The sequence below is a fragment of the Ictidomys tridecemlineatus genome, unplaced genomic scaffold, assembly GCF_052094955.1.
Source record: "Ictidomys tridecemlineatus isolate mIctTri1 unplaced genomic scaffold, mIctTri1.hap1 Scaffold_80, whole genome shotgun sequence".
NCBI classification, from domain to species: Eukaryota; Metazoa; Chordata; class Mammalia; order Rodentia; family Sciuridae; genus Ictidomys; species Ictidomys tridecemlineatus.
Genome location: NW_027525947.1, coordinates 125,128 through 413,485, shown reverse-complemented (window position 1 = coordinate 413,485; position 288,358 = coordinate 125,128). Strand labels below are relative to the sequence as shown.

General features: G+C 39.9%; 2 protein-coding genes, 2 long non-coding RNA genes, 1 other non-coding gene and 2 pseudogenes across 7 annotated transcripts; 3 read left to right on the top strand and 4 right to left on the bottom strand.

The window, feature by feature from the left end:
- Positions 1-108,489: 108,489 nt before the first annotated feature.
- Positions 108,490-157,389, bottom strand: LOC144374644 (coagulation factor XIII A chain-like; annotated as a pseudogene).
- Positions 157,390-165,083: 7,694 nt separating this feature from the next.
- Positions 165,084-190,055, top strand: LOC144374640 (transport and Golgi organization protein 1 homolog). 2 transcript variants are annotated; one of them, XM_078037405.1, is made up of 11 exons: positions 165,084-165,231; positions 166,378-166,514; positions 182,707-182,838; positions 185,107-185,128; positions 186,049-186,137; positions 186,374-186,451; positions 186,539-186,649; positions 187,878-187,949; positions 188,129-188,233; positions 188,877-188,999; positions 189,097-190,055. In XM_078037405.1, the coding sequence occupies exons 1-11, from the start codon at positions 165,099-165,101 to the stop codon at positions 189,334-189,336; spliced, it is 1,242 nt and encodes a 413-aa protein (XP_077893531.1). In that variant the 5' UTR covers positions 165,084-165,098; the 3' UTR covers positions 189,337-190,055. The 2 variants fall into 2 exon arrangements, with proteins under 2 accessions (XP_077893531.1, XP_077893532.1); XM_078037406.1 differs by lacking the exons at positions 165,084-165,231; positions 166,378-166,514 and adding an exon at positions 181,421-181,614.
- On the bottom strand, positions 169,540-169,646 carry LOC144374650 (U6 spliceosomal RNA). Its single transcript, XR_013433994.1, has one exon. It is a non-coding gene; the product is annotated as a U6 spliceosomal RNA (small nuclear RNA).
- Positions 190,056-190,226: 171 nt separating the features above from the next.
- Positions 190,227-202,009, top strand: LOC144374639 (transport and Golgi organization protein 1 homolog). The gene is made up of 12 exons (XM_078037404.1): positions 190,227-190,278; positions 190,367-190,457; positions 190,629-190,767; positions 195,512-195,613; positions 196,462-196,522; positions 196,638-196,673; positions 196,751-196,818; positions 196,938-197,038; positions 197,220-197,357; positions 198,327-198,403; positions 200,002-200,164; positions 201,182-202,009. The coding sequence occupies exons 1-12, from the start codon at positions 190,261-190,263 to the stop codon at positions 201,463-201,465; spliced, it is 1,278 nt and encodes a 425-aa protein (XP_077893530.1). The 5' UTR covers positions 190,227-190,260; the 3' UTR covers positions 201,466-202,009.
- Positions 202,010-206,898: 4,889 nt separating this feature from the next.
- Positions 206,899-223,670, bottom strand: LOC144374641 (uncharacterized). Its single transcript, XR_013433987.1, has 3 exons — positions 223,580-223,670; positions 208,862-208,984; positions 206,899-207,115 (listed from the first exon to the last, which is right to left on the bottom strand). It is a non-coding gene; the product is annotated as an uncharacterized LOC144374641 (long non-coding RNA).
- Positions 223,671-255,046: 31,376 nt separating this feature from the next.
- LOC144374643 (heterogeneous nuclear ribonucleoprotein A1-like) lies at positions 255,047-256,082 on the top strand (annotated as a pseudogene).
- A 3,073-nt stretch (positions 256,083-259,155) lies between these two features.
- On the bottom strand, positions 259,156-264,365 carry LOC144374649 (uncharacterized). 2 transcript variants are annotated; one of them, XR_013433993.1, is made up of 3 exons: positions 261,394-263,568; positions 260,733-260,860; positions 259,156-259,427 (listed from the first exon to the last, which is right to left on the bottom strand). It is a non-coding gene; the product is annotated as an uncharacterized LOC144374649 (long non-coding RNA). The 2 variants fall into 2 exon arrangements; XR_013433992.1 differs by having other exon boundaries at positions 260,733-264,365.
- Positions 264,366-288,358: the final 23,993 nt, after the last annotated feature.

Here is a 288,358-nt window from a genome sequence, read left to right as displayed (position 1 = left end):
TGATGTTTTTCACTCTTTAGTCGCGAGACTCCAAAATTAGTTGAAACATCTAGGCTTGATATCTATGGTTGATTGAAGAAACCTGATTTTAACATAGAAATTTGAATTCTTGAAGCAAATGCTGTGTTTCAAATGTATGTGAGGAATTAGCTTTCTTCTTAAAAATAAAATTTTTTTAATGGAACATACACACAGAATAATGTACAAGGTTAGGATGTACAGCCTGTGGATTTATCACAAAGTGAACATTTCTGTAGTCCCTACTTACACTGAAACAATCGGAAGAGAATTTAGCAACTATATATGACCTGTATTCCCACACAGGTCCAGGAGCAGAATGGGCAGAGAGATTGTTGTGACAGTTGGAAAACTTTGGATGAGGTCTGTGAATTAGGCAGTAGTTTTGTACCAGTATCTGTATCCGAGTGGAGGGCTGCATGCTAATTATACAGGACTGTGTCTTTGTTTGGGAGTGATACATATTGGAATATTTAGGGATGATGAAACATCTGTTGCTTGCTTTAAAGGATTCAGAAAAGGAATAGTTATACTGGTGATAAATAAATAGACCACAATGGAACAAACAGTCAAAGGTTAATAGCTGGGGAATCTCTAAGGGAAGGGGCACTTGAATTCTTTGTATTGTTTTGGAATTTTTTTAAGTTCCAAGTCATTTCATAATTAATTGTTTTAAAAAAATCAGCTCCAGGTGGATTTAAGACTTTGCTATGGTTTGTATATGGTTTGCTGTGTCCCTCAATGGGTTCATGTATCTAAACTGAATCCCCATTGTGAGATATTGAGAAAGTGGTAGCTCCCTCTGATTGTGATGTTCAGATGAGAGGCCCTTGGGAAGTGATAGGATTAGACGAGGTCATTAGGGTGGAGCTTCTGTGACTGAATATTGGTGGCTATACCAGAAGACACATACTCTCTGTGTCTTTTTGTGTGATGCCCTTTGCTACACCAGGACTCTGCCAGCATAAAGGCCACCCTCCCCCATATAGCCCCTCAACATTGGACATCAAGAACCATGATCCAAAAGAAACCCTTTACTAATGAAGTTATACTCAGACATTTTGTTATAGCAATGCAAAACAGTCTAATACAAAGACCAAACTGATCAAAACAAAGCTTTCAAATACTAAGTGAAACATATAAAGATTTTAAAACCTTAAACAAGCATAAAACTGTGAACTGAAAAAGACTGATAAACTTTATTATATTGAATAAAAAATCGTCAATTTACATCTTAAAGAAAATAAAAAATAAAATTACCAACTGTCACAAAAATTGGCATAAGAACTTAAGCACTTTGTAAATCAATATTTAAAAAGCATGTGTACACACATAGGCACATTCACATACACACACACACACACACACACACACAAATAAATTTCTCAGAAAAGAAAGCCTATGTAGTTTATTTTAGGGATGCAGCTAAAATGTTTTAACATTTAAAAAAATCTTAATTTCTGTGTCCTTTAGGTCCTGATTTTTTTTAATATTTATTTTTTAGTTTTAGTTGGACACAATACCTTTATTTTATTTTTTTATTTTTATGTGGTGCTGAGGATTGAACCCTGAGCCTCACATATGCTAGGAGAGTGCTCTACTGCTGAGCCACAACCCCAACCCCAGGTCCTGGATGGTTTTCAGGATGACTGGACTTATATAGGATGACCTCCCTGTGGTCTGTCTGAAGTTTTAAGGTTTAGGCATTGACCACTCATGTGTGGTGGGATCACCTCTGAGAGGAAGCTGTGTTCTCTGCCCATCTTATTGGGATGAATAATGTCACCCACTGGTGATGTTAACTTATTGTGATGTCTGCCAGGTTTCTCTTAAATTCACTGTTTCCCCCTTTGTAACTGATGAGTCCTTTGTGGGGAAGTATTCTGTCTTCCTCCCAACAGCATTTTCACCTCTATTCACTGCTCCTGTCTGAAATCATCACATCTGGAGTGGTTAAGAAAAGGTGATTTTCTATTTTTATTATTTCTTCTAAACTTATTACTTGGCATTCTACTACAGGAAATAGGCTTCCTTTCTTATTCCTTCGTTCATTTGCCTGGACTCATATATTCCTATTGTATTAATGTGCTGTAATCCATTTTTATCTTTATTTGGATGCTCATGTTCCTCTATTCAGTGAGGGAAGTCCCTTCAAGCTGATCTCTGTGTCCTTTTCAGTGGAATGAATGTTTTTAATCATTACATAGCAATCTTTTTCATATCTAATAATGCTTTTGCTAAAGTGTATTTTATGTAATATTAAATTAATTAGGCCAGATATTTTGGGGTTTTCCCTGATGTTTATATACCTAATATGTCTTTTTTTTTTCTTTATGGTTTTAATCTTGGCCTTATCCTTATACTTTAGATGCATCTCTTGTAAGTAACATATAAAGATTTTTAAAAGCTCAATTTAACAATATTTGTATTTCAATTGGTGCGTTTAATCCATTTACATTTGTTGTAATTATTGATAGACTTGGTTCTACTGACTTATTTATATTTTGGCTTATCATACTTTTAAGTTATACATTTTCAAATATTTAAAAATATTTTGAATAGATACAGACACATTCCACCAATAAAATACGACATCTAGTACATTCTCCCCTCCCTGGGTTTCTACTGCCAATATTGCCATATTTATCTTATGTAGGTTTTTAAAATTTTTTTTTATTTTTGAAGTAATTTCAGGCTCACAAGAAGTGGCAAAAATTAATACAAAGAAGTCACGTGTACCTCGTGGTGATATCTTACATAATCAGAGCACATTAAAAAAACAGAAAATGTGATATAATCAACTAGACTACAGAAATCACTGAGATTTCACCAGCCTTTTTTTTTCTTTTTTCCACACATGAAATTTGTATGTATATGTGTATTTAATTGTATAACATTTGGTCACATGTATCAATTAAATAACCACATCCAATCCAGGTACACAATTTTCTGTCACCCTGAAGGAATTCCCCTTTTATAGTCACACTCTGCCGAACTCCACCTCTCTTTACCTAACCTTTGGCAATCACACATTTATTTTCCATAAATAAATATAGTTTTCTCATTTTGAGAATGTTATGTTGATGCAATCATACAGAGTATCACCTTTAAGATTGACTTTTCCATTCTGCCATCCACGTTGTTGAAAACATCAATAGCTCATTGTTTTACTGTTGTATAGTATTTCGTGGTATGGATGTACCAAAATTAGTTTAAGTATTTATTGAAGGAGATGTGGGGTGTTCCCAGTTTTGGCTTTTGTAAATAAATCTGTTATGAACCTTGTCTATATAGGTTTTCAGGTAAACACAATTTTCATTTCTCTAGACCTAGAAAAATATGATTGCTGGGTTATATACCATATACAAGAGAGCCAGTTCCTTTGCATTTGGTGTTATCACCATTTTTAGATTTTAGTTGTTCTAACAGATATGTAATGATATCTCACCAGGTTTCCAGTTGCTTTTTCCTAATGTCTAGTAATGTTGAACATGTTTTTGTGTACTTATTGGCTATTCTTCTATTTTCTTTAGTGAAATATCTGATTAAAATTTTTCCTATTTTTGTTAAGGTGAGATTGCAATAAATCACCGAGTTGATCTTAAAGCAGGGAACTTTATTCACCAGTTGGGCATCTGGATCCACCAGCTGGTGGGCCAAGGGGCAGGCTGCAAGCCCACACACTTTGACCTCCCTCCAGGGTTTGAGTTCACCTTTTATAGCCCAAAACCATAACAAAGCATAAATGGCTATTGCTATGGTTCAAAACCATAAACAAACGTGATGAGATCTAAAATCAAAAGCAGAAAAGAGAGTGGGCCAAAACATCCCTTGTTGTGTACAAGTTAAAGAATGGTTACAACATCTAGACAATCAATCTCTGACAGGGTTCATTGTCCAAGAAAAATGGGAATCAAAGAGAGAACACTTTTACATTGTCTAAGAATTGCCATTTTGTGTTGCCAGGCATGCTCTGCTAAGTAATTGTTGATGGGTACAGAGGCCAGGCTTTCCCTGGGAGAAGCATTTCTTACATGATGTGGAGTCTCAGGGCAAGATGGACTCCATGTAGCCTGTCCCATAACATTTTCTGATTTAATTGTTTTCTTACTACTGAGCTTAGAAAGTTGTTTGTAGATTTCAGGTGTGAATCCCTTGTTGAATATATGATTGGCAAATATTTTCTTTTAATTGGTGACTTCTTTTTTTCTTTTTTCTTTCTCTGCATAGAGTCTTTTGTAGAACAAAAGTTTTAATTTTCATGAGAGGCAATTTGTCTGTTTTCTCCTTTTATGTCTCATGCTTTTGATATTATGTCTAAGAAGTCTTCACCTCATCCTGGGACACAAAGAATTTATCCTGCATTCTCTTCTAAAAATTTTATAGTATTACATTCACATATTATATAACCTTTTAAGATTTAGAATTTTAGTTTGGGCTATCATGGATGTTATTGTTCTCTTACTTTGATCTTAGCTCTATTTTTATTAATCTATTTTAAAATAAAACACTTCAGTAAGGTATTTAATTACCTTTAATTTTTCTATATTTTCAGCATTTCTTGAATGATTATTAGAGATAAGAAAAACCAAATTGTTGTTCCTAGTCTCTAACAGAGTTACTCAGTGTAACACTTCTGGGAGCAGATATATAAGGTCCCCCCTCACCCCAACCCATCAAGCAATTCTCTCCTGGACCCCAACTCAATGTCCTGTAATTTAATTCAGTTCTGATGCTATCTGCCAGAGATAATATCAAATCCATAAGTTAAGGGCTCAGTTCCACAAGACTGCCCCCACTTCAAATATCAGTAGTAAGAGGTATGCTGGCACCTATATGCCTGACCAACTTGCTATAAATTAATCAAACACCTTCTGGGATTTGTTAATTTGCAAGAATGGCTCATAGAACTCAGGAGAACACTTACTTGTGTTTATCTGTTATAAATGATATAGGAAAGAGATGCACAGAGCTCATTGTATGGGAAGGGATGAGAAGCTTCTGTGCTTTCTATCTGCCACCCTCCAGTCACTTCCATGGGTTGAGCAATCAAAAGTGTCAAGCCTTTAATTATTCCTGGATCTTTTGGGTGGCTGACCTCTGTCCTGAAGCCATCTAGAGTCTTCCAGCCACCAGTCAGTTACTGGCATGCAAGAGACAGTCTCATCTTTCTGGAGAGTCCAAGGGTCTCAGTGCTCTGTACTAAGAACCAAGAATCACGATGATACTTCCTTCAAATTATTCATCTAAGACTATTTCCATTATGTGTTTAAATGGCAAAAGCTTGTGACGCTTTGTCAGTGTATTTTTTATTGTATTAAAATGATAGCTTGGCCTTTACTTCCACACTTGGAAAATGTGAGTCCATTGTCCTCTTGAATTTAGTGTTACTGTTGGAAAATCTGGTATCCATCCACCTTCTGTTCCTTTGTAGACAGCCTTCTGTAATCTGCATGCATTCTTGAAATATTTTTCTTTATCTTTCTTAAATTTCACTAAAATGAGTCTAGTTGGCGACTGTTTTAATGTTTCTTGTTGGAATCCTTGGAATTTTCAATCCAAGTCTTTATTTTGGGGGCTTTTATTTCTGGGAAGTTTATCTCCATTTTCTTCTCTCCATTAAAATAGCTCTTTCGTTTAGAACTCCTATAACTGGATGTGGAGGAGATTATTTTTAGAGTTTTAGTTGAACACCTTTGGAGATTTGTAGGCAGGGGATGGGAAAATGAATATCCTAGACAAATAAGTCCCCACATGTTTTTCTCAGTTCCTGACTAGCATCACTTTCATTGATGCCCTTATTTTACTCCAGTGGACACTTGAACCAGAATTCTGAATCACAGCAGGTGAGGGGGAAGCTATGTTTGTACAAGGAAAGGGCAAGAGAGAAGCAAGAGCAAAACTTTTCGGTTTCTTTGTACCAGACTTTTCAGGGTTTCTTGTTCACTGGCCCCAAACACCACCCAGTTGTCACACATCTAAACAACTTTTCTAATCTCAAGAATTTGCATAGTTTTCTCTCTAATTTCTTCAGGGTTGGCCTTGGGTTTGGGAGCCAGAAGCTTTGCTTATTCGGGATCAGCATATTTTGGTTTTCTTTTTGGCATTTATTTACAGCCAAACTGAAAATATATTTAGAGACCATATGTTGCAAGCTTTCAACTTTTTTTTTTGCAAAATTTTCTGTGTGTGCTTTAAAAGAATGTGTATTTTATAATTTCTGTTTTTAGTGTTTTATGAATATCCATCTACAAGATAAATTTTTCTGATTGTGTTGATCAAATATTCCCTCTTTAAACTGTAACATTTTGTATGTTAACTTGACCAGTTACTGAGAGATTTGTTGTTAATATATTATGATGACTTTGTTTTTTGGTTTTCTCTATCTTTTCCTATTATTTTTTTCATCTTTTACTTTGAATGAGACTATATTATTAATTCTTATGTGTGAAGTGTGAGGCTCCTCGTTATGGTTTTGATTGCATTTTCCTGGGGGCTACTGATATTGAACATATTTTGCATATACTTATGGCAGTCATTTATTTTCTTTTGATACATACCTACTTAGGGTTTCATGTTTTGTTTTTGGTACTGTTGAACCCAGGGGCACTTTTCCACTGAGCCACATACCCAGCCTAGTTTATTTTATTTTATTTTTTAAATTTTGAGACAGCATCTCATCTTTTTCAATTACTGATTCTGGCTTTGAACTTGTGATAGTCCTGCCTCAGCCTCCTGAGCCTCTGGGATTACAGGTGTGCGCCCCCAAGCCCAACAGAACTGTGACCATTTTTAAATAGGATTGTTTCTTTTCTTGCTGTTGAGTTTTTTATATTAACCCCTTATCAGATGTATGGCTTGTACATATTTTTCTCCCATTCTGTAGGCCGTTTCAATACTCAGCTTGTTAACTTTATGCAACACTCTTTGTCTCATTTTTGCTTTCATTTTTTTGTGTTTTTAAGGTCATATCTAAAATGTCAAAAAGCTATGTCTGACCAGGTGCATGCCTGTCATCCCAGCAGCTTAGGAGGCTGAAACAGGAGGATTACAAGCTCAAAGGCAGTTCCAGCAACTTAGTGAGGCCCTAAGCAACTCAGTGAGACCCTATCTCTAAATAAAATACAAATGATTAAGTGCCTCCGAGTTTAAACCCTGGTACAAAAACAAAACAAAACAAAACAACCAACCTAAAAGCTTTTTCTTTATTTATTTTGCTAGATTTCCAGTTTCAGGTTTTATATTTACATCTTTAGTCCATTTTATGATGATTTTTATGGATGGTGTGAGATAAAGTTCTAATTTTATTCTTCTGCATGTGTATAGGCAATTTTCCTAATAATGTTTATAAAAGAGACTAATTTTTTCCTCCTTCATGGCACCTTGGTCAAAGATCAGTTGACAGTAAATTCACGGACTTATTTTGGGCAGTGTTTGGTTATGTATCTTTTTATGCAGTATTGCTCTGTTTTTGGTATGTTTTTTAATCAGATCATGTGATATGTCCAGTTCTTCTCTTCTTGTTCAAGTTTGCTTTGGCTATTCTGGCCATTTTGTGATTCTTGCTCAGTGTATATTCTATATATCCCCCCACTTTCATATTTCCCATCCCTCTGTTTTACTATGTCTTATTCTGTGTATTTTTTTTATCAGTTTTCCATTTTATAAATTCTCTTTATCTGTGCCTTCATTGTTGTTCAATGAATCTACTAAGTTTTTATTTCACCCATTATTCTGGATGATAATTTTGTAAGAATTTTTATTTATCTCTTTAAAAAAATAAACCTTTTATTTTAGAACAGTTTCAGTTTTGGAAAAGTTTATAGGAAATTTGTGAATTGAGTGCAAAGAATCAACAGATATTCCTCACTCAGTTTATCCTTTAGTTAATACATCATATTCATATGGTGTATTTGTCATAATTACTAAAGTTCGTTCTTTATCTGGATTGCCTTTGCTTTGACCTCATGTCCTTTTTCTGTGTAGGATCATCCAGGATAGCACATAACATTTTGTAGTCGTGTCCCCTTAGGTCCTCTTGGCTCTGGATAAGTCTCAGGTTTTCATTGTTTATCATCATCTTGGAGTTTTGAGGAGCACTGCTCAGCTCTCTCCGTTGGGGCCTTTCAGTTGAGATTCATCATATGTTATTCTCATGATTAGACTGACGCTCTGAGTTTGGGGAAGTAGACTGTGGAGGCAAAGAGCCATTCTCATCACATCACACCAAGGGAATACTATCAATAGTGACCATAATGTACCAAATATTTGTGACCTCCTGAAATTTATATTTTGACCCCAAACCCCAACATGGTCATATTTGGAGATGGTGCCTTTGTGACCTGGCACTTGACACTCATCTAACCATTAAAATTAGATGTGGTCATGAAGGAGGTCCCTCCCTAATTTGTAAACATTAAAGCTCATTCTTTGTGCTATAGCATCCATGCATTTAGACAAACGCAGATTGGAATTGATTGACTTCTGTGAGTTCTCCTGCTCTCTCTTCCTGTCACACACAAAGAAAGGGTAAGGGAAGGGGCCAGTAAGACAAGAGGAGAAGCCCCAGAATGAATCCTACCTTGCAGGCACCTTGATCTTGAGCTTACCACCTGGAAGACTGTGAGAATATTGTTCCAACCACCCAGTCTATGTGGTGTTTTGTTATTGCAGCCTGAGCTAAGGAATGAGTTATCACTGCTTATGTTAACTTTGATCGCCTGGACAGGTAAGTGTTCATTCCATTTCTGCACTGCACAGTTACATATTTTGGTCTCTCCTTCCATCCTGTATTCTTTGGAGAGAAGATGCTATGCATGGCCCACACATGGAGTGGGGAGTTAGGCTTCCCATCCTTGAAAGTAACTTGGGGGGAATTTCTTTTATGCAGGATGTTTGTCTCTTCTCACTCATTTATTTATTTATTCAGTCATTTATTTATATCAATATGGACTTACTGGAATTTACTTTATGGTTTGGGTTATAACCCAACACTATTCTACTTTATTGCTCAAATTGCTCCAGCTTTGATCACTGGGAGAGTTTTCATCTGACTGTGCCTCCCATGGACATACTCCATAATTGTGGACCTTTTTTCTCTTTACTGGATGGAACATTTCCTTGCCTCAATGCCTATGAATTTTTCCAGGGTCATCTTTTTTTTTCTCATATTTTGAAACTTTAATAAAACTTTACAGTCTTCTAATTCCTCCACAGCTTGCCAACTGTCACTTTGCAGTGATAATTAGAAATCAGATACACAAAGGTAAATGAGATTCACAGTACCTCCATCCCAGTTATAGAACCAGAAATTTCTCCAAGGATCTATGGTTCCTATTACTAGACAATGTTATTAGAAACCAAACTCTTGGAAGTAGGTGTGCATGTTGCTACTGAGGTGTGTCATTGTTTCTAGCACTCTCAGATGAGTGAGAAATGTATTTTAAAATGCTTGTTTATACCTGTTAATATATATTTTGCTGGGTGACCATGTATATCTATGTTAAGTTAAACATGAGTTTGTATGCTGTCTCCAACTTTAAACTACTACTATATAGATTTTTCTAGCCTCCTCCCCTTGGATTTCTGTCACCTCCTATTCCAACAGTGAGACATTTGACCCCAACTGCCTGTCACCCATTTACCTAATTGTCCAGTTCTAGTGAGCATATGGAGTGGTTTGAGAATGGTTGACCTGAACCTCCCTGAGAAACAACTTTCCACCAGAGGATAGTGCTTATGTACAGTTCTTCTTGCTGTTCATCTTAGAGATTCCACTCAGGTCAAAGTTACTTGGGTCAGCATCTCTTCCCGTCACCCCTTTTGATGATATTGTTTCATACATCAGTCATATAATTAGGCTCTTTTGACCTATTCTTCTTTCCACCCTGGGTTTCCTTGACCTCTGTAATGATTTAAAACAATTTTTGTACACATTAAAGTTCATTCTTTGTGCTGTAGAATCCGTTTAGACAAACGCAGACCGGAATTGACTGACTTTTGTACAGCTTCAGAACCCTTGAGAAAAGAGAACAACCACCTCAGACAACTCTCAACTTGAGGCCCACGGTGAAAACCAGAAATCCTTTATGCAAGCAATAAAAACAGTGCTGTTTCATGCAAAAATACTGCAAAGCACGTATGTAATTTTTTATGTTCTATACAAATTAAAATGTAGATTAAAATGTAAAAAAGAATCAGGTGAAATTAGTGTCAATAATATATTTTACTTAACCCAATAAAGAAAAGTATTATTTAATATACTTAATGTATAAAAACTGATTAGTAAGCTAGTTACTTTATTTGTAATAAATTTTCAAAATCAGTTTGTATTGCACACTTCTAACAAAGCTCAGCTCAGGATAGCCACAATTCAAGTTCTCCTTAGACAGACACATTGTCTGGGGGCCACCTTATTGGGACAGTTAGTTTTAAAGATTTAAAGAGACCCTTATGTTCCGGAGTCTTATTTTATACTATGATGAAAATGAGAACCGGGATTTAATTTTAAGGTATTAGAGCTAACAGAATGAATTTATTGGCTTGCTCGGTTTCAGGTTAGGGCTTTGTTAAGGAAAGAGTAATTTTCTCATGTCAGGATGGAGACACTGGGGTGGATGAGCCGGATAGTATTTGCTTGAGAGGACAGAACTCTCCAAGCCTACTGAAGCATCTCCATGCAGGGAGGAAAAAACCTTCAAAAATTTTGGAATCCCTCCAAAGACCTCGCCCAGTACAGGTGTATTGTGAGACTGTTCTCATTCTCAGATTTGGATCACTGTGGCTCACTCAGCTCAATGGTTTCCCACCGTCTCGTTGCAGGTGGCTGAGCCCACAGCTTGCAGGAGGCCGTCTCATTTGTAGAGATGAGAGCCTGGAGGTGTCAACGTTCCTCTTTCTTTGTTATTTTACCTGCTGAATGACCTTATTAGCTGTTTTCAGGGAATTTATTAAAAGTAGCAAAGTAGTAGTTTCCTGGAAAGATGAAATCCAACTAGAGGAAGGTTGAAGAATGTCACGGGTCGTGTGGCTGTTTGTCACCACGCACTGTAAGCATCACCTGCTCATCCAGATCAGCCAAAGGAAAGAGTAAGGTCTCCTAACAGAGCCGGCTTGGCGTCAGATGCCTTTCCTGCTCTTCAAGAATTTCATGATTTTTTAAAATTAAATCCAATAGATCCATTTGTCTGAAATGTGCTTTTATCATATGATTATTTCCAGGAGCTGTAATTCTAAGAAATGCAATTCTGTCTTCTAGAACCTGTGCTGCTCAGACAGCAAGACAAGGACATTCACAAATGCCAACGATTATTCTGTGAAGAGGAGGGAAGAGAGCCCAGCTGGCAGCCACATAGCCACCACAGGGGCATCCTGGCTTCCTGCTCTGTCCCCGATGTGAGGCTGGGCTCCCGGACAACCCTGATGGAAACATTTTTGGACAAGCTCCCTCTCTGTCTGTGGGTAGGAAGAAGCTCCTGGTAATAAACTTTTGGAAATCAATCTGTCTAACCCTGTGGAGACACTCCATCGAACCCCACCCGTCATCACCAAGACCTTCCTGATCATCATGAATCATTGATCAATACCAAATGGAAAATGGCACCTCACAGGTCACAGCCTGGAGTCAGACCGACCCACGTGGGATGGAGTTCTGGCTTCCTCCCTCCATGTTTTCATCATGCACGGCCCTGGGCTTCAGTCTCCTTACTATGGGGGGGGTGTGGAGAAGGGAGGTGTGAGAGTGGATCAGAAGAGGTCACTGGAGGGGGTGGAACCGAGGAGAGAGGGACCCTCCTTTGCCTGCTCAGGCGTCTGTTTTCCGACCACCATGAGTTCTCCTCACTCCGGGGAGCCACGGTGCAACACTGTGGTCTCTCTGCCACTCAACTCCCTGCTGGTTCCCGAGATCCTGGTACTTTCTCCCAAGTGAGTCAGGTCACTGTGCTGTCAGTCAAATCTCATGATGGCAAATGGTCCTTTTGTGTTTCTGGGAAGCTCCTGAGGTTGGCCTGTGTCCATCTGTGGATGGCTTGCTGTGCACCTGAACGTGGAGTCTACCCTACAGTTGGCTTCCCTCTCTCTTTCTAGAGATAGGGAGTATCTAGGTTAACCCCAAGATTTAAATTTGGAATGAGAAGTGAGAAACCCACTCCTATGGCTTTGATGGGATTTACTCCCAAAGGGTCACCTGCTGGAAGCTTGGTCACCAGTGTGGCAGTGATGACGTGGTTGGAACCTTTAAGAGGTGGGCCTGGTGAAAGGGAGGTGATTTCTGTTGGGGGCATCACCTTCGTCAATAGATTAATGCTCATCTCATCAACTGAGTTTGATCTCATAGAAGTAGATTGATTCATGTAAGAATGGATTGTCACAGGAGAGTGAGCCTGACCCCTCCCTACTCTCTTGCTTCTTGCCTTCCCACGTGACCTTTCTCTTTGCATGCACTGTTGCCACATGGTGCCATCTGCCATGAGGTTCTCACCAGAAACCAGTGCTGATCCCATACTTTTAAACCTCTTGTAAAGAACTCAGCCTCAAGTATTTGGTTATAGCAACTAAAAATGGACAAAGCATTCCCTTAGGCCTGAAGCTTATGCCTTCTCTCTCTCCAGTCTTTATTAAGTTGTTTTCTGTGAGGTGAGAGTGTTTTTCCTTGAACAATGAAATTCTTCTTTGTTTCCCATTCAGTTTTGTGCTTCAGCATATGCTCTGATGTTCAGACCTTGAATAATGGAAGGTATAAGAACAGCTCAAAGCTCCTAATACATAAAACATACTGCTGAAATAATATGTGTGTGTGTGTGTGTGTGTGTGTGTGTGTGTGTGTGTGTGTGTGTGTAAAACATGTAATCCTGGGTGAAACCAAACCCCAAGGCTTATTGAGGGAGAATTGAATGAGGAATTTGAATGAGTTTGAAATAATGAGCTAGAATTCGGTTATTGATGAGACACTATTTCAAAATGAATAACTCAAACTTTGAGAAATAGATTGATGCTAGATTGTGGTCTGATTTTTTTGTTTTGCTGGGATTATAGGTAGTAGGTGTTCAGTTATATCTCCATTGAAAAGATAGGTTGAAGTCCTAACCCCCAGGACTTCACAGTGTGACCTTGTTTAGAAATAGCGTTTTTACAGAGGTGGCCAAGTTAAAATGAAGACATCACAGTGGACCCTGATACAGTCTGACTCACTGGTTTCCTTATAAGAAGAGGAAATTTGGAAATGCAGACAGACATGTACAAAATAAATATGATTAAAGACATCTGTGTGTCAATGGAGTAAAATTTGGTGTAATGCATTCACAAGTCAAGGAACACCAAAGACTGCTGGAACCCACCAGCATCTAGGATATTGGCAAGGACAAGGCTGTCTCTCATGGCTCTCAGAAAGACCCAACCTTACAAGTAAGTACCTCGGTCTTGTACTTTTAGCCTTGTACATGAGGCAACACAATTCTGTTTTTTAAACCACACGTTTCTTGTCACTTTATTATGGCAGCCCTCACAGATGATTACAGAGGATAGTGATGGCAGAGGGTGTGGGACTTCCTTAAAAGGAATGGAATTCCTAGGGAACTTTAGTCTTGGACCAGAAAGTGAGGTGAGCTTTTAGACTGAGCTATAAGAAGTTTCCTGCCTTCTCTGTGGCCCAGGGAAACCTGAAGTGCTCCTACTTGGGGTGTTGCCCTGCAAAATTATGCAACCACAGAAAGGCTGGGCAGAGCCTTAGATATTTTGTGGGTGAGGGCAATAGTCATTTAGAGGCCCACTTTTACTTATGATGGGGTTACATCTAGTAAACTCATCTCAAGTTGAAAACATCCTTAAGTCAAGAATGTGTCTAACAGACCTAACCTCCTGAACATCCCAGCTTAGCCTAGCCTGTATTATACGTGCTCAAAAGACCGGCATTAGCCTACTCTTGAGCTTTGGGAGAGAGTATAAAAATCCATATATTGCTAGTCTGAGAAAAGATCAAAATTTAGAATTCTAAGTATTGTTTCTGCTGAATGCATATAACTTATGCACCATGGAAGAGCTAAAAAATCCTAGGTTGAACCATTGTAAGTGGAAGACCATCTGTATTGTTTTCTGTGCTGTGTCTCCCTTCCTGAACCTTCAAGAAGGTCTCAATAAAAGTTTGTATCTCTGTATCTGCTGTATTGTGAGGAATGATGCTCTTCCTCTGGGTTGAAGTACACGAGAAGTCAATAGAAGGCACCAGAAGGGGCATAAGGGCAGGGCTGTGCTAGGGCCATCGAAAGCTCAGCCAGACCCACAGGGTTCAGATTCACCCAGGATTGCATGTTTTGCATGTGTGTGTGTGTGCGCGTGCACACACACACACACACACACACACACTGTGAACAGAAGAGTCTAGGGTCAGATTCTGGATCTCTGGAGGTGGACCTTAGGGACATGCTCAGAAATATATTTGAGGAATTCCTTGGAAGTGGTTAATTGGGTGATTTCCAACAATCCATCTTGCTACACTTAAAGTGTATGTGACTCATGACTTCTAACTCAATTAAATGAAGAGATGGGATCTCTCAGATGATGTCTGAGGACATTTGCAGGGTTAAAATTCTATCATTACAATTAATAAGAATGACACTGAGCCGTGAATAACTGTCAAAGTCATGTGCTTTCATCTGCAGGGGAAGGAAAGCTGACTCTGGACCCTCAGGCTAGGCAACCACACCGACATAGGGCTATTGTTCAGAAGGAAGCAATACTGACAGCTGTAAGAAGTGACAGTGGGTAGCATATGGAGAAGGCTCAATTTTCTCATCTGAAAAGCCACTGGGAGCTAGTTGTAGGGAACTGGGAGATTTCTAAGATTCTCTCCAGCACTGTAATTCCATGACTCTGGGAAGGCAAAAGTACTGGTTAAGTATCAGGCCAGCAACCTGAGACTATTTAGCTTTAGGATCCACCACTCAACACATCTCAAGATCCCAAATTAAGGCACAATTGATAGAATGGAACCCGCCTTTTCTGAGCATTTTCTGTAAGACAGGTGCTTCCTAGGCATATGGAGGTGAAGAGAATGGATAGGGTTTCTGGTCTAATGTCTCTAATGGTCTAGTAGGAGAGACATATCGACCCAGGTAAACTCACCAATGAATAACTACACACTGTGGAAGGTGCTCACACTCTATCAAAGCAAGTCAGCAGGAGGAACCTACTTTTGCTTGGGTGATTGTGTATGATTCTAAGGCTTGCCTTAACAAATTATCAACAACTGTGTGGCTCAGAACAGTGGAAATGTATTACTTCTCAATTTCTGGAGTCCAGAAGCCTGAAATTAATGCAGTGGCAGGACCTTGCTCCCTCTGAAGGTCTTGAGAATAACCCTTCCTTGTCTATCTCCTAGGTGTGGATGGTTGCTGACAATCCTGTGTCACTCCAATTTCTACCTCTGTTTTTATGTGGTCGTCTGTAGGTGTCTATGGGTCTCCAGATCTTCCTTTTCTTTAAGGACATGAGTCATTGCAGTTAGGCCATACCCTGTTCCAACATGACTTCTTAACCTGAGAAGACCCCTTAACTCTATTTCCCAATAAAGTGACATTCCCAGCTATCTGGGGTTAGAACTTTCACATGTCCTTTAGGAGACTCAACTCAACCCAATACAGAGGTCAGGAATGTTTTCCTTGAGGAGATGAAATTTAGTTTGAGATCTGTTAGGAGAATAGGGACAACTGGCTGAAGACCAAGGGGAAGAAGATTCCAGAAAAAAATAAAATGTGTAGCAGAGATGATGGTCGAAAGGAGCTTTGCTTGTGTGAGCTCTGAAAGAGCCCAGCCAGCAAAGGTGGAGGGAAGTAAGGGAGAGAGTGGGACTGGGGCAGGGTCTTGCACACCACCTAAAGAGTTTGGAGTTTATTCTAAGAGGAAGAAAAACCATTGGAGGGATTCAAAAGAAGGTAGGGTCACCTGAGAGCAGAGATGGAGAAATTAAAAGCTCCTTGGAGCAAAGACTGGGTGGGGCCATGGGACTGGGGATGCAGAAGCAGGATGTCCCTGCAGGAAGCTATTGAGATGGCAGGTACCTATATATAATATTGGTGGCCACAGATATGGAGAGAAATGGATGATTTCTGAGATATTAGGAGACTCAATCAAAAGAACTGCTTTGAGCTAATTTATTTCTAATACAGTTCTGGAAGCCCAAATGGAAGTTCTAGAGCTCACATGTGGTTTGAGTCCACTGAATAGTTTCACCTACAGGAATCAGTAATAGCTATATCAGTGTTGGAGTCCAAAGTCTTTGACTAGATATGGACCAAAGATTGCCCTCAGTTGACCTTTGACTCAAAGGATACAGATTTAGTTCATTCTGTGTTGTATTTTAATAACAGGGACAGGTCACATAAACAACAACAACAACAACAAAACCCCACGCTTCCTAGCCACTTTTACAAAGTTGGAAAAGCTGGCAATAGCAAGGACTGCAATCTTGCTTGGCTCCAATTAGCAGTAGTCAAGTGGCACTTTCCTCCCTTCTATATAGAACACACTCCCCTGTTGGTAGCAGTCTGCACCCCTCCCTCTTGCCCTGCACTCAAAAGCTTACCTGATTTATTTTATCTTGACTACTTGGGTTTGCTCCTCTGCCTATTATGATGACCTGAGTTGGTTTCCTTTTGTGTGAATCCTCTGCTGATTCCTTTGTGAGCCCTTGTGGCTGTGGATGGATCCTTGAGAATTTGAGACTCAGAGTCAATGTCTTTCTCTCCAGAGGCTTTCTAAACTGGAATTGGAAGGAATACAACAGCACATCCCGAAGGTAGTCTATGTGATCCCCATGGAAGAGGTCAAATATTGAATTCAATATGTCTCTTGCTTCTTTTCAGTCCTTCCCCCTCAAACTTCTACAGGCCACCTTTCTAATAACTGAGGATAGTATTATGTGCACCTTCTAGTCGGTTTAAGAAAGTAGGCAAATGTAGGATGCATTTTTGGAGGATTCTCAAAAACATGATGACATCCCCCCAAATAAAGCTGTATTAAACTCCAGTGCTCAGGGAGTTTGAATCTTTGTAAAAAAAAACTAGGTATGTCCTAGTATTATGGAAAGGCAAGGCCTTTCAGTAATTGAAAGTGCCTTAAAAATTGATTTGGATCTTTTCTCTATGAACTGATCCCTAAATTAGGAAACCATGAACAATGCAAATTGCAAAACCAACCACTTCCCAAAAACTAACCCAAAAACAAAAAAACAAAAACAAAAAAAAATCTGCTCAGCTATGGGAATAAAAGTCTCCTAGGTAAAGACTGACTGAAGTCTAATCCTTATTTCTTTATATATATGACAAAGTGAAATAACAAAGTGAAATAATCTCCAACCTGGCTTTATACAACCACACTGTTGCATATCTAAGCAAGTTTTTATTTACTGACCTGCAGCTAAAAGAAAACTCTGTTTTTGCTCCTGGAAAAGTACTCAGGCTAGTCACAGGAAGGAAATTGCTATTTTCACTTATGCATCTTCTAAACAAAAATAAAATATTTAGTGTAGCAAAATAAAAAGACAGATTACTTCTGGACTCCCAGAACCTCATTGGGTTTACTCCCTGTACCCTTGAACCTAATCATTTGGTGTTAAGCCACAAAACAGGATAAAATGTACTGCAAACTTGTGGCAGGTTGTTCCTAGTTGTAATTTGTGTCCTCAAATTAAGCCCAACGTTGGGGTGATATTTATGGTTCCCTTCTATGGTGGTGACAATGGCACTCGGATGGAAAAGCAGGAAGGTAGCTTTATTTGTGTATAAGATTCACTTTTCTTTTGAAGTAGAACTCAATACTCTTGGTGCTGGGGAGGATGTGGAGATGATATAATTTGACTGCTGGTTTATCAAAGCTTCTGTCATTCTGTGGAATCCAATAAACTGTTGCCAACCATCTTTCAGCCTGACCTTGGTCACAATGAAACATCTTTCCTTTCTTCCTTTCTTTAATGTAATGCTCAAGTCTTTTTATACTAAGTAAATATAATGGGCTGGGGATATAACTCAGTTGGTAGAGTGCTTGCATCACGTGTACAAGGCCCTAGATTCAGTCCCCAGCACCATCAAAAAAAAATCTTAATTATACTAAGTAAATATATATACATAAATAAATAAACATATCAGCCATCAGAAAAAATGGTTACAACCCAGAAATATGTCTTGAACAATGTCTTATTCTGCTTTCTGTGACTATAACTGAACACCGCACACTAGGTGATTTATCAAGAATAAAGGTTTATTTAGCTCAAGGTTTTGGAGGCTGGGAAATCCAAGGTCAAAGAGCCACATCTGGGGAGGGACATTATTGCTGGTGGAGACTCTGCACAGTCCTGAGGCAGCCCAGGGCACCACTTGGCTAAAGAGGTGCATACCGGAGACAGAGCCAGACTGGCTTTTGCAGCAAACCCACTCTCAAGATAATCCATTAACCATGAGTGGATCTCTCCATTCATAAGTCAGAGCCCTCATAACTCAAATGTCCCAGGAAGCTCCCATCCAATCCTACTTCTCTAGACTTCTCCATGGGAATAAAATGTCAACAGGAGTTTGGGTGGGGTCATTCATCTGTCATAACATTGAGTGCTCAAGGATCGATTGTATCATGGGGCAACTACAGGGAAGGTTGCACCTCAGATTTATCAGGGTGCAAGGACATCTTCATCGGCAAGGAGCCAGGGTCAACCTGACATCTAAATCAAGAGACCCACTTGGGATCATCATGGCAGGTTCACTTCCCTGCTGGTGGTATTCCTGTCTGAAGTTTAGACTTTTTCTCAGCACATTTTGTTGGTATTTCCCAATTTGCACCACTTCCTTTGTGCTTGCCCCACAGGGCCCAAGGAACTGATTTGCAGCAAAATTCTCCTCCCCACCAAAAATATCTCTGCCCAAGTGAGCTGCTAAGTCCTGGATAAAAGGATAGATTTTCTTCTGTCTGGGATTCTGCATCACCATGAACTTAACTGAACAAGGAATATCATTGATTTTCTCTGGGACCCTCCCCGCTGGTTAGAGAATAGAGTTGGAAATTCTTTACTCACACCAACTAGGTAACGTCGGAACAGTGGATTGGGGAGGAGGGAGGAAAGTGATGGAGAGTGAAATGAGCAATTTTCTTTTTCACAGCTGAAGACAAATAGCATTTACCTCCACTTGGCAACGTAGGTGTGTGAATGTGTTGGATTGTTAACTGATGTTTGGGGATGTTGGGAAAGCCTGGCAAATGAGTCTCTAGTTCATTTTCCTCTCCATTAATCAAAAATAAAAATGCTTTGCCTGCTTCCCCGAAAGTATTCACATCGTACCATTGCCCCACTATTGAGCATGGCTCAAAGGCCATTATGAAATAATTGGAAAATGGGTGCTCCTGGTCTAGGGAACAAGATTGCTCAAACAATGTGTATCTATTGTGCTTTTTTTCTTCTTTTTCTTTTTTTCTTTTTTGTATCTCCCACACAGTCCAGTATTGAGAGACTATAAAAGACTGATGCTCTTTTCCTTTGATGATATAAAGTATTGATATTTTCCACTGTTTTGATTTTTGTCAACACTCTGAAAAAAATTAGCAAATAAATGGGCCAGGATATAGGTTACATCTTGATATAACAAGGAATGAACCCAGTGTGTTCAACCAATGACCTACATCCCCAACACTTTTTATTTTTATTTTTTATTCTGAAACAGGGTCTTACTACATTGCCCAGGCTGGCCCTGAACTTGCAATCCTCCTACCTCAGCCACCCGGTAATTTATTTTTTTAAAAAAGGGGATATACTTTGTTTAATCTGGAAAAGAGAAAGTTCACCGTAGGCCCACGTGGTTGGAAAGAATTTTTTCCCCCTCTCTCTTTTTCCACCTGCTTATTCTCTGGGCTGTAGTGATATTCTGGGCACAGCTCATTTCTTTACTTGCTGCATTTTATTGTGATTATAACTCAGGTGACCAGGCATCTTGGTTCACCTATCACAGGTCTGGTTTATAATTGTTATCCCAGGATCATTATGAATGGCTTCCCCCTTGACTCTCAAAAATGTCCCAGCAGAAATGATACATATAAAACAAGCATAAACTGAGGACCAGAGAGCCCAGGTTTCCTATGTTGTTGCACGTAAATAAGTGCAATCTAGTGACCAAAAGTAATTAGGTGTGATTTTCACGGCTCAGCAAGAACATTAAAGGTGATCTAATGTATAATCTACAATGATGCTTTTCTGAAGTCTATTCTTCTTTTTTCCCAAGTGTCTCTGAGAACTATGGCTGTTGGAAAGACTTTCAAACATGACACCCCTCTTTCCCGACTCCCAACCCACATCTTTTGTCTCATTTGCTTCTCTTAAGTCCTCTGTGTCTATGTGACTCCTCTTTCCTCTAGACATTCTCTTAACTCTGCTTTACAAACCAGCCTGGATCGAGAGGGTGAGGGAAGAAAATCATCTTAATTGGCCAGACAAAACGGTTCCAAGTGGCTGGGGAACTCTCTGTCACCTGGGGACTCAGCTGAGTGTCTGTATCTCAGTGTGCAGCATGGTGCTTGGCAGACTAGAAAAGGTGAATAAATGGAAGTGAAGTAAGGAGGACTTTGACTTGGCTTTCAAGGAGGGGCAAGATGTGAATGTGTAGGGGTGGTCAGAGGGCACTCCTCGGAAAGAAGGATCAAGGTGTGTGTAGTTGAAGGCTTGTTTCTCTGTGATGGTGTTTAAGTCAGCTTTTCTTTGCTGTGACCGAAAGACCTCACAAGAACAGTTAGAGGAAGAAAAGTTTATTTTGGCTCATGGTTTCAGAGAGAGCCCACTCCATAGCTCTGGCCCCAAGATGCGGCAGAATATCAAGGCAGGAAGGAATGGTCGAGGGGAGCAGCTGGACATGGCCACCAGGAAGCAGAAAGAGCACCATTCACCAGGGACAAAGTATAAACCTCAAAGGCATGCCCCCTGTGACCCATGTCCTCTAGCCATACCCTCCCTGTGTACCATTACCACACAGGTATCCCTATGAGGGGATTGATGCATAGATTAGGTCAAGACTCTCATAAACCAATCATTTCCCCTCTAAACTTTCTTGCATTGTCTTACATGTACTTTTGGGGGACACCATGGTTTGGATATGAATCCAAACCATTACAAGTAGAAGGGGGATGAGGGTGGAAGATTATGATGGATGAGAACTTCTCACAACTCCATAAATGGCTAACATCACCACCTCTGCTACCACCACCACTACCACCATTATCATCACCATCATTACCACCATCACCTTCACCATCACCATCATCGCCACCATCATCACCACCCTCCACCATCACTATCACCATTACCATCAGCAGCACCACCATCACCACTCTCCACCATTACTATCACAATTACCATCATCACTATCATCATCACCATCACCATCACCATCATCAGCACCACTGTCAGCACCACCATTACCACTCTTCACCATTACCATCAGCAGTACCACCATCACCACCCTCCACCATCACCACCCTCCACCATCACCATCACCATCATCAGCACCACCATCAGCACCACTATCACCACCCTCCACCATCACCAGTATCATTTTCATCCTGGGGAAGTCCTGAGACAGAAAGATAAACCGTAGCTTATTTAAGGAAAATATTATGGAAAGACAGAGAGAAGCTCTGTCGGGAAGAAAGGAGACTGCAAATGTTAGAAGGGGTGTATGGTCGGAGAGGGAGGAGACACCTACTAAAAGCTCCCCTGGGAAGTTAGGATGAGAGAGGGGATCACAGGGAAGCTGACTGCAGCTCAGCATTAACAAACCTTCTCATATTCAAAATGAGAAGCAGATTCTCTCATGAAAATGCGCTCCCTTGTGTTGGGAGAACCCAACAGAATCTGGATGATCTCCTTCTAGGGATGTTACAGACGCTTTAATAAATACATAGAAGAGAGAATTCATGTCTTCTGAGATAGCCTTCTAATTGAAAGATGGCAGGATTGGAAAACTTCAGGCCATGTGTTTGGGTAGTGGATAGTGATTGGAATGCCAAAAGAGAATCATGGTATATTCCAGACTCTCAACTGAGGGTATTTTTGCTCCTCAGGGAATACTTGACAATGTCTGGGGACATTTTTTGGTTGTTACAACTTGGGAGAAAGTGCTGTTGGCATCTGGTGAGTAGAAGTCAAGGATCTGCTAAGTGTCCTACACTGCAAGGACAGCCCCACCCCCGCCCCCAGCAAAGGGTTAGCCAGCCCCATACGTTGATAGTGGCGAGGTTAAGAAATGCTGGTCTATTCTTAAGTTCATTGTCGTCTTCCATGGGGGAGTGAAAAGAGCCACTGGATGGATAAATGTCGACTCACATTCACCTCGTAGTGTTTTCCAAAGCTAAAAGCCAGAAATTCTACTGAATCTGCCTTTACATTGTGATTTTCACACACCTTAAAGATCCTTCTTTTTTCTTCAAAGCTTCTTTGAAGTTAGTAAAACTGGTGAAGAAATGCAGTAGGCAATCCAGACACACTCACCCTCTCCATGAGGTTTAAAAACTCATTCTGGCTGCTAGCCAGGAGCCTCTGTGGAGTGCAGTCTGGTACTCATCCTACTCATCCTTGAAGGCTGAGGATGCATCAGGAGGATTCAGGTTTCACACATTGTTCTCCCCGTAACCTGGCAGACTTCCTCATTTTGTTTGCAACACATGAATAATTAGGGTGGCCCCATGTCCAGGTTTGCCTGTGACTGTCATGGTTGGCCTATATTGTGTTGGGATGACTAATAGTAGTGCCCCCTTTTACCACTAAAAGTGTCCTTGTATAGACAGATTATATGGCTACCCTACTGTTGGTCAGCCCAGAGGTATATTGATGATACATTTACACAGGTTTAAAGAATAGCTGTAATGTAAGTGATACCAGCTAAAAACAGCTTCTCAGGGATGGGAATGTAGCTCATTCCAATGTGCAAGGCCCTGGGTTCGATCTCTAGCACCACAAAAACCCAAACTAAAACAAAAAACAAAACACCTACCTCACCAGTGGTACCCACTTGACCATCATCACAAAAGCACATTTGCATAACTTGTATCAAACAGAGATAATTTCTTTCATTCAAGCTGCATGTTGGGCCACGTCTTGTGATCCACAAGCAACATTTCTGACTTGCTTATGTAGGCCACGGAGATGGAATCTATGGCTACTGTTAAGAGTAAAGATCTTGTTGACCATCTCAGGTCCACTATATTGACTATTAACATTTCTCTAAGGTAAACAGCTCTTTAAGATTAGAATCCCTAAAGATTAAAACTTTTCATGCAAAAATCTTTTGAAACCATGACCAGATCTATATTCATTTCTGTCTCCCATTTTGTCTTTTCCAAACACTTCTCAGTGCATTTTCTAAACTGCTGCCCTTTCTTCAACTTGGATTCCAAAGAGATGATTTTGAAACACCATTTCATTGGTTTCCTGAAGACATAAAAATGATAGATCAGATTAGATGAGTCTGTATTTTTTGAATACAGTGTATAAAGTCTCAGCTTTGAATATTTTAAAGAGAGAATGATGTCTATAGTATGAAACTTTCCGGCCATAAAGACCACAAACTACCTTCTATTTGCCTAAATTATGTTTTTCCCCCTGTATTATATTGTTCTATATTCTGTTCTTCTCAGATCTTTGGGGGAGTTGTTTGTTCCACAGGGTAAATTGCCAAGTGCATTTATGTTCCTGTATAAATAACGAACCATTCTATACTCATGGACACATTGATACCCACATTGATAAAATATAGTCCTTATTTTAGAGAAAAAAACTGTATATAAGGGCTTTACCTTGCATTAACAGATAACACATAGCAGTTTGGCACATGACCTTATTTTTCTTCCTTTTTTAAAAAACTAGAGTATAGCAGTTCATAAGACCACTCACCAAATCTGCTGGTTGTTTAGGGTGCATGCACACGTGCGCGCGCACACACACATAGACACAGGCAAAATGTAATGTTTGCTGCCCTGGATCCCCGTAAAAATCCTATTTTCTTTTTCCAGTTAACCCCATACTTGGGATTTACAGGTTCAATAATTAACATGTTCTTTTTCTATTCTTTTTTCCACTAATCAGCTTACTATGCAATAGTAGGGGTAGTAAAAAACATCTGCTTGGGAGTCAGTCATGAGGAGGAAAATAGGACCTGTCCCTTACCATCTCTGTGACCTCAGACAAGTTACATAATCTTTCTGGGCCTCATTTTTCTACTATGCTTTGTAGGGATAATAGACCTTACCCGAATAAGTCTTTGTGGCACTAAAATGAGATTTTGTTTATCCTTCACATTTACTTGTCTGTCTATCAATCTATTTATCTATCTGGCACCCAGAGTAGAGTAACTCAAATTAAGGCAGCAATTCTCCTTTGTAGATATTTCCATATTTCTACCATCAGACAACCCACAGCACAGCCATCTTCACCTGTTCAAGTGCCTGTCCTCATCTCTAGATGAGCAACTTAAAGGCAGGGTCAAGGTTTATCTCCCTTAGCTTCAAAGCTGAACTTAGCAAAGATGAGGCACCCAATACCTATTTTCTGACTCAATAAATCAATAGGTAAATTTGGCAGTTTCCAAGGGTGATGATTTATAGTTATTTTCTCTTCCTACACTCAAAAAGTACTCTCTAAACATTCTAGATTATGAAATGTTCAGGGTCTCCCGTTGACCTGAGTAATAATGCTTGATTTGGATTTGGGGACAGCTGTCTCTCTACCCTGGCACCAGAGGTGGTCCATAGCTGTGGAGGAGAGGCTATTGGCTCCTGGCCCACTTCACCTTTCCTGCATGGTACGTCCTGCTGAGTGTTGATTAGCTAGAAGGTCATTGCTGCTGAGTTTTGGAAATGTCCCCTCTGCTAACAGGAGCCTCTTGTCCACAGGCATTGGGAGATTATACCCACCCTCTCTGCCAGGGAACCCCTCAGTGACAGGCGGCCAATTGCTGACTGATACAAGAGTACGAAAGCCCAGCTATCCTGGGCCCATACTAACACTAAAACCAGATCAGACTGATAGTATTGTGGACCTGGTTCATCAAGAGGTGTCAGCAATGGGATTATGTGGCTCAGTCTCTAGTCACCATACACATAGGGCACAAAATTGAGGCTTTTCTATCGGCTATATGAAGGCTCCATTTGACCTGAGTCTTCAAACCCATTGTAAATTTGGCAGTTTTCCTCCTGTTTTTGTACTTTGTTCACATTTGGAAAGAATAGGTCCTATTTTAGTATTTCAGATTTGAAGGTTATTGGACTTATGTAGACTTAACACTTTATAGCAAAGGATCAAAATCAGTTTCTTATGAATATTTGATAATTCTTTACATTTAACTGAGGAAAAGAATATTAACAAAATGTAGTCTTAAAAAACATAAGGCCAGAGTGCCAGAATGTTCTAATTTGTGTCAAGGACAGAGCCCAGGTTAACTTATTTGTGGTAATCTGTTCTTCAGAATGGTTAGAATATAAGAAGAGAGAGAGGTAACATAACCCATCTTCCAAAGACTCCATTAAAGTCTGTCAAAACTAAACTGAATGTGTTATTTTGCTCCCATCATATCGACATTTTGCAGTGCTTTAAGTAGGAAATAACGAACATCTGTAAACACTAGAACTATGTAACAAAGGTTTTTCTAATATTAGAGGTTGTTCACTTGTGACAGAGAGTTGTAACAAAGACAGTGGAAGTTAGTGCATAAATTCAGTTGAGCAGGTCAATTTGCACAACGGCTGGTGGGTTTCCAGAAGTGGATCCTGTCACCACCCAGAACATCACACCCAGATCCATCACCCAGGTCCCATCTGTGTGGCCCGTGATTGAAATGAAAAGAGAGACCATTTTCTCTACTTCTTCTGTTTAAATTCCCAGGTGGGGAAACTGAGGACTGGGAGACAGAGTGAATCAAGCTATAATTTTTTAAAAAATGTGTAATAGCTCCTTTCACTGTGGCCTTGAGATGGAGAGGCTCGCACTGGCTCTTGTCAGGTTCTCCTGCTTTGGTAAGGGCAGGAATAAGCCAGTGTCATAGCACAGGTGGGAGGTGTGGGAAGGATGCGTGTTCTCTGCTCTCCATAGTTGAAGGGAGCAATTGTTCTGTAATGTCATGGCCCCAGGGAGGAGCCGGAAGCACCTGGTGACTTGATCTTCTGTACCTTGGGCTGTTTCTAGAAATCCTAGGATCATCTACACCAACCCTGGTGCTGATAGGAGTCCATGTGGCTGATCAACACTAAACATAGTTGGAAAGTGGTGCGTGTTTTGGGATCTGCCACCAACACCTGTGAGGTGGTGGTTGCCGGGGGGGGGGTACTGTGTTGCTGTTAGATTTTTCTCCTTTCCAATCCTGGGGGAGCCTGATGTATTTTAGACATAAGGGCTCACGAAAGCACTTCAGAGTCTGGCTTGTGACGGGTCCATCCACAAGAATGGATATCTTAAAGTGACTCTGGGTGGATGCCCAGACAGACTGGCTGAAGGACATGGGGACTGAAGTTGGCTGGGATTCATATGACCTGGGTGGGTCCAGAGCATGCAGGAGGCTGGAGCACGTAGTGTAGCTCATTCTGTGGCCACCTGGGGCCTGTTTACTCTCAATCCATATCTATGACTAAGGTATTTTGGAGTGTTTAGAGACCAATAATAGAGAGTAGGCAGAGCCAGGCAGGAGACTGGCGTAAGGGCGAGGAGAATGAGTTCCCAGGGGGTCAGTGTGAAGGCAGACTCCTAAATCTGGAGGTCTCCTGTTTGTACTTGTGGTGAGGGTTCTACTGACCAAGCCCAGAGAACAGTAGAGCTGAGCTAACCACAGAGGTGAGCTGTTCAGTACCAGCAAAACTTGGGTGAGGAAAGGGATCCTAGAGAAGGGGTCAAAGGAACATATAAATAGATGTGTTCATGAAGATGTGGGAGTTGCCATAAATTCATGGATTAAACTTGAAGAGAGATGACTTAGTCTAATGTTGGCTTTCCATTTGGAGCATAAACTGTCTCTTTGTTGATTAAGTTCTTCTATGTCTTCCAGTCAAATTTTGTAATTTAATTTTCCTCCCATAGGCTTTTGCATTGATTAAGTTAATTTCTAGTTATATCTTATGCATTTTTGTTTTCATTAATGATGTATCTTTCTTTCTTCATTATGTCACCTTGCTGGTTATTTGTGGAATAGTTTATTATAAGTAGTTTTTATAAAATCAACTGCTTTTGTTTGCTTTAGCTTTTATTGTAGGAATTTCAAAATGTCAACAGAACTAAAACAAATATAATTCTCTATTCTCTTGATCAGCCAAACAGACATCACCTCATATCAAATCCCACACTTCTATACCCTGTGCATATTCTCTGCCAACCCTGTGTTATTTTGAAACCATTTCCAGATACCATATTTTGTTATGCATTTCTAAAAGATCCAATGGACTCTTTCTCAAAAAAGCATAACTACCATGCCATTATCATGTCTAACAGTAAAAACAATCTCTAATGACACTAAATACATCCCGGGTTCATAGTTTAAAGCATTTAAAAAAGTTCTTTTGAATCTCAATATAAAAAATTCCATACATGGTAATTATTTGATGCCTTATAAATATCTTCTATAGATTCCTTCCTTCCCTGATTTTTACTTGTTATTGTTGAAGAATTCAGTTCTTTCACTCTATTGTTCCCTACCTTCTGATTTTTTTTTCCTGCTTGAAGCCCCGTGGTGTCATTTAACACATTCCTCTGTTGCATGTTTGCCTTCCAATCTTTCCAAGTCCTCTCTCGTCAGCTTGGGTGACGGTAGTTCATGCTCCTGTGGATTTCCAGGAAGGACCCGTGCCATATTCCCTGAGTTCTTGCATGTCGATGATGGCGTCTCTGCAGACGATATGTTTACAGGTCAGTTTGGCTGAAGGTGGAGACCTTGGTGATTATGGGGCTGTTCTAGTTTCAAGGCCAACAACTATGGCCCTACTATCTTCCTTTATTTCCGCCTGCAGGTTCCTAATTCAATGGATCTTGTGATGTTTGTATTTATACTCACCTTTTCCTGTTTGATGACCTTAGAAATATCATCTCATCTCATTCTGTTGTAGATGATGTTATCTTTATTTTTTATATAGATTCCACTTTCTGTCTTTTCAGGAGAATTCATAAAGATTAAAAAACTCTTAAATTAAAAACACTCTTAAATTTAAAAAATTGTATAAAATGTGTAAAGTTGTATAGCAACTTACCAAATGTTTAAAAAAAATTTTCAATTAATCTTTTTGGAGTTTTCTAAGTGGAAAGATTATATCGTCTGTCTCTTATTTTATTTTTTATTCCCAAGCATTCTCTCCTGTTCTCATAGTGTTCCTTTGCTGGTCTTGTTCATTCTCCAACCTCATTGAGGATTCCAACTGGAATATATTTTAGAAGCTCTGTCCTTTTATATTTTAATTTAGTTTTGCTGGAAGCCAATTATTTAGATTACTCAGATATTTTATTTTGTGTTCATATCCATAAAATTAAATTGGAGGTTGTTTGGTTTTTGGAAGACAGCATAGTCTCTGACAATAATTTCATGGACCGCTGTCTGGCTTCCTGGTGGGCTTCTCACCCTTCCATCTGCTCAGCTGTGACATAGGTTCCCAACGCCATGGTCTGTCCTTCTCTGAGATGTAGTGGGCTGTAAGAACAGCTCTGCAGCTGGCTTTCCTTAGAGGCAAACCAGCTGGGAACACCGTGGAGACCCCCTGGGGAATGGAATGGGAAATCAAAAGATTTCATTGAATTACAATTATTGAGGCATTTACAATAATTATTAATCATTGCTATGTTTGACTCAATAGTTATTTCTCCACTATCACCTCTCACTTCTCTCTTTCTCTCTCAAGAAAGCAATTCAAAATGTGAGAGTAATGGTATATTAAGGATAACCTTCAATCATCTTGAACCTGCCCCCCATACATGGCAATTTATGTGACCAGTATATTAAAAACAAATTATTTATAACTCAAGTACTTTAAAAATTAGTTGTGACAAATTGTTGGTGATGCCCCTCAGAATTGGTATTGACAAACCAGGTATCTCAAAAATTGTAGCACCTTGGTTGAAAATCAATAATTTCATATTGCACATTATATATTTTATATTAAGCATCATGGTGGGCTGGGGCTGTAGCTCAGTGTTAGAGTGCTTGCCTTGCAAGTATGAGGCACTGGGTTTGATCCTCAACATCACATAAAAATAAATATAGATAAAGATAAATAAAAATAAATAAAGATACTGTGTCCATCTACAACTGAAAAAACATTTTTAAAGTGCATCATGGTGACAGAAATGCTATCAACTAAAACACTTTTTGAGATTCTTCTGTTGGAACTGGGTCTAGTGAACATTAAGTAAAAGTTACGAGTTGGGATGTGTTTGTTGGCTTATTTAACAAAGCAATAACTTCAGCAATTAGTTGATTTACTTTGAGCATATCATCATATTCTCTACATTTGTACAATGCACATGAAGCTGAGCTATAAGGAAACATTTCGCACACCTCATTCCTTGACCTTTCTGTTGAGGACACTTTCCAGGAAGAGCTCATTTATGTTGTCACACTTGATGATAATCAAATTTGGCCACTGTTGAATTAGGAAGGTCCCAGATAAAAGCTCTTGAATAGAAATTTTCTTTTAGTTTGGACTTAGTGTTATAGCCTCAAATTATGATCCATATTATTTTGCATATTTAGATACCAGGACAGGAATGAGATATCTAAAAATATCTCGGTAGATGTTCTCAAAGCAAAGTGGGAAACTATTTCCTAAGCAGAGATGGAAGAGAGCAGTGTACTTGTGTAACTCCCAGATGATAGGCAGATACTCGAGTGGTGCCTAAAACGGACATATTTTTACCATTATCTTTCTTCCCAGTTTTTTAAAAAATTCTCCTTGTCTGGAAAGGACATTTTATTTGCTTTTAAGCCAGACAGCACACCAAGTGTCGCTGAAGATGGCTCTGCTCCTGAATCATTAAAGGCCAGTGAGGAGCTGCGAAGAAATATGCCATTTTTTTTTGACATTCCATACACCGCCTTCACGGCTGCTGCCAAAAGTGAGCAGTTGCTTCACACGGTCCCCTGCCATTTTCTAGCTTTGCTGAAAGAGGTCAGCTCTGTTTTCTCATTACCAGTCTTTCTAAAGGCTGGGCATCTGGATTCTTCGTTCTCTTGTATCCTAATTCAACATTTTCTTTACAGCATAAATGACATGATGGACAGATTGTGTTACCTATGGATGCAAGTGCTTTTTAGTGTGGACCCTGTGGCTCAGCCCCAGTGGTTTAACCCAGAAATCTAGTCCACAAAATGCAAAAATCATTGTATTTTTCCATTGACTTAAGACATACAAAGACTCTTAGGGACACAGAGAGGGGAGTGGAGGGTGAGACGGGGGTGTCCCATTTGTTCCTGCTTCTGCCAACTCACTGATATTGGGCAGAATTAATGCACCCACAGATGAGGAATAAACAGGTTTTATTCCTGCCCTTGGCAATAGCAAAATCTGATGCTCTGGATTGGTTAAAAGATTTCACTTAGGCGATCTTTCTATCACCAACCCTTACCTATGTACATGTAAGTAGATACATTTGAGATTAGAAATTCCAATTTAGATCATTTGAGTTAAAAAAAAAACAGGACTATAACACCCAACAGGATTTCAGATGCCTTCATAAGACCAAGTCTGAGGTATTGGCTGGGCGCCTGTTTGGGGTCTGGTGGCTTTAGATCAGGTTCTAGGACCACTCTGGCTATAGATGCTTCTTCTAGGGTAGATCTGAGATCTCCAAGGCCACAGGAGGCTCTAGAAGTAGACTAAAGCACACTGGGATATATCCAGAACATTTCTGGAAAGATCTTCAAATTCCCTAATGTTGTTTTCTTGCCCTGGCTGGTGTTGGGGACAGTCATCCCACTAGTGTAAGCTGACACTTCACTGGGCCATGGCTATTCATGGCCCTTCTGAAAGGATGCATCTATGTGTAGGGAGATGGGGGAACTAAGAAGCACTTGATTTGGATGGAAGCAGGAAATGGGGTTGAGTAGATGGGATGACAGGGAGAAAGGAGGAAGAGCACCCTGCTTTGGAGAAAATGTACAGACTATGAGCAAGTACATCACTAGAGACCAACCACCTTTTTTTTTTTTACCAGGGGGCTTATGAGTAGCCTTGATGAGGAGCCAAAATAAAGTGCACCTAAATGATCCTATGAGAAATTGTGGTATCTAGTAAACTTCATGTGGTTCTAAAAGACACAAAGTTCTGAAAGAGTACAAAGAGCGAGAACCACATGTCTCAAATATTCCAAACTGATTCAACATCTTAAGTTCTCTGGCTTGAGGTCTCTGTTACATTGAAATATCTCAGAAACACAGATGTTTTACTTTCTGGATATATTCTAGACCTTTGAGACTCCAAATGTGGTCTGTGATTTTGCAGCATTAGCATCACCTGGAAACATGTCAGAAATATAGAATTTCAGGTCCCACCCAAGACCTGATAGATGCAAATTAACAAGGTCTCCCGTTTGTGAATTATAGTTCTAGACTACCTCTTATAATTGGCTGTACAAAAATGATGTGTCAGAGCAGGACAAAGTGACCTTGTAGAGAAATCCTGAGGAGGGCTGCATTTTCTCATCACTGGAGCTGAACTCTTCCTTGACTGGCCCTGAGTGGGATCCCGCTAATGTTCATTTAGTGTACATCTGGCCTCACTGGTAAAAAGGATTAAGAGCTTCGAAAGAGAAACAACATCACAATATGTGTGCTACTGAGACTCTTTAGTCCTTGGATAAAGATATTTTATTCTAAACCCTGGAGCAATACCAAACACTTGTTTAATTTGTGATTTTTTTTTTCATGAGCAGAAAAGTAATTGAGCCCATGTGGCAGCTGGAAGGTCATATGCACTCTTCCAGTCCCAAAATGATGTACTCAGCTCCTCAGCCTCACCAGCCAAGAGAAACAGATCTAGGGATTGACCCGTTCCTGTCTCGGGCTCCTAAAAATAATCAGATATCCAAGATAATATATTTTGCTAAGCTTTGGTAGATAATGTACAAAAATATTCAAGACATTCTTTGTAATTAGGAAGCCACATACCTTGTGTCTATAAGATCAGAAAGGAGCTCAATCCTCCTTATTGTTTATTATTGAAGAATTAAAAATAATAGGATGAATTAAATCAGTGGCATTGAGGTCAATTATCGTTGTGTATTTGCAAGATGCTGTCCTTCCTTTTACAAAGTACTATTTTTTTAAATCAAAGAAATGCTTAAAGCTTGAAACCAAACCATAAAACAGTAACTTTCCTGTGCTTAAAAAATGGTCTCGTTGTTTTTCAGGGTTCAGGTGCAGAACCCTAGTACATGATCTAAATTGACCTTGAGAGCCTGGTGGAAACAAAAGTTTTTGATGAATCAGTTGAACCTGGGGAATTAGAACAGGGACTTGCAGATTTAGATGAGAAGACAGATGCCATCAGTAGCTGCAGGACAGACCAGAATGAATGAGTGTCTGAAAACACCCCAATAAAGTAGCCACAAGTTGCACCTAGATGGAAGTGTCCAGTACACACGATTGCACCAAGACTCCTGGTTATAACCACCACTCCTCCATTTTTCCTTACCCTGGCTGCCTACATTCTTGGATACCCAGCAGTAGGAAACACAGATTTGAAGGTGCCTCCTGTCTTCTACTTGTTAAACCTACAATAAAGCTCTTTTTTCTTCTTCTGTAAAAGTTGGTGCCATCATTTTCATTTCTACATGCTTGGGCAGGGAGTCCTTCCTCGGTATCAAGCTTTTCTTTGAGAGGGAAAAAAGAACCTAAAGACGGTACAGTATCTGAGTTTTGTCCTGAAGTATGTCTATAAACAGGGTTGAGTCATTAAAGTAGGTGGGGGGTGGGAACGATGAAGACTATCTCATCAAGAGGAAGACAACTTGGGCCAGGGACTTCGTCACCTCAGTCTGTACACCCTACGGTAGAGTAGTCATTGGGTGGCTCCAGCCAGCTCCTATCCTGGTACAATTATTGTTAGCTCTTTCTCTCACTGCCTCTCCCCACTTTAATTATTAATTTTACAAAATTGCCCACTTTGTAGTTTATAAAATGCCATTACAGGGGCTGGGGTGTGGCTCTGTTGTACAGTGCTCGCCTAGCATGTGAGAGACCCTGAGTTCCATCTCCAGTACTGCAAAAATTAAAAAAAATCTCAATCCAGTCAGAATGGCAGCTATTATGAAGACAAACAACAATAAGTGTTGGTGAGGATGTGGGGAAAAAGGGACATTCATACACTGCTGGTGGGACTGCAAATTGGTGCAACCAATATGGAAAGCAGCATGGAGATTCCTTGGAAAACTGGGAATGGAACCACCATTTGACCCAGCTATTCTCCTCAGACTATACCCAAAGGACTTATAAACAGCATACTACAGGGACACGGCCACATCAATGTTTATAGCAGCACAATTCACAATAGCTAAACTGGACGCAACTTAGATGCCCTTCGTAGATGAATGGATTAAAAAAAATGTGGCATAAAAACACAATGGAATGTTACTCAGCATTAAAAGAATTATGGCATTTGCAGGTAAATGGATGGAGTTAGAGAATATAATGTTAAGTGAAGTTAGCCAATCCTCAAAACCAAATGCCGAATGTTTTCTCTGATATAAGGAGGCTGATTCATAGTGGGGATGGGAGGGGGAGCATGGGAGGAATAGATGAACTTTAGAAAGGGCAAAGGGGAGGGTGGGGAAGGGAAGGGGCATGGGGGTAGGAAAGGTAGTGGAATGAGATGGACATCATTATTCTAAGTACATGTATGAAGATACAAATGGTGTGACTCTACATTGTATACAGAGATATAAAAAATTGTGCTCTATATGTGTAATATGAATTGAAATTCATTCTGCTGTCATGTATAACAGAACAGAATAAATCTTTAAAAAACTTTGAATAATAAAAAATTAAACAAAAACAAAAATAAAAATAGAATAAATTTTAAATCATTGTATGCAACTACTGCTGTGGTCCATGAGGCCCTTAATGAGTTGAGCCTGTCTACCATTCCAATCTAATTTCCAACATTCTCCAGTGTCTTCTGGGTTCCAACTCTACTGAACTACAGGGTTCCCAGATTATGAGATATTGTTTGATTTCTCTGTGGCTTTGGATGGGGGCTGTTAATGTATTTATTTTTGAGACAGGTTGTTCTAGTCAGTTTTTTTTCACTGCTGTGACCAAAAGACCTGACAAGAACAATTTCAGAGGAGGAAAAGTTTATCTGGATCTCATGGTTTCAGAGGTGTCAGACCATAGATGGCGACTCCATTGCTCGGTGCATGAGGTGAGGCAGATCATCAAGGCAGAAGGGCTCCCTAGAGGAAAACAGTTGGGGACATGACCATCAGGAAGCAGAGAGCAAGCTCTGCTCACCAGCTGCAAAAGGTGAACCCCAAAGCACACCCACTGTGACCCCCCTCCTCCAGCCACACCCTACCTGCTCTCAGTTACCACCAAGCTAATCCATCCATTCGAGTGAGTTAATACACTGGTTAGGTTAAAGCTCTCACAACCCGATCATTTCACTTCTGAACCTTCTTGCATTGTCTCACACATAAGCTTTTGGAGGATACCATGTATCTAAGCCATAACATGGGTCTTTCTGGGTTACTCAGGCTGGCCTCCAACTCCTGGGCTCAAGTGGTCCTCCCACCTCAGCCTCCTAAGTAGCCGAAACTTCAAGTCATCACTGACATACAGAAGAAAACTCATTTCTTCCATAACCTGCCCAGTCAGCTCTTTTCCCTGAGTGAAGCTCCAGGTAACAACCTCTGTTCTTTGGTGCTTCATAGCTCATACAGGTACTTTTGAGTGTGTATGGCTCCTACTGTCAAGCCTGAGACCATAACCCAGAATCAAAACATTATTTAGAGTTACAGAGGAAGGAAGAAAAAAGAAAGGGGGAAGAGAAGGGAGGAAAGAAATAAGGAGGGAAGAAATAAAATAGATCCACTGGATTTGGGGAGTAACTTTTATATGAGACGATGAGATTTCTTTTTAGTTCTGTGTCCATATTTGTTTTCCTCTTGTCTTTTCTTCATTGCTTGCAATAAAGCCTCAAGGAAAAACCTAAAATGTCTTGTGCACTTTGGGAGACAGAAGAGGTGGGCAAGAGTAATGAGATTGTTTATTCTGCAGTGCTGCAGGGAGAAGACTGGTCAGAAAAAAGAGGTGAAGACCATTTTAAGAAAGAAACAGAAAATCCTGTCCTGGAGCTGATAAATAAAATTTTTAAAAATATGGCAGGGGGCCTGCCTGGGACCATAAGATGTCCTGGGAGTGTCTATCTTGGCAGGAAGTCCTGCATCCCACCATCTGGTTGAATTTCAAAGACATAGCTACATTTATTATAATACGATTTATGTGAGGACAGAAATCAGTACAAAGGAGTTTTTATTCCATGAGGATCTCATTAAAACATGGCTGCTCCTAAAGAGAAGGTTTTTAAGATGTCAGGGAATTTGGCTAAATAGATGGATCTTCACTTACTCAGGCAGTTTTTCTGATGAATGGTCCAGAGACCACCTGGACCCAAGTCACCTGGTTGGCTTTTTTTTTTTAACAGATTCTTTGGCCTTTCCCCAGACCCACTGAACTCTGGATTCTGCACAGCCACAGGGGTTTTCTGTTTTCACTCAGTGTGAGAGCGATTGGTTAGGCAGCACCTCACCACAGCCTTTCCCTACTGTCTTCTACCTTGCACAGGAGTGAGCTTTGTAAAGCCAAAATATCACAGACTGTGGCCTGAGCCTCTGGAGGAAACCTGGGCAGGAAAGTGAGCCTCCCTTCCTGCCTTGATTCTTCTGTCAGGAATGGACCAGGAGGCTTCTTGTTACCGACAAGAAAGGTTGACAGACTCTAATAAGTTCATCTCTTTAGAGTTTCTTTGCAGCAGAGGTTGGGATGGGATTGCAATCAGCCCAACACTTTCTCTTTGAAATGAAATTCAAAGATGCATGAAAGCATCAAGGAGACAAGCATCAATTTCCTCGTTGGCTTTATTTTGGCTGCACTGTGAAATTCCATAGCAAGTTCTGCCCAGCTTTTGAAAATTTGTGGAAGGTTAACTTAGCAGGTCTTTGCGCTCAGTGGCCTGGAGATGAAATGCAAGTCAGGACAAAGGAAAGACAGAGTCTCTTCAGGTACAGGAAATGCTGACATTTTCAGGGCCACTGCAGAGAAGGCGCTTACCATGTAATGGAAGACCCAATATTTTCCAGGAGTCCAGCTCTCCTTTAATGCCAGACGCACATTATATTGTAGTGTGTGGAGTCTGGGAAACTATTCTTATGTGAAAATTTGACTTTTCTCTCATTGTAAATAATTTTCTATATCACAGGACATTTGAGATAATTTCTATTCCAAAATAGTAAGAACCTACATAAGAACTTTTATTGCTAGCTCATTTGGAAGTAAATGTGTATTTCTATGGAGTTGTTGCAGTACTTAGAACAAATTATTCAGGGTGATGACTTATGCATTGTGTATAGAGATGATTTCATCTCTATATTGTTGCCTTTGAACCAATGCTTTGCAACTTTCACAATGTGTTGAATCGTCCAACTTTTTGAATATGAATATTGTCTGTTTTTAAAAATTACATCTGATTAGTCCAAATAGCACACAATAAAGGAAATTGGTGTTTAGTTTGAGAACTGCAAAATCTGGACTATGGCTTATAGGGAACAAATAAATTAGTCAATTTTCCCTTTACTTTATGTTGTGCAGTGTTCTCTAAGTATCACAGATAGCAATACTAGGGCACCTATGGAGTAAATTTTAATATTCTCTTGGAACATGAATGATCAGAAAACAAGTCCAGTGAACAGGCAGCATGAAGACAAATTATGTGTGAAAGGATGTTTTGCTTGCTGCTAGTATAAGCCTGAGAAGAATCACCCAATGTGAAGAATCACCTGACATTAAGGCTTGTATTTTAGCCTTGTAGGCCCCTTTGAAGGAAAGATAAATTAACTATTTCAAGGAAGAGGTTAATTACATTCAATTTGATCCAGTAGAGGGCACTGTATCTCTGTCCTTATGTATATATTTATCAGTATATTATATATTATTAAATATGTCCTATATAACAACATTATTATATAAGGAAATTATTATATAAGGAAATATAGTGATTTGCATATTTAATAATCCTCTGAAAGTTTACCTTTTCTTCTTCCCAAAGAATGAGAGATAAGTTTATGTGTGAAAACATGGCTTGCCTAGGCAACACACGTGGTAGAGCATTTGCATATGAAACAATGGCACAGTGCTGAATATTTGCCCACCCATATAAAAACACGTGTCAAGTAAGAACCAGAGGGATTTGTTTTTTAAAAGCAACATTCTTTTTCCTAATTCTGGCTTTTAAGGATATGCATTACTGCATTTATGCACCCCCCCCCCAACCCGGGAGAGTATAAAATTTCTTGGAAATTACTTTGATACCTCAAACACCAGAATAAAGGATTCTGATTTTAGTCTGCTTTTCTGCTGTGCCTGCCCTCAAAGCCCCCAGCTGGAGTAGCCTGGGAAGGAGAGCAGGCGGCGCCTGGGCGGGAAGTTCTCTGTGTTCCAAGCTGAGCGTTCGCCTCCCCAGGCGCCTGGCGGTGCTCAGTGCTGAAAACCTGCCCTGCTCGCCCAGGTTCTGCAGAGCTTCCCCACGCATGGCGTTTATTTCAAGCGGCCGGCCCCCTGGAAAACATCCTCCTAAGACTAAGCAAAGGGAGGAACCCTTCCTGCCTTTGCTCGAGCTCTATGTCTTGCAGACGGTTGCTCCGTGTCCCTCCTTTCTAATCCTTCACGTCCAAGTGCACCAAGCAAGGTGGAACAACCCGAATATTAAACACAGCAAAGCAGTTCATTAGAGCTGATAAATGCGCCTCTTCTAGCTAACCATGAGCAAGGAGGCTTTGCAGTGCAGGGGTAATTGAGCTGCAGCGAGTGCGGAGGGGGAACGCCTCTCTCTCCAATTAACCTGGAACAGGCGTAGCCCTCGTGGTAAACCCTGGGACTTAAGGAGCATGGAATTGTAACTATTGAAATCTTTGGAATTTCAGCCCACCTTCAAGTGAATGTGGCTTGCTCTGTCTTTACTAAAGGGGAGCTTGCTTTAAAAAAAAAATTCTTCTGGAAGGGCTTATTAATTCCCATTAGAGGATACTGCTGGAAGAGAGGGATTTAAACGGTGACACTTTCTGAAAGCGTAACGGGATAAAGGAAAATGTTGGAGGTCATTGCTCTTGATATCATTAAAATTTCATTGGTCAGAGTGTAGTGGGAAAGTCTAGGAGGAGGGAAAAATGAAGACTGACCTCTAAGAGATTCCGGAAGGTTCACAGAAGGATAATTTTCACACTACTGAAAGTCCTTTTTGTTTTTGTTTTTTAAAGTGGCTCCACTTCATTTCTTCTTACTTTATAAGAAAGAAAGGCTAAATTTGCTAGTAATATCCATAGCTATTAACACCATTGACATCCATTTAAAGATAGAGGCGCTGGGCAAATACATATTTGCTAAGTGAACGAATTCTGATAATGAAAGTAAAGAAACTAGCTGTTTTTCCCACGTCTGCACCTCTGGTAAGGCTATTTCTACTGCATTCAACCTGGTTTTCCCATGACCTAATCAAGTTATGTTCTATCTTTCTTGCTTTGTACTTACACAAGTTTTTAAACAAATGGCCGCCCCATGTGCTGAAAGGGCAACTTACACTGGTTAGAATAGACCTGGTTTTACCTTTCTGAAAAGCAATCTGTACAACTCAGGAATTAGTCTCCAGTAAACGTTTATGGTAAGAAAGCAAGCCAGTGTTTAGGTAGCAGTGTGCTTATCAAAGTCCTATGTTTGTAATGGGTTTCACTGGGCTAGATCTAGGTTAGAAATGAATGGAACTTAGACCAGGTAAGCCAGCCCCATCCCAATCCAGCACCTGTTTGACTGTGATAAAATGGAAACTGAAATGCTTCCTGAAGGATCAGTGGGACTGGAAGCAGAGAAAATTACTATGAAAAGTTTCAAACACACAAAAATAGAGTAATAGAATAAGACTTTGTATACCTGTTATCCAGGCTTAACTTACATCAGAATTTTCCAACATTTGCTTCCTTCCGTTCCTTCATTTGCTTTGCTGAAATATTTTGCTTCCATCTCATGTATCATCCACCTGATCCTTAACATTGATGTGAATCTCTAAAAGCTTTAAAGATTTCTATGTCCACAATGCTGTTATTCACACTTAACAGAATTATATTTTCTTGGCATTATTTATGTCCATTTTTTAATTAAAAGTTTAATCGGGGGGCAGGTAATCAGGATTTGAACAAGGTCCATCCATTACATTAGATCCTTAGGGACTTTCAGAATCAGTGTGGGATGCCCTCTTTCTCTCTCTGTGCTCAATTAAGCACAGGAGAGTCTGTCTTCTGGCTTTTTCAACTGGAGGCTGCATGGTTTTAGCACCTAGAAGACCTGGATGTCAGTGTCGGAAGCATGGCCCAGATTCCCGTGGGGCAGTCCAGGGAGCAGCGAGGCCAAGTCTGGGATGCTGGGGAGGCCACTGGGTTTGCTGGTCTGAGAAAGTCTTTATTTCTCTTTAATTTTTGAAGAATAATTTCGCTAGAGAGAGAACTATGCATTGTTGGTCTTTCTTTCAACACCCCACTCTTGCTTTTGGTTTCTGAAAAGAAGTCTGATATAATCGTTTCCCTTATCCAAAAGCTGTGATTTTTTCCAGTTTTCAGGACAGCAGTTTGCTGTGGGACCTCCATTCTCTGGTGGATCTAAGAACAGTTCTTGATTCTTTGGTTTGTTCAGGTTTTTTTTTTTTTTTTTTTTTTTTTGTCGTGAGGGTAGAAGTGATATCCAGGCTTTTTATATATTGGACTGGTGAGACGAGTGGATTTGATTTGACAGAGTTTGGGCCAGTAGGGATCAAGGAAAACAGGGTATACAATATTTTTATAAAGTAGCCATAGATGAGGAAGGAATTATTTTGGGTTTTGAGCAGGTTTGGTCAGAAAGAGTTGAAAATTATCATTATCTTCATTGCAACAAACATTCATTAAATACTAAGTGAAGATATAGAAGGCATTGTCTGGGTGAGGAGACAATGCATTGAAAGAAAATAACAAAAGAAAGATATATTTATGTATCTGATTGTCTGTGTCCATGTGTCTAATGCTGTAGAGATTCTTAGAAAGAATTTAGATTTCACAAGTTTCCTTGATGATAGAAGTTTTAATACCAGGTTGTCTTAGTCAGCTTCCCATTACTGTAAGAGATACCTGAGATAATCAGGTTATAAAAGGAAAAGATTTATTTTGGATCACAGTTTTGAAGGTTTCAGTCCATGATTGGTTGGCTGTGTTGATTCTGGACTGACTTGTGGTGGGACAGCACATCATAGCAGCAGCCCAAATCATTCACTTTAGGAGTGAGAGACAAAAGAGAAAGAGGAAGAGACTGGGGTCCCACTGTCCCCCTTTGATGGTACATTCCCAGTGTGACCTAAGACCAACCAATAGGTCTCATCTTTTAAAGGTTCCACTATCTACCAATAGCACCATGGGCTGGGCTGGGACCAACCTTTTAACACCTTGGCCTTTCAGGGATAAGAATCCAAATCAAAGCACAAATTTATGAGGTGAAACTATCAGAATAAAAACATAGTTTTGGAAGTATGATATGTCAAGAGCTTTGTAAGGTTTTGAACAACCAATAAAATAAAAAAAAAATAAAAAAAACATAGTTTTGGGGATAGCAAATAAAACCATCTTAGTCATATTGCATCTTTAAAAAAACCTTAGAATTTTTACTATATGGGACAAACAATATTTGTGAAATATTGAAAGTTATGCCCTAACTTAATGGGAATCATACACATTGAAAGTACTTCTAAATTAATGAGGTTTTGAATAACCCAACTATAAATTTGAATTTATAGCTTCAAAAGAGCCAAAAGCCAAAGTATAGTAAACATTTCTGAAATATTTTTGTTTTGGGGTTAAAATCTAAGGGTTTTCAAATTATCCATGCTAGACCTAAAATAATTTATTGTATGTAGTTTTTTAAGACAATATGATGCTATTTTTAAAAATATGGAGTTTTCCTCACAAATAATAGGCTTTCCCTTGGTGAAGATCTCTTGGTGGTAAACTATTTCAATTTTTTTTTTCTTTTTATATGGGGTCTCACTGTGTTGCTCAAGCTGGTCTCAAACTGATCTCAAGTAATCCTCCTACCTCTGTCTTCCTGGTACCCAGGACTATACAGGTACCTGCCACTATGCCCAACTTTATTTTAGAAAGATGTCTTTATAGAACTCTTATTCTCAAAAGAGAGTTTGACCTGGTATATAAATCTAAGGATTCATACTGAATTTCAGGTTGACTTAGAAGAGAGATTATTTCACTGTGTTCTGTTACCCATTATTCTAAACCTGACTTTCTTTTTAGGTACATGTCTTTTTTCTCTGTTTGCTTCTAAGATCTTATTTTTGTCTTTGATGTTCTATAGTTTCACAATAATGTACTTAGCTGTCCATTCCTTTTTATTTATCCTGCTTAAGATTCTTTCATCCTTCTGTTAATGAGACTGACAGTCTTTCAACAATTCTGGGAAATTCTGTCATAATCTCTGTGGAAACCGGTTTTCTAAGTAATATCAATTTGTTATCTCTTCTGGAATTTCAACTGAATGTAAGATAGGTCTTATTTTTATTCTCCACATCTATTTATCTCTATATTATATTTTTCATCTCATAGTTACTCTAAAGTATAGTCTAATTCCATTGCCCATTCAATAATTCAATTTAATTTTTTCTGTTTAAGTCATCCTTGAGTTTTGTATTTATAATGGTTTCTATTGCATTCTTTTTGAAACCTCACTTTCATTTATTACCATGTGTTAAGCATAAGAAATTTTTGCTGTTGTTGTTATCAGAGATTGAATTCAAGGGTCACTGAATCACATCCCCAGCCCTATTTTGTATTTTATTTAGAGACAGGATCTCACTGAGTTGCTTAGCACCTCGCTTTTGCTGAGGCTGGCTTTGAACTCGCGATGCTCCTGCCTCAGCCTCCTGAGCTGCTGGGATTACAGGCATGTGCCACCATGTCCCGCTCAAGCCTAAGAATTTTGTATGAAGATCCATTTGTGGTTCCAAGTATTTTCCTCAATGGCTTTCACTCATAGTGTTTATTCTCCATGTATGTTTTTGATGAGTGACTTTGAACCTATTTCCTTGGAATTCTATATTTGGAAGTGTATGGAGGCTTGCATTGAAGTTACATTCCTTTATACAGGATTTGCATTTATTCCTTTTAGTTCCCTGAGGATGCTCATTAACCTAGAATATAATAAATTAGATTATGCATTTGAGATTTTTTTTATTACAGAGGTAATGTGAACTTGGGCTCCAAAACTATGTGAAATCCAGTTTGTTGTTATAAATTCTCAGGGTAATTTATTTTGCTTTCTTATTTAAAAAAATACTTAATGTAATGCAACACAATTATACTTAATATTGGAGTTCATTTTGACATAATCATACATGCATGGAATGTGATTTTCTCCACTCTATATCAAGTATAAGAATCATGGGAAGAAAGTTTCCAGCTGAAGGTTTTAGCTCTTGTTCATATTTCCAGGAACCCGAAGACCTTTGAAGTCCCAGCATTATGTAGGTATTTTCTATTTTGATCCTACTTTGGTGTGACTTTGGATTTTACTGCCTGTTTTCCATGATCTGTGAAGCTTTAAAAACAGGGGTTAAGGTTACAAGAGACTGGGGGTCATTGTTAGAGCAAAAACCAGTTCAGATGTTTTTTTTAAAGTTTTCACTTTTACTTTTCTTCCCCTTCAAAAATCCTTATTTGGATTATTTGGAGGGATCTGGCTTAGCAATGAATTTAATATGATGTTTCTTGTATGCTACTGAATTTTCATATTATTTACCTGTAAGTGGTCTTATTCTAAATCATTTGTCAGTATCTAGCCAAACAAAAATTCACTTTATTTGAATTGGCAAGTCTACTTCTAGAATCTTCTTTGGTAAACAGTACTTCCATATGTGCAAAAATGTATGTGTATCTTTTTGTTCACTGCAGAGTTATTTGTCACAGTGAAAAATTAAGTGTGTTCATTAATTACCACTCCATGCTATGGAGTAATGCTGAGCAGTCGTTAAAAAGAATGAGTGTAGCTACACGTACTGGCATTAGGGTGAGCACCAAGATTTATAGGTCGGTGGAAAAAAGCAAAGAAGAAAGGGCTTCTTAGTTTTTCAGTGTACCTTCTTATTTTTAAATTTTAGTTTTGGTGTCTCAAAACATTCTGGCAGAAGTGGTAATGGCAGAATTATATGCAAAAAAGTAATAAGATATAATAATGAAATTTTGCTCTGTTGAATGCCTTTCATCTCTAGATTTCAAAGAGCATATATTATCATAACACTGAAGCATTAACAGACTAAGCATTTATTATATGTATAAAAGATAAGATTATTTTAGAATTTCAAGGTAAGACATTAATTTCATAAAGAGCTTTTGAAGTAAAATCAATTTAGTCTTTTAGGGCTTTTTGAGGGGCAGATAATTTTATCCATTGTGATATTTTCTCTTCTAAAACTCAGAGAAAAAGTACTTTTTAGAAAATACTTTAATTCTGCCTAGCATTGTGCATGACTTTTAAGGCAGTAGACTGGAGTTATTACTTATGATAGACATTTTAAGGTTATTAGTACAGTGAAGCTCTGAAGCCATGTTTCATCTACTAGGGGGAAATGACATTTGAGTTAGACAAATGACATCAGAGGAGGAGACAAACAATCTGTTCTCAAGCAACTGTCATTTAACTCAACATAATGCTGCAGAAATTTTATAAAACAATTTGATTTTAAAAAGAGTAATAAAAAAATCTCCATAATCATGATTAATCATCCTTGAATAGAATAAACTATTTTAACTTGATATCCAGAACTTCTCAAAAATAAGAAGGAAAAGAAAAAGTCACTGGATTTCTATAATCATGGGAGAGAGGTCATAGAAAATTTGGGGCATAAATGTAAATTTGTAACAAATTATCTTTCAATGAAAGCCACATTGGTAACAATACTTTCTCAGTGTGTTGGACAAATGACACCATTGTTTGAAAGACAAAGATATTTTGTTGGGTGGGTGCAGGGAATTGAAAACTAAGCACCTGCTACACTAAGCTACACATGCTCAGTCCTAGGGCAAGTTTATATCCAACTACTAGTCACACCTCAAGACTGAGGGTCATGCTATTAAAAAAGGGTTTTTTTTTATAAAAAAAAAACTTCTTAACTAAATAGAATAGAGTTTTGAGAGAACAAATCTATGGCATCTTTACTATATAGAATAATAGTGACATCACACAGGAGGGTAATAGTGGGACAGTCCACATTCCAACTTCACTCTGTTGCTTCTGAGTCTTCTGCTTCTAAAACCATTTGTCTTTTCTCATTCCTTTGCTGGCTTCTGAGACTATTTGTATAGGTTGGGAATTCTATTTCCTAAAGGTTTGAGGAGCTTACTTGTAAAACATTCTAAACCCAGAGTCCTTTGGAAGAGATACTTCTTTTTCTCATATTTTCCTAAATTTATTAATCTATGTCAGCTGCAATCTCATGAGCAACTTTGGAAGCTTTTATTTTTGCATAGATGGGGCAATCTTGTTGCAAATTTAATGTATTAAACATGATATTATACATTTGCTCTATCATAATTTTTAATGTCCTCCATACTTGGGCTTTACATTTACTTATTTATAATTTTGTGCATTTGTGTTTTTTAATAGAATGTCAGCATTTTTGTATAAATATAAGCAAGGGATAAAACATTCATCTGAAAGACAGAAACCCAAACATTAACAGCAGGTATACCTGGGTTGTTAAATTATAAATGATTTCATCTTTCAGTACTTTCAATGCATTCTGAATGCATTGATTTTTATGTAGGGAAAACATATTTTTTAAACATAAGTAATGTGTACTGGCTATCAAACTCTGTTTTCTCATGGCAGATTCTCTGTTGATATCAACATTCTGTCATCTGAATGCAATAGAACTAAAAATTTACATATAGCCAATAAAAAACACACCCTTAAATAATTCGAGTCAATAGAAGTCACCATGGAAACCAGAAAATGTTTAGAAATTAATGACAATACAATATCTAAATATCAAAACTTTGAGGTTATAAATTATATGTAGAGAAAAATCATATCCTAAAACGCGTATAGTTAAAAAAAAGGGCCAAAACACTACAAGTTAAACATACAATTCAAGGACTTAGAAAAATAAGAACAGTGTAAGTTCAAAGAATAAAATGACAAAGAGAGCAGAAAATTAAAGAAACAGAAAATTAACCCCAAAGAAGACCAACTCTCCCCAAAATTATTTTTTTGAAGAAAAAAAAATCTTAATATAAGAAGTTCAGCTGTAAAGTTAGTAAAGTCACCAAAAGTGGCTAAAACTAAAAAGCTCTAACTACAAAGATTTTTTAAAAAATCACAAGATAATCTATCCAATAAATTTGAAAACTTGGTGGAATAGATGGTTTTCTAGAAAATAGAAATCTCCAAACCTACTCAAAGAGATATAGAAAATCTTAAATCTTATCGGTCTATTACATGAAAAAAGTTGAATGGATAATAAAAAGATTATCCCTTAAAAACTCTGGCCTAAATTATTTCATTAGATATTCCCATAAAATGCTAAGGAACTAATAATTCTTGTCATATATAATGTGTTTCAGGGCATAAAATAGAAGGCAATCTCTCCAATTCCTTTTATGAGGCTGATATAATATTGTTACAAAAATTGGTCAAGAGCACTATGAACAAGGAAAATTATATGCAGTTCTTGCTGATCAATGTAGAGGGGAAAATTCTACATAAAATAATAGCACTCCAAATCAAGGATAGACCAATGAGCTAACATTAGTGGTCTAACATAACACATCTACTAATGCAATCAACCTTATGACCAGCTTAGAGATGAAATCATCTGATCATCTTTAAAGGGGTAGGAAAAGCATTGACTAAAATTCAGCTGTTGGACTCCATTAAAAAGATGCAGGTATCTGTGGTAACTGCTTCTACTGGACATCATACTGAAGCCCTTTGACAAAGCAATGAGACAGACACAGCATATCAGCAGAGAAGTGATGGAAAGGGAGAAGAGAATTATTATTATTATTTTTAGATGATATGAACGTCCATGTAGAAAATTCAAGAAGTTCTATATGTGACCCATTGGAACTGATTATATTGAACAATTGTTGGATATAGATCAACATACATAAATTGAGAATATTCTTAAATAGTAATACCACAATGGTTGACTATATTATACTAAAAAGGATAATATGTACTGATATTATCCCAAACTGTAAGTATATCAGGAATACAACTACAAAAGTGACACCATTATAGAGAAAATCAAATCTCTTTACTGTAAGACCTTTAAGGAGGATGCAAATAAATGTTGAATCATACCATATTCCCAAGATGAGAAGAGATGATTCTAATTTTCCTCCAATTTATAGGTTTTTTTTTTTTTGTACCAAGGATCAAACGCAGGGGCACTTAACCACTGAGCCACATCCCCAACCCTCTTTCCTTTGAGACAGGGTTTTGCCCAGTTGCTTAGGGTCTAGCTAAGTTGCTGAGGCTAACTTTGAAGTGGCCACTGGGATTACAGCTGTGGGCCACCATACCCAGCTGTCCTCCAACTTATAAAAATCAATAATTCCAATAAGAATCATACTTATCATCAAAAATATTCTAATAAAAATTTTCATGGAACTCTATATACTTATCAAAAAATTTATAGAAAACAGTAAAGGACCAAAAACAATTTAAAAAAAGGAAATGGGGGCTGGGGATGTGGCTCAAGCGGTAGCGTGCTCGCCTGGCATGCATGCGGCCTGGGTTCGATCCTCAGCACCACATACAAACAAAGATGTTGTGTCCGCCAAAAACCTAAAAAATAAATAAATAATTTCTCTCTCTCTCTCTCTCTCTCACTCTCTCTCTCTCTCTCTTTATCAAAAGAAAAAAGGAAATGGTAGTGTAGCAGTTAAAGCAGAAGCAGCAGAAACTGAAGAAGAGAAGTTTGAGAGATGAAGATGCTTCACAACAGCGATTGGATCAGTGACAGACCATGCATACCATGGTTGTCCCCTAAAATTATGAGTTAGCTGAAAATTCCCATCATCCTATGCTAAGATCATAGAGATGCAATGGATAATACATCCATTGCCAGTAATACAACAAATAACTCATAATTTGTGATGATGCTGGTGTCAACAGTCCTACTATGCTGCCTGCCATTTAAAAGTTTAGCATTTACACTTTGTACTTGGTCTTGTGTTTACTGCATCTCTTGATGGAATCCTTTTCTCTTGTGCTTGATTTAATCTTGTGCTTTTTGTTCACCGAGGCCTTAGAAGCCATAGACTGACCACATCCATATATATATATATATATATATATATATATATATATATATATATATATATATACATACACTGAGGTCATATGGTATACACATGACCTCAATGTGTAGTAGAACATACCATCTACCTTTGTGTCAGTACATTCTAAGGTGTTCATGCAAAGATAAAACTGGCCAACAACACATTTCTGGGAATAGATACCAGTGGTCACTAAGCAATGCGTGAATGTATGCTTCTAATGATGAAAATGAGCCATCTCGTAAAAATGACACAGACTTGGGCAAATCATGTGGGAGAGTAAAGAATTTATAAACTGGCCCAAATATCTGGGAAATTCCCAAATATCTGGGAATTTAAGAGCAACGAGGGCATTGCAAATTACTGAGGGAAAGCGGGATTATTTAACAAATGATGTAGCCACAATTGGCATTGTATATGGAAAAATGTGCATTTAGATTCCAACCTCTTATTACCCACAAAAACAATTCCCAGTGGGTTAAAAACCTGTCCCAAAAGACAAAGTATAAGCATTTTAGACATAAACCCAGGTTGTCTGCTTATGTTTCAGTACTTTTCTATATTTAAAAATATTTCATAGTTAAAAAATATTTTTTAAAAAAAGTCAGTGAACCAGATGCTTTGGGGCATCATATTATTTTTTTGGGGGGTAGCAGTTTCAGAAAAAAATCTAAGCAATGAAATATTTTAGGGAATCATGAAATTGATATTTTTCAACTTCCCATGCTAAAGATGACACCGAAGGCCAAAAAAGTAACTGATCACTAAAGACTCTTACTAAGCTTCACTCACTTGTTCCAAGGAGGAAAATGCAAGCTACGCCATATGGTTTTGTCTGGTCTTTGTGTCTCTTGCGAACTTCATGCTTTCAGTGCTCAGGCCTTTTATGGTAAGGAGACAGGAGCCCAGTTCCAATTTGCTTAAGCAAATTTATTGATGGGCCTGGAAGGTACAGGAGCAGACCATGGTAATAATAGTGTTCACAGCACCAGGCACCTCAAGTTCTTCATGTCCATCCATTTATCCATTGATTTCTCACAATGAGCGGAAGTGGATTTTCTTATTCTCATCTTATTGATCAGAGAGGTATCACACACAAACAGACATAAACCAAGTAGCAATAGCAACAATAAATAAGCAACAATAAGTAAACCTGGACAGCAAGTGGCTGAACTGGAATTTAAGTCCTTTCTAGTGGGTTCATGAGTTCACGTTCAGAACTACTCGCTGCTTCCACAGAGTGTGACGCATCAGGGAGGGGACACAGGCCTGGTGGATTGAGGGTTGGGTGGGGAAAGGGACAGGTAGCAGGGGGAGAAACCCAAACGTTGATGGATCCATGGCTAAAAGGACTCAGGAGCCAGCAATCTGGTATCGACTTCCAATAGGTGCAAAGTGAAACCCTGGTCCACATCTCCCACGGCGTTCTCAAGGTCTGAGTTGTTTGATACGTGGTAATGTTTGGTGTTTTGGGGGAAAACAAGGAGATATCAAGCTCTTTATCTGTACTGATACTGGGCAAACAGAGACAGCCTGAGGAAGGGAATATCCAGGAGAGAGGGTTGGTTGACCTCTGGGTGATCCTGAAGTACTTGGAGTTTACTCTGTATAATTAAGGAGCCCTAGTTAATATTTTGAGCAGGAGTTAATACAACAAAAAATAGTGCTATGGCATTTCAAGGCATGTGCACTTAAAATGAAAGGTGAATTATGGAGAGCAGATGCAAATTCCTCAACAAACTAAAAATAGGTCTACCTTGGGATCCAGTTATCCCACTGCTGGATATACATCCAAAGGACTTTATGTTTACTGCAGCACTATTCATAATAGCTAAGATATGGAATCAGCCTGAGCACCCATCAACAGATGAATGGATAAAGACAATTGGGTATACACCCAGTGGAGTATTATTCAGCCATAATGAATGAAATCGTTGTCATTAGCAGCAAAATGAATGGAACTCAAGGACACTATGTTAAGTGAAATATCAGACACAGAAAGACAGTATGGAGTGTTTCTCATATGTGGAAGCTAAATACACACACACACACACACACACACACACACACACACACATACACACACACACACAAGACACAGCCCACCCGGAATCCAAAAGTAGAACAATGATTGCTAGGAATTGGCAAGGGTTCAGGGGGTGAGGATGATGGGAAAAGGGTGTTTGGACTTAATTGATGAATGCTATATGAACATGTAGGAATATTATAAACCCCATTGGTATATTCAGTTAATACTTTCTAATAATAAAGTGTAAATATGTATATATACATATATATGCCTAACACTTTAATATATATATATAATATATTTAATATGCATAATATATATTTAATATATATAATAAAGTGACACAAAGGGAATGAATTTTATTTTAATCATTATAATTGTTCTATTATTATGCCTCTTTATCTCTTATTGTACTGAATTAATAAATGAACCTTATCATAGAAGTGAATGTATAGAAAAAACAGTGTCTACAGGGTTTATTACTATCAGTGGCTTCAGGCATCCCCTGGGGAGTTGGAATATATTCCTGGAGGATGGGTGGCAACTGTATCCGGCTTTTTAAGCTTACATTTACTAGTGTGCTGACTCTGTCTCCCACCAAGACTCATTAGATCTTGGAATTCTCCCCAAATAGAAAAGGAGTCCAATTCCAGGCACCCGGAAGAGCACCCAGGTATCTACTAGGGTTTGAGAAGGGTTGGATGGGAGCTCAGGCGAGGGGTGGGGGGTGGTGAGATGTCCTGGAAAGGGATGTTCCCTAAGTAGAGGGTTAGGAAGGGAGAAGAGGGGCTGAGAATGGAAAGTTGTGGAAAACGATGCTCATGTGGCTGAAGGACTCAATGAAGGAGCATCAGACAAGGTGTCAAGAGAAGAGTGGGCTTCCATGAAGAGGAGTGAGGCAAGGAATTCGGGGGAGCCTGGAAACCTGGGAAAACATCCAACTCTTTGGCATTAAGAGGTCAAGACTAACATTCAAAGAGTTACAGGCAGGGAGTGAGGGGGCGTTGAAGGAGGAGCTGCAGGAGGTACCGTCAACCCATTTATAAGCATAACAGAAAATATATGCTCTACAATTGGAGGCGATTTTATTTGTGCTGTAAAATTATTCACATGCTCCATTTACTGGCCCCTTAAGGAGAGTCCAGCTCTGGAGTGCTGTTTAGCAATTAGCTTTATACATTTTCCTGAATGCTTAATATTTTCTTGCCAGGGTCTGGGCAGCAAGGGGCAACCTTTATCAATATTTGAAATCTCTGGTTAAGTATAGAAGTTTGGCCTTCGTTTCTGCAGAGGTGTCCTGAATGGTAGATCACAGAATCCTGGCACGTTGGAGATGGGTTTGCCACCGAGACACCTGCAGTGCAGAAGGGCAGATCAATTTCTTCAGGGTCCACATCACCAGGGTCTTCTGGATTCTGGCAGAGTCATAAATTTCATCTGAACATAATTAATGAAGCAATTAGCAGTGCTCTCTGGATGGGTCAGAGAAGAGGTGAGGTCTTGAGAACAGATTTTACATCCCCAGGTGTCTTAGTTTATTAGTGCTGCTGTTACAAAAGACCACAGACTGGAAAATTTATAAAGAACTGGACCTTATTTCTCACAGTTCTAGAAGATGGGAAGTTCAAGATTAAGGCACCAGGAAGTTTGTTGTCTATTCTGGTCTCAAGATAGTGCCTTGAGCACTGTGTCCTCACATGACGGAAGGTGGAATGGCAAAGGGACAAAGACCCTTCATCAAGCCTTGAATAAGAGCATCTCATTCCATTCACAAGGTCACCACATCATGACTTAATATTTCCTGAAGGTCCCATCTTAATACTGTTACACTGGCCATTACATTTCAACATGAAGTTTGGAGAAGACACACGGATTCAAACCTTAGCACTAGTATTTTCTGTTCCGCTGGAGTGTGGACCTTACTGGGTCTGAGGTTTTTTCAGGGCCATGGAGGCCAGAGGTAATGGTGTGCCCACTGGCCATGTGTGGTCAGTTCCCAGTTGGGGACCGTGATATGGCTTCATTGCTTCTATATCTCTCTATTTTTTGAAGCAGGAACTCAAGACAGTACAGAGAGACCCCTATTTAACTCAGTATGGATTCCCCAAAGCTATGGTTTGGTAGCAGGTGTTTTAAGAGGGTTTCAAATAGGACCTTGGGTAAGTTCCAAATTTGGGGACCTATTAAAGGCAAGATTGAAGGAGGGGGCAGGAATATGGGAGAGAGAGAGTGAGAGAGAGAGGCTGGAGGAGGAGGAGGAGGAGCAGTGGTCAGAGTAGCTGAGCTGTCCTGGAAGATCATTTGTTGAAGTTTTGGGGAGAGGGTGTTTCCTGGTGAGTTTGAATAAAATCCTGTAGTGCTACAAATAGCTATTAGTGGCAACCCGATCCCCCCAGATGAAAGCGATCCTTCTCTCTTTAAAATTCTAAACTTGAAACATTTCTCTTTGTTTCCTATGGATCTTATCGATTTCCTCTAAAGCCATTACATATCTTATCACTTCAGGGGGTACTTTATTAAACTGGGAAGCACCAAATAAATATTAGTTATTTATGAGTATAATATACAAGGATGCTAAAATAGAACGGTCTCAATTTCTGAGATCCCACAGGCCTGGATGCCAACCAATTGCACATTTCAAAGTGAGGCATGAGAATGTCTGTAGTGGAATGAATGCTTGCATTCCTTCAAAATCCCCATGTTGAATTTCCCTAATGTGATGGCACTGGAAGGTAGACACTTTGGGAAGTATATTAGGATTCTCCAGAGAAACAAAATAAATAGAAAATATATATGAATGAGTATATCTGGCTTCAATGATCACTGCTATGATTTCAGTAAGTATCTTCCAAAGTTCTATATGTTAAAGACTTGGTCACCAGCTTGTGGTGCTATTGGCAGGTGGTGGAACCTTTAAGAGGTGGGACCTAGTGGGAGGAAGTTAGGTCATTGGGGGTGTGCCCTTGAAGGGGATTTTGGGATCACCCCCTCTTCCTCTCTCTTCCAGGCTTCCACGAGGTAAGCAGCATTACTCTATCGTATACTTCCACCATAATGTATCACTTTACCACAGTCCTACTTATCACAGGACCACTCAACCATGGACTAAAATTTCTGAGACTATAAGCCAAAATAAACCTTTTCCCCTTTCAAGTTGAGTATCTCAGGTATTTTGTTATAGTAACAGAGAGCTGACTAACATGACCACAGAGGCTGGACAATCCATGATGGTTTTCTGCAAGCTGGAGAGTCAGAATTGTCAGTAGTGTGGCTCCATCCAAGAAGCCAGAGGTCAATGGTGTAGCCCCCAGCTTGAGGTCAGAGGTCTGAGATCTATAAGTCGGTTGTTAGTGTAAGTCCAGAATCTGGAGGCTAAAGTCCAAGGGAAGCTTCTTACCTGCTTAAGAAGAAAGAGCCACAGAAAAGAGAGAGAGCATTCATTCCCCTTCTGTTTTCTGGTTCCATTCAGCCACCAGCTGATTAGACAGAGCCTGCCCACTTAGTTTACCAACTCACACATTTCTCTTTTGTGAAAACAACCCTGATAGATAACACCCAGAATAAATGCTTCACCAATTTTCTAAACAACTCCATCTATTCAAGTTGACACTTGAGATTAACCATCACAGGAAGTGATTAGAATGAGATAAGGTCATGAAGGTGGATTCCTCAGGAGTGTGATTAGGGGCCTGTTAAGAGTCCTTAGAGAGCTTGCTTCTTGTCTCAGCCAATGGAGGAGGCATCAAGAAGACAACTGTATCTGAACCAGGAAGTGAGTCCTTCAAACTCTGAATATGCTACCACCTGGATCTTGGATTTTCTGATCTCCGGACTATGAGAAATAAATTTGTGTTGTTTAAGCCACCCTGGTGATGGTGTTTCGTTATAGCAACCCCAGATTCTGAAAGTAAGTTTTGTCAGTATTCATCCACCACTCACCTTCCAGGCTGAACAGATGAAATCTAGGAATTTAGGGAAGGAGGTTAGAAACTAGCAAGAGGATTCCTTCAAAGAAAGTTGTTGAATAAAACAGGGGAGTTGATGTTTGTCTCCTGAGGTACATGGGACTCAGACAGAGGTTGGTATTTATTTCCACTTCCAGATGGTGAAAGACTGTGCTGAGTGCCACCTGCCAGGCTTTGGAATAAGGGAAGGTGGCTAGTTTGGATGTGAACTTCACTCTCAGAGATGGTAGCCCAAAGTGCATGCTTTCCCCAGGGACTCAGAGTGCATGGTACTAGTCTAAGGGTGATTCTTTGAGTAGAGTCAAGAGAATGACCTTCAGGGGTGAGATGGACCAAAAGGAAGGAAAAAAGACCCAAAGTGCTAAAAGTTACTAGGTGCTGAAGAAAACATAATGAATGGTCAAGCATAACCCATACAAAGGAGGCTGAACTTGGAGGATCCCATGGGGGTGCCCCTCATATGTACCCTAGTCAAGTAAGACCTCTCTAACTCTTCTCATACTCTTTCCTTCTCACTCCCTCTTTCCTGCCCACCTTCTTACCTTGGATAAACAAGATGGCGGGGATGAGATGGAGGGGAACAGAGGAGCTTGGCTGGCGACCAAGAACAAGGGGATTATGCCCACCCTTCCTCATTGACTTGTTTGAAGCAAGGCAGATCCAGTGGTAAGTAATTTTGATACACAGCTAGCTCTTTGAATTCCTGGATGGCAACTGTCCCTATAACGAAAATAGATCAAAATATTTTCATTACCATTGAGGGCCTGAGTCAGTGATGAGTCTTGAGGAGATTTCATCCAGGAGCTAGGGAGACCTTATCCCACAGATGGGTCTATCATTAAAGGGACTGTGTAGGGTAGAATGAAGTTTTCTGATTGTACCCTGTAGGGGCCACTAGTTCAGAGACGTGTTCACAAAAGGCTGAGAGCAGGGCATGTGTCACATCACATTTTTATCTCTGTAGTACTAAGAATGTGTGGTTGTTGGGTGGTAGGCTGCCTGCTAAAATTTAGGCTTGGCCTGACGCAGAAGTTCTCAAAATTTGTCATAAATCAGAATCAGAACAGAGATTTCTGGGTCCTACCCTGAGAGGTTTGGGGAAATTTTCCATATGAAGAAGTTTCTAGATGTTGTTGATGCTGCTGGTCAGGGGCTATATTTTGAAAGTCTTGGTTCAAAAAAATGGCATCAACAAATCATTCATTTATTCAATAACTCAATAAATAATTACTAAGGACCCATCCTATGCTCTGTGCCGGCTGGGCTTGGGATTGCTCAGCTAATATCATTTTCCCAGAGGCAAAACAACATTTTCAACAGGAAGAAGGGATGAATGAACTCAGAGAACACTCACCTCTCTTCCACCCGCATCTGTCTCACGCCATGATTTCGGTTTCCTTGTTTGGCCTTGCTGGGTTGGAGTGGAGGCCCTGCTTCATATTTAATAGAGGCTTTTGTTTCTCCCTTCACACAATATATTGATTCTTATAATTGGACCTTTTTGCTTTTTCCCAAACTACATTACCCACATTAACAGCTAGCTTAAAATGCCATTATGAAATCATACGGGTCTTAGTGGAAAAGAAAAGAGGAAATGGACCTCTCTGAACTCCTGTGTGTTCCAGTAAGGAGGCATTCAGCCGTGGGGAGGTCTGGCAGGGTTTGCCGTTCTGCCTGTCCTTCACACAGTCCCCTAGAGCTTTCTAGACAGCAGGCCAACTGCCTATTTAGCTCTGCCCAGCAGATCAGAAGTATCGGAATGTGGTGGGGGTGAGCTCCCTTCGCTCCTTGTTCCCTTCTCCTTGTGAGCCCTGCATCCTTGAGTCTGCTCATAGGTACTGCCCTGGCCTTAGGTCTGCGCCATGGGAAGTCAAGAGGGGTTACTCAGCCCTGGAGAAGTTCCCAGGTTGGGAAACCAGCTGCAGATTTGTGGTTCCCTGTTAGTCTTCGTGGTCTTGCATGAGCAAGAGCATATTTGCCCATTCTGATGCCTGTAAATTGTGGTTTGAGATTTTCCCTAATTTTAAGAAGATTATTATTATTGGTACTGGGGATTGAACCCAGGGGCACTTAACCACTGAGCCACATCCCCAGCCCTTTTTATTTATTTTATTTAGAGACAGAGTCTCCCTGAATTGCTTAGGGTCTCCCTAAGTTGCTGAAGCTGGCTTTGAACTCTCAATCCTCCTGCCTCAGCCTCCTGATCCTGAGGTATTACAGGTGTGCCCCCACTGCCCCTATCTGGAATACAGATGATTACTTTTATTTGACGTTTTGTTTTTTAATGTTTATTTTTTTTAGTTGTAGTTGGACTCAATATACTTTTATGTGGTGCTGAGGATCAAACCCAGGGCCTCTCATGTGCTAGGCAAGCACTCTACCGCTGAGCCACAACCTCAGCCCTTATTTGAAGTTTTTCTTTTTTTTTTTTTAAATACTACTTATAGGGAAACAGTGAGGACCCGGGGAGACCTCAAAGACAAGAGAAGCTCTGTAGGACACTGCAGCAGGAATCTAGCCTGGGGACAGTATTGCTCTATTGCTTTGCCAGTCCTGGCCTCTATGAATACTTCATTTGGACGGGACTCAGTCCCCATTCACTGAGGTCTTCCTTGGACAAGCCATCATGGCATCACATGTGTAGGATGCGGGAGGGGCCTGGAGTGATGATGAGTCACAGTGTTTAAATAGTGTCATCCTGACTGGGCCCTGGTTCCCAGATGTGTGCTCAAATATTAAGAATGTTCTGTGAAGACGTCTCTCCCAACCCCGTGGATGAGACTCACTCTAGAATCAGTAGACTTTGAGCAAAGCTGATTGCCCTCCATTCTGTAAATCTCATCCAATCAGCTGAAGGTCTCCAGAGGACAAAAGACTGGCTTCTCAGGAAGAAACGCAAATTCTGCCAGCAGACAGACTCCAGGCTTGAACTCCAACAGTGGCTCTTTGCTGAGTTTCCAGCTTCTTGTCTATTCTGTAGATTTTTTGACTTGCCAACCTCTGTAATTCTGTGAGCCAATTCCTTGAAATAAATCCCTAGCTATAGACAACTGGCCTTTCATAGCTCTGGGTTCTACATGTAAAAATTTAACCAACCTTCGATGGAAAATATTAGAAAAATATTGCACTTGTAATGAACATAAGAGACTTTTTCCCTTTGGTATTTTCCCCTAAACAATGCAGTATAAGAACTATTTACATAGCTATTACTTTGTATTAGATAAGTAATACAGAGATGATTTAAAGTTTATCAGGGGTATGTGCATATGAGGGTTATATGTAAATACAATGCTGTTTTACATAAGACACTTGAGAATTCTCAGATTTGGGGAATTGTAGGGGGTCCTAAAACAAGTCCCCTAATAGCAAGGTAATTGGTTCTTTTTTTTTTTTTTTTGAGAAACCTAACTAATACTGAGATCAACACACAGACAAAGATACCACACCTATCCTGTCCTCAGGGAAGACAGGGAGGATTATGGAACACTTTTGAGAAAAACCATGAAGTGTGGGTAGAATATCTACTTCTGGTGTGAAGGGGAGGAATTCAAGCTGAGCAGGGCACAGAGTCACATCAGGAAATAGTAGCCTCATTGTCCAAAGGACAGGACATAGCCATGGTTGTGGAAGGCAAGAAGATAGGAAAGGAAGGTACAAACTGTGGGACATAAGGAACATGTAATAAATGGGGGAGGAATTTTCTATTTGGAAAGAGCATCCTGGTAGCATCTGTTGAAATTTGTACTGAATGGGAAGAGAAGACAATTGACAGCGAGTCAGAGAGTGTGGAAAACAATCATAATAGTTACCTAAGAAAGTTGGAGAGCAGAAGGCAGGCATTGCAGGCCATAGAACACCATCTCCTAAGAAAGAGGGGAGACCCCGAAATACAGAGGAGAGCAAAGGAGAGGCAGAAAAGAAAGCAAAAAGAGATAAGAGAAAGTTTTCAGGCAGCTTCAAGGGAGTGTGATGTTTTGGGGTCAGGGGCCATTTTACCATTTGGATGCAGCTGCAGAGTCCCTGTTAAGGTTTTATAGTTTCTCTTTGAGTCCATCCTGAGTTGTTTTTCCAGGAATACAGTGGATTTGCCTGGATCTAACTCCAGGAATACTTCTGCTGTGTTGTCAAACTCGTGTGTGTGTGTGTGTGTGTGTGTGTGTGTGTGTGTGTGTGTGTATGCATGTGTGTGCAGTCTGGGTTCCCAGAAGAGTCAGGAGGCACCTTACTGAAAAATTTGACCTTATAATTCTTTCATAGCCGCTTCTCTCACCAACTATATGTAGAAGGTGCCTGGATGAAATGACATACTTCCTGGTACACAGCAGGCTTTCAGTGAATATCTGGTGAACAAATGAATACGCGTGAATGGTCTCAGAGCCAATCAGAGGTTTCATAAGTCAAATTGAGTGCTATGTTTTCAGATGCTGAAAGCTAAGTGCTTGCACATTTGTATGCACACACACACACACACACACACACACACACATGCACACTTGGTATTTAAATGTTTAAGTTAGCACAACCACTAATTCTAAATCTTTGACATCAGGGAAATAGCTCTGGTTCTTAAGGGGGTAATTTTTCAGTAGGATAGAGGAATAAGATTTATTCTTGCCCTACATCAGAGTTCTCAGTCTTGAGATTACACATTTGAATCATCTGAGGAGTTTTAAAGAAATCCTGATGCCTAGGCTCTGAGTTCTTTAGAATGCCATGTAGGCTAAAAATCAGGATTTAAAAATTCTCTCCAGAAGATTCCAAAGTGCATCCAAGTGGCAAACCCTTGCTTTAGACTTCTCTTCCAGTTTGGTAGCCACTAGCTACAATGGGGTTACTGAGCAGTTGAAAGGTGGCCAGTCAGAACTAAGATGTGCTCTAAGTGCAAACCACACACTGAATTTTGAAAATGTTGAAGTCAGTATGAAAAAAAATTGAACATCTCATCGATAATACTCACATTGACTGAATAATGCTTCCCCCATAAGTCCATCTTCTAGTCTCCAGAATTTGATAATTTCTTATAGCAGACATAAAAAAAAACCCTAAATGTTGATTTACCTATTAAAATAGTAATATTTGGATAAAGGTTAAATAAGATAATTTAGTGAAATGATCTCTACTGATTTCTTTTCACTTTTTTTTTCCAATATGATTACTAGGACATTCCAAATCATCCATATGACTTGAATTATCTTTCTCTTGGTCAGGGCTACTCTAGGTCATATGGTTACTTGAATTACTACCTCTAGTGCATTCTTCAGACCCTTGTCCAAGTGGGCAAGACAACAGTCTTTATGAAATTTCTAGGCTAACTGAAAAGAGTTTACATTCTCAGCCCCTTATCACTTGCTGATATCAAGGGAGAAATTGTATCTCATGTCTGACGGTTCATTGAATCAATGGCCGGAGATTGTGTTGAGTGACAGCTTTCCAAGTTTTAGAAACTATGAAAATAGCTCAATCAAATCAATTTTTACAGTTTCTGAGAGAAGTGATCATGGAGTAGTACATCTATTCATTAATGGAGTACAATTCTCCGAGTCCCTTCAACAGCAGTGCGACTATGACCATCATTGTTGATGACCATGGCCATCCATCAGAGAGACTTAACACCTTGGTACCCTTTCTTGGAAAGAGAGAGGTAAGGAGGGGTGTATATGGTCTTAAGGTCTTAAGGTCTCTCTTCTTTGTCCTGATGGGTTTAATCAAGGGGGTTGGAGTGCTTGTTTATGCTGACAGACAACCTAATTCCTAACTCTCTGACCATGACCAGGTGTCCTTGTCACAGGAAATCTTATGCTCGGAGATATCCTGGTGGCTGATTTTGACTTGTGTCTACTTTATTCCTACCAAGATAGCTACTCCCTGCCTAGGGAGTAGTTAGTACTAAGTACTAACAAAGGAAAAAGTCAGGTGCAGGTGTGCTGCTGGGGTCAGACACAAAGGAGGAAGCATAGCAGAACATGGGAAATACCAGAAGGAGTTTATTACTCACAGATCCCACAGAAGAGGACAGGTGCCTCGAGAGGCTGAGGGGAAAGGGGGAGCCATCCAGAACATGCCTGCTTAACCAGCAGGTAGGGATAGGAAGAAAGAGAGAGAAGGAGACAGACCCATGGCCAAAGGCGTTATTGGGGTCTAGTCCAGGGTATTATTGAGCAGATAGGCACAAGGTCCACCAAGTCACACTGTGATTGAGAGGTGGTCACCGTGGTGTATCTGAGCAGTCCACGTGGGGTGTTACAGTCAGTGGGGTAAGTCAAGTAGGTTGTATCATAGGAGGTATTCACCAGGAGGTGGTTGATCAAGGCAGCAGCTATCTGAATCAAACATTTCGAGGAACTGGGAGGAGGTGGAGACCTGGGAAGGTCCAGGCTGTGAACCCTGTTCCTAGTGTGAAAGTTAGCCCCCTACACAGAATGGATGTTGAGGCAGCATAAAATCATAGGAATTCACTATAGTGTGTGAGTGTGCAGGTGGGGAGAGGAGGAGTTAGCCACTTCTTGAGGGGCATGACAGATGAGACCATGAAAGATAGAAGCTGCCCGTCTTTTCTGCATTAGAATGTACAGGCCATTTGTTACCCTCAAACACATCAATGAATACTTTAAAGAGAAATGGGAGAAGTTAACAGACAGAGGGAGAGCTCTCAAAACGCAGCTGTCTTTCTTCTTTGCCATGAAATAATGTTCTTCCAAAGAAACAGACCTCAAGGGTTGCAAAGGCCCTGCAATCACTGTAGTAAGCATCTAACTTTGAAAATCAATATTAATGACTCTGGATTTGAAGTACTGGGAATATTTGGAGAGCCCCAGAGCAGCATTTGGAGGTGTTTTGTGAGTCAAAGGACTTTGGTTCTGCAAAACAATTCCCAACAACGTGTAATGTTCATGGCACCAAAGGACTGTCCCGCTATGATGGAGATACTCAGAAGGGGGCTTCAACTTTGCCAGGTTGAACTGCTGGGGGGGGGGGACTTAAAATGACAGCTGCACCCCTCCAGTTGGATGAAGTCCAGGAAAAGAAATACCTCTTTACTTCCAGTTTGAGCATTTCCCCCTAAAGTCCCCATTATCCTTGGTGAAACAATGAAGCAAGACAAAAATACCTGTAATGAAAAGGAACAAACTCCACACATGTGAGTGGTAACATGGACGAATCCCACAATCATTTCACTGAAACAAAGAAGCCAGGAACACTGTATAGTTCCATTTAAATTAAATTCGAGAATAGGCAAAATGAATCTGTGCTGATATAAATAATGAAATGTGATTCCTCTTGTGGGTCCAGATATGGGCAAGGGTTGACTTCAAAGGGGACAGCAGAGTTTTCAGGGATCATCGTTCTATATCTTGGGAGGGACCTGGGTCAGGCAGACCCAAGTGGCTCCTTCTCAGGCAGCAGGCACAAGCCAATTCTCTGCCAAGGGCCTAAGAATAAGACAAGTTTACATGGCTGATTTGACCATTCCATGTGCTGCCCTATCAAAAAATCCAACAAACAAGCCTCTCGGATTATACTTTTTATTTATTCCATACTTGCTGAAAGGAGAGAATGATGCTCTGTAATAATATACAAGTCTGGCCTGGGGTTGTGGCTCAGTGGTAGAGTGCTCACCTAGCATGTGTGAGGCCCTGGGTTCAATCCTCAGCACCACGTAAAAGTAAATACATAAAAACAAAGGTGTACAAGTAAAAGAAATATTTTTTTAAAAAATAGACAAGTCTGCTCTTAATTCAGTATTTCTCCCTAATCAGGTAAAATAATCTATAATCAGAATCAATTATGTACCAGGTGGGGATATTTAAAATACACCCAGAAAGACAACTTCTCAGTGATGGAGAATTTAACACAGGGTGTTCAGGCTCACGATCCTATGCTTTTATTTCCTATGAGCCAAGGAGTTACTTCCACAGTACTCCTGCTTAGTGACAGTTCTCAAGGTGCTTTGGTTGCCCTTCTCTCCTCTGTACCATTTTATTGCCCATCCAGGACTTTCAGTCCCTTTAGTGACAAAAAGTTTTATGCACAAGCCATCAAGGTCAACTTTCACCAATATCATCATTATAGCCACAGAGCATCTGTCAAAGCAGAGCACCGTTGAGGAAGCAGTTCATGTATTCCCATGTTTGGCTTGACTTGCCCCCTTCAGTGGGCGGATGTGATTCACCCACTCACTCAGCATGTGGCATCAGCACCTTCTATGTGCCAGAGTGCTGGGCACAGGGCAGCAATCAAATCACACAAAATTTCTGCCAACATGAAGCATATATTCTAATTGAGGGAGATGGGTAATAAACACAGTGGGTCCTCAGTCACACGAGTTCTGCATCCTGGGATTAAACCAACCAAGGATCAAAAATATTGGGGAAGCTGGGTATGGTGGTGCACACCTGTAAAACCAGGGGATCAGAAGGCTGAGGAAGAGAGGACTTCAAGTTCAAAGTCAGCTTCAGTAAAAGCAAGGAGGTACTAAGCAACTCAGGAAGAGTTTTTTGGTTTAGAGATAGGGATCCCTAAATAAAATACAAAAAAGGGCTGGGAATGTGGTCAGTGGTTGAGTGCCCCTGAGTTCAATCCCTGGTACCAAAAAAAAAAAAAAAAACACAAACAAACAAAAAACAAGACAAAACAAAAAAGGGAAAACTTTTTTTCATCTGAATATATACACCATTTTTTCTTGTTCTATTCCCTAAACCACAAAATGTAACAACAATTAACAAAGCATTTATACTATCTTAGGTATTATACATGATCTAGAGAGATTTAAAGTCTATTGGAGGATTGATATAGGTCCTATGCAAATACTATTTTCATTTTATGATACGAACTTGAGCGTTTGTGAATTTTGATATCTCTGGGGTATCCTGAAACCAATCCCCCATGAAAACTAACTGTAATTTAGTTAAATAAAATACACGTATGCTCTGACCTGAGTGCTAAGGAGAAAGTTTACCAAAGAAGCAGGAGAATGGAGTTGGGAGGCCATAGTGGGGTGGTGGTGTGGTTTAGATGTGATGTGTCCCCCAAAAGCTCACGTGTGAGACTATGCAAGAAGGTTCAGAGGAGAAATCATTGGGGGTTGTGAGAGTCTTAACCCAATCAGTGAATTAATCTCCTGATAGGGATTAACTGGTAGGAGGTGGTAAGTTGTGGCTGGAGGAGGTGGAAATTAGGGGTGTGTGGCTTTGGGGTATATATTTGTACCTCGCAAGTGGAGACCTCTCTCTCTCTCTGCTTCCTGACCATCATGTGAGCTGCTTCCCAGTGCCACAATTTTCCACCCTGATGTCCAGCCTCATCTCAAACCCTGAGGAATAGAGACAGCTTCTAAAGACTAAGAGCTCTGAAACTGTGAGCCTTCAAATCAACTTTTCTTTATTGTTCTGGTCAGACCTTTCAGTCACAGCAGTGAAAAAGCTGAGTGGAACAGGTGGTTTCTGTAGTTTAGGTGGACAAGACCAGGAAGGCTTCCATGAAGAGGTGACCTGAAGAGGGACAGTATGTGAACCATGGGCATCTCCCAGGTAAACTCTTTCCACACTGAGGGAACAGCAAGAGCAAGCCTCTAGGCAGGTGAGGGTCCAGCACACTCCAGCCAGGTGACTGAGGTCAAGAAACAAGTCTGGAAGCTGAGGTCAGAAAGGTAACTGGACACCTGATCACACGGGGCCTTCGAGCCATGCCAAGGTCTTGATTTTGCACTGAAGCAGGAAGCCACAGGAGAGCTTTTAAGTAGAGGAGTCACATGGCTTTATTGACAAAGACTGAAGAAGAAGGGGCAGAAGGAGGGAGAGTGTGAAGTCCACATTAAATGCAATGAAGTTTGCAAGATACGGTGTTGTCAGGGGGAAGGAAAGAGTAAAGCAACTCAAAATGAGTCTACCTCGTCTTTCAAATTCATTTTTTAATTGACAAATGATGCATGTTTTTTTTAAATCACATACAGCATAATGTTCTAAAGTTCATATACATTATGGAATGATTAAATCTGGTTAATTGACAAATGTGTTACCTACAGTTTCTTTTATTATTTTTTCCATATTTTTATTGGTGCATTACAGTTCCATGGAGCAGTGGGATTCCTTGATACATATTTGTATGTGCATACAATATAACAATATAACTTGGCCAATCTCATCCACCAGTATTTATTCTTTCATGTGGTGAGGGCACATAATATCCACTCTCTTTACATTTTCCAAGACTACAATGTTTTAATTATTAACTTTAGTCACATTGTTATATAATAGAGATCTTGAAATGTAGTCTTCTTATCAATCTGGCCCTTGTACCCACAGGTTTCGTATCCATGGATTAAACCAACCAAGGAACCTATTCTCTACTCAATAGAGTATATCAATTGACCTAGTATTTGCATAATGTTAGGTACTGTACATCATCTAGAGATAACCTTAAAGTACATGGCAGGTGTGTATAGTATCTGGGAGGCATGGAGGAAAGGATGAGTGAGTCTCCCTCTCTCTCTCCTCTCTAACCACCTCAATCCAACCCATGTGACTACCAAAACAAATGCCTCTCTCTTCTTGATAAACAAGACATAGAAAATCTTGAGGATACAATTTAGAGAAAGAAAATATCAGGAATCATTTTCTTATGCCATTCTTTCTCTGTCTTCAGGCTTCCTTGATGTTTGAGGTGAGGAAATGTTTTGGGGGACTTGGTGGGATTCCTGCTGGCCTTCTATGGGTGGATGGATGTAAAAGAAGAATTTCCTAAGAAGGACCAAAGGAAGTTTGGAAAGGTGAGTTATAAGGTGAGAGAGACAGTCCTCGAGGGAGGCAGAAGTTAGATGGAGACCCCATGACTTGATCTCACAAGAAGCTGACCTTGAAAGATGAGCTACAAGCATGGAAAGACATAAAAATGCTTGAAAGATGTGACGCAACATTGTTACTGTGAGAATCCCTTTATGATTGGGTCTTGAAGGAGGAAGAATAGAGCCCAAGAGGACATCCTCCTAGCTTCATCACTATGATTCTACACAATGAGGAGAAAAAGTCCATTTATTGCAGGCAATAAATACCTATAGAGAGGATAGTGTCTTTACAGCCAAGAAGCCATCATGAAATTCCCTACAACTGGCATGATGACTGCTCCTTACGGATCTGGTAAGGTGGTCCTGAGACCCTGTTTGCTTTTGTCACCTGTAGAATACATATCTATCCGGACTGGTGCTTGAGTTAGGGAATTTGCACCAATAGCAGAAACTCTATTGTAAATGGATTATAGGGTTTGGCCAGAAATAAAGAGTAGCTTTAAGTACATTAGAGAGAGGCATGAGGTGTCCAGTTACCTTTTTGACCTCAGATTCCAGATCTCCTACCTGAGAGTCTGAAATATTCCTTATACAAATGTAACCACAATTTGTTTATCATTTTTCTTGTTGGGAACATTCTCTCTCTCTCTCTCTCTCTCTCTCTCTCTCTCTCTCTCTCTCTTTCAAGTTGCTATTGAGATTCATGTATAACGTTTTTGTTTCGTTTTGGTACCAGGGATTGAACTCAAGGACACTGGCCCACTGAGCCACATTCCCAGCCCTATTTTGTATTTTATTTAGAGACAGGGTCTCACTGAGTTGCTTAGCACCTTGATGTTGCTGAGGCTGGCTTTCAACTCGCAATCCTCCTTACCTCAGCTTCCTGAGCCGCTGGAATTACAGGTGTGCATCACTGTGCCTGGCCATGTGTAACTTTTTTGTGTACATTTATTTTTCATTTCTCTTGTGTAAATATCCAGAAGTCAAATCACTTGTTCATAATTTATATGCATGCCAAATATGAAGAGAAATTTCTAAATACTGTTTTTTATTTGTTTGTTTTCCCTAGAAGCTTTACACTTTTAGGCTTTACATTTAAATCTGTTTTGGGGAAGCAGTGATGAAGATTGAAGACAGGTCTTCCTTTGCTAGACAAACACTCTGCCACTGAGTCACATTCCCAGCTCCATTTTACATTTAAATCTGAGTTATAAGGCAAGCTTATCTTAATCTCCTCTTTGATGTCTTATGGTTCCACCACCATTTGTTGAAAATGCTTTCTCCATTGAATTCCTTTGGTATCTTTGCAGAAATTCAATTTAACCCTGTAAGTCTGGGTCTCTATCTGGGTTGGATTTCATTCCTTGGATCTATAGAATTATCCTTACACCAATATCTTATCTACTGTATCTATGTAGTAAGTCTTAAAATCAAGTTACATGGGCATATATTCCAACTTTGTTCATTCTTTTCAACATTATTTTGAGTTCTTTTTACTGCCACAAAACTTTGGAGTCAGCTTGTTAACTTTTACAATGATTCCTTCTGGAATTTTTATTGGAATTGGATTGCACATCTAGATCATTTTGAGAAGAAGTGATATTTAACAATACTGAGACTTCTAAACAATGAACATTGTATATCTCTCCATCATTTATTTGCTTATTTATTTTTACTCAGTAATGTTTTATAGTTTTCAGCATGGAGGTTTTAAAAATATTTTGTTAGACTTTTTTATACTAGTAATATAATCTAGAGATAACTTACCACTGAACTACATGCCCAGCCTGTTCTGTTTTTTGTCTTGAGATAGGGTTTCACTAAGTTGATTAGGGCTTTGCCAAGTTGCTGAGGCTGGCCTCCAATTTGCAATCCTCCTGCCTCAGGCTCGGGAATCACTAGGATTATAGGTGTGCACCATGATGCCCAACTACATTTATCTTCAACTAACTTATGCTTTAGAAATGATTGTAAGTAGGATTTTAAGAGATTTTATTTTTTAAATTTGGTTAGTATATAGAAATATGTTTGATTTTCATATAATTATCTTGTAGCCTATAATCTTATTAAATTTGCTCATTAGATCTAGTTAGTTATTTATTTTTTTAAATTCCTTGGGATTTTGTAAGCAGAAGCCATGTCATCTCTCAATGAAGACATTTTTACTTCTTTTCTAACATATATGCCTTTATTATTATCATTACTTATTAAAACCTCTGTTTATAATATTGAATAGAAGCAGTGAGAGAACACACACCCTGTTCCAATTCTAATAGGAAAGAGTTCAGTCATTCTCCATAGACACTTCATTTAATGTGTGCTTTATAAGGTTGAAGAAGTTCCTTCTATTTTTTTTAAATCATTAATAGGTGTTTAGTTTTCTCAATTTCCTTTTCTGCCTCTATTGAGATTATAGTGTTTTTTTTTCTTAATTTGGTTGTGTATTAGGTTTCCACTTTGATTGGTTTTCAGATATTAAACCAACTTCTCATGCCTTGGATAATCCCCACTTGATTAGGATACATCATACTTTTTGTATATTCCTGTATTTGATTTACTAATATTTCCTCAAGAGGTTTTCCATCTGTATTTATGAGAGAGATTAATTTACAATTTTACTTCCCTAAAATGTCTTTGTCTGGTTTGGGTAGCAGCATATTTCTGGCCTCATAAAATAAGTCGACAAGCTTTCCCTTCTATTTTCTAAAAAGCTTATGTAGGATTTGTATTAAAATCTCCAAACATAATTGAGGATTTGTCTATTTCTCCTTTCAAGTTCTTTTCACTTTTGCTTCATATTTTTCAATCAACAAATTAAATGTACACGTATTTGAGATTATTGCTTCCTCGAAGGATTGACTATTTTATCATTTTAACTTGTTGATCTTTTAATCTCTGATAACACTGTTTGTCTTCTATTTGCTTTGTCTTATATTAGCATAGTTACTTGAACTTTCTGATGAGTATGGTTTCTGGGATTTATATTTTTGAATCTTTTTACTTTAATCGTACCTATCTTTATATTGAAGTATATCTCTTGTAAATGGCATGTAATTGAGACTTTTTTAAAAAATTCATCCTGAGAATGCCTTATAACTGGAGAGTTTAATCCATTTTTATTTTTATATTGTTGGATATGTGACTAGCCTGTCATAATTTATTCTCCACGTTTCAAATTAGGGCTTTACCAAATTAGAGCTTATTAGATGTAGCAATGGATTATGATATATTATCATTGTTTAGTTTGATAAAAATGCTGAAACTTGCTAGGTTTAGTTGGGAGTTATACCTTCAAGCAGACTTTGGGTCCTTTGGACATATCCTTATCATTCTTTAAGGACTTCCTCACTTTCTGCCATAAAACAATCTTGGCTCATCTTGTATTTTACCTGCCCCAGCCTTGGAATTTCCTCTTCTCCAAGGACCCTGGTTTCTTTCTTGGTGTTTAGAAACTACAATGTGAGTGTAGGTTTTGCTCATGGCTGCTGGGTTTCAATAACAGTGGACACAGAGAGTGGATATAGGTGTGTGTATACAGTACATAGATTCATGTATTTATGTTTATTTCTGCATTTATCTCCCTATGGAAAGCTATGAGTTCTCACTAATACTTCCAATTCCAATTCAATATCACAGAAGTCATGTTCCCCCTTTATTATTTTAAGTTACTATTTCTTCACCTGTCTCTTATCACCAGCACTGGTTCCCAATGTCCCTTTCTTATTTGTCTTTGGTTCTAGTACCTTGCCCTGGGTTTTCACCACCTCTGTGCCATGGAGACCCCTTTTTTACCTGTCCTACGGCTGCTTTCAAAGCCACAAGATGTCACCTTCTCTCCTGGCATGAGCTCCACTGGTCTGTGCCCATCCTGTTGATATCACTGTCTTTTCATTCCATTGACATCTTGTTCTGACTCCAACAATCTATTCTGGGCCATCGCTGCCCCCATGGAAAGACTCTTCTTCATCCTGCTTGGGCTCAGATACTCTTTCCAGAGCTGCTACAATTATCCCAGCCCGCCATCATCCTGTTCAGGCTCTGACAGCCCCCATTCTGTTACCTCCATCTCTTCATCCCTCCTGGGCTCAATGCCCCATGCAGCTGTCCCCGACTCCCTCCACCTCTCTACCCCTCTTAATAGTATCTTCCCTGAATTGTGCCAGAAGAAAAGACAATTTGAATTAAAAGGTAAATAGCAAGGCAGGATGAAGTACTCTACAGGTTTTACATTTTGAGACTTTGGTAATACAGTCTTTCAGATTCCATTTTGGCTCCTACTAAGATTCTTTCTTTTGGTTACATCTAAATTTTAGTATGATCTAGAATTTTGAAAATATAGCAGGCTTTTTCTTGTATTTAGGGGCAGGGTCAAGAGCAATTCAAATGCATTTTGAATTGAGATTCATGTATAATTCTTTTTTGTTTTATTTTGGTACCAGGGATTGAACTCAGGGACACTGGCCCACTGAGCCACACCCCCAGCCCTATTTTGTATTTTATTTAGAGTCAGGGTCTCACTGAGTTGCTTAGTGCCTTGCTGTTGCTGAGGCTGGCTTTGAACTCATGATCCTCCTGTCTCAGCCTGTCCCATGTGCTTCCAGTGCAGGGCTCCTACTATGTTACTTAATTGTATAATTGTGCAACCAAATGACCATTACTGGGTACATTGTACTTACTGATAAATACATACAGGAATTTATTGTTGATGTACTTGTTGTTTTAGTCCATTTCACTGCATCAATGGAAATTTTCATGACATTTCATCTGGAACCACTAGACTCTATTATGACGGGGTGCATCAAACTGCTAATTTGCCATCCAGTGCTTTGGGATGGATGCATAAAACACGTGAGTTCAAATGCTGAAATGATTACTCAAGAATTTTCATAACTGTGTTTTACATTATTCTCATTAAAACAGCCTCATGATGTGTTTTATAGTATACATGGTATCTTAGGATGCATCTGACAGAAAAAGTTCTTTCATTTTGACCCCGTATTGGTTAGAACTGAGTCCTTAGTTTACAAGTTCACACTGGCCAGCTTCCCACACTCTCTGGTTTAAGACTTGCTCTCCCATGTGTTTCCAGTGCAGGGCTCCTTTGGTCAGTCATACTGCGGTAGACCTTTGACCCTGCACCCTTGCAAGCAGAGATGGTGGTTTTCTTGGAAGTCATTCCTAGGCTTCTTTATACACACAAAGAACAATGAACCACATTCGTAGACTCCTCTCAATGCAAAGCAAATCCATTTTCAATTCATCTGTCCCTTGTGCATCCCTAAAATGCCTGTGGAGCGTCTAATGCCTTCTTACATGTGGGCAAGTGGGGAGGGGAACTGATCACTGACTGTGGTGAAAATATCTTCTTTTTGAAAATTTTATGAGCACTTAGGATCATGTGCAACAATGCCAGCCCCCCACCCAGGGTTTTCAGGGGGACTGTGTAGTGTGGGTCCTGGAGCATGAACTTGGCAGCTGCAGGGTTCACCTTCCCAGAAGGTGTCTGAGTGGGGTCTCTGTGGCTGCCTGCACCATGGGACCTTTGAGTGCCTTTGACATGCATCGTCTGTTTCCTTGGCTCTGTCCCTTTGTGGCCCCATGAGATATGACCTTAAATAAGTTTTAATTGTCAATAAATCCCCTGGGCACAATGCAGAGTTCGAGGACCATAAGATGGCCTTTGGGCATAGGGCAAAGAAATAGAACTAAAAAGGCATGCTATCAGTTTAGTGTAAAGAGCAAGAGTTCCAGCAGACATTTCCTCTGGATTGTGGGTCTGTCTCGTAAATGAAGTGTCACTCAATTCAACCTAGTTTTAATTGAGAACTCACTATATAGAAAGCATCATATAGGTGATGTGAAAAAATGCTGATTTTAGATCACATGGATTCACTGATGTTACCCAGATCACTTACAAAATAGTTAACTGAGCCCTCATTTTGGTTATTCAAGAAGAAAAATAATTCTCTTACCAATTGGGAAGTATAACTTTGAATTTGTAAGCCTTTGTATCTGCTGACTGTCTATCTTCTGGAGATGAATACTAACCAAAAAGTAGATTGTAAATTGGCATTTAAGATGAAATGATACTGCATTTCCACAACTAACATGTGATAAACTCATAATTCTTACTTTTTAGTTTATATTTTCAATTTTTAGTATTAAAATTTCTGTAAGAAAAATTACTTCAATAATTTGAAACAATTTTTAAGACTGTAGACCAATTATTTATTTATTTATTTATTTGTTTATTTTGTTCTTTTTAGATTTACATGACAATAAAGTATGGTTTGACACTGTGGTGTATATGTGTATGTATATACATATATATATATATACACACACACACACACACACACACACACACACACACATACACAATGGAATATTACTCAGCCATAAAAATGACTTTATGACATTTGCCAGTAAATGGATGGATCTGGAGACTATCATATTAAATTAAATAAGGCATATCCCACAGAACTAAGGTTGAATGTTTTTTCTGATATGTGGATGCTAACACACAACAAGAATGGGGGAGGGAATGAATAGATAATTGTGGGGTTATAGACTATGGAGATCATTAAAAGATCAGGGATTATCAAAAAGCAGAATATAGTTTGCATATTATTTTTATTGAACTTAGAAATGGATTTTCATTCATCTTTTCTCTTTCAATTCTCTTTATATAAAATAAACAGAATTAAATGTAACAGAATTAAAAGGGAGTCAGGTTGGGTGGCACACGCCTGTAATCCCAACAGCAGCTCAGGAGGCTTAGGCAGGAGGATAGCAAGTTCGAAGCCAGCCTCAGCAACTTAGTGAGGCCCTAAGCAATTTTGTGAGAGCCTGTCTCAAAATTTAAAAAAAAAAAGAAAGAAAGAGCTGGGGGTGTTGCTCAGTGGTTAAGTACCCCTGAGTTCAATCCCCAGCACTAACACCCCCCAAAACAAAGAAACAAAACAAAACAAAAACAACCAACCAACCAAAACAAAACAAAACAAAAAAGAATTAAAAGGGAATCATTATGAAAACCAGTAAAGTGAACTCTTGCTAAAAATAACTGCATCTTCAGTGGAAAGACTCTTGTCTTCGTCTTGGATTTTCTTAACATCCAGATCTAGAATTCTTTTTCTCCACATTTTTATGGGTGCATTATAGTTGTACATAATGATGAGTTTTGTTGTTACACACTCAATATTAAAATGTAACCAAATCTAGGATTCTTTTAATGACCTTCATAGTTGCTGTTGCTTTTGTGCTGAGAACTGCCCAGATTTTAATTTGGGTCCATTTAAGGATCAGCCATAGCCAGATGCACATGTGTTTTCATCGCACTTTCCTTGAATTCCAAAACCTAACAGTTTTTTTTTAAGTGAACATACAAATAAGCCAAGTAGAGAGGAGATGTACAGGGGACACAAGATGCTGAGCACTCCTCCAAGCAGGCGAAGGCTGTGGAGGGAGATGGATTCTAGGAAAAGAAACAGCACCCACAGGGCATGTCAGGGCCATCACTTCAGTTCCAGGCTGTTCTCCCGCTCTCAACACACAGCGCCAGTGCATCGAGTAGCAAGAGATGCAATGTCAGTTCTCATCCTTTGGGACCTACAGATTTTCTTTTTATCAGGGCATCGTGTCTTCTCATTCAGATTTCTCGGATACCATAGTTTATGGCCCCCTGAATTTGGAAATCATAGGCATTAATATTTCATGCGAAACGAGATATGTGTTTATCTGGAATTAAAGGCTTTCTCTTTCCCAGAAAGCTACTTCAGGAGGAGCAAAAGGACAGATGCAAAAATGAAATTTGAACTTGCACTTATTCAGTGCAGGGCTGGTATTTCCTGTGCTCTGTGAAGATGAAGGACACTCATGGACAGTGGTAATTATATCATCAGCCCTTCATGCCTTACTCTTTACAGGACAACAGTCTCGATTTTTCTATGACCTTCAATAGGCTTGTAGACTGGACGGAACCAGCTGGGTTCTGCACCACAGAAGACTCTCCACCTCCCCCTGGTGGATGAAGTGTGAGAAACATGTTCCACAGAGACCAAGGACACTGCGCATGTGCAAGGGTTCAGTAATTCTTCTGGCCGGGAGAAAAATGTGGAGTCATTGGAAGTGGGTCTTGAGCTGTAGAGGACAATTGGGTACCTCCCTTCTTCAGATGCTCTCTCCCTTTACAGTGTCTCTGGTTAGACCTAGGTACTTCATTGCTGTCCCATGCTGGCCCATCCTTTGTACCCAGGGCTTCTAATCATGTCCTATTTGAAGAAGGAGATCTTCGCTCAGCTCTGGTGTAGGAGGAGTGTCCATCTCCTTGGACGCTGGTCAGCTGTCTTCCCTAGTAGCGGTTCCCCTCAGCCCTGCCATCTTTTCATAGCTACCTCAAAGCTTGTCTGCATTCTGGGTGGTAGTGAGCCAGGAGTGGGTCTCTGGCAGAGTGCCACATGTCCTCCCATGGATTGATGCCTCTCAACATCAGCAGTGTTTCTTGAAAACTCAATGTCTTCCAACTGATATAATTAACCGTCATATTTGGAGACTGAATTCTTATTAGTTGTCTACTCTTCAATATCTTTTTGCTTCCAGATCTTTATTTTCTCTGATTTTACCAACATCCCATGGTGGGTGGTTAATTGGAAAGTGATTGTCATTAAAAATTAGGCCCCAGGTGCTGTGGGAAAAGTCTGAGAATCCAGCCAGTAAATTGGGAACTCTGTCTCTTTTTGCTATGCCTTCTATCCTTCACGTTTGGCACTCCAAGACATATTGCCTTTATCTGATAAAAACAGTAGGGTCTAAAAGGCTGCATGGATGAGGCTCAAGTTATGAATGAAGTTCTCACCTGGGTAAGGTAGGAAAATTATTATTTATGGGCAGGCATAGCAAACACAATCCATAATAGTCAACTTGGTCATAGGAAAGACTGAACGGCACAGAGGATGTTTCAGTTCAAAGTGTGGATGGGGAAGTATTAGGTGTCATATTGAATACAGAAATTTATAATAATAGGTTCATAGATTTGGAAGTGACTTCAGAAATCACATCTTCTATTCCTTCACCTAGTTTAAAAATCCCGTGAAGCCATTCCCAACAGACCAGCGGGCTGGGTACCCAGGCTCTGCTCTGGCATGTCTAGAGTTGGAAAACTCATTACTTTGGTAAATTGGAAATTTACCAAAATAAATTTACCAAAATAAGGCTGTAAATTGCATTTATGGCAAGTTTATTGCATGGTGCCTGGTTTTGAGGTGAGAGTCCGGCTTCTCCCTTCTTTATATCTTTATCTCTAAATTCCCTGAAATAATCTAACCTGAACCTAAATCCCAAAAGCCAGGAAGGAGCATGGAGTCACTGCATATTTTCTGTAGAGTTGTTTAAGGCTACTTTAACACTTACATGAGGAAAGTGATCATTTCTGATTTTCTGATGATTGTCTCATGCATGAGAAAATAGGTAAGATGTTGGGAAAACTTGGTTGGGATAACCCAGGTTAGAATGATTCAGAATATTTGCTCCACGGGGAGCAAATAGAAAATGGGATATGTTTGAACAGGTTATGTTAGCAGTGAAGTTCTTATTCTCACCTTGTCTTGATCCTGATTCTTTTTGATAGTATTTGGGATTTGATGTTTAGTCAACTTTGCAAGGTAGAATGGCCAAAAGAAAACTGTCTGGAGACAAAGAACCTTGGTATTTGGGTGACATGGAAAGTGATTGAATGAGAGTAACTAAGATGACGGCTTGAATTAAGGAATACCAGGGAGAATAACATTTCTTTTCCACTGCATTGGGTGGGTGTGAGAACAGTTCATTAATTCATCAAATGCACCAGATACATAGCAATATGGACTCCAAACACAGTGCTTCTCTTACATGTTGGAAAGTAGATGCTTGACTAAATGGGCTTTATTCAGTCAAGCATCTGGGGCTGCTGGTCATTTTTGGCAAAGGAAATCATTATGATGGGTCAGTCAGAAACCACAAGTTCTTTCCACATTTGGTAGAAATCAGGGAAGCCAAGGCGCAACGGAGATGGAAGAGATGATGACCCTAAAGCAGACAGGGCATTCTGTTCCTGTGTGTTAACACATGGTCCACTCCACAATCTCTGTGTCTTTACTTGCTTTTATGTACAATGATGTGAGTCCCCACTGAGGTGGTCCAAACATTAATAGTGAAGAGTGTTGGTTTTCCAGGTCTTTCTCTGGGCTGTGTCTGTAACGTGAGAATCTCAACCCTTCCCTTCTTGGCACTGTCTTCTTAGCTAGAGAATTTGAGCCTTTGACTCACAGGTGAAGAGGCTCATTTGGTTCCCTACCAAGAAGGTGAATTCTGCTGTTTGATGTCTTCGGGTTAGGAGAAAAGCCCCTCAAGAAATGGAATCAGAGCTCAGGAAGTTTTCCTGGATGACTTCTTAAGCCGAGGAAGGATGATATCATGACCAAACGACTCGTGTAGACAGACCTTGTGGCAAGTCTCACATTTTTTTTTCTTTTTGATTGGAACCCAAGGGTGCTTAACCACTGAGTCATATCCACAGCCCTTAAAATATATATATTTTAAAAACATTTGAGACAGGCTCTCATTAAGTTGCTAGGACCTTGCTAAGTTTCTGAGGCTGGCTTTGAGCTGGTGATCTTTCTGCCTCAACCTCCTGAGCTGCTGGGATTACAGGCGTGTGCCACCATGACTGGTGAGTATTTAATTAAAGTATAACCAAGATAGTCCCCAATAATCCCTGTCTTTTAATTCTCCTTCTCCTATATAATCCTCTCCCTTTGACTCTGAGATAGACCATGTGACTCACTTTTAAGAGTCTGAACATGACAAAAGTAATGGAATATCACTTTTGAGATTAGGTCACAAAAAGATGTTTGGCTTCTGTTTTGCTAGACTTATCTTGCTTTCTCGCTCTCTCCCTGCGATGGAAGCCAGCTGTCAAATTGTGAGCTGACCTATAGAGACACCTGCATGACAAGGAACTGAAAGAGGCCACTAAGGAATAGCGAGCAAGGAACTGAAGACCTGGGTCCACCAGTCGGTGAGGAACCCATGAATTAGCTTGAGAGCAGATCATCTCCCAGTCCAGTCTTCAGATGAGGCCACAGCCCTGGCTCACTCCCATGGCAGTCTTGTGAGAAACCTTGTGCCACAGGACTCAGCTAAGCCATCACTGGATTCCTGAAAGCAAAAGTTGTGAGATAGGGTTGGTTGTTGTTTACAGCATCTTAAGTTTTGGGAGTAATTTTTCACCAATGAATAATGAAAACAGCAATGAATAATGGAGACGACCACAAATGTATATTTCAATGAAGTTTTACAATACCCTTATCAAGAAACAGAATAATGCCAGTATTCTAGGAGCCCTTGTGTCCCTGTTTAGTCATTATCCCTCCTCTGGGTAACCTCCATCCTGACTTCTAACCCTATAGATTAGTTTTGCCTATTTTTGATCTTTAAAAGAATAGAATCATGTTACAGTGTACACTTTTTAGTTGTTTGGCTTCTTTTTCTCTATATTTAGGTGGCACTTCTTTCTTTTGTATTTTAATATTTTATATCATATTGCATTTTTTGGAGCTATTTATTATATATTTATTATCACTGCTACCTATGATTTAATTGTACAAATGTGTCAGCTTATTTGTTAGTTCTGCTATAGTATATTTTTAATAATATAGCTAGGATTGTGATTACTGGCTCACTGTGCATATTTAGATTTAATAGATAATGCCAAAGAGTTTTTTCAAAAGGGTTGTGCCAATTTCCACTTTACCAGCAGTGCCCAGGGCTAATCTTTTCTGTCACTATTTTAGCAGGATTCTTTGTTACTTCTCAATTCTGCAGAGGACCAAGTAACCAGGGGTAATTTAGTGGCATACTTTACAGGTAATAATGCTACTAATAAGAAGAAAGATAAGGTAATTGTTTGGATATCTAGTTATCTGAAGTATTAATTCTCAAAAAGCAAGATATAGTCAGTACTTCATTAAATGTTATTATTTTATGCGTGTTGAGCACTAACTGAGTGTAACATTAAGCACTAGTTAGAATGCATGGATACCAGGGTATCCTTAAATTAGATTCCAAGATTAAAGAAAAATATGGTTGAATTCTAATGGCTTTATATTATATTTCCAAATTGAGGTTATTTCAGTGAGCATGGGATTTTTTTAAAGCTTAAATTTCCTGCATAATGACCTTCATTTTCTGGCTAGCGTTGCCAACAAAGATATCACTGAAGCCTATTGCTTTTCATCATAGAGGGGATGTTTTATTGTATTATACCTGTTATTTAATTTCATGTCATCATAACATTTTGTTGATCTATATGGGTTTTTAACATTATGCAATCAATAAAGCTAATTGGGGTATTACTGAAGATGCCCAGCGTTTCTTTGTAAAGATCAGCATAAAGAGGCAGAATCTTTTATTGGAGACATAAGTTTTGTTTTCATGGTTATAGTCAAGACAAAATAATAACATGCATGAACTCAGCTTCATGTCTACAATAAAAGTCATGGACCAAGAGGCAAGTGTGGTGGTAGCAAATCACCACTCTGAGCCCTTCAGCCTCAGTGGGTTTGGTTTGGGTAGAAAATACCTGGTGGGGTTGTGTACTTGCTATCTGAATGTCCCTGGGAGATATAGTTATCACATGTAAAATGCAGGTAAATAGTAGCCAAAGGGTACTAGACCAGAAACAGCCAAAGATAAGTGAATGATAAAGGATCAGGAAAAGCAAGAGAATAAAGATGTCATTGTGATAAAGACAACATTCAAATCCACATTAAACCTGGGGTTCAGAACTTAAGGTCAGCCTCCATCTAACTTAAGACCCTCTCCTTTGAGGAAAGAGGTGTGGAATGGCAGGTCAGAAACGCAGGAAAGAACATGGAAGACAGGCCAGAGAGATGAACTTCCAGTGCTTTCTGTAGGGTCCTCGGGAGGAGGGCCGTCTGTGGGTCTTGGACAGTGCTCTAATGGAAGAGTCCTGCACAAACACGTTGGGCCTCTGAAGTGGCCCTGTGTCCCCAGTAGATAGAAGTTGTGTAGAAGAATGGCTGACTCGTTGTCACCACTAGTGGGTGCTGAGGACATCCCCCCAACCCCGACCACACCCACACACAATCAAAGCATCATTTATTTAACTTACTTCTGAAATCATAGCATGAAATTACATATTTTTAGGTTCAGGGCTAATTCTAGGGTCACTGACATCCATTGCAGCAAACTGTGACTGGCGTCCCTTCCCACATCCATGGGCAGTTTCTGAGTCGTCCTTACATGAAACTCCTGGTTTCAAGCCCTCATTGACCTTCCTTATTCTAAATGGCTGTAAATTTGGGGTTAAACATCTCTAAGCCCAAAAACACAAAATCTTAAGTGCTCCAAAATCTGAAGCAGTTTGCCAACATGGCACTACAAGTGGAAAATTCCACCTCATGAAACTTTGCTTCATGGGGCTGGGGATGTAGGTCAATAGAGTATGTGTTCTGCATGCACAAAGCCCTGGATTTGATTCCCAGCAGCACAAACAAAACCAAGCAAACAAAGCCACTCTGTTTTATGCACAAAATTGTTTAAAATATTGTCTAAAATTACCTCCAGACCATGTGTCTAAGGGGTACATGAAACATAAATGAATTTCATGTTTAGATTTGAGTCCTATTCCTAAGAGATCTCATTATGATTGTAGAAATAACCCAAAATCTGAAAAAAAAAAAGATCTGGAATTTGAAACACTTTTACAGAAGTTCCAAGCATTTTAGATAAGGGATAATCACCTTGTATAACTAAAATGCAAATAAATGATTTTCTTGGGATCAGGGGTGTACACCTATAATCCTAGAGGCTTGGGAGGCTGAGGCAGGAGGATTTCAAGTTCAAAGCCAGTCTCAGCAATTTAGTGAGGCTCTAAGCAACTAAGTGAGACCCTGTCTCTAAATAAGATATAGAAAGGGCTGAAGATGTGGCTCAGTGATTGAATGTCCCTGGGGTCAATCCCTGGTACCCACCTCCAAAAAAAAAAAAGATTTTATTCCTTTTGCTTTATATAGGTAGAGCTAAACTGGTATAACCTGTGTATATGTCAAGGTATTTTTGAATGTCCAAAGAGAAAAAAATATATATAAAATGGGCTCATGATCAGGACATTTGGCCATTCTTAAGAACTTCACCTCTCAGAGAATTTGTGTTTATGGGGATGATAGATGACCTGGCTTCTCTTTGAGGTTCTCCGTGGGAAGGCACATCTCCTAAGATTTTGTGAAAGAGGACTGTCTCCCTTCATCACTGTGCCCCTCCCTCATCTTCAAGTTGTCCCTGTAGCATCCAGATTCTGGTGGACATGAGGATAGTGAAAGGGCCAGAAAACCACAGTGCCACAGGAAAACTTAAAGGAACTGGCAATATTTCTACCACTTCAGTTGGGAGAACCAGTTAGGTCTCCTGAAATATGTGGAGACAACTGAGGAAAAACCAAAAATGTATATATAGTTTTTTTCTCTCTCTCTCTCTCTATCCAGAAAGAAAAGACAATGCTCAAAACCACCGTTGATTTAAAGCAAAGAATAGCATTAATCTGTAGAATTGCTCTTTTCCTTGAGCTTGTTAGGCAAAGTATCTTGGTGATATTGCACAACATTACAAATTGCCCCAAACCCAGTGACTAAGTTTTATTATTTTATAGAACTTGATGGGACAGGAACTTTGGCAGATCTTGACAGGATGATTTTTCTGGATCTCCATGTCATTGAATGAGGTCACTTGGTGGTTTGCAGCTGGTGGGTGGGCTGGCCCAAAATGCCCCCAAAGTCGTCACTTAGTCTTTTGCCTTGAGAGTAGTAGCTAGAAGGCTGAATTTGGATACAGCAAATTGGAGTGTCTATGTGTGGTATTTCCAGAAAGGCTGTCTCAGAGTAGCTAAGCTTTTGCACAGAAGCTCAGGACTTCTATGGAGAGGATTTCAAGAGACAAGAAGTAGAAGCTTCCCTTTTCCCTAGGTGAGAGCTTAGAATAGGTAGCATATTTTCCATTGGTCAAAGCAGTCACAGAGCTGCTTAGACTCAAGGAAGGAAAGACAATATGGACCTTACCTCTGGGTGGGAAGAGTATCTGTAATTTTATGGTCATTTATAATTTGCTTGTTGAGATAACAAATTGTAAGTCTGATTGTAGTTTTAATTTTCATGCTCTACTTTCCTACTGTTTAAACTTGCTCAAACCAGAGAGAAGAGTCCTGTTTCAGGCCCATGGGTTTCACTAACAGGAAATACTCATTAGGAAACCTTATGTTAGTTTTGGGGTTGAGGAAACCCCAGTTATCTAATTGCTTAGATAATTACTCAAGTTTTAGAACAATAATTAGTGTGAAGATTTATGGGAGCTCAAAAATTATATCAGCAGAAAATTTACTGGGTATTTTCTAAAAATGTCCACTGTCTGGAGAGACAGAAAATGCTTAGTGTAATTCTTGGCAAGTGAGGTGAACACCATTTCCTCGTTCCTTTTCCTGATGCAACTGAGGTGCCTTTTAAAAAATTTATTTGTTCTTATAAAGTGATTTCTAACAGATGCACCAAAAAGCTTCTTTTTTTTTTGGTTTGTTTTTGTTCTAAAAAGTAGATACTTAGGAAGGTAAAACTGTGAATGAGTTCGTGTGCTGAGAACAGAACAGACTTGTCTCCGGAGGCAGTACTGACTGGGAGTACTTGGGTACTGACTCAGAGACCTTTGCTTGGAGACAGAACTGACCATGACCCCAGAGGCAAGATTGTGGGTGTGCAATAGTCCTGTCCCTGGTGATTAATTGGCTGCCCAGATTTGAGCTTCTAGGACATTGTGCGTCACACCCTCTTATCAGTGTTTGGCATGGATGGATTTCCATGGGCTAACTCTCTCATTGCATTCCTCTGGGCCTTGGTTGGTCTCATTTCCCATTCCTGAACTCAACCATGGCCACACCTCCCATCTCATACCATTGTCACTGACCTGAGAGTTAGGTCTCCCACGCCATACTCTCTTGGCCTTGTTCCTCCTTGAGCTACCCACAATGTTTAGTTCTACATCCATTTAGTTGCTAGCAGCCTCTCTTAGCTCTGCTCCACAGTAGAATATGTTGTCATTCTAGGAGGCGCTCCAACTCTGACCGATGCCTTTGTTCCTGATCCTGCCTCTGCTCACCAGATACTTACCATCTTGTCACATCAAGCTGATTGGGGCCACGTGTACTCCTCCCACTAGCTTGTTATGTGACATCCTCTCTATCAGTCTCTAACTTATTTCCTACTCTTTGTTCCTGGTCCAATTTAACCCTTTCATTTTTTTGCTCCTGGAGACATGGGGGGTAATCTTCTCCAGGGACCTTTTTCTCTCTGTTCCTATGGCATTCTGGGCATACCTTATTATCCTACCTACTCTGTTGTACTTTATATGTTTCTCTATCTTGATTCTCTCCTGACTTCTGTACTCTTTCTGGCAGGAAGCATGGGTTTTTTATCTTGGAATTCCTTGGCTTTAGAACAATGCCTGATGGATACATAGACAGGTGATTGGAGAAAAGGATGGATAGAGGGTTGGAAGGCTGATGGTTGGCTAATGGTGGTAAATTAACATGGCTGTATGGTTGGGTTGATTGATGATTAACTTCATAATCACGTGGATGGATATTATTCATACATGGTGACCTTCCATGTGGAATTCTGTGATTTTTGATTGCCAATGAGTCTACCACAAACTCCATGTCTCCCCATATTTCTACTACAAATTTATAGATACTTTTATTTGTTATTCTGCAGCTCTGCAGAGACCCTTGAAGTTGGTCTTAAGTCAGCATTTTAGAAATTCTGAGATTAGAGTGTACAGAAAATGCTTATCTGAAAGCAGAGTTTGTTCTCAGTTCTCACCCTGCCCCCCTGCTTGATTCGCCATAATACAAATCAACGTTCTTCATTAGTAGATTGGAAATAGCTATATTTACTTCTTTTAAAAGATTGATGAGGTGAAGTTATTTGAAAAAATACACGCAACATCTGTCTATCTATCATCCATCTACTTTATCTATCTGCTTTGTGTGTGTTGTTGTTAAGGTTTGTGTGCTATAAATCCCAGAAGAACCTTGTGGAAACATAAATATTGTTACCCCTCTTTTGCCTTGAAGCTTAAAACACAAATAAAGAATTGTTCAAAATCATCAAGGACTAACACAAGTGGAAACTAAAACTCACAGTGTCTGTTTCTAACTGATGTGCATGGCTTGCTACCATAGCTAAAATGATTTTTTTTTAAAGAGAGAGAGAGAGAGAGAGAGAGAGAAGAGAAGAGAAAGAGACAGAATTTTTTTAATATTTATTTTTCAGTTTTCGGTGGACACAACTTCTTTATTTTATTTTTATGTGGTGCTGAGGATCGAACCCAGCACCCCGCACATACATGCTGGGCGAGCGCGTTACCACTTGAGCCACATCCCCAGCCCTAAAGTATGATTTTTAAACCCATGTTCATCAGCTTTTCATTTCTATGAAAAACACCTGACAAAACCAACTTATACAGAAAAGATTTAGCTTGGCTCACTTATTGGAGGTTTCAGGGCATGGTTGATTGGCACCATTGCTTTTGGGCCTGGGAAGAGGCAGCACATCAGGACAGGGTGGGTGGCAGAGCCAAGCTGTCAACCTTAAGGTCAGGAAGTGAAAGAAACAAAGAGGAAGGGGCTGGGGTCCTACTCTCTCCTTCAAGGGCACACCCCCATACATGAAGACCTGCCAGTAGGTTCCCCTTCTTGGAGACCACACCATTTCCTAGAGGTGTCATGATGGAGACCAAGGCTTTAACACATGGCTCTTTGAGGGACACCCAAGATTCGAACTATAGCAGCATTGTTACACAACGTGGAATCCCACAGGCCAATGGGGGTGCGCTGGTTGAAAGTAGTCATGACCAGCAGATTTCATCTTGAGTACTAAATTCAAATCAATTATTAGTTTCTGCCTTGAGTTGGGAAGAAGTATGAGGCTCCATCTGAGGTGCAATTCTTCAACCAGGTTTGGCATGAGTGTGGGATGTCTTATACACACTGGCCATGTGTCTTCCATTCTAAGACCATAGCAGGTGTTCTTTTTGATGGATCTCCATGCTGACCATATATTAATTCATCATCATTGTTCATGAGATCGTTCATGGGAAAATAGTTATGGAGCATTTTCAGCTTTTGGAAGCTAGTTTTTAAATTGAATATGCAAACGTCCTCCTTCAGTGAATGTGGCTAGTAAAGAGGGGAGAAAAGCTAACTTTGACGTCTGTATCTACTAGAGTCATTTTCTCCAAAGGATAAGTGTTTGTTGTCTTATCCAGGGGTGAGTTGTCCACTGCAAAGACAGAATGGTTTCTCAAGCAGTTGAGGCTAGTTATACATTGGAGTAAAAATTAGCAACATTCACTTCCGTGCAGACGCAAATATAATCAGGTTAACTTTATTTTAAGCATCTATCACATTTGCATTAATAACAGTATACTAATTTAAGCCCGTTTAACAGTCTAGCAAAATGCATTTCATTTAAAAAATTGGGTATTGGAAGGCTTGGCACATGCTGGGAGACGACTTGATGAAATTATTTGGGATATACTTATAGAGGGGACCCAGTAACCTTCGTGACTTAGCACTGAAGGTGCAAAATCAGTTTCAAAGGCTGAGAAATGTAGTTTTATAGAACATAGCATGCTATTCTGACTGTCTATGTATGTTTTTTTTTTTCTAAAAATGACAACCGACTCACCTAAATCATACCCGAAGCACTTCAATGGGAAATTCTGACCATAAATCTGCCTTGTAAATAAATACCAGTAACCTTGTCTGTTGGAGCCTTGGTGCAGAATATAAATGATGTTGGCATCCTGTCACTGGGCCAGAACTGGCACTGGGTGTTTGCAGGGCTGTGTTCCTGTTACCTTTCAGCACTTGGGTGTCGAGGTGAGATCTCAACATAGGCAATACGAAGGAAAGAGAGACTCAGTGGTTGCCTGTTCTTCTATGTGTCTAGTCACTCAATCTACCAGTTTCTCCAACTTGCTGGGCTCATTCTATCTCTGACAAAAGACCTGAACCTGTGTCATTGTGTGAAGGAGATGATCCCAGGGAGACAGATGAATTATAATCACTAATTAAGGAGAATTATCTTTATTCCTCCAGTCCCAAACCAGCCTCATTACTTTCTAGTAATATACCCCAAGAAAGGTTAAAGTAAGGGATATTGGTTCCCACTGATCAGGCCACAGTGTGACACCTATTAAAATGCACCATAAAACTACATTATTCAATAGATCAGAGCATTGCACCTGCTTTCTTATCTCCTGCTAGGTGATTAAGTTTTGCACAAATGCAATTTGTTAATGTGGTGCTACATATTCTTGAAAGGTAAATCTGTGAAATTTGGCAGGCATTCTCTTGGCTGCAGGTGCAAGACGAAAGACCTTTTCCTGGCTTTGCCAAGAAGAAAAATGATGCTGTGTTCAGATTCCTGGGAAAAGGATTCTAACACGGAGGGTAGAACCTGATTCCAGGAAAGGGGAAGAGAATTCTAAGAGCGGGGTCATGTGTTTCTCTTCCTTTGGGGGAGTACGTTGCCCCCAGAAGGCTGAGTGTGAAATCAGAAGTTTTAAATGAGGGCAGGTATTGAGCAAATCTCCCCATTAAGTGAAGCCCTCTGATATTTGGCGCTGAAGCCATTTGTGATGATAAATGATAACTTTTGCTCTTATGCACTATGAGAGCTTAATTAGAGCTTAATTAAAGCTAATGCTCAGAATCCTCTGGAAGGTAGATTGATTCAAAACTAACTTTCATGCTGGATAGCTTAGGTTTGGAAAAGAGTGTCTTTGCTGTAAATAGCGTCCCCACTCTCAGGCTCCCTCCAGTCTTGCCTGAGACTTCACACCTAAGTTAAAGCAAGAGCTCTTTTTGCATTAGAATATCCTTAGCCAACACTACAAGAAGCCAAGCCTGGGTCCATCTCAGCCTCCTGTGCGTTTACATGGAAGGTCGTCTTTGAATCTGCAGGTCCAGCTCGCCATACACGTGTCTCAGGGAGTCACTTTTTTTTTCTTTAGTTGTTGATAGACCTTTATTTTTTAAAAAATTTATTTACATGTAGTGCTGAGAATCGAGGCCAGTGCCTCACTCATGCTAGGCAAATAAGCACCACTGAGCCACAGCTCCAGCCCCTGGGCTGCATTTTTTTATCCACCCAACAACAAAGGCATTTTTATCCCCCAGTTGATAGGTAAGGAGGAGTCCACTTCAAAGACATCGAGTGGCTTCTCCACCATTGCCAATAGCTAAATGGCTGAGCCAGACAAGAATCTCAGCGTTCTCCTCTGCACTCAGGACCTGGGAGCTTGGAGAAGGGACTTGGGACTGTGGGAAGAACTGGGGTCAGAAAAGGACGATGGGGCATCTCTCAGGAACAGAGACCTGTCGGGGCACCTAAGAGAGTGCTTGTACTCAGAAAAGGAATTCTCTGGCTAGATCCACAGATCCCCCTGGGGAGGAGGCTGATAAGCAGGAGTAAGACCCTCCCTCCTGGAGGGACCTGCAGGGCAGGCAAAGGGGCTGGGGACAGTGCTCAGCTTTGCACTGGGAGGCTGCGGGTGGGGGTCAGTGCGAAAGAGAACTGTAAGGAAAGTCGGGTGTGGCCCAAGGACCTCAATCAGATGGGCCTCCATTTGCCCTCAGGGGCCTGGGACCATACACTGTCACTTGACAGAGAAAAAGGGAAGGGAGAAACAGAGGGCCACATACCTACAGACCTGACCTCTTCTGTGTGAAGTCAGAATGCCAAGATTTCCTCTAACATCAATAAAACAATGTGTATTTCAGCTGACTCTGGGTTCACCTCCTCTGGGGTCAAAAGGCTAAAGGCCTGACATCTCAGAAATCCAGGCACTATGTTAGAAATCCTGTTTTCTCTCACCTCTTTTTGTGTGAATTGGAGAAGGCATCTGAGCCCTCTGGAGCTCTCTCTACGGTGCAGCTCCAGGCATTGACTTTGACACTGATCATCTAAAATGCCTATATTAATTTAATATTTGTTAATGCTTTCCTTAAGTTTGTTCTTTATAAGTGTGGCTCTCTACATTATTTTAATCAGTGACTTAAAAAAACAAATGATGGGAATAATGCATATGTACATAACCTATTTAGTTTTTCAAACCCAGTAAGTTGATTTTATGTTTCAAGGTTTGAAAAACATTGTTTTCCTCCCCTATAAAAGGTGAACACCGTTGGACGCTGAACAGAGCGAGAGAGGGTAGGTGGGTTAATATTTGTACTGCACTTGGAATTGCCGCAAGACACGGTCAGCGTCAAGAAATGTCAGAAATGTATTACGGTTATTATTCCTATCACCTCTACCTTTGTGGTTATTGTTTGCTTTGCCTGAACTCTCTGCAGAACAATTTACAAAAGCTCTTTGAGTCTGTGTACAGAAAAGCAACTCTCTGTCCTTAATTACAGTGATCAATTCAATATGAATTAAAGATACGTATTTGTCAACAGAAGCTATTTTTACCCAGATCCATAGGTTCTCTTGACCCTGGTTTCTCACGTGATCAATCAGAAGCATCTTGTGAAACAACTGTCCTGCTTAAGGATCTGACCTGGGACTGTGCAATGTAGGTAACCACCTCAAATAGTCACCAGATCTTAAGCTTCACCTCATTATTTGCTCTTGGTCATATAACGATCTGCATAACGATGGGTGCATATGAAAATATTCCAATGTTAAGGTGCACATGCATGTCATTTTACCTACAGATAAATGCATAACAGAAAGTGAGAAAAAAATCATTTGCTCATTTTGGTAAGTAGAGTAATGTTGGAATAATCTCATTTCCAGTGGATGGATGTTGTGATAAATGATTCTCAGTAATGTGCTGAGCTATCAGGATACTCTGGCCATTTATCATCTTGAATGCACACAGGCAAATGGGATTATTATAACAACAAACTGCAGCTACCTATGGTTTGTCCTCTGTGTGTGGAGGCTTAGCTTTTATCCTACTTGGGAAACAAAGCTTAAACTCAAGTCACAAAATTGGGGAAGTTTTCCCTTGAAATAACTCACTGAACCTGATCATTTTTTAAAAGAGAAAAATGAATCTGGCAGATGAATTATTGGGTGGTCTGGAAGTGCAGAAACTTAAAAAAAGAAGAGAATCTATGGAAACGGAACCTCCCAGCATCTGAGATGGGAAGGAGGCCTGGGAAGCGTGGAACGTTAAACCATCTTGGGCCACATGTCTTCAAAGTCCCCAGAGTTTCCCAACACTGCCACCCGAGGGACCACACTTTTACATCTGCACCTTTGAGGAACACTCAGGTAAACCATAGCATAGCCGTGTTCACCTTGAGCAACGCAGGATTCTTGGGACAGCCAAGGTGTGAAGCTAGCAGAAGTTTCCAGTACCCTCAGATACAGATTGTGTGGCTATTGTTCGAGAAGGAAAAATTGGATTCAGCAGGGGGCTGTTTGGAAGAGGAAATGTGTTTCACTTTGCCTGAGCGATTCTCTCATCTGATTTTGAGTGGGAAGGTGCGAGAATGGGTGAGCAAGACTGTCGTTTCTGACAAAAGCAGGGCTATGGCAGCTGACCTCTCCCTTGCGCTGTGGTTGATTTCTAATTTAATTCTTTTTTCCCCCCTGTGACTGTCCTATTAATACAGGCAGGTTGTTATATCTTGTGCTTGCCATTTTTAAAAAAAGCACTCGAATTATTTTCTGCATTGGTAATAAGGCATCTCTTAAGATAGGATGCAGAAAACTGTGGGACCTGCAATTTGAAAAGAAATGCAGAGAATCTTTGGTGGGTAATGGTGGTGTCTCAGAAAGGATGAGTAAGGCCTTTCAGCTTACAGAGTGGGGTGGCTTCCGTAAGAGGTGTTGGGAAGATTCCTAACATAGATGGTCATGAGGTGGTTTCCAAACCTCTCACTTCCCTTTCTTTGCCTTAGAGGGTCACCCAGTAGGAAATGTGCTGGATTGATGGATGCTGACAGGGACTTATTTGTGGGAGAAATGAAAGTAATAAACTTCAAAGATTGGGACCCATTCTGAGTGTCACACTTTAAGAGGAGCAACAGACAAATTGCACAGTGCGGGAGAGGGAGGGAGCTAAAACCACATTAGTGGCTAGAAAGATGAAGTCGGGGTGGGTATTTGGTCCCAAGTAGAGAAGACTCAAGGAAGATGAGACACCTGCTTGCCAACATTTGCAAGTCATCCGATGGAAGAGTCGTGGAGCTTATTTTGTGTCAGGCCAGATAACAAAATTGTCATTGGTAGGATCTCAAGGTAGAAAAGGTGTGTTTTCTGAGCTACCTGACTGTGGAATGGGCTGTCTTGTTGGGGGACAGTCACAGTCAATAGGTGCCACAGAAGCAAACCAGCAGGGCTCAGTCTGATGGTGCTGGGTGTGGAAGAGGCTGAGTTCCATTTATATTGTTACAGAGCCTGGGGCAGCCTTTTGGCCCCAATGGAACCACAGTGATTGAGTTGCTAAATCTAAGAGGTGGAGTTAGAAAGAAATGACCCATAGAAAGGGCATCTTTCAACGTCCTACTTGGCATATGCAGGTGCTCAGTGAAGATTAGTGGGTGACACATGAGGAGTCATGTGTCAAAATGATGGGAATGAGTTCTGCAATCAGCCACCTTGAATTTGAAATTCTGCTCTCTGCTTATGAGCTGTGTGTCATGGAGGCAGCCCACTGACCTGTTGAAGCTCCAAATTCCCCAACAAAAGAAGAGACTTGGTAATTGTATCTCCCTTCTGGGTGGCTTTAAGGATTCAATGATGGACGTGATGGTCAAACCAAACTTGTTTTTACCCCATGCCCCACAGACCGGATCCATCAAGGAGTTGCATCTTCGACACTTTCACTAGAGAGTAGATGTCATCAGAAAAGACACAGAGGGACAGAGACAGCGTCCCACGGCCCCACGCTGCCTTCCCGCTTTCTCCCAGCACGTACCGGAACATCTTCCTTTTGGGTCTTATGACTCCAGGACCTTCCAGGTACATCCAGACATTTTGAAGCATCTCTTTTAAAGGGTTGGTGAACTCAACAGTGACAACCATGTCCAAACCGACGACCGCAGCGCCTTGGACCTGAGTCAAGGGAGAACACAGCTCATCAGTAGCTTGTAAGACCTCTCTCCTGCTTCTCTGTTTCCTTCCCCATTTTCACTTTTGCTGAAATTTTTATAGTATGTGCAACCAGCCCGAGGAGGACAGCCTATTGCTCTGACTTGTGGATACCTATGGAGAAAAAGATGGAAAATTACTAATTAGAATCACACTCTTTCCCTCATTATAAAAACCATCCTAATTAGAGTTCGGGTTAATAGTCGTGGCTACTGGCTGCTTCGTGACCGCAGGTGGCGTGGGAGTGCATTTGGTGTAGCAGCAGCCTCCTCCAACAGGGCAGCTGAGTGAACTGGCTTCTGGAAAGGACTCAAACCTCCTACCAGGACGTGAAGGATTCCTGAGCTTGAGAGAGAGAGAGAATGCTCCGTGGGGCTCGTGCCTTCTTGCTTTAAATGTCTAAGGAGAGAGTCCTTGTTGTTGAACTTGAAGAGGAAGACTCTCGACACTGAAACAGGGGAAAGAATTTTTCAGCTACAGCTGCAACAGCGGATCCCAGGAGGGTAGAAGTCTAGGATGAGATACAGCTATTTGTGGGTGAATTTGTCCATAACAACTCCCCCAAGTATCAGGTATTTGTCAAGCAGAGACAACCAGAGTTCAATGCCAGCTTTGACCCTTGCTGACAGTGGGGACCCAGGTGACTCACTAATACTCTCCAAGACTCTCTTTTCTGTAAAACTGGCCTGGTGTTCATATGCGGTGATGTTTGTAGAAGGCTATTATTATTATTATTATTATCCATTACACCGTGTTTACTATGCACGAGGCACTTGTAACTGCATACTTTCCCAGCACAAACTTAATGTGCTGGAAAATGGCCAGGGGACTATAGAATTTCTTTTGCTTAGGGCATGTGTATGCCAAATGGGCAGATCTGTACAAGACCTAAATCACTTGAGAACAAGATAAAAAAATAATATAACAATTCCTCCCTCATAAGAAAGGGGTGGGATGAGATAATGCACAGAAAGCTGTTTGCAAGGTTCATGGCAAAGGTGCAATACATTATAGCTCGTGCTTTTTTGGAGTAGCGATGCTCTAGGTAGCTCTATTTACCTTTTATTTTAGTACACTTTTAACTCCAATAGCAACCCAGTGTCCAGTAAATATTTGTTAAGTTAGATAAACTGTTTAGAAATGGAATGTGCTGGTTGCTTGAGTTTTCTAGGTAACAACCTAGTCATTGTTAGACCTTATTTCATTTGCAAGTGTATAACCTAGAGAAGTTTCTTTTGTGTGGAGGTAAAAAGGAAGGATGTTACACAGAGAAAAGGATCCTTGCTTACTGACTCTGTAGCTAAGAATAAAAATCTTATGGCTTTACTTTTTAAGTCTTGGTTTAAGATTCAGTTTATGACTATAGAATTTTTTTGTTTTTAAAATCTGTAAGAAAACAAAACCTTCAGCAACTTCCTCATGTTTGTTACATTCGTAACCCCCTGTCTTGGGCAGCAGGTTGGTGGAGAGATGGGTTCAGGAGTGGAGCAGACATGGTCAAGATGGTAACAGCAGCAGGTACACTTGGTTTGTGTGCCTTATCTACTAGTAGTTAGTGCTTTACAACTATGGAGATCTTAACCTACGCCAAACGATTAAGTTAGAATCTCAAGTAGTGGAGGTTTTAATTCATTTATTTTCAGCATCTTTGTTGACTACCAAGGACCAACCCCAGTTGAGAATTTATGGTTCTCACATAAGCTCCACAACACGAGAGCTGAATTTGTATCAGCTCCAAGGAACCAGAAAGGAGATTATAACATAATAATAGTTGTTTCTCTAAGAAGAATAAGGTTATCTAGGAAGGATCATTGGTGCTGGAGTTCCATTTTATGAAAGAGGAAACTGTGGTTCCGAGAAATAAGTATCTTGCATGAGAATTTGAAGCTATAGCCTGGAAAGGGACTCAAGGTCAAGTCTTTCTAACTAGAGAGGCTGCACTTAGAGCCTAGGACTCCATGACCAGAGGCGGCCAGCAAAGGCAACAACTAGGCCTTCACAAGACAACCCAAACCGTTTTGTCCTGAGGTCCAGACACCAGCCAGGAGCAAGGGAGTTTTCCAAATTGGGTGGGGAGCAATGTTGGATTTGGAGCCACGGTGACAAGACTGTGTATAAATCAGGCTCAATGGGAGAGGGGTCAATAAAATAAGGAACACACTGGAATGTGAACCAGACATTAATTTTGTGGCTGCTGGGGACAGACTGCGAGTGGATTAACTTGGTTTGAAGGCTGTGGAATAGCCAAGAGTCAAGGTCTAGCCCAGAGTCCACCTCAACATGATTGACATCGTTTTGTCTGGGCTGTAGGACATTTTGCAGCATCTCTGGGTCTATCTACTGGATGCCAATTGCGCCCCTACACCTCTCATGACCATCAAAAGCAGCTCTGGAAACTGTCAAATATTTCCTGGGTAGCAAAATCCCGAACCCCACCCCCCACCCAGTTAAAAACCATTGGTACAGACAAAACATGTGGAAGTCATTCTGAATTTGTTACTTTCTTCCCAGATGTAGTCAATGTAAACACTGAAGTACATTGAAATATGTTAGTTACATGGTCCCCTTGGTTTAATCCTCTGGTGTGTCCAGGACATTTTTTTTCCCCACGTTTAAGGAATTTAAAAATCCTCTAGATTTTTAAAAATACAAAATAAAGATTAATATTAATATTTTTAAAAATCCTCTCTAAATTAGAGAATGTGGGGATGCTTCAGAGACATTACTGGTCAAAGTGTTTGCTTATGATGATTTTAACTGTCTCTGAGAAAAACATTTGGGGGCCATCTCCCTTCTCCATGGCACGCTGTTACAGGTATGGGCCTGAGCCCTCAAAAATCAATCAGCATTTGCTTGTGAATAAATGGAATTGAGAACATCATGCTGAGTGAAATAAGCCAGGCTCAGAAAGTCAAGGGTTGAATGTTTTCTCTCACATGCTGAAGCCAGAACAAAATAAGGGCAGGGGGGAAGTGGAGTCGGGGGGGGGTGATCCCAGGAGAATTCAAGGGAGATCAGTGAAGTAGAGGAAAGGGTTTGAGGGAGAGAGAAGGAGGGGCGGGAAAAGGAAGGAACTGTGGAATGAAGTTGACCAAATTATGTGTTAAGTCCATCTATGAGCAATTATGCATTATGCACAAACATGGACACACCACAGCGAATTTCACCTTTATGTCTATTTATGAAGCACCCATTAAAAACTAATAAATACATAGAAGGGAGACCAGCAGAGTTGAGGAGGGACAATGGGGGAGGGAGGAGGGAGGAAAAGAGGTAAGTACTGGGGATTGAAAGGGAGCAACTTCTGTCCCATACAGGTATGATTATTTCAAAATAAACCCCACAATTATATATAATTATAATGTCCTAATAAAAACATTAAAAGATAAATCTGATGGCTGCTCCTAACCCTTCCTCCCCATAGACGTACGCATCAACAAGTGCAAGATACATACACTGTGGATTAAATATCTTAGGGGATTCACTATGGACTCATAAAGTCTTTCCCAGGTTCTCGAGGAGCCCATGAACCCCAACTAAGAATCTTTCCCATGTGGTGGGCTGGCTCTACAAGAAGATTCCTGAGCTGTGGAAAACAAAGTATACCCTTACAAATGTGATAGTGCAGGTCAAATGTCCCTTCTCTGAAATCCCTTATCTTGAAGTGCCTTTACCTGAAAAACTTTGGTGTTTTTCAGATTTTAGGATATTGGCATGGACTTTCTGGTTAAACATCCTCAATATGAAATACTCCAGAATCCAAAATGTTTTGAACATCATGATTTCATTGAGAAAGTTTCAGCTTTTTTTGGATTAGGAATGCCCAACCCGAAATTTGGAAGACTGTTACCCAAAACAAAAACAAACAAACAAACAAAACCCCCAGTATGTCAGTATTGGTAAGTGGCATTTAACTTGGGAATGCCTCATATGTGATTGGGCCTTGTGGGTAAACTTCAGATTGGAATATGATCAGAAGATTGGGCTTTCTGGATAATTTCAGGAGCCAGGCCTCATCAATTATCTCTGTGATTAGCTGCTGACACATGTATATCAAAAATGCCTGAATGTCCCTGATGGAGAAAGACTTGAGGGAGATGGTGAGGTGGAAGGAGGGACTGCTCTCTGATTGGAGTGTGTTTCTTTTGCAGTTAACAAAGACTTGATGTCCCCTTTCTGTTGTTTGTCTCTTGTTCTCAGAATTTAAATTTCCTGGCCCTGACTACTGAGATGATACTGAATCTTAAAAACTCAGATCAACCCCAATATAAAAATCTGCCCAGTGGTCCATATCACCCTTCCTTGTCTGGGAAATGGAGGTGGAGGTATTCCCTCCCATTTCCTCTGGGGAAAATGGAGCCTACACATAGTATTTTCATGTTATGTGTTGATCAGGTGCTGTGTCATGCTATGGTGTCTATGAAATGCTGAGATCAATGACTATTTTGGGAGACAAGGTCTGTTCTTATTGAATTTTTCCATGAATTTTCACAACTCTCTTTTCTTTAATGCTATAAAAAACAATTCCTTATCGGTATAGCTGCATTTCTGATGTTCTTGCTCTTAAAAAACCTTAAGTAAAGAGACACTTTAGGCAACCCAGAGAAGGTTAGATCAAGCAGGAACTTTCATGTGTATCAACTTTACAGAAGCATATCTAATACATGGACTTGAGAAAAAAAATGTGTAAGTCTTACTTGGTGATATCAATTGCTTTTCCAACTATTTGATGGCTATGATTTATCTTTCAATATACTATTTTAAAATATCTCTGTTCTTTAAAAACCAATCTGTTAATATGATGCATTCCCAAGTTACATGCCACTCACCAATATTGACATACTGGGTTTTTTTTGTTTTTTTTTTTTGGTACCAGGATTTAAACTCAGGGGTACTTGACCACTAAACCACATCCCCAGCCCTATTTTGTATTTTATTTAGAGACATGGGCTCACTGAGTTGCTTAGCACCTCGCTTTTGCTGAGGCTGGCTTTGAACTCTGATCTTCCTGCCTCAGCCTCGCAAACCACTGGGATAACAGGTATTCGCCATCACATCTGGCCTGAGTTCTTGTTCTTTATACTACTTCATGATTATGAGCATCTACTCCCATTCTTTTAAACAGAAAAGTCACACACACACACACACACACACACACACACACACACACACACACACCAAAGGAGGGGCGATGGAGTGATTTTTATGTAAACTTTTTAGGAAGGAATTACTTTTTAGGACACCACAAGTAATCTTTCATGGCTCTACAAAATGTATAACCGTTTTCAAAATTGAAACTGAAATGAAGAAAAAGAGTTTGAAAACGAGTGAGAATGAATTAAGTTGGCAATTTGATTCACACAATTTATGAGATTCACCTAACAGTTCTTATTTCAAGTGCTTTCAATCACGACTTCCATGTATTATTGAAATTGAGTTCTTTTCTTCTTCCTCATCTTATGGTCACTGCTGGTAAGAAGCAAATGCTTGTTTGAAAACTCTGCTCACTGGCTCCAGCAACTGCCTTGCTCCCAGCTAAGACCTGGGCTGGCATTTAGTGAATAATACTAAAGATTAGCATGGTCAGGTTGTGAGGTCAGTCTATGCTAGTCAATATGGTAGCCACTAGTCACATGCAGCTGATTCACTTAATTAAAGCTAACTGAAATTTAAAAATTCATCTCCTTAGGGGCACTAGCCATACCTCAAGGGCTCAAGACCCTCATGTGGCTAATGAATACCATATTGGACAGTATAGATTTAGAATATTCCTATCATCATTGAAAGCTTTATCAACTTCTTTTAATCCTCACATGAGGATTATTTAATCCCCTACCCATGCAGTAGATTCTGTGAGTCTTCATTTTACAATGAAGAAATTGAGACACAGAACCATTAAGCAACTGTTTTAAGTTCACAGAGTAAGTGATGAGACTTGAATAGAGATAGACTAGCACCTCATCCTCCTTTAATGACACCCTATAGTGACTGCTTCATAACAACAACAATGAGGACAATAACTTACCTTTATTTAGTGTTCATAATACAGTTATGATTTTCATCATTTTACTTACATGATTATTTACTTGCATTATTTAATCCCTATAGGTCTGATTTAGAGGTAGACCTTATTATTAGTACCTCTATTCTATTAGTAGAAAAGTAAAACTTAGAAGATAAATAAAAATGCTTGCTGAGACAGTAAGTTGGCAGAACCAACCCGGATATAAATCTAGGTCTTTCTGATTCTAAAACATTCATCTTTAAATACTACCTACACTGTGATCTCTGACAGATGAGAGATAAAAATAGTAACTTTTTTGGTGAGAATAGCTTCTTTATTTTCTGAAATCCACTGAAGAATCATTTGCAGTGTTAGCTTTTTATGTTATCACTAAAACCTCTGTTGAGGACAATGAATATAAGTTGACCCTGAACTAAATTTGAAAACACATCTACCACCTACCTTTCTTTTTGACTTCGTGGGGAAAGAATTAGATTCCTACGCCCGAGTGAAATGTGACAAGGTGGCCTTGAGATCTTGATATACATTACCTGATGATAACAGGATTTTCTATTTAGGGTAAAGGTAGAGATATCATTTTTAAAAGACTATCCAGTAGCCCCAATATAGTGGAATTACAAGACAGGTAGGTGGGACTGATTTTACTCTGGAATATTTTCTTTGTGTGTGTGTCTTTTTTTATTTGTTCTTTTTAGATATATATGACAATAGAGAATATCTTGACATATTTATACAAACATAGAATATGGAGAAATGCATAGACTGCAATATGATTTAGGTGTTGTGGCAGACAGTAATGTCTCATTTTCTATCTCAAATGCAGAGCAGTGCTGGGGGGTGGGATGGCAATCACACTTGGGAGTGGCAGGACTCACCCAGGATGGAGCCAGCACGTGCCCAGCTCACATCTGTCTGATTCTGTGGCCATCATTCTCCATGACCAACAGCCAGGAATGGGTAGTCAGCTTCCTAAGCTTGTTAAAGGTGTGGCTGGAGGTGTCTCATCTGGGGTGCCCTGGGGTAAATAGGCTTCATCTGCTCAGAGTCCCCGAGGGCAGGAACTCACAGAGAAATGTGTTTTGTTTCCTCCACAGATGGCCTGGGGCAGTGTGTCTGGGAAGAGCGTAGGTGTGTATGTGTGTGTGTGTGAGTGTGTGTGTGTGTGTATGATGATCTTCCAAGGGAGGCTAAGGAGAAAGTTAGTTGAACTCAAGGTCTTCAGGGGTTGCCACTGTGTGTCCTTTGGGCAGGTCACTTGAAATCTCTGGTCTTTAGTTTTTTTAATGCAGTTACTGGAACAATTCAATGTAATATTCAGATGGCACAGCATCTGAGACATACTAGCATGTATGAAATCTGAGCTTTTAAGGGAGAAAAAAAAAATTTCCTCATTGATGGTGAGGCAGTTTCCACCGGTACATCCCCCTAGGGGAAGGATGAGGCACAGAGAGGAGAACCATAGACAAATGGATTAATCCACTTCCCTGCTGGCTCCTGGCTCCCGGCCCCTGACTTCCCTCTTCAAGGGTGGGGTAGGCTGAGTTCTAGAGAAGGGGAGGGAGTCTCTGAGAGCACAGGAAAGCTGGAGAGAGAATGGGCTTGGTCAGAGGCACGGAGAGTATTATGGCCTGGATCTGGAACAGGCCTCAAAGGCCCATGTGTTAAAGGTTTGATCATCAGCCTGTGGTGCCACTGGGAGGTGGTGGGACCTTTAAGAGGTGGGGCCCCATGGGAGAAAGTCAGGTCATTAGGGGGCGTGTCCTTGAAGGTATCCTTGTCCTCCAGCCCCTTCTCCTTGCTCTTCTTACTTCCTGGCTGCTAGGAGGTGAGCAGCCTCCTCTGCCACACACTCCTGCCATGAGCACTGAGCCACCGCAGGCCCAAAACAATAGGGTCCAGGCACCACGGACTGACACCTCTGAAACCCTGGGTCAAAATAAACCTTTTCTCCTTTAAGTTGCTTTACCTTAGGTGTTTATCACAGCGAGGTGACTGACACACAGAGGAAAATGATCAGGGCCCAGGATGATCAGAACACAGGCTCTGTTTCCTTATTATGGTGTGATGACATTGATATTTGTGTTCCGGCTGAGAAAAAATATGAAGCTCTCATCTCACCTAGTGGCTGTCAAGTACACTGGGACTCTTGGTGGTTCCCCCAAGTTTAATTTGTCCTTGGGATGAAGGTGTATGAATTGTGATGCTGAAGGAACAGGACCCCAGCACTCATCTCAGCAGCCCGCCTGCCTCACTCAAGGATATGGGCAGCAGGGAATCTGAGGATTCCAAGGTTAATGTCAATAAGAATTGTGGACATTTAATGAAAGGCTCCAGCTGGAACAAAATGTCAGGACTCTGGCTGAGGCCAACCCCACTAGTGTCGGCAGTCAGAAGAGATGTGGATGCGAGGCTGAGCTGCAGTGCCCCTGGGCCAGGTGGGGGGGGGAAGCCCTTCTTTTCTTTCTTTTTAATTTTTTTTTCTTGGTCCTGGAGATTTAACCCAGAGGCTCTCTATCACTGAGCAACATCCCCTTTCCCTTTTTAAAAATTTTGAGGGCTGGGGCTGTGGCTCAGCGGTAGAGTGCTTTGCCTAACCCATGCAAAGCCTGGGTTCAATCCTCAGCACCTAAAAATAAATAAATAAAATAAAGCTATTATGTCCAACTAAAAAATAAATATTAAAAAATAATCGTGATTTGAGACAGTGTCTTGCTGAGTTGCCATGGCTGGCCTTGAACTTGCAATCCTCCTGCCTCAGCCTCTTGAATTGCTGGGATTGCAGAGGAACACCATGGTGCCTGAGTAGGGAACCCTTTCTTATGGTGAATGCAGCTCCCCACGAGGCTGTAGGGCTTAGAAAATGATGCGTGGGTTGGACTTGGTCCCCCTTTTCCCTCTCATCCCATATGGACACAGTCTGTCCAGGTGTTGCCCTTAAGAGAAGCCTGTACAGAAGAAGTCCCTGAACACTCTTTGGGGGTGTTGAAAGAGACACTTCTTGTAAGACCTATTATTATCGTCACCAATTTACATATGAAGTGGATATTAGCCCCAAACAGCCCAGATAGGATTATGAACCAGGAAGTCTGACCCCCGGCCCATGTCTTAGCCACTGAGATTCTCTTTCTCTACATCAGATGTTGCTGCTGACCCTCCTGGTTGTCTTGTTGCAGTTGGTTTCCATGAGGACTGAAAACCGTAAAACCTGCCCTCAGAATGGGAGAAAGGCACTGGTTGCTGTTCCCATGTTATGGGCTACAGGCCCCAGACAAGCAACTCTGTAGCCTGGACACCAGCTGGATTCCCCGCTGTGGCCCAGCCTCTTCAAAAACCCAGCTGTTTATCATGAATTAAAATACTGAAGAGCTTTTTCCTAACTTAAATCAGCTTACAACAATCAGCACATGGGAAGGCAGAGAAAAATTCTATGTCTGCTTTTAATAAAATACACTTTCTCATCAAAATATTTTGATAGCATGAGGAAAGATATGTGTGCTCATTGAAGTTTAATGACTGTCTCTCCCTGCTATTTTTCATATGAGGATCACACACCATGACTCACACATGGTGGGTGCTGGGAATCATTAATTAGAAACAAATTTAACCTAAACCCAAACTTTATTGCCACAAGGACCAATCAAATCCAAGATGAAATCTATTGGGATTTAAGAATGTGTGGCCATTGGTCTAATGGATTTGGTTGATAATGACTTAGATGCAGGTAGGTGAGGCCCAATACCTTCCAGGAACTTCCAAAAAGGAAGCTGGGTAAGAGCAGCTGGAGTCTAGCTGCCAGGTGACTCCAGTATCAGCTGAGCTTGAAGTTACCAGAAAATGCTTTGTCCAAGACCTCGAAGAGAAAGAAAGGAGGGCTCTGGGGAGGACAGAGTTGATGACCAGGTTCTAGCCATGCTCTGGGGATGGAAGCCTCTTGTCCACAGAGTCAATTGCAAAGCTCTCATCCATAAATGTGACACTCACCTCCCAACGGCCCTAAGCTGCCTTTCTTGGGTCATCACTACTCAGGCCTGGCTTCCAACCTCCACCCCAACCAAGGCTGGCTCTTTGCTGCTCTCCACACTTGCCATCTGCCTCCTGCCTGCCCTTGCTCATGTTTTCTTCTAGTATCTAGAATGCTCTCTCCATCCATCTGTACTGGTTAAATGCCATCCATTTATTGAGGATCAGCTACCCTTCTAGAGTCTTAAGTCATGAGCATTCAACTTTGAGTGATATCTCCTCTCTCAAAACACCTAGACCTCTTAGTCAAAGCAGTCCTCAATCCTGCTTCCTGGGAGAGTCCCAGGGTGAGAGCAAGGCAGCCCAGTGGTTACCTGCATATCCTTCTGAATCAGAAGGACCCAGATTAGAAGCTCCTCGCCTTCCCTCACCAGGTGCGCCATCATGGGCAAGTCACTTGCAAACAGATGAAATTGCAATAATAGCAGCAACCAACATATACCAGGTGTTTATTGTGACTCAGGCAGCAGACATCCACTGGCTCATTAAAACTCACAAGAACCCCAGGAAGCCAGCATTGTTATCACCTTTATGACACACCCGAGAAAACAGAATCTAAGAGAGGTGCAATGATCTGTGCAGAGTTACACAGGTATTATGTTGAGAAAACAGGTTTTGAACTCTTATAATTGGCCCCAGAGCCCTATGCTGCAAGGTACTATCTTCTCTGGACATCTGCAAAATGAAGATTCTACTAATACCTCCCTACCTTGTAGGGTGACACAGAGGATTCCAAAAGATAATACAAGAGAGAGGTGTCTAGTAATTTTGTGCTTAATAGATCACAGGTGCTATCACTGTTAGCACCGTGTGCTGGCCTTATCCCTCCTCTTGTCCATGAGCTATGGATCTGAGGGCCATGTCCCCGTAACTTATCATCTCTCCTGTTTTTCCACCCCATGCCTGGCACTTTGATCCATGGTGACCTTGGGAGATTCAGTCAGTGGGGAGTCCAATTCAGGCTCAAAAAGAAAGAGGAAGGATTCTAGCATTTTCCTAGCATTTGAGTACATATGTCCTAGATAATGCTGGACTCCAAGCCATTGTAGATTTTGCACTCTGGCTTGCATTTAACTCCCTCTCCAGCTCCTATTTTATACCACGCATCTGCATCTAACTCATCTCACTGAGGTCTCCTGTGCGACAATTCAATTCCATGTTTTCCTACTGTTCTTTTCCCTCTCCTCCCTGGTCTTCCTCGAGTCTTCTTTCCCTGCCCCCATCTCTTGCAGTGTAAGTACTGTCATAAGCAGACCATGGCCCTGGATTTCCTATCACCAGTCCACTAAGCTGGGTCCCAGGTGCCCCAGCTTGTAGACAGAGTTTCCAGAATGAGGAAGGACCTCTCACAGGTTGGAGATGCCTCTGCAGTTTTTGAGGGTGTGAGACACTTCCTAGGAACACTCCTGCCCTATTCGGATTTGGTTTACCCTTGGGGTTCAGGAGGTTGGTGGTTACAGCTCATGTGTGCTGCCACACCCTCACCTCTTTCCTGAACAAACATGACAAAAGCCAGATTTCAAATCTCCCTCACACTCCAGTCTCAGTCAAATGTCCTGCCTCTAAATTAGTTTCCACTGAGCACAGCCTTCCTGATTCCTTGGTGGAAACCAAACCAAACGGAAACAACTCTTAGTAAAGTATACCCTCCTGGCCTAGGTCCGCTCACTGGTGGAGTAAGATATTTCTGATTCTGCTCCTGGGGAATGAAACTACCCTTTCCTTAAACCCAGAAGAGAACAAATACTCCGTCAAATTAATAATGCCTAAAAGATCAAAGGTATCCGTTTCCTTCATACATCCAGATTATTATCAGTGGTGCAATTAGATTCTATGTTGTGCTGCGATGTGCGCCTCCATAGCGTGAAAAGCTTTCTCTTGAGACACTCTTGGGGATGAGCCACTGCTTTGTAATTAGGTGAGTATGCAGGCCTCGCCCCTGATGGGAAAGGATCCATAGACAGGCCCTATTCAACGTCCCCAAGAAAACAGCCAAAGATGTCTCCACTGTGCAGCTGGGGTGGGCCTGGCACCCTTCTCCATGGACAGTCAGCCATGAAGTGGCAGCCTTCCTGGGCAGGGAGCAGGGCAGACCTCCCTGATGTGGCCCTCTGTGCCTCAAGCTGTTGAATTCCAGTTCTCCCCGCATGAAGCACCCCTGGGGCGGCCCCAGGATGCACTCCTCTGTTTTGCATGTGTTTCTGATTTTGCCTGCAACCTTCACATCCTCATTTTAATCCAGGCTCTTAAGGCCTTTTAGGTCCATGGTGGGTCTACAGGTGGTAACTGGGGTGAAAGAGCTAAAAGGGGCTTGGAGTAGTCCACGTTCCTCAGTGGGCAGTACCATTGTATTCAGGTTCAGGTGGATCTCACCTTAGGGTGGCTCAGATGCCTTCCACACAGGAACAAACCAAGAAAAGAGGCAGAGGGAGCCAGTTCCCAGCCCTGCCTCTATAAGCCAGACTGCGAGGTTTGGAGGCCCAGCTCTCCTACTTGCTGGCTGTGTGACCTTGGACAAGTTATACAGCCTATCTGACCTTCAGTTTTCTCGTGGGTGGAGTGGAAATGTGCTACTTCCTACCTCCCATTGATACATGTGAATCTTTGATAATGGCATTCAGAACCCAGTCACTGAAAGGAAAAAAAAAAAGTCCCCAAAGGAAGCCACCACTTTGAATGCCACACAATGGTTACCAGCTTCACTAATGATTCACAGGAAAGAAGGTCTACTCCCCACTTGGGCCCACTGCCCCCCACCTGGAGGGCCATTAAGATATCATAGGCTTATTATGGAGCTTTAATTCATCACCACTTTAGGGGAATGCAGCTGCTTGGGATCCCTGCTTATCATGTAACCACTTCAAGAAGAATGTTATCCAGATCCTAGGGAAGGGCTCTCAGCCATGGGTAAGTGGCAGGGAGTGTCACTCCCCCTAGCTCCCTGCCAGCTTCTCAGATTCCTGATTTGTGGGTGCAAAGGGGTCTCAAGGGGGTGGCTGATGACAGACACCGTCGAAAGCTGCAGTGGTGCCCCTGGGAAGCAGGAGAAGTAGGCTCCCTGTTTTCCGCCCACCCTCAGCTCTCCCCTGCCATGGCTCTGAGGGCTTTTCACAGAAATGTCTGGTGGTACCTGGTGAGGCACCATTGCAACCATCACCTAAGTGGACAAAACAAACCCGCAGTGATGGAAGTTGGGGAAGTGGCCCTCTTGGTATTGGCGAGGGGGTTACTGAGAGGGAAAAGCAGAAAGGAACTTCCTGCTTCCAATCTGCTACTGATTGCGAAAGTCATTGTCACAGAACTGTACATTTCAGCTTATGATCCTACTGTATAAAATTATACCTCTGTGAACAATCCCACTGTCCAGGACGCAGAGGGAGGTGACACAGGCGGCTCACATATCATATGGCATGCCTGACCCACTTTAGTCCAGAGACACGGAAAGTTCTGAGTCTCTGTGATGCATTACGCATCTTGATCTTCCTCCACAAGTGTGTTTATATCCACAGGTTATATTTATATCTGCAGTCACATCTATATATTTAAATCTGGAGAGACGAGGAGTGTTATATGTGTGTGACTATATATAGGGCAGATTAGTTCTTTCAAAGAACAGGAGGATCCTAACTCTATTATTTTTTTTCAAGCAGGACACACACACACACATATCTAATGAACAACCTTGCCTTTTTCTCTTCCCTGAGATGCTAAAACTGACCTTGATGATGACCTTGGGGATGGTCTGCACAGTGGACTTCTGCTTGGCCAGAACGTCTTTGGTCTCATTGATGCGAGCCGTGACGAAGAAGTGCAGGAATCCTTGTTCCAGTAGCTGGCTCATGTACTCCCTAGCTCTGACCAGCACCTCCTCTTTTTTTAAATTTTTTTTTTATTGTTGGTCGTTCAAAACATTACATAGTTCTTAATACATCATATTTCACAGTTTGATTCAAGCGGGTTATGAACTCCCAAATTTACCCCGTATAAAGATTGCTGTATCACATCAGTTACCCTTCCATTGATTTGACTGACGGGAAGAAAAACAAACAGGCTGTCAGCAAGACCTGAGACAAGATCTGCTTTACTTTTCCCCTTGGTCTCTCATCCTTCCCACATTAGCACATAAGTCACCAGGAATGTAGCCAAGGTTGGGGGTAAATGGAACAAAGAGTCAATCCAGGACAAGCCCTCCTGTCTCTTGGGTGAAGAAAGAATATGTTGGAAAATTTCATATTCAGTGAAATCTTACTAGAGAAAATGTGTCAAGCTCTCCAAACATGGCTTTTTTTGTTGTTGTAAAATGGAAAGCAATAACAAAGATGTCTAAAATGGAGGATCAAGGAGTGTTTTAATTGGCTGTTTTGATTTGGGTAGGGTCAATCCAAGATAGTGGATGGGGAACAGTGAAGTCCAAAGTCCTAGTTCCAAGAACCATCCCCTTGTAGAATAAGCAACATCTCCTGCAGGGCATCGACCACCCTTGGGCAAAACTGTCAACTACCAAAACCTTGTCCTTATAGCACTTTATATTTTCTCTCCAGCTTTTTCTGTACCAATCTGATTTCATGATTTTTCTATTTAAGAGACGGAAGTTGGTGTACCCGGTTCCCACCCTAGGACTCTCTCTCCCTCCCTCCCCTACTTGTCATGTAGAAGACCAAATGCTTATTTCCTCAAGTCACTGCTGTTAGTTTTTAGAAACTGGAGACAAGCCACAAAGGGTGACACCAAGAAGATGGGGGTGGTCTTGGCTCCCCTCTGATCGTCCTCCTATGGTGAGTTCTGTCTTGTGACTCTGGCCCTCCCTCTCATTTCCCACAGCCCAGGATGCTAGACAGCAAAGGGCAGTTCTTCTGGAGGCCCAGAGCACATTGGCATCTGCTGCCACCTGGCCATAGCCAGGTGTCTGTGCCCCACATCAGCTGGCAGACCCAGCAGGTGAATGGGTGACTCATGCCTCCATCCCCACCCCCCTACAGGCCACACACTCCATAAACAGTCACAGACTGAACATATCCTCTACCTTCCTGCCCAAGGTCTGGCCCAAAATGTGTTCTTTCTGAAGAAGTTGTTGAGGGAACAGTTCCCATGACTGGTGGTTTAAGTGTTGAGAGCAGCTCGTTTTAGCCCACCCAACTCCACAGAAGAAGTCCCCTAAGGAGGCTGAATGCTGCCTGTGGCCGAGGAAGCACCAGGGCCCAGGGAGGGTGCCTGCCTCACTGCTGCCCTCTCAGGGGTGGACACATCAGCCAAGGTCATCATGCCTGGTGGGACTCTCACACCTGGAGTGGACCAGTGGCAGCCAGCCCTGGCCTGAAGATCACCAAGAGTCCAGGAAAGGCCTCTGCCATAGGCAGTGTCCACCCTGGAAGTCTCTTTACAGATGTGTAGGAGCTGTGACTGCTCTAGCTCCTGATCAAAAGAGTTCTTAGTCTTGGTTCCTTATCACGACTACCTGGAGTCTTCAAAAAACCTGCCATTCCGGATCCCAACACCGACCAATGGAGTCAGAGTGTTGGAGATTGGGGGCTGGGCATCAGTCATTTCTTTTCAAGTTCTTCAGCTGACTCTGATGTGCAGCCTGCGTTGGGCAGCATGGCTCCAACCGCCAGGGGCAGCCCTGAAGGACCAGCCCCGTGGAAAGCCTTGGCTGCAAGGAAGGGAACAGCCTTCTCACCCAGGCTCTTGCCACTCCAGATGTGGCAGCCCACCAGCAGCAGCCCCATCACCGAGAGCCAGTTTTCTGACTCCGTCACGCGTCTGAGTCAGAATTTGAATCAGACGTCAGGCGATGCCTGTGTAAGCCAGAAGCTCTCAGGACAGGAGGCTCAGACACGAGAAGGGGTGGAGATTTGGCAGGATTAGGGCAAATTTAGGACAGTTTGGATTGTAAAATGGAAAGTTCTGCATCCAAAGAACATCAAGCATGGATTCCTGGAAAACCAAAAAGATGAGCCATCTTAGACTGGGGGTTGTCAATGGCAGGCTGTATTGTCCCCTCCAGGAGACATATAGCCATGTCCAGAGACTTTTTGGGTTGTCCCAAAAAGGCTGGGGGTGGGTTGCTGTTGGCACCTGGTGGGTAGAGGTCTAAGATGCTGCTAAACATCCTACAAGGCACAGGACAGCCCCGTGAGAGAGGTATCCAGATGTCAATAGAAGCAGGGCTGAGCAATCCTGCCCTCAGCTCTGGAGATGGCTGGAATATATTAGTCCACTGGAGATGAGGACTCAACAACTGGCTGGGTTGGCTTGGTTCAGGAGAGTGCTACTCTATTCAGAGCCTATTCTTTGAAGTTAGGCTCTTACCTTGACTTTGATCCCTGAATCCTGCTTCTCGAATGACCCACTCATGCAGTCATCACTGCACGTGAGTCTGGACCCCACGTCCTCCTGCCTTCCAGTGAGTGAGACTCCAGCCCTCTCTCCATTAAGTATGACCCCGAATGAGCTTATGACCTGTTCATCATCCCCAGGTCTGGATGCACAGAGTGGAAAAGCGTCAGGTCTAAGAGGACACTGTGCTTTGCCTACAGCTGCCTCAGTAAGTGTGATAAAAAAATGAACTCCCCCCTGCATATTTCTACAGGGGCTGTGTTTGACCACAAGGTTTCTTAGGCTAGTGGGACACGCTCTTGCTACCCTTATAATCTCGGCTTCAGGACTCCTTTCTTCTCAGAGGGAGCACATTCCCTGAATCACACAGCACTAAAGAAATCATGCTGTGTTTCGGAGCCCAAGAGAACAGTGCTCCTGAAATAGTCTGTTATGTAAGGGCTGTGTTTTGCCACTGCACAAGAAATTGTTCTAGATAAAGTTTGTTAAACGTGGCAAGAGAAGGAGGAATAGATTTTCACTCTGTGAGCTGCAGAGCTGGGATGAGGCCAATATCATTTATGGTGTCTGGGGAAAACCAAGGGAGACACAGACTGGAGCAGCCTCCACTCTTTTCCAAAAAGCAAAGAAAACTAAATATAGCCAAGTGGAAATGATAGCACCTTTGAAGGTACTGGGAGGTTTAAGTTATTCAGATCTCCTAAGCTGATTCTGGCCCACACACACCCTTTAATCATCAGGCTGGACAGTATGTCTCCCATCCCACTTGGAAAACTTTCTTTGCAACAGAGGCACCTCAGAGTGCTTGAGTGAGGTCTACAAGGACGTGGCTTTTTGCCGTGGACGGCAGTTTATTTCAGATGGCAATATGCAGTTTATTGCAGGTAATTTCATGCCACCTATCTGTGAAGTAAAAGAAGAGTTGCCGACTCCCTTTTGCTTATTGAAGATCAGCCCTGGGATGGGCTGAGTGGGCGTGGCTATGTCAATATTGACTCAGGGTTAGGTTTGGTGAGCTGTCTCTACATCTGTGACTCAGAGGGATCATTTTTATTATTATAAAAATAATTATTGTGCCTTCTAGTCCATAACTCAAGTAAGCTCATTCTTTAATTGGAGAACCACGAAGGGCATTGACAGACAGAACCCTTGTGAAGGGGAAAAAGGCAGCTGTTTGTTTTCCTGTCCAGGGATATGTGCTGGACTATAGGGAATAGGGACATCAGCAAAGGAACTGGCCACGTTTGCAGCCTTGGGCTCCCATCATTGCCTGATGGGACCTGGACTCTGTCACCTCCTTTGCCTCTGGCTGCTCTTTGGGGTCTTGAACACATCAACTCATCCTCCCAGCTCAGTTTCCCACAATGTTGGAAGTTCATCTTTACTGAGATCCCACCAAGGTATTGCCACATGCAGTTTCCTCCACAATCTCCTTGTCTCACACCACATGGCCAATGCATGGGCCAATCAGGTGGCCTCTACCTTCAGGACATGCCCAGATCTGACTAGTTCTCACTACTCTGTTACTGTAGCCCCATCTCTCAGGTGAAAAATTGCAACAGCATCCTAACTGGTCTCTAGGCCTGGGCCCTGCTCCCCATGTAGTCTCTCAACACAACGAGCTTTTAAAACCTGTTAGAGCTTTTAAAACCTGTCAGAAACCCTCCACTGGCTCCTCAGCTCACTGGAAACAGAGTTCTTATAAAGAGTTCTTATATGTCCTGTATCCACCATTTTTTTACTCCTGATTTAATCTATTTTCCATTGCTCTAACAAAATACTTGAGCTTGGGTACTTTATAAAGAAAAGAGTTTATTTGGCTCACAATTCCAATGACTAGAGGATCCAAGTGGTGTGGTGTTGGCATGCTAGCTATGTCATACCATGGTGGATAAACAAAAAGAGAACTGGCTGTGTGCAGAAGAGGCCAAGTTTGTGGGGTGGACTCCCGTTCTAAACAATTACAAGGACTGGTCTCCTCCTCAGTCTATTTATCTAGATATCCAGATATAGATATATGGATATTTAAATACAGATATAGATATAGACATAGGTACTGGGGATTGAACCCAGAGGTACATAGGTACTAGGGATTGAACCCAGAGTCACATCCCCAGCACTGCCCCCCTCCTTTAGTTTTGAGACTCAGTGTCACTAACTTGCTTAGGGTCTTGCTCAGTTGCTGAGGCTGGCCTCGAAACTGCAATCCTTTTGCCTTGGTCTCTAATGTCACTGGAATTACAGGGGTGGGCCACTTTATTATTATTATTATCATCATCATCATAATAAAAGTCTTAAATCTTCTAGTTTTCAAAGAAAATACCCTGGTGCTTCTTAACCGTTAGCCACATTACCGAGTCTAGGCCTATTTACTTCCTTCATGTTCTTGGAATTAGAATCTTTAGAGATACTTCTGCATTTTTCTGAGAGATACTGTGGGCTGGGAGAGTCATCAGATCTAGAAACTTTGAGAAAAATTAAGACATGTGTTTCAGCCGGGGGGTGCACATCAATCTTGCTCGCCTCTGCTTTATAAAACTTGTGTGCATACCTTTTATTCCCTTTTTTCATTTTTCCTTCAATGCCACGTGTCAGGTCAACAGAAATCTGGAGCCCTAAATCTGGAGTCCTTCCCAGTCTCCCCCAACTTCACGTGCTCTGCACAGAGACCAGTTCCTTTTGGGCTGAGTCATTTTGCCAGTTGTGTGGCCACTGATACCAGCAACCCCAGGAAAAATAAGAGCAGCCATAACTGTAATCCCGGATGCAAGCTAAAGCATGTTGATCTCACTCTGCTTAAAATATTCTAAATATTTATAGTGATAAAAATGTGTGTGCAAGGGAGGCTGCAAAGGCTGAGTAGGAAGCCCCATGAGAGACAGCAGAGAGCCGGAAGCCCTGCACGGCTCCTGGATGGCACGTTCTGCCTCCAGCTTCCTCTCTGGATGGGGTCTCTCCCTAGACGTCTCGCTAATCAATTTTAAGAAACAGCCTCTACGCAGAGTTTATCTCTTTCTACCTTCTTGGTAAGTAAAGCAAAACACACCAAAAGTCTTTCCTATCTCAGGAGAGAGATACCAATAAGTGGCCTATTTTCAGAGATGGGTCATTTGGACACATTTCCCAGTTTCTTGTACAGTGCAATCCCCTTGGAATGGGATCTTAGTATAATGCAAATTCTGATTCAGGAGTCCTGGGTGGGTCCTGAGATTCTGCATGGCTAAGGGGCTCCTGGGCATACTGACACGGCTGGTCTGCTGGTGTGGGGACCACACTTTGGGTAGCCAGAAGTGAGGTGACTTTTAATTCTCATGACTCACGGGGTTCTTGGCTTTGAACATTTCAGTGTTCACTTCTATGTGTGAAATAGAAAAGATGAAAACTGAGGATTTTTAGGATAGGAGAATTCTGCCTGTGTGATTCACGTTCCTGAGCTCTGGGGAGAACTTGAATTTGACAGACAGCTCTGAGTGGGCATTGTCAGTCATTGGGACAGAGAGCCAGATACCAGGTTCTGAGAGAAGCACACCCTGGTTTGCTTACAAGATAAGGGCTCCAGCGCCACGTCGAATGTCTCCTTCTTGAATTCCGTCTTGGAGACCCCAGTGTAGAAGGTGATGTTGCCCGAGAGATAGGCAGAGATGCTGTAACCGTTGGAGCTGTTGTTCTGGAAGGTGATGGTGATCTTGAAGTCCTTTCCCAGCACAGCATTTTCCACCTCAAAGTCCATGTCCACGTCTGATCTCGATTTGACCACGCCCTCTGTGTTGAGGGCCTTCTTAGATCCATACATGAGCGCTGTCTTGAGGGCCAGCTGCCCTTCCTCTTGACCTAGAAAAGACCCAGAGATAATGATGGGGGGAAAAATACAATCCACCAAAAAGAAGGTTATCTGCATAAACACACCGCACTGCCCTGGTTGGCTGCCTGGGAAGATCCACCACTTCCCTGGTGATTATTTTTGTTATAAATACTGCAAAATGAGGTTCTTGGAGAGGCGGTGACCTGCCCAGGCTGCTGGTTGAGTAGGTGGCCATGCCAAGGTCTGTCTGGAAAGAAGGTTACTAAACGTGTTGCTCTTAAGGTTGTTTCTCCAGGGCCACTAGTGCAGGGTGCAGCAGGTAAAATTTAAAAAATCAAACTTGTCTCAAATTATGGTGTCAATTTCTTTCCTGCCCTGAGTCGTAACCATAGAGCTGGAATCTGGAGTCCACTAAGCAAGGATTTTGGAAATAGCTGTCTCTTTCTGTCCCGCCTCCTGCAATATAAGCTTTCTCTGGCTCCTGGATGTTTCTTCTCCCAAATACAAGCCCCTCTTCCTTCTCTTCCCAATCTGGCCTTTTTCAATTGTTCCTTTCTGTGTTGACTCTGGAGGGCTGCTGCCCTACCCTTCTCTACCTTCCAAGGTGGTCAGTTGGCTGTTGGCAGAGTGCAGAAAGTTTTCCCAAATCATGGCCACCCCAGGACATAGGGATCTGGCAAGATGCTAACTAGTCTTCCCTGTTTCTGGGTTAGATCCTGTGGAATATCCCTGAGTCGTCTAGAGATAGCTAAAGTTTCACAGCCTTCTGAGGCCTATCAGAGGCTCTGAGATTGCCAAAGCCAATGTCTCGGCTTGGCACCAGAATCATGAGCCACCACACAGCTTCGTAGGTTCAAACAGCAAATCTTTATTCCCGCTCTCACACCGCCTCCATACAGGTCCAGGGGAAATCGCGTTCTGCTGTCTACCCGCACAATTCACCTACTCCACGAGGCTATCTCCAAATCCCATTTTAATCTCATGAGAACTCAACGGGAACAAGCAGCAGGAACACCCTAATCCCAGCAATAATCTTCAACCTCTAATTTCCCTAAAACCCATTATCTTAAACTGGCAACACCTTAAACTCAAGGAGCCGGTTACTTCCTCAAACCTGATCAGCTCTAAACCCGGATCCGCCTTGATCCTTGAGCAAGGTCACCTTATTAAAGCATGCATGCAATGTCCCATCAAATGTCCTCTAAGCAGCATGGGGTACACTTGGCAAGGAAATTTCGATGCGTCATTCCTACTTGGTAATGGCCCTCAGCATGAGATAAAAAGTCCTAGAGAAGTCCTGTCTCACCCCCTTGCTGAGAAGCAGTAATGCCACTGCTCGAATCCCCATGCACACCCAATGTTTACAGCAGCACCATGCACAATAGCCAAACTGGAACCAGCCTAGGTGTCCAACAGATGAATGGATACAGAAAGTGTGGTAGATACACACACAGTGGAGTTTTACTCAGCCATAAAGAAAAATGAAATTGTGTCATTTGCAGAAAAATGGATGAACCTAGAGACCATTATGTTAAGTGAAATAAGCCAAATTCAGAAGGACAAATTAGAGAGGAAACAGGAAAAGAAAGGGTGAGGAGATCACATAAACAACAAAGGGAGATCGGTAGAGAAAAGGGACCAGGAGGGAGGAGGAGGGGAGGGAAAGAAGAAATAATGGGGAATGATATTGGCCAAATCATAATGCTATATTGTGTGCATGTCCAAATATGTAACATCAAACCCCACCACTGTGTACAACTATAATGCACCAATTAAAAAATGAAAAAAATTAAGAAAAACACTCCAGAAAGGAGACCTGTTCAATTTTCCTGAACACAAATATCTCAGATACTCTTGATCCTGAGCTGTGTTTAAAGGGCTGTCCATTGTTTTGTGGGAATGGACCAAAGTTCTTGTGCAGTTTGAGATGCGGATGCTGTTTTGAGGAACTGTCTTTCAGAGTTATTGAAGTGATTGGGTTGGAGATGAGGGCAGGGGGAGATGCAGAAAGGGTTTTCTTTGGAAGAGGAAAATTCCTGTTAGCCTGACTCCAGGCTAACTGTCCCTACAGAGTTTTACATGAAATGTTTGGCTTCAGAAATGAGCTTGGTGCTTCTGATATCCTCGAGCATCATGGAGGACAGAGATGAAGAGTTGAAGGCAAATTCCTGGACTTGTAAAAACCAGTCACCACAATGGCTAGTAGAAAGAAAAAAGACACTTTAAATAAAGAATGCTGGTTTTTATAATTATGTTAAGATATTATCTTCTACTTTAGTGAATAATTGAATGCAGTGATGGTGAAGAAGCCAATTAATCATGACTCCTAATAAGTGCTAATTATGTGTCGGGTGTTGGGATAGATGCCTGTGCACCACCTCATCCAACAACTCCACCGGCGAGGCACTGTGATGTCATCCATTGCCACATCTGCAAAATCAGGACAGCTTCATCGTGGAGTGGTTAGGTGGATCACAGGGAGTAGATGCATAATGAATGGAAGACCCTCTGGAACGACAGAGGAAATGCCAGCAGGTGTTGTGTGCAAACGTGGATGTGTGTGTGTAGGTGTGAACAATTTCCCCGATTGTCAAGACTGCAAGAATGTGCCAGAAACGGTTGGTCTAGGACAAGCACTGGCTGCAGCACATGTTGATGGATCAATAGGAGGAAGATAATGAAGGGAAACAGGCAGTGGATCCAGGGCAGCAGAAAGTGCTGTGAGATATTTTAGCGGACATCATCTGGCAGATGGGTCCGTGAGAGAGAGGGCAGTAATGATCAGCACTTTGGATGGGGGCCAAATATGCATTTAGGTAAAAGGCAGGAGGCAAATTCCAGCAGCGGGAAGGAGAGGAGAGAGGTGCTGCCTTTGGGTACAGAAGCTGAGCTGGCTGTGGAAGGAGAAGGTGAGGAGAAAAAGCTTGTGTGGAGCTGGGAGCAACCAGAGAGATGTCCTGGCTGGTGGACCCTTGGGCCTCCTTCTGGGGAAGCATCTGCCATGAGAGCAGGGCACTGCCAGGCAGAGGCCGACTGGGCTATTACAGGAAGGATGGGCCCAGCAGGAGAGAATTTTGAGGTTTCCCAGAGCCTGACAGAGTAATTCCTGTTTCTCGGCAGTTATCCTTTGTGCTCTGGTATCTTAAAAAATTCAGGGCCACGGGCAATCCTGTAGTGATACGAGAGGTGATTTAAAGAGAGATTGTATTTTCTGAGATTCCTCTGTAGCCTTCAGGAGCAAGGTCAAAATATCTCCCTGTTAACGAGGAAGTAATCCCATCTTTTTATGTTGGATGAAGCCTCTTCTCATGTCCTGATCTTAGCTCCAATGTCAGCTGCTTGAGCCCCTCCCTGCTCTGTGCAATGTGTGCCCAAACCCTAGTCCTCTCATCTCTCTCTAAAACACATGTATTTTTTTTCCTTTTCCTCATCAGAGCACTTGCCTCTGCATGACATCACCTCCCCTGCTGAGTCCTAGCTCCAGGGACAGGGTCTGTCTTATGTGCCTCTGAGTCCTAGGGACCTGGGGCCTCCTGGCTGAAGGATCTGGGTTTGCAGACACAAGCTGCTTTCAGCCAGAGATTTAAACTGGACTATTTAAAATTATTATGAAGGCTTCCATCTTCATGATAAGTTTAAATAGTCCAGTTTAAATCATTTTACATGCAATTAATCCCATCTGTAAAGTGCTGTTCTGGTGACCATTCAGGTGGTCATTTGGTGCTGTGATAACCTCCGTGATGTCTCAGGCAAAGTGCCAGGCATGATGGAAACACAGCCCTCATGGGCACCAAAGGGACAAGTGGAGAACAATTGCAGTGTAGACACGCACATCCCAGATGCTGAGGCAGATGTTGATGGAGTGTCTGGGGATATGAAGGAGACCCTCGACCTGCCTGGGGGCAGGGAGCATTTTGGGAGAGGGGGGTCTTTCAACACAGTAAGCAGAGGCATAGGGGTGAGCAGGAGCTTGGGTTGCTGGAGGAACTGGCAGCAGTGTGCCTGGTGCTGTGTCTGATGTCTGTGGGGCATTGCCAAGAGGTGTAGTGAGGGGGGAGTGTCAAAGAATCAATCAAAAAGAGACCTTGTGATTGCAAAGCTCTGAGTGCAACAGGAAGACAACGAGGGCTTTTGAGCAGTGCTATAACAGGCTCTGGCTTAAATGTCAGGTAATATCCTTGAGCAGCAAGGCAGGGGTTAGACTGAGGGAAGGGGAGGATGAGGTGGGGAAGCTAGAGTTGTTATTTTTCTTGGAAGAAATTATAATTACCCAAACATGGGAAAAAGAGCTTCCAGGATATGCTGGGAGCAGAAATCAGGGTGCAAATGGGAAAAGAAGGAAATGGGAAAAGAAGGAAAGGAAAAGAAAGAAAGGATTTACATTCAGGCAGCTCTTTCAAGGTGAAAACACATTGCAAAGACACAACGAGGCACGTTTGGTGTGGAATACACTTGAAAAGGATTTTGTGATTTTTTTTTTTGGTACCAGGGATTGAACCCAGGGCCACTTAACCACTGAGCCACATCCCCAGCTATTTTTTAATATTTAGAGACAGGGTCTCACTAAGTTTCTTAGGGCGTCACTAAATTGCTGAGGCTGGCTTTGAATTTGCAATCCTCCTGCCTCAGCCTCCCAAGCCACTGGGATTACAGGTGTGCGCCATCATGCCCTGCTAAATTTTTTGTTTGTTTAATGTAGGAAATACTGCAATGCTAATTGAAAGAGCAGGGGAGATGAAAATATGTGACAGAGGGGTCATAATTAATGTATTAAAGAAGGACTGGGGTTGAGACACGATTATAAAAGAAGACAGATCACTACAGTGTAAGCTTTCCGAATTCTGGTTTTTCAATGCTTTATAGTTGCTGAATCTTATATTTTGAAAAAAAAAACAAAGTCATAAAATTGATATTAAGCTTTCATTTGTCAAAGTGGAAAAAATGATCTTCTTGCAATTTAATTAATTAAAATGATTGATCCCCAAGTCTGGTCAGAAGTTCTTTTCTAAGTTTTTACTCGACTCCATGCTTCAGTATCCACACTCAGTGCTTATGGATGCAGAGAAATTATATGAGGGATTCACTATGAAGATCAGAGTGGCGCGCACACAGCCAGCCCTTTACTGTCTGCCCGTGGTAGACATCAACAATCCATCACCCTCCTCACCGTTCAGAGGGATTCTCAGCATCCTTCTCCAAATAGCACTCCACGCCATCCTTTCTAAAATTAGAGTTTGAAATGTAGATGCCAGCCTTGATTAAGAGACTAATTATTCACCTGGAATCAAACTCCAGCTCAGAAGCAGCATGGGGGGAGGTGGTCTCTTACAACTATGTATGTGGATGTAGGAGGTCTTCCAGTTGGATCAGAACACACACTGACCTCGCCCTGATCCTGGTTTTCTTGCTCAATTCTGGAAGCCAGGACCTCAGAAGTCTTCCCTACAAACATTTGGTGCATTTTATTTATTTTAGTCTTTGTCTAACCAATCCCCCAAATTCTCTTTCATGGAATACTTTTGATCTTTCCTCTCCTGGCATCGGATGCTGTCCCCTTCCTGATTTGGGCTTCACTGTCACCTGTCACCAATGAGCTTGACAGTTAATGGCAGTTGCGTTCTGCTGCCTGTTTTGGAGAAGACATCTAGTTGTGTGGCTTGCTGACTGCTCTGAGCTCAGGAGCTCACCTTTCATTCTTCCAGAATAAGAAAGTCCACACTGTTTTCTCTGTCTTCCTGACTTTTCCTGGAGAACTTGCACCCCAGTGCTCCCTGCCATTTCCAATCTATTCTTCAGCATCACTGCTCTGTACCCAGTGCGCTGGCACACAGGAGGTGCTGATTCAGTGTGATTAAATAGGTGGATAAACCACAGCACCCCTTCTGGGGGTCAGTCAAGCCCCAAGATGGGAATAAGTGAATTGCTCCTTCAAATCTACTTGGAAAACGATGACAGCCCCTGTAAGTACAGCAGAAGTAATATGTATGCTGAGGACCACAAGGCCCTCCCTGACCCGAGTCTGGGTTGGGGACAGCATCTGTCTGCCCTGTGCCGAGCAATTCTCAACCAGCCTGGCCAGTGCTTGATTCTGTTTTTTTCTGCAGCTGGAGAGGAAGGCAGGTCCCTGCAAGCCCCCACCCCAGACAGTACTTGCAATGTAGCAGATGGTTAAGTGCAAGCTGTTGAACAGATGAATGCAGGAACATCTAATGAGAGAACATTGCAGCTAGTTTCTTTCACATTTTCTACGGAATTTCTTTTTTTTTCCCTTTCTAAATCTTTTTGTTTGTAATTCTATAATAAGAGGGCATTGCTTGTTTGTTTTCTTTTATTGTGCTTTTTTTAAACGTTTCTTTCAGGGAGAAGGAAAGAGAACCCTTTTTATCTATGTCATGCCATGGATGATAATAACCAAATGAAGGAGAGAAGCAACCTTTTCAGAAATGCAGTAAAAATTCACTAGTTCAAATGACAAAATTTCTGAATTTCCAACATGAGGCACCCTCATTTTTAATTCAGCAAGCTTTTTCTTTATAGTGCAAATTGCTTTTGTAAATAAGAGCAAGGAGACTGTCTAAAATATTTTAAACAATTCCTGCACTCCTTAGCACTTCAGGAATACCAATAAATATTTAGGTATATGCTAATTACTTATCATTTTTATCCATTCACCAAAATAAATGCCGAACTCTAGAATATCTGGAGGTGAATCATTTGCAAAATATATTCCACGTTTCCCATTAAGACACCCAACATCCTCACCTCCTGTCCCTGATTGACCTTGGGAAGCTTTGTCTTTGGTCACTGGGCGTCTGAACATGATGCATTGTTAAAGCCTGCAGTACCCCAAACATAGTGGACTAAGTTCCTATTGCCTGGAAGCTCTGTCCAGCTTTCTTTAGCTGAGGTCTGTGACCTCTCTTCCTGAGCTTCACTTTCTGCATCCTTTGGTTGGATCAAGTAGCCATCTTCTTTGTTCTCTGAATAATAATCCTATCTCTTGCCTGGGGACAGAAACTATGTCCTGCTCTCTGCTAGAAGGCCTCACACCAAACCAATTGTGGAGACACTCAGTATTTATTGAGATGAAATTGAACTCAATAGTGTCATTTGGAGTATTCTGTACAATAAAAGTTAACAAAAAAACCCCACTATAACATTATTTTATAATTGAAACTGGCCTTCAACGTAATTGACCTGAATTAGTGAGACATTACTAACCTATTAATATTACATTACCTCCATCATGGGGTTTCTATGACAATTCAGTGGAACAATGTATTAAAAATAATTTGTAAAGTACTAAACAAATGTGAAGCAGTTATTTAAATTTCTATTATTGGACTAAAGATAAGATTATATTAGTTATACCATGTGTTCTAAAAGGATTATTTAAAATGAAAGTCCTTGTCAACAAGAACATATTCTATATTCTGTTTAAATACATACAACTTTGAACCAACTCATTTCACAAGCCAAGGGAAGGAGAATTCTGCCCAAAGCAAGCAACCAAATAAAACTACATTGGAGAACTGAAGCTGTGATGTGTCTTTCACTCATGAGAATTTTGACTACCAAATGCTTCAAATGCCAGTGTGTTTTCTAAAACACATTTCAGGGTGACAGTGACTGTATGCTGTATGAACTGGAGCAAAACTTTAAAAAAATAATTCAATTGAGGTAAATTACCTTCTTGGAATTTGTAAGTATCAGTAATATCATGTATGCCGTCTCCTTCAAGTTTTGGGTTACAATTAGTTTTCCAATGTGGGTGGTATCCAAGGTTTCTACCATGTGAGTGCCGTCTTTTTTAGCTGTGATGTAAATAAGATCACTGTTGACCTGGAAACAGGAGAGGAGAACATTCGTCATCATCACAGGACCTTGTTGCCAATCAAAGCGCTACTCACAATTCACAATAGCTGAAATATGGAATCAACCTAGGTGCCCATGAGTAGATGAATGGATAAAGAAAATGTGGTGTATAGACAATGACATAGTATTCAGACATTGCAACAATCAAAAACCTATCATTTGCAGCAACACAGATGGGACTGGAGGTCATTATTTTAGTTGAAATAAACCAGATGCAGAAAGACAAATCCTACATGTTATCCTTTGTGGAAACTAAAAAGTCAATCTTGTGGAAGAAAGGAGTGAAAGAGTGGTTACTAAAGATTGGGAAAGAATGGAAAGTATTTCAATACAGAACACCAAAATAAAAGAGATGAGGAATTTGTTCTCTCTGTCCATCTGTCTATCAAAGTCTGGTAACTATTGATTAAAACAATTTAGAATATATTTTAAGATGACTAGAAGAGTAAAACATTCTCAACACAAAAATAATTAATGGTTGAAGAGATGGAAATTATGACCCTGATTTATTACACGTTGTATACATGTATCAAATTACCACATGTATACATAAAGATGTACAAATATTATGTCTGTATTTTTTTAAAGGCAAAATCAAAAGGTTCTTGTCACCAAAATCTTTAACTTTCCATGGGGGTGGACATCTAGAGATCCCTAGAGTTGCATCATCCCTTTCTTCAACAGCACTGGATTCCTAGGACCACGCTCATTGTAAGATCATTTTGAAGTAAGAATATGCATCTGAGTACTCATGAGTAATTTAAATGAAGGCTATCTGGGGCTGGGGCTATCAGCAGCAACCATCTCCTTTTCCCATTTTCATACTGGTAAATGCAGCCACTTTTGAGACAGCCAGAAGAATTTTATGTCCATTTCTCACCTTCTTGCACCTCTTTTAAGCTGGTAGAGGGTGTGACCTCCTTCTAGGACAAGAGGTCTGCCAGGTGTCTTCCCAGAAAGAAGTCCTGCTTTGCAAAAGGAGAGAGAGGTACGTGGGAGAGTCTGTCTTTCTCTTCCTGCTTTCAGATATTTCCATGCAAAGTGATGTTTGAAGCTGCCACAACCACCTCAGGACAGTAAAGAGAAACACCACTGCCAATCAGAAGCTTGCAGAATAGAACGAGGAGAGGGTCTGCGGGATTGGTGATGCCATTCAGTGGCTAAACCACCCTTGGAACTGCCTGATGCAGGGTCTCTTAAATGAGAAAAGCAAATCTCCAACTGTGTGGGCCATATTAATTTTGTAACTTGCAGCCAAAAGTATTTTATTAGAAGGATAAGACTAGATCATCCAAGAGAAGTTCAAGGAATTTTTTTGGTGGTTCAGCAAGCAAAATGTGCTACTTGGAAATAGTATCGTGGGACCATAATACATGATCCCCAAACTCCTCCAAGGTTCTAAATCTGTGCTTGAAAATTGATTCTCCCAGAGACTGTTATTGCATTTTTTATAATACTTTTCTTGGGTGTTTCCTTGATTAGCATAGTAGCAGGTAGGAAAATGAAAATACATATTCATGATGTATTTTCTATATATTTTCCAAGTCCCTTTCTCAGCCTCATTTCCCTTCTCTTTAAGTATGGTAATAATAGTTCCTTCTTGATGGCCAGCAGTATTAACTGAAATAAATGCATGCAAACTATTTATCACGGTGCCTGACATAGAGCTCACACTCAGCACATGTTATTGATAAGTATGCATTATTTAATAGTATTCTCAGATGTTGTTCAAAGTGCCAGAATTCTCATAATGAACAGAATAGATTTGGTCCCTCCAAATAAGGCTTACACAGTAGTAAGGGAGATTTCATGCATGAAGATCCCCTGGATAACTTTAAAAAAAATAGGAAATGTGTTGTTAAGGTCTTGGGTGGAACTCTAAGTCTATTATATTTTTAAAAGATGTATTGGTCAATTTTAATGAACTCCTGCATTTCAGTATAATAAGTACCTTAGGAAGATAAGATACTTGGGAGTACCTGGGATGGTGGCAGAGAAAGGGGATTGGCTAGAAAGTAGCAACCAAGTTGAAACATGTAAGATGCTTAGGAGTTTGAGAAGTAAAGAATGGAGGGAAGGAAGACTGAGATAGTCAGAGGGATTGGCAGGTGCAGCACCTGGGAGGAAGGTCTTGAGAGAGACACTGGGTTAGCTACCAGACGCTCTGATCCTGAGTGCATTCATTTGAGAAGGTCATATTAACCTCTATGAACTTCAGTTCCTGCTTCTATAACATGAAAATTAACTACACTTGTTCTACCAACCTTATAGAAGCTCTGAGGCCAGACTGAGATCAGATCTATGTGAATATGACTTGAAAAATCTCAAAATTGAGTAAAAATGGAATGGCCATTATTAGGTACCGGGGAAACAAGATGTTGTATTCCTAACTTTTAAAATTGAGGTTACAGAGATCAAATTTTCTCCATGTTCCCACAAAATGTTGTGAATTTTCATGAAGTCTGGTCTCTATTAGGGAAGGAGGTAGCTAACATTTCCTGAATATCCACAATGTTTCAAGGATATCTTGAAACACAACAATTCTGTGAGGTCTACATCATTATCCGTACTTTAGACGTGAGATTGCCAAAACTCAGAAGGCTCAGGAAAAGTGATTGTGGCTTAGAGTGAGTGGAGAAGTATTAAGCCCTCAGCCAACTCCTAGTTTGTCCTCTTGACCTTTATCCCAGGCTGGCCCGTGGTCCATCCCCTTGGGCTTCACCTGGGGCTGGCCCATGGTCGATGTACCTGGGCTTCATAGTCGACTTCCTCCTCCATATGACCCCATAGAGCCATGAATACTACCAGGCTTGGGGCTTTGGTGTTTCCACACTTGAGACTCATATTTCTGAGTGTAATTGATGGTGACCCCAGTCCTCAGCAGAACTCAATGGTGCTAGCCACATGAAATAAAAGTCTCAAATATGCAATCAAGCATCAGGACAGGAAGGGACAGAGAACCTATCTAAGGAATATTTGTCATTTTCAGAAATAAGTTAAGGAAACTTTAAGTGAGTTGCCTGAGAACTTTGGCATTCCCTCTGGAGGGGGCCATGAATGCCCAGGGCACTCCTCCTCCACCTGCTGCTGTCGAAACAAATAGCCTTTTTAATAACAGCCCTCACAGCAGCTCATGGCTTTCTAGAGAGACAAGGTTAAATATCAAGGTGGCAAATCCTGGGCTCCCCTTGAGCAGGGGTTAAGAAGTTAATTGAGGCTAAAATCCCAGTCCAGCCCAACAACCCTGTCCCTTGTAGAGAGAAAATGGGAAACACATAGATGGGATGGATTTTGTGTGTGTGTGTGTGTGTGTGTGTGTGTGTGTGTGTGTATATATATATATTGGAGGTGGGAGGTGGAGGGAAAGTCCTCTTTCCAAGTGACATTGGCAAGCTTTCTTTTCAGTTTTGGCCACTAGTTTAATGGTTCTTTATAGAAGAATCACTGAGGGGCTTTTAAGAAAGAACAACAAAGAAACAAACAAAAACCAATGATAGGGTCCACCAAGACCAAATGACTCTATATAGTAGGACCATTGTTAAGCTCAAGGGTGTACTGCAAGGAATATTGCACTTGAGCTGTGTGACTTTGGTTGAGTTACTCAGTCTCTCTGAACCTAGTTTACATAATACTTTCTTCACAGGGCTGGTTGGTAGAGTTACTTATGGAAACTCTTCAGGTTTCAGGGTTATTTATTCTCCCTGTTTTAAATGGAGAAGGGTCTTAGTGATCATGTAGTTCTACCTCTTCAGATGGAAGGGGTAATGCTCATGTCAAATTGAGCATCTTGACACGAAATCTGATATTCTTTCCTGATGCAACACCCTCGCCTCTCTGTCAGACACAAGCACTTTCCATGTAGCTTCTGTCATTTCTCAGAGGCCCAGGAGCTCAGCAAAGGTGGGATGAGGCCTCAGAGGCTCGAGGGTTCTCTCTGCAAACTTCCACCCACAGAATATAAACGCATCTGCACAGCTGGGAGAAGCTGAGACCTCTGCTGAGGGTGGACTTGCTTTTTTAGTTTCAGGACCCAGGACAGAGTTGACTTTGGTTTGTCCATTTTTTTCCCAAGTGGAGATAACCTCACTGAAATATCTGAGGAGAGCATGCTGCTTTGTCAGGAGCATATGGAGGCAGTGGGTGCCCAGCTGGGCCAGGAGACCTTCCTGGTACAATCACCAGTTAAACATCCCTGTGCTGGCCCTGTCCTCAGCTGGGGACTGTACTGTCCCAGGCCTCCGAGTGTGCTCTCTTGTGTTTTGTACACATGCCTTTTCGCCCAGCAGAACTGCTAGCACTTCTCTTCAATGCGATTCTAGCAGCTCGTTTGCTTGATCATATCATTCAACAATGAAAGAACAACAATTTGGTAGATACCGAATATGCTCTCAGCAGTGAGAATACAACAGATTCTACCTTCCTGATGCTTCTATTTTAGAAAGGTGAAAATAAACACCAAGGCAGGGCAGGTGGAAAAAATCAGGGCAGGTAGCAATCTTTCAAGTAGGATTGGGGAGACTGAAGACCTCTTTGAAGAGGTGACCGAAGCAGAGACCTGAATGCAGTGAGGGAACAGGACATGCAAATTTGTCCTCCACCCTCATAGGAGGAGAGGACAAACGGAGAGTGTCCCTCTCATAGGCAAAAGGACAGTGTGGGTAAAAACTCAAGAGCATGTCTGGATGCTTCCAGAAGAGAAAGAAGATCAAGAGGGCTGGAGGGAAATCAGCAAGCGGTGGGGTGTCCCGAAAGCAAAGGACTGCGTCACTCAGAAACTCTGGAAGCTTTGTAGTTAATTTAATTGTAAGGCTGCTAGGAATCTTCCCCTGGAAGATTCAGGGCAGGAGAGGGGCAACTTTGAATTTACATTTTAAAGGATAATTCTGACTGTTTTTTTTTTTTTTGAGAATAGATAGGAGAAGAATAAGAGCAGGGTTAGGGAGGTGAATTAGGAGGCAACTTCAGAGAGCTCAGTGCAGTGTGTAGAGCTCAGAGGGTAAGGACGGTGATCAGGGAAATGGTTGGATCTGGGCTATTTTTAAAGGTATTTCCAACAAGATGCATGAAGGATAAGAAGAAAACTTAAAAAAAAAGATTCTTAAGTTTTATCTCTTAGTTGAATGAATGGATGAATTATTTTAGATCTGAATGGAAGATGTTTAGAAGATAAGCTGCAAGTTTTCAAACATTGACAAGTTTGAATTGAGAGCAAAGTATCTACTAAGAATCAGCTGCACAAGTTGCCACGGAGACTGGCCCAGAAGTAGGGAAGGAACAGCCTCCAGAGCTGTGGGGGTGGTTAACGAGGACCTGAGGGGCCATCAGGGCTGCTGCAAAAGTCGTCTCAGAGCCCAGAGTGCGGGCCAGAGTGTTCCCACATGCATGTACACATGCGTGTGTGGGTCTGGAATGAGATGCGAAAAGCAGGCAGCGAGCCAATCAGAAGTCAAGATGGAAGAGCAACATCTTCAAAGACAATCTGCAAAATGTCTTGCTAACAGGAGTAGCGAATTCTTCGCTAAGAACCCAAGTGTCTGCTGAGCCTGGGGACTCGGATGACCCCAGTGACAGAGGCCCTCTGCTCTCATCTCTTTAGAAGCCCTGGGCCACCCTGGGTTGGGGAGAGAAGAGGCAGGAGGACCTTCAGAGCTGGAGGGACTCACCATGGTGAAGAGGGCATGAGTTGGGCAGGGGTCAGAAACCAGGCTTCAAGGGCTGGCAGAAATCTAGAAATCTAGAAGGATCACTTTCCTCCATGGAAAAAAAGAAGGGAGGATTCTCTCCATGAGCATTTCTCTAAGATAAGTCAGTGAACATGATGCTTGACCTGGTTCAGGAATGAGGGAGGGATGATGGAGACCGTGGTCACCATGAGAGGAAAGAACAGGCAAATCCTGGGACAGCAAGAGGAGGGTGATGTAGCAAGGAGGAGGGGGAGGCAGGAGCCAGCGCCACCGATGTGAGGCACACCCTGCACCCTGCCCTGCGCCCTGCCCTGCGTGCGGTCCTCCAACTCTGTTCAGCCCCCACTTCAGCCCCAGAGCTTCCCCTCCCACTGCCAAAGTACAACTCCATGGTGGGTGAGAGGGAAGTGATTATAACCTGCAAATCCCTATGACATTCCTAACACCCTGATTTATATTTAATAACAGCCCAAAGTGCTTGCATTAGCAGCCATTAGTCTATTCGCCTGTGCAGGAAGGGCCTTCCCCTCTCTCCTTCGTCGCAGCCATAAAGCATAATAAAAAAATATCAAAAGAGGGTTTTGTGGATTTTAGAGAGATTTCCCATTAAGAGCTTCTCAGAGCATTGTAAACTATCGGATGGCAGCTGGGGAGGTTTGTACAAATCTTCAAATCCCAAAGTGAAATCAAACAGATAATATTCCAAGTACAGTCAGCCCGGTCTCCGGAGACTTCTAGAAGCTGCAATGGCGGCAGGTACAGTGCCGGGAAAGCAGCTCCTTTCATGGATTTCAGATCCGCGATTTTGCTGTCTGAATATTGGACACTTATTTTACCACCTGCTTCATTCTCCATGCTCCATGCCGCCTCCTCCTTCCCCTGCTCTTGTCCTGTGTCTTGTCATCTCTGGCAGGGAGGGGGTAACTCCGCCCCTTGGCTGGTCCCCTACCTCCAATGACAGTTCCATCCCATCCATGTGCCACAAGGCCACCAGTGCCCTGGTTCCCACTCCTCCTCAGTGAGGTCTCTCCCTGGCTTCCAAGATGAAGGACAAATCTCTCAGGACATCAGGCTTCCCAAGTGGACTTCCTTCAGTCTTCATGGTGTGACAGCCTGGGACAGCCTGGTGCCTCACTGGTACCCTGGTCTGCAGAGCGTTTGATTTGTCCTACGTGGCATTAGGATGCTCCAGTCATCCCCCTCTTTCTAAAATTCCTTCCTTCCTCTTTCTAACACTTTGCCTAAATAAGTACTAATAATCTCTCCCACGCAACCCCATGTTGCTCTGCTCCTATTACTAGGGCTACACAGATGTCTTTTGACTTATGATAGGGTTGTGCCCCAATAAGTGCATTGTAAGTTGGAGAGATCCAAAGTTGAAAATGGATTTACTACACCTGACCTGTCAAGCGCCTCAGCTGAGCATCACGGCCTTTTGGGGTTGGTTTTATTTCTCCCTGATGGGGGCTAATCAGGAGCTGCAGCTGGTGGCTGCTGCCCAGCATCACCCAAGAGGATCCTGCCAGGAAAAGGTCCAAATTCAAACTCTGAAGCATGGGTTTTACTGAATGTGCATGGCTTTTGCACCAACGCAAAGTTGAAAAAAATCACAGATGGAGCGATTTTAAGTGGGGGACCATGTGCACTTTCATGGGGTATCATTCTTGTCTGTACCTGGGTCCCCCTTTCCTCAGACAGTGCCTTGTGCTCTTTGATGTTCTGCTTCATTTCCTGGGTGCAGTTTCCCAGCTAATGCACCTCTAGGCATAAATGCAGGTCCTATGCTGACTGTACTGCTCACCTGATTAGTTTCAGGGTGCCCTCATACCACTCATGGTTCCCAACCGGAATCATGCTTCCCAAGGGCAGGAGCCTCTGAGTTCCACAGCACAGGGCCTGGCACACACTACTAATGACCATTTACTCCTTTTAGCGTACGCTGCCTGTAGCACTTACCAGCTTGAGCTGAAATCTTAGGATTAATATTTATTAGCTAGATGAGGGTGGAAAGGTCATTTAAAGACTCTTTCCTTCAATTTTCCTTTCTGGAGAAGGGGGAGAATCTTAATGCCCATTTTAAAGGATTGCTAAGAGCATCAAAGGGTAGGCAAAGTGACTACCTAGTAAGAACTCAATGCACGGGAGAGAGTGTTCAGTGTGTTTTTTGGTGCAAATATATTCCGGGGAAGTTCTGTCTCTCAGCCTTTCAAACATCCCCTCACCCCCTGGGCAGCCTCCTAGCTGAGCCTTCTTTACCTGACACCTCTTTACATTTCACTTGATTGTGGGTGCTCTCCTTGGAGCACCCTTCAATGGCTCCCTCTTCCTCTGGCCCCTACTCCGTTCTGCAATTTCAGACTCTTGACCCAAGGGTCCCATGAACCCATTAATTGGGTTGCATTTCTCCACTGGAGCAGCCCCCTTTTTACCTCCCTCTCTGTCCTCCTTATAACGAGCCTGGAGTAGTAGGATGTGGATTGCAGTGCCCAAAGACCACACTTTGTGTGTGTGTGTGTGTGTGTGTGTTTTGTGTTACACAGATTGCTGGGCTGGCCTGAGACGGGAGACAAATACCCTGAAACTTCCATTCATGGACTGTCTCTACCAATCTCAGTTGAGTGATCCAGTTAGTCCTTTGATTTCTCTGGAGCCGTTGATACCAGTGAGTTTGTGGGCACAGAGAACTCAGCTAAGGTTAGGAGATTATTTGCTTTTGGTAGAAAAACAACTGAGAAACATCAAGGAAAGAAAACCATTAAATAAGAATTTCATTTAACATTAAGATCCTGAAGGTCGGAAAGCTGTCTAATTAGCTTTGTAAACAGGAAGCATACACCCTGTACCTGGGAATGGGGACGTCACAACCTTGCGTCTTATCCTTTCGAGTGTTCAGAGGTCGGGAAGGGAAACGGTGCTTTCCTCCGGCTTTCCACTCACCTCTGCAAACACGAAGGGTGCATCAAACTGGAAGCAGACGTGGCTGTGCTTGATGGCTTGAACCGAGGCGGGGCCACACCGGTATATGCCTGAGTCACACAGGGGAAGATGGCATGAGTTTTTTCTGTCTCTAATCCTGCCCACATACTGGACAGGCCATAGCACTGAGCGTGGCACTAAAGAGACCAGGCCTTGGTTTTATCACTGATTTTCCCCACATACTTTCCCTGGCAAGAGAGGGTAGATGACCACTGTGTGTCATCAAAAGAGCTTCATAGGGATCGATTCTCAGGACTATATATAAATAAATGAAATAAAGGTCCACTGACAATTAAAAACATTTTTTTTAAAAAAAGAGAGAAACTCAACCCGAAATTGGAAGTCAGGGAAAGAACCTGGCAGCATTATTTCTGCATCTATTTTACTACCTACAAACAAAGACGAAAGTACGTTTGTATGAAGCTGTTGGCCTCCTAGGGCTCATCCCTTTTTTTTTTATTGGATTGCAGAATCACATCAGTTACACATCCACGTTTTTACATATTGCCATACTAGTGACTGTTGTATTCTGCTGCCTTTCCTATCCTCTACTATCCCCCCTCCCCTCCTCTTCCCTCCCATTTTCTCTCTCTACCCCATCTACTGTAATTCATTTCTCTCCCTTGATTTTTTTTAAACTACTTCCTGGTATGCTGGGAATGTTAATTGTCTTTGGCAGGTGTGATGTTTGTTTGTTTTGTGTTTTTGGACATCCTGGACCTATGTCAAGTTTAACTATAGAATTTGGACTTTAACTACACACCCTGGCCAATGCCCAAGCTGCATTCGGAAAGCCCGGGGTAGGGGGGGGTGGGGGGTTCATGTTTACTTTTCTAACATTCTTTAAATTTTAACCATAGTTACTAAGAGATTAGCTGCCATTCTTCTTGGAAGTCTCATGACTTACAACCCAGCACGGCAGAAAGTCTTAAACTTTCTTCCTTTCAGCCAAGTCTTAGAATACAGTGCCACTATGAATAGGTACTATTTCTGCATAAATGCATATGTATGCATTTTGCTATCTCCTATCAACACCTGAGGAAGTAGACATAGATTATCAACCATCCCCAGTTCACTAACTTTTTTTTTGTATGAACTTATTAAAGAGAAATGGGGGCTGAGGGACTTATGAAAATAGAGGGTCAGACATGGCTGCCACCGCTTCATAGCGTTGGCAAATTAGAAGACCAACGTCCACACACCCAAGTTTTGAAAGGAATCAAGTGACATGAAAAAAAAAACAGGTTCTGGAAGAACAATTTAAAGACTGGTCTATAATTATTTGTCAAGTTCTTTATTTTCTTTCTATCTTTATATCCGATCACCGTGGACCAGGGAAGGCTGAACTGTATTTTATAGCCTACTAAAAATGCTTACATAGTTATTTTTTTTCCTCTTGTCTTCAAAACTGCTTATCAAAGCAAGAGTAGATGAATTATATATGTGAAGTTTTATATTCTTTTTCTGAAAGTTGTAAACTCATCAGGGTAAAGCTGACTACTGAAATGAAACTGAATCTGATTGACAGGTAGTACCTACCCTACGCCTGCCCAGACCCCAAATGCCATGCCAACGTAAAAATGGAAATAAATGTCATCAGGGGAACGTTTCCCCAAGGATGATGCAGCCTTACCGTCGCTGTTTTCCTGAGGGGTGCTGTCCACAGCTTGCCGGGCTCCAAATCCCACAGGAAGATCAGGCCTGGTCATCCACGCTTCGTTCCAGCAGTGGTAGTTCCTTAGAAAACACAATCGGAAGAGGTTAAACTTCACACCAGGTTTAGAGCTTCAAGAAATCCAAAAGCCCTAGGTGTGGTGGCACATGCTATAATCCCAGCTGCTCAAGAGGCTGAGGCAGGAGGATCTCGAGTTCAGAGCCAGCCTCAGCAAAAGTGAGGTGCTAAGCAACTCAGTGAGACTTTGTCTCTAAATAAAATAAAAAATAGGGATGGGGTGTGGCTCAGTGGTGGAGTGCCCCTGAGTTCAATTCCCGAAATCTACTCCCCCACCCACCTCTCCCTGCAAATAATAATAATAATAATAACAATAATCCCAACGTGACCCCACACATTTGCCAGCTTCACATAATTGGAATGGACTACGTTAAATCTGGGGATTCCTGGAAATAGTCTGGACCCCAGGCTTGAGTTTGCTGGGCAGATCTGCTCCTGTTGGCACCCCATGCAGGGACTTCCAGGTCTGGCTATGGCTCTCCCTCCACTAAGACCAGCTTCAAGGTCACCCAGAGATATTTCAATCAGTGTGTTTAACAGTTTTGATCTCAACCATTTTCTTCTGCCTAACGGAACAGTTCTTGCTCTATGCTCTAGGAAAAGGGGATACTGACTGAAACAGAAACACTTATCATTTGAATTTCTTGTACATAGCTTCAACTATAAAAAGCATATTCCTTTGTAGCAATTAATAAGCAATACATACTTGTATTTACAGTCTTAGGTCATTGCCATAGAAACTATAACATCAGCTCCTGATGCTAATTCTCGACCATTTGTGGCCATTCCCATCTGGTGCTCAACGGGAAGAACAGGTTGTCAGGGTGAATGTCTCTACCCTTTATCAAAGGTGGGCAACCCAGGAGGTAAGGGCCAGGCAAAATTCCACAGAACTTTGCATATGACCCTTGAAGCAAGAACATGGAATAAAATGTCATTGTGAATTGTATTATTATGTCTTTGAAAAGATTTGAAATTATATGATCGCTCAGAATCAAATGAGAGCACATTAACCTCTGAGCACTATGGAAAATGTTCATATAGTAATAACGATTTAATGATGGCGAGAGGGACTTACAGCCATCTTTGTTTATGGCACTGATGAATTTCAGATCCAACAGCCACCATTCTGTCCCTAACTGTCCTTGCACATGGTCCCATCTCTCCTGAGAGTGTAGCTCAGTTCTTTCTTTTTTTGGAACCAGGAACTGAACACAAGGGTGCTTAAACCACTGAGCCACATACCCCTCCATTTTCAGTTTTTATTTTGAGACACGGTCTCACTAAGTTGCTTAAAGCCTCGCTAAATTGCTGAGGCTGACTTGAACCTGCAATCCTCCTGCCTCAGCCTCCTGAACTGCTGGGATTAGAGGGGTGTGCCACTGCACTTGGCAAGTGTAGCTCATTTCTGATCGACTCAATTAAGAGATACTAATTTAACTCTGCACCCACTATGCACTGAGCAGCTTGCTAGGTGCTGGAGAGTCTGAGATGATCATGACATAAATTCCTACCCATAAAGAATGGAGGAATGACAAAGGTGCACCCCACTTGGCAGCGCGTTGTAGGTCTGCCGAGAGGTGTAGAGGAGAGTATCTATGTAGTTAGAGCAGAGATGGGGGTGACCCGTGCCCTAGGGAGGGTAACTCAAATTTAAAAAAAAAAGAAACAATTGTTGAAGTGACGCTTGCCAAAAAGGACACTCACTTGGGGTGCCACTGGTTTCAGGCAGGGACTGTCTTGGGGCCTTAGGGAAGACCTTCCAAAGTGAGAATTGTCTGAGTCCCAGAACCTAAAGGGGAATGGAGTAGATGGGCACAGGGAGTAAAGCAAAGTCGTGGAAGCATGAAATTGCAACTGTGGTGTGTGTGGGGAACTGTGTGCTGGTGGTTGGAGTGTGCTGTGGGGTGGCCCCAAAAAAGTGACCATAATTAGGGTGGGCAGGCAGTCCCCGCAAGTAGTACACCCAACAATCCTTTGTTCCAGGCTCAGCTCCAAAACCTTTGTGTATATTAGCATATCCCATGGTCCCTGCACCATATGAGTTCTATTATAATTACCCCCAGTTTACCAGGAAAAGAAGCTGAAGCACAGAGAGGTTAAGAACCTTGTCTTAGGACACGCAGCAAGTTAATAGTAGAGCTGCCAGGTCTATTCTCTCAATCTCTGAGTAATCCAGTAGGTGAGGATATGATTGTGAGATACTCTTCCGTCAAGTTAACAGTTGTGCTTTAGATTTAGGTAATAAGAAGCCATTGGAATCATTCAAGAAGGAGAGTGAACTTTGCAAATCTGTGCTTGTGGAAGTGGATGGAGAGGCCAGAGAGGAGACAGAGCTGACTCGTTCCACCCAAGGCCCTCCCACTCTGAAGTGCTGCAGTGGTCTGCCATGGACCAAAACTTTCAGTACAGGGATGGCTGTCACCATGGAGAGGGAGAGAGCCATCTGAATACTGGCAGGGCTCCAGGGAGTGCGAAGGCTTTGTCAGACTAAGATTCTGAACAAAGAAGGAAGAGCAGAAGGTTTGTGCTGGGGGTGGTGGGCGAGGGTGGGTGGCCAGCTCAATGGTGGACACACTGGACATTGCCTGCCAGTGGGAAATCCAGGAGATGTGACCCAAGAGGCACTTGTGCATATACTTGTGGCACCAGATTGAACACGAAGGAAGTCACTTGGGGTCCTTATGGATGGTGAAGGACGTGGAAAGAAGGGGTGGCGGCCGGCACATGACACAATGCAAGAAGACAGCTTTGATTATTTAGATGAGGAAAGACCTCTTGTGGAGGGGAGAACTGGGAGAGAAGCTGTGGGAATAAAGAGGCTCAGATTCCAAGAGTGCAAGAGGATGAGCCAGGAGCGTTCCGCTGGGCAGGTGTAGGAAGCAAGGCAGGGTCTGTTGGGCCAGGAGAGAGGCGCAGGTGGGATTGGGGTCAGTGTGGATCCCTTAGCAGGAGCAGGAGGCTGGTTGCCGCCTGAGAGCTACTCTATCTCTGCTCTGAAGCTGGAGGGAAGTTGTGCATGTTAAATAATGTGTGTGCTAGCCTCCTTCCAGGACAGCAAAGAGTGCCCCAGCACACAGAGGGATCCAGGGGAAAATAGCAGTAAGCCATTTGCAATCCCGAGTGGACATCGTCCTGCCTCCTCTACAATCTTGGGTGTTTGGATACCCAGGCTTTCTCTGTACCCCATCACATCAGAATAATAGGCTCCAGGGTGTCCTTATTTAAATTCAAGTCTCCTTGACAAGGATAGCCCAAAATAAGATAAATATGCTTTGTACTTCAGATCTCAAGTAAAGACTTTCATTGAAGATATTTCTTTTCAAATGACCAGAGCTGGAGAAAAATTTTTTGTTTGCTCATTATGACATTGAATTGGTGACACGATATTTCCTTTCCAGTTTCAGTTGTGACTGAGAACGTTATCTGTGTTGAGGATCGGAGAGTTTTATAGTAGGATCAGGAACTTGCAGGCATGGGGTGAGGTGGAAGAGAAGTGACATCTCCTGGTGGGGCTGGACTTGACCAACCGGGGCCAAGCCAGTGGCTCAGCTCCCAGGCTGGCCATGAGCAGGGCAGAGGGGGCTTCCTGCACAGCTGTGGGTGCATCTTGCATTGTGCAATATTTTGTGCTCGGGGATGGCTCAGGGAAATGCCACAAGGATTTACTTTTGGCAGATCTAACTCTGTGTACACATGCTTAACTGCCTGTTCAGTCACTTTTCTAATTTATAAGCTTAAAAATAAATTCGACAATCAGACATTTCTGCCTAGGGTATTGAATAATTCTTAAAATAGAAGAGAAAGAAACGTTAGAGTCTGTCTTGTGGTAAGCGTGTAATGTCACTCTAAATTGATAACAGACAAGGTCCTTGTAAATCGAACTCACCACACTGAATCCTTGGTGAGTTTGTTACTGATGCTCCCGTCTTCTTCCAGGAAGATGTCCATCTGCAAATTGGCATCATTATCGTGGGCTGAGAAATAGTTGGTGATGACTCTTGCTGGAATTCCAAGACATCGCAAAACTACAAGGAAAGAGCCGTAGTCAGACATATCACCAGTATTTAAAGAATGCATAGTAGAAGGTCCTTCTGCACATGAGACTTTCTCAAAATAAAACTTCTTTGGACATGTTCTCAAATGTTCCACACTGAAGAAAAGTGATGTGTCCAACCCTCCTGGGGACCCCAGAGAGACATCTCACTGTGTGATGCTTTAGAATTTTAGTGGGTTATTAAATGAAGCCCACTAGCATGCAATTCCAACAACAAGGTTCTAATAGTTCATATTTACTTAGTTAATGGTTCCTTATTTCTGGAAATAATATAATAATTTAAGAAAACCACAGCCAATAGGAAGTTGGGAATTTACAAAACGATTCTTCAGTGGGGTTTCTCTTCCTGGCTGGAGTTCACTCTAGTGACACTCATTGGAGGGTGACACCACAGATTCATTTTAATTGTTGGATAATAAATTGCCTGGATGCAGCTCTTGCCATATGTACCTATTGATTAAACTTAATCCAAATGCCCTCCCTGGTTCCCAGGACGCCAGACATCAGGACTCATTGAAAATAATTCAGCTGACAATTTTAAGATTAATGACTTGTTTTTTTTCTCTTCCTTCAGAATAGTTTAGCATTTTTAAACAAAGGCTATGTGCCTCCTTCAACAGAACAACCTTGGGAATCCAAACCTGAGCCTGGTAGAGACTCAAGGGTCCCCTTCCTTAAAAGACTTCATCTTAACACCCCAAACAACGTCAATGGCACTCACCCCCGGCTTTTGACACCCACCTGCCTTGATTGATTGGCAGTCCTTGTGCACCCAAGGTCTTACCAATGAAATGATCCTTCCTCTCATTCTATTTCTGGTGGATTCTAATGTGAGTTGCTGGCCGCTAATTCGTATTATCACAGGCCGAGGCTTGTTCTAGAAAACCTGCTACCCCTTCCCTGCAATTTCCCTCTTCAATTCTACTCCTTCTATGACTTTATTTCTATTGTATGTTTCTGCATCTTCTTCATAGAAGACCAAGGCCTGTTTTCTGCACAATGGGACAGCCTTTGTATACAGAAGGCATGAGTGGATATGGTGAAATGCTCACTATTTTATCTGGCTCTAAGCTCCCCCAAATCGAACTAGTATAGTGATAGTAGGCATGGGGAGGACTTGGGTCCATTTTATTTTTTCAAGAATCATTTCACAAGAGTGGCTGCCTGTGTTGGGCACCTTCTCATCATCTTGGCCTGCAAGTTGTAGGAGAGGGAGGGTCTCCTTCCAATCTTCAGACCATCATGAAGTTCAAGTTTCTATCTAAAATTTGAAAGACCAACACTTCTAAGAGACTGACTTTTGTCTATTATTGCTCCCAAGAAATACATATTCCTTTAGCCCTTAGCTATCATCAAAAGGTTAAGAAAATATTTTTATTCAGTCGATGCCACCCGGAAACAGAACAGACAAAACAAAACTTAACAGTCTTAGATCATTGACCAAGTGAGTGCCAGACTGTTACAACTTTGAACTAAAATAGGTGGATTTTAACAATCATTTTAAAAAATGGCCTTGCCTTGGCCGCCAGCTTCTCTTTTATTTCATTTAAAAATGAAAAGTACGTAAAGAGCATAATGTTTCTCCAAGGCTGTAGAAGAGGCATGCGAATAAAAATCATTACCAATGATGAAAACATACTGAAATAAATGTATTTTTTAAAATATTCACTGAATTAACTATAACATTTTCTGGGCCAAGGGAGGCAAATGCCATCTTGAAAAATGATTCACAAGACTAAAGAGGATAATTCTGCTTCTATCTATTTGGCTCTACAGATTGGATGTTGGGTGGATTAAACACTGGAGAGGCAACCGAGAAGGTAAAGATTGTTCATTACTTTCTGATATCTAATTGCTCAGGGGCCCTGAGACTTACGTGTAAAGATGAAGATGAGACCACCTGCCACAATCCTTTTCATAATTGGGATTAAAATTAAGTGAATAGACTTTCAAACTTCTCAATGATATGCAAGCAAGCAAATAAACAGATTTACACAACTTCTCAATAACAAATAAGTAATATACATATGTGCATGTATATCATAATTAGTTTTTTAAAAATTTTTTAGCCTTTTAAAGGTATGGTTTCTGGGAAGAAAATGGCTCCTACTTCCCCCTACAGCCTCACTTGGCCCCTGTGACACTCCACGGCCTTGGGTGTTATGATGGATTATGCAGGATACAGTCCATCATTCTTTCCATAAAGATTCTGCAGTCAGAGAGCTATGAGCATATTTAGCCCAGTACGATTTAATTATGCATTGACTACATCCCAGAATAGTCACCCATTAATTCTATAGCGCCAACGGGGACTGCTCAGTCCCTTTGCCAGGTTATAGATAAAATGTTTTGAAGTAAAATTTCCTTTGCATTAAAAAATATTACTCAGCTGGATACTTACATGTGTTAAAAACACCAGCAAAAACCCAGCATTGGCCATACCGGACTGGGTTCACAGAGCTCCTGTATTCCAATAGAATGTCAACGCTTCCAGTTCAGGCTGATGGGGGGACTCTATAGGCATAGATATTGTCCCATGATCCAACGAGGACACCTTCATCATCTTTGGCATTAATCTAAATGAGGCAAGGAGAGACAAAAAGAAAGAAAGGTCATTTTGATGAGTCCCCTCCACGCTACGGCACTGGGCAATCTAAAGTTTCTGGCGCCTTCTGTGTGTCCTGCATGATGCAAACAGTTCCACTTTTCTTCAATTCACCATTATGTTGCCAGAGAAAACTAAGTATGCAAAGAGGAGGCCAAATAACCAAGAGTCTCTCTTAAATGGCACAATATTAAAGCAGAGTAAGGCTGAAGGGCAGGTAGGAAGAGTTCTCCACCTATGATTTGGAGAATTTATACCTAGGGAACGTGATTTGTTCTAGAATAGTGCTGAGATTGACCAGAAGAAGAACTGCAAAAGAAAAATACTCAAAGGGATATTGTGTTGGTGGAAGAAGAACTCAAAACTGATGAAGGAGAAATCAGTGTTCTAATGGGCTTCTACTTCTATGATGGGCAGTAAAGAATTGAACAAGCTAACAGATGTTACCATAAGAACCATGGTGGGTTAATAGGAAAATAGATTCCCATGAGTGACTTATAGAGATTTTTTATTTATTAAAAAACATTTTCCTAATGATTATTTAAAGTGGTTTAAGCTTTATAGTTTTGTTAAAAGGAATTTCTGGGATGCTATATTTTTGATATGGAGGACATTTAGGCAGAGAGTGGCAAGATGGAAAATTACAGAAAATTCTGCCACACAGACTGTAATCCTTTAGGAACAGCAGACCTCAAGTGCATGAGCAAAGACCTTTTGTGTTTATCCAATAAAACTAAAGAAAGCCAGGAAGTATCAGTTGTGAGACAACCTGCCAGTATCTCTGAGCTCTGCTGAATCTACCTCTTTTGATGTAACTTTCATCACATTTGATTATAGTCAGAAGAGTCTAGGTGGAACAGAGAAATTTTTTTCTAAAAATAAGTGCTACTTCAACAATTTTTATAATTGACAATATTTTTTATAATTGACATGATGTTGTTTAAAGTCTGGCTACTCAAAGTGTAGTCTGCGGACCAGCAGTTTGGGCATTCTATTGGAGTCAATAGAATCCGTAAATTCTCCCTGAACAAACCTATTGAACAAGAAAGAATCTGTATTTTAACAGGATCCACTGGGGGTTTGTGTGTACAGCAGTTTGAGAAGCATAGGTCTGGATTATGCTGAAAATATTTTAGCAAACAATGCAAAATATGATTTGAATATTGTGCATTTGGATTATGAAAGTCATACATGAAATGTTGAAATATGGTGAGTTTTTATGTATTTGCTGCCTCACCAACTAAGAGCACAGCCTGAGCACCTACCCAGACCTTTCTCCTTGGCTTGATGCAATTAGTGGGAGAGGAATCTGTCTTCCTCACTGGCTCCTGAGTTTACAGAGATCAAAGACAAAATCTACGTCCTTCTGAATTCCAACAAATATTAGCAAAGAATTGGTACTTCAAAATAGTTCAGTAATCTCTTGTATATTCAACAAGCATATAGGCATTGTACATTGAAAATAATAAAACCAGGTCCCTGGAAGAGATGCAAAAGAAACCAATCAAATGAAAGTAAAGATTACTGCTGGGTGCAATGGTGCCCACCTGTAATCCCAGTGGCTTGGAAGGTTGAAACAGGAGGATCATGAGTTCAAAACCAACCTCAGAAAAAGAGAGGTGCTAAGCAACTCAGTGAGACCCTATCTCTAAGTAATATACAAAATAGGGCTGGGGATGTGGCTCAGTGGTCAAGTGCCTCTGAGTTCAATCTCTGGCTACCTCCTCACTCCGCCCAAAAGAAGGGAAGTAAAGATTACGGTATTTAGATTGGAAAACATATAGGTAGAGTGGAACCCAAAGCGAGGAGTAATCAGTTGGTTGTAAGGGTGAGGATGTTAGGGGTTTAGTAGAGGAGATGATATTGTTAGCTGATCAGAAAAGGCCATCCACATAACATAGTGGAAAGAGTTCAAATAGCACTTGGAATCCTAAAACCATATGTCAGATTCAGGGACCCCTTATGGGTACTTGTAAGTAAACAATATAGGATGGCATAGAAAACACTAACAGAAAACACTAACAGAAAACACTTAGATGTTCAAGCATCTTCTTCTGTGAGGAACACACTCTCCATATACTTTCATGGTTTTTGAAAGACCTGTTCAGCCAGTTCTAAACTCATGCCTTTGATGTGAACTTTGACATTAGCCTGTGGATCCCTGAAATGACTGAGGTTTAGAAGGGTTTTTAGGCCATCATTTTGTCTTTATTCACCAACAGTAATTCTTCTTGCAGACAAACCAATTACTAAAATATCTGTATGTATGATAGTGAAGCCCAGGAGAGTGTTGGTAGACTATAATGTGGTCTGGTCTTTGTGGGCAGGCAGCTCCAGATTTGAACTCACAATACTTTTCCCTTATCATTGAGAAACAGAATAGGATCTATGCATCCCAGAGGTAAAAGTTCCTAAACTGTGGACTGGTTTTCAAATAGATAGCCATAAATTATAAGAGCTATTTATAGCATAAGGCTGAACTCGATCAGCTAAGGGGAAGAGTAAGAAAAAAAAAGCTCACTTCTCTATAGATATTTTAATTGTTAATGCTGAGTGCTTCTCCTGTTGCTAGACAAATCACAACTCTCATTTATTAGCATTTGCCCAGATTAGCTACTGTTTTCTAATTAGAACATTGATTTCTAACGAGCTCAGATACTGAAAAAGATAAATCTTAAGTGACAGATGGAAAGGGTTAAAGTAATCTCTCCTTCCCCAAACAACAGAATATATGTGAGGGACACTTCAAGAGCATGCTGGTACTTCAAGGATATGTCACAGTTGGCTGCTGTGATATTATATTGTCATATCAGCCTTTGACCAATGGCAGAATGAAATGTCTTGGTCTTGGGTTACCAGTGGTCAAGCAGACCATGTGAAGAAGCATTATTTAATTTCATTAAGGTTGCACTGGTATTGACCCCCACATCGTGCCTACAGAATTCGAAATTTGAAAAAACAGCCTCCTCCCCATTACTACCAGGAACCTCAGTGGCATAACAAACACAATGCAATCAACTTTAAAACCTGGAGCCAAGAGAAAATAATAATTTTGGAGTGAAGCAGACAGGCAGCAGAGCTCAGATCCATCAATTCCTTACTGGTGAGTCAACAGAATCTTGAGGCTTAAAATTTATCTTTCAAAATCTGGAAAGAAACAAGCTGAATTAAAAAATTCCAATCCTTTTCTTGTTCCAACCAGAATCGTGGAAATAATGCTTGTTGAGAATAGGAAACGGGTTTGCACCTCAAAAGAGGTGGAAACTCTGGGGCTATGATGGGAAAATGATAAGAAGCCCAAGAGAATCCCCTATGGCAATGGCTCCACCTCCACTGAGGGGGGTGAGTTCTGGAGAGAGGATTCAACAGAATCTTAAAAGAAAGAGCAGAGTCCAAGAATTCTAATGAAGATTGCCTTCCTCTCAGATAATCTCCCTTTCTCTCTCTCCAATCTCTCTGTGGGTATTAAAGAGTAGGGAGAATGTAGCACACTGGCCTCAAACTAGTTCAGAGGAGAAATCCAACCAACCTCAGATTGAAAAGAGAGTCAAGATTTCATCTCTTTAATCTAGAGTTCTTCTATTCCTCCCATGCTCCCCCTCCCTACCCCACTATGAATCAGCCTCCTTATATCAGAGAAAACATTTGGCATTTGTTTTTTGGAGATTGGTTAACTTCACTTAGCATTATCTTCTCTAACTCCATCCATTTACCTGCAAATGTCATCTAGGTAGGGCAGGGTGGGAGGGGAAGGGAGGGGACATGGGGTTAGAAATGATGGTGGAGTGTGATGAACATTATTATCCAAAATACATGTATAAAGACATGAATTGGTGTGAATATACTACGTATACAACCAGAGATATGAAAAATTGGGCTCTATGTGTGAATAAGAATTGTAATGCATTCTGCTGTCATATATAAATAAAAAATTAATAAAAAATAAAGATGCATAGTAGTATCAAAACAAACAAGTAAACAACAACAACAACAAAAGATTCCATCTCTCAGAGCAAATAGGATCCCTGGAGAAGATTTAGGCAAATATTAACACAAACCAAAGGAAAAAATACAGTAAGGGGGTAAGGGTAAAGTAGAGAAGAGACAGAGACAGAATGAAAAAAAATTATACACAGAAAGGGAAAGCAATTAAGAGACACAAAGAATTTTCTCACAATCTCTTAAGAGGTCACAGCTCTAAAGGAACAAATTAAGGATCAAATCGTATCATTGGAAGGCTAATAATACGTAATTAACTACAAGAAACAGGAATAAAAGCACCACTAAAAATAAAACTAATGACAGAAAAGACAAATTTGACATAATTAAAAAAATTCTAATGAAAAATGCAAGCAGATGATGCTAGAGAGAAGCTAATAGTTATTGAAGACAGAGATGATGTGACATAAGGATTTGTGTTCTTAAAACATACAACAGATAAAACAGAAGGGATTTTCATAATAGGAGAACATTTCACTTGATAGAGGGGACAACTGAATATATACATTTTAGTGCAATATTGTGCTCCATAGTTATTTTTGCTCACTACCTAGAAATGTGAATCAATTTGGACTTTAGGACAAAATAAGTCATTCAGTTACCTAGACAAAAGAGGAAATGAGCAACAAGTGAAGCAATCCTCCTGCCTGCAGACTCCTCCACAGTACCATCCAGTGACAAAATCCTGCCAATTAGTACTTCCATCATCCTAAGAGAAAGAACGGTTAACCCAAGGACACCTGGCACAGCTCAGATGCCGTGGGTGGGTGAAGATGACCAGCACACACTGTCAAACACGCAGGATCATGGGGAAGAGGATAGCTCTCATAAAGTGCTTGAAATGTAACATTGACACAATTAAGGATTGGATTAAAGAAAGACACTGTGACAGAAGATTGGGTGGTGAGAAAACTCCACGTAAAGTTAAACATCTCTGGCAATTACAGTTGCAGAATGAATTTGAAATCTTGATAATGTAAAAACATTAATCACCATAGGAAAAATTAGACACCAGGGAGGGAAGAAGAGAAGAAGAATTAAAATGCTAATGTTTTAATGTGTTGGTCGCTCATAGTTAATTTGCACCATCTAAAATTAAAATGTAATTTTCAAATACATGATTACTCTATTCTTTTAATGGTTTTCTTAATTTGTAAATAACTTTAGGAGGATCTGCTAGGAAATAACATCTCCTGTAGCAAAGAAATGTTTATTTGAAGTTTAACAATTTCTTCTGTTGCAACTCAATTTTTTTCTTCTATTAAAAGTAAAATTTAATAAGGTTAAATAGAATTGGAGTATAATTAAATGTAATACTTTTAAATTAATTAACATGACACCATTTGACATAAATAAAAACAAAGAGATCAATGGAACACAATAGAGAACCCAGAAATAAATCCACACAAGTACAATCAACTACGTTTTGACAAAGTTGCAAGAGAATCTCACAGACAAAGGATACTCTTTTAAACAAAAGGGACTGGAGTAATTGGAGAGTCGCATGATAAAAAAAAATGAGTTTTGACTCATACCTTGTACCAAATATAAAAATTATCTCAAAAATAGATCATAGATCTAAATATGAAACCTAAAGCTATAAAGCTTCTAGAAGAAAACAGGAAATATGTATGTGTCCTGGGGTATGGGCAAAGATTTCTTAGATATAAAAGTAAAAACATGATTAATAAACAAAGCACATATCCTAGACTTAATCAAAATTAAGAATATTTGTGTACAATCAGTGACTTGAAAAATTGTGCTCTATACTATAATGTGAAATGAATTGCATTCTGCCATCATGTATAACCAATTAGAATAAACAGATAATTTTAAAGAATTAAGAATATTTGAACATTTGCCCTTTGGCTTGGTGCGGTGGTGCATGCACGTAATCTCAGCAGCTCATGAAGCTGAGGCAGGAGGATCACACGTTCAAAACCAGCCTCAGCAATTAGCAAGATCCTAAGCAATTTAGAGAGATTCTGTCTCAAAATAAAAAAAAAATTGTAAAAGGCTGAGGATGTGGCTCTGTGGTTAAGTGCCCTGTGTTCAAGTTACTGGGGGCAGATGGGGGGGGGACAGGTGGAATTTGCTCTTTGGAAGGCACCTCGAAGAAAGTGAAAAGAATGGAAAAAAATTATAAATCATATATCTGATAAAGGTCATCAACAAGAATCTGTAAAGAGCCTTTAAAACTCAATAATAATAAGAAAGCAAATACAATTTTAACACAAAAGCAAAATATTTGAATAAATAAGTACATTAAAGAAGATATTTAGGTGACAATTAAATATAACAAAATGTCTTTTACACCATTAGTCATTAGGAAAATGCAAATTAAACCCCCACAGCAATAACAATACACACTAATTAGAAAGTCTAAAATGAAAAAGATTGATTATATCAAGTACTGGGAAGGATGTGGAAACACTTAGGACTCTTTAAGCTTTTATACTTTTATATGATTTAAAAGCTATATTTATCTGTTTACGTATCTATATATTTAGTTGGAATGAGTCAATAAAATATTAGCAATGGCTTCTTCTTGCTGACAAAATTTGGGCTGATTCTTTTGAGGAATTTTTTTCTTTTCACTTATTTTTAGCTGACAAATAATTATGTATGTTAATGAGTACAATATGAAGTGTTGATTTATGTATGCATTATGCAAAGATTTCATCAATCTCATTAATACATCCATCACCTCAATAACTGATCTTTTTTTATAGTGAGAATGTTAAAAATGTATTCACTTAGTAATTTTGAAATATACCAGACATGGGGACCAATAACTGTGGTTACTGTGCAATGTAATTGATCATTCTATAAAGATTGCATCATTTTATCAATATCTTCCCTTTCCCCATTCCCCAACTCCCTCCCTAGTCTTTTGTAATGATCTTTTTTTTATCTTACCCTGTCTCTATAAGACTGACTTTTCTAGATTCGTTATGTAAATAAGATCATACAGCAGTTGTCTTTCTGAGCCTGGCTTATTTATCATAATATCCTTTTTGTGTCACACAACATATAAAAATCAACTCAAAATGAGTAAAAGACTTAAACATAAGACCTAAAAGTATAAAACTACTAGGAGAAGAAAACACAAGGAGAAGGCTTCACAGCATCTCTTTGGGCAATGTTATCTTTCTTGGATTTTAGGACTCCCCCATAGCACAGGCAACAAGAACAAAGATGGACAAATGGATGTGTTCACCTAAAAAGCTTCTGCACAGCAAAGGAAACAATCATCAGAGTAAAGAGGTAATTAATATTATTTTTAATTATCACCCATGCACTGGGTGAACATTTGCAAACCATACATCTGAAAATGGACCAATATCCAAAATGAATAAGGAAATCTATATAGAGAAAACAAACCCTATTAATAAGTGAGTAATGAAGTGATCAGACATTTCTCAAAAGAAGAATGACCAACAGATATATTAAACAATGCTTGTTAGCTCTAATAATCAGGGTAATGCAAATTATAAACACAACAAGATGTAATCTTATACCAGTTAGAATGTCTGAAATCTAAAAGATGAACAAAAAGTGTTGGCAAAGATGTAGAGAAAAGAGAGCTCTTGCACACCTTTGTTGGGGGTGTAAATTAGTATAGCCATTTTGGAAAGTAGTATGAAGGTTCCTCAAAATATTTAAAATATAATTATTATAGTGTTATGAGCCAAACTATATGTGCCTTGATCAGACAAACTCCATTTTACCCTGAGACTTCATTTCATATAAGAAACTGCTAGAAAAAAACACATAGGATCAACACTTCAATATATCAGTATAGGCACTGACTTCCTTAACAAGAACCCTAAAGCTCAAGGAATAAAACCAAGAATCCATAGTGGAGTGATGTCAATTTAAAAACCTCTGCACAGCAAAGGAAATAAGAGCATGAAGAGAAAGCCTACAGAATGGGAGAGAAATATTTGCCAGCTATTCCTCTGACCAGGCATTAATATCTAGAATATATAAAGAATGCAAAAACTGAACACACACACACACACACAAAACACAACACACAAAATAAAAAACCAAGGAAAAAATAAACAACCAAATAACACAATAAATAAATTTCAAAGAACTAAACAAACATACATTTATAGACATTCGCAAAAGAAAAAATACAAATGGTCAACAAATAGATGAAACAAAATTCAACATCTCTAGCAATTAAAGAATACAAATTGAAACCACATTGAGATTTTTGTCTTCTTCGAGTCAATGGAAATCATCAAGAATGCAAATAATAATAACATGCCGGCAAGGATGTAGGGGGAAAAAGTGCACTTTCATTGTTGGTAAAATTGCAAATTAGTACAACCACACTCAAAATCAGTATGAAGATTCCTCAAAAGACTAGGACTAGAGCCACCATATGACCCAGGTGTCCCACTCCAAAAGGACTGAAATCAGTACACCATAGTGTTACATGCATGTTTGTAGCAGTGCAATTCACCATAGCCAAGTCATGGAACCAGCCCAGGTGTCCATCTAGATAACGGAAATGTAGTACCTAGACACAGGGAGTTTTACTCTGGCACACTAAATGAATGAAATCATGACATCTGCTGGTACATGGATGGAACTGGAGAACATTGTGCTAAGTGAAATAAGCCAGACCCCCCAAATATCCTTTCTGCATCAGAAAAAAGTGCCTAGTGGTGTGGGCTGCTGGTTTGCTTTCCAGGCTTAGGTCTACCTGGAGGGATGAAATTGGGCTTGTTCAAATATGGGGAGAGGCAGAGACAATGGCTTGAGGGTTAAAAAGGGAGGCTCAGTAATGGAGGAGGTGGACCATCAGGCACTGGGGAAATGTGGGAAATGTAGAAACACAGTGCCTTGTGGGTACGAGGCCCTTGGTGAATGGGATGAAGTTAGGAGAACTGGTCATGCTTGGCCTGCCCTGAACTTATGAGCTGGTTCTGCATTCATGCTGGGTAGACCTCCACCCTAGAGTAAGAATAAGACATGGATTTCAGTAAAATCTAAAGGAATAGGAAGAACCCTAAAGCATGACCCACAGTGGACTTCTCTCCAGTTTTGGTCATGGGGGCTTAAGTAGATTTTAAGTTGATACTGGCAAATAAAAAAGTGGCATTTCTTATTTTTTCTAATTTCCTGTAGTACAGACACTTACATTTTGTACAGTGATTTTTAAATATGTAAATGTACTTTTTTATTCTGTGTGCCATTTTACATGGCTGTGATGAAATGACTTTTCTCTGTTATAAATCTATTATATCTTGTTAAATTTTAATGTGATTTTCTCATAAAGACTAGGATTTCTCTATAAGAAAAAATTCTATAAGAAAACAATTTTATACCTAATCTTATCTGTAATAGTTTCTCAAAGACTACTGGATATAAATTTGGGGTAGCATGCATTAGCTTCTAAAGCATAAACTTAGGTTTGGAAATGAGAATTATTACTTGTAAAAATCCTTCCATGGTTCTGTGAACCACAAGTCCCCAGCTACAGTCTGGTGGGGATCAATCTTAATTGCAGGTGGAAGTGGGAGAGGGGATGTTCAATTGTGCTCCATGACACTCTGGGATTTTGTAATGAACCTCGGTGGTTACCATGTTGGAGGGTGAAGCAGGAGAGGACTGAGTTTGGTGGGGGCAGCTGTAGTCACCACTTTGCTACAAGAAAAGCTGCTCCAACCTTTCTCTTTTGTGCACTTGGGTTCAATTGATATTTTAGAAAACAATTCTAGAAAACAAAATTTGGAAACCCATTAGTCTTGGGATGCAGCTGTCTGTTTCTTGTGCTGCCCTGCAATGGACCAAGTCCTGCAGCAGGGATAGGAGGGGAGAGGCCTGCAGATGAGGCGCTCTATTGGGTAACTCCATGGACAGGCATCCCAGCAAATTCACATAAGAGAAAAGAAATAGGGAGGCAGTCATCCTATATTCTCCCTTGCCTGGCTCCTCAACCCTGATTCTTTCAGGGCTTTCATGACACTTAACAATAGACAGGGTCACACACATGATCCCAAGAAAAAGAAAGCCATCCACCTGCTCCTGCACTTTTCATAGTGGTGGGTTCAGCAAGCTGCTCTCCCCTTGGTATTATTAGAAATGTCATGCTCTCTCCTGAATGAATGCCCTTCCACCCACAAACCCCTTCTTCTCCTGGTCAGGAGCCTATTGACTGTTTAACACTTGGCTGGTTTCACTCTGGAAATTTCTATTTCTTTGATGTCCTGACTCTGTGCTCATATGGCACTAGTTATGGTTTTGATATGAGATGTTCCCCAAAAGCGCACATGTGAGACAATGCAAGGATTTTCAGAGGCGAAATGATGAGATTCTGAGAGGTGGATTAGATCCTAGTCAGTGGATCAATCCACTGATATGAATTAAATGGCTATTACTGTAGGCAATTAGGGTGTGGAAGGAGGAGGGTCATCTTATGTCATTGGTGTGGTCCTCTTTGTTTCCATTACCAGATCGTATATTCCTGAAAGGAGAGAAAAAAGGAAGGAAGTTCCCATGCTCTTTTGTCTTTGTATTCCCAGTAATAGCACTCAATAAATTCTACTGAATGAATGAACATGATATCACGGGAGGATGGGTAGAGGTCATCTTTTAATATTTCTTTACGAGGTCACCTCAGTGGGTTAGTTTGGATGCCAACTGACATGCTGAAATTGGCAAGTTCTTGAAATTGTATAGAAATGAAAAGAACCTAGAGTAACCAAAGCAATACTGAAAAAGAACAAAGTTGAAAAACTACCTGATTTGGAGATTTACTATAACAACCCAATAATCGATACACTAGGTTGAAATGGTATAAGAATCAACAAAAACCAAAGGGAACAGGAGAGTCCAGAAGAACAGTCACACTTATATTTGTTATCTGATTTTCAACAAAGTCACCAAAGCAATTCAGTGGCGCAAATAATTTTTTTTCCAACAAATGAAAAACAACGTGAACTAACCTTAGTCTGCATTGTGATACATATAACCACTCCTATCAACTATCCTTTGGTACATGTCCATGAGTCATTCATTTTTTTCATGATAATCATTGCCACAAGAGACGATTAACTTGTGTCTCTCTCAGTAACTGAGGATTCTCATTTGGCCTCAGTATATTTTACTAGTTGACAATCATGACAGAAATAGCCAAAAGTGGGCCAAGAGAGAAACTGAGAGTTGACAAGCTCTCCAAGTGCTGTCTAGTTTCTTTCGTTGCCATATCACTGCCGCATGGTCTAAGGCTGGTTGGTCCAGGGCCGGTCTCCAATGATATTTGAATGACAGGTGTGGGTGGAAGGGAGAGGGGAAAATATAGAGCAAGAGAGGAAGGAGGTGAAGGTAGGAAAGAGAAGGATGAGACAGAAACCCCAAGTGCATGAAGGGCATATCCTCTGGACCTCTCTGGCTTTACTGCCGACTCTCCATCTATCCTGGGGACATTTGTCCCAGGAGACCAGCGCAGCTTCGGCTGCACAGCTTGGAGGGAGTGCTGAAAAGCAAGCACCCCCGTGTTTCAGAAATAGCCTGTGTGATTACAAAATAGATGCTGCATTGAAACCTCATTCCAGGAAGCAATTCAGGGAAAGCAAGACATTTAGATTGACTATGATTATCACATTCGAGAGATGGCTTGTAATAAATGTCTGTTTTTCTCCAAAAAATATGGGAAGAACAGGCATAAGAAATGTAACCTTAATAATTGAGAAACCAAGCTGTTTGCCCACAAATGGAAACTTCATTGCATTTCTGGCTTTTACCAGAGAGGAAAAAAATGAGGTCTAAATGGCTCATTGTCCCTCATTTCCGCCCACCTCAAGGAGCGTGATTGAACCAGACAGAGTACATAAAAGGCATTATATTTGTAGCCAAGGAGCTCATGTGATATGGAGAAAGGACAGGAATAGGGCAAATCCAGGGGAAATGTAACATTGAGGGTAGAACAGAGGGATCAGGCAGCCAGATATCATCTCCAGTGCCACCTGTGATCTTGGATAAAGTTACTCAACTTCCTGATACCTCAGTCTCTTCATCTGCACAGTGGTTATTTATGGACGGATGTGATTTCTCAATAGTGTCTGTAAAGATAATTTCTGTTAGGGAAATTCTCTTTTTCCATTGGCTTCCAATGAAATTGTTGAAAATCTTTAATAAACAGAAATGAGAATCCCTGGTGAATACGGTGACCTTATGGTATCATGTTTTGTTAGAAATGTATTAGATGCAGGGTGTAGTGTGACTCATGCCTGTAATCCCAACAACTCAGGAGGCTGAGGCAAGAGGATCACAATTTTGAGACCAGCATCCGCAGTTTGGGGAGGCCCTGAGTAACTTAGCAAGATCTTGTCTCCAAATTAAAAAACAAACAAACAAACAAACAAACAAACAAAACTAAAAAGGGCTGGGGATGTAGCTCAGTGGTAAAGCACCTATGGGTTCAATTTAATAAAAAATGTAGGAGACTTGTTCTGACTTCCCCTTCATCATTGGATTTCCATGGTCATTCAGGAATTACAGAAATACCTTCGATTTTTAGGAGTACTTTGACTCTAAGTTAGGATTTAAAAAACAAAATCATTTCATAAGTGGTAATTTAGTATTTTACTATATTGGACTGCCATACCTTTCTACTAATCAGAAGATTCTCCAAAGGTGGCCACCATGGGAGCTCCTACAGATTGAGTTGTGTTGCCATTTGAATGGTTACAAACACCACCAGAGGCCTCTCCTTTTTCTGCCATTCCAAACTGAAGAATGTCTTCCCTGATACCCAGGCATGAATCATGGAGACAGACGATAATAACCTCAAATAAAAGTCAATAGATCTGAGACACAGAAACTCTGGGCAGGAGCCTTGACTCTACCATGGAGCCTCCATCTGACAATGGCCATCAACTTGGGAATTTTGGTTTCTAGGATCCAGCAAGTTAGTAAGTCGTATCACTCTTACAAAACACCAAGCAGAGGTTGTATGTTTATTCTCCCAAAGGTGGCACTGAATTACATCAGTGTGGTTGCATTGATGAGGTGGCACTGATCATTACCACCGCCATTACCACTGGAAGTTCTGGTTGGCAATTATATAAACCAGGCACAGAATGAAATGGGAAAACAAATTACTCTTACGTAATCATGCTTTTCTTGATAGACACAAGATTCATTCCGTGATATGGGGAAAAAGCTCCTTGGTGGTAAAAGGTTGGAGACAATGGCCACCAACCACCTGAGTCCTCAGATTTCTTTGACAGTTCATTCCAAGAAAGGAGGCAGGGGTTGGTTGTCTTCTGAACCAAAGGAGCAGTTAGACATTGCTTCATACATTTAAAAGTATTTTTAAAATGAAAACTGTTAGGGAATCATACTGCGGTGAATTGTATGATCAGAGAGTTTATGTATTTATTTCTGACTCGGAAGTTCATTCAGAATGACTCAGGATGTGGAATTTCTAACTCAAGCAAAATTTTAAATGCAATCTGAATATTTTAAATGAAGGTTTGTTGCATGAAGAAGTCTTCTGAATGTTCAGCTTTCCATTCAAGGTGGGCAAGTAAACAACTAGAGGAAAAACTATTCAAAACATGGTTTTGTAGTAAATTCCCTGTGTAGTTGCGTGGCAACAACTCAAAGCAGTGTGGGCATGACTGTCTTTTTCATGTGTGGAAAGAAAAAAAAAAACCCTTTCTAAATACTGGTTCAGGGGAAAAGGTAGAAAAGATGGACAAAAAAAAAAAAAAAAACTAGCCTTACTTTCAGTTTATCTGTGGGATCACTGGTGCTTGAGAATCAGAAGCCATGAAACCCATTTGGTCTCAAAGGTGTATAGCTATGCATCTTGTGCTGGGCTCTGGAAGAACTCAGGATCTGCCTCCAGTTGTTAGATTTACTAGCTGGAGTCCAAGTTCTTTTTAGGTACACTAAAGAGTACGCAGAACATCGATTGGTTAAAAAAGTTCAATCTTGAGTTAATTCCCCAAAGGCACAGTCAGAACAAGGTATTAATGGGGATTAATGATGGCACCATGGTTCGATATTAGCAAAAGACTAGGGTTAAAAATAAACGTGCACACCTAAAGAGAAGCTGGAAAGTCCTGTCTGGCAACAGTGGAAAGCCCTGGAATTTTAAAATATGTAATTATATTGACATTTTCTTCCCTACCACCTTCAAATTTCCCCCCATTAATATCACCTTTTTTTTAAATCACTATAATTGAATCAAAATAGAGTTTCAAGGAATCAAGCAAGTGTGGGTGTTGGGACCCCATGGGACAAACTTGAGTTGTGGCAACCTTGTGTTTCCTGAATTGCAAAACGCACAAGTCCCAAGAGGAGCAAATCGATATATCCCCTTACTATGCTTTAGTGACTGACAATGTGGATATAATTTCCACTGTGGAGAGAGGGCTTCTCTGAATAATAGTGTGGCTTATTATTGCTATGGGTCTTTGTTAGCCATTCCTCTATCTTTTGATTCAATATCTCAACACTCAGGGTTTAGTCCTGGGGAAACTTTTAGCTAAATTTGAGAGATTTGTTTTCCTAAACAATCGTATGTTTAATTCCACAAGAGAATTTGCTATATCATGTTGAAGTTTTCTATTTACTAGTCTGTCTATTCTATTAAACTATAAGCTCTGTTGACGTAGAAACAATGTTTTGTTCATGACTGGGCTCTTGTGCCCAGATTGGTAGTGCTGAGGCTCAATAAATACTTGTTGAATGAATGACTGAGTGGGTGAGTGTTTTCCTACAATCACAATCATTGCCACCACTACCAACATCACCACCACCACTATAATCATTATTACCATCACCCCACTATTGTTACCACCACCATTACCATTGCCACCACCACCACCATTAATCCTTACCATTACCACCACGCTTGCCACCATCATAACCATATCGTCACCACCATGGTGATGGAAAGAAAAAAACCTACCATCCATCACCTACCATCATCACCACCACCACCACCACCACTGCTATCTTCATCACCAGCACCATTATACCACATGTGGTACCTAATCCTTTTGGGACCTCTTTCCAAGGCACCCATTGACTTCTTCTATCTGGAATCTTCTGATTTACACCTTTCCTCGTTTATTCCTGTTTATTGAAATTCACCTACCTGTTCTGAGCTCAATTGCTTGGGGGCTTTTTCTTTTCTATGAGACAGCTGCTCAATTCGATAGAGAGCTGTGTTATTTGTCATAATGTGTTGGTAGGAGCCTTCTAAAGCGATACGAACTGAGAGCAAGGGCAATATCTAGTTCTAGCTCAGCCATTTTTTTTAGTGGTGTGACCTTGAGTGAATGACATCCCTTCCCAAGGCCTCTCCTTTCCTCATCAAAAAGTCCCCTGGAGAATCTTCCAGATCTCATGTGCTACTTTCAACACAGATCTTCTTTTATGGGTAAAATCTCACCATACAGAGGAACAAGTGGGCATGAAGGTGAGAGGCTCAGAGGGTTCACGGTGACTAAGCAAGCCCTTCTCTGCAGTAGCAGAGGCCTCTGCAGCAGCAACTTCATCTCTCTGGGGAAAGAGCTCTGCCTACCGTTCCTGCCAAATCCAATTAGTCACGGGGCAAAGCCGGCATGGACAGGTAACCAGCAGCAGTAATGATGGGGTATTATCACTGCCACCCCCTCTCCCCAGGACCAGACTGTTCTTGTCACCTGTCAGGGAATAAGCGTTTTGATACTATGACGGGGAGCTCAGAATCCACGTCTGGTGGCTTCATAGCAATTTAGGGCTGGCATGCTTTACTAATGGCATGTGAGTGAAGTGGATTTTCAGATGGCACAAAGCATCCTCCTTAACTTCTCCTGGCACATTTCCTGGCAATTTTCTTGGTGGAGACTGTCACATTAGAAATGAGGTGGAAAGGAAACAGCAATCAAGGGGTGCAATTTAAGAGAAGAAGCACAACGTTGGACAAATGTCGTCTTTTTTTTCTAATTTCCTCTTTTTTTCCCCTTTTCTCTCTTAAACAAATCTTTAGTATAGATTTTATAAAATGCACAAATCAGTATTTAGAAAAGCCTAAATAAAATTGGCTTAGGTGAGGCTATAAAAATCTCAGGCCCAATCCCCAGACAAGGGGATTACAGGATTTTTCTTTTCTCTTGGGAAAGTCCAGTAGTCCAAGGGTGTCCAGATTATCATGAAGTTTTCTTACTTCTATTTGAAAGAAAAGTAACAGCAACCCACAATAAGACGGGTATACTGAATGTATAAGGGAGAAAAATGGAAGAAAGGAGAACTTTGTTTTGAAGAATTAAAAAGAAAAAACACAAAATTCTTGCTGTCAATGGAAATTACAAATGTGATTTGAGTACAGAGACAAAGTTTGAATTTCAAGAAGAAGTGAACCCTGTAGTTGAGTTATTGGCCCCAGCTCACATATTATGTTAGCAGCAGAAACAGATCCAAGGTCCTATCTCCTGACATGGGACCTGGTCCTTTGTATGCAATGCTGTCTCCACTGTCTATTCCTTGGCAGAATAAAACCAGCAGGCTTTGAACAAATTAATCCTCTATGAAGGCCAGGAGAAAATGTTATTTCTGTTTCACAGCCAGGAAAACTGAGATGAAGAGGGGCTAAATGCTGTGGTTCTCACTAGGAATGACCTTTTACCCCAAGGGAGCATTTTACAATATCCAAAGACATCTTGGGATGTCACAACTGGTGTGGATGGGAGAAGGAGCTACTGACATCTGAGGCCTCACAACGATTAGTCAAGGTCATGTACACTGGACCATAAAGGTTTTTAGCTGGGGACTGTGCACCTAAAATCCAAGTGCATATGATTGTTATTAGAAAGTCTGCTCAGTTTCAGTCATTCTCTGTGCTTTTTTAGCACCATGCACAGTGTTTCCTTGCCTCTGTATTTTGGGTTACTGTTACTTTGCTTTTAAAGAAAACTTCATGATAAACTTCACGGATGCCAGAATCAGCCATAACCACAGTAAGTCAATTTGTCTGAGGGTCCCAGGTCATGCATGTGCTTCTTGCCCCTACTCAGCTCCATTTTCTTCAGGTACCCAACTAGGGCAGGGCTGTTTGTGCCCATTCCTTCCTGGCATTGGCTACACTTAGGAAAGTCTGCCTGCCATTGCCCTGGTCTTGGCATGCACTGAAGTTACTGTGTCCCACCTTCGGGAGGATTGGTGTGTCACATGCATCTCTTTCTGAGAGTTGGTTTTTCTATGAGAGGAATTCCAGACTCTGCAACAGGCTGTGAGGCATTTGAGAGGGACTCAGAATAAAAACAAAACACCTGGTACATCAAGCTCTGTTGCTCCTGAAGCCTGGGCCTCATTCCTGGAGTGCATACAGAGGCCTGTCCTCCTGTGAATCTGGATTCCTGCTAGACTCTAACTCAGAGCTCTTGCTGGGTTTTCTAAATACAACTTTTCATACTTTAAGGTAAACCTTTGAGAAATTTGAAGGATTTTTCCCCTCCCCAAGATCTTTGTTTAACTGCACTCAGAATTTTAATGATTTTAAGAAATATCAAATTTCATGAAATTTCACTTCCGAAATTTTGAATTTCAAGGATTTGCGAACAGGAGCCCAACGGCCCTAAGGATTAAAAACCAGTTGAGACTTTTTTCTTAGGGTTGTTTTCTCTTTTTGGAGGCTCAATATTTTAGTTTTTAAAGATCACCACAACCGAATAGATGTTGGAATGACTCACAGAGCTGTTGCAAGGATTAAAGGAGATCACAGATATGAAAGGGTTTTGTAAACCATCACAATTTCTCTGTGTTGTGATCAAGGATAAGGAACTACAGATGTGGCTTAAAATTGGTCAGGTAAGAGTAGAGATGCTCTACTCCTTAACATACATGGTCTCGGTCTCCCCTTCCAAAAGCCAAATCCAACCAGAGCCAAACCATTGCCCAGACAGACTCTCTAATTCCAAACCTTGTAACTGGGGATATACATTTTCCAAATTAGAACTTCATAGGCTGTTTGTAATTAAAAAAATATTTCAAGGCAATTTGCAATAGCACTTCGGACTTAATTCCATACCTAACAACTTCTGCTTGGCCAGAGGCCACTAGAGACAGCATTATGTCAGATGTTCCCTTTCTGCTTTCCTCCTGTGTTGACTTGTGTTTCAGGGATTTCTGGATTTGTAAAAATACACCCAATGTGTGAGTAAGCTTAGGATGAGAGCCATGCCATTAAATATCGCTTAGGAAGGAATTAATTTGTATTTAATAACTCCTAGCTCTTCCCTTCCCACTGCAAACTTGTTGTGGTAACTTCTAAGAAGAGAAAAAAAGTGAAAATTTTTTTTGAAGTAGGAAAAATAGTTATCTAATATATATTGCAGGTCTAATATATATTGCTATCCATGGTTAGTATAATATTTCCAAAATCTTTAGAAATCATTGTATTTTCATTATGTAGTATAACTAACAACAGAAAACAAAGTCACTTTTTAATTTATTTCAGTGCTGGAATTGAACTTGGGGCCTGACCCATGTTAAAACACACATTCTACCACTGAGCTGCACCCTCATCCTAAAACCACCTCCACTTTTTACGTCCTCACATGTCCTAAATTTACAAGTAACTTAGTTCTGAAAAAATAGAAACCACCATAAGAAATTACATGCCATATCATCCTTGGACTAATATTTGTATGTCAGCAATACTGATTTTGTTTAAGTCAAAATAATATATAGCTGGGTACGGGGGCACACACTTCTAATCCCAGCAGCTCAGGGGAGGCTGAGGCAGAATGATTGCAAGTTCAAAGCCAGCCTCAGCAAAAGCGAGGCTCTAAGCAACTCAGTGAGATCCTGTGTCTAAATAAAATAATAAAATAAGACTGGGGACGTGGCTCAGTGGTTGAGTGCCCCTGAGTTCAATCGCCAGTAACCCCCTCTCCCTCAAAAAAAGAATATATAAACTCAACTCAAAGATAAAATTCTTCAGGGAGAATGTTTTATAAAACTTAAGGACATTGCTAAAATCAAATTTTCAGTCTTTGTATGAAATAGAGCCTGTTTTAAGATTTTTTTTTCAGGAATATTATGCTCCTGAACCAAATGTGATACATATGTTTTTTCCACCAAGAGCTGTATGCTGGTGTATGAGTACCCAGGGTCCCATTTAATCTGCTTCTAACCCTGGCTCCAAGCTTCCCACTCATGGGTATTCTTTATCCTTTTCAGCCATCCCACTGCAGGATCTCTGTATCCTCAAAGACATTTCACGATAGCCTACAAAGAGTAGCATGAAATGTAGAACCTGTCTAGCTTTGGAGTTAAAAACTGACATCACCCTGCTTCCTTAAAATGGCATGGGAATACCTATTGCACCTACCTTATTAGATGACTGGGCAGAATTGATATCCACTTCAGAAGCAATAAAGCTCTCTGGTGAGATATCACAGCTATAGAGACTAGAATTCTATAGAGCTATTTATTGTTTACTCTTAACACCAGTGTAAATGTGGGGAAAATCTGGGTCTTGTACATCTTTGTGCTCCTTGATGTTTGATTGATCGACCCTTTGATTAGTCATTGATGTATTTTTTTAAAGTCAGTTCTTAGTTGCCAGGCAAGAGGTTCTTAAGGATAACTGTGCAGTAGGATGATATCTATCAGCATTTGACTGAAGCCCAAGAAACATACAGTATTGAGATAAAATTTTTGTTTTACAGCACATGACAAGCTCAGAGAAGTCAAGAGCTATGCAGGGTGTCATAAGTCAGAGTGTCACAAATAAAAGTCTATTAAGTGTGAGTTGCTATTTCAACAGTTTTTAATGAACCAACAACTATGCTGAGGCAAGTGGTGCACGTGGTAGTTTTCAGCCATCAATAGAAGTTGCTTACCATTGCAGATCCAACCTGGCTGACTTTGATGGGATTCCCTCTACCAGAGAAGTCCATTTGTGCTCTGTCCATCACGTACAAACAAGCATCAAGGATGCCATCTTCAAACTATTTTGGGGGGAAAAATGAGAAGCTACTTAATAACCACTCTTAAAACAAGATAGTTTCTGTATTCTGGAGACTCCGGAGGCTAAGGCAGGAGGATTGCAAGTTTGAGGCCAGCCTCAGCTACGTATGTAGTGAGGCTCTAAGTAACTTAGTAAGACCTTGTCTTAAAAATAAAAAAATAAGAAAGGGCTAGAAATGAATGTGACTCAGTGGTTAAGCACCGCCAGGTTCAATCTCTGATATATAAAAAAAAAGTCTCTACAGAAAATAAAAATAAATAAAATCACAACTTAGTGCCTAAAAAAAAATGTGTATTTTCTACACAGTGATCTCCCAGAATGTTTAGTATGAACTGCTAAAGTGGAAGAAAGAAGTTCTTTATAAAAAAATTTTTCAGTGACGTACCTTTATAAAAAATTTTTTCAGTGACGTACAGAGGAACATCAAAGGATGCTAGAAATACAAAAGAACTACTAGAGAGCAGACGTGTCCAAGGGTCATGAGCTGACTCAAAATTCTTTGAAAAATTGTACAAGTTAATTTAAAAGAGCTATCCAAGATATGACTGCAGGTGAAGGAAGGACTGATTGACAGAGTCACTCGGAAGTCTTTTGACCTTGGAAGTAACACGAGTTCTTATGTGTCTTGAAAATAAGTGGCTCTAAGGTGTGTCACAGAAAGGTCCTCAGGCCCACTTAGCTTGCACCCCCAATAGAAGGAGACTGCACATAGCAACTGTCCTCTACGGTACCCCTTTGATGACCTCAGGGCCAAGGGAGTTTCACTTAGATAATATCTTAGGCTCAGAGCAGGTAGACAGCATTATCGTGGGCAGAGCCCACGAGCCAATTCAGCTTCCTTAGAAGGAATGCTGGCCACAGGGACACCAGCATTGTCTTTGAGAGGAATAAAGGCCAAATAATAATAAGCTGGCCAGATGGGGAGTCTCTGCCTACACTGTAGGACACAGCGAGAGGAGACAACTTTAAATACAGGAACCTTGCATGTCACCGACCTGAGTACTGGTGACAGAGACCACCATCTTTCTGGCTCATTACCAACTCCTTCTGTACTAAATCTGGTTAGAGTATCAACTCTTGGGGGTACCTCAAACTGATGCACTGGGTGCAGTAATCTGTATTTCCACCAGTTTTCCAGCTATAAGATAAATAAAGAACTCATTATTCTGGTTCCCGTAAGCCACACATCTCCGTTGTGTTTGTGAACATGCTAGCGGCTCTTGAGTTAAAGAAATTTACAAAGTTCACTATTCCCTGTATCTCTGCAAGCAACGGGTATGGCTGATTATTTTGGCTGAAAGACATAAACTAATGGTCTCTTTTGAATGATGGTAGCCATAGGGCCTGAGATCAAGGGTGCCTACCTGAAGGCATGCTGGCTCGGAGCACCCTGACCCTGACTCCTTATTTTCCTTTCTACTTACCTTGATAACCTTCCCCCCATTAACTATCTGAAGAGAGTCAAGTTAGGGCCATAAAGGGTCTCACAAGTGAGTTAGTTTTTGTGAGAACAGCTTATAAAGCAAGCCCACGCCATGTACATGGCTAGTTCTTTTTGTTTCTCCATCATCTTGTGATACAGCCTAGGGGGACCTTCCAGAGGCTGAACAGACGGGACTTTCCAACCTGGGACTCTGAGCTTCCAAAACCATGAGCTAAATAGATTTTTTTCCTTTATAAAGTCTCACCCTCAGGAATTCTGTTATAGCAACAGAAAACAGACTAAGACATCACATTACGGCTAGAAAATGGGGATCTAACATAAAGGCACTGGACAACAGACAGTAGTCAAAGGTGATGTCTCTGAGGAAGGAGAGGGCTTTTATCTGGGGAGCCAGGAAAGAATCTAAAAACAAGGCAAGCAAACATAAATCTTAGCTTGGCAGGATATCAGAAACATAGGTGGGCAAGCCTGGACACTAGATAGAGCATTCTCAGAAGTTAGGGTGAAGCTTGTCACAAAGCTGGCTGGTGGCAATAAGAGTTCATGACATGAGTCCCAATGGTCAGCCTGGGGCTGAGGGTGAAAGACATATGGAAATCCCATATGGAGGTCAAAGCAAGACACCAGAAGTTATGAATGTATCATGTGACTTGTTGTAGTCAGGTTCTGTGGAATCTCTGAGATTCCAAGGTTTTCTGGATACTCAGAAAAATAATGCACAGTTATAGTCATCTCAGCCAGGAATCGCTGAGAAATTATACATTCACCTTTTCTTGTAGTGCTAACAAAAAAAAAAAAAGCATTTTGAATCATAGACCGGGCATTCATGTATGGAAATGTGGCAAAATATTATTCATCTGCACCATTGTTAAAGACACCAAATTGAAAGTTTGAATTCTTGAATATCTTAAGGAAATACCACTTGCTATTTTATATCTAGACAGTAACTTGAGGTTGCAGCTGATAACATGTGTCTATGTAAAAGTCCAGTGGCCCTTCCTTGATAAAAATGCTAATAGTCTTTTTTTTAATTAGTGGCATCTCAGACTAATAATTTTTTAAAGTTTTTCTTTTAGTCAGACACACATCTTGCAGTGTTCTTTGCATTGCTATCAAAACACCTTTTTAAAAAAAAATAAGAAAATGAGGTTTTCAATCCATTCTAGGTTGACTTAATGAGATTTCATTATATTAAGATGCCAAAGTATTTCTCAATTGGAGCCATGACATCCACAGAATCTCTGATCTCTGTAACATTTGTCATCAGAGGAAGATATGTGGTTTCAGCTGATAAATTATGCAGTTGCCTTTATAAGTCTCTACTCTAATGCCTTCTGTCTCTGAGTCTTAGATCCTGAAAAGTAGGAAATTGTACCTGTCTAATATCAATGTATGGGACCCTGCAGTAATGTATGTGACAAAAAAAATATATTAACTAAAAACGCCTTGACAATGACAAATTTTAAGCAGCTCACCTGACCATAGCTCCAGCTTCTACTCTTGATGTCATTGAAGTCTCCGTAAAAAATGACCCCGATGTCATTCAGGACATATTGTTCTCTTTCATTCTCATTGTCCAGATAGACAGCATCCTCTGCATCAGAAATTGAACACAAGGACCATTACCAAACCAGACTGCTTTCAAATACTTCCAAGTTGATTTTGTTACCAAACTTCAATGTAATATACCTAATGAAGAAAAAATGCCTATTGTTTCACTTGTGTTAATCACTGCATTAGCTTTCTAACTAGTTACCCTGCCTAAAATACTGCTTTTCCACATTACTACCAGAATTAAATCTTTTAAAGTCAATTTCCGTGGTTAAAAACCTGAGTTTGAAATAATATGTGACTCTGAATGCGACCCAGCATGTACTTTGAGGAGTTATAACACAAATTCTCTTTTCAAATCCTCAAAAACCAGAATCAGTAACACATGGTTGCCACAGTAACCAAAGCTTCTCCAGCTGGCTCTCATTTCCCAGAACCCAAGGTTATAGAGCATAAGGGGAAAAAACTCGGAAGGAAAACACGGGTAAATCCAAGCACACCCTTTTTGTCTTCTTCTAAACAAGTAAGCTCGCAATTATACTCGCAGCACTCACCCACCTACCGCGGGGCTCCGCAGGAAACCGCCTCCACTCCAGAAGAAAGCTCTCACCGGAAATTGTGAGCGTGCGCTTGCTCTGAGCATGCCCCAAAACCTGCCTTGGGAGCATACGCAAAACCTAGCCCCGCCCCAACTCCTCCTTTGAAGGTTGGAACGAAGTTGCCCGCCCCTTGAGCCGGTACCGGCTAACGGAAGTGAACCAAGAACTGACTATAGGCTGCTGCCTTCCCATTTGTTTGGCCAGAGATTTGCATCATTCTGTTTCATCCAGAAGGTGTAAGATTTCCATTGCAAATAGAGATTGTGGAGAGGGGACGGCGGCTGGACTAGGGGAGTAAGATGTCACTTTACCTGGTGGTCCTTTGGATTTTGCTTCGCTTTCCGACGGGAGTGGTGGTGCACACCTGTAATTCCAGTGGCTCAGGAGGCTGAGGTAGGAGGATTTTGTCAGTTCTACCTTTGGTTAAACAATCCCTGCGAAAGGAAACCACATAAGCAGTAATAAATACCTAGAGCAAAGGACTCATCAGGTTATGTAAAGCCAAATCATAGAATAAGGAAAAAATAACAAAGAATTTTTATTTTAAACCATTAAGTTTATTACACAGTTAACTAAAACACACAGTGCATCTGTTTCTACCTGATGGATCATCTCCTTTTATCCTGAAGAGGTTCTTTTAGCATTGTTAATAGTAGAGATCTATTGGTATTGAATTTTCTTACTTTTTATTTATTTTAAAATGTCTATTCTGCTTTCAGTTTTGAAGAGATTTATCCTGGATTAGCAGTTTTTGTCTTCTAGCACCTTAAACCTTTCCATTAACTTTAACCTCTCATTTCTGATAAGAAGTCAGCTATCATTTTAGTCATTTTTACCAATGCATAACACACCACTTTTTTCTAATTGCCTTCAAGACCTTTTTCCTTCTAATTGATCATTTACAGTTGACTCTGATGCATCTAGATGTGATTTGCTTTGTAACTAACCTTAGTATTCACTGAGTTTCCTAAATCTCTTGACATCTTTTTTGTTAATTTGGGATAATTTTAGTCATCATTGTCTTAAATATTTTTTTTCTGTACAATTTATGCCTCTATTCTTCTAGAAATGTAATTATATGTATGTTAGGTCACTTTGTATTGATAGTAACCAAGTCTCTATTTTTTTCTTTCTAATTTTTAGACCAGATAATTTTTATTGGTCTATCTCCAAGTTAACTTTTTGCTGTTTTTGCAGATTTGTTTCATGAATTTTTCGTTTCCAATACCGTACTTTTTATTTCTTTTAAAAGAAATTTTTCATTTATATGTTGACACCCATATCTACGTATTCATTATGATTAAGCTTTTCTTTAACTCCTTGAAATTAGTTATAAAAACTATTTAAATTTTTTTCTGCTAATCCTAACATCTGGGTCAGCTCACGGAACTTTTTTTATATGTGATATTTTCTCTTGTGGTTCTCATTTTTCTATCTTCTTTGCATTCTGGCAAAATTTAATGATATTCTACATGCCTATAATCCCAGCGACTCAGGAGGCTAAGGCAGGAGGATCAAGAGTTCAAAGTTAGCCTCCGCAACTAAGGGATGCACTTAGCAACTCAATGAGACCCTGTATCTAAATAAAATGCAAAAAAGGGCTGAGGTTGTGGCTCAATGGTTAAGCACCCCTGGGTTCAATCCCTGGTACCAAAAAATTTTTTTTAATTATATTCTGGTCATTTATAGATGATACATCATAGGAAGTCTGGATTATGTTTTCTTCCTATAAAGGATATTCTGTTTTATGTGTCATGCAGGCTAATTACTGGTGAATTGTTTTGATCATATTAGATTTGGTATTATTATTATTATTATTATTATTATTATTATTATTATTATTATTATTATTATTATTATTATTATTTGGTTCCAGAGATTGAACTCAGGGTACTCAATTACTGAGCCACATCCCCAGACCTATTTTGTATTTTATTGAGAGACAGGGTCTTGCTGAGCTGCTTTAGCACCTCTATTTACTAAGGCTGGCTTTGAGCTCGTGATCCTCTTGCTTCATCCACCTGAGTCACTGGGATTATAAGCATATTCCGTGCCTCACTAGGTTTGGTATTTTTCTTTATTTCCATATTTCATGGTGCATTATACTTGTACATAATGGTGGGATTTGTTGTTATGTTTTCATACATATGTACAATATAGTGATAAAACTTAGCCAATATCATTCTTGAGTATTTCTCTTTTACCTGCTTTCCTCTCTCCCCTGATCCCTTTCCTCTATTCTACTGATCTCCCTTTGATTGCCCTCAGATTCCTTTCACACACACACACCTTTCTTTTCCTTTTTCCTTTCTGGCTGCCTCATACATTTTCAGCATGAATCAATTTTGGTTTCAAATTTAGGTCTACCATTTTCCCTTTACTCTTTTTTGTGTGGTTCTTTTTGCTAAGGCTTATTTATGAACTCTTAATTAAGTACCTGATATATTAGTGAAGCTGCTGCAACCTGACTCTGCTGAAAACCTAATTTCTTCCAACATTGCCATTTAGCATCATCTTCAGTCTCCTTTATAGCAGTCAACCTCTGCTAAGCCTTAAAGAGTCTCATCTGGTACATTCATATCAAAAATAAATTTCCTCCAGGCTTTTAGTATTCTCTCTCTCTAACACACACACATAATCACATTGCACCCACCATAAATAGCTCAGACATTCTTGTCCACAAAATTCCAACCACTATGATAATCTTGCACTTTGATAATTTTCTCCTTAACTCAGTATGACCACCATCTTACTTGAGCTTCATCTCTCTGAAATTAATACCTGAAAATGTTTAGTTTTTCTAGTTTTATACTTTTTTTGTGTCAGGAAAACAAATCCCGTACAGTAGAACTATAACAGTTTCAAGTAAAAGTACTAAATTAGTTATATCCTTGCCCATCAATAGTGGTAGAAGCACTTAGGTGAACTTACATAGAAACTGCAACATCTTACATACTCAACAACAATTTCATTGCCCATGGAACCCAAAATTAATTGAAAGAGTAAACCCCAAAATGGATATCTGAAAAATAAACTGGTCAAAATTAGTAAGGCAATCAGAGTTAAATAATCATATATTTTACCAATAGCACTAGCTTAAAAGTATGGGTCTACAATAAGTAGAAAAATACAAGTTAATGGCTAGAGTCATAAAAGTTTCTATTATGATAGGCAGTCTCTTATGATGCTTTAATATTATATGATAGTTGTGAAATGATTACAAACTAATAATGAACATAATCTATTTGCAGATTAAAATGTTCTTCCCTGTATTATCTACAAATTTTAGATACACCTCAAAATGCCCTGGAAAAGAAATTTCTTAAGTCTCATCAAAATGAACTGCCAGGTTTTTTCCTACATTTGACATGACACAGTGCCAAGATTTCTAGTCCTGAATACACACTTTCTATAGGGAAGAGACATATATCTTGGCAATTAATAGATCATTTATCTCATTTCATACAGCCAATTTTAGTCGTAAGAAAAGAAATGTTTATGTATTCATTCTGCTGACTTTAGTCTATAATCTAATCATGGATCAACAAACTTTTTCTGAAAAGAGACTGATAATAAACATATTAGACTTTGTAGGCAAGTCTTAATTGCCACTCAAATGCCAGTGTAGCACAAAAACAGCCTAGACTATGGGTAAATAATATTAGCTTCTGTGTTCTAATAAAACTTTGTTTACAAAATCAAGTGTCATTGTTGGACACCGTGGTGTTCTCCAACAGTCACAACTACTCAGAAAGCTGAGGCAGGAAGATTACTTGAGCCTAGGAGTTCAGGCCAGCCTGGGAAATAAGAAAGAAAGAAAGAGAGAGAGAGGGGGGGGGAGGGATGGAGGGAGGGAAGGAGGGAAGGGAGAGAGAGAGAGGAATGAATGAAAGAAAGAAAGAAAGAACGAAAGAGAAAAAAGGAATAAAGGGAACAATTTAAAAAAACAGTGTCAGGCTTACAGCTATGATTTGCTCAACACTGTTCCAGAGTATTAATGTTATGCTCACAATAGATGTTTGGCTAGGCTGTATACATACATACATACATACATACATACATACATACATACATATATACATGAAAGCAATTTTGTTCTTTTGTTTGCTTTCTTTTATTTTTTCCATTTTTTTGTTGATACATTATAGTCGTAAATCATGGCAGTATTTGTCATTACATATTTCCACATGCACAATATAACACTACAGTTTGGCCAATATCATTCCCCAGTATTTTCCCTTCACTCCTCCCTCTCCTGGTCTCTTTCCTACACTCTACTGATCTCCATTTGATTTTCACTTTTTTTTCCTTTTTCCTCTCTTGCTTCCACATCCGAGAGAAAACATAGGCTCCCTTGATCTTATGAGTTTAGCTTATTTTGTGTAACAGAATGTTCTCAAGTTTCATCCATTTTCCAGCAAATGACATAATTCACCTTTATGGCTGAATAAAGCTCCATTGTGTGTATATGCCACATTTTCTTTATTTATTCATTCTTGATAAGCACCTAGTTTGGTTCCATAGTTTGGCAACTGTGAATTGTGCTGCTATAAACATGGGTATGCATGTACTACTCTAGTATTATGACTTTAATTCATTAGGATAAACATTGAGTAGTTGTATAGCTTGGTTATATGGTGGTTTCCTGCCTAGTCTTTTGAGGAACCTCCATACTGATTTCAATAGTGGTTATATTCATTTATAATCCTATCAACAGAGAAAAAAGTGTCCCTTCTTCTCCACATTCTCTCTAGCATTTATTATTGTGCATATTCTTTTTTTTAAGTAGTTGGACACAATACCTTTATTTTTATTTATTTATTTTTAATGTGGTGCTGAGGATCGAACCCAGGGCCTTGCACGTGCTAGACAAGCAATGTGCTGTTGAGCCACAACCCCAGCCCCATATCGTTCATATTCTTGATGGCTGCTATTCTGACTAAAGTGAGATGAAAGCTCACTGTAGTTTTGATTTGCATTTCCCTAATTGCTAATGATGTTGAACATTTTTATAGATTTGTTGTCCATTTTTATTTCTTCTTTTGAGAAGTATCTTTTTAATTCATTTGCCCAATTAAGCTAGGTTATTTGAGGTTTTGGTGTTAAGTTTTTAAAAGTTTCTTATATAGTTTGGATATTAATCCTGTGTCAAAGAGTAGTTAGCAGGGCTGGGGATGTGGCTCAAGCGGTAGCACGCTCGCCTGGCATGCATGCAGTCCAGGTTCGATCCTCAGCATCACATACAAACAAAGATGTTGTGTCCGCCAAAAACTAAAAAATAAATATTAAAAAATTCTCTCTCACTCTCTTAAAAAAAAAAAGAGTAGTTAGCAAATATATTTTCTCCAATTCCTTAGGTTCTTTCTTCATGTTACTAATTGTTTCCTTTGCTGTGCAGAAGCTTTTTAATTTGATGCCATTCTGTTTATTAACTTTTGTCATTATTTTCTGAGCTTTAGGAGTTCTAAAAAGAAAGTCATTGCCTGTACCTATATGCTGGAGTCTCAAATGTATATTTTCTTCCAAGGATTTGCATAGTTTCTGGTCTAATTCCTGGGCTTTTGATCTCTTTCAAGTTTGTACAGGGTCTAATCTTATTTGTCTACATATGGATAACCAATTTTCCTGGCACCACTTGTTTAAAGCCTGTCTTTTCTCCCAATATGTTTTAGGCATCTTTGTCAAGAATCAGATGAGTGTTAACTGTGTTGGATCTTTTTCTGTGTCTTCTCTTCTTTCCCATTGGTCTATGTATCTGGTTTTATGACAGAGCCATGCAGTGGTTATTTCCATAGCTTTGTAGTACAATTTGAAGTCAGGTATTGTGATGATGCCTCCAGCTTGCTTTATTGACTTAGAATTGTTTTGGCTATTCTGAATATTTTATTCTTCCAAATGGATTTCAGGACTGTTTGTTCTAGTTCTGGAAAAATGACATTTATTATTATTATTATTATTTTAAATTTATATATGACAACAGAATGCTTTACAATTCATATTACATATATAGAGCACAATTTTTCATATCTCTCATTGTATATTAAGTATATTCACACCAATTCATGGGTATTTTGATGGGAATTGCATCAAATCTGTATGTTGCTCCTAAAACCAATTTCAAACATATACAATCATATTAGTAGTGATTTTAGTGTCCAAAAAGAGATCTACTAAACAATAATTACTGGGCTGGTTTGGTGACTTGTAGTCCTAACTACTCAGAAGGCCAAGCCAGGAGGATTGCTTGAGTCCAGGTGTTGGAGATCAGGTTAGGCAACATAGCAAGACCCCCATCTTAAAAATAATAATAATTACTGATGTCAAAACACATCTCAATCATTATGCTAGTCACCAACTCTTCATTGTTTTCCTTGAAACTCTAATATACAATTAGTGAATGTCAATTTAGGACTAATTGTGCTGTTTTATAGAGGAGAAAGCTGATTATAATAGTAAGTGAAATCATCTGTCATGAACTGATTTGTGTTTATTTAATCACAATTATCATGCTGATGACTCTACATATTAAGTCTCCACCTATAGTCCCCTAGGTGCTAATTTTAAAAAACGTGAGTTTTCATTAAAAATAAGAAAAGAAACCCCTCCATATGCATTTCAATAATTCAAATTGTATCATAATTTGACTATTAACACAAGGGAAAATCAATGCAACTAATTCAGATTTAAATTCAAGATTACACAGTGCAAAAGAGGGAATAGTCTTGGAAAGGGAAGTAGAAAAATGTAAGATCCCTCTTAGAGGTCAGAAAAAATAAAATAAAATTTCCTTCAGAATAACAACTGGACATAAAGCTTTCAAGAAATGTTAGCTACTAGCTTTCTTCTCTGACAATCGGTTTTGTCAGTTGGTTCCCACTAAGTTGTGGACTTTTTCCGACCAGGACCAGATATCTTGTCTTTTGATTTTCATCCACTCCCACACCATGCTAGGGCTTTGGTAGCACAAAATGAGAATTAAAAATATGCTTTTGAATTAAATAATTTCTTCCCTTACGGATAAAGATAAGAATCTCAAGATCTTAGCCTGAAGACTAATGTCCATCTCTCTGCCCCCACCTGTCCCCGCCTTAAAAATAAAGCAGGCCACTGTCTCCAGTTTACACCCTCACTCACAGTTCTATTCACCTTCCCCTTTCCTAATCAGAGGGATCTTGGGGTGGGGCTTCAAGGAACCTCAAAGAGATTGAAGGGGAGGGAGCCTGGAACCATAGACTAGCTGTGACAAGTCATGGGTGGGATTTGGTAGTTCAGAAAAGGAGGTACCAGACCAGGAATGGGGGATGGGAGTGATGGTGAAGTGGAGTGGGCTAGTTTAGGATGGACCAGAAATGAGACATTAAGGAAAGCCAGAAAGGACCAGTTGGCGGGGGGGGGGGGGGGGGGGGGATGGGTGGGTGACTACTAGAATCATGTGGAGGGTCGCTTGTGAGGTCACAGGAGCAAAGGCAGGTGATTGGACGAGAAGGAGAGTTCTAGTTGCCAAGGCAGCGACTAGAGGAGAAGGTCTTCAGTCCATGAGAAGGTCTTGACTAGAGAAGGACGGAGCTCCAGCTCCGTGTGTTCTCCAGTAGAGTCTGTGGATTGACCCCCAGATATCCCTGCTGAGGTGTCACCCGGGAAAGGCTTAAGCCTTCCCGGGCGCCACCCCTCTGTGCTTTGCTACCCACCCCACCCGCCCCCCTGAGCCCCGCCTCTGCCCCCTGACGCCCGCCACAGCCTACTCCACCCTGTCACCGACTCCCCAAGGTGACCACAACATGGCTGCAGCGCCAGTGCTGCTCTTCTTGCTGTTCGTGCTGTGGCTGACCTGGCGAGTGCCGGGCCAACTGGACCCGAGCACCGGCTGGCCCTTGTGGAAGCACAAACTCTGTGCAGACGACGAATGCAGCAGTGAGTCCACAGGTGGGCGGGCAGCCCAGGGTCTCCATGGTGGCTCTTTGGGGCCGCATGGGGCTCTGATCCCCCGGTCCCCTGCCCCGTGGGCTGGGCTAGGGGGTCGTAGGATGATGGGTGGGGCACAGGAGTGACAGAGCCTCAGGACCCTGCGTGTGTCCCCTCCGGCTCTGCCGGCGCCTCAGCCAGCCCGCTCAGGTTGCTGAGATGCTGAGCCAATGGTGCAGACTTCACCAGCAGTCAAATTCATAGACCAATAGTGAATGGAGGGCCTGGGGTTGTAGCTCAGTGGTAGAGCGCTTGTCTAACATGTGAGGCACTGGGTTTGATTCTCAGCACTGCATACAAATAAATAAAATAAAGGTCCATCAAAAACTAAAATAAAAAAAATTAGGCAAAAGCTTAAAAAAATAGTAGTGAATGGGAATCTCAGGGTTGAGAAAGACCTTAGAAGCAACTGGTCCAACTTCTTAATAACTGCATGTTGGACTCCTGCTGTTTAATCAAACGTACCCCAGGCTGTAACTCATACTGAAATTCCACCCCTACAAGCTCTCAGTTCTTACTGGAATTCTACCTCATTCACAGAGCCTCAATGCAGGTCTGTATCCAATTCCCTTTAGTCTCTCTTGATATTACTGTGTTCTTTTTAAATAGCTGTCATCTGTCCATTCAATAAATAATTGTTGAGTATCTCTGCCAGGTGCCAGATACTGTGTTAAGCCTTGGCTCATTCCACCTGCAAATCTGCAAACCAAGACTCCCTCTCTTTCAGCTTTCCTAAAATGTTAAACACAAGGTTTCACCAGCACTAAATCCATGTTTGTTGAATGTGACCCTGGTCTATATATCTCTGGTTTTAAATTTTCCCTTGAGTAAATATTGTTCTGGTAGCAGTTGTATGGCCATAGAAGTAGTGGGGAGTAGACTGGAGATTGTTCATTTTATAATTGAAGGGTCTAATAGCTCTAATTAGGATTTTGAGGTTTTCTTCTCTGTGTTAATTGTCTTTAGGAGAGCCAAATATTCCAGGCACTGTGACTCATATATTTAGTGAAACACTCGATGAATATTGAAACTGAAGAGAGACAATTCTTATTCTATAGCATAAAATAAAATAGCCATTTCCCCTTTCAATTTTAGAGCTACTTATAACAGAAGGTACTCCTGTTGATGCTGCTGATACAGAAAACCAACTAGAGATAAAGGTGGAAGAGCCAGAAGATGCCACCACCATACTTTTCTTGTTACATTCATTCTTGCTTTATTTGTCTAAGATGGTAAGTTTGACATAGTTTCTTCAATTAGAATGTTGATTATTTATTAGTTTTTAAGTGGCTTCTGGTCATGAAGTGAAGAACTTAAAATGTCTTTATGAAAATTACTCCTGATCCTTTGAGTAGATAGCTCCTGAAACAAAAGCCATAGGGGTGTGGCTTTAATGGCTACTTGGTTTAGCACATGAGGAAGATTTGCTGTCTACCAAGGCTGGACATTTGCACACCTATAAAAACTTGGTTCTTCCCCTCAGAACCTTTCATTCTGGCAGGGAGATAACAGCATTCACTTGAAACACAGTAAGATAATGGCAGAAAGAGAGGTATTTATTCGATGGTAGAACATTATTGTCCATAAATGCATTTATTATGGTTGGAAGGGTGATCAATAAGGTCAGAAAGTGGTTGAGATGTGTTTGAAGCACAGGCAAAGGGCAAACAGGAGTCTGACATGTGGTTTGTTGTTGATTAGACAGGCTGGGGTGGTGGGGGAAGCTGGCAGTCAGAAGAAATGTGTTCAGAGAAATGGAAACATGAAGAAAGGATATTTGGGGAGGGCAGGAGAATGTGAATAGTTGGTGTTGTAAAGTGTGAAGTTGGAGGGGGATGGGCCTGTTGGAGAGGCCAGCAAATCTTAACTGAAGTCATGAGCCAAAGTAGCATTAGACCATTAATAGTGGGGATCCTTAGAAAGTTTTAAGAATGAAAAGGAATTAGGTTAGATCTGTTTCTTAGAAAGAGTCACTTAAGGCTGATCTTTCTAAAGAAAATCTTGATTCAAACAAGACATTTAATCTGTCTAGAAGCTTATCTAAGCATTTTAGGACTTACCTCCCCCCCATTGGTATTTGTTGATATTGGACTTTTAGAATTTAATTATAGGAATGAGAAAGCTTTTAGAGGTTGGAGGTCCTAGGGCCTTTGTGACAGTAATCCTCCCCAAGTGAAGTTGTTTCCTGTAGATTGTGTTATTTCAAGGCTTGTGTAATAAAGATGATGTTGTTGTTTTCCTTGTAAAATGTATAGATTTTGAAGCCAGGTAGATGTGGTTTCAAATCCCAAGGTTATCATTTAGAAGTTTGGGCAAATAACTAAACTTTTGAAAAAAGTTTTCCTCATCTGAAAAATGTAGATAATGGTTACTCCAATCATAAGAATTAAATGATTTGACAAGGTAAAATGTCTGGTGAGGTGTCTGGCATTTTGAAGGGTTTTACCCCTACGCACCCCCTAATTCTCATGTAGGCAGTCAGAAGGTGGTATAAATCAATGAATACCTGGGGAGGAAAGACCACCAGGGTGGAAAAGATGTGGTGGGGAGAAACAAATCATTTTTCAGTTGGCTCCATGTTTGTTCATGATGGTGGCAGCCACCTGGGTAAGGGGTATGTACAAGCCAGGCAGTTAGAATAATGATATTTCCAGTGATTAAAGCAGTCTTCCACAGTCATAATTTGATTATCAGAATGAATCAGCATCACTTGGAAAGTTAACAGCCTCACGATATGGAAAGGATTTCTTTATTCATATTTTTAGGTATGCACAGAGCCCTCCTCTAGGTCTAGGTCGGGGGACACGAATGTGGTGCAGGTGTGTCAGTGATTGTACGGTGATAGGTAAGACATAGACGTGAGTGGCAAAGAAGAGGCACAATGTTAAAAGACTGATTTGAAAGGAGATTTCAAAAAGGCATTTTGATGGCCCAGTATGTACAGGACATTGTGTGAGGACTAAAAGAGTCTAACAGGTGTAAGGCATGATTGTGATTTTTGAAAGCCTTAAGAAAAGGACTTAACAAATATATGCAAAAATTATGAACAAATCAATGTAAAATCTTAAACAAGTAGTATGATATCTGATAGGACTGGAGAGTAATAGGCTCTGATGTGTTTGGGAGATGTGCACCAATCAGGTTCATTGATCAATGGAATCTTAGTAGAATCTTAGTGTTAGAAGAAACCTTGGAAGGCTGTTAGTCTAGTTTCTCACTCATTGCTGTTATTTTCTTTACTGTGGCCCTGACGAGTAGTTATGAGGCCTGTACACCAGTATTTCCTAGCATGAGTCACTCTCTTACAAGGCTATATGTTCTTCTGTTGTCTACTTCATCCTTGTATTGACTCCAAATTTTCCTCCACATGATTTCCTCTATAAAACTGAATTCTTTTCTACATAGAAATCCTTTAAATATTTGAAGTTATATCTTAATTTAAAAATTATTTTTAGTATTTTTATCATGGAAACTTTCAAATAAGAGCAGAGAGAATAGTAGGGGACTATAGGTAACCATAACATACTGTACATTTTAGAATACTAGAAGAAAAGGTTGTGAAAGTTTTACCATAGAGAAATGATGTTTGAGGAGGTAGATATATTTAACTGATTTAAACGTTACATAGTGTAATCATGCATCAAAATGTCATGTTACCTACTTCAATAATTATAATGTTTGTTTCTATGTACTAGTTAAAAAATAAATTTAATTAGAAAAGCTTTAAAGAAAAGCACAGAGAATAGTATAATGAACCCACGGGCCATCACCCAACTTAACAGTAATTCCTTGATAGCCAATATCAGTGAGTTTTTTTTAATTTGTTCTAATTGGTTATGCATGATAGCAGAATGCATTTCGATTCATTGTATATAAATGGAACAAAACTTTTCCTAGTTGTACACAACACATTTGTATTCCTACATGTACCTCGGGTAATAAGGTTCATCTCATTCCACCATCTTTCCTATCCCTATGCCCCCTCACCTGTCCTACCTCCCCTTTGCCCAGTCAAAGTTCCTCCATTCTTTCCATGCCTCTTACCACCCACCTTACCCCCATTATGGGTCAGCATCCACTTTCAGAGAGAACATACAGCTTTTGGTTTTTGGGATTGGCTTACTTCCCTTAACCTGATATTCCCATTCACCCGCAGATGCCATAATTTTTTTCTCTTTTAAGGCTATAAGTAATATTCCATTTCATATATGTACTACAGTTTCTTTATCCATTCATCTGTTGAAGGGTTGGTTCCACAAAACTATGGAATGCTTCACAAATGTGGGTGTCATCCTTGCTCAGGGACCATGCTAATTTTTTCTGTATTGTTCCAATTTTAGTATATGTGCTGCCAAAGCAAGCACACTCTGAGTTTTAACAAATGTAGATACCCATGTAAAAACTACCATAATCAAGATATAGAACAGTTTTTTCACTAGAAAAGGGGTTTCCTTGGGATCCTTCCCAGTGAGTTCCTTCACCACCTGTTCCAGGCAACCACTGATAACTTTTTTTTTAAACTATAGATTCATTTTTCCTACAGTACTATTTCATATATATGCCACTATAAATGGACTCATATCTAGGAGTGCAATTGCCTCCTACATTTAATGTATGTTTTTATCTTATGTGATACTGTCAAGCCATGCTAAAAAATGACCACAATCATTTTATACTTCCACCAGCAATTTAGGAGACTTCCACTTGACTTCATCTTCACTAGCACTTGGGCCATTCTAGTGGGTATGTCTTTGTGAGTTTATTTCCTGATAATTAATGATATTGAGTGAACTTTTTTTTTTCTTTTGAGATAGGGTCTCACTAACTTGCTTAGGCCCTTGATAAGTTGCCAGCCTCAAACTTGGGATCCTCCTGCCTCAACCTTCTGAGTTGCTGAAATTACAGACATGTGCCATGATGCCTGGATCAAATACTTCTTCATGAGCTTGTTGACCATACTGTTTTTGTATGTCAACTCTCTCTGGCTAGCTGGAATCCAGACTTCTCCCAGCTCAGTGCCAACTGTGGGATTGGTTAGCTTATAGTTGTTCTTGGCCCTCGCAGGTACTGCTTAGAATGTAGCCCCAAACTGAAGACCACCTCCATGCAGATTTCTGGAACTCTCTTTCTTTGTGGCTCCCATCTTTCTGGTAGTTTTCTCTACATATTTTTGGCTGCTTAAACTCCTGGAACTCTGGTCTCTCTCTCCTCAGTGAGACTGTTATGCCCTATTTGGGTTCCCCTTCCCAAACTGAGGTCTAGAGGGTGCCTCCAGGTGAAATGCTCATCTATTTGTTCTCCTGATCTTAGGGGTGACAGTTGCATGTCCCTTGTGGCTTTCTATCTGAAAAATAGCTCTTTAAAAATATATTTTGACTGGGCATGGTGGCACATGCCTTAATCCTAGTGGCTCAGGAGGCTGAGACAGGAGGATCATGAGTTCAAAGCCAAAAGTGAGGTGCTAAGTAATTCAGTGAGACCCTGTCTCTAAATAAAATACAAAATGGGGCTGAGACTGGGGATGTGGCTCAGTGATCAAGTGCTTCTGAGTTTAATCCCTGGTACCAAAATATATATATATATTCCAACTTTCTGGTTGCTTTCAGTGGGAGAACAAGTCTCATATAAGTTACTCTCTATTGATTTATCCTTTTTTGTAACTTTTTGCGATAATTGAAAAAAATATGTTTGTGGGACTTCTAGGATATATTGTAGTTTTGGTGAATAAATGACATCCCCGTGGTACAACAATTTAACCTGTTTCTCTATTGCCTTTTTTTTGTTTGTTTGTTTGGTGGTGTTGGGGATTGAACCTCGGGCTCCATGCATTCTAGGCAAGTGCTGAGCTAACAACCTCAGCCTTTCTCTGTTGCTTTATATTTCTTGGAAATTGGTAGTCAGGTTTAGGTTCAATTCTGTTTCTTATGAAAACTTAATAAAATATTGCATTGACATCTGCATGTCCTCTCCTTTGATGTTGACTACTAGTCAACAGTGACCTTGGTGAGATTTGCTAATATATTACAGGTTGCAAAATAGCAATGGTCTGAGTTGCTGGGATTTTTCTTTCTTCATTTAAAGGCTGGGATGCCTATACAAATAAAAATTTATGATTGATTATTCTTTCTTTTTTTTTTTGTACTGGGGATTAAACTCAGGGGCACTTGGCTAGTGAGCCATATCCCCAGCCTTATTTTGTATTTTATTTATATACAGGGTCTCACTGAGTTGCTTAGCAATTCGCTTTTGCTGAGGCTGACTTTGAACTTGCTATCTTCCCTCCTCAGCCTCCCGAACTACTGGGATTACAAGTGTGTGCCACGGCACCTGGCTATGATTGATTATTCTTTACACAGATATTTGGTTTGTATAGTTAAGGCAGGAGATAAACATTTGATTCCTTTTCTTCATTACTTTTCAGAATAGTAAGGTGGTATTCTAGCATTATCAAATGATACCCAAAGGGGCTTTTGAAATCTTTTTAACTTTTATTTAAGAGTTAATATGATGTCATGCATTTAAAAATATTTGGTGTGTTTAATCCAGTTAGGAATAGTAATTGTTCTTACCTGATGCTCAATTTCTCCCCCTTTTGCCTTGTAGAAGCCTCTTTATCTTGGCTCCTGGGACCCTTTGCCACCACCTAGTGGTCATTGTTACCTATTTCCCTTGCTTTTGAACTATGAGATATTCCAAGTTCATCTTAAACATTCCCTGTCCAGACCTTGAAGGAACTATTTCTCTAAAAGAACTTTGGTTCCTTTCAATAGGAAATGATATTTAGAGGCTACATTCCAAGTACTAGGATTGCTTATTGCTCAAATTGACTGTCATTTGTAGGCCTTTTTAGTGAACAAAGCTCAGAAATATGTGGGGATTTTTCATCATGTCATTTAGATAATTCCCATGAAAATTCAGGAGAGATTTTACTTCACTTCATCTATCTTAGATTTGTGTTTTCTTTCTCTGATGTTGGAGTTCCAGTTTTCAATGACATCAGTATAATTGTTTACAGTCTTGTGCCACTTAATGACATTTTGGTCATTAGTGCATAATAATGGAGCTAAAAAATTCTTGTCACCTAGTATTTTTAATATATTTTTTGTGTTTTGATATGTTTACATATATAAACATTTACAACGTTACAATTGTCTACAGAATTCAGTATAATAATATCTTATAGGTTTTTATCCCCAAAGTGATGATATACCATATATGAATACCTACGTGTGGAAATGGCTATATTTTCTAGGTTTGTATAAGTATGCTCAATAATGTTTACATGCTGAAATTGCCTAAGATGTGTTTCTCAGAATTTATTCCTATCATTAAGCAACACAAGACTATATTTATGTTATTTAAAATACTTTCAGGAATGTATTCCTGAAATGAAATTCTCTTGTCTTTAAGCTATATCCCACTAAGGTATGTTTGAACTAATTCATTTCTGTGGTTTGTCACCAACTTGATGTCACAGGTTGTTTCATTTTTGCTTTCAATATTTAGGTATTACTTTATAAAGATTTTTTTTGTTTATTTTACAATTATTTAAATATTTAGAAGAGCCAAAGTTAATTTGTAAAAATAAGTTGTTTCTGTTTTCTAGTACTGGTGATTGAACCCAGGGCTCCTATCCACTGAGCCACATACCTAGCCTCTTTATTTTTTATTTAGAGATAGTTCTCACTAAATTGCGTAGGGACTTGCTAAGTTGCTGAGGCTAGCTTTGAACTTGTGATTCTCCTGCCTGATTTTGAAAGAATTCTAGCTTTTGTCCCAGTTCTATCTACCCTGATGTTACTCTCTTTTATAGTTAACTTTTAAAATTTATTTCATTATGTATTCTGTTATTAAAAAAATAAGCAAATGAGAAAAGGGATATGTAGCTCAGTGGTAGAGCACTTGCCTACCATACATGAGGCCATGTGTTCAATCCCCAGCACCATAAAAAGAAAAAGAAAAGCAAATGATTTTTACATCTAGCTATGATAGCTTTATATAGGTACTGGCTTCACCTTCCCAACTGAAACAACTAAAATAAATATGAAAAAAAAAACCCACAAACAGATAAAATTTGAAGATCCAGCAACATTGAAGATCAAGCAACAAAGAATGATTCTGGAAACATAAGGAACAAATGCTGTGAGCTCTTTAGTTGTCCCAGCTTTTACTATGTTAAGAGATTCCCAAGCCATGACAAAGAAGGGGAAGTCAGGCAGAACCAGAGGATACCATGAATTGAGAGATGGTGCTGAGATTCCAGGAAAACCGAAGTGACTAGAATTCACAGGGTGGAGTACCAAAAGAAGGTTGCTACATTGAGAGACAATTCTGGAAATCTGTGAAAGGCTCTCTGAGTGTTCAGCAGGGTATTTATCTGCACATAAGTGTGATGAAACTGCTTAGCAAGTCAGAGAAACAATCTTAAGTGATTAGAAGGAACAGGTCCTAACACAGGGACCAGAATAGCACCTGGAAAAAACTATCTAAGGAAGTTGGGTAGAATAATCAGAAGGGCGTTACCTCGGACTGACTATTACAATTTATGTAATACCTAGCAAATATTCAGACCCAAGAGAATCAAATTGTTTCCAGTAATTTAATTGTATACAAAATATTAAGAATAGTAATTCGTAATGTATGGCATCGAATCAAAGCTTACCAGGCATGCAAAGAAGCAAGTAAAATACAATCCACAATGATGAGGAGAAGAATCATCCAATCAAAGCCAACCGAGAACTGCCGGAGATGTTAGAATGAGGTAATGGCATTTTTTAAAAAGTTATTACTACTATATTTCGTGTGTTAAAAAGGTAAAAAGAGATATAGAAGATACATTTTAAGAAAATCAGACTTCTAGAGTTGAAAATATATGATAAACACAGTGGATGGGATTAATGTCAGAATAAGCATTTGTGATGAAATTGTTAGTGAACTTGAGGACATAACAGGAGAAGTACCCCAAATGAAACACAGGGAAAATTTCTTCTGTTAAAGAAAAGTGAACCAGAGCATCAGTGAGCTGTGGGACAGTTTCAAGTTGAGCGTTGAGAGGTATTCAGAAAAATATTTTAAGAAATGATGGCCAAAAATTTTCAAAAATTTGTGAAAACTGTACATCAGCAGATCCAAGATATTAAAAGGAACTAGAGTACAAAAAGCATGAATAAAGCTATATCAAGGTATATTATATCATAAATAAATTGCTCAAAACCAGTGATAAAGAGCAATCTTAGCAGTTAGAGAAAACATTTATGTAGAGAAGAACTAAGGATGACATCAGATTTCTTGTCAGAAATTAGGCATAAGAGAATATAGTGGAGTGATACCTTTAATATATTTGAAGAGTAATAATGTTGGCCGATAATATCATGCCCAGTGAAATATCTTTCTAAAATGAAGACTTGTACTGACATACAAGCTGAAAGAATTCACCCTACACTTGCACCAAGACAGCAGATGGAAATAATGGAATAAAGGAGTAAAGAACACTGAAAATGGTGACTGTGTGCATAAATATTTAAAATAATTTTTCTTATTTGAACATTTTAAAAAGTCATTGTCTGTTTAAAGACAAACATCAGTGTAGTATGGGATTTAGAAAACATGTAAAGTAAAATACATGACAACAGTATAAATCTCAGAAGGGTAGTAATTATTGTAACGTTCTTATTGAATATGTGAAGTAATACAGTATCATCTGAAGGTATATTGTGACAAATTAAAGATGTACATTCTAAACCCTGAAGCACTAAGATTAGAAAACAGAGTTATAGCTTAATAAGCCAATAGAGGAATCACTAAAAATACCGATAGTGGTATTTCTGCAAAAGAAGACAGAAAGAAAAGAAAAAGAACAAAGAACAGAAGGAACAAATAGAAGATTATATTAAGCTTACACCTATGCACAGCAGTAATCCTATTAAGTGGAAAGTATCTAAATACATCAGTTAAAAACAGAGATTGTCATATTGCCTAAAGAAGCAAGACCCAAATAGATGTCTAAGGGAGTAACACTGTAAATAGACACAAAGAAGTCAAAATTAGAATGATTGAAAAAGGTATCTCATGTTAAACACTAGTGAAAGGAAATCTGGAGTAGCTACATTAAACCAAAAGAGGTTGTGGGGCAAAATATATCATCGGGACTCAAGAAAGTTATTTCCTAATGATAAAGGAATCAGTCAAGATTATATAATAAACTTAAATGCTTGTACTTTTAATATTAGACCTTCAAAATACATGAAGTATAAAAATTGATAGAATTATGAGGAAAATGATGAATCCTATAGATTACATTTAGAGATTTCAATATCCTCTCCTCAGCAATTGGCAGAAAATGAAAAATAAAAGTAAGATTGTAGAAAGTGTGAATGACATAATCAATCCATCCATTTGAAATTAATTGACGTTTATAGAAAACTCCCAAGGAGCTTAGTGCACATGGAACATTTACCAAGATAAACTGTATTCTGGATCTTAAAAAAATTATCAGTAAATATAAAAGTATTCAAAGTCAGGCAACGCTTGTTCTCTGAACACAATAAAATGAGAAATCAATAATGGAAAAATCTGGAAATTTCTCAAATATTTGAAAACTTTAGTGCCAGACTGCTATATATATATATATATAAATGAACAACACAGTACATTTATTTTTATGTGGTGCTGGGGATCGAACCCAGTGCCTCACACATGTGAGGCAAGCACTTTACCACTGAGCTACAACCTTAGCCCCCACTGCTAAATAATTTTTGAGTCAAATAAATCAAAGAAGAAATTCATATTTTGAGTTCAATAAAACTGAAAACAACATATCCATTTGTGCAATGTCACTAAAGCGTTATTGGAAAATTTATAGCACTACCAGGCCCAAGATAGCTTTATTAAAAAAGAAGTCTCCAGTCATTGACTTTAGTTCCTACTATGAGAAACTAGAAAAGGAAAAATAAGTTAATCTCCAAGTAAGCAAGAAAAAAAGATATAATAAAGACTATAAGTCAGTAAAATTTTAAAAAAGGAAAATAAGAGAAAATCAATGAAACCCAAAGCTAGTTCTTTAAGATGAATAAAATTGATCAACATCTAGTGAGGGAAATAAAAGAGGAGACACAGATTACCAATATCCGCAATCAGAGAAGGGATATAACTACAGATTTCACAGATACTAGACTGATAATGGGGATATTATGAACAGTTTATGTTAATTAACTTGACAATTTAGATGAAATGAAGAAATTCTATTTAAGCCACAAATTGCAAAAGTTCACTCAAGAAAAACAGACAACTTCATAAACCTTGTTGACTATTAAAGAAATTGAAGGTATAGGTAAAAACCTTTCTACAAAGAAAAAAATATAAGACCCAGATAGCTTTATTGGTGATCCAATTCCTGTAAGGAAGAAATGATACTAATTCCTAATAGTATTAGTAATACTAAACCCTTGTAGAATATTAAAGCAAGGAAATATTTCTCCTATGAAGCCAGTGTTATCACTACACCAAACCAAGACAAAGATATAACAAGAAAAGAAAATCACATACCTCTCAAGAGATCTCCAATGAATCTGTACAGAAATTCTAAACAAAAATTTAAGTCGAATACAACAATATGTAAAAGGAAAATACATCATAGACAAAAACTAGACTGATGATGGGGATTTATGTCAAGAATCCAAAATTTATTTAACATTTGAAAATCAATGAAATTTACCACATTGATGTACCTAAAAGCTGAATAAGAGAAGCCATAGAAAATACATTATTCCATACACATATCCCATACTCTTGTTTAGCTCAAGAGATACAAAACAAGCATTTAAAAAATATAGCAGAGGGGGTAAATGTTGGGGAGTAATATTGGCCAAATTATATTGTTATTTTGTGTGCATGTACAAGTAGGTGACAATAAATCCCATCGACATGTAAAAAAAAATCAGCCCTGATTATTATTTAAAATTTTTTTTTAATATTTTGATTGACTTTTATTATATTCACTTATTTATATGCGGTGCTGAGAATCGAACCCTTTGCCTCACACATGCTAGGCAAGTGCTCTACCACTGAGTATCAACCCCAGCCCCTCAGAATTTATTATTGATGTAGAAAAACAAATAACAAACTAGGAATAGAAGGGAGCTTAAAATATCCTCTGAAAAAATGCAGCTAACCTCAAACTTAATGGTTGATAATTGAATACTTTTCCCCAAGATCAGAAACCAAACAGAGATGTCCACTCTCATTACATCTATTTAGCATTGTACTGGGGTGCAGTAAGGAAATAGCTAGTATACTAAGGCAAGAAAAAGAAATAAAATGCACTCAGATTGGAAAGAAAGAAATAAAATTCTCTTTATTTTCAGATAACATGAATATATATAGATACAATCTGGTATGATCTAGAAAAAAGCTATTGTAAGGTTGACAGATAAAATTTACATCTAAAAGCAATTATATTTTCTATATATTAACAATGAATAATTAGAAATTGAAATTTTAAAGATTTCCATGTACAATAGAATAAAAATATGAAGTATTTAAACATAAACGTGGCAAAAACTAAAATGTATATATTAAAAACTATAAAATATTGCTGATAAAAATTAAAGAGAACCTAAATGGAGAGATATACCTAATTTATGAGTCAGAAGACTAAGGTGTCCATTCATCCCAGTTTAATCACCAGAGTCAACATTATTCCAATCAAAATTCCTGCAGAGTTTTGTAGAAAATGACAAGCTGATTGCAACAGACCTAGAATACGTGGCTTCAAGACAATCTAGGCCTGGGGATGTAGCTCAGTGGTAGAGCACTTGCCTAGCATATGCAAGGTCCTGTGTTCAATCCCTAGTACCATACGAAGAGGAAAAAAAGAAAAAAAATATTCTAAAGCTACAGTAATCAGGATTGCAGACAAAACATTGGAACAGAGCCAAGAATTCAGAGATAGATACACAATATATATGGCAACAGTCATTGACAAAGATGGAAAGACAAGTAGAGAATGGGAAGTTTTTCAGCAAATGGTACTGAAATTACTGCATATTTATATGCAAAATATTGATCCATGCCTTGCATTAGACACCTGAATTAACTCACAGACTTAAATATTAAACTCAAAACTACAAAACCTCTAGGAAAAAAATAAGAGAAAAATTTTTGTTGAACTTAGGTTTGGCAAAGATTTCTTAAATTTGACAACAAAAGCATTAAAAAGGATTTGACAATGTGGGATTCATCAAACTAAAACCTCTGTAATTCAAAATACACTTTGAAGTGAATGAAATAGACAAAACACAAGCTGGGAGGAAATTACTGTAAAGCATTTATCAAGACTTGCATCAAGAATATATGAAGAACTCTTAGAACTCATTAGAAAAAATATAGTCCTGTAAAATAACACTTCATCAAAGAAGATAAACAGATAGTAAATAAAGACATTAAAAATGCTTGACATAATTATCAGGGAAATGCAATTTTGAAGCATAAGAGTTACCACTACACACTTATTAAATATCTAATATTAAAGACAATTGTGCTGAGTGGTTGGAGATGGAGGAACTGGATGGGTACACAGCTGGTGGGGATATAAAGTGGTAGAATCACCTTCTTAAAAAGGTAAACATATACCAGTCATATCCAACCATTCTTTTCCAAAGAAAAGATAAGTTATATAGCAATAGGAGGAATTTTATATTTGTAAAAGCCCCAAACTGGAAAAAAATCCAAATGTCTATCAATAGATGATAGACAAATTGTGGTATGTACATATAATGAAATGCTACTCAGCAATAAAAATAGATGATAGATAAACTGATGTAGATGAATCTCAAATTATGCTGAATAAGAGAAGCCATAGAAAATACATTATCCCATACACATAAAACTTGAGGAATACAAAGCAATCTATTAAGATAGACATTTTGCTGGAGGAATGGGAAAGTGGGGGGCAAGAAGGAAGGGTGACAAAGGGCAGAATTACCTAGAGAATGAGAATATTTTTGGAAGTAAAGGATGTGTATATTATCTTGATTATAATGGTGATTTCATAATTTCATGTTAAAATTTATCAAATTGCACACTTTAAATACATGTAATTTATTGCATGTCAATTTTACCTCAAAGCTATAAGAAATAATATACTCATCTTTTTTCACTTTCTAAGATACAATTAGTATTCTACAAATATTTTTCTCTACTTCATTTTAAAAATATATATTCTGGAAACCAGCTCTTAGCAGTATTTAAAATTATTTTCTTTCTTCTTTGGTTTATTCAACAACTTTCATTGATGACGGTTGTTTCAGCCTTTTGTGACCATCTTGTATTATTATAATTAATGCTTGAATAACATAGTTTTGTAAATACAAGTTTTAAACATTTGTTGTTGTATTCCCAGTATCTTTAGAAGTTAGGGCTGGGGGACTATAGCTCAGCAGTAGAGCACTTGCCCTAGATACCCTTCCCCAGCACTGAAAAAGTTAAAAAAAAAAGTGCGATTGTTGAGTTAATAGGTAAATATATAAGCAGTTTTGGGAGATGTTGCCAAATCTCATTCATAAGGGTTGTATCATTTTGTATACTTATCTGAGAATTTGTATTCCCCCACATTCTCTCACCTACTGAGTATGTGGTCAAACATTTGGATCTTGCCAATGCAAGTGAGAAATGGTATCTTGGTGTGGTTTAATTTGTATTTTGTTCATTATGAGCTAAGCAGAGCATGTTTCCATATGTTATAGCTATTTGCATTTCTTTTCCTGAGATCTGTTTATTTCTTCAGCCCATTTTTGTATAGGTTTGCTGGCCATTTTATTTATAATGTTCTTTATATTTCAGGAACATGATTCTTTGGACAATAATAGGTTGCAAATATTTTTTCTCAGGTTGTCATTGTCAAACTGTGTGTGTGTGTGTGTGTGTGTGTGTGTGTGTGTGTGTGTGTGTGTGTGTAGCAGGTTTAGATACAGCCAGGAAAGATTTTTTCAATGAGGCAGGTTTTGCCCACTCATAATACATAGAAAATTTCACCCAATATTTTCTAGTACTTGTTTATTTTCTATTTTTACATTCATGTTTCTTATCCATTTGTAGTTTATCTTTTGAATAAGTAGAGAAAAATCCAATTTTATAATTTTCCATGTGGTAACGCTACTTATTAGAAAGTCTATTTTCCCCAAACTAACTTTTATTGTACCCCAAGTGTCCAGTTGGTTCTGTTTCTGAATTCTCTATTCTGTCCCACAATCTCTATGTATTCTTGGGCTTGGACGAGGGTACATGAATTAATTATATAGTCTACCCTCCCTGTACCCTTCATTGCTCTTCTTTTTCAGTGCTTTCCTGCTTATTCTTGTTCTTTTGAATTGACTATAATCAACTTGATGACAGATTTTTAAAGATCCACATATGTTCATTCCCTCCCCAAGTTAAACGTCCCCAGTTTCTTCAATTTTTAGCACGTGCTTTTCGGGGGCTATTCATGATTCTGTTCTTTTCCACAAGTCATGCAACCTTAAAATGTGGCATCCAGAAATGAAGCCACCGGAGTGGGGTGATAATGACATGATTCCTTAGGGTAAGGCTTTTTAAAAAGAGTGTCATCCACAATTGGAGAAAGTAACAGGACTGGATTGAGCAGGGAAGGAAAGCCGAGTCCAAGCAGTAGTCCTTTAGAAGGGAGCAGGAGAAGCTTCTCCTCTTCTGTCTGCACTTTTGGGGCAGGTAGGTACCTGGTGTCTCAACACGTTGACAAAAGGGTTTTGCTCTGGGAGAAGCTGGGAGGCCTGACTTTCTCCTTTTTCCTAGTCTCTGCCTATAATCCCCTTTTGCTAGTTCCCTGGCTTCCTCCAGGGCCTTCTAAATCGCTGGTCCTCTCCCAGTTCCGGGGACAGGTGAGCCTCTTTCCTTCTGGAGTCCTTTCATTTGGACTCTTCTGCTGGGCTCTCCTTGCGCTGTCCCCCGCTGGGCTCCGCAGTTGGTTCTTTCAGCTCCCTGCCCGCCCCTCTGCATCCTCTGTCCTCTCACTGCTGTCGGCCCAGGGGCTTCCTCTGATGACGCGTTTTACTTGTGTTGGGCGGAAAGCGCCTGCGGTGGAGGAAGGCAAAGTTCACTCCCAGTACCCGCCCCCTGCGCTGGGTCCTACCGAAGTAGGAAACGGTGAAAGAGGGTCCCGTGCTGTTCTGCATGGAAGCGTTGCTTCCGCTCAGCTGTCCCTACACCATGGACTCAGTACCTGCCACTGTGCCTTCTGTCACTGCTTTCCCGGGGGACCTGGAGCTCCTGGGACCCCTGTCGGTGCTCTACGCAGCCCTCATTGCCAAGCTACTGGAGGTGACGGTCCCATTCCCAGGGAGGGACCCCAGCTCTGGCAGGCGGGTGGCTGAGTTCTGGTGGAGTGGGTGCACTGACTGTAGTGGCGACGGAGAAATGGAGTGTGTCGGGCCCAAGGCAGGCAGGACTTGAGTGTATTGTTAAGCGAGGCCGGTGAGAGTGTACTTGAGCTTTCCCCACTTGCACTTTTTTTTTTTTTTGACGGAATAGAGGTGACAACCTCATGGTATGTTCCGAAATGCAGCCAACAATCCAAACAGCTAAGGTTACTACAGGTGTTTTCCCTACGGAGACTGCTGGGGAATTGGGCCCAAATGACAGTTATCTCCTATTACCTATAGAGGGCGGTGAAAACAGGGAAGAGTAGGCAGGTGTTTACTGCACTGCCTTTGAGCAACCATTTAAAATTAGGCTTTGAATTTTATAGAAGGATGTTAAATTCAGAGAAGTTTAAGCCAGTTTTCAAGAGTTGTCTGAAATTACATGTCACTTATCTGTTTATATAAGAGTGGAATGGAAGTAAGATTTAAAATCTTATATCATCATTGTTTTTATTTGTTGCCATAAAATTAATTAGTTCTTTCATATATTTAAGTTTTTGTCTTAAATGAATTTTTTAAATTATAAAAACCAGGTTATCTAAGAGAAAAGAATGATCCAGAGGGATTCTAGCCAGGTGTTAGACAATGTGATGATATAGGGCCTGTTACAAACTGGAAATGTATGCTCAATTTAAAGTATTTAGATTCGGGCTGGGGTTGTGGTTCAGTGGTAGAGCGCTTGCCTAGCATACATGAGGCACTGGGTTGGATCCTCTGCACCATATAAAAACAAAACAATGTGTCCACCCTAAAACTAAAGATACATAAATAAATATTTTTTAAAAAAGTATTTAGATTCATTATACTTGAAAACACTGCAAGCCAACAAAAAATGTGAGACTGCCAGTATCCTCTCTCTTGAAGAAGCTATTGGAAAATATTGAGGAGGTTGATTTCTGATGAGGAGGTTGGTTTAGAATTGCCATGATTCTTTGTGACTGTTTTGTTATAAATTTAAGGTTTCCCATTTCTTCTAATTTGTCTGTTTCAGCTGTTTACTACATTGCCTGATGATACTCAACCTGGGCCTGATTTTTATGGACTACCATGGAAGCCTGTAGTTTTCACTGTTTTCTTTGGGATTGTATCCTTTGTCATTTTCTTTTGGAGAACTGTTCTTTTTGTGAGTAAATTAACTTACTTATACCTCAGCACATAAGCACAAGGATTATTTTATATAGTCACTGCCCCCCCCTTTTTATTTTCTTTTTCAGTTGCTAAAAGTGATTAGTGGTTTAAGTCAAACTAACCTTATAAAATAATTTAGTGTGGGTGCAGTTGGTAGAACTGGTAATTCTTACAGCCATCCTGACCAGTAGTTTCATATGTATCAGAAGTCTTAAAAGTGGGATAAAAGATGGGATAGGTTAGATAAATATCCTTTTATGTAGCATATATGTCTAGTAATCTATCTTAAAGAAATAACTATGCTTTGAAGATTTTGGTAATGTTTTTCAATGGAACAGTGTATTAGATTGAAGACTTAGCACAACATAATTCATTTAGGGGTTATTGTATGTTCAATTAATGGAATAGTAGGCAGATGTATTTATTTCAAAGCTTTGAGGTACAGAAAATGCTCACAATTAAATGTGAAGTGGGGAAAAAAAGCAGAAACTAAGATTTAAATGTTGATGAACTGTATGTTAATATAAACACATATAAACAGGGGGAAATGCTGCAAAGAAATACAGTAAAATGAGAAAAAGGAGATGAGATAATTTTTCCAGTCTTTTATATAAATTTTTCCCAGATTTTATGATTTGATCATATGTTCAGAAAATACCTTTTTATTTGGAAGTATAGATTATGTGTTGTCCAAAAATCCATTAAATGTTTTGTTCATTAAGTCTTTTTTTTTCCTGAGCAGAATTAGTCTATCTCTGTGTATATGTGTACATATATGTATAAGTGTGTGTGTGTGTGTGTGTGTGTGTGTGTGTGTATATATATATATATATATATATGTGCTTATACATACTTATGTTTGTACTGTAGGTCATTCTGTTTCATAGTTATTTAACATAATTGGAAGAAAATTATTTTAGGTAAATGGACTTTGCATATGAAAAGCCTAACAGTTAAAGAGGTCAAAAGCATTGGATACAAATCTTTTCAAATCTGATTGTTCTTTTTCTGATTTCTTAATTATATCAGACATATCATTGTTAAGATAAGTTTCCTCTCCTTGTACAATTGAGTGTAAAATCTCCTAGAAAGTATTCCCTTCTTAAATAGAAGAATCGTTTGCCTGGATTCCTGTGAGGAATTTTCTAATCTCATTGAACTTTTTCTCAGCTAAAAGGAAAAAGGAAATAGAAGGATAAAGAGAAGGGAAAAAACATGACAACATTTTATATTTCTCTCTCTTGTTTCTTTCATTTCAAAAACCCTGGTACCTGTTTCTCTTTTCACTAGGTTATGTGAGATCTGGTTCCTAGCTTGTTGCTCCTCAGTTTCAGCATTTGACTTTGGAACTTTAGTCCTTACCTTAGATGACTGCTTTTATGCTACTTCCCATTTTCCTCTGTTGTCATTTTGAGTAAAAGGTTAGCAAGGCTATGACATTAAAGAAATGTTCATTTCTTTCTGTGTTGGAGTTTTCTGAATGCAATTTCCTATTACGAAGATCCCATGGATGATCCATGGACACATCTGAGTATCCCATCACCATTTATAACATTTGAAAGGACAAGTAATATGCTGTTATAAAGAAATTTAGTGATGTTTTAAAAAAATTTCTGCTTACGTTTTATTATCAGGTAGTTTATTGCTGTCTTTTGGAAATGATTGTTTTTGTCCTTTCCAGAATATGTTAATTGTCATTTCTCTTGTTGCTTGTGCATTTTCTTCTAGCAGTCTTCCCTTTCAGAATTCTTGCTATACATTTAGTGGTTTGCAGAAATAAGATGATGTAGTCTCTTAGTTTCTAAATTCAGCCAATAGCCAAATTTAAATTGGAGTTCTAAGATGTTTTCTGGTGAGTGAAAGTGGCATATCTTAGTACAAAGATTATGCCTTTAATATTGTTTCCTCAGATTCCTTTTGAATAGTCATTGTTTCTAGACTTTATCCTGGTTATTTAGAATTGTCAAGTAAATGATTTTGAGTACACACACACACACACACACACACACACACACACATATTTACTGTGAAATAAGGTGCATATCTTAGTGTTTTTATGTCAGAGGCTATTTATGAAATATCACTACCAATTAAATTTAAAAGGCTTGTTAACCTTTACTTATTTTTAATCCTATAAATTATTATCCTGAACCAGAATGTTATTAAATTCTCACTTGGTTATGATTCTGATTGTTGTTTTAGGAATGCTGTTTCTATTGAGCAGATGTTTGATATCAAATTTAATCTTTTTTCTCTCTTCTAGGTAAAAGATAGAGTATATCAAGGTAAATTTTTAGGTCTCTTAAACTTGTAATAACCCTTTGTATTGGTGTTTGATGTGTGTTTTATGTATGTTAGAAGTAGATACAGTGACTTTTAATGTCTATTATCTTTTTTACCTCCTGAAAATTTTACTGTTCCTAGGTTGCTAGCATGGATAATAGAGTAGATGATGATGGTTCCAACTCTGAGATAGGAGATAAAGAGGAGGAACAAATTGTGGATAGGGAGATGATAAGTTTTAATTTGGGGCAGATTAACTTTGAATATTGATATAATGCAGATGTATTACATTTGAAGAGTATTTCTATGCTAATGATTTAATCATGCATTAAGTAATTGAGTAGATAATTTAAAGAATGGTAATGTGAATCAGTATGTTTTCATTTCTGTTTTTCTTTGCAAAGAATTAAATGATTCCATTTTCTGAAAAGAAAGTGTTTTGAGAAGGGAGGAATATCAAGCTACAACAATTTACTGTATTTCCCATCTGTGAAATAAGCTTAAATTGAAATATCATTTTGGATGGGAGGGGTACCTGGGATTGAACTTTGGGGCACGCTACTGAGCCACATCCCCAACCTCCTATATTTAGAGACCAAGTCTCACTTAGTTGCTTAGTGTCTCGCTCTTGCTGAGGCTGGCTTTGAACTTGGGATCCTTCTAGCTCAGCCTCCTGAGCCACTGGGATTACAGGTGTGTACCATTGCGCCCAGCAAAATATCATTGTTCTTATATTTTTCTTAAATTTTAATAATTTTTATACTCTTATTGCTAATAAGCATAGATTGCTTTTTAAAAGCATAATAGCTATGCTAAGAAGTATTTCCTCATAGTACCATATAACATGTCTTTGCTTTTAGTAGATTGAATAATTGAATTTCATTTAGTGATTGTAATAATCTTGTATATTTCCCCCTTTTAGTCAATGAACAGCAAATTTCCAAAAAGGTGAACAATTTCATAAAAGAAAATGAAGAACTAATGCAGAAATTGTCAAATTATGAACAGAAGGTATAATTATTTTTTTGTTTCTTTCTCCCTTGGTTCTAGCTTGAATCATTTCTACCTGTTTTAATTTAAAAATTGTATTTTAAAATTTTTTTCATTATTTCCTACAAATCATCCAAATTCTAAGCAGTCATGTATTAAGTACTGCTTTCTTCTGGAAAGGGTCACTTGTCTGGAAGTAACTTGTATAGTAGCACTATAATTTGTGTATCTTAATTCTGAATGCTTTATTTGCATAGGTGAAGGAATCAAAGAAACAGGTTCAAGAAACCATGAAACAAAAAATGATTCTTTCTGATGAAACAACTAAATACAAGGTAAAAATCCCTTTTTTGGGGGGAATTACATTCTAAACTCAAAAGTAAATGTAATGAGTGAGTAATCTTGACACCTATTTTTTCCAGGATAAAATGAAGCTTCTTGAAAAAGCTAATGAACTTCTGGATGAGAGAGCTAAAAGTCTTCATGTTATGTTAGAATCTGAGAAAGAACAGAAAGCTAAGAATCAGGACTTGGTAAGAGTTTTGCTGCTAAGTGTTACTGCAATTTGGCTTTTGGAATATTTTGTAAAATTGGTTAAGTTAAACTTAGTCTAGCTGTTAACTAAAGTAAGATTAGGAGCCAAGGAAGTTGAACCCACTTCTGCCCATTTTGTGGAACTTTTAAGTACTGATACAACAAATTATTTTTATGGGCCTAGGAAATATTTTTATTCTCAACCTTGGATAATTTTCATATTGCTTTGCTCTGCCCTTGGAAACATGCAGAACAACTAAAAAACTATTGTCCAGTTGAACAGTATTTCTTTACTTTTTACTTGAAAGAGTAATGAATTAATCAATTTTCTGTACTTAAAAAAAATTTATTTCATTTTCAATTCATGTTTCATTTTCAATTTCTATAAGTTTCTATAATTACATAAAAGTTGCAAAAGATAGTAGAGAGTGTGTTCTAAAATATCCTACCCCCAAGTAAGCTTGATCACCTAGCTGAGGTAGTATTTATCAGATTTCTCCACTGTAAAAATTCTTTCCAATCCTTTTCATATTGTATTCTTTGGAAGTTACCATGCACAGCCCACAGTTAAAGTATGAAGAGTTACAAGCTCAGGATGCAGCTCATGGGAGAGCACTTGCCTAGCATACATGAGGCCCAGGATTCAATCCCAGGCATTGCAAACAAAGATTGCAGAGTTGTATCCACTTCCTTAAGGAGCGGGTATATTTATAAATTTTTTGGATTTCTTCTGTATGTGAGATTAGTCTATTCTTCCTTAAATTTTATCATTTTTTACTTCAGATAAGAAAATTTTTAAAATGATCTTGGGAAATTTTTTTCTCTATCACTAGAAAAAAATTACTAATTTGAACTGGTTTACTTGAAACAGTAATTAATTAGTTAATTTTCTGTGCTTTAAAACATTTTATTTACTTATTGCATTATGATTTTCTATACTTTGACCTTTTTTTTCTGGTTATCTCATAAACAGTAAGGTTGTGGATGCCATGAAATATTTATGACTTCATTTTCCCTCATCTCTTTCAGTTCTTGATTTTTTGCTTAGTCCAAAGCTGGATCCCCTGCATTTACCTGAAATGTAATGGGATGGCTTGACAAAAATTTTGTTGTGTTTATCTTTTTAGTATATATATGTGTGTGTACACACACACACACACATATATATATATCAGTATTTCTACTGAAATCCTAATGCATATTTTGTGTTCTGTTTTCACCTGGCAGATAATGGAAAATAAGAAAACTATAGAGAAGCTTAAAGATGTCATTTCAGTGAATACTTCTGAACTTTCAGAGGTAAAGCTGCCAACTCTTGCTAACGGATATTAATACTATATCTTAGTTTTGTTGCAGACCAAAAATTTGAGGTTTGCTAAAATGTGCAAAAAATGAGAACTGTATGATGTGTGGTTTGGGAAAGTATAACTTTGTTTTTTCTTTGGAATTAATTCACTAACTGAAGTGTTTTGCATTAGCTTCACATTGTCCTTAATGAAGCTAAGCTTCGTGAAGAGAAGGTGAAGTTGGAATGCTGTCAGCTTCAGAAAGAAAATACCATGCTTAAGAAGAAGAAAGAGCAGGTAAATAAAATTTGATGTCATACATAATGTAAACTAGAGAAGTGAATATCATTATCTTGTATCTTTTTTGGATCTGTTTCTGAGGTAAGGAATATTCATGTAGGACCTTTTCTAGATATGCAAAGTTTAAACAATGCTCCCCAAATTGAGTGCATATATATGGTCTCCATCTGTTTTGGATTTTTGGATTATTGCTTTTCTTATCAAATGTCAATCAGTTATTAACTTGCATAGCCTCAAAGAAACTTTTTAAACCAGAAAATTAAGTATTTTATGATCCTCTTTTGAGTAGTTACTGATTCACCGGCCAAGGGAAGATTACATGATAAGGAATCTAAATTTAGGAGACAGTCATATGTGCCCAGCCATTCCTGCTGGAGGTAAATTATTTGAATTGGCAGCAATTTTCTGGGGAATGCAATAAACAGGGTCAACTTCCTGATAGCTCTGATGTTCTTACTGCAGCTGTGAGAGTTGAGGCCACTCTGCCCTCTTCCTTAACCAAGGTCTCAACCTCCTCGATTGAGGGAGGCCACCGAGGAGTATGGCTCTGTATTTCTTTGTCTAAGTCTTGTAGTCCTGATGTATCCAGTGCAGAAACCCCTCCCTAACCCATAGGAATTCATGTGTTTTGACTTTTCAGTTGCAGCAGGAAGTGAAAGACTGGAGTACATCACACGCTGAGCTCAGTGAACAAATGAAATCATTTGAGAAGTCACAGAAAGATTTACAAGTAACGCTTAGTCTTAAAGATGATACTATTAATGTAAGTTTATACTCCAAATACATGTTTCATCTCATGAATTCTCCTGAAATCTTTGAATTAAAATTGAGAGTCTTCCAACCTTTTGCTTCTTTTCTAGGCTCTAACTAATTACATCACACAGTTGAATCGGTTACAATGTGAATCTGAATCTGAGGATCAAAGTCGAGATGAGTCAGATGAATTAACCAATGGAGAGTTAGCAGGTAAGATCAGTCTCAGGGAGGTTGAATCCTTTTTTGCTTTCCTGTCTTTAATTAAGTATACAGATGCCACTTTTCAGCTGGCTGAATTTCTTCTTAAGCTTCAGGGTTGTAGACACATATCACTGGATCTATAGATATGTCTGTTGCATTGTCAGAGGTGGGTTGCTGGGGTATAATGTAGCAATAGGCATGTGAAGAACACTTGACTTTTTCTATCCCATTGAAAACTAGTAAGTACACTGCAGCTACAATAGTCACATCCTATACCTCTAAGTATTGAACATTGTACAGTAAGAGAAATTTATTTCTTAACTTATGCAGATGATACTTGATTTTGATACTCATCATCTCTATGGCTCTGTGGTTTTAAGTCCACAGTCAGTCTTAAGAGTCCGGAGGTAGTTGGAACCATAAACTAAGGCTGTGAGAACAGAGGCTAGAGACTATCAGAAAGCTAGAGAGGGAGTGTAACAGTGTTTACTGATGAGGAAAATATTTCCAGATGTTTTCTCCCAACTTGGATATTGCTTACATAGCAAGTATTTCAAACCACACCTGGTAGTAGATTCAGGGAGAAAATAGAGGATTGAATCTTTCTAAACAAGACACTTACTTGCCCAGGTGAAGATAGATCTGAGAGAGAAGAAAAGCTTTTATCTTAAAAGAATAACATAGATAACATTTTAGTTGTGCAAACTAGAAATTCACCTTTTTTTTAAAAAAACAGACACAGTACTTTTATTTATTTTTATGCTGAGGATCAAACTCAGTGCCTCACACATGCTAGGTGAGCACTCTACCACTGAGCCACAACCCCAGTCTGAAATTCACCTCTTTCTTTTTTTTTTTAAATCTAAGCTTGCAATTCTCTTAAAAGTCATTAGTCTAATCAGTTTAATTATTTAATTGATTTTTTTTTCTTCCGGTGTTTGAACACAATCATTTTTTAGTTTGGGGAAGTTAGGAGAATATAGAGTTAAAAGTAAGGAAAGGAAAAGCTAAAAGTCTTTTGTTTTTTAGATGATCGGAACGAGAAGATCAAAGATCAAATTAAGCAGATGATGGATGTCTCTCGGGTATAGTTCTTTGTAAGAGTCCCATAGTGCCTGTGAATTCTTCCTGTGCCTCACTTTTAAGAATACCTCTCTTTTCTGCAATTTTTAGACACAAACTACAATATCAGTAGTTGAAGAGGATCTAAAACTTTTACAACTTAAGCAAAGCGCCTTGATGTCCACAATATGTAATCTAGAAGGTGGGTTCTTCTTGAGAAGAAATTGCCATGTTGAAAAGACTTAAAATTTTATTGGAAAGATAAAGAATGGCTTCTTCCTTTCATGCTTCTTACTTTTCTTGGCACTACTCCCTCAAACAAGTTCTTAAGTCCTTGTACACATATAGAGATAAGCTGTTTTATCCTTTACAGACCAAATAAAGAAATTAGAAAGTGACTGCAATTCACTACGGTCTTCTAAAGCTGAACTGGAAGAGGAATGCAAAACTCTTAGGCAGAAAGTGGAGATTTTAAATGAACTCTACCAGCAAAATGAGATGGCACTCCAAAAGTAAGATTTTCATTGTTTGTTATTGTTATCACTGTGTGAACTAACAGATAATTTTATCTTTTCTTAAGATTATTTACAATTTTTTCTAGTTGTAATAAGTAGAGATTTGTCTTTTTTCCTTTGTGTTTTGTTTCCTATAAGTTGCATTTTTCTTTCCATCATCAGTCTTAAGAGTCCTGAGGTAGTTGGAACCATAAACTAAGGCTGTGAGGACATCGTAATCAATTGTCAAATTCATATGAAGGCAGGAAGTGGTAAACTGGTATTAACAGTCACTGATGTGGAAATACCTCTCAAAAGATCTAGGCCCTTTCTATGATCCCACTATTTATTTTAATTACCTTTCATTGTGATCAGTTATGTAATTCTAATGTTTTGAACTTTTATCTCTAACTCTGGACCTTTAAAAATACTGAGTGATTTGGAATGACATGTTTTAGTAGAATAAAAACTTCAAAAAGGAATAATATTTACTTATTGATGGTACAAGTTTTGGACTTGAATATCTCAGATGTTCACACTAAAAATTGAACTGTGGCAAGGACCTTAGGAGTTATGATTACAGAAGTACTTGTTTGTAGTATATATTTATATATTAATCTTCTCAGTGTGGAGCTAGTTATTTTTTGAAAGTTCATTTGAAGTTTTTAATCCACAAAAATACTTGAATTCTCTAAAAATAGGTTTTTTGTGTCAGATTTTGTTTGTTTGCACCTGATTTTACTCTTCGGCATATATATATATATCTTGTTAAAGCAAAGACAGACCTTCTTATAGACCTAACTATTTTTAGGTATTTTGACTTCTGTTGCCTAATTAATGCATTAAATATTGAAACCTTTCCATTAACTTTTCTAAAATTCTGTGATCTCCAAGCGACCTTTTTAGAATCTCAAATTTTTGTTCAGGCCAGTTCTAAATGCCTGGCCTGTTTCAAAGAAACATTTCTCATTTTATCACTTTTTATTTAAGAGAACACTTGTTTTCTCTGTCCCTACTAGTAATATGAATGACCTAAATGGCAATTAATTTTCTTTGTAATGCAGTTAAATTATAGCACTATTTTTCTCAACTCCTCCAAAATTCATTCAGTCATCATCTGTGGTTTGTACTCTTTTTACTCATCCCCAGGTACTATGTTAGTTCATGCCTGTGTCATCTTTTCTGTTTCTAACCTAGGTCATCTGTCTTCATTCTCCATTATTTATATTTTTATATAATTTATTTCAAATTCTTAGTAATTTTCTCTATAGCTGCTTGAGTGGACTTTCTAAAATATGTCTGTCCATGTCAATATGTGCCTGTGGTTTATGAAGAATTTGCTTTCTATTTGATGACCTGTTCTTTTTTTCTTCCTTGTATCTTTTTAATAGTTTAAATATTTTTAATTATTTTCCTCATCCCCTGTATAAGCTTGATGTAATCATAAATTATAATGGAATTATAATTATATAATTGTAATTATATAATTATAATTATAATTTTATTCATCTTCTCATAATTTAAAGGCCATGGTATATATTCTGGATTTAATAAAAACCTGACATAGATTAATAGGTTTATTATTTTTTTTTATGGGCTTTAAGTAGCTCCCGAATCAGATAACTGTTGTGGCATTGTATGTTAGTACTTCATATACCGTGAACTCCATAAGACATTCATTCAATTTATACACATATTTAAAGTTTCTGTAGTTCTGCATTCTACACTGTTGGTTTCATATTTGAAATTATTTTCATTCTATTTGAACATTGTCCTTTAATGATAGATTTGATTAGTGTATCAAAGTAGTACAAGGATAAACAGAATAGTATTTTATCCACTAAATATTGCTACCTTTATAATCTGTATTAGGTTGACATGAACTTCATGATTAGAGTTAAAACCAGTTTCCATTTTTAAAGGATCTCTCTTTTGGCTACTGAATTTTGACTGTTACTTAGTTTTAGCAATTTAAAAATATCCAATTAATTACCATCTGTTCTAAATTTTTTCTTTAAGGAGTCCATTATCATTGTTGTTTGGTCTTATCCCTCCCCTAGTTCCTGTAGTCATTTCTCTGGTTTTTTAACAGTTTTATTGGGAAGTGCCTAGGTGTAGTTTTCCCCACCCCACCCACTTTTTCCTCTTGCAGTTATGTTGTTTGGGACCATTAAATATTTCTTGAGTCTTTTTTTAAATGTTGATTTTACCTTATTCTCTCGATTATAATAATGCATATTAGAATTTGATTTCCCCTGCCTCCTACATTCTGGATTTACTTCTTCTGGATATTTTCTTCTGACCTGTCTTAAAAGCGCTAGGATTTATTTTACTTCCCAAATCTGCTGCTAAAATCATTCATTGAGTTTAGGATTTTAAAAAGTTCAGGGTTTAAAATATTATTTTAGTTGTAGATGGACATAATATTTTATTTTATTTTTTATAGAATTTTTTTAAGAGAGAGAGAAAGAGAGAATTTTAATATTTATTTTTTAGTTTTTAGCGGACACAACATCTTTGTTTGTATGTGGTCCTGAGGATTGAACCCGGGCTGCATACATGCCAGGCGAGCGCACTATTGCTTGAGCCACATCCCCAGCCCGACACAATATTTTATTTATTTTATGTGGTGTTGAGGACTGATCCCAGTGCCCCACACATGTGGGGCACGTGCTTCACCACTGAGCCACAACCCCAGTCCTATTTCAGTACTACAGCTCAAACCCAGGACCTTGAGCCATGTGCTCTACTATTGAGCTACCTCCCCAGACTCCTTGCTCTTTCTCATAAGGGACTAGTGTCTTACTGCTTTCCAAGCTATCTTTAATCTCATCATTCTGCCTCTGCCTCCTGAGTATCTTCGATTGTAGGTAGGTCACCACACTCAACTATTTCTTGGTTTTATAGTTTCTAATCCTTTGACAAAATTCATAATCTTTTTTTTTCCTCTTTTGTGGTGCTGGGGTTTGAACTCAGAGCCTTGTGCATGCAAGGCAGCACTCTAACAACTAAACTATATTCCCAAACCTGAAATTCATAATCTTGACTTTACTTTTTTGAGTATATAAAGCACAGTGATTTTAAAACATGTGCGGATAACCCCATTAGGTGGTTTCCTTTTCTGTGGGATTTTTTTCTCACAGAATTTTGTCTTATGGAGTGCCTGATCAGTTTTGATTGGCTAACATTGTTGTGATAATTATAGATGAAATTTGAGGACTAAGATGAAGTTATCTTCTTATAGAAAAGTGTTGAGGTTACTTGAGTAAGATTGTCTGTCACTTTAAACTTAGTCAGCAATTAAGATAATTCAAAAATGACTTGTCTTTTCAATGTTTCAGTATTATTCCTTTTGGATTTTTTGCCTGTTCATCACTTAAGTGTGCAGTACTTTCTAATCTAAACTCAAAGGCTAGGGCTTTTATTAAGGGTCCCTTTATTTGTAGCCCCAAACACTTGTTTTTTCCCCTAAGCCCAGGAATTTGATGAAGGCTTAGTTCAGACTCATTATATCTCTGTGTTATCTTCAATATGTGGGTAAACCTAGGAGAAAAGTACCTTAAAGTGCCAGCCTTACTTGTAATTCTGAGATTCCTTTTTCTAATGGATCTTGGCCACATACATATATCTTCACTGCCTTTTTAGCTTGGATCCTTTCAAACACAATTTTATATTCTTATAAAGATGTTTTGATTGTTCTTAGTACTCTCAGACTAACTCTTTGATAATTGGAAACAAAATTCTCTCTGTCCTTCAAGATTAAGTTTTCTCCATATTCCTTCTTAAGCCAGTGGGGAAAATTATTATATTCCTTTAGGTGTCATTTATACCTGAAACAGTGAGCTCTTTTATTCTTTAGCATCTTACAAGGTAACTAGTATATTATAGCCACTCATAAAATACTTGCTGAAGAATTAAATGAGAAGCTATATAAGAATATATAATCCCCTTTTTCTATTTGGTATCAATAATCCTTTTTTACTATAGTTCTTCTGATTTATGGAAAATTAAGTTTCAATTTAATTATCTTTTGAATTAGAACTATGGCTAAAGTAATACAAGGATAGCAGAAAATAGTATTTTTTGAATCATTAAATGTGGCTACCTTTGTCTCAGTAGATGAACATCTTGAGTTTCATGATCAGAGTTAAAACTTGTCAGTAGATAATACTCTGATCGTGGGTCAGTTTGGCTTTTTTTCAGACATTATCAAAACTCAGATTTGTCTTTTTGCTTAATTGCAATTCTTTTGAAATAGATATCTAAAGTGTGAAAAATGTTCTGTCGTTAATTGCATAGCTAAAAAGACATATTCTAGAAGATTTTTTCTTTGACTGACTATATCTTTATTATGGTACCAGTCTTGGATTGAGAAAAGAGTTCCTCCATGACAAAGATATACTTAGTGTCCTACCCATGGCAGAAACAAGAAAAGAATTATCCCCTGCTTTATCCTAATATGTTTAATTATGTTAGGTTGATCAGTCCTGATCTTCCACATTGAAGTAAAGTAAAGTGAGTTTTTATTATCTTACACACAGGATACTTGCCCTTGGGGCACATGTTGTTTTCACATTTATTTTATTTACTGGTAAGTAGAGAATTAAGAGGAGAAGTTAGAAAATGTAAGTGATTTGCCAGAGTTTGATTTACAAAATTGCAGGTTTGAATTTCTATTTTATGTGCCTAAGCATTTTATAGAATTGTGGGAAGTGATATTTACAAAGAGAAACTTTTGATTTGATAACTGGCTTTATTTTAGGAAACTAAGCCACGAAGAATATGAGAGACTAGAAAAAGAGCAGCGGCTGTCAGCTGCAGATGAAACGGTGGTTTCCGCTGTACAGGAAGTTAAAAATTACAAGTGAGTTCAGTTTCTAAAGGAGGGTGTCAATGTCTAATGATCTAGTGTTAGCTTTCTTTTTTAATCTTTTTTTACATTATGTAGATAGAAGAAAATAGCATGGAAGTATAAATAACGAGAGGATATGAATACATTCAATTCACACAGGAGAAAAAATAAATTTCAACTTTACAAATGAAAAATGTTAACAAAAAATTTACTTACACCCAATTGGAAAGACCATAGGGAACTTGGTCAATGCAAACAATTCTGGGGGTTTTGATTGTTGTAGTAATTCTTTAAGAAATCAGTTTGCTGTGTGATGTATCAAGACCCACAAAAGTGTGGCATTTGATAGACCTTGGAAATCTTCTATGGATATAATTTGAAAAAAATAAAAAATGTTTTAAGGAGGAAGATATTTCTAGCAGAATTACTTGAGAACACACTGATGAACCGTTACAGAAATTATAATTTATCATTCAGAATCTTTAGCAATTAAATGATAAAGAAGTTATTAGTATTAGGTTTTTATTTTATTTATTTATTTATTTTTGGTGCTTTACTACTAAGCTACATCCTTAGACCTTTTTTTTCCCTTGAGACAGGGTCTCAGTTGCATAGGTTCCCACTTAATTGCTGAGACTGACCTCGAACTTGTGATCCTCCTGCCTCAGCTTCCCAATCATTGGGATTACTGGCATGTGGCATTGCACCTGGTCTGTCGTATTAGTTTTGATCACACTGGATTCATATAACTATAGAAATGTTTTTCTTATGTATGATAAAGTCTTTAAAAGTATAGCTGATGGAATAAAGGGAAAATGGTCAGAATGTTTCAAATGTTATTCAATTGTTGTAATTCTTAGGTGGAGAATTGAAGAACTGGAAGAAGAACTACAGAAAACCGAGCGCTCATTTAAAAACCAGGTAGTAATTAATACTGTCCTGTAGTTGCAGAATTCTTTGTATCTAATACAGACAATTATAGGCTATTATAATGAGTCCCTAAAAACATATTTTTTTAATGTGTTGTCTTTTTCAGATTGCTGTGCAGGAGAAGAAAGCTCATGATAATTGGGTAAGATTTTTTTCCCCCTTTTCTTCATTTTGTGTATAGCCTACAGCAACTGAATTTGAATATTTTCTCTTTAATAGCTCAAAGCTCGTTCTGCAGAAAGAGCTATAGCTGAAGAGAAAAGGGAAGCTGCTAATTTGAGACAGAAGTATGTGATTTTGGTATCTTACTATATGTTTTATAGTGTTTTAAGGTTATGCTAGATATTATCTATGAAGGAATAGATTGCTGTTTCATAATTCAGCCCATTCTTTCTCAATATTCAAGACTATTGGAAATGACCCAAAAGATGGCAATGCAGCAAGATGAACCCATGATTGTAAAACCTATGCCGGGAAGACCAAATTTACAAAATCCTCCTCTGAGAGGTAGGGGGCACTTTGTAAAAGGAGCTATTTTATTTCTTGGTGCAGAATGTATGTAAATTACTTTTTATTTCTGTGTGTAATGGTTATGAAATAATCTGAATGATTTGCTAAAGCAGGAGGTGAGGGTTGGTGTCAGGGAGAAGGCTACCTTAAAGTAGTAACACGGCATTGTTGTCTTTAGGTCCACTGAACCATAATGGCTCTTTTGGTCCAGCCCCCGTGAGTGGTGGAGAATGTTCCCCTCCACTGATGGCAGAGCAAGCTGGAAGACCTCCTTCTGCTACTCTTAATCAAAAAGATATGCCCAGAAACGGATTTGGTGAGCATTCACATGTTGCTTTATAGTAAACTGCTTCAAGGTTTTGTTTTTTTTTCCCTTTTGAATATTCTAATAAAAACATAGAATTTGGGCCTGTACAATACATAGAAGATAATTTCTTACGTTATCTTTGTGAATGTTTTCTGTAAAATCTGTTCTAGAATAGAAAACATTTTTTTTTTCCTGGAGGTCCCTATATTGTTTTTTTTTCTTTTAAATTTTACACTGTGAAGTGTAAACCTTTATCTTTAAATTAAATCTCTATGGTGTTCCTTTCCAAAATATTATAAAAGTAGCCTTAAACTTTATGTAGCATACATATTTCCAACATGAAATACTGAGTCTTATTTCCAATTCTAAATAGGACTGTAGTCTTGGTAAGATTGGAAGTCAGGTTATACAGACTAAAGAAAAAAACAGCCTACACATACTTCAAGTCTATAGCTTAAAGTTTAGGACCAGTACTTATTAATCTGCTGTTCTATCAACCCAAGGCAGTTCTTTATTTTACTTAAGTCTCTTCATAAATTGTGATTTATGTATTGGGCAACCCATTTTTTTTAAAAAAATATTTTTAATTGTAGATGGACATGATATCTTTATTTATTTTTTAAATGTGTGCTGAGAATCAAACCCAGTGCCTCACACATGCTAGGCAAACACTCTACAACTGAGCTATGACCCCAACCCCTGGGCAACCCATTTTTAATGTTGCTTTCCAGTTATTGTTGAACCCTGACCTGTCCACCAGTGGTTTATTTCTTCTGAAAAATACATACAAGGGCTCTGTTTCTTTCCCAAGGGTCAATGGATGGACCTTTACCTCGTACTGGTCTTCTGAGGCATCTGGGAAACCCGTTGCCTCTGGTAAAGGACCAAGTAATTTCAAAGAATCTGTAATTGTGGATGGAGGATTTTTATTCTTTTCATGTTAGATTAAGTCTGAATCCATTCTTTGATCTCTAACAGACCCAGGATGTGGTCCAGCTCACATGAACAGCAGCTCCAGAAGTTCTTCTCCAGCTAAGGTGACGAATGAGGGCAAGGTAAGTTTTGTAGTTACTGTGAATCATGTGGTCATGCAGGAACATGTAGCTTTCCTACAGTACTTTCTCTTTGCTTTATCCTTCTTTGTGTTCTATTTGTACTATCCCATTTGTTTTTTAAAAAGCAAACTGTTCCCCAAGAACCTGAGACCCCCTCAGTCTCCACCATTACTTCTTTGACTGAGCATCCAGTTGGAGTAAGTACTTAGAGGTTGAGAACTGAATTGGGTTTTATTCTGTGCATTTCTGGGAAGGATATTCAGAGCATGACACTGATCTTGTTTGCTTTAAACTGCATGCAATATTGAGCTTACTTTTCTCCTTCACTTGGGAATGTTGCTTAAGTGTGTACAACTATAATGAACTACAGAATGTAAAAAGTTATCACTCTATATGGTGTTTTGTGTTGAATCTTCTAAGGCAAAGTAAATTCATTATAAATTATATAATTCATCATTTTTATTTTTGTTTGGAAGAATGTTATTTAAGAATTCCTCCATTTGTGCAAACCCTATTTTGAGTGATTTGAATTAGATTGGTATCAGATTTTCTGAAAGTGAAATACTGTTTCAGTGAAACAATGATAATCTGAAATGACCTCTTGAGCCAGTCCCAAGCAATGGTCTCATTTGTTCACATAAATGTATTCTCTTGTAACTGTGTTGCTATTATATCTGGTAGGTCTTCTGCAGCTCTATAATAAAATAAATTTTTAATTGTTTAGTTTCAAACCCACTACTCATAGGAAATGATAAATCAATATCTCAAATGGTGTACAGTAAATGAAAGTAAATATTAAAGCCTTTTCTTCCTAATTTGTGTATATAGCACTGTGATGGAAAATACTTCTCAAGTTCCAGTGTATATATATTCTAGGAATATACATCTCTGGAGAAATCTAAGGGCAGCTTAGATAAGACCCCAAACCCCTTTGTAGTAGAAGATTTAAAAGAGAACAAAGACCCATTGTTAGAGAGGAGTAGAGGTGGGGAAAGCATGGCTTGGAGGCAAACCTGGGATTGAGTTTCTTTAATATGCAGTGTGGCCTTCAACAAATTATGATATTCCATTTGCTTTTGTTCCCTCTTATTTAAAACAAGACAGTTACTTAAAGATCTCAGAGGTTGAATAATATATGAAAGACTTACCGAAGATACTCTGAATAGTAGCTATTATTACATGGGTAGAGAATGGATTTTTCATTTTATTCTGTTCATTCTTAATATGGAAGTAATGAGCTATTGTGATGAAAGGGAAGTGATGGGGAGGGGGGGAGTCCCTTTGAAATAGATTGTAGTGAATACAACATGACATACTGGTCAGAAATCACCTCTGTTAACAACCTCTGCCAGTCCTCTTGCCTTTCCCTTTCCTGTGCAGATATAATCAGTAACAAACTGGTCCCTCTTGTGGCATCCTTCCAACTTCTGTAAGCTGTCAGTGGGAATACACAGGAGGGGTGGGTAGAGTTTTGTTGCACTGATGGTGTTCTCTGGACAGGTGCCTGTTTTGGGTTTTAGCTTTTATCGGTGTTGGTACTTTGTCTTAATACATAGGAATTTTAAAACTTTTAACTTCTTTCAAATCTTAAATTGCAGGTTCATATGGCTATGAAAGGGCCCCCTCCTTTCTCAGGGGTACCCTTCATGGGCCCCCCCATGGGACCCCCAATGGGATGGCCTCCACCACCTCCCATTCGGTATGGACTGCCACTTCAGCTCGGTGGGCCTTTTGGGCCTCAGCCAATTCCTCCACCTTTTGGTATGATGATCTGAATAGTAGTGATTGACTTATAAATCACATTCATCTTCCACTTCTATTGCTTGCTAAAACAGTTGGTTGCTATCTCAGGTCTTAACAATGAAAGGATAAAGCTGAGTACATTTTAACTTTTCCTCCAGTTTTCTGGCACATATGGGACACTACATAATCTTATACTGAGATAGGCAATAGCTATCTCTCATAGACAAGGATAAGGGGCTATATACAGAAAAGCCAGAAATATTACTTCTGCAGATGTTTGTTGAAAATCTGTTGATATGCACTGCAATAGATGGAAAGGTGGATGAGATGCATGCCATAACTTAAAATTTTGTCACAGATATGAAAATCCTACAACATAAAGTTTGTAATCACCCATAATGGAAGCATAAGCAGTAGGTTATAGAATATAGAAAAGGAAAAGTCAAACCCTCCTTACCTTGAGAAAAGTCAGAGGGAAGTGTTAAAGAGGAGGATTTAACAGTGATCTAATAAATGTTGCTGATTTAATTAGGTGGCTGTGGAAGGCCTTTTCCTGGAGGGCCTGCACCTTGATTCTGATGGCATGTGTAAAGTCCATGCTGAAATACTTCATGAATTTTTAATGGATAGAGTAATAAATAGTGGGATTTCCTTTTATCAAAATTTCTTTGATGTAGTAAAGTTCTTATTTCATAATCTATCATCTTTTCATGGTAATATAGTACTTCCAAATATAAATGGAGCTCTTGTGAGATAGAAATAATTCTGCAATTATATAGTAGGAAAAGAAAAACGACAAGCCTGGAGCTAGGTAGAGCCATATTTAAATCCTTAATATGTTGCTTCATGGCTGGTTGGCCAAAGTCTATAACCTAAACTTGTTCCATTTCAGTTTGCCTCATCTGGCAAGTCAGGATGTTCACCAGTTGATGTTCTAGGCTTGAGAGAAATTAAAGACTATAATATCAACATACTTGAAATCACCCTAGTTCAGAAATTTCTGGGTATTTACATAACTTCCTTTTTATTTTCCAGGTCCTGGTATTCATCCACCAATAGGCTTCAGAGAATATGCACCAGGTGTTTCACCTGGAAAACGGGATTTGCTTTTTGACCCTTGTGATTTTTTTCCAGAACCTGCACCAGCACCATTTAGACCTTTAGGCTCATTTGGCCCAAGAGAGTACTTCATTTCTGGTGCCCCATTACCACCTCCAACTCATGGTCCCCAAGACTATGGGCCACCACCTGCTGCAAAAGACTTAATGCCTTCAGGCTTTAAAGATGAAGCTCCACCTACACCTGATTCTCAGGTGTGAGGGATGTTCACAGGCCTTAAAACAGGGCCTGTAAAATTAACCTCTGACACTTAGTCAGAAAATGGACTATGAACTATTCATCGAGTTAAAGGATTATTGGCTTCAAAATATAAAAGTTTATTTAAAAAGATTTATGTTTTTAGAATAAAGCTGCCTTGGCGCAGTATACATTTTGAGCCAAAATATTTTCCCCCTAAATATCCCCACTTAAGCTAGAGTATTCTTCCAATTTTAAAATGTGCAATAAGGAATATCTTTGTTTTAGTTAATGTAGCATATACAATTGCTAAATGATTTAGAATGTCATAATTATGGACATTTCTTGTGGAAATGCTTTAAGAACATGTATTTCCATTATCCTATTTTTAGTGTATTGCAGTTGAAAACAGAGAAATGGTGTTTTATAAGCTTGATTTTTTTCTCTTTCAATATCTGGTCGCAGAGACTGTTACGCTAAAAATGTTTACTCAAAGATCATAAACTTCATTTTCCTTCTTGCTGAAGTTCTTTGTTGTAATAGTTCATAAAAAATTGTTTATTAATATTTCCCAAGTGTCTGTTGATTCATTGGATCGTCATGAGACTTTGTGCCATTGGGGAAGCATGTAAACTCACTCTCAGAACTGAAGATGGTGACTTGGCAGCATATTCCCTGTTGCTCACTGTTAAGGAGGCTGGACCTTGGTCAACTGTGGATTTCTATAGAGGATTTCTTTTACTTGTGAGAAGTCTTGTGGCTCTATTTTTGTAGCACATTCCTGTACTTTTTTCTAACCACTGTCTATGTGAGAATGGTTTTCTGAGAATGAGTTTACATTAGTAGCAAGAGTTGTTTGACCTGAAGTTCTACTGCTTTTGCCATTATTGCATTATAACAGTAAAATATAAGGTGGTATGTTGTGTCTATAAAATAAGGAAATTTCTTTTTAAAAATGTACACAACACACTCTTCTCTTTCCCATACCTTGCCACTGATTTTCAAGGAATATGATAAAAAAAATTAGAAAAGTATAATCCTCTAAGAATGAATGAAACTCATAAACTTATAATGTCTATAATCAGCAAATATGGGCTGAATTAAATTCTTTTTTTGATAGATACTCAAATATATTTTATTTAAAAATCAATTAAAGCAAATCCTGAATCTGTAACTACTGTCTTTAAAACAATGTTTCTAAGAACTAGCTCTCCAGAACTGTAATATTAATTACGTCAATTTTAACAGTACATTTTAAGAGGTTTAAGATTTAAATAAAATTATAAAAGCCTAGTACTTTTTTTTACTGCTAGACCATATTCTTCCATTCTTTTAAATTCTATAAAGTAATAGGATTGTTAAAACCTAGAACATAACATATCATTGTTCTTTTTATGTCCCCTAAGTATTCTCAAAATAGGGGCAAAAGCTTCAGTGTGAAACAAAATCTCTAAACTACTGAAGATAACTCAGAATAAAAAGAATTTGAGTCCTTTAGGAAGAATTCAATCTACATAACCTCCATTTAATATTAGAAGCAGCAGCTGTGTGTGTAAGAGGAAAACCATATAATAGCTTATGCCATTTTTAACCATGTAAAATAAAATTTAAGTCACAAACACCAATTTTGAATGTATCTTTCAACCTCTACAGGACACAAGGCAATGCTGAAGTTACTAAAACTTCTAATTTTAAAATAGCATTTAAATAAAGGTGATGTCAGCTAGGAAGATAGATTTTCAAGGAAAGGCAGATTTATTATTTTATTCAAAGCAACAGTAGTTTTCCCTCTAAAGCCTTTTTTGTATTTATTCTATTAGTAAGTTATAATGCATTCTACGTAGTTTATCTGAGCAGTTCTGAACCCACCTATAGTTGCCTCTCCTTACATCCATCTGATTGTACCACTTCTGTAGCAAAGCCCAAGGTATCTGCCAATATACAGGTTGTGTAGAGAATACTGTCCCCTGATTCAATTATACTTTTGTATCTCAAAAGTTTTAGAAGTCCTCTCCAGCAAATTGTGTTTCAGTTTAGTTACTAAAATCATTTCATTTGTGAAGCAGTAGTGTTTCAACCTGAAAGTATTACTGCTATAGTTGTAATTATTGTCCAGTGACTCATCCCCTCCCACACTAGAAAGTAAATTTAAACAACTAATTTGTGAGATACAGATTGCTTTGTGTTAACTGCTTCAAGATAAAATCACCTTTTTTGGGGGGGGGTTGGTCAATCAGGTCTGAATTAAAGCTAAGCTGACGACAATGTTCAATTTAAGTTTGTTTAATGCTGATGAAAGACATTCATATAAAGCATCCTCTTTTTTTTTCCATATAACCCCATTCTTTGGTGGCAGCTGGGGTTGTGGCTCAGTGGTAGAGTACTTGCCTAGCACAGGCAAGGCCTTGGGTTTAATCCTCAGCACCACATAAATAAATCGAGGTTAAAAAAAAGCATTCTTATGTGAAGGATGCTAAATATTTCTTCATATAAATTATCACTTTGAGGGGCTGGGGTTGCATGTGAGGCACTGGGTTTGATCCTTAGCACCACATATAAATATAAAGGTACTGTGTCCATCTACAACCAAAAAAAGTTTGTTTTTTTTAAATTATCACTTTGATATACATATTTTATAGTATGAGAAAACAGAAAGAACAATGTATCAGTTTTGCTACATTTTAATAGTAGATTTTAAGGGAGCAACATCAAACATCAGTAACATCAAACAAAAAGGTACTGAGCACTCCACAGGGTACAGAGTAGAGTGCTGCCAAGCACCTTGGAAAGTTTACATGACATGGAGAAGATGAGGCCCTTCTCTTGAGAAGTTTACAGTCTGGAAATTTTGACTACTCAGAGTTTCGGTTGAGTGAACATTTTATTAAGGCAAATTCTTCATTTCCTAGAACTACTGTATACTGAACTATTTTTGCACTTGTGAAATTAACCCAATCCAGATGAAAGAAAAGACTAAATTTGGTTGAGAATTCTTTCAGGCTCATATAGTTTTATTAACATTCATCTAGTAAACAAAACTGACCTAACAGACAACTGAAAAATTAAAGACTAGATCTCTTGAAGTGCAAGGGCTAAAATAACTGTTATTCGTTTTAAAAAGCAAATTGATGGTATGATTAGGGTTTACACTAGTTTAAAAATAGGCCAAGTATTGCATTCCCTTCATGCATTGTTCATTTAAAATAGTGAATATTAAAATACATGGGTTCTACATGTAACCCACAAAAAAGCTCCTCACAAATCTTTATTTTCTGTGTATCAAATATCCACCTTGTGTACTATGACAGTTTTATTTATGTCTCATCAAGTTAAAAGTAATGTAAATAGTGAAATTATAATAGGCTAATAACCTGCATATTTTCATATGAATGTCAATATATCTAAATAGGAAATAAATGGCAGTCGTATCTACCTATATTAAAAAAATAGAATATCTTTCCAAATTTTGCATACTCATCACTTTATAAAGACAAGGTATGCAGGTTTTAAGGTTTCACAATCAGTTGTCAGAAAAACAGCAGTTGTTCCTGCAGAATCTCATTAGCATCTGACTCAATTATTTTTAGATGACATGATTTAGACGACGTAAACCCACTCAAAAATTTGTAATTATTCTGAGAGAGATAGTTTTAATGTTAACCCTAGAATCATTTAATGTTAACCGTAGAAACAATAGCAATGTGATATAGAACAACTAATCAACATGACTAAAAATATGCTCACTTTCAGAAAAACAATCTGGTCATCTAGAAAAAAATCACAGCTACAATCTGGGGAACACTCCCATATAAGATATTGATCTGATCAAGGCACACTATTTCTAAGTAGAACTATCAGATGAGGGTGAATTTAGGCCAGCTCTAAGGAACAGCCTAAAAGACAGACCATAACTGATCCAATTTCCTTTCAAAGCAATCTAGTACTATCCTACCCACTTCAATTCAAAAGTTTGAAGTTAATTCAAATCAAAAGACCATATTGGAGCAAAAGTGAGCAAATGTGTAAACTCTAGCACATTCTTATTGCTGTATTAAGTTTGAAGATGAGCATACCTACCACAGCAATATTGTTCCAGGAAGCAGGGTAGGAACAGTGGTAAATTAGGAAACAGACTATTAATTGCACAATTAATAGAAAAGTAAAAACAAGTTTCAAAATCTACAATAAATCTATCTAAAGGAGTCATAACAATGAGGTGCTGGACTTTAGTTCTGTGGTACAGCTTTGCAATGGACTCACTGGCCTATAGATACGGTTCACTTCCTGCCTCCTGAAGGATGAATATGCTACACAGAGCTCTGATGGTTTCTACTGAGTGGTAAAATTCACAGAAATTCCACATTACTCATGTCAGAATCATTCCTTGTGCAAAGTTTGATGTAGATGAAGATAAAGTGGTTTCTTGGTCAATAACTGCAATTTCTTTCTTTTAAAGTCAGTGGGTTTCTTGTATCTGTAACCACAATAGAAAGATCATTGTTTAAAATACTTTGATGATTGATCTACTCCAATGTTACATTCTCGATAAGAGGGACTAAGAAGAAACATGAACTAGTAACCATTAGAACAGTATGAATCCTATATGTATATCACTTACAGTTCTATTACAGTTGGCCCAGGTTTAATCTCATCCATCTCCATGAAAGCAAAACACTTGATGCTGGTAAACCTTTTTTAGGCTTGTAGTGTTTGAATTCAAAGAAGATAGCTGTACCTAAGGAATTAAAACAAACAACATAAGCCAGAGACCACACATTTCTTATGTGTCACCAGAAGCCTATGATTTTACAAAGTAACATGTGTCAAACCGTCTGATGACACAACTGTTGATAACTCACTGTGGCTGTCACTCCAAGCTCTGGTACTAGCATGTCTGAGTGACATTTCTCCATATCATTTAATTCTACAAAGTACAACAAAAATGTATAGCAAGAATGTAAGTTATGTACACAGGTAGAATCATAAACTACCAAAGAATATAAAATATTAAATACCACAAGAAAAACAGAAGTTACTTAAGTATCAGCAGTACCTATAGAAATGGTTTCAATAAGCACCTGTATTAGATAGAATAGAAATTTAAGAGTTCCTTTAAAAAAAATTCTACCTTATATCATTTCTCTCCCTCCTGAAACCACGCCCAGATTGTCCTTTCCATATTCTTACAAACTAACTGCCAGTTATAGTATCTTTTTACCCAATGCATCTTATTGAAAGAAAAAAAAATAATTCTTTAACTGTTAGAAAGTAATCATTAGGTTCCTAAAAGGACTTAAGGTAATTATTAGGGAACCTGCTTCCTTAACTCTGTATTATGAGAAAAACTTCCCTATCAAATAATATTTAACCACATTTATTACACAACTAGATAATGCAACTGCTAATTCTCATATTTTAAAAAAAATTTTGATTTGACTTTAAGTCAATATTCATAACTATGTGACATAAGATCTTGTGTTAAGTATACTATGAACACAAACCCAGATAAGTACTGTGTCCTTAAGAAGTCAGTAACTGATAATTACAAACCTTTGGTTAATTTTTCAATATGCTTCTGGAGCTCAATGTCCACATTAAAATGAACATATGTATCTTCTTTTCTTGAAGCCACAGGAGTATCTTGCACAGGAGTTAAATCTATGTCATTCAGATCTGGAGAAACAATTAAGTTTCTGCTTATGAGCATTCACATATACAGACGGAAAATATAGAAACTGCAAAGGTTACAGTTCCTAAAGAGGCATGGAAAGAGCTGAGAGGAGATTCTCAGGCTAAGAGATTCCTATTTGGTGTGAGCAAGTATGTGAGAGTTGTTAAAGTTCATGGGGTATGTGGAGATAAATGAATATAGACTGGATAGGAGACCTCATGAAGGGGACAAGGAAGCCTTTACATGGCCCAAGTGGACAAAACTTGATCTTCATAGTGAAGTGGTAGGAAGCCTTTACATGGCCAAGTGGACAAAACTTGATCTTCATAGTGAAGTGGTAAAAAGAACAAACATGTTTTTTTTTTTTCATAGGGAATATCCCACTATATATTTCTATGCCAAAAAAAATCTGGAGTATAAAATTTGCCACAATGGAGCTCTGCCACCAATTTCTAACTTTGATCAAGTATATGACTTATTTAGAAAAGCCTTTAAACCTAACCTTATAATTTCCCTGTTAAGAACCAAAAATGGATGAGAACAGCCAACAAAAACCCTTTGGTTAATAATTTTTCATATATATTATCTAAATTCTGGTTATACTGTTTACAACATACCCTGAATTTACAACAACCAGATGGCACGTTATATATAGTTTTAATTTTCCGGGTTTAAAAATCTCAGTTTAGTCAAATTCAACATGGACTCATTTAATAACTCCTCAGTGTTTATGTGTTATTCATTTATGTGTCTCAAAAAGCTCAAAAAACAATTTAGTACATTTAATAATTAAAAAAATATTTACATAAAAATATTTCAGTATAACATATGCAAAGGTAATTTAACATTTATAACATCATTAAATATTTTTGTGTTTTAAGTATACTTTCTCAATGAGTATACAGTTTTATAATTGGCCTATCAAACAATGTAAATATTTTCCGGTACACTATATATTTGATAACTGGTAACCTCGGAATTTAAAAGTGTACCAGTATTAGTGCTGTGGATTATGTTCTTTAAATAAATGTTTTTCTTTGTGGTCATATTTTTCTTTTAATTAGCACTAATGAACCCATGGATCTGACTTTATTTCTGCAATTGATAAAAGTTCCTCCATTTAATTTCAGCACCGATCTGTTCCTTTGGTGCAAAACTACAGATTAAAATAAGCCGTTTGTACTAACTATAGTTATTTCTGTAAAATGGTATAATTTATTCCTTAATCACATCATCATCCCACGGGATTGCTTTCAGGGCATGGATGTTATGGTTGCACCCTACTTCCCTGTCCCCTGATTTTCATCTGCCTCTGTAGGATTCACCTAAGTAGATACCTCAGTAGCACAGGAAGAAGAAGGGGCTGAAGCAGGAGAGATGGGAAAATAGGACATGGGGCTTTGTGGAGAGGAATGAATATAGACTGGATAGGAGAAGGTGAGGGGTGCTATTGTTAATCTATATCCTGAAGACTGTAGCTGCTGTTAAGGACAATGTGTATGTTTAGTCTGCACATTAGATGGAATCTGAAGAGCAAAAATCTATACAAACTCAAAAGCAAAAGTGAGTGTATAAGTAGGAAATATTTTTTGTAAGTCTTTCGAACTATGTTCTGCTATGATCTCTTCTAGGATTTTGCCTAGAATATAGAATGCATTAAAGTAAGTTGTCACATATACAAGACCATCCCCTGTCAAAAACTTTGTCCCATATGAGAAAAAACATAATGCAATTTGCCAGTAATTTACCCTTTATACTAACTGTAATATAGGGATCGATGCACTGTCCAGTGTCTTTCAGACCAATTTTCTCAATCCTGATAGTGAGTAATGTCATTCCCGGTTCTGATGGCAACCTTGGTAATAAAGTACCTGGCAACAGAGAAACCTCAGTAAAAGTTAGCTCCACCAACAATTCAGAGTAAATACTTTGACAAACAGAAGATATAGCCTACCTCTTAGGAACTAGCTAGGCATTATGTATTTTTATTTCCGAAATTCATGAACATCTGATGTTATACTTTTTTAGAAAAATATTTAATTTTACACATAATATATCTGCATTTCCCAACCATAAATCACCTTTAAGCAGAAATAATCATTTCTATAATAATAGTATATAGTATGTATAATAAAAGTATGTTAAAAAGATTACTTGAGGAAGCCCAATTATACATAATTGTATAATATGCTCACATAATATTTATATTCCATATGTACTTCTATATTATACTCAGCATCTTAATATGAAGTGGTAGAACAAAGACAAGAAAAGCTTTTAAAATACTTGTTATACTGTTCTAAAGTCTGAGACATTTAATATCAGAGTTGATCAATACATTCTTCTCTTTAGTTACTCCTAATAAAGAAAATAATTTACAATTTGATATTTATGTTTTAATTTAACTATATAGTCTAACTTCTATTCTTCATTCTATTTTGTATGAGTTATTCTCTCAGAAATTAGTACTATACAGACTGCCATATAAAATGGCCATTTGTATAACTGAACATTTTCCCCAAAACCAACTAAAATTTTTAAAACTAAAAACCTACCCAGAACAACATGACAACATTCACCCACCAAGGACATATGAAGGAAGAAATCAACTGTTCAGTATGTTCCCTTTTTTGAAACTAGCAATAGAGAACAGATGCAAATAAGCTGATTTTAATCAAGTATGTATACAGAACCTCAAAATACACTTAACAAAAGATTTTGGTTGATGTTTTTCAAGTTTCTATTCAACAATGTGTTATGCTACTTTTAATGATGAGTTATTTGAAATACATGAAGCAATAAACACACTACATTTGAAAATACACATTTGATTGATGGCAAATGTGGCTTGAGAAAATTTTGGGAGGTGATGGGAATGTTCTGAACTTGTATAGTGATGACAGATGCAAAACTCTATAGAGGTGTCAAAAATCGATGAATTTTATACTTACAGAAGGGAAATGTTATGAAATGCAAATTATACCTCAACAGTGCTGTTAAAAATGTATTACTTTCTAATTTAAACAAATATGAAGACAATACAGACAAATGCAATAATGGGAAGGCCTGGAGGCTGCAGTCCACTGTTGCATTAACAAACCTAAATGGGCTCAGGCTGATATCATTAAATATATACATAATACCTTTTATGCATCTTCTTTGATTGACAAATGAGGGTACTTTTAGAAGAGGGGCTTGTACCTGGACATCTGGGATGAACTTCAGAGAGTTAAAAAACACCTCTGAAATTTTATGAAAAATGTGAATATGTATACATTTATATTTATATACATACATATTCACATGTATGTATATCATATATGAATTTTTCTGCAGAAAACTTCATTCTATTATGTAGTACATGGCTGTATAAATATGCTACAGTTTATGTACACATTCTTGTGTTGATAGACATTTGAATTACTTCAAGTGTTTGGATATAGTTAACAAGGCTATAATAAATACTCTTCTGAACATCTTCTGGTTCCCATAAGCACCCATTTCTGAAACAGAGGAATCACTAAGTCACCTGGCATGTTACCTCCATACCTACTATGTAATGACAATCCATTTCCTAAGGTGGTTGTGCCAATTTTTATTCCTAGCCCAAGTGCAGTAGTGTTCCCATTGCTCCACATCCTCACTAGGTACTGTTTTCTCAGATTCTTCATGTTAGCCAATTTTGGTATAAAGAAATCAATCATTTTAATTTGCATTCCTCTGAAGATTAATAAGGTTGAGCACCTTTTAGAATAAATCAAATATATGATTTCCTCTTTTCTGAAGTGTGTTCAATTATTTTGCTCGATTTTTTATTGAGATATCTATCTTATTGAGCTGTAGGAGGTCTCTATTATTTTGCTGGACAAATGTTTTACAAATAGCTTCTTAGTACTTTTCCTTTATAAAGACTTTTTGTTGAAGTAGAGCATATACATTTTAAAATGTACAAATTGTTAGTACAGTTTGCTGAACTTCCACAAAGTGAATACACCTGTATAACTAGTATCAGATCTAGGAAAGATATGATCAGCCTCCTGGGAGTGTCCTTCCCCCCACCATATCCAATTCACTCTTCCAAAAGATAGCAACCATTGCTAACTTCTAACACCAAGTATTAGTTTTGAATGTTAAGAATGACTTTTCTCTGCCATGGTGTCTTCTGATTATGATAAATACTTACTGCTAGTAATATCAAATTTCTTAATATCTTCCTTTACTATCAGTGCTTTTTATGTCATATTTAAGACAACTTACCCCACTCCAAAATCATAAAGGTATTATCTTGAAAGCATTTTATTGTTTTGCCATTCACACTTAATTCCATATGTCACACAGAATTATTGACTACGGTGTATAGTAGGGGCTTTAATTTCATTCAATTTCACATAAATACTCAATTGTCTCAGCACTACTCATTAAAAAGACTGACATTTTCCACCACTGATCTGCAGTCCCACTTCAATCATAAATCATGTGGCAATCACTTTCTGAGTTTTCTATTCTGTCTTACCGGACTGTTTATCCTCTTACCACTAATACAGTATCTTCATTCTATAGCTGCAATAAAAATTCAGATGAGTTTCAGAAAGAGTCTATCTTTATAAACTGCTTCTTCTAATTTATGAACTAGTATATATCTTTACATTTTAAAAATTATTACAATTATTTAATAGAATTTTATTTGACCTAAAAGCCTTCAGAAATAAAGACCTAGAGATCCAGGGAAAACTCCTGTTTTTATGTTTATGTTCCATGAAGAATGGATGGCCATGTAGAAATGACTGGAAAAGGGGGTGTGAGCTAATGGTAAAAGGCTGCCAGGGTCCCAGCAAGCCCTGTCTGGTCATCTTCTTGGCCTCTCTGTATAGCCTTCTTTCCTTCTGGACCTAAGGCAGGTCCTGTCTAGAATGAGGGTTTTTAAGAGAGGGGGGAAGGGAGGGTAGGGGGACAGGAAGGGAATAGCAGGGAAGGAAGGAAAGAGAGAGGGAGAGAGAGAGAGGGAGAGAGAAAGAGAGAGAGAGAGAGAGAGAGAGAGAGAGAGAGAGAGAGAGAGCACTTTCTAGGTTTTATGACTTGCTTTGGGAGAGAAGGGTGAACGGACAGGAGGGCAGGAGGAGAGCAAAGGCTTTGCTGCTGAGCTTGCTTTTGAGATTCCAATCTCCTTCAGTTAGAAGTTCTCAGCAGGCCAAACCCCACCCTTTGGGTTATCATATTCTGATCTGACCCTGCCCAACTTCCCCCTCTCCCTCCCTCCTCCTCCTTTTCTCCTTTTAAGAAGGGAATGTGTAGATCTTTCCATCTTTTAAGATCTTCTTTGATTTCTCTCTTTAGGGTTCTGTAGTTTTTATTGTATAGATCTTTGACTTCTTTAATTGATTCTCAAGTATCATTTTTTTGAGGTTATTGTGAATGGAGTAGTTTTCCTCATTTCCTTCTCAGAGGCTTTGTCACTGATATACAGAAATGCCTTTGATTTATGGGTGTTGATTTATATCCTGCTCCTTTGCTGAATTCATTTACTATTTCTGGAAAGATCTACCTTGCTCTTGGATAGGCAGAATTAATATTATCAAAATGACCAAACTACCAAAAGCACTATATAGATTTAATGCAATTCCAATCAAAATCTCAATGGCATTCCTCATAGAAATAGAAAAGGCAATCATGAAATTCATCTGGAAAAATAAGAGACCAAGAATTGCTAAAGAAATCCTTAGCAGGAAGAGTGAAGCAGGGAGTATCGCTATATGAGACCTTAAACTATACTACAGAGCAATAGTAACAAAAACAGCTTGGTTTTGGCACTAAAACAGACTGGTAGACCAATGGTACAGAATAGAGGACACAGAGACTAACCCACAAAATTACAATCATCTTATTTTAGACAAAGGTGCCAAAAACATGCACTGGAGAAAAGATAGCATTTTCAACAAATGGTGCTGGGAAAACTGGAAATCCATATGCAACAAAATGGAATTAAACTCATGGAGATTCCTTGGAAATCTGGGAATGGAACCACCATTTGACCAAGCTATTCCTCTCCTTGGACTATACCCAAAGGACTTAAAAACAACATACTACAGGGACACAGCCACATCAATGTTTATAGCAGCACAATTCACAATAGCTAAACTGTGGAGCCAACCTACATGCCCTTCAGTGGATGAATGGATTTTTAAAAATGTGGCATATATACACTATGAACGTTTTTTATTTTTTTTATTTTTTATTTTTTTAAAGAGAGAGTGAGAGAGAGAGGGGGACAGAGAGAGAGAGAATTTTAACATTTATTTATTTTTTCTTAGTTCTTGGCGGACACAACATCTTTGTTGGTATGTGGTGCTGCTGAGGATCGAACCCGGGCTGCACGCATGCTAGGCAAGCGCGCTACCGCTTGAGCCACATCCCCAGCCCCATGAACGTTTTTTAAAGAGAATAAAATTATGGCATTTGCAGGTAAATGGATGGCATTGGAGAAGATAACGCTAAGTGAAGTTAGTCAATCCCCAAAAAACAAATGCCAAATGTTTTCTCTGATATAAGGAGGCTGACTCATAATAGGGTAGGGAAGAGGAACATGGGATGAATAGATGGATTTTAGATAGGGAAGAGGGGAGTGAGGGAAAGGGAGGAGGCAGGGGATTAGCCTCCTAATGAATGTGGAATGAATGTGATGGACATCATTATCCAAAGTACATGTCTGAAGACACATATTGGATGTCAACCTACTTTATATACAAACAGAGATATGAAAAATTGTGGTATATATGTGTAATAAGAATTGTAATGCAAAAAAAACAAGTATATGTATAACGTGAATTGGCATGAACATACTTTATACAAAGATAAAAAAAAAATGTGCTCTATATGTGTAATAAGAATTGTAATACACTCCATTGTCGTGTATTTAAAAAAAATAAAATCAATAAAAGAAAAAGAAGGGAATGGGGAGTGGGTAGGGAAAAACTGTGGAATGAAACCAAATTAACTTTTCAATGCACATATGTGAATATACTATAATGAAACTCATCATTTTGAATATCTATAACATACTAATTTTAAAAAATGTAAATAAATAGATCAGTAAAGTAGATGAAAGGGAACAGTGGGAGGGAGGATGGGGAGGGTGAAGGGACTGAATTGGAGCAAATTATATCCCATGCATTTATAATTAGTCCAAATGAATCTAATGTCAAGAATAACTATTATGAACAAATGAAAAAAAGAATAATGACTTCACTGTTTTTATAAAATGCATTCTCATAAACAATTCAATTGAGAGAAATGAAAAAAGTAAAAGAGAATGTACAATTCAACATCTCACCAACCATAACAATTATTAAGTCACTCTTCCATCTTTTTCCCTAATTTCAAGATTGCTCCAGTTTCCTTTTCCTTTTGATATTCTTTTATTTCTTTCAATAAAGGTTTATTTTCTACATAAAATTCTTATATTTCTTTTGTTGAATTTATAATAAGGTCCTTGATATTATTTAATACTACTATAAATATTATAATAGTTCATTTTCTAAGCAATTATTACTTGTTTGAGATAAAATTGATTTGTCTGTACAGATTTTCTATCCAGGAACCACATTATCTTATTAATGAGTTATGAATAGGTTTTTTGCATATATTCTCTATATATTCATAAATGTGCAAATAAATAACATCCCCCCTTTTATATTTCATTTTCTTGTCCTAGTGCAGTAGCTAGAGCTTCCAAAACAATGCTGATGAAAAGAAGTAATAGACACTCTTGTTTTGTTCAAATTCATCATTAAACGATTTTGGGCTGTAAATGTCATGTAGCCATGTTTTATCAGGTTAAGGATGTTTTTCTGTTCTTTGACAAGAATTGTTTAAAATCAAGGCTGTATTTCAAACTTAACTGAAAACTTTTTCTGCATTGTTGACAACTTTATGAAATCTTTCCCCTTAATCTGCTAATGTGAACTACCTTGATAAATTCTGCTAACAATAATTTGAAAAATCACTCATTAGTTCATGGAGATTTTCTGAATTATTTTCTACAGCATCCTATGTTTATTCAGTCAATCTTCATATGGCAGTTACTTTATTTCTAACTTTTTATCATTATAAAAAACACCTAAACAGAGAATCTTGTGTATATGCAAATGTTTCCTCCTCTTTTTCCTGTATTTTGGGGGTGCATCTTCAAAGTAAATTCTCAGGAATGGGATTGCTAAGGAAAAAATATGTACTTATATGTTGTTAGAGAATGCTCAATTCCCCTCCAAAGGAACCTCACCATTTTTTGTTCCCACCAGTGATTAATAAGTACCTATTTCCCCTAAGACTCACCAACAGTAGCTTTAATTTCTGTTTTTTATTAAAAATAAAGTTGAGTATCTTTTTATGTTTAACGGATGTTTTTTAAATGTATGTGTGTGTGTGTGTGTGTGTGTGTGTGTGTGTGTGTGTGCACGCTCATGCGCTCGCTCATATTGTCTGTTCCTCTCATGTATTCTGCTTTGGTTATTACAATTAAAATTTTTCTTTATATATTAAGAATGTTGGGTTGGGATGTAGCTCAGTGGCAAAGTGTCTGCCTTGCATTTGCAAAATACTGGATTCAAACCCCAGTTCTAAAAAAGACAAAAAAAGAACCCACCCCACCCCACCCCCCAAAACCCCCAAGAATGTTACTTCTTTTATGTATTACCTCTTTACTACCTTTTTTGACATTCAAAAGATGATTGCTTTACAACTTTCAAAGTCTTTTTGATGTTAAGATTATTTTTTTCCAAGTTGATATTAAACTTGTTGTTACTTTGGGGTGAGTCAGTTTTATAACCTGTCATCATCTAGGTCTTTCAGTTGAAATGGTAGGGCTGATGCTACATTCCTTACCAACAATCTTTTTGCCTGAGACTACACAGTAAAGTTTAATGTAATCATTATGCTTCGAATAATTTAATATGGAGGCAGTGATTTCAAGTCTGAATTTCTTGTTTAATTCAAGGTAGAATGTCAAACATTGTGTTCCATTATGAAGGAAGCTGAGTGTAATTAAGATCATAGATTACATAGAAAGGTGCCTATTTAAGGTGTTTCAGAATGGTCTATGATGTGCTCTCTCTCTCTGCATGGTCAACTCCTACATACTCAGTGAGTCCTAAATCTGGCTAGATTTATTGAATTCCCTCAGCCCTTCTTTTTTGCCAACCTATGACATTGGTGCACATCTCTAATCATAATCATGTGCTTTTGGCTCTGTCTTGCTGACTACACAATAAGCATCCTGAAAGGTGTGGGAACTGTTCCTTTTGTAGTATGCACAAGGAATAAACAGATCTTTGTTGAAGAAATATTTTATTGAATGAATGACTGAATTTTCAGTTCTAGAGGTTATCATGCTCTAGTAAACAAATGGCTAGAGAATCTATATCAATGAGTGAAGAAATAATAAACATAAAAGAAGATCAAATGCTAAAATAATACCATACCATCTATATGCATGTTTTTGCATCAAAGATAAAACCATGATAGTTGTAAATTGAGCCAATGCATTAAAAGGAAGATTTCTAAGTGAAGAATTAACATATCCAATTACATAGTGTAATATGAGAACAAGTCAACTACATTCATAAAATTCGAAGACTAACAAGGATAAGAAAGAAATCACTACACACAATCCAGTGTAAACTGTGCTATTCCAGCTAGATCATCTGCTCTCAGATCTAGAGCAAAGATCAGAAGAAATGTTCTTCCACATGGAATTGCTATGTAAATAAGAAATAGCTAACACTTGTGAGTATTTGTGATGTGCCACATACTATCCTAATCCTCTCATCTAATCCTCACAACAATAGTTTAGTTCTATTTTTCAGAGGTGAAAAGTGAGGCATAGAAAAACAAATTATCCATAATCACACAGAAGTTTGGCTACAGAGTCCATGCTTTTAACCATCATGTCTCATTTTAACATCTTTATTTTAATTGTCCCTAAAGCCTTAAAAGGAACTGCAGGAGAACCTCCCCATCTCAAGCTTCAGCAAAGTTCCTTTTGCCATGTAAACATAACAGTCACAGGTTCCCAGGATTAGAATATAGACATTTTTGTGAGGCCACTATTTATGCCTCATACTTTTAAATATGGAAAACTCTAAATGGCTACAGCTGTCCAAACCAAGTTTTCAATAACATCCCATGGATGTTATTGAGCTGTCACTAAGAACTCCAAGTAAGGGAGTGATTAAAAAAGAGTAACATTTGAACTTTGTACACTGGGCAATGCACATTCACAGGAATGGACAGAGACTGAGCAGCCCAGATAGCAATATGATAGGTCTTTAACACTCATATAGCAGTGAGCAGCAGGACTGTGTTCATTTGGTTAATTCCACTTTCAGTTTTTACTGCAAGACAAAGGAAGCCATTGGTAGCTGGTGAGCCCCAAGTTGTACTGAACACAGAAAGCATGTCTTTTTCTGACTTATCTGCCCCCAACCACCTCTTATGCACCAACCAGAGCAAGCATGCTCTCACTGGTGTCAAAAAGAGTTGGAAGGAATTACTCAATTCAGTGTGATTTTCTGCGAGAGGAAGATTCTAAGCCTAAACCTAAAGACAACTCTGATAAAGTAATGACAATGAATTAGAAGGTTTGGAACCATTTTACCACACTACTGTAATAGGGGATACCAAAAAGTCCATCTTGTTGATGGAAACTGTTTATTAACAGGTGGTACTTGGGTAAAAACTCAAGTTGTTCTATTTCATTGTGCTTCATCTGTGGAAAACAATTTGTGAAGGTAGCTATGGATCCCCCAAATGGCTGTTTGTTAAACATAGACAAGTTCCCTCAAGAATGTTTTAAAAACTGTGTAAAAGCGTCTGACCTAGCCAAGAATGTTACAGCCACTGCCACTGTGGAGAGGAAAGGGAATTGTGCAAGTAAGGCCTCGGCCTCTGCTGGGCACCCCACAGCACTGACACAGACCAAGCAATGAAGCACCACTCTACCTGCAACAGGTACAGAAAAACAATGGGAGAACATCTGAAGCCCCCCACCCCCTGCCCATAACTTCTTTGTTCCAAGAGGATGCTGAGAAAAATGAAGGTCTAAGTATCAAGTAGGATGGCCATAGAGATCATGGAGAATCAGACAATGAAAGGACCACCAGCCTGAGGATGAGTCTGGAGTGACATGGATATGAAGGTCAATGGGATCCTTAAGACCCTGTCCTCACATGCAGAAGAGGAAGTCATTCTTTTCTTTCAACTTTTTTATTTTTGCTTTTTAAAAATTTCTATTGTTTATATCTCATATCATACTATAAGGACAATTTCTAGTCCAAAATTGGAAATGGCATGACAGTCTTTGTTCCAAAATAGTACATCATTGTCTAGGTCAGAACATTAAAAGAGGAAAATTACCAAAGATTATATTTTTTAAAACACTGATTTGAATTTGCTTTTTACATGATATTGTACAAATGTTTGTCACAGGCATTTACTTCAATAAGAGGTGAGTCAGTCTTCATTTTGCCTTGGTGCTTGGTAAATTAAATGTCATGAATAAGGAGTACAAAATTTGTTGTCCATACTTTTAGGACAGAGATGAACCTGATATCTAAAATGTAAACTAAGCATTATCATATGTGTGTGATTATATATTTATGTCTTCTTTGTTTTAGATTTATCATACTTGTAATTAAATTCAGATGTTTGATACTACCAATTCAAAGTCTGTCACACACATTTTTTAAGTGCACATTTCTTTGTAATTTTAAAATCCAATAAAAACGATATATATAAAATAATATTTTCTATTATTTTGGGATAATTTTAACATAATTTAAAATAATGGTATTATCAAATCATTATTTGGTCATAACATTTTGTAAATGGCACAAAACATGAAATGGGTCTTAAAAATCTAGCAAGAGAAAAATTTTGCAATTTGTACTGCACATCTGCAATTTGTACACACATACAAATTGTGTGAAAATATGAAAACACATGCAAAATTTCTTTTGGTTGGTAACTGATTAGTAGTTGAGAAACTGGTCCAACCTTTCAAGATAAAGAGTAAAATCATAAGAAGTTTGTTCACTTTGAAATTATATTAAAAGTTTGATAAAAATCTTAGGGGTCATTAGCATTCAAATAATAATATTTCTAGGTCTGTGAAAAATTATACCTGATTAAAGTTGTTTGTATAAAAGTTATATGAATATATTCTTGTTTTTATTTTCTTTATTGACTGGTACTAGAAATATGTATTTTTCTGTGTTCAGAAATATGTGATTTGGATAATGGCTGAATTCTTAAGTGTAACCATCATATCTGGAAAAAAATAATAAATACTCTCACAAAACCTAAGATGAATCAGTGGGTATATGCTTCATACACAGATGCCATTTAGCATGCAAGGAAGAGTTACTACAGGTGTTGGGTTAAAAATTTGAGTGGCCAGAGGACTTTCAAGACAAAGCAGGCCAGATGTTGCTTAGAGCCTTGATGAAGAGCATACTCAATAGAAATTTCCTATAAACCAATTTCTGCAAAGCTCTGGAGAAAACCTTTTGACTTCAAGTGACAAGATTCATGGATTAAAAAAAACTTAGCCAGACTTAGTGGTGCATGCCTGTAATCCCAGGAACTTGGCAAGTTAAGGCAGGAGAGGCCAGCCTGGGCAACTTAGCAAAACCCTGTTTCAAAATAAAAAAAAAATAAGTCAAAGAGCTGGGGATGTAGCTATGTGGTAGAGCACCCCAGACTTCAATCCCCAGTACTACAAACAAACAAGACAAATTATAAAAAAGAAATCTTAAAATGTTTCCAAAACTGCTTGAGAGTAATAGAATATTAACAAGCCTTAAAACTATTGAAAAATAGCTAGGAGAACTTCCAGATAACATTGAATGGTATTTTCCTTTCCTTTCAATATAAGTACATGACTGGATAAGGGACTCTGGCTCTGACTGTTCGGCTCAGTCTGAGAATTTGAGACTTTGAGAGAAAGGAAGTGCACGGAGAGCCAGAGTTTAACTGCACACTTTGGTAGTATTTACTGCTTAACCCTAAATATATTCTGAAATTCTGTGAAATAAGGATGCCCTAATATTCATGGAACAGCAATGAATATTTTGTTGCAGTTTTCAACTTCCTATATGCATGAGTAAGAAAAACACTGCACTTTAGCTGAAAATGAAATCCATATTTGCTTAACTCTCAAGTTCAACTCAGAATTGAATATTTATGCAGGAAAGAAACAAGTACAGGCTTGATATTAAAGAAGTAAGATTCACTCTTCATTTTGAGTTTCAAAAAACAGTTTTTGTACATATTTAAGACTATATAAAAGATGAATAACCAATACAAATTTAGAATAATGTTGAGATTGCTAGGCTTATGTTTAGGTCACTCAGAAATGTTTTTTTAAATTTTGTCTAAAATTGTGTCATGGCTATTTGTGCATGTGGTACTAGGAAACAAATGTAGGGCTTCACACAGGTGAGGCAAGCACCCTACCACTGAGCTACATCCCTAGTTCTTTCTATTTTGAGACAAAGTCTCTCTAAGTTGCCCCCACTGGCCTCAAACTTGCAATCCTCCTGCCTCAATTTCTTAAGTAGCTAGGATTATAAGCATATAATCCTGATCAGCTATTTTTTTATTTGTATTACTTTGGTTTATCATTTAGAAGCTTTAATATTCAAAATGATAAATAAGTTTTCAGTTAATAAATAATAGGTTATAAATTTATATCCTCTATTTAAATGAAATCTACTGAGATTACCTTAAGAAAATTAAACTACTATTTGTGCTTAAGCCAGTTAGTGTTTAAAGCAGTACACAAAAGTTACTGTTTGTCTTATGAGAATTGAAGGCTTTGAAAATGATATTAATGTCAAAGAAAGGTTTAACAATTTTTTATTCTTTTCAAGAAAGGTTGGATAAAAATTCATTTTTAATTTTAAATGGGAATAAACTACTCTTGGTCATACCATAGTCATATATTATACTTCATCTCATTAGCTTAACAGTAGTAGTGTTTAGCATGTGTGTTTGTCAAAACTCATAAAGCTGCACACTAAAAAAAGATGCCTTTTATATATGTAAGGGACACCTTAATCAATATTTTTTCAAAAGAGCTAGATGCTATGGCACAAGCCTGTAATCCAGGTGACTTGGGAGGCTGAGGCAGGAGGATCCCAAGTTTAAGACTAATCTCAGCAACTCAGTGAGGCCCTCAGCAACTAAGTGAAATCCTGTCTCAAAATGAAAAATAAAAAGGGCTGAGGATGTGGCTCACTGGTAAAGTACCCCTGTGTTAAATCCTCAGTACCAAAAAAAAAAAAATACAACAAACTTACAATTATATAAATTACATAAAATAAAGATAATAAAAATGTTATAATTCTTAGGAGCACCCTGCCATGATAATATAGACACAACAGCCTTATCATGAATGAAATCTTGGATGTCCACAGTATAACAATTTTCCCCATTCTACAATTAAGTTAAAGGTCAAATTGTCCTTCAATGACATTTTTAATTTTATAATGACACAGGCCCTGGAAAATATGATCGAAAATCAAATATATCCAATTGAACTATATGTACTCTTTCTTACTTTGAGGAAAATAATTCAGGGAATAGAAAGGTTTAGTGAGCTTTCTGTATCTCTGAAATAAAATACCAAAATGCTATATCAGAATACAAAAATCTAATTACTTTGGGCTTAATCTTTCATAGCAAATAGACTTAATTTACAGAGTTTCTTTTCAACTCAGCAACCTGAAACCCATAAAGACCTTAATCTGTCCATTTCATGACTTACATCATCTGCATCAAGGATCTTGTTTGCTACAGAAGTATAGCTAGTGAACAAATAATCAAACCAGAAATTTATAGAACTGGAATCTATTTCAAGTACAGCATGTGGTTTGAAAAGGAAATAAAAAATACAGAAAAATTTTAGCAAATTTATTTACCTCATCATCTCAGCAATCTTGAAATTTCCTACAAATATGACAAGTAAAATATAGCTCTTTCTTCATAAGGACAAACAGATTGGAAATAATTACCTTGTATCAAAGAAACACTAACAATAACATTTTATAGTGACTGTAATTTTTCCAATAACCCTATGGTGTAGGACTGTTAGCACCATTTAGAAGTGATAATGAAAATACAGTAGCCACCACTACCCCAGCAAATGAAAAGTATCATGCCAAATGCTTTGTATGTGGTGCCTTAATTTTCATTGTAACCCTATGAATTAGGCATTGTCAACATCTCCTTTTATAAAGAAAAAAGTACAGTCACTCAACTACTGATTGGCAGATGTTAGACTCAAAAGCACAGGTATCTTGTTTGTCTAAGCCTATACTGTTTATATTTCAAACGTCTTCTACCAAAGAGTATTTAAATTACTGGAATATGACTTTAATTATGAAGTTTTCTGGATGATATGTATATTATATTTAATTATACCATAAAGCATAAAAAATGCATCACAATAGTACAGTGTTATTTCCACACTTCCAAAAAATGAACTAGTTCATCAGAAGTAAAAACTGTGCACTGTATAAGAACAGAAGAAATTATAGAAGTGGAAGAGGCAAAAAATTCACTCAGGGTGCTTGACTAGGGTATTTTACAACCTTGTCAAGATCTTCCACAAATAAAAAGAACTTGCTATGTATTCTTTATTTCCCTGTTAAGGGCAACTGTATAGTATCTGTTCCTCCAGGTCCAGGTTTCACAATCATATATGATTATTTAAAGAACAGCTAGATATATAAAGAAAAGAATTAACATAGCAAACAGTTACTCTAGAAAGCCTACTTACAATGTTGGTCCATGGCTAGCATCTGGGAACCTGGATTTCAGCAGGATTCCCATCATGCCCTGTTAAGAAGATCACTGTGCCTAAACCGTCCATGCAAACAATATGGTTTGTGCTGAACACTTGCTTTCTTCCTGGAGTCTTTAGTTTTGGTTCATGCTAACCCTAATAAGTGTCTTGTGCACTGAATCTCTACAGTGTTTCCCCAATAGACAATATTTTTCATTTTACAGGTGTGAAATAATGTTGAGAGAATCAAGTACATATTTGACTCTGCTGGGAGAGGACTCTTAGAAGTTTGGTTTCCTCTGGAATTTGCCTGTGTGCTTTTACCCTTTGCTAATTTTGTTCTTGTGTTTTCTTGTTGTAATGACTCAGAATACAACTGTGAGTACAGCTATATGCTGAGTCCTGTGGGTCTTCCTAGCCAATCACTAAACCCGGGATGTTTTGAGGATCCCTGACACAAATAGTAAGATACTTTCACAATAAACCATTAGCTACTGCTATCAGAATGGCCATGATAATTTGCTTAAGATTGGCAAACCTGGAGATGTTTTACCCGCCACTAACAAGTACAAAAGTAAGTTCCAAACACCTGACCTTGAATTATATAATGTACATTTTTTGTACCCACCAGGCACTCTAGCAGGAAAAGAATCAGGAGACCCTGCTCCAGCACCACCTTCTTCTTCATCTTCTTCAAATTCCAAATGCTCTTCCTCACCAGGTGCTGAAATTCTCCTATATAAAAAAGGACAGAAAAATTAGTGAGCTACTCCACTTAATACACCAGCTAACCCTCATAGCCACTAACTTCCCAGATAAGATGCTGATTATTAGGTTAATGTTGATATAAATGTCAATGTCAATCATCTCATTGCTACCAATGGTATCAGCCATATCACCAATACCAAATTTGATAGGGAAAAAATACAGAAATATTTGAAAAACAGGCATAAAATAGATAATAAAATCAGAAGATAAAATATGGATGCTTATTTATTTACCTTAATGGGACAGGCTGAACATCAAATGGAAATTCTTTATTATATGTGAGAATATTCTTTAGGACTAGAAAAAATACATAGACCAACATTAGACTTATATCATAATCTTAGACTTATATATTAGTTAGTCTTATATGTTATATCTTAAATTGATACTTTTAATCATATTTTATAGTGTATTAACCACACATTAATATATGTATTTTAAATTCCGAGCTTCACTATCATTTCAAGACTCTGCAATTGACTACTGAATGTCATAGCAAAATAAAAATGTCCATTGTGGACTGCAGGTACCAGTATTTTCAAAGTACTGTAAGATCTCCAAGGAAAGTCTCAGAGCCCTCATAGAAAATGAACCATAAAATAGTTCTCCAATGTACAAGGTCCTAGGTGATATGAGGTACCAGTGAAAGAGAATACCTCTTCTCCTGAAGTATTTTAATTAAAAGATTGATACTGAAGATGACTAATTAAAGAGAAATAGATAATCACATCTTATTCTTTATCCTCAGTAGATTTTCCTCAATACTTATCACACTGGTAAGGTTTGTAGAAGCAAGGTTATAATTCTAATATTCCTTTTATGATGAAATTTATTGTATATGTGTAAATACATATATACATGCATATATATATATATATATATATATATTTTTTACACGTGTGTACACACACATACACATACACACACACACACACACACACAGCAGACTTTCTCCTCAGGGAAGTCATCAAACAACATAATGCTATCACCTCTTGTGTCCTGGTTGATTACTTTCTGGCATGTAAGCCTACAGACAGATGTTCTACAATTCTATCTGTAACTGGAAAAGTATTTTATGAAATTTATTGTTTCATTCCCCAATTTATGGGTTCCTAGTGACTACCTGCAATTATTTCAAGGTGAATATTTAGCATTATTAATTGTGCAACCCATGGTTTTTACTCTAATTACTCAGACTTTAATTTTGGAGTCTTGCAGATTTGAGTTAAAAGGAGTATGGCATATTGGATTCCTAAATAAGGAAATTCAAAAAGAACAGGTTGTAATTACATAACTTATTCCAATAGGAGTCAATCATCCAGTGAGAAAAAAGTTGGAAACTTGTACCTAGATTCTCATTACTCACTCTTATTCTCTCTCCCTTTAGCTCTTCCTCATCCTTTATCTCTTTCTTCATCTCAATAAATGCATACCGAGTACTCACAATGTTCCAATCACTGTTTTAGGTGCTAAAGATACACACAGTTATCAAGAACTCATATCTGGACCTTAGACCTTACTAAGGAAAAGTAGACAATAAATATGCCAACAAATAAACAAGATAATGTAAGATTGATTAGTGGTATGAAGGATACAAACAGGATGCTGTGTAAAAGCAGAGAGAACTTGGTGGAGTAGCTAAGGTAGACAGGGTGCCTTTCAAAACTATACTGTAAGAAGACATTTGAGCCAAGACCTGAGATGAGAGGAATCATCCACAAGTGGCTCTAGCATAAGGGCTTCCCAGGTATTAGAGAACAGGCTGGAGCAACAACAAAGGTTCCAAGTAGGAAACAGTTTGTCTTATTCAAGGCACAGAAAGGACTGTGGGAACTTAAGTCTGACAAGCAAAGGGGAAGCAGCAGGAGATCAAAGTAGAAGGTTTAGATCAAAACCTAGCCCTACAATTACAACAATAACTTCAACATTTACATAAATACTCTAATCTTCCCAGTTCTAAAATGAGAATGCTACTTCCTTTACAGGCTAATGAGAGAATTACAGCCTAAATAAATTTATACAAAATGGCAACGGAAAATCTAAAATGGACATTCACTCTCTCCATGACCTTCTTGATCTAGTTGACTAGAATCCTAATATTTCTTATCTCACTAAGAAATACTGTTTATTTTTTAATATAAGAACATCTTTTCTATACTTCTGCATGATCATTGTTACTAAACTGTTAAATCAACTCAATATTAATAAGTAATATTAATAAATATTGATCACTTACACAACAATGGAATAGATACCAAGAATGGGGAGCAGGTAACAAAAAGATCATGTCTCACTCATATCAGAAACAAAAGCACAGAAATGATCATATTGTAATAAGAGTTTAATGAAATGGGCAAAAAAATCAACCATTAAAAATGTATATAACAAAAATTTTTAAAAGTTGATCCTGTTATGGTAGCATGTGTCTGTAATTCCAGGTACCAAAAGCCTGAGTCAGGAGGACTAGAAGTTCATCTGCCTAAGCAACATAGGGAGACCCTGTCTCAAGAAGCATCATGATGGCCCCCTGGTTCTGACAAGGTTCACATGGGGCCAGGAATGGACCTGTCCCAGGTTCTTCTCCTAGATGTCTGGGGCCACAGATCCATTCAATGGTTATTTCAAATTCTCTGAATTTGTAACTGAAATGAATCATCCATGGACTTAGTGAGTCACCTGTGGAGTCAGGGATACCCTAGTAGAGAGGGTCAAGTACAATCTTCTGACACTACTTTCCCCAGACCAATATGTTTAAAATAGTATCCCATCCTGGAGAACACACATTTGTCCTCTACTAAGTGTATCACTTCACCTTGAGCTCACACCTGTGGCTTTAGAAAGTGTACCCTATAATCCGCATGAACCGAAGAATCCACTGGGCAGCAAAGGGTGTGAGTGTGGGTGGGGGTACAGTAGGCCTCAATCTACAGGAACCCCTCCTAAACACCAGACCATCTGAAGCCACAGGAGCATAAAATATGCATCTGCAGAATCACTTGGGAAAGACAGCATAAGGATGGGCACCAACACTGGAGACACAGGAGATACCCTAATCTAGGGTGAGAAAACTAGGGCATAGAAATCTATGCCAGTGCCCCATTCATTGGCATGTAGTCTTCAGTTGCTCTCATGAGTACTTCATATAGAGACAGTTATAGTGTGGCCTGCAGAGGCCTGCCACCCCTTACTATCTGCCTTTATGGAGAAAGTAAACAACTTGTGCCTACTTTATACCCTTATATGATGCTGGATCCTCAAGAGTTAGATGAGGCTAGGATCCAAGGTCAGAAGTCTATAGATGCTACTACAGAAATGTATAGATGTACCATTGCTGTTAGGGGACAGACAGATGAGGAGGGTGGGAACACACGTTTAGAGAATAATTCTATGAAATGTCCCACTGTGCTGATTCCCACATGCTTTCTTCACCCCCACATGCTTTCTTTGCCAAAAACCAATTTACCTGCAGCCCTGACTAACCAAAGTGGAAAGAATATGTCTTATTCTTCAGGAAACTATTATCTACAAGGAAATTCAGGCAGGAAGTAACATTGACAAGAATAACCCAAGTTATGTGTCCCTTCACAGACCAGATTCTGGAAGATAAAGATAATTCCTCCTAACCATAAAACCTGTAAAAATGATTAAGAATCCAGATAGAACCAGTCAGCATGGGCCAAGGTGACAGAGTTGTCATGGCAAAGCAGACTTGAAATTCTGATGTCACCCTGCTGTCAGTCAAGAGCCAAGAGGTGGGCCTAGTGGGACTCTCTGGAAACTTTCCTGCCCCCACCCCCCAAAGAAAGAACTGGAGCACAGGAGAGTGCTCTTTGTCTCTCCCCTCTGAGAGGACCCACTCTCTCCCTTGAGAATGTCCCTTTTCCTACTTTGAGCAATGTCTGAAACCTTTCTGAGTTGATCAAAAGAATCAGGGTTTGAAGATGGGGGTCTTCCAGCTGCCTCAGTTTTTAGGAAGACCCCCAGCTGTATAACATCACCAGGGTCATTAGAGAAATGGGGCCCCTGCTCTTGCTTTAGGATCTTGGGTGAGGTGGGGGATGTTTGCAGGGTATGTCCTCAGGCAGAGGCATATGGTGCCAGGTGGTCCTGGTGGAGGTTAGGGTCCCTAGGAGGAAGGGAACTGGGGAGGCCCTGGATGGGGCGTGGCTAGATGAGAAAAGGAGTGAAGGGAGGTGAGCTGGGTGGTGGCTCACTGAATCACAGAAAAGTGATTGTGGCTGTTGGCTGGTGAGGCTCTGTGGGCGCATGTGCTGAGATCCCCAGGCAAAGTGTGGTGGGAAGTTCAAGAGTCAACAGCCTTGGGATGCTGAGGGTTTGCAGTGGGTGAAAGTCTGTAGAGCAGAGCTGGGTCTGGGAGTGTCTGTTGTCCTGACCCTGGGGGGATCACGTCCCTGTGCACGACCACACCTGGTCCTGGGGGTTGTGGCTCTGGCTCCGCTTCCTGGCTGCGAGATGTCACCAGAGACTGCCAGCCTGTGGTCTCCTTCCCTATTGTCTCTCCCACCTCCTGCCCTTTTCTTTCTCGCTCCTCTTGAGGGCCTCAGGAGAAGAGCCAGACACTTGCACCAGGTGGGACTGACCCCGCGGGGGCGGTGGAGGGGCCTGGGGAGGGACCCAGGCTCAGTCCTGTGATCTGGTGTCTGGACTGGAACCCTGTCCCAGTGATCCTCTGCCACACCCCTTAAATTGTAATGTGGGAACTCACCGGTGCTGACAGAAAAGAGCCAGGTGAGGGTACCCACATCCATATCTGGACTAGACAGAGCGCAAGAGGGTGCCGAGGTGTGCGGGCCACGCGCGGAACGGGGCGCGTAATCCTTCTGTGCGAGGGAGAGGGGCAGGCCGAGGTGAGGCCCGAGGACCGCACACGGGACAGGGGCGGGGCAAGGTGAGGCGCAGGGACCGCGCCCAGGACAAGGGCGGGCGGAGGTGAGGCGCGAGGACCGCGCGCGGGACGCGGAGCTTGACAGGGCGGGGTGAGGTGAGGCGGGACTGGCACGTAGACCCTTGGTGCGCAGGACAGGGGCGGGAGCAGGGTGCGGGGCCGGTCGCAGGTCTGGGAGGCCTGCTAAGGGCGGGGCAGGTCGCGGAGCGGAGCTTCCCGAGGCTTCTCCTGCCTTTGCTGCAGAGGTTTGGTGATAAATTTCAGACTTTTTACTTAACGGACAGAGGCCGCTTTCCCTAGGTTTCTACACCCGAGTTTCAAGTCTCCCCCCTTTTCTTTCCATAGAAAATGGTTTTATCAAAAACATGTTTTGCAACTTTTTTCCAATCGAGTTTTGCTGCTTTTTTTCCCCTTCATTTTAAACGTGTGTTTAAAAAAGCACAGGAGTTTTGTGTGTAGTGGTGACGTCTTGTCGGGTAACCTCTGCTGTACTGGGGGGGGGGGAGGTGGACGAGGAGAAAGTGCTCATTTCCAGCCTGGAAGCTGGATCAGGCGAGCTGGGGCGGAGAAGTCGGCCCAGCACACTCCCAGCTGTTTGCCACCAAAGCAGAGACTCCTTCAAGCTTCCGGGCTGGGACTGTGTTTTTGTTCTGATCTGACAATAAGATTGATTGACTGTTGGGCACTGCAGAATCAGAGCAGTAGACGACTAGTACATTTATTTTTCTGCAATCGGACAGGCAAACTCGGAATAGGTTATAGGAACAATGTTCTCACTATGAAAAGGAGAGCTGGGTTAATGCTTATTTTCAAAGCAAATATGAGCCCATATACATTCAGTTGTTCTCAGTTTATATCTTAAAATAATACATATTCAAGATAGTCCCAGACCATCGCGTTGTACAGGTACTTTTCTTTTTAACTCTGTAAGGCAATGAATGGAATGACTGACAATTTATATGTAACTAGCTGTCTGTTGATGAAGATAAAGAAAGTCTCCTGTTAGTTATTTTAACCAAACAAAAAACAAAACTTTGGAATAACCATATGTGTATGAACCTCTATACAATTTCTTAGAATAAATTGCTGTGCAAATTGATCCAATTTAAAACTGCATCATTTCATCGGGGCAATTTTTTGTAAAAACTTGTAATTGTTAAGGCCCAGCTTTGGAAAGGGAAGTGGAACTGTTACTATGCTAGGAGTGCTAACTGGTACAACGATTTTTAACAGAAAAGTGACATTATTCATCAACTTCCGGGGGGAGGGGTGATACATTCTCATGTGCTAAGACTTCCTGGGAGGATTACAAAAATCTAATCAAACTTTATCTTGAGTGTGTGGCTAATACCAGAGGATACAGGCTTGCATGGGGGAGACACTTTATGCATACTATAAGTTATATTTTAATTGTTTGCTCATGAAATGTGAGGATGTGATATATATATATATATGTGTGTGTGTGTGTGTGTGTGTGTGTGTGTGTGTGTAGCAGGGATTGAACCCAGGGGTCGCTTAACCACTAAGTCACATCCCAAGCCCTTTTAATATTCTATTTAGAGACAGAGTCTCACTAAGTTGTTTACTTAGGACCTTGTTAAATTGCTGAGGCTGGCTTTGAACTTACAATCCTCCTGCCTCAACTCCAGAGCTGCTGGGATTACACGCATGCATCATCACACCCAGCTTTCTTTTTTATTTTTAGTTGGCTGAGCCTTTAATTTTTATAATTTTTAAAAAATGGATAACATTGTATGTATTTTTATGTACAATATGATGCTTGCGGTATGTATATTTATTTCAGTTTTCCTAGTTAACTTTGTCCTGTGAGTTTTTCCAAGAGGCATTCAATTCAGAAAGTCCCATCAGACTATCTGGATTGGTCTCTCTGCTGCAGCTGTTGAACCACTAGTGCCGCTGTATGCCCAGGATTGCTACAGCTGCCCGGTAAATATTAGAATTTTATAGTGTTCCCTGGGCCAAAGCATAGGCCAACCACCAAGATATGCACATCTTTTGCTGTGGGCTCTTTTTTTTTGCTTACAGTTGCTACAGTTAATCCAGTTCTGCAAGTTCTCCCAATTGTTTTGGGGGGGGGTGGCAAGAGAGGGGCCTGCCTCTTGTGAAGAGCCCCAAAATATCAGTGAAGCTGAATGTCCACCTCCACCTCACATTTTCCACTGTAAAAGCTCTTATGTGTAGGGGGATATGTGTGGTTTCATTCCAGCTGGGGGACGGACAGCATGGGAAAAGCTGTTTCACTTACCCTTTGAATCCTGCATTTCTTGAGAAACGTTGTCTAGGCTCACTCCCAGGGTAATGTTCTTGTCTTTGGAAATTTGCTGGGTGAATTTGTATGAATGGGGCAGGATGAAGCTGAAGCACTCCTATTTGTCGATCTTCCTGATGCTACCCATACTAATTATCTTTGAGTAGTTAACATACATGTAAGTTTGTTTGTTTGTTTGGGGTACTGGGGATTGAACCCAGGGGCACTCAACTACTGAGCCACATACCCAGCCCTTTAGACACAGAGTTTCACTGAATTACTTAGGGCCTCACTAAATTGCTGAGGCTGGCTTTGAATTTGCAATCCTCCTGTCTTGACTCTTGAGCTGCTGGGATTACAGGTGCCATTGCACCTGGCTATATATTACTGATTTTCAAATGGTCTGTGTTATGGTCTAGATGTGGTATCCCCCCAAAGCTCATGTGTAAGACAATGCAAGAGGGTTTGGAGGAGAAATGATTGGGTTATAGCCTTAATCCAGCCAGCGAATTAATACCTGATGGGATTACTGAGTGATTACTGAAGGACAGTGGGGTGTGGCTATGGGGTATATATTTGTTTCTGGCAAATATTTCTCTCTGCTTTCTGATAACATGAGAGCTGCTTCCCTGTGTCACACTCTTGTGCCATGAGCTTCGAGGAATGGAGCTGGCCTTCTGTGAAATAAGACCTTGGAAATTGTGAGCCCTTAAATAAACTTTTCCTCCTCTACAGTTGTGCTGGTTGGGTCTTTTAGTCATAGCAGTGAAAAAGCTGACTAAAACAATCTGTGATCAGTATGAATCAATTTTGCAGTCAGAAATTACAATAATTAGTTATAAACCATCCCTTTAGTGTCTGGTTCTTTCCATTTTTTTCTGATCACCATCTCTTGCTTCAAACTGGGTGCTCCTTTTGTATTGACATTCATGTTTGTCAGCTTCAAGCACTGAATGATTTTCTGCCTTACTTCAGTTTGAACAATAATTCTAGAGTTCAGCCAAAAGGAGTGAATCTTGGACTTAGAGGAAGAGAATAGACCTGATAATAGGAGTGCCCCTGGGGAGAGCCAGGATAATGACAGTCCTCAGTATTCTAGTAAATTCTAATTTCCTGTGCAAATAAGTTCCATTCCTGGGCTCTGATGAATGTGCAGACAATAAGATTGGCCACTGTTGGAACTGTGTTATGTGTTAGGAGCTATGTGTGAACTGTATGCAAACTGTACAATGTTGGAGCCATTAAGGCAGGGAAGTCAGTCTTCCAGGACTCCTGGGTAGAATTCTCTAGTTGGAGATATCCCAGATCATGCTGGGATCCTGACCTGGCTCTAAGCTCCTGTTCAAACACAGCCACTGGAAATAGGCATAACCTGCCAAGGATAAACAACCTGTTTGTCTCCACTCTCATCCTGTCCACCTTCCTGCCCCAAGGAAATCTCTATCTATCCCCTTTGTTCTGTACCACTATAAATAAGCAAGCATGGGCTTTTTCTTTGTTAGAAGTCAGACCCCTCTGGTCAGCTAAACAGGTCATGACATTGCTTTGAAAATATATAATTCTTGCCTTTTGCTTTTATTTCACAGCAGTCCATCCCTCTGATGGGTACCCACTTCCTCACCCAAGGAGGATGTGAGCGACGTGTGGTAATGTGTTATGGGCAATGGGCACAGGCCAGTCCAAATTCTGAGAGATTTCTTAGCCTGATAATTACTGCCATTTGGGCCAGATAGTTCGCACCCTCTACCCAGTTGTAATAGCCTAACTTGCCTCCAGAAAGTGCCAAATGTTCCACTGATGGACAAAATCATCTGTAGTTGAGAAGTGCTGGTTTAGAGGAGAGTTCTAGAAGGACTACCTAAGTCTTCTTGTTATGAGACTTGGAAAATATAATTTTTTTGTAAAAGATTCTTGAACCAGTTTTCAAGACAAATTGTGAGAACTCCAAGAGGAAACAAGTGTGCTCCTCCAGCTCTTAAATAGGCTTCCTATGTTGGGTGTACAGGGGCAACAACATTTACCTGTTCAGATGATCTCATGTGTTTCATACTGACATGAATGGTAGACTAATCTTTTGAACATATTAGGTAATATTTACTTATACAATTTTACTTTTTATTAAGAAATAGAAATTTTTGATATTGGAAACTGAATCCAAAGGCACAGTACCACGGAGCTATACTGCCAGTGCTTTGAAATTTATTTATTTTTGATACAGTCTTCCGAACTTGCTTAGCCTCACTAAGCTACTGAGGCTGCAGGCTGACTCACAATAAGGGGAGGTTCTCGGGATTAGACACAGGTAAATGGGGAAACAGAGGGGGGTGGGAGAAGGAAAGACAGTATGAATCAGACATAACTTTCCTATGTTCATATATAAATACATGAACAGTGTAACTCCACATCATGTAAAAACCGCAACAATGGGAAGTTATACTCCATGTATGTATGATATGTCAAAATACGTTCTACTATCATGTATAATTAAAAAGAGCAAATAAAAATACTAAAAATAAATAACTAAAACAAAACAAAAATATTATAAGAAAAAAAAGATGCCATTTAAAAAAAAAAGTTGCTGAGGTTGGTTTTGAACTTGTGATCCTTCTGCTTCAGCGTATCCAGTCACTGGGAACTTCACTGGTAGTTTTAGAGAAGACTGAGAAGTATGCATTGGGAAGGGGCATTTGTGTGGTGAGTTACTCACTGGCCATGCCAAAATAATACAGAATAATGATTTGGAGAGCAGTGGTGTCACTCTAGGTCCAATTGTGAAACTAAAACTAAAGTAATTTATAGAGGCAATGTTTAGTATGAGGAATCATTAATTCTAACAGTGATTATCTATTGAGAGGGAAACAGCTCTAAAGATTCATAGATGATGTGTCTGGGGAGCAGCCCTTATCCCCAAGGCTGCGGCAGAGCCCTTAAGGAAAGAATATCTGAAAGAGCCTCCTGCCCACCTCCAGGGCTTCAGATCCAATCTTCCTCGGACAGAACATGCCTTGTTCCTCTGGGTTGCAATGAAGGTTGCTAAGAGTCTTTTGTGCCAGGTGTCACAACAAGATGTTAATATATCCACATGTCACTTCACTCTATGGCCTTAATCATTTGTGTCATAATATCTAGTGAGTTAGCAGAGTTGACTTGTGGTTTCTGTCCATCAGTAACTTAATTATATACAAAAATAAGTGTGAATACATAGATAAACCTCATTAAACCAAGATAAATATCCTTTTAAATCATCTTCCTCTATAAATAAGGAAAATGTCTACAGGCTTTTCAATTCCACTCAAATGGAGGAAAGTTTGTTGGAAAGAGTGGCAGAGTAGAGACAGTCATCTAAGGACACTTCTTGCCACCAAAAGTGGTCTGATGATGTTGCCTTCCCATGGTCCACAGAAGACATAGTAGCTGATGGAACAGCTTCTACACATTAAGGAAAACTATTAACCTGTGTTATATTTTCCCAGAGAGCAAATAACTCCTCAACCAAAGATCTGGAGCCAACACCCACCAGATTCTCCAGATCTGAGGCACTGCCCCACTCAGGAGGAGACTCCTATGTGTCCCTCCTCTCACTGCATTGCTGTGCTACCTACAGTGGCCTCCTCTACTCAGCAGCAGTCATTCCAGCATTACTGTGGAATGGGCAGTGCTCAAGGCTAAGGAAGGGCATTACTTCTGTGGAGAGATATCAGTGGCCAGGGGCTTGGGTGAAACTGGTGGGACACCTGTCCTAAGGCCCTACCAGACTGAGACAGCACCACCCAAAGGCCAGAGGACAGACTATTCCTCACCTTTCATGGTGTCTGTTGATTTCCTATACAACTTGATGGGCATGAAGATGATGATGACTGACGACTAAAATTAAGTCAATGATGATCCCTAAGCTGGTCACTGAAACAGATGAGGTACGTGGAGACCCACTGGTAACTGGGACTGTTGATATTGGTGCTAAAACAAACAAAAGAGCAAAATCCCTGTCAAAATTAAAAATATCCATTGGTCAGCACCTGTTTTCCCCATACAGTGTATTCAACTCATATATACTGACTCATCATGGGACAATTATTCTACCAGGTCCTGGGGGTACAGAGATGAACAGAGGTTGTGCTATGTCCTTATACAGCTCACATTACAACTGGAGGGGACAGCAAAAGTCCATCCAATTTGTTGTAACAAGAGAAGGCCTGGAAGTTTACAGAAATATATATATATATATATATAGACCTGGGAACTAGTTGGCCGACCATTAATGACTGCATCATTGATTAATGGACAATGGGGGCTTCTGTAAAGAAGAGACCTTGGGAGGTGAGATGAGAAAGGAGGCTAGTGACAAATCCACATGGCTATCACTGATTGTCCAGTCAAGAAGCCGATGAAGAAGTCAGTCATTCAGCCCATCAAATTTTCCATTATATGCACATGCTCACACCCCACAGGGAAGTCATCAGACCTTTAAAGAGAATTCCCACATCTTTCCCATCCTGCTGAGTTTCATAGTAACTCAGCTCTCTACCTGGCATTTCCTCCAAGTTCTCTGAGAATTCCCCGAGCCACTGATTGCAATCTCCCATGGAGACCTTCCTTAAACGTTCTGTCAGTTCTTTCTCATTCTCCAACTTCTCCTTGATCCCTCTGGCTCTAGGATTAATCACTGTCCACTCCATGTGCATCACATTTAAGTAGAGAGATGGCTGTCCATCAATGCTGAAATTCCAGAATGAACCAATGTGATTTTTTCCTTCAAACTGACAAGACATCTTGGCCTGCAGGGTGAGATGACCTGCAATACACAACAAAACTATCATCTTTCACTCTTGATAGATTCATCACCTCCCAATAAGTTGAGCATTTCTCTGCACATTTAGAGGCCTGTATTCTTTTCTTCCAGATTTGCCCTTTCTTGCCCATTAAGCCCCACATCCCTCTAAGGCTGGGCCAATGTTAATCTCTTTTACACAAATACATCCAGAGCCTCCTCCACATGTACACTCCATCCCTTCCTCTCTCCTGTTTTATCTCTTCACCCCATTCCATACTTACCCATGGTCTTATTTTTTTTCCAAGTCCATGTCAAGCAGGATCATCCTGAGATCTTGCCTCAGTTCTCTCAGCATTTCGGTCAATTGTGTCCATGTTTTGGTGGCATTCACCTCCCTTCCCAGGTGACACAAAGGTTTGATCTTATTGCTCTCACAGTCATACTGAAGGAAAGCAGTCTTATCCACTAAGCCTTGCACTTCACACCAGGACTCCCCAGGTCTGGACTGAGATTTGACAGTGAAGTTGAGGCAAAGAGAGTGGGTAACTGTGAGAGAAACATGGATGTGAGGTTCAGGACAGGGAGAAGAGGGCCATTAGTTCCCATCCTTTTGTGACTCTCAGACTCCCTCTGAAGGGCCAGGCTGGCAGATAGAGGACTCTTTATCCTAGACCCCCTCAATCTTCTAGATCCTTATTTTGGTGTCACATTTAACTGAGATTGTAGGATGCTCTTGTTCTATCAGGGACCCCTCACAGGCACAGTGTTACCAGGAGAAAATCTGAAAGCACTTTCAGTGACCTCTACTAACTTTTGGGTACAAAAAATACAAGATGGTATCTGTCCTCCTGAAACTTAAAACCTAGCTGAACAGTCAGTATTTTCAATAGAGAGAAAAAGGAGGCATCAGGGATCACAGGTCAATTCATCATGGTCTTGGTGTTCAGGCAGATCATAATGGAGTAGATACAGAAACATGGCAGCAGAGGGGAGCTGCCACACAGGAGCACAGAACCTAGTCTGGTGTCCTAGGCTGGTGCCCTATGAGCTGATCATCAGATTCCAGGGAACCTCTCTAGCCAAACCACACCCTTTCCCCATTCTTTAGAAGAGGTATCCACTTATCTGTGCCCAGCATGGAGCCCCAATCTCTTCTCTCTGTTCCCAACCAGTTCTTTTTTATTTTTTATTTTATTTTTAGTTTAGATGGACACGAAACCTTTATTTTATTTATTTATGTAGTGCTGAGGATCAAACCCAGTACCTCACACATGCAAGGCAGGTGCTCTACCATTGAGCTACAAACCCAACCCCTAACCAGTTCTTGCTAACACTTATGACTCACAGTCTTCCAAGATTCTACTAGCAGCATAAGTAGCAAAAGAAGATAGCTACTGGAATATACTGGAGACTTTCTATTGAGAATAAGTCTCAGAGAAATGCGCAAAATTAGCCTCTAGGGTGTGGGCATGCCCCAAACCTACCATTGGAGGACTAAGCACCAGTCTATTGAAACTCAATGAAGAAAAAGGTTGTTTAAGGCATGTTTAGCAGGTAATGCAAAACAGAATTACTTATTAATAGAATTCTAAAAATTAGAAATGCAGATGTTAAAAAACAAAATTCACTGTGAATACCCAGTCTCTGTAGGGGAAGCAGAGCTTGCTGGAGGTTATATGAGTTCCTTCCTTCTACATACTGCTTCTCCTCTTTTCCCTGCCTCTTTTGCTATCTGCTTTCTTCCCATGTCTGTATTTTTTCCCAACCTCACTCTCCTCTGTCCCATTACCTCTAACCTTTCAAACCCGTCTTCTTAAAGACTGAGATCCATTTGCATTCAATACCCCACAATGAGAGATTCAGTCAATACAGACACGAGCCCTAGAGCCCCAGAATTACCTTTTTGGTTGAGAAATAGAGGCTGACAAAGATGATCACTTTCAGGTGGATAATGATGAAAATGAACACAAGTAATTTTTAAGAATGGTCTTTTGATGGGTGGTGCAAAGAATGAACTGCACCTTGCTGAAACAAAGGCAATGGATTATGAAGGCAGTCCCAGTAAGGCAATGGTGGCAGTTTTGAAAAATGTCTGTGCAGTAAATAATTTCCCTTGGGGACTTGAAAATTATACCATGTATGGTCTTTATATGAAGTGTGGTCCCTGGTCTATGCACACTGTGGAGGAAGATCCCAGGTCAGAAGCATAGAAGGATGTCAAGCTCTTTAGTGAATGTGAAAAGCAGTTGGACCCTAGAAGCAGTAGTAAGGTTCAACAGAAAGCAGTAAAACTTGTTGCTACTAAAGATGATGATTTTGTTGATGAAGAAACTAAATAAAAGCACTAGTGAGGAAACCTCTTTGTGACTCTCCAGCTAAAAATGCACAACAATGACATAAGAACAGGGAAGATGAAAAACCACTGACACCTAGATCAAGAGGTCAAGAATCCTCCAGAACACAGGGAAAAACTCCTGAAAAACCAAAGACCCACTTCTGCCAAAGCAAAAAAACAGAAATGAAAGAAAGTACAAAAGGGTCCTTCTCTTCCCAAAATGGAAGCCAAGTTCTTCAATTATGTGGAGAGATGTTTCTGGATGATTGATCTGGAGGCTATTCAAGATCTCTGGTATTGGAGGAAGTTTCTTTAAGAAAACAGTTTACCAGTTTTTCAAAAGTTTCTGTCTTAAATCTCTAGATACATATGATCTACTAAATTGAATCAGGAGGGCATAGAAAATTTGAATGTACCAATTTCAAACAATGATATTGAAGACACCATCAAAATGCTATCAACAAAGAAAAGCCTAGGACTAGATAGGCTCTCAGCCAAAATATACCAGAACTTCAAAGAAGAACTTACACCAAATTATTTCATGAAGTAAGAAAGAAGAGGGACCTTCCCAACTCATTCTATGAATCTAATATCATCTTGATACCAAAACCAGACAAAGACACTTCAAGGGAAGAAAATTTCAGATCAATATACGTGATGAACATAGATGCAAAAATTCTTAATAAAATAATTGCAAGTAGCATATCAAAACATATTAAAAAGATACTGCATCATGATCAAATGTGGTTAATTCTAGTGCTGCAAGGTTGTTTCAACAGATGGAAATCAATAAATGTAATTCAATAGACCTAAAGACCAGAATCATATGATTCTGTGAGTACATGCAGAAAAAGCATTTGAAAAAAACCGGCATCCATTTGTGCTCAAAACAGGATAAAAATAGGGATAATAGAAACATAGCTTACCATTGTAAAAACTATCCATGCTAAACCCAAGCCAACATCATTCTAAATGGGGAAAAATGAAAGCATTCACTCTAAAAACTGAAACAATACATGGATGCCCTCTTTTTCCTACTCCTATTCAACATAGTTCTTGAAACCCTAGCCAAAGCAATTAGACAAAAGAAAGAAATTAAAGGAACATAAATAGGAAAAGAAGAGCTCAAACTATTCCTATTTGCCAAGACATGATTCTACATTTAGAAGACCCAAAACTCCACCAAAAAGCATCTAAAAGTTATAAATGAATTCAGCAAAGTAAGAGGGTTTAACATTAACACCCATAAATCAATTGCATTCCTACACACCAATGATGAATCAGCTGAAAGAGAATTTAGGAAAACTATTCCATTCACAATAACCTAAAAAAAAGAACAAACAAAAACTTGGGAATCAATCTAACAAAGAGGTAAAAGTCCTCCACAATGAAAACCATAGAATACTAAAGAAAGAAACTGAAGACGACCTTAGAAAATGAAAAAAAAAAATCTTCCATGTTCTTGGATAGGCAGAATTAATATTATCAAAACAGCCATGCTACCAAAAGTCCTATACAGATTTAATGCAAGTCCTATTAAAATTCCAATGACATTCTTCATAGATATAGAAGAAGCAGTCATAAAGTTCAGTTGGAAAAATAAGAGGCCCAGAATAGCGAAAGCAATCCTTAGTGAGAAAAGTGAAGCAGGAGGCATCACAATACCAGACCTTGTATTGTACTACAAAGCTGTAGTAATGAAAACAGCATGGTATTGGTATAAAAACATTTATGAAGAATAGTCCAGTATGAAGGGAATATACAGAATAGAAGAGACAAACAAATAGAAGAGACAAACCCACATATATACAGTTATCTCATACAAGATAGAGGCATCATGAACATAAATTAGAGAAAAGACAGCCTCTTCAACAAATGGTGCTGGGAAAACTAGAAATCCATACATAGCAGAATGAAATTGACCCCCTATCTCTCACTTTGCACAAAACGCAACTCAAAGTGGATCAAGGACCTTGATAGTAGAGCAGAGACTCTGTGCCTAGTAGAAAAAAAATATAGGCCCAACTCTCATCATGTCAGCTTAGGAACCAAATTCTTCAAGAAGACTCCTAAAGCACAAGAAATAAAATCAAGAATCAATAAATGGGATGGCATTAAACTGAAAAGCCTTTTCTCAGCAAAGGCAACAATTAAGAACATGAAGAGAGAGTTTATAGAATGGGAGAAAATATTTGCAACTTGTACCTCAGAGGATCATATTCCAGGATATACAAAGAACTCAAAAAACTTAAAAAACAAAATATATAAATGGGCAAAGGAAATGCACAGGCACTTCACAGAAGAAGAAATCCAAATGTTCAAAAACTATATGACAACATCTCTAGCAATTAGAGAAGTGTAAATTAAAACTAAACTTAAAACAAAAAAAGATGTCCAGTGTTCCATTTAGGATTTTGGAATTCATCACATCAATAGACTTAAAGAATAGAATCAGGAAAAGGCCAGGAAATATATTCTTTCTTAGAGTTTTCTGAAGGAATACAGCCTTACAAAGAAATGATTATTGATTATAACCCTGTGAGAGTTTGGTGTTTACATCTTCAGAACAATGAAAGAATATATATATGTAATTTATTACAGTAGCAATCAAAATCTGGCACAGTGTGTTTAAATAGGTCACAGAATGAGGGGAGGGGAAAAACTCAGGTTGAGAAGGTTCAGGACTGTTCCAGCAGGTGGAGGTATTACAATTTTAAATAGATACCTTTACAAACAAAATGGTTAAAGGGGGAAATATATATATATATTATATGACAATTTTAAAAATTAAATAAAGAATAAATGAATAAAGGATTCAAAAGGGGGAGGCATGGAAGGGTGTGTCACCTGAGAACTAGATGTGAGAATGACACAAGTAGATTCCTCAGGGAAGAACAGTACAGTCTGAAAGGATGGCAGTGCAAAGGCTCTTAGGCTAGAGAATTCTGCAATATGCTGAAGACCAGCGAGTAAGCACTGGGGTAGGGACTAAGTGAGCAGGGGACAGAGTAGGGAATGGTTGGCCTGACTATAGAGATACCTAGGCCTTTGGTTTTTACTCTGATCATATTCAAGTGACAAATACAAGGGCTATGTGCCTTATTCAAGTTTCTTCATCTATTTGGTGAGACAATTCAGCAGAAGGATTATTATAGCCTGAATATTTGAGTTGCCCTCAAATTTATATGTTGAAACCTAATCAACAATGTGTATTAGGGATTTAGGATAAAGAGAGAGAAATATGGAATCTTAAGGGAAACACCCTCAATCCACTGAAGTGCAAAATCATGCCACCGAGATGCAGAAGACACAGTTGCAAACCTTGGCCCATGCCCTTGTAAAATGAGGGAAATACACAAGTGCAGAAAAACTTGGGAGAAATTTTGCAGCCCCACCCTGGATCCACCTCCACTCCAGCTTCTAGTACAGCTCATCTCTAAATATTGGGCCTCCAGCCCAAGTCAGGGCTGCTCCTCACTCAAGTCAGCTGCGTTCTCCCTTGGATGTGTATCTACTTTCCTAAATAAAGCCCAGTCTATGTCTTTGTCTGGCTCATGCTGAAATTCTTCTCTGATGCATATGCCAAGGACCCAGATAGTCCTGAGATGAGTCAGCCTGCTTCTGGGAATCCTCAGACCCCTTCTCCAGAAATTTCTTCTCCTGTGACAAAGTCATTGGTTGTTGGGAGTGGTGACTGAAGTATGGGTCTTGAACTGTCCTGTGACAGAGGTGATGCCTCTCTTGGGAACTCTCAGGGAGAAGGTGCTATTGAGATAGCCCAGTTGCTGTGGTGACAATAGGAGGTTGTTAGCCACAGAGTTATCCACTTCTTGACCTTGAGGTTCAGATGCCAGCTGTTCAGGGGTAGAAAGTTATGGGTGCAAGCTAATTATTATAATTGGGCTGCTTATAGCTATGATCTTGATTCTGCTTGCTTTAAAGAAACTTTCTCACAAAACCCTTTTAATGATGAAACATAATAAATGTGCTGAGATGACTCATGGTCACTGCACTCCTCCAGAGTGTAATATCTACCAGGTCCCAGCTTTTTCTCTCCCTCTGTGTCTGTCTTTTTTTTATGGTGCTAAGTATGAAATCCAGGACCTGTGCATGCAATGCAAGCACTCTACCATCTATTTGTCTTTTCTAATCCCCTATTGCCCCTCATCTGGTTTCCTGAATTAACTGCAGTGCAGGTCGCAGCATTAGGCCATGAAGATGGAATCCCTTAAGAATAAAATTAGTTTGCTTTTAAATGAGAAGGTAGGGGTTGGGGTTGTGGCTCAGTGGTAAAATGCTTGCCTTGCACATGTGAAGCACTGGGTTTGATCCTCAGCACCACATAAAAATAAATAATTAAATTAAAGTTATTATATCCATCTACAAGTAAAATATACATATAAAGACAAAGTTGCTGTAGGGATTCCCCTTGCCCACTTTTGCCAAGAATGAGTTCTGTGTAGTCAAATAATGATGAGACCTATGAATGGGGCAACTCCAGAGTTTACCAAGGCCAGAGTGCACCTTCTGGGCTGGGATGCTAGTTTTCCTAGAACATTGTGCACTCGCTCCATTTCCAGGCCACTTCCAAGATGGGTGTGGGGAATGGGAATGGGTCATGTTAACATGCCATAAATCTCACTGTTCTTATTGAAATTTGGCCATTTTTCTTGAATAAATGCTCCTCACGTTGGTGTAAGTTTTGATTGATTTTCAGAGGCCTGACAAAGCTGATTGTTGAAAACATTTGTACCTGTTATCAATAGTTCTATGAGGAACAGATTTTTAGGCATCCTCACTATACCATTCCACAAGGCCTGGACTTAGACCAGGATAAAAAGCTTCTGCACATCAAAGGAAACAATTTTCAGTGTGAAGAGACACTGAACTGAATAGAAGAAGATGTGTGTAAATGGCACATCTGATGAGAGGTTAATATCCAGACTACATAAGGAACTAAAAAAAAAAAAACAACCCAACAACCTGATTAAAAAATGGAGAAAAATCTGAGCAGACATTTCTCAGAAGAGACACACAAATAGCCAACAGGCATATGCAAAAGTACTTAGTACCAAAAATTGTCTTTGAAATGCAGATCATAACTACAATGAGATATCATTTCCCTCCACTAAGAATGGTCATTATTAATACACAAAAGATAATAAGTGCTGGCTTGGAACCCTTATATACTATTGGTGGGAATGTCAATTCATAGAGCCACTAGGAAAAGCAGTATGGAGTGTCCTCAAAAATTAAGAAATAACACCAGGATATGATCCAGGAATTCCTCTACTGGGTATTAGCCAAAGGAAATAAATATAGTCTATCAAAGACACCTGCACTCCCATGTTTATTGTAGCACTATTCACAGAGGCCAAAGACACCTGCACTCCCATGTTTATTGTAGCACTATTCACAAAGGACAAAGAACAGAAACAATCTACTGATGAACAGATAATGACCATGTGATACAAAACATACACTGGAATACTATTCATCCATAAAATGGACAAAATCCTGTTATCTTCAACACAATTGATGGAAATAGAGATCATTATGTTAAGGAAGTAAGTCAGGCACAGGAAGACTAGTACCATATGATCTCACTTGGAGATAGAATCCGAAAAAGTTGATCCCAAAAGTTGAGAATTGAGAATGGTTCCAGAGGCTGTATATGGTAATTGAAAAAGGAGGGCTGGGGAAATGTTGACTGAGGGGTCCTAAGTTACAGTTACAGTTATGTAGGAGTAAGAAGTTCTGGTGTGCTATGGCACAGTGGGGTGACTATAGACAACAACAAAGTCCTGTGTATCTCAAGTAGCTAAAAGAAAGTATTTTGAAAGTTTTCACCATAAAAAAATTATAAATGCTTGTAACAACAGACACATTTAACATGATTTAAATCTCACACAGTATTAAAACTTCACATGGCACCTCCTTTAATATATATAATTTTATGTTTATATGTAGCAATTAAAAATAAAACAAAATGAAAAACCTGGCAAGAAGGGCACCAACATTGTCTAGGAGGTCACTGATGATGACTGGTAAGGGCCAAAGTGCTTGCTGGGTGACAACCAGCAACTATTTGGGGATGACTAGGACAGTGGGCAAATCTAGTGCCCCATCCATTTTCATGTTGTCTTTAGTTCCTCTCACAGTAAAGCAGAATTGAGTATTTGATATAGGGACAGGTATAGTGTGTTCTGCAGAGTTGAAAGTGCTTACTGTCTGCCTTTACTGTCTGCAACTTGTGCCTACTTTATACCACTATAAGATGTTGGCTCCTCAAGAGGTAGACTACATAGGCTTAGGATCCAAGGTCAGGAGTCTATAGATGCTCCCACAACAGAAACGTATAGATAGCACCTTTGCTGTTAGACAGTTGACAATAGTGGGAACATGATGTCAAGAGAATAATTTAATAATAATTATAAAATGTCCCACTGTGCTGACCCCCATATGCTTTCTTTGCTAAAAAGCAATTTATCTAACTCTGCTGGACAGGATATGTCACATTCCTCAGCAAAGTACCTGTTATCTGGAAGAAATTTAGGCAGAAAATAATGTTGATAAGAGGAACCCAAGTTACTTTGAAGGGAGAGCTATGTGAAGGGTGTTTCACAGAACAGATTTTGGAATATAAAGATAATTCCTTCTAACCATAAAACCTATAAAAATGATTAAAATTCCATTTAGAACCAGTCAGCATGGGCCAAGGAGAGAGAGTTGTCATGGCAAAGCTAACTTGAAATTTGATGTCACCCTGATGTCAGTCAAAAGTCAAGAGGTGGGCTGGGGTTGTGACTCAGAGGTAGAGCGCTTGCCTAGCATATGCAGAGCCCTGGGTTCGATTCTCAGCACCACATAAAAATAAATAAAGGTATTGTGTCCCACTACACCTAAAGTGTGTGTGTGTGTGTGTGTGTATATATATATATATATATATATATGCCAAGAGATGGGCCTGGGCAGGAAACTTTCCTGGGATCCCCAATACAACTGGAACACAGGAGAGGCAGGTTGTCTCTTTCCTCTCTGAGAGAACCCACTCTCTCCCTTGAGAGTGCTGCCTTTTCCTTTTCCTATCTCTTCAATAAACTCATTTTTGTTATTCTGGCAAAATGTCTGAAATCTTTAGGACTTGATCAAAAGAATTGGGGTTTGAAGAGGTCTTTGCACTATCTGTTTCTTAGATGACCCCAGCTCTATACCATTACCAAGGTCATACTTGGAAAAATGGGGCCCCCTCCTCTTGTGTTAGGATCTGTGGGTGAGGTGGGGATGTTTGCAGGGTATGTCCTCAGGCATGGGTATATGGTGCCAGGTGGTCCTGGTGGAGGTTAGGGTCTCCTAGGTGGATGGGAAGGTAGGGAGGCCCTGGATGGGGCATGGCTAGATGAGAAAAGCTGTGAAGGGAGGTGAGCTGGGTGGTGGCTCACTGAATCACAGAAAAGTGATTGTGGCTGGTGGCAGTTGAGGCTCTGTGGGCGCATGTTCTGAGATCCCCAGGCAAAGTGTGGTGGGAAGTTCAAGGGTGAAGAGCCTTGGGATGAGAGTCTGTAGAGCAGAGAAGGGCCTAGGGATATCTGTTGTCCTAATCTTGTGGGGTCACGCCTCTGTGCACCTGGCCCTGGTGGCTGTGGCTCAGGCATGCTTTGGGGAGACAGCGGTAAGGCTGGGAGACATCACCAGGGATTGCCAGCTTGCATTCTCCTTTCCTCTTGCCCCTCCCATCTCCTGCCCTTACTTTTTTCTTTCCAGCTCCTCTCAATGGCCTGAGGATGAGAACCAGACAAGATAAAACTTAAGGGGTGGCAGAAAGTCATGTGACAGGCATCACGTATGTACACCTGATGGCAGGACTGAGCCTGGGTCCCCTCCTCAGGCCCCTCCACCGCCCCCGCAGGCTCAGTCCCACCTGGTCCAAGTCCTCTTCAGTTGAACTCACCGGTCCGCGCCAGCCAGAAACACTCGGGCAGTAGAAGCAGAGCTAGGGTGACAGAAAAGAGCAGCCAGGTGAGGGTATCCAGAGTCATGTGTGGATTACACTGGAGCGCGAGGGGGTGCCTGTGTGTGCCGGCTGCTTTTTAAAAGATCCGCGGGCGCGGGGGGCAGAGAGCGGAGCTGGGCGTGGAGACTTCTATACATTGGGCTAAGACCGGTTTGGAGGCAGGAGGCAGGAGTCAGGACGAGGCGGGAAGCTGGATGCTAGGCGGGTGGCCCATAGCACAGACCTTCTGTGGGCGCAGCTTGAAGAGGGGTGCCGGGCAGTCCGGAGGAGCTGGGGCCAGGGGTCGCAGCTGGGGCCAGGGGGCGGGGCTGGGGCCCTGGAGTGGGGCTCTGGGATCCACCCGGAGCAGGGGGGAGCGGGGTTCGGGGCGGAGTGGGGAGCGGGGAGCAGGGAATTTGTGCATGCTGGTAAGGGTGAGCAGGGGGTGCTGGGAATTTCTGGGTGCGGGGGAGGCGCGGGGGTGTGGGCCGGGCTAGGCACTGTGGTGGGCGTGCATCCTGGAGACTTTCTAGGCCTCCGCTTTAGTACTTTACTGAAATTTCTCTTTTCCTCTTGCCCGAGACTTTTCACTGAAGGGAGTGAGGCTGCTTTCCCTTGATTTCTGCATCATCGTTTCTAGTCTCCGCCCTTTTCTTTTCCATAAAAATGGTTTGATCAAAGTAGAATCACACCATTCGTGCCTTCATACATCTTCATGTACTTCATCATCATTCTAAGTACATGTATGAAGACACGAATGGTGTGATTCTACTTTGCATACAACCAGAGATATGAAAAAAGTGCTCTATATGTGTAGTATGAATTGTAATGCATTCTGCTGTCACATATAACAAAATAAAAATAAACTAAAAAAATTTTTTAAATGGTTTTATCAAAAACATGTTTTGCAAGTCTTTTCGTCCCAAACAAGTTGTGCTGTTTTTTCTTTCTTTTTTTTTCTTACATGTGTGTTTAAAAAAGCACAGCAGTTTTTTGTCTAGTGGTAACGTCCTGTCAGGCAGCTGTTGCTGTACTTGGTGGGGAGGTGGGTGAGGAGCAGGCGCCCACTCAGATCCTGGGACCTGGCCCAGGGAAGCTAGGGCAGAGAAGTGGGCCCAGCTTAGTCATGTCCAGCACACTCTGCTTTTCTTTGCTACCAAAGCAAGCGACACCTTTAAGCTTCTGAGCTGGGATCATGTTCTTGTTCTAATTTGACAATAAACTAGGTTGATTGTCGGACACTGCAGAATCAGGGGAGTTGATAACTAATACTAGTGGCTTTTCAAATACATTTATTTTTTGACATCAGACAGGAAAACTTGGAATGAGTTTGGGAACACTTCTCGTTAGGGAAAGGTGAGCTGTGTCTAGTATTAATGTTTATTTTCAAAGCAAATATGGAGCCCATATACGTTCAGCTGTTCTCAGTATATATCTTAAAATATTACATCTTAAAGATCCTCCCAGACTAGCTCATTTTATAAGGACTTTTCTTTTTCCTTCTGCATGGCAATCTATGGACTGTCCATCAGATTTATATGCAGCCAGCTCTTTGATGAAGATGGTCTCCCATTAGTTACTTTAGCAAAAAGAGAACATTGCAATAATCATACATGTTTAAACCTGTATACAATTTCCTAGAATAAAATGCTGTGCAAATTGATCCAATTTAAAAGTGCATCATTTCATCGAGGGCAACTTTTTTGTAAAAACTTGTAATTGTTAAGACCCAGCGTTGACAAGGGAAGTGAAATTGTTACTATGGTAGGAATGCAAAGCGGTCCAATTTTTCTCAACAAGAATGTGACAGTATTCATAGTGAGCCTAAAATTAACAAAATTTCCAGTGGAGAATAGATTCCCATGTGTTGAAATTGAGTTAAGACTCCCTGGGAGGATAACAAATAATCCCATAAAATTTTTTATCTTGAGTGTGTGGCTAAGGCCAGAGGGTGCAGGCTTGCATGAGAGATAAATTTATGTAGTCTATAGGTATATTTTATTCTATTTAAAATTTTTTTGGGAGCTGAGGATGTGGCTCAAGTGGTAGGCTCTCATCTGGCATGCTTGAGGCACTGGGTTCGAGCCTCAGCATCACATAAAAATAAAATAAAGATATTGTGTCCACCTAGAGCTAAAAAATAAGTATTTAAAAACATTTTTAGTTGTATATGGATTCAATGCCTTTGTTTTTATGTGGTACTAGGATTGAACCCAGTGCCTCACACTTGCAAGGCAAGTGCTCTACCACTGAGCTACAATTCCAGCCCTATGGGCTATATTTTAATTGATTGAGAAATGTGAAAATATATATATATATATATATATATATATATATATTGGGGAGGTAACAAGGATTGAACCCAGGGGCACTTAAACAAGTGAGCCACATCCCCAGCCCTTTTTATATTTTATTTAGAGACAGGGTCTCACTAAGTTGCTTACTTAGGGCCTCAGCCTCCTGAGCTGCTACAGGCATGAGCCACCATACTGAGCTCTGTTTTATTTTTAATTGGCTGAAACTTAAATTTTTATTATTTTAAAAAATGGACAGATAATATTGTGTATATTTGTCATGTACACTATAAAGCTTGAAGTATGTATACTTACTCCATTCTTCCTAGTTAACTTTGTCCTGTGAGGTTTTCCAAGAGGCATCCTATTCAGAAAGTCCCATCAGACTATCTGGATTGGTCTCTCTGAAGAACCTGTTGGACCACTAGTTACCACTATATGACCAGGATTGCCACAACTGCCCGGCCAGGTCAGAATTTTGCAGTGTGCCCTGGGCCAGAGCATAGGGCATCCACCAATATCTACACATCTTTTGCTGTGAGTTCTCTCTCTCTTCTGTCTTTGTTTATAGATGATACAGTTGATCCAGTTTTGAAAGGTTTCTCAATGTTTTTAGTGGGGAGAGACAGGGGCCTGCCTCTTGTGAAGGGCTCCAGAATGGTGGTGAAGCTGAATGTCCACCTCCACCTCACATTTTCCACTGTAGAAACCCTGGAGTGTAGGGGGGTGGGCCATGTGTGGTTTCATTCCAGCTGGGAAAGGGAGAACATGGGGAAAAAATGGTCTCTCTTACCACTTGAACCTTGCTTTTCTGGATTTAAATGTTTGTCTCTGGTCACTCTTGTCTGTGGATATTTGTGGGGTGAATTTTTATGGGAGGGGCAGGTTGAAGCTGAAGCACTCCTACATGGCTATCTTCCTAATGTCACTCACACTAATTATCTTTGGGTTGTTAATGTACATGTAAGTTAATTTTGTTATTTATGTATTCTTACTTTTCAAATGGTGTGTGATCAGTATGAATCAATTTTACAGTCAGAAATTAAAATAATTGGTTATAAACCTCCCTTCAATGTCTGGTCCTTTCCATGTTTTTCTGATCACCATCCCTTGCTTCAGACTGGGTGCCACTCTTGTATTGCCATTCATGTTTGGTAGCTTCAAGTACTGAATGATTTTCTGCCTAACTTTAACAGAGACAAGAATTCTAGTGTTCAGCTAAGTGGAGTGAATCTTGGACTTAGAGGAAGAGAAGAGACCTGGAAACAGGAAAATGGGAGTGCTGGGTGTGGGCAGAGAGCCAGGATAAAGACAGTCCTCAGTGTTCTCAGTGAGTTCTAATTTCCCGTTCAAGTAAGTTCCATTCCTGGGCTATGATGAATGTGCACACAGTAAGACTGAACAGTATTCATGTTTCAGACAAACTTGAATAGTGGACTAACCTTATGGAAAATATTAGATAATACCATTTTCATAGTTTTACTTTTTAAAATTATTTTATTTTTATGTGATGCTAAGTATGAAAACCGGTGCCTTGCACATGCTAGGCAAGTGCTCTGCCACCAAATTACAGCACCATTCTGTGGTTTTACATTTTTTAAAATAAGTTTTTATAGTTGTAGATGGACACAATACCTTTATCTTATTTAGTATTATGTGGTGCTAAATGTCAAACCCAGTGCCTTTCACATATAAGGAAGTACTGTTAGTTGCAGAGCAGGCTGAACAAATTTTAGCTATGGGGCAGGCTGAACACTCAGCGCTCACCTGTCTGGTTCCCACCCTTCATTAGCCCTTCCTTTTGGGATGATTATTTTGCACCTTTTCCCTTTACTTCCTCTTGTTGTTTTTTAATTTGAAACCCACACCTAGCCCATGCCCAATCTGCTTGAAGGCAGAAGATGACACCCTTATCAACTACAGTGTGACCCAATCACTGTACACCAACAAGGCAGCTAGCACAGTAAAGAGCTATTAAAAACCTTCTCCTGCTGGGCCCTCTCTCTCTCCTCTTTTTCTCCGAGTCAATCAGACACTGCTGCAATAAAGATCCCTTGATTGCTCCGAGTGTAGTGATTACTTTTCTTTCACCATGAATAGGTATAAACCTGTCTAAGAGAAAGACAGTTTACTGCAACACAGTCTTACCTTTGAATGGTTTTTCTGGATTATTATACAATTCAGAAGTTGAAGTAGGCCTATCAGGAGTAAAGTATATGAAGGATCCCGTATGGGCAGGCACTTAAGAAGATCAGGGTTCTCAACCATCAGGAACTAAGCAGAAGGTGCCAAAGGTGTTGCTGCTGGTGTGCAAGGATAGCAAGACACCAGAGGAAAGGGTCAAAAGATTTCAGTCTTTAAACCCAGAGCTGGAACTCCTAGCACTGTTCCTCATCCTGGCCCCTGTCAGCTGCAGGTCATCTCACTGTGGGTCATGGACACCAGCCCTAAACCTGGGGGAAAATCACAGAAAACTGCCTGGGCTCTAGAACAATAGCCAAAGAAAGCCTGGACTCTGTCCTGCCTTTCTGCCCCTTTTGTTCTGGTGTGTGTGGGGGGGTGGAGGTCGCTGGCTACAAAGGATGTGATAGTAGGTCCCAGCTCTGTCAGTTTATGACTTGGGGACAGGAATAGTCTCCACTGTTAAGATCTGACAGGACACTCCATTTGGCCAGGGCAAATTCATCACTGGGACAAAGCAGTGTTCTTGCTACAACACTATCCCATAAACTAAAAGCCTGGGGAGTCTGGCAGGACAAATAACTGCACCCAGAAAAGAAAAAGACAGAAACTAAGGACAACCTGTGTTTCATAGGCAGCCTCTGCAAAGGGATCTTCAAGAATTCCTAAAGAGAAAAATGGAAAGGGCTTCTTTCATTGCATATCAGTCTGCTAGTATAAGAAAAGGCCCAAATGGAGCCTCTGGGTACAAGTGACAGTGGGGAACTCACTTAAAGTTGATGGCATTGTGATAGTGTTCATGGAGACAGGTCAGGCTCAAAAATGTCATTGAAAGCAACATAGGAGAAAAAGATGAAATCATAATTATTGTATATGTTGGATTGTCCAACCCTCTCCTGGGATGAAATTTGTTATGTAAATTAAATGCACAGATAACATTCATAAGGATTGTTTCAGAATATGAATTTTAAAAAGGTTCCCAAAATAGTAAAGATAAAAGAAAATTACAGGTATAGAAATACATTTTTTAGTATGGAAAATTAGAAGGTAAGAGAAATGTTTCTGAATGAGAAAATATTTTGTCTGGTAAAGTAATATTCTTGTGCTAACGTCCCAGATTAAAGGTGACAAAACTAAGGATGTAAAGTTGTGAATGTCTAAGTAAGTTACAGAAAGTTTGGGGAAGGGGAAGGTGTGTGTTTGTTTAATTTGGCTATAATTTATCTATCAAGATAATTTTATTCTATTTGTTGGGCTTGTGGAAACTAAGTCTTAAAGTAATTAAGGTTTGTATCTTTTTGAAAGTCTGAAATAATTACTTTGTAACTTGTTAATCAAACAACTGTTACTTAAACCTACCAATATAGATGTCACCCTAAGTATATGTGACTAGGTATAATGTATTCATTATACCTAGTCACATATACTGAGAACTATGGCTATCTAAGCCTTGTATAAGTATTATGTAAAAATTTATAAAATGAGGGGCTGGGGTTGTAGCTTAGCAGTAGAACAGAGACCCTGGGTTCTTTCCTGAGCACCACATAAAAACAAAGAAACAAATAAATAAACAAACAAAATAAAGGTATTGTGTCTACTTACAACTGAAAAATATTTTTTAAAAGTTTATAAAATGAAAGTATATGCAAGTTTACTGGCAAGATAAACACTAAGTGCTCTCTTTTATACATTGTATCTGACATTGAAGGACCATGCTCTCAATTGAAGACCTGTCTTATATATGTTTGCTTTGAGTAAGTCAATTTCTTATCATTAACCCTGTTTCCTAAATGTATAAGAAACTTAAGGCTATTGATTTTGTTAATCCATACAGACCTGTGATTACTGTTACTATACACTCTGGATTCTAAAAGTTAAACTTAGTTGAATGCAAAGCTTTGCAAAGTTAGTGTTCTCCAAACTAAAATTATGTGTAGCAAAATCTCTTATTTGTATAAAAATAACAAATTTGGTTGGTATTTATTCATGTAATTTGAGGTTTTATAGCTGTATCAAGTAACATTTTGAATAAGTTATATATATAATTTGGTGTTAATCTTCACATTGGAATTGGAATTTAAATACATTTTTGGAAGCTAATAATGAGAGTCTGATCTGTTTAAAGGTGAAATTGTAAAACAGGGATGCATTTTGCTGCTTTTTTCACAAAAAGAAAGTTAAAATTTCTCTTAGTCTTTGTTTAATTTATGTTTCAGATGTAATGTTGTATTGTGTTTTTTTGTCAGGATCCCCATCTTACCTGAAATAAGAGTCTGCATCCCACCTTACTACATGTTAGAATGGCTGCAAAATAGGCTAGACTTGAGATCATTTAGAGTTGTGATAGGTGGGATTATCTAGAGTTTGATGATAGCTCCAGTCTGGTGGGGGCCAGACTGGTTGGCTGGGCAAGTTGATAGCAAGATGCTCTCACACCCTCTTACAACCTTCTGACCAGCTCCATCTGTCGCTGGACACTTCAGGACTAGTGGTGCTGGGAAACTTGGCTCTCTTCAGCATTTCCAACCAATGCTTCCCCCAGGCAAAATGCCCCTAGTCTGTGAAGTTTCACAGGATTGCCTGGACATGAATGACCCATGCAGACCCACTCACTATCTGACAGATAAGGATGTAAGATACCCCAGGCTCAGCCATGTTGCAGTCCCAGAATCTGAACACCATTTCACCTTGCAGAAAGACCATGAGGGATGTGCTCAAAGGAGGGACCCTGCAAAGAATTGGCAAGATGGTGGCCACCAGCACTCCCAGCAGGAGGACCTTAGGGAAGCCAAACACTAGGCACCCTGGCATAGGACATCTAGGTCTTGGCTGGTGTCCCCAGACAGAGTTGGCTGCACCACGAGGTGAGGTGGTGGTGGCAGCAAACCTGCAAGCATCCTGCCCCCCATCCCCCAGGCACTGGCCAGTGTCTCAAGATGGAGATGGCTATGTGCAATCAAATCTGCAGGCAACTTGGCAATGGACCTCTGGGTGCGGGTGGAAGCAGCAGGACTAGTAATTGAAAGTGAGGTCAGGTTGAGGTTTTTGCGGTTAAAACAACAATAAAAAAAATCACTATCAAGGGTGAAGTTCACTGGGGTAAAATTTCATACCTTAAGCACAAGAACATTTGTTTTGAGCCAGCAAAATGTTTGAGATTGCAATCTAGACTACCTGTTAAGAGTGATCCTTCCATTCTACTTATATGAACCAATTTAGCAGAATCACTGGTTTTTGTTTTGTTTTGTTTTGTTTTTACTCTACAATATAAAGGAAATATAAAATATCATTCATTCTCTACCAAGACTTTTTGGTCAGAGTTCTGCAGGGAATCAGAACCAAAAGACTTATTGTAGAAATTGGCTTATGAGTTATGGAGCCAAGAAATTTTAGTGTTTGTCTGCAGGCAGGAGAATCAAGAAAGCAAGGGGTATAATTTGGTTTGAACCAAAGACCTGGGACTGAGGGCTGATAGTTTAAGTTCTGATCTGAGTCATGGAGACTGAGAAAAAGTGAAGGTTTTTCATATCCCAGAACCAGGAAAGATGGACATCTCAGATCATGCAGAGGAATTTGCCCTTACTATGACTTTTGGTTTTGATGAGCCCCTAAAAGGACTGGATGATGCCTGCTTTTACTAAGAAGGGAGACTTTGCTCAGTCTACTGCTTTGAGAGCAAATCTTTGCCAGAATCACTGTCAGAACACCACCCAGAAATAATGTTTTACCAGCTATCAGGGTATTCCTTAGGCAGTGTGTTGACATATAAAATTAACCACCACATTCATTGCATTTAAAAAATTGTCAATTCATTAAAAATTGTTTAAAAAACAGAGATGTTTATTTAAGTACAACAAAACATATAAAGAGAGTCCCTGAAGTTAAAAATAAAGTCTGCCATGGTATTTTACAAACAATATTGCTTGCACCATCAAGGTTGTTAGCTTTCCATCACTGTGAGGAAACTACTGAAGACAGTAAACTAAAGGAGGAAAGATTAGTTTCTGCCTCACTGTTTCAGAAATTTTAGTCCAAGTTTGGTTGACTGTATTGCTTTAGGGTCTGAGGTAGGGAAGAATATCCTAGCAGTAGGATCTGTGGCAAAAGAGACTGCTCCCTTTATGGTAGCAATGATAAATAATTTATTCTTTTTGAAAGTAGAGATGAGGGGGGGAAGAGAGACAGAGAAGAGAGGAGAGAGAGGGAGGAAAGGGCCTGGGACACAAAGAGCCCTTCAGAGAGTGACCCAGCTCCTGTCCTCATAAAGTTTTCCTCACTTCTCAATAGCACCATAGTCAATACATGGATCTTTGGGGGACACCCCAGTTCTAAACGATAACAAAGGTCAACTCAAGGTGTGGAGAAATATTTGGTTACACAAACCAAGATAGAAACTGTTGAGATTTCTTGTTCCAATAGCCAGAGGCTAAGTGTATATTTCCACAGGTTAGCGAAGGACATGGCTTATCACATTAACGAAAAGTGCAGAATTGAACTATCACAAATCACAATAAAAAAGCTCAAAGTTGGCTTTTCTGCCCGCGGATGCAGCATAGAAAGCATCGTTAAAGTCTCTTTTCCTGCTGCCATCATGTCTAAATCAGTGTCCCCTAAAGAGCCCGAACAGCTGTGGAATCTATTCATTGGAGGGCTGAGCTTTGAAACAACTGATGAAAGTCTTAGAAGCCATTTTGAGCAATGGGGAGCACTCACGGACTGTGTGATTGTGAGACACCCAAACACCAAGCGCTCTAGAGGCTTTGGGTTTGTCACTTGTGCCACTGTGGAGGAAGTGGATGCAGCCATGAATGCAAGACCACACAAGGTAGATAAAAAAGTTGTGGAACCAAAGAGAGCTGTCTCAAGAGAAGATTCTCAAAGACTGGGGGCCCACTGAACTGTGAAAAAGATCTTTGTTGGTGGCATTAAAGAAGTCACTGAAGAACATCACCTACGAGATTATTTTGAACAATATGGGAAAATCTAAGTTATTGAAATCATGACTGACCAAGGCAGTGGAAAAAAAGGGGGCTTTGCTTTTGTAACTTTGATGGCCATGACTCTGTGGATGAGATTGTCATTCAAAAATACCATACTGTGAATGGCCACAACTGTGAAGTGAGAAAAGCCCTGTCAAAGCAAGAGGTGGCTAGTGCCTCATCTAGCCAAAGAGGTCAAAGTGGTTCTGGAAACTGGTGGTGGTCGTGGAGGTGGTCTTGATGGAAATGACAATTTTGGTCATGGAGGGAACTTCAGTGGTCATGGTGACTGTGGTGGCAGCCATGATGGTGGTGGACATGGTGGCAGTGGGGATGGCTACAATGGATTTGGTAATGATGGAAGCAATTTTGGAGATGGTGGAAGCTACAATGATTCTGGGAGTTATAACAATCAGTCATCAAATTTTGGACCCATGAAGGGTGGAAACTTTGGAGGCAGAAGCTCTGGACCTTATGGTGGTAGAGGCCAATATTTGCCAAATCATGAAACCATGATTGTAATGGTGGTTCCAGCAGCAGCAGCAGTAGCCATGGCAGTGGCAGAAGGTTTTAATACTGCCAGGAAACAAAGCTTAGCAGGAGAGGAGAGCCAGAGAAGTGACAGGGAAGCTAAAGGTTACAATAGATATGTGAACTCAGCCAAGCAGTGTTGGCAGGGCCTAGCTGCTACAAAGAAGACATGGTTAAGACAATACTCATATGTATGGGCAAAAAACTCAAGGGCTGTACTTGCGACTAATTGTATAACAGGTTATTTTTAGTTTCTGTTCTGTGAAAAGTTCAAAGCATTCCACAAGGGTATTAATCTACTTTGTTTTTGGCACCCAGGCTGTTGATTGCTAAATGTAATAGTCTGATCATGACGCTGAATAAATGTCTTTTGAAAAAAAGCTCAAAGTTGAAGTTACAGGATCTTCATGAGGGTCATCATATCCTGGGGTATCGGGGATCAATAGGTGGCAAAGAAAAAGTGGGTGTGGCTGCTGCAATGGACAGGAGAGGGAAAGCAGCTATCAGAATAGTCCATCTCTTGCAAAAGAGGGTATAGGCCCATTGTGTCCCTAAAAGTGAAATACCTGAGGGTCTTCTAAATCCTGACTGGATGTGAGTAAGCAAAAGAACCATATATAAATTAGGGGTTTGTTTGAGCCATTAAGGCACAGAAGCCACTTTTCTGGGAACTCCTGGGTGAAATTCCCCAGTTCAAGAAAGCCCAGATCATGCTGGCCCTTGTCTTGGCTCACAGCTTTAGGACCAAACAACCTATTTCCTTCAAGATCCTTGCAACACCAAGAAACAAGCACCAAAACAACCCTCCTACCACATTGAAAACTATCTACTGACCCCCTTGATCTGTACCATGATAAATAAGACAAGCATGGGCCTATTCTTTGTTAGAAGTCAGACCCCTTTGATCAGCTCAATGGGTCACACCTACCTTTGAAAATATATAACCTTTGCCTTTTTGACTTTACTTCTTGATATATTACTTTCATAGTTTTTGGTGACCTTCACCCTTGTGAGATGGGCATGGTAACCATTACACTATGGTGATCCTCTACTCAAAATCTGAATCCCTCTAAAGCTAACAAGCTACAATTCATTGCTTCATCAATAGCCTTCAGGACAGGAACCCTCTCATTTTCTTAACAACTAAAATGTCGATAGCCAAAGTTAAATGAGAAAAATTCCAAAGTTAATAAAGAACATTTAAATTATGCTTTTTAATGGATTATTTTAATGGATTATTATGTTTGTTAGGGATGATGCTAACAGTAGGTCTGAAAATTATTAGAACAAGAAGCTGGCAATCTGAAATAATTTATGTCAGTGTTCTCATAATTGTCAGATTTCAATGTGGCTTATCCATCCAAGCAGGCCTGCCTTGTAATTAAATCATATAAATGTTTTATTGGTTCTAATGTAATTCCTAAACAGGTTAAATCAAATAAAAGCTTTGATAAGTATTTGTACCACTCCATACTACCTTTGGAGCTCCACTTACAGAAAGTTATAAAAATTCTTTTATTTTTCTGATTTGTAAATGTGTGTACATAATGCTTATGTCTATGTTACATGATATTAAAATTGACTTATAAATCAATAAGCATGCTCATATTTTAAAATTAACATAAAATGGGCCCAAATAGCTTTAATTCACTTGATTTAAAAAGTTTCAATTGAAATAGGGTAGAGAGATAAAAATAAAGATATCTTTAAAATTATTAATTCAAAATTTTCCAGCTGGTTAAATAATTAAGTTGGGGTTCAGAGACAGAATGCTCCCCTAGCACATGTGAGGCGCTCGGTTCAATCCTCAGCACCACAATAAATAAATAAAATACAGATAATAATAATAATAATAATAATAATAATAATAATAATAATAAAGTTGTTAATCCCTATGATATTTAAAATTTATATCTATTTGCTTCTAACAATTTTCTTTAACAGGAAAAAGATAATTAATACTGTTATCTACATTTGTTTGATGTCTTGTATCTTACAGTTAAGAATAAATACATTTAAGGTAAAGGGGAGTAATTATATGTCTTTATTAAAAGAGGTACTTATTGATTTGCAAGGTTAGAGTGCTAGAATGTCATCCATTGGATGCTAAAATATCATCTACTAAATATAAAAACATCAGATCCTATTAACTAAAATATACTTAAACTTTAGATGTGTTTGTAATTTGGTTAATATAAAATAAGATCTAAACTTCCTTTATTTTTTATGTCCTCATGAGAACCAAGGGGCTGGGAGTTAAACTTCTATCAGGTGTGATTTATATAGAAAGGTTTAAGAAAAATTTCACCCAGTAAAGTAAAAGGCTATAAATGTCTCAGTAAATTAAAACAAAATATGTACAAAATAATTTTCAAAATGTTTACATATAGCTAAATTGGTTACATGAAATTAACACAATCAGCTGAAGTTATTGAAAGATTTTTACTCTTTAAATCCTGCTAAGTTTCTGACATGAGGCCTATTTACCAATATAGATAAGATCTTTTCACAGACCTTTATTACTTGGGCATTCTAACTAAAGGATAAAAGAAATAAGAAATACTGAAAACATTAATCTACTCTCATTCCAATAAAATAATTTTTTATGTCTGTTGAGTTTTATTATTTTAAAAAAAACTAGTTTTAAAGGATTTAAGGTATATAAAATTTTGTTTAAACAATAACTGTTATTTTAAAAGTACCACATTACATTCCATATTTCAAATTTTTCTTTAAAAGCTAAACTTGGTTAATATAAAAAAATCAGTGTAATTATGATAATTATTAATAACATATTAATTGTATCTTTATTTCCCAAATATACACGTCATTAAAGTACAAGATTTAAAAGAACATTTTACTAAGCTGATGTTCTTCAAACAAAAGTTTCTACAACAATAGCTCTTAAACTATATAATAATAACAAATCAATTGGAAATTAATGGTGTTATTTAATATTTTATATTTAAATAAATACGTTATAAAATTTTACGTTACTCTCTACACTGAGAAGTAAACTATATTTCGAAAAGACAATTAAGACACACTGGCTTATTTAAAAGTTAACAATATGAAGTATATAATTTTTTTTGTGTGTGTGGTGTTAGGGATTGAACCGGGGGCCTTGTGCAAGGGAAGCACTTTACCAACAGGTCATGCCTTGCTTTGAAAATATGATTCTTGCCATTTTGTATTTATTTCTTGATAGATTACTTTCACAGTTTTTATTTCACAGCCAGCCCATCTCTCCCATGGGTACCTTGCCCATGCTGGATATGAACGGAGAGCTGTAGGCTAAGTTAGAATACATGATGACGTACTGGAGGCCTCTGGATTTGTACTTCAATCTTCATCTGCTCTATGGAGGAAGAGCAGGGAGTAGACGGGCAGAAGACCGTTAAGGCCAGTTATTTAACTGAATCACATTTTCAGAAGTTTCTTGGGAGCACCTTTAGAAAAGAAACAGGTGTTACTTCGACTCTCTGAAGAAATTCTATCTCAATTCTTCTGGGTGCTCACCTTGTGATATGTATTTCCCTCCATCCATTACCCAAGGATCCAACAGCCTCTATCACCCTCCTCCCTTCTTTCCCACAGGCCAGAATCAGTTCCTGCCCTGCTATAGGCTTTGGTCTCAGGACTGAAGCCCTAATGACTGGATCTGCTCCCTGACTGGAAGTCTGCTCCTCCCCCGATAGGAGGGTCCATAGGACCTGGGGATGCGGAGAGTCCGGCCAAAGAGAGGGGATATGGAACCTAGTTCCCAGACTTTGGGTGGGGTTGCAGATGACATGTTTCTTCCCCTTCTCCCTCAACCTCTCCTTACCTGGGAGCAGCAGAGCTCTAAAAGTGACTGGCCCTGCCTACTCCCTCCACTCTGGTTAAGTCAGCTGGAGCATCAGACCCCAGCAGCTGCTCAGCCCCACCAGTCTCTGCAGAGGCTCTGCTCAAGGCAGGGGCTGCTGAGCTGGCTCAGGATCTGGAGTCTGCAGGAGGCTGGGTTCCAGGGCCACAGCCCAATCCTGGTGTTGTAGGAGTCCCCAGAGAACTGGCATCCTCTGCCTTCATCCTGAACAGACTCCACTCTGTTTTCAACTCAGCTTCTGGAAATGAGCCTCCTGTGGGAATGCAGCCCTGAACTCCAGCCTTCCAGGTTGGGCTGGGAAAGGCCTTCCCTGTGCCTTACCCTGGCATTAGCCATAGGACCCTCTCTCTCGCTCTCTTTTATATATGAACATAATACCTTTATTTTAAGTTTAAACTCAGTGCCTAACACATGCTAAGCAAGCACTCTACCACTGAGCCAGGACCGAGGTCCCAGGACCCTCTTCTTTGACTGTGGGTATGAAGTCCCTTTCTCTGTACACACTGAATGGAGATACCATGCTGCCATCTTTCAGGATTGGGTATTTCCTTCCTGTGTTCCTGTTATCTCCACACCATGCCCCACTGTGTCCCTCTTATAGAAATCTGGTCTGAATCAGACCTGCATAAGCTAAAACCCTTTAGAATCCACAGGCGACCTTGGTATGGCCACTCCTCTTTCCCTTGGGCCCTGACAGGGAGGATTTCTCAGAACTCAGGGCTGAGCATGGTCAAGCTATTGCTTCCAGTGACTGGAGGCCTGATTCTTCTGTCTCACCTCAGAATGGGAAGGACCAGTCAAGGTACAGACTAGGATCTTGGGAATTTACTTGCCTGTCCTCATTGCTCCCCCATAGCCCCCATCCCTCTCTTCAATCTGCCTACAATACCTGTCAGAAAAAAATTATGATGCATCCTATGATGAGGATTCTAGTGATTAAAGGTACTGAATTCCAGTGATTAAAGGTACTGGCTGAGGACTTCTCAGTGACTGTGTCTGGGGTGGTGGTTGAAGGTCCTGAAATGAAAACACAAGAGTGTTAGCCCTTCTTCAGACCAAAATATGAGGACATATCTGCTTAGATCCTGCTGCCCCAAGTCATTCAGGAAGGCAGATCTCTGCTATGTGGCAGCTGCTGTGACAGGTCCTGAGAAGTGAGGGAGACAGGAAACAGGCCATGTCTTTAAGGGGCTCATATAGCTAATGGGAGAAGCCTGGGTGACCATACAACTCATCCTTCCTGGTGGCAGAATATGAGGAGACCCATGAGGATGGTGGTGGAGAAGCTGACATGTGAAGTGATTTAGAGGAATTTCCAAAAAGAGACGAGCACATGTCAGGCCCAAAGAATGTGCACTAAAAAAGAGGCATTAGGAGGTGAGAAGGGAAAAAGATAGGAAGACTATAACTATGAATGTTAACCCAGGTCTGACTCATGCTTGATGGATTGTACACACACACACACACACACACACACACACACACACACACACACACACACGTAGCAGCATCTCATGTGAATCCCACTTCTTCCCCCTCCTGCCAGTTACCTGTTGGCTCCAACTCCGCCTCCCATTCCTTCAAGTTCTGAATCCAGGTTCTACAGTCACCTATCGAGGACCTGTGCAACAACTCGGTCACCTCCTTGTCATTTTCCCACATTTTTTTCATCCAGTTGGACCCAGGATGTATCTCTCTCCACTTTCTGTTGTCTGAGTCAAAAAGGAGCCACATCTGTTCATTGAAGCCAAACTTCCAGGAGCTGTTGGATTTATGCTGACAACACATCCTGCCCTCCAGGGTGTTCAGACCTGCCCTCATCAGAGAGAAATCATCCTCCTTTCTTAACAAATCCTTTGTCCAACTCAGTACCACCTTCCCTGTTTTCCTTCTAATCTGGCTGTGTTCTGTCCTCCAAAACAGCTATGTCTGGGCTTTTAGAGGGACCAACATCTAACTCTTTTTTTTTATATGCACACAATCAATTTCCTTCAACCAATATCAGCTCTCTCATGTCCCTGGACTATCCTTACATACCTCTGGCCATGTCATTTTCTGCTTTAATGTCAGCTAGTTTCTGTTTTAGTGTATTCCCAATATCTCTCAGTGAGGTTTTCTGCTCTTCCCAGGTGACTGTGGCACTCACTTTCCCTCCCAGGGCACTCAAGGAGTTAACCTTGTCCATGCCACAGTCATAGGAGAAAAAATTCTTCTGGTCCACCTGGGCATGGACTGTACACCATTGCTGTCCAGGTGCTGCCTTAGAAGTCATAGCAAAGGGAGTGAGTGCCTGTGAGGGAAAAAGGCGGGTTGGGCTGGTGAGAAAGGACCCTTTAGGCATCTCCTCTCCATCCCTCTGAAGGGCTGAGCTGGCAGAGCAATAATGGCCCTTCCCAAGCTCTCTGCTTCACCTGTTTAAGGTGAGCATGTTCCCCTCCTTTGAAGTGGAGGGGACAGCAACCTCATGTCCCAGGACATAGCCCACTTCCCCTCTGCCCTTTGAACAATGCCTATACGCAGCAGCACATCACCTTGCAATGGTGGTGCCAGGCCTGCTGTGAGGGAAGGGCCTGCCTGGCAGAGGACGATCAGACACAGGAGAAGGGACTGTGCATGCTGAGTCATAGTGGGTGCAGTGAGGATGGGATCACAGCTGCATTAGAAAGAGTTCATAATTATGGTTCATAGCTTTTAGCTTGACTCTTAGGAGATGGCACTACTGTCCCAGGAGATTGCCTTTTTTTAGGTTGGAAAGTGATATTGTAATCTGAATAAAATGAAAAATCCATAGTTTGAAGAAAGGTAGTAAAGGAAGGAATCAGAAGCATGTGCTTTGTGGCTCAGAAAATTGTATATGGCAGGTTAGATATACTAGAAAAGCCAGAAAAATGACCAGTCCACTGTGATTTTTAAGAAAGCCTGGGAGACTCTTGTTTATCAAGTGTATTAAAAATATCTAGTATCCAAACCTGAACCAAAATTAGTGGAAAGGAAGAAATAAATAATAAGTTCAGAGCAGAGCACAAATAATAAATCAGAGACTAAAAAGGAGCACGAGAGAGTAATGAAATAAGGAGCTGGTTCTTCAAAGAACTAAACACAGGTGAAAAGTCAGTAGTTAGACAACTAGGCAAAGTAGAGAGAAGACTCAAATTCAGACAAGAAAAGGGAAAGGTTGCAACTGACACCACAAAAGTACAAAGGATCATTTGAGATTATTAGGAACAAAGATACCCATGTTTGTTATTATTTGCAAAAATTTGGTAACCTAGAATAAATGGAAAAATTCCTGAACACTTACACATATATATCTAACCCAGCCAGATTGAATCATGAATAAATAAAAAAGCTGAGCAGACCTATAATAAGTAACAAGATTGAATCAGTAGTAATAGCCTTCCAGAAAAGAAAATTCCAATACAAGAGAGCTTTACTGCTAAAAGTTCTACCAAATATTTGAAGAACAGTTTCTAGTTCTCCTTAAGTAATTCCCAAAAATAGAAGAGAAAGAAATTCTTCCAAATACATTTGATAAAGCCAGCAATTCCATGATACCAAAACCTGACAACACACACAAAAACTAATCCACAGCTATTTTTAAAAAATATTTTTAATTGTTGATAAAACTTTATTTTATTTATTTATTTATATGTGGTACTGAGAATCGAACCCAGTGCCTCACACACGTCAGGCAAGTGTGCTACTGCTGAGCCCCAGCCCCAGCCCCCACAGCTAATATTTTTGATGACTAAAGATACAAAAATCCTGAACAAAATGCTAGCAAACTAAATTCAATTGCCCACTAGAAAGATTATTCAACATGACCAAGTGGAATGCATCTCAAGGATGCAATAATGGTTCAACACTATCTAATCAATAAATGTAATATCCCACATTAACAGAATGAAGGACAAAACCGATATAATAGATGTAGAAAATGCATTTGATAAAATCAACATCTCTTCATGATGAAAATGCTGAACAACTAGGTATAGAAGGAATACATCTCAACATGATAAAAGGTGTGTCAAATAAGCCATCAGCAAGCATCATATCAAATGGATAAACACTGAAAGTTTTTTTCTCTCAGATCTGAAACAGAAGAATGATGCCCATTTTACGACTTTTAATCAATGGAATTCTGGGAGTGCTTGCTAGAGCAATCAGGCAAGAGAAAAAATGAAGGGCATCCAAACTGCGAAAAAAGGAATAAAATTCTCACTGTTTGCAGATGAACTGATGTTACATTTAGAAAACTCCAAGGACTTCACCCAAAACTAGTAGTGGTAATAGATGAATTTAGCAAAATTGCAAGATACAAAAAAATAAAATTATTAGAGTTGTTATATACAAATAGCAAATCATCTGAAATAGAAATCAAGGAAACAATACTACTTACAATAACTGCAAAAAATATAAAACCTTGGAACAAATTAAAATAAAGAGGTAAAAGATCTCTAAAATGAAAACTATAAAGTAATGAGGAAAGAAATTGAAAACAACAACAACACACACACACACACACAAATAAAAAGATAACCAATATTGTTCAAATGTCTATTCTACCCAACAAGATCAGCAGATTCAATGTAATCACTACCAAAACACCAAGAGCATTCTTCACAGAACTAGAAAAGACAATCTTAAAATTTCTATGGAACCACAAAGCTCCTGAAGAGTCACAGTTATCCTGCATGAAAAGAACCAAGCAAGAGGAGTTCCATGACTTGACTTCAAAATACAGGACAAAGCTGGAGTAATCAGAACAGCATGGTGCTGAATTACAAACAGAAGCATGGACCCATGGAACAGAAGAGAGAGCATAGAATTCGACCCACACACCTACAGCAGCCTATTTTTGAAAAAGGTGTACGAATGTACAGTAGAAAAAGGACAGTTTGGGGGCTGGGATTGTGGCTCAGCAGTAAAGCGCTCACCTACACGGGAATGACCCGGGTTCGATTCTCAACACCACATAAAAAAAAATAAAGGCATTGTGTTGTGTCTATCTTAAAAAAAAATTCTCTCTCTCTCTTAAAAAAAAGACATTTTTTTCTATACATGGTGTTGGGAAAACAGGGTAGGGAATTCACAGGAAAAAGAATGAAACTAGACCCCTGTGGCTCTTTACTCAGAAACAATCGACTCAAAGTGGTTTAAATGGGCAGTGGTAAAATGCTTGCTTACCAGGCAGGAGAACCAGGGATTAATTGAAAAAAATAAAATTTTATTTTTAAATATTTTAAGGCTATTGTAATGGGAAAATATTTTTTAGACAAGACCCTAAAAGTAGAGAAAACAAAAGCAAAAACAGATAAACAAGATGAATCAAAATAAAAAATCCTCTGCACATCAAAGGCAACAGTTTTGGGAGTGGAGAAACAACCTACAGAATGTCAGAAAATATTTGCATGTTGTGTATCAGGTAAGAGGTTATATATGGAACTCAAAGAACTTAATAATTAGAAAACAAATAGCCTGATTGCAAAATGGAGAAAAAAATCTGAAGACATTTCTCAAAAGTGATAAGTAAATGGCCCATAGGCACACAAAACTGTGCTCAGTATCACCAGTCATCTTTGAAATGCACATCACAACCACAAGGTGACATCATCTCACTCCAGTAAGAATAACTGTTAACAATAAAACAAACAAACAAACAAAAAGTGCCTGCAAGAGAATCCTGTATATTGCTAGCGGGATGTAGATTCATAGTGGGGGAGAGGTAGGAGGGCTTAGGCAACCAGGGCAAGATGGCAAGGGAAGAGGTTGGGCAGGGCCCAAACAAAGGAGCGTGGGGAGGGTCTTCTGATGAGGTCAACTTCCTGCTTGACCTAAGTGCTGGTGGTCACAAGTGGGGAACCCAATCAGATAGACACTTCCATATTAGCACTCCCAAGCAAGAGATCCAAAAGGGAAACTAAAACAGATGCATGGACAGAGGGGGAACCAATAAATAATATTTAGGAGTTTGTAGACAGGGGAGGAGATAAGAAAAGGAGAAATTCCAGAGACCATCAAAAGAACAGGCCAAAACTCCCACTGGATTCCCAGCTCTGAGGCCCCCTTTTCTCAGAGAAGTCCTCTCTATATCTCTCTCACTTTTGCAATAAACCCACTTCTATCTCAGTTTCCTGTTCTTAGATTCTTCAATGAATGAACACAATGATAGGTGTTTTCTAATTATTAATTATAGGTGGTAATAATAGGGCCACTAGGAAAAACAGTATGAGGTCCTTAAAATTTAAAAATTGAACTAGCATATGATCCAGGAATTCCTCTACTGAGTAATAGCCAAAGTAAATAAATACAGTCTGTCAAAGACATCTGCATTCCCATGTTCAATGTAACACTATTCAAAAAGGCAAAGAAACATAAACAACCTAGGTGTCAATCAAGTGATTAACAGATTTAAAGACAATATGATACATAACACAAACTGGAATACTATTCATCCATATAAAGGACAAAATCCTGTCATCTGCAACACAATTGATGAAAATGGATGTCATCATGTTAAGAGAAGTAAGCCAGAAAGACAAGTATCATATGATCTCACTTTCATGTGGAATCAAAAAAAAGTTCATCTCAGTATTTGAAATCAGATGGTGTGTACAGAAAAAGGGATGGGAGATGTTGATAGATGGGAATTAATTTGCAAGTAGATAACAGTGATAATTTCTGGTGTGCTCCAGCACAGTAGAGTGACTGTAGAAAACTGTATTTTGTTTAACTCAAGAATCTAGAAAAGGGCTGGGGTTGTGGCTCAGTGGTAGAGCATTTGCCCGTCAAGTATGAGGCACTGGGTTCCATCCTTAGCACCACATAAAAATAAAATAAAGGTATTGTGTTCATCTACTATATTAAAACAAAAACCTTAAACTAACAACCAAGCCCTAAGGAGGGGCTCAGGTTCTACTCCTGGACATCTACTCATATCAGAAACAGAGAAAGATACCAACAAAGGGACACATGTAAAAAAAAGAGGAAAGAAAATCCATCTCATTTGAAGTGAAAGTCCGTGATCTCAGAAAACATGAGGAAACAGGCACGCCCCCCCCCTTCACAGTGCTCCAACAAAGGATCCCACAGTTATAGAAGTAGATAAAATCACAGATAAAGATAATGAAAAACTAATTATTAAAATGTCCAATGATCTAAAAGAAGATCTAACAACTGAATAAGAGAATAAATGCAGACGAAAGACCATGTCGATAAAGAAACGGCGATATTGAAAAGAAACCAATGAGAATAGCTGTACATGAACGAGACAAGGAATCGAACTAAAGGTTCCCTGGGGACAGCGCCAATGCGTTAGACTGCCTAGAAAGCAGCGCTTCCAGCTTTGAGGATAGGACGTCAGGCCGTGAAGACAGAGTGAATCAGCTGACTACCCGGTGCGCAAAGAAGAATCCAAACGAGGGGCGCGGCAAGGTCCCAGGCGCTGGGCTGTACGGCTCTTCCCGCCGCTCTCCTTTCCCTCTCGTGTCTCCCTGCCCAGGCCGCCCTCCTTAGGCCGGGCGCCGGCAGAAAGCCGCTGCCGGCAGCGCTCCCAGCTCTCGGACAGTGACGGACTTTTCCCTGCTGGGTTAGGTCCTCTGCCACTCGCCCCCATCCCCGCAGTAACTGTCTCCGGCATCAGCAAGGAAGCCACCGGTCCGCGGCCCCCGCCCTTCACCCCCCAGCAGCCAGCTCTCCAGACCCCTTCCCTGCACCCTCTCTCCGGCCTCCCTCTCCCCCCACCGTCTGGCTCTCCCCCCACCTCTCGCCCGCCCCCTCCGCTCTCGCCCGTTCTCCGCGCCGCCAGCTCCACTGCCCCCCGCCGGCTCTTTCCACTCGGCCTCTCCCTCACTGCCCCCCAACTGTCCCACGCGTCTCGACGGCTGTCGCTCCCAGGCCCGCGCCCTCCACTCTTGCCCGCTCTCCCTGCCAGTCCCCGCTTCTCTCCGGGTGGGCCAGGGAGGGAGAGCAGCGCGACCAGGGTCCCCCTGCCTCTCTCCATCTTCCCCGCCCTCCAGCCTTGCTTCTTGCCTGGGACTGGCTCGCGGGGCTCTGGGTCCGAGAGTTCCGGGCACCCCGCCTCTGCGTCCTCCCCAGGTCGGCGGGACGTCTGGACTCCGTCGTGCTCCGGCCACCACTTGGAAGCACTTGCCGGTCCCGCCTGGTCCCTTTCGAGGACTCCGAGCCTGCTCCCCATCCGGCCTGGTATGGGGCTCCTCCTTGTGGCCAGAGGAGAAGATGGACCGGATCTCGGGGCCATGGCGCCTCACCTTGAACTCCTACCAGCTGGGTGTTCTGGGGGCGGGCCGCTAGGCGGCTCCAGTCCTGAGGCTGGGGATAGGCAAAGCGCTGCTCTGGCTAAACTTTGATAGGTGGCACAATACCTTTATTTTATTTGTTCATTTTTATGTGGTGCTGGGGATCAAACCCAGTGTCTCACGACTGGTAGGCAAAAGCTCTACCACTAAGTCCCACTAAGTCCCACTTGCAGGTTTTTTTCCCCCTGGGTATGGGATAGTTTTCAAACTTTTTTTTCCTTAATGTGTAAAGCTGTGACTGTAACAGTTACAGTTCATCTTCTGAAAGTAGCCGTCATTGCTCTAAGGCTTATTTTTTTTTTAATTCCCCCCTTCTCTCCTCTCCCCCTCCCTAACAAGTTTAGGGAGATGGTGTAATCTTTTCTTCCCCTAGTTGATTGCCCTGGAACTCACCCACTACTGGGAGGAGATGACTGCTGAAGATCTGGAAATCAAATGGATCTAAAAGACATCTACAGAATATATTACCCCCAAGCAGCTGAATTTACCTTCTTCTCAGAAGCTCATGGAACCTTATCCAAAATAGACCATAATCTAAGTCACAATGTACATCTTAAAATACCAAAAAATTGTCATAATGGCATTAATCCTTTAGGATTATAATGGAATGAAACTAGAATTCAACAGTAAGAAAAAAGAATTGATACCACATAAATACATGGAGATTGAATACTCTGAAATGAATAATGGATCATAGAAGAAATTAGAGAAAAAAATCATGAAGTTCTTAGAGACAAGTGTGAAGTGAGAAACAATATATCAAAACCTCTGGGATAGTATGAAAGCACTTCTAAGGGAAAAATTCATAGTGCAAAATTGCAATCTTTAAAAAATGGAGAGATCCTAAATAAATAATCTTATGCTCCATTTCTAAGACTTAGAAAAGGAAGAGCAAACTACTCCCCAAAATAATGAAATTGAGAATTAAAAAAATATACAGGGTCAATACAGGAAATGGTTGGTTCTTTGAAAAGGTACATAAGATTGATAAACCCTTAGCCAAACTCACCAAAAGAAAAGGAGAGAGAAGCCTTTAACAAAAAGGATGAAAAAAGAGATGTTATCACAGACATTTCTGAAATTCAGAGAATCATCAGAAACTATTTTGAAAATGTATACTCCAATAAATTGGAAAACCTAGAACACATTGAATAAGTTCTAGACATATACAATCACCCAAAGTGAACCAGGAAGACATTTAAAACCTAATATAAAGTAATAAAATTGAGATGACAATTAAAAGTCTTCCAACAAAGAAAAGCCCAGGACAAGATGGATTCTCAGCTGAGTTCTATCATACCTTTAAAAAAGAAATAACACCAGACTTTCTCAAATTATTCAACAAAATTGAAAGGGAGGGGATACTCACAAATCCACTCTCCAAAGTTAGTATAACCCTGATACCAAAACCAGATAAAGATAAATCAAGGAAAGAAAATTACATAGCAATCTCCCTGAAGAACATAGATATAAAAATCCTTAATAAAATGTTATCAAACCACATAAGAAAACATTTTAAGAGGACAATACACCATTATCAAGTGGAATTCATCCCAGGAAGGTAAGGTCTGTTCAACATGTGCAAATCAATAAATGCAATTCTTAGCCAGGTGTGGTGATGCATGCTTGTAATCTCAGTGACACGGGAGGTGAGACAGGAGGATCCCAAGTTCAATGACAACCTCAGCCTTGGGGAGGCACTAAGCAACTTAGTGAGAAACTGTCTCTAAATATAATACAAAATAAGGGCTGGGGATGTGGATCAGTGGTTGAGTGCTCCTATGTTCAATTCCTGGCATGCCCAAAATAAAATAAAATAAATGTAATACTCCACACAGATAGAATTAAGGACAAGAATTATGTGATCATCTCAATAGATGCAAAAAAGGCCTTTGATAAGAAACAGAACCCATTCATGTTAACCTGGAGAAACTAGGTATAGAAGGAACATACTTCAATATTATAAAGACTTGATAACAAACCCAAAGCCAATATCACACTGAATGGAGAAAAACTGAAAGCTTTTTCTCTAAAATTAGCAATATTATACTTTCACCATTTCTATTCAATTTAGATTTTGAAACTCTACCCAGAGCAAGTTGTCAAGGGCAGGAAATTAAAGGGATACAAATAAAAAAAAGAAGAAGTCAAACTATTTGTTTGCTGATGACATGATCCTATATCTAGAAGACCCAAAAAATGTTAATCAGAAGGCTTTCTAGAAATGATAAATGAAACCATCAAAGTAGCGGGATATAAGAACACATTTATAATAGTTTCCTATACTCCAACAGTGATTCAGCTGAGAAGATGATAAGAAAAATCACTTTATTTAAAATAACCTCCACAAACAAACAAAAACAAAACCCCAAACCAAGAACCAAAACCCAAACCAAACCAAACAAAAACATCCAAACCTTTGGGAATTAATATAATCAATGAGATGAAAAACTCTACAAAAAAACCTTAAAACTCTTAAGAAAGAAATTAAAGACCTCAGAAGACGGAAAGACCCCCCCTTGTTCTTGGAGAGGCAGAGTTAATAATGGCCATACCTCCAAAAGTAAAATATAGATATAATGCTGCACTCTGGCTGGGCACAATTCATGAGCCACTTATTAAGCAGGAACGAACTTTATTTTTTGAACGCACACACCGCACCATGCCAGCTCTTCAGGAATTCCCTCAGAGGCCAACTGCCACCACAGGCTCTCCCGGCCAGCACCTCAACTGCTCTTGAGGCAGATTAGCTGGGTTTCATGGGCAGATCCAAAAGAGTCCCCCAATGAGCAGCTCTGTGGTCTGAAAGGGCTGGGAAACAGCCCAATGAGTATCACCACAGAGGAGCCAATCTGCTGGTGCTGGGGCCAGTTTGGCTGAGGCTCTCAACAATTTAATATCATCCTCATTAAAATACCAATGGCATTCTTTACAGAAATAGTGTTGAGAGCCACAGCCGAAGGGGCCCCAGCAAACTTCCAGCTGCCAGCAAACTTCCAGCTGCCAGCAGAAGATAACACCATCATACAATCCATAGGGACAAGGCATAGTTGAAAGAGCTCATCAAACTATTAAAATGATCTTATGAAAGCAAAAAGAAGAAATTGGGAATGGGTATTTATTCCCCAAAGATAAACTTAAAATAACCCTTTTTACTCTAAACTTTTAAAATTTGGATTCATCAGGGTTTAGTGCTGCAGAAAGGTATATATGTCCAAAAAATGTACATAAGCCCAAGGTACTTTGGAAGGATATTCTAACAGGAAAATGGAAAGGTCCTAACCCAGTAATTGTCTGGAGTTGGGAGTCTGTTTGTGTGTTTCCACAGGGAGAAGAGCAGCTGATTTGGATTCCAAAGAGATTAACCAAAGCGATTTCTACAGACCAAAAATAAGATGATTTGGCTCAAATCCATAACAGCTGATATCCAGAACTCCAGTTTGGCCACCCTTACATCTGTGACAGAACCAGGATGCTTTTTTAAATATCTATTTTATTATTGCCCTTTCCCACATCATGAAGTTCTATTTTGTTTTTTGAGCTCATACAGACCTAGGTTAATGTTTTGCTGATCAGTTCTATTTTTTGACTATAGAGTTTTTAAACATTGCAATAGAGATTTCACCTTTAAAAAGTTATAAGGCCTTTACTATTATGTTATGTGTTGTGTGCACACTTGTGTTTTATGTTGTATGTTTGTATGTACGTATGTCTATATATCATATATGATGAACACTCATGAAAAAATGGATCCAAATATATTTTTTATTCATGTGATTTAAATGGTTTAATTTAAATTGGGTTTAAAATTAAATTAAACCATTTAAATCCTGTTGAGGATTATTTTAATATGTGAACAAAAAAGGTTAAGAGATCTGTTTGTTTACTTTCACCTTTCCTTTTCATTATATTTAATAATTCTGTTCAAGATAATGTAAATTGTCAAGAAAATTGTTTTCTTTTAGTGACTTCTGGAATGTTACATAATTTTTTCTTTAACTGCTGAGGGCCATTGCCAAGTAGGAATGACGCATGGCATGACCCAGGTCATTTGCAGTGACATTTCATGTAAGGTGACCTTGCTCAAGGACCAGGGCGGATCGGGTTTAGGGCGGACCAGGGTTTAGGGTGCTCCTTGGGTTTAGGGCGGTTCCAGGTTTAAGGTGCACCCTACTGGGAATGGGGCGTAACCTGCTGCCTCAGGCATGCCCACTCCTTGAGTTCCCATTTAGTTCTGGTGGGATTCAGAGAGTATTTGGGATTCAGAGCCTGGTGGATTTTGCCCAGAACGTTGATTTCCCCAGAACGTGTGTAGAGTGCCGGTGTGAGTTCAAGAATAAACAATTGCTGTTTGAATCTACAAGGCTGTGAGTGGCTCGTGATTTTCTGCCCAGCCAGACTGCAGCATTTAACCATTATTGCCAGAATTCCTATCTTCATCCCAGTGCTGGTGAAGACAAAGATAAAACCAATCTACAGCTTCTGCAATAGCCATCACTGAACTGCTTGCAGAACTTCCCAGTGCTGGTGAAGACAAAGATAAAACCAATCTACAGCTTCTGCAATAGCCATCACTGAACTGCTTGCAGAACTTGCCTGGACTATGTATCACTTGTATGCATTGTGAATTCACCTGTATGCATTGTGAACTATCTGTTGGTGCAGTGACTTGTGGTAGTGTTGGGGTATTTTTGCTGATGATGTCATCAGTGGTACAATTTATCCAAAAGGAGCCATCAATTGGCTTGGTGTTTCTTCCTCCCTTCTGCTTGTCATGATCGTTCAGCTAAAATTTGGGGGCCAACAGAGGTGAGGCAAAGAACCTCACCCCCCCCAGTACAAAGACCTCTCCACAGGTGTGGCTGTATACTGGACCAGTAGTCAGTGACGGGTAAGATCCAATTGCAATGGTACCAACCTAAGACAGGAGGCTGACGCCTTGAGGTCAGCTTATCCAACAATGGGTAAGAACCATATGTACTATTGGACAACCTAAGGCAGGCACGGTCCCTAAGCCACATGCTTGTTGTTTAAACAGAGAGGGGGAGATGTTGAGAGCCACAGCCGAAGGGGCCCCAGCAAACTTCCAGCTGCCAGCAAACTTCCAGCTGCTGGCTGATGATTGGCTCACAGCGGCCCAAGCAACATCTAGCTGATTGGCTCCTCTGTGGTGATGCTCATTGGAGATGTTCATTGAGCTGTTTTCCTGCCCTTTCAGACTGCCAGCTGATGATTGGCTCACAGCAGCCCCAGTAAAATCTAGCTGATTGGCTCCTCTGCTGTGATGCTCATTGGGCTGTTTTCCTGCCCTTTCAGACCACGGAGCTGCTCATTGGGGGACTTTTATGGCTCCATCAAGGCGACCCAGCCAATCGGCCTCAAGAGCAGGAGGATTGTGGGAGGTGGTGAGGCTTTTGGTTGAGAGAGAGGCTTGTGGGAATCCAGTGGTGGCAGTTGGACTCTGAGGGTTTTTTCCTGAGGGGCTGTTTTGTTTTGCCTGTGTGGTTCTAAAAATAAAGTTCGTTTCTTTTGACAAGTGGCTCCTGAATTGTGCCCAGCCAGACTGCGGCACAACCCTCTCTGGACCACAGCTCACTCTCTGGAGGGCAGCTTCTGCAGAAATAAAGTTGGGCTGTGGAAGTTAGCCTCTGCCACAGGCCCCATCTCATGATAGACACCATCATTCATAAAAGACTTAAAGTTGGAAAAAATTTTCAAAATCCATGGAAGAAATTTGTCACACGGAATTACAGAATGGGGGGTATTTTTGGAAGTGGTGCTTTCCCGAGCCTCTTAACCCTCCTGAAGTTTCTATCACCCCTTTATTGACATTCACCCCACAATGTGCTGAATACTACGTACATACTTTCATGTTTCATAAATACATGTTTTTTTCACAAGCTCATGAGATTGACTTTTGGACATCTGAACTAAGACCTCTCCTGGGAAATCTGCCAAGCTGCCTTCCTCTTCTTTCCTTACATGGTTCAAGATTCGGCTTATGTTCCCTAGGCAGCACAGTTCCATTCTCTTCTCTCTGTCCCACTGGGACCTGTGAGCTGGTGTCTGAGAACATCTCTGCCTGCCACCTACCTTCCTACAGCTAGTCCAGTTTATGTACGGAGAGATCTGAGGCAGCCCATGCTAATGGGTCAGGGATTTTCAGAGAAAAAGAACCAATAGAGTATTGAACCAATGTATTCTACTAGGATATAGAACCATTCTATCGGTTCTTTATACACACATAAGCAAACACACACGTATATTTGTATATGTATACACGCATATATAAATCATAAGAGGAGATCTATTAGATTGGCCTACACAATCAGGCTGATAATCCCACAATGGCTGCCTGCAGGTGGGAGAGTCAGGGAAACCAGTAGTCGCTCAGTCCAAGAAGTTCGAAGCCTTTGAACAAAAGAGACGGAAGATGCAGCCCTGGTCCAAGGCTGAAGGCCTGTAAGCCTCCTGGACAGTTGCTGGTACAAGTCCACCGCCAACACTGAAGGATACAGAAGCTGAAGTCCACGCCAGGGTGGCAACAAGGACTGCACCTGCTCAAGAAGTGCTTTGCAGCTGCGCACAGTGGCCACACCTGTAATTCCAGTGACTCTAGAGGCTGAGGCAGGAGGATCTCAAGTTCAATGCCAGCCTCAGCAATGGTAAGACACTAGGCAACTCAGTGAGACTATGTCTCTAAATAACATACAAACTAGGGCTGGAATGTGCCCCTGAGTTCAATCCCCCCCAAAAGCTGTGCATGTGCACAGCCGCAGGCTACCCCTATACCTTCCTTCCATTTGTTTTGTTGTTGTTGTTCCAAATGGTCCCCCAGCCTACTGGGTGGTCCACTTCTGGGTGGTCTTACCCCCTCTCAGTATGACACATGCCAATTGTCTCTGGAAACACACACCCAGAAATGTACTTTATCAGTTTTCTAGACAAGTCTCAACCCAGGGGAGCTGGCCACTGAGACTAACTGGCACAGAATGTCTTCTGCATAGTCATAAACCCCCTGGAACCTAACCAAGCTACTTTCCTGTAGCTGATGCTTAATAACCATGTATTTGAATAATGAATGCATTCCAATCTTCTAAGTCTTATTTATTAACTATTCCTTTAGTTCTTAATCCTAATAATGTCAGAATCAAACAGGAAAAAATGATACCATATCAAACTTTTCTGGGGATAGGCTTCAGAAATCTCTCTAACAAGTTCCTCAAGCAATTCAGAAGCAGCCAGTTTGTTCCCAGCCTGAGGACTGGCATTTGAGAATCAAACTGTCTTTCTTGACCCCAGAATCCTATAACATCTCCCTTTCTCCACTATCCATGTAGCCCTAACCATTTTCTCTTAGCAACCAAAAATCAATAACCAAGCTCACCCATCCTGAGAGTCTCACCATGAGACAAAGACATGCTTGCAAAACATTCATCAAATATTAAGCTCTGCTGCATATTAAAACTTTCCCTAGCCAATCAGTCCCCATCTTCAAATAAGTGACCATGTCTGCAACTCTAAGTCAATGGAGATGTACTTCCTGGACACTGTTTTGCCCAGTGTTGGACTCTCATCTTTTAGCTGTCTTTGTGTCTTCTTGGTATTTTGGAATCTCGTGCTCTCAGATGGCCTGATTCTGCTCTTTCTGTCATGCTGACCCCACCTTCAGGATCCCCTTCTGGGGAGTGTTTTGTAAAGAAGCTGTTAAAGTAAAACAAGCAGATTTGAGAAGACTGCCATCTGGTTTCCACGCTGCAGAGGCTCACATGAGCCTTGAAAATATCTGTCCATCGGGTGGGGTTGGGGGTAGAAGGTCCTGGGATTGGCTGACAGGGGAGGGCTGCCTAGCGGACTTTCTGCCCTGAGAGCTCCTGCAGTCAGACCCTGTCACCATAAGCTGAGAGAAAGAGCATCCCCTTGTAGCAGAAGAGTCTGTGACATCTGAAGTCTTAAGCAAACCACCTCATTTTTACATTCCATATCCCAGAGGTAGGCACTGTACAGCCACCTTCGTGGCACCTCAGAACTGTGAGGGAACAAACTTCCTACCTGATCCCTGGCATTCTGCCCTCTTGCTTGTGTTCTCTGTCCAGACTCCTGGGGTGATGAAAAGACCAGAGTTTTCAGCTGTACATTCACATGTGTATCATTTTAGTCATTTGCATGTTATATGCCATGTGTATTTTATGTATACTTAAAACATAGGTTTATTTTCCTTATTTGATGAAGACAAAGAAAAAGTCGGGCTATGAAAATGTAATTAGACTTTTAAAACGTGGAATTTTGGAGCTAAAAGAAATCCTAAAGATTATCTAAAACAACCAGCCCTCTTTTAGGGGATAAAGTAGAGGTGCATTCCTGTCTCCCCGTTTCCTAAGAATTTTCCTTTGGGGATGGGAGAAGAGCTCTTACCATGCTCTGCCAGGCCTCTGCCCCTCTGGGAAGATGTAGTTCTCCAGCGTATACAAGTCACACATCTTGCGTTTGGTGGGGACAAACCCAGCTTGTGCAAGATTCATACCTCATACCCCGGCAGTGACGAGTGGTTTCTGGAGAAAGCAAAGATTAGAAGAGAACCCTACAGGTTTCTTCCTCTTCCATTGACAGTGACCCTGTAAAACCAATCTGCAGTCACCCTCACTGAAGCCAGAGCAGGTATCGCACACCAGAAGCCCCCGACTCTGTCTGTCTCCCCACCGGGCCCTGTCCTAGTCTGAGAATGGCAGGACTGTGCTGGCCACGGCAGCAGCAGCACGGTGGCTGCTCCTGGGGTCACCTCAGCTCCAGCTTCTCTCCTAGTCCAGGTGTCCCCTGCCTCGCCCCCAGCAAGCTGAACCATGAGTCAAAGACCACGGCCCCCTGACCAACCAGCTGACCCCAGCAGCGCTCCTTCCTCTTTCTTCATGACTTTCCATTCCATCGGACGTCATTTGTTGGCCAAATGATCTGGGTCACTTGCTCATGTTCTCTGGCACTCAGTATCCTTGTCTGAAAACAGCAATCCTGGTGCCCATCTCACAGGGTTGCTGTGAGGACAGAAGGGGTCATGCGGTGAGCACTCTGGCCATGGGCTCTTCCTCACCAGAAGTGGCCTCCTCTCAGGAAGACACATCTTCTGCTTTCTTCTCTCACTTCAAAAGAAGCGGCCACGTTCTCCAACAACAGGGACATCAACACACCCGGGTGGTGCAGAACTTGGGTCAGAGTCTGTCTGCTTCTCTTGGGATCCACGTGAACTCATACCCGTGTGCCATAGCCACACATTTGGAAATGTCCTCACCAACTTGACATTTGAAAGGGAATTCTAAACCTAGGCCACACTTTCAACTCTGCAGATAATTCAGCTGTTTCTCTCTCCTGCTACTTCCGCTTATTTCCCCTGAACATTACATTGTAAATGCATTGACACACTGACATTTCAAGCTCTTTTAATTTTAAGCTGTTTCTCCTTGAAGATTTCTCACCACCAATCCCTGTCTGCTCCCTCTCAGGGATGAAAATATCAGAGGGAGAAGGAAGCAAGTCATGTAACTAAAAAGAGAACTGCATGTTTGAGGAACATAGACCGCATTCTTGGCCTGTGGAAAAGACAGACCACTGCTGTCAACTGTGTGGCCACTGTGCAAATCCAGAGGCCCTGAGTCTCAGTGGGCAGTGATCAGATGGAAAAGAAGAAGAAAAATAAAAATTGAAGAAGGTGCTGTTTTCAAACAGAGTACATATTTGGGTTTTTAAAAAAAGGAGAAAAAAGCCTGAAATTTAATAATTATTTTAAAAGAGAAAAAGAACACAGATGGAGGAATTTCCCTGTGCCCTTGGTCATGCCATCTGCTTTATAAACACTTATTTTAACACTTTTAGTTTCATTTTAAAACCACTATAATTATATTTATGGTTGATGAATTTATTTGTCAATATCATAGTTATTTTGACCAGATCCTATCCTCCAGGTTTCAAATGGGGAATAGAATAAAGAAATATAATGATCTTGGCAACTTCATTCAGTGAAGACACAGGGCATCTTCCCCCGCACAGTACTTTTGCTAAGGAGAGCTAATATTTATGGAGCATGAATTCTGTGCCCTGCACAGTTCTCAGTACCCCCTCAAGCCACCTCCCTTGCACGACACTCCTGTGAGCCATGTTATGCCTTGTTCCTTAGAGCAGAAGTCTGTCTGGGAGGTGGCCAACCCCTGCCTCTGATACTGACTTGGCTGCACCTGGAATGTGACTGTAAATCTCAGGTCTGGACCGTGGGTTTCTAATCTGCAAGTGTTATACCCCACTGAATCATCTCAGAGGACTCCGCCCCCTCCAAAGTACCCGGATTTGGGGCTTCTATTTTTTTCTAGAAAACTGGATTTTAAAATTCATAGAATATTTAAAAATGAAAAACAGGGAAGACTACTGGAACAAAGCCCTTGGCAGTGTCTGAGGGTGCAGAACAGAGTGCCGGCTGAGCTTGGCTTGGGAGTCACGAGTTTCTATCTCAAAAAAGAAAGAATCAGAAATTGTGGATAAGGAGGTTAGCATGATTCAAAATGAAAAGTAAGTCTAAAAGCCAGAAAAGGATAGGATGGGAAGAGATTTCCAGGATAGGTAAGTGAGGAACGGGGCAAGGGAGTTGAGCACCATGACATGTTTTCCCTTTTAGAAGACCATCTGCTGAAATGGAACACAAGAACACAATGGGATTGAAGGATCAACAAAGCAAAGAAAATTCTGAGAAGTCTTCAGACAGAGCAACTTCCAGAGCATCCAACTTCCCCAGCCAGGCACAGTGGCACAGGCCTGTAATTCCAGTGGCTCTGGAGGCTGAGGCAGAAGGATGGATAGCGAGTTCAAAGCCAGCCTCGGCAACTGTGAGTTGCTAAACAACTCAGTGAGACCCTGTCTCTAAATAAAATATGAAATAGGGCTGGGGATGTGGCTCAGTGATCCAGCGCCCCTGAGTTCAATCCCTGGTATTCCCCCCACAAAATAAAATAAAAGGGAAAAGTGTGCCTTCTCTTCTGTCTAGCAGAAGTCTGTTGAGGGCTCACTGGCTACACGATGTGGTCCAACCTCCACACAGTAGAGAGCCACAGAAAGGGGTAAGGTGGATGTTGGGGATGGAGGCTTCGTAGCCCTTGGGCACTGAGTTAGTGGCTTCTGTCAAAGGGGACAAGAAGCAATGGCAGGGATGGGCTCCATGGTGGAGCACTTTCCCAGCCTGCAGGAGGCCTGGCTCAACCCAGCTCTGGCTATGAGTGAGCTCCCGAGGGGATCCCGGAACTCTGCTGCCCTCCCATCTCTACTGCTCACAGGTGGAGAGGCCAGGGCCCATAGAGGCCAGGCAGGACAAGGTCATCACGCCAAAGATACTCTCATTTACTATCTTAAATATGTGAATAAGCCAAGAAAAAGAATAAATTTCCCAAAGAAATAACTAATCAGCTACTTTTGGACCCTTCAGTCATCCAGTCATTGCTGTTTATGCTTTGAGATGGGTTTCTTTGTGGCCTTGAAACCGTGATCCTCCTGTCTCTGTCTCCTGAGTTGCTGGGATCACCACGCACCACTGGACCAGCTAAGCAATCTGTTTTCAAGGTCATGGTATTAATTTATCATGTCTTCTAAAACTGCTGATTATGGGTAAGAAATTGTGAATCAGCTGAATAAGCTTAAGTCTATTGTCTTTATATTGTCCAATTTAGGGTCTAACACTAATGACAAGATTCTAAAATACAAGCATTAAGCAGAAGAAAATACATATTTAAAAAAAACACTTAACAAACACAAAGTGCCCTTCTTAGAGGAAAGCAGCATCATCACAAGGGCCTGGAAAACTGCAGAAAATCAACCCAGAGCTATTTTTGGCAGTTGTAATTTTTTAAATGTTATCTGTTAAAAGTAAAAAAAAATGAATCAGAGGTGAAATGAAGATTCATCACTGGGAAAGGAAAAAAAATGCATGAATTTTTAGTGACTTACTGTTTATGTATTTTCATTAGTTATTATTTTCTTTTTTAAAAAAAGAGAGAGTGAGAGAGAGAGAGAGAGAGAATTTTTTAATATTTATTTATTAGTTTTCAGCGGACACAACATCTTTGTTTGTATGTGGTGCTGAGGATCAAACCTGGGCTGCATGCATGCCAGGCAAGCGCGCTACCACTTGAGCCACATCCCCAGCCCTAGTTATTATTTTCATTGTACACATTTGTGGGGGGGGCAGTGTGACAGTGACTTATATATGCAGTGTCTAAGGATGATTAGGAAGTTCACATTTAAATGAATGTCTTGTGTGTGTGTGTGTGTGTGTGTGTGTGTGTGTGTGTGTGTGTGTGGTGCTGAGTATTGAACCCAAGGCCTTGAGCATACTAATCAAGCACTCTATCAGCTGAGCTATATCCCCAGGCCCTGAGTGCTTTAATTTAGCTGCTACCTCTATAACCTACAATAGTTGCCGTGTCTCATTTTCAGAAATGGCAAAAATCTGCAAGGAGACAAAGAGGAGAAATACTTTGAAAGTTATTTTATAGCTAGAAGCTGGGACTTAGGCAGTGAGCCAGCCTCTGTGGCCCTGGTCACCTGCACCATCCATGGCCCAGGGCTGAGGGTGGAGCGTGGCATGGCTGGTGTCCTCTTCCATCTGAGATGGAGCGTGGCCGTTGTTTGGTCCCTGCCTTCCTGAGCACAGCTGGCTCCTTGCCAGCTGTCCTGCCCTTGGTCCCTCCTGGGATTCTGGAAACCATGAACCCCAGGGACTTGAACAGGTGGCGGCCATGTATCCTGCTGCTGTGAGAGAGCCCTCAGGTTGCGCGGTCCCTAAACAGCAGCCCTCTGTTCCTCAGTCTGGAAGCCTGGAATCCAAGATCAGGCGCTGGCAGTTCCAGGCTCTGGCAGGGCCACGTCTGAGTGCTGTGCCCATGTGGCAAACAGCATGGAGAGGCACAAAGGTCAGACGCCATGGAAGACGGCTCTCCTAAAGGCCTGAGCCCACTCGCCTGGTCACCTCTGGAAGGCCCTCCTCTTCTACTCCTGTCCTGGGGACTGCATTTCCTCCAACGAGAGTAGGGGATACAATCTTCCTGCCACACAGCCCTGTGATTAAAGATGGAAACCAACACCTGGCTGTCCCCAGTCTGGTGGGCAGCGTGTGCATCCAGGGAGAGGACCCGAAAGCTGGCGACGCTCCTCCTGGGGGATCTCCCCATCAGGCCAGACGTGCCTGAGAGCCTCTGCAACCTGCCAGACCTCCTGCCTTGGGAAAGGGGGATCTCTGGTGGCTTTGAGAATGAAGCGGGAAAGGCTGCAGTTAGGTCTGAGCCCTTTCAGAACTCCAGGCCCCTCTCATGAGAGGTCCTTCTGAGCTGCTGATGGGTATAGACCACCTGTGGCGCTTGGCCCTTGGGGCAGCAGCTGTCCCCACAGTCCATCTCTGCCCTTTCTGAGAAGGGCTCTGACTATTCTGAAGAGGAGTCTCATTTGGATCTGATTGCTTCTCTGCAGCACTTACTGTGAGGCAGAATTGTTTGGGAGCTAGTCTGGGGCATTTGGAGCTCACATTTTTAGCAAAGATTTCTCCCTCCATTTTATCTGCCGCCTCCACAGTCACCTTGTCCAGCCACCGCTAATTCTCTGGGTCACTGCGACTGCTCCTGATTGGTTGCTGTGAATCCTCCTCTTCTCCACCACCTCAGCTAGGGACCTTGCCACGCCCACAGCCCTATACTTTCCCCCTTCTTTCTCTACTAGGCATCACGACCTGTGCAGTTCCTAGTCTCTGCCCAGTCTCTCTCCCCCTCACTTCCTCTTCCTGCTTCTTGCCCACCGCCCGGGCCAGCTTTTTCCCATGGATCTGCTGGTGCCCTCTGTGGACGCCTTTCTGTCATCACCTCCTGTGGCCTGGCTCTGACTTGTCAGTCAATTCAAGCACCCCCTTGCAGTGGAAAAGGCATTGCCGTCTCCGCAGTGTGGGCTCCTGGAGGCCAGAGGCTAGGACCCCAGGAGTCTTGTCCAGGGCTTGGCACTCATCAGAGCTCAGCCCACATCTAGGATGAATGCCACTGACCCTGACAGAGGAGAGCTGCCTGCCACTGGTGGCTGGATCTTGTTTCTTCTTCCATTTTTCTTTCCTGGCTGAGCCTCCCCTTGGCAGAGGGGGATGGGGAGGACAGGGGTCTTTGTTCCTCCTCCAGATGGCTGAAGCTGGGACGGAGCTCAGCAGCTGTGTTTGGGTGAAAGGCAAGAGAGCAGATGGCCTGGTGTCTGTTTGCAGACAGCCCGAGAGGTCACAGCCCTGTGCAAGGCACAGTAGGGTAGTGGAGTGGGGCAAAAGCCAGGCCCAGCCACCGAGACAGCATTCACTGCTCAAACACTGACCAGTGTGATCTCAAGGCAGCAAAGAGAGAATACTTTATGGATCTCATGTTCCTGGTGGTGGCTTTTAACATTGCAATCCAAACAAAGCCTTTCCTAAGTGAAAACTCCCTTAATTACTATCATTTAAAAATTTTCTGCAAATTTTGGCAGCCATTGAAATTGTCACCCAACCAATGCTGGTGGTAGGAGGATGGGGAGCAGAGGAGGGGGCTTCTTCAGTGTCTAGAGTATCTAGAACCAGAACATGACCTGAGGCCTGAGCATCTGTGTGAGGACAGAGGTCACATGCCGAGACTCAGATGCACTCACTGACGTTCTCCACTCAACAGCCAGCACTCTGACTTAAAGGAGGGGCGGGATCCTTGGAGAACCAGGGCTGAGCGAGGGGCAGCACCACCGCCTCCCTCTCTCCTCCCCTGACTCAAGGCCATCACACCTGTGTCCCTAGGATATACACCTGGCTTTCCTTAGGATGCCAATTTCCACACACGCTCATGGACAGCCCCCTCCAAATCTGGGATTCCTCATTCTGCTCTTTCCCATATTAAAAGCCCAAGCTCTGACCTGAAGCCACCTTCCCATCTCTGCCTGCAGTACAATCTATCACCAGTTAGCATGCCGTACTGCTGGCACACTGCATGGTCTCCTCCACTAGAGCTGCTTTCCTGATTGACACAGCTAGAACAGTGGTCTACTATCAGGTGTCTTGTGCTCTACGCGCTCACACGCTGCCCCTCATATGATGATCAGCACAGGAGACTTCCTTACCCCTCATTGTCACCAGCACATGAGTGATACATTCTGCTAAGGTGTTCCCACAGCCATAACCCTAGGTGAGGGGGATTCTTAGGCTGCACCTCCATCCCCAGGGACCTCTGTCATGCGGGCAGCTAGTTGTCTCCTGAAGTGTGGTTGCCTGGCAGTGACCACATGCTGGTTTGGGAAGTCTGTAACAAAGGAACACACCCTTGTGGCTTAATGACAGAAATGTATCCTCCGAGTTCTGCAGCCTAGACATTCAAAATCAAGGCATTGGCCTCAAAATAACTTTTAACAATCACAAGGAATCAAAATCCACTGAGAATCAAAGAGGCCTTTCAGCAAGGAAAGTAGAGTTATCTTGTCGCCCCTCACCAAACGCACATTCCCACCTGGCAGGCAGAGGGGACCTCAGAACCTGGTTCCTCAGGCCAGAATCCTCCCTCCTGCCTGCTCCCCAGGGGCTTGAGCTTAAGCTGTCCAGCACAATGGCCATGAGCCATACGTGGCCACCACCACAAACATTCAAATGAAATAAAACTAAACCAGCCAAACGTGCAACCCACCACCATACCAGCCCCTTTGTGGGCTGGGCGGGCCATGGTGCCAGTGGATATTGTTCAGGATGACACCAACACAGAGTGCTCTACCATTGCAGAAAGTTCCACAGATGTTCTCCTGAGGACCCGCAAGGCTCCAGACCAGCCTAGACTTGCTGGATCTCATGACTGAACTGACCCATTGTCAGTATGTGTTATTTGGTTGGTTTGGACTAATGTGCACTTGAGCATCCATGGAGCACAGGATGGAAGTGATTTGGTCCATGAAATGGTCATAGAGAACTGGAAGTGTGGACAGTCGGAGCGGACACTGGGGGCACCGGGGCCGGGCTGAGCACTGGACCTCTGGTCTCGGTCCTCACAACGGCCCTAGTATCATCCTGCTGGCGAAAGAGTAAGGTGATAGCAGCCGTGGGAGGGCCCTCAGTGCTCGGCTACTCCAGCTCAGGGTCCGTGGGTCAGACTTGGGTCAGACTGCCTGGTACTTGAGCAAGTACCTGTCCTCTCTGTGCTTCGGTCTCCTCATCTGTAAAATGGATCTTAGAGATTGTTTTGAAGTTGAGTCAAGTATTGAGAATCCAGACAGCATTAATGCTTTGATTATTTACTGCAGGCGAGAAAGATCCAGGGCATCACTGGCTTGTCCAGTTACGGCCCGCCCAGTGCTCGCTCTCACACTGAGGCAGCCTCTTGCCCAGAGTCACATGGCCCCGCCCACTGCAAGCTTTTGCTAGCCTGCCCCGTTTATCTTAGCCAGCCACCAGTATCATGGACACCCACACTTCTGCATGGGCACTGTTGGAGGGACTGCCCCACAGAGTGGCCAGCGGCCAGTGATATGGCAAATAACCCAGATGACCTCGAGGCCCCATTTCTTCCAGCATCATCAGATGATTGAACTATGGAAGCAGAAGCAGGTTTCCCTGTTAGATAAAGGAGAATGGATCTTGTGGCCCAGTGGGAACACAAACATTCGGATCTCGTTGTAGTGGAGAGTTGAATGGTGGTGACTATAAAATGGCGGAGAGGGAGGAATGATGGTGACGGCTTATCGATGAGCACTAAGTTACAGTTACAGGGGAGCAAAGGGGTCTGGTGCCTCTCTGCACAGGACAGCCACTGCAGGGACCCTGAAGCATTGGATGTAAATGTAACGTATTTCTTCAAAGAGCTAGAAGAAAGAATTCGGAATGTTTGGACCATAAAGAAATGATATCTGGTTGAGGTGATAGGTATGTTTAACCTGATTTAAATATTGCACAAAATATACAACTGTAGAAACACCCCCTGGTACTCCATTAATATGGACAATTTTTATGTATCTGTTAAAAATAAATTAATTTTGTTTGGCAGTAGGGTAAGAACTGAGGGGGTGGGGAAGAGACACACATAAAAAAAAGAAAAAGAAGAAGAAAACAAAACTCCACAAACATTAGTTACTAGACTGGCCACTCCAAGTGGAGAGCTACACAGTTCCTACCACATTTATGACGTAATGCCCGGAGGCCTGAGCTCCCAGCGTGGTGAGTTCAAGTGGTCCATGGAAGGCAAGGCGTTGGGCCTTTCTGGCCTGCCCTCTTTGGCTCAACCCCGTGCTCACCCATGCGGCTCACATTAGAGTTCTTGGGTGTCTTAAGGGGATGTCAACTCACTGAGGGCTCATGGGTTGGGACCCGTCTGCTTCGAGTACTGAAGAGGAAAATTGTCCTTGACCTCAACTCCAGAACGACTGGGCGACCCCTGAGCAGCCCATTGAGCTTCCTCTTGGGAACACTGACCATGTAACTCACATGTTTCCTCTTCTGCTTGTCTGCTGGGAAAGTCAGGACCAAATTTGCAACCGATTTCTGGCAAAATGAACTATACACCGTGACATTTATTTTACACAGACCCTCCCTCCAGTAACTTTTTATAGCTTTTCCTACTTGGATTTTACATTATTCAATTCTTAGAACTATACAGGATACAGGACATAAATAAGAAAGGTGGTCTCTGTCGTTTCAGGACCTAGGAAAGCCGTGGACACATCCTCATATTCAGTGTTCTCCAAAAGGCTTAGGTCTTCTCATTTTGCTATTTCCTGTGGTGTGCCAAAGACCCTTGTGCCATGCAGAAGTGCAGTGCCACAGGAGGTGAGGCAGAGAAGGCACTGGTTATTTAAAAAAAAAAAAGATGATAACCTGGAGAACCCAAAGAATACAAGGAAAGAATAAGAACTGAGGCTTGTCTTGGGGCCCTAGAGACCAGTTTGCCTGAGCCAGTCCTGAGCACTTGTCAGCCCCTGTGGCACAGGCACCAGGTGGCCTTCTGCACTGCAGCTTGGACATCTCCTTATTTGAAGGGCTCCATAGCAGCGAGTCCCAAGCTGTGGTGTGTGTGCAGACCGACCACCAGGGTGCTTGTTAAAACTAGTTGGGGTGGCAGACCTGGGGGCAGCCGAGAGTCTGCTTCCTTGACAAGCTCCCAGGTGAGAAGGAAGCTGCCTGCCCACGGTCCAGCGCTTGAGCATGGAGGATCTACAGGATTTGTGTGGCAGCCCCCGGCAACGGGAGGTCCCCAGATTAGCACCTGTGCCATCTCATCAGTTTCACTAGTGCAGGTCTCTGAGGCCTAGCCTCTGTTTCCTTCCAAACCTTGCTTGGATTTTCCTGTTTCCTCATGGAAACATGAAATGGAGCAGCCACTAGTGATCAGAGACACATTAATTCATAATAGCCAGAAAGTGGGAAAATGCAAATGCCCACCAACCGATGAATGCATAAAAACGTGGGGTATCCACGGAGTGCTATTCAACAATAAAAAGGAATGAATTCCAGACACACACTGAACATGGAAGAAGCCTGAGAATACGATGAGCGGAAGACACCAGCCACATGTCACTAACAGATTTTATTTTTGATGTGATTAAGAGTCTCCTAAGATTAGATTGTATCAATTTTTGCACAATCCCATGAATATGCTTAAGAACTGAATTCTATACTTAACTGGGTGAATTTCATGACATGTGAATTATATCTCAAAGATGATTAAAAGCAGCTGGGCACAGTGGTGCACACCTATAGTCCCAGCATCTCAGGAGGTTGAAATAGGAGGATTCCAAGTTTGAGGCTAGCCTCAGCAACTTAGCAAGACCCTGTCTACAATTTGGAAAAAAAAGAAAGGGCTAGGAATGTAACTCAGTGGTAGAGCACCCTGGGTTCAATCTGTACTACTAAAAATAAATAAATACAAATAAGAGATGATAAAAGTCTCATGGGGTGGAAAGAGACGCTGCCCTCCACCTTCATCCATTCAGGTGGGAATTCTCTGGTCCCAGTGGGGTTATGTTTGCCCCTCTCCCTGCTGGGAAGCCCTTCACTTCATGAGGTACTGTCTCTGGCTTGGGGCTATTTAAAGTAACCTCACCCTAGGGTTTTTGAGTATGCTGAAATAGTGGGGTTTTCATTAGTTGTGAAACTTTGGAAAAATTTCAAGACCAAACCTAATTAATGGGCATTCCATCTGGTGTTGTGACAGAGTGTGCCCTTGTGTTAGTGGTATCAGTCGTGTTGTGACAACAATCTGCTCCATTTGAGTTAAAGAAATCCCAGGTGCTCGGGTCGATGGACTTTTCCTGGCTTGTTAACTATGCTTCTGTTCCCATGGAGCATCTCTCAGTTCTGGAACTCACCAGAAGGACTGGGTTGAGAAATGTGCATCAGATCTCAATGGTTACTAAGACCATTAACTCAAAGGTAAATTTTCTGTAGCAAACATAAATTTTAAAATGTAAGTAGCGTTCTGAATGCGTGTCTGCAACAGAACTGCTCCACCGCGATACAAAGCACCCTTAGCTGATGAGTGTGGGTCTTCTGTGCTGGCTTGTGTGTGAGTACAGAGGCCGGTTGCTTACCAGGAATGACTGGCAATGGGCCACCTGTGCCTCCCCTGACTTCTACTGCAGTTCTTCCCAGGCAGTCTCCATGGACCACACCCAGAGCTGTGCAGGTGAAGCTGGCTTAGGTATTGCTATTTATCTTAAAAATCCCAACACTCCTGGGATGAGCAGGGTATTTAGCACCTCTGAGTCACTAACAACTTGGCTACTCCATTCCTTGAATTTGTTTAGCAGACCCCTTTTGTCTCCCTGATAACTTGGAACAGACCCCAACAGGAAGGCTGGGAGTCCTGATGGGAATAAAGAGGCAGAGAGGACAGAGCAAGGGACTGATGGCAGACCTTGGGCTCATCCAGGGCCATTGCTATTTGTTCAGAGCTTTATTTTTTTATTTGCAAAAGAGAATCATAGAGGTGGTTACCTGTGCCTGCAGCTTCCCAGGTGGGATCCCAGGTGAGGGGTCAGCTGACTATGAACTGAGAGAGGTATTACCTGAACAGATCTTGTCGAAGGATCTAGAGACCTTTAGGAGCCCAAGAGACCACCTCACCTCCAGCACGCCAGACCTGAGAGGTCCTATTTTCTACCTGCTGACCGAGGAAAACACTAATGTGCTGGGAGATGCTCTGGAAAT

What these genes read in the sequence shown, in the direction of transcription:
- LOC144374640 (XM_078037405.1), top strand. Translation starts at nt 165,099, where the DNA reads ATGGCTGCAGCGCCAGTGCTGCTCTTCTTGCTGTTCGTGCTGTGGCTG. An exon ending in TGCTTTATTTGTCTAAGATG is followed by an intron (nt 166,515 to 182,706) that starts GTAAGTTTGACA and finishes TGTCTGTTTCAG; the next exon opens with CTGTTTACTACATTGCCTGA. An exon ending in TTAAGAAGAAGAAAGAGCAG is followed by an intron (nt 188,234 to 188,876) that starts GTAAATAAAATT and finishes TTGACTTTTCAG; the next exon opens with TTGCAGCAGGAAGTGAAAGA.
- LOC144374639 (XM_078037404.1), top strand. An exon ending in CAGGAAGTTAAAAATTACAA is followed by an intron (nt 195,614 to 196,461) that starts GTGAGTTCAGTT and finishes TGTAATTCTTAG; the next exon opens with GTGGAGAATTGAAGAACTGG. An exon ending in AGAAAGCTCATGATAATTGG is followed by an intron (nt 196,674 to 196,750) that starts GTAAGATTTTTT and finishes TCTCTTTAATAG; the next exon opens with CTCAAAGCTCGTTCTGCAGA.